The sequence below is a fragment of the Micromys minutus genome (assembly GCF_963924665.1).
Source record: "Micromys minutus genome assembly, chromosome: 1".
In the NCBI taxonomy this organism is placed as follows: domain Eukaryota; kingdom Metazoa; phylum Chordata; class Mammalia; order Rodentia; family Muridae; genus Micromys; species Micromys minutus.
The window spans coordinates 84,877,598-85,163,501 of record NC_137969.1 but is presented as its reverse complement, the minus strand read 5'-3'; the positions used below and the strand labels follow the sequence as shown (position 1 = coordinate 85,163,501).

Sequence of the window (285,904 nt, the reverse complement as noted above, 5' to 3'; positions counted from 1 at the left end):
GAAAGCCTCCCAGAATACTCACTTCTGTTTATACCTCAACAGTGGAGGGTGTCTAGCTCTTTTTGGCTTTGCTTACTAGTTAGAATTCATCTTCTTTCGGTCTTGCTTTCAGCCTGCTAATATTTCTATTGCATACGAGCATTTTTAATGTGGTTACTAGACCCAGGCAAAAGGAATGGTAAGGTGGCCATGACTAGGCACACCTGCTACACCCTCATCTCAGGTTCTAGACTGCACACACTGCCTTCCTATTCTGACTGCATCCTCAAGTCTTTATTTCTTTTGTTGTTGGCCTGATTGCCACCTTCATAAATGTGTACGTATGCATGAGCACACTCAGCCTTATTTCCTGAGTTGCTGTGTGTGTGTGAGTGTGTGTGCGCGCGCACACGTGTGTGCTTTACTGAAGATGCTGTGATCAGAGCCGCACTGTGACTTTCTGTATTTAGTATTCATTCACAGTTGTCATTCACCCTGTCCTCTGCTCGCTGAGCTCAGAAGCCCTCATTGCCTCATTAGTCTTGATGCAGTCACAATAGTTTCCGTGCACACTGATGCAAAATGAGGAATAAAAAGAAAATGTATGAACACATATCACAGAGAAGGCATAGTGTCTGGCTCACTCTAGCTTCAGAACCCAGGCTGAGGTTGTGTGTTTGTAAATAACACTAGAGACCAAACGCAGAGCCTTGTATGAGCTAGGCAATACAGCTAACCTACACCCAAAGTTCTGCCCGAGCCTGACTTCTGGTTTGTAGCTCCTAAGTGTGGGGGAATTTCAAGTCACTTTAAAAAGCAACCTCGAGGTGTGCTATAGTTGAATGGGATCTGAGGGATTTATGCTCTCCTAAAGCCCTCCCACTGACACCATTAGTTTCTGATTCCTATCACGGGAGGAACCCCTTGGTCAGCTGCCCAGTTTTCAGAGTTTTAAGTGCCTCCACCAGATGCTATGCATGATGTGACTGTGTGTCCTTAAAAGGACTGGTAGGAGGTGAGTTGGTGGTAATGGTGGTGGTGTGGGTGGTAGGGCCCAAAAGCCAGGACCTTGCATTTGCTAATGCTTGTTACCAGGCTAAATGTCCAATCCCAAGTCAATGGTGATTTTGTTTTATTTTGTTTTTAAATCATTGGCCAAGAGTCCAGCCATAATACATACTAATATCCATGCTCACTGCCATACTCAGAGTTTTGAAGATACACTGGTAAGAAGCTGGTCTCTGAAGTATTTGGACTCATATCTGTTACAGTACATGGATGGAACTGTGTGTCTACTGGGATTTTAGCATGTGTGCTTAACTTGCTGACTTTCCAGGATGATTTCATAGGCATTCTCTGTCACTGTAGACACTGCACAGTAGTCTTGTATAGTAGAGTTAGTGTTCTTATGGCAATGCCAGGATGAGGAACAAACCCAGGCAGGCTAATTCACCCAGGATCCCAGAGTTGGTGACAGAGCCACAGTTAAGAACGAGTTCACTGAATCCTAGTTGCTCTTGCTCCACCCCAACCCACAGATACTTCTCAAACCTCCTGACAGTCGATCTAACCCGGTTCACTCACGCTTTTCATGAGCAGGGATTCTAAGAGTTAATGTTCTGCCTGTCTAGCAAGTCTAACATGAATTACCATCAGAAACTAAGTTGTTGATAATCTCTCTAATATTGAAGAGCAAGGAGTCAGTCAGCTGGTCACATGCTACTGTCCCCTCTGTCCCCTCTGCTTTAGACAGAAGAAGGACAGCCGAAGCATCATCTTCGGAATTCTGTCCTGTCTGGTTTTAATGTTTCAGCAGTTTCCAGTTAAAAGGTTCCTATAATTCAGTGACCCCTTCTATTAAATAAGTATTTCATAGCTTCCTGCCAGGTTTAACTACTTGGCTATAGGTTATTATTCTGTGTACAGTACATCATCTCCAAGATTAATGAACAATGCATGTGACTGTGGCAAAGCTAGGTGCTGGAGAAGGTTTCATGTCTAAGAAAATATATAGTCATCAGTTTTGAGAGAAGACTTTTAACTGTTTATTTTTTAAAGTTGAAATGCAAAGGGTATTATCAAACTTTGAGCCCCTAAAAAAAATCATGTTATAAATGCTTTTAACACTAAATAAATGTGAACCTACCAGATTCTATTTCATAATGAAAAAAATACTAAGTTTAAATATTTATCAATAAATCTCAAGTCCTGGTTTCTAAGGTGACTTTGGCCAAATGTTTTCAATTAATTAAAATACTAGACCTCGTCTAAGAGGCGGATTTTTCACGTTAACATTTGCAGAGTTGGCTACCTTACAGGCAGTGGGGGTTTGGCTCTTGCTGTAGTCTAACTGGAAATGCCCTGTAGACTCATGTTTAACGCCTGATCCGGCTGGCAGTGCTACAACTTTGGAAGTCTGTGGAGCATTTGGAACTTGGGGCTTTCCTGGCAGACATAGGACAGGAAGAACAGCCTGGAGGGACAGCCTACCCAAGGTCTGTGCTTCCTCCACCTCTGAGGTACAGGATTCCAGCCATACTCCTGCTTCCCGCCATGACAGACCCCCCCACACTGTCAGCACTGTCCACAGCAATGATCTAAAATGTCTGCCGCAGTGTGCTAGCCACTGCTGCCTTTTTATTCTCGGGAACTTAATTTAACCTGAGAATAATTGTAAAGATAAAAATCATTGCCATTTTCTCTAGTCTACAAAAAGAAGAAAAAAGAACGAAATTGAAACTCAGAACTGAGAAATTGTCTAACTTGGAACTGTGAAAAAGACCCATTTTAACATGAGCTTCGTGATATATAATTTATACACTGTACATGGAATCTCATTTCTCCAAGATCTAAGGGATTTCCTAAGCCCTTTGATATTAGATCCAAAAATTTTCCCTGAGTCATATTTTCAGGATAAGCGAAACAGCCACCTTCAAAAGTTGCATCATCAGCATCTTAGTGGATTCTGTGGCCATTCATCCAACTCTCTCTTGAGAAAACAGGAATTGCTCAATGTGACTTTAAGAGCACAGTGGCACGATTGAGCTTTGCCTTGACCAAGCATCTGCCCTGTAGCCATTCAGTCTTCAGGGTCCGTGGTGCAAAGCTTGGAGAGTATCAGACTCGTGGGAGGGAGTCCTCACTGTTCTCAGCATGTGTTATACCCCAAGTATGATCAGTTCTTCAGACAAGCATTGATTGGTATCCCACTGAAGGGTAGAACAGGAGAAGCTGTGGTGCCCACTCTAATCTGAGCCCTGAGGTACCCGTGGTACGCACCTCCTCCCATGCAAAGTGCAGATCAGCAGGTGTGAGTCCGAAAGCTTTTCTTTTCTGCGAAGTCATTCTCACGCAGTCAGAGTCAGGTCATTGAAGTTTCAGGGTGCATTGTAGAGTCATTTGAGGGCTGTATCCCTTCCTCTACCAATGCCTAGCTTCCTGGCCCTGAAAACCAGAGCAGGATGTTCACAGACTGTCTACTGCTTTGTATGCAGGACTGAATCATCCTGGCTGATTTTCTTGGCTTGACTTTTCAAGGAGTGGCTGAGTTAACAGTCAAAGGTACGAAGCAGCTAGCAGCTGCACGGTGGTGTGCACCTGTGGTTTCTGCGCCTGGATACAGATGCAGGATGTTCAAGGCCAGCCTGGGCAGTGTAGCCAGATCCTGTCTCAATCAAACCAACCAACTGAGCAACAAAAACATGAAACCAGAAGGTGCCCTACAGTGGGACCATAAAGACAGTCACTTTCAGTGGACTGCCCCACACTCACACCCAACAGTAACAACAGTAGTCTTTCTGCAACCAGGTTTCTCTCTCTCTCTCTCTCTCACTTGTGTGGCATTCCTGATTTCTATTTTAATATTTAGAAGGTAAGTTCAGTTGATGGACACTTTGTGTAATAAAAAGCTCTTTCAGAGTACACTCACACAGACGTACACAGGGTAAAAAGCGGCACTCTGGGGCTGTGGCTTTCACGGCGTACATTTGCAGAACCCAAAGCTTAGTCCTGGATATGTTTATAGCACTTTAGCCCTGTTTGTGAGTTTGGAGCCGTTCCAGAAAAAGAAGAGAAAGACATATATTATTGTTTATAATCTGCTTTATTCCGCCAAACCTTGACTGAACAGACTTGTGGATTGCTGTTTAAATCCCTGGTGCCTTTAACTACCGAGGCAGAAAGTGGTTAATGCGCATTCTGAACTCAGCTTGGCCTCCACCCCAGGAAATCACTTTAATTGAGGAGCATTAAATGTTAAAATGATTTTTTAAAATAGGAAAAAGCCAGCACACACATTGAGTATAAAAGTCCGAGCCTACCAGTAATAGTTTCTCAGTTACCATCTGCCTCCAGCCTGGGTGAGCGGTAAGCAGCTGACAGGTGTAACCTTAATTCCCGAGGTCTGCGGGCAGCCACCCCTCTGCTGGCCAGAGAGCAGCACTCCCAGGACTCCACTTGAAAGACGGAGCTGTCAAGTCTGTGGGTGTTTGTTTCTCTGCAGTAATAAACTAGGCCCAGGTGACTAGAACATGCGGTGTAACCCCAGAGTCCTTGCCTGTGTTCTCTGCTGCTGTGGAAGAGCCATCCGTTAAAAACCTGGTCACCATGATCATGGCTCCAAAAAGAAAAGACTGCTTATTTCCAAGTGGAAGGATATGCCAAAACCACGTTTCTCAGTTTTATCTTACCTTTTATAGAGCATCCCCCCCACTTCACAGATCCCCAAGTCCCACCCACCCACAAGAAATGCTGGCCCAGGCTTGACTAGCATGAAAATGATAAAGCTTTATAATAGAGGTGGTAGTGATAATAATAACAATAGTAATGGTGATGCTGATAATAATAATAACAATAGTGATGGTGATGCCGATGATAATAATAACAATAGTGGCGGTGATGCCGATGATAATAATAACAATAGTGGCGGTGATGCCGATGATAATAATAACAATAGTGGCGGTGATGCCAATAATAATAACAATAGTAATGGTGATGCCGATAATAATAATAACAATAGTGATGGTGATGCCAATGATAATAATAACAATAGTGATGGTGATGCCGATGATAATAATAACAATAGTAATGGTGATGCCAATAATAATAACAATAGTGATGGTGATGCCAATAATAATAATAATAGTAATGGTGATGGCAAGATCGCTCAGCCAGTTAGTTAATGTCTTTGACCAAGGCTGCCAACCTGAGTTTTAATCCTCGGGACCTATATCTGGAAGGAGAGAACCACTTGTGCAAGTTGCCCTCCCGCCTCTGGCCTCTGCATGAGCACTGCGGCAGGAGCACAAGCTCACGCACACAATGAGTATACTGCAAAACTAAAGACGCCTTTAATCCCTGAGTTCAAGACCAGCCTGATCTATGGAGCAAGTTCCAGGACAGCCAGAGCTACACAGAGAAACCCTGTCTTAAAGCCAGTAATAAGCTGAAGAGATGGCTCAGCAGTTAAGAGCAATGGCTGCTCTTCTAGATGACCTGAGTTCAATTCCCAGCAACCACACGGTGGCTCACAACCATCTGAAACAGGATCCGATGGCCTCTTTCTGGTGTATCTGAAGACAGCTACAGTGTACTCATATAAATAAAATAAATTTTAAATAAAATAAAAGCCAATGGTAATAATAAATACATAAAATCTGTGCTGGGCTTGTGAGCTCTGGCCACCCCATCTGTGGTAGTCAACACTTGGAAGCCATTTATGTCCTAGGAGTCCCACCCACAGGGCTGTTTTTGACCATACTGTTTTGAGAACGGGCCTCCTGTCTGTGAGGTACAGCCTATGACTTGTTAAATTTAATTACAAAATGATATGCCAGTGTGTGTTTATCTGAATTCAACCTTGTGTTTGAGATGAGCAAAGGGAAAATCATTCTCAGGTCAGGAAACCTCAAAGTCACATTGGCATTCAAAAACAATGATAAAGGAACGGAATGAGGAGGTGATGAAGAAGCGCTTCTTTGGAGGCCTAGCCCTGCTCTCTGAAAGGATGTCAGCCAGGGCAGATGCTGATGGCTTCAGAGACATTTAAGTTTGGACAGCTTGTTTCCATGACTCCTTTTAGAAAAACTTTGTTTCCTAATGATTGGCCCACTTTACAAGCTGTTTTCCCCTGCACTGACCGCATTGTTTCCACCCCACAACAGCCATGATCCAAATAATCCCAACGAAGCACTTACTGGGCAACAGCCAAGTGGCCGGCAGAGGCGCCCCGTGAAGACAGGAACTGAGAACTCTGAATGATGTATCCTAAGGAAGTATGGTACAGGTGATTGAGCAGTTTTCCCTTTGGTGTGGGAAGGACATTTTGTATATGTGTAGGATTTGGAGGGGTTGTCTCTCTTGTTTGTTTGTTTGAGACAGGATTTCATGTAGCCCAGGTTGGCCTTGAACTCACTAATTAGCTGAGAATGCCCTTGAACTCATCCCTACTTCCCAGGTACTAAGATCTCAGGCATGTGCCCACCACATATCAAGTATCAAAAGGCAATACACTCAGATACTGAGGATCATCTCCCTTTTTGTTTGTCATGTACATTAACAGTTGCTTAGAATTCACAGCATGGCCTAGGGTCTCTGTCCTATTGTAATTTTAGCTTAGTAGAATCACAGGCCCAAGAAGAAAGATGGCAAGCTAGGAAAGCTATAGGGACTGTGATGGTTATGTTTCTACTTGTTCTTGATCAGAGGTTGTGTGTGTGTGTGTGTGTGTGTGTGTGTGTGTGTGTGTGTGTGTGTTAATGTGTGAGTTTGTGTGTGTACTCGAGTGCATACCTGTATCCATGTATAGCGTAGGTGCATATACATGTTAGAGCATGTGCAAATGGGGGCCAGCAGTCAGCCTCCAGAGTTGTTCCTCAGGAGCCACCCACTTTGTTTCTATTTTTAAGATAAGCAGGATCTTTCAGTAGAGCCTGGGGTTTGCAAATGAGAGGCTAGGCTGGCTGAGCAGGGAGCCCTGAGAATCCGTCTGCCCGGGACTGGGATTGTCAGCATCCACCACCACACTCCATTTTGTATGCTCTCCACTTGAATTCTGGGATTGAAGCAAGGTTAGCTGGTGACATCCTTTCAGCCCAGTGGGTCTTATTTACTGCTTCTGGCCTGTGGTTTCTTGTCTGTATCCTTGTTTGTTTGTTTGTTCGTTTTATTTTTTAAATTAGTTTTCAGAGACAGGGTATTTTTGTAGTCCAGGCTGTCCTGGAGCTTTCTCTGCAGACCAGGCTAGTCTCAAACTGAGGATGCCCTTGAGATCAAGTCTCTACTTCCCAAGTACTAGGATCACAGACTCAGATATGGAGGATTGCTCAAACTCACAGAGATTTCCTTCCCTTTGCCTCTCAAGTGCTGAGATTAAAGGCAAGTGCCACCATGCCTCGCTCCTCTTTTTAAAAAGATATTGTTTTTAATTACATACATACGTGGTGACAGGATTATGCTCATATGTGATCACTGGCACCACAGGAAGCTGAAGGTGTTAGAACCCCTGGTGCTGGAGTTGTAAGCAGTTGGAAGCTATTTGATATGGGTGCTGGGAGCTAAATTCAGGTCCTCTGGAAGAGCAGTACATGTTCCTAACCACTAAGCCATCTCTCCAGCCCTACCCCATCCCTTCCCTTTGTTATTTAAGCAGCTGCCCTCTTGAAAATCCATGGGTGGGAGGCACAATGAAGTCCTCTTTCCTTCAGTAACCCCAAAAGTTTACCACTGTGGTGGGAGCTATGGACACCACAGCACAGGGTGGAAATGGCCCATTGGCCCCGTACTGGCTGCTGATGAGGGACTGAGAATGGAAGCCAAATGAGACTGTTCAAGGTGGGTTGGCTGCATGTCCCAGGGTTAGTGCTTCATCAATATATACGTAAGACACCAGCTAGGATGTCCCAGAACTTTTCATACAATACTGTGGTTTCCCCTAAAATATTCCCAGTTGATGCCTTCATCTTTTCTATCTTTCTTTGCTACATAAGCCAGCAAGACCTTTGGCTATCCTTGGCCTGATAAAATACCAACCAAAGGTAATGAGTTTGGCAAAGGACTTAAATCTCCTCAACAGCAGACACGGGGACACAAGGTGTGCCTAAGACTTTGATCCAGTGACAGCATCCCAGTGGCAGCAGTGGAGACCTCAGGCCCAGCGTCCAGCTTCCTAGTTTGGACCATTACAGTGCTTTGAACAAAATATGTGTATCTGTGGAGGAGGAGAGGAGCAGCAAACACAAAGCATGGCAGGTTTCATTTCAGAACGTGCAGCTCCAGGTAGTCCAGGTGGGCTAGCAGCTAACCGTGGGACAAGAGATCCCCAGCTATTCTTCCTAGCCAGACTTTATCAGCGCTGGCCCATGGACCACTTGTGCAGTGGGAGAAGTTCTATCGGCATCACCCTTGTCCAGTAGCCCCCAGCCACAGTAACTACTGGGCGACTGCAATGCAACAAGAGTGAGCACTTCACATTGATGGGTTTACATTTAAATAGCCGTGTGTGCCCTGTAGCTACTGTCTTGGATAGCACAGGTGTCGATCAACCAGCAACACTATACTAAGGAAAGGTGATGCTCTACGTATCGTTGACAAGACCCCAACTCAAGTACCACAACTTCAGTGGCTGGTGGGGGAGGGGGCTCTTTGGTATTGTGTGGTCATGTGTCTGTGTGTGGATATGTGCACATAAACACTGGTACCTACAGAGTTCAAAGAGGATCCCCAGGAGCTGGAGTTATAACTGGTTGCAAGCTACCCAACATGGTGCCAGGAACCAAATTCTGCAAGAATAGCAGGCACTTTAAATGCTGAGCCATCTTCCAGCCCCTGGTTTTGTTGTTGATGATGAGAAGTTCTATTAAACTCCTCATTGTGACTAAACTTCACACTAGAGGGGAAAAAAAACTATATGGAAATTTCCCTAGAAAACACATGTCTAAGAGCCTTGATCACTCTATAAGGGCTTCTGCCTTCCTGTCTTCTCTCACTCAAATATAGACATCTACAGATGCTTTATAAAGAAGAAATTATAAATGTGAAAGACTATAAAAAATATAGGATAGTCATTACTAATTATGTGGTCAATAGATGTTTTTGTTTGTTTCCTTCCTGTTCTTTCCAAAACTAGGGGCAGAAGATTGTCCCCAGGAAACTGATATTTGAAAACCCAAGGGGGGCTGTGGTTATGGCTCAGTGACTCTGAGCACCTGCTGTGTAAGCAACCTAGAGGGCCTGAGTTTGGATTCCCAGCAACCACTGTAAAGCCATCTGGCCACACTCGGGCAGGCATGGGGACAGCAGGATCCCTGGGCCCTGGTGGCCCGCCAGCCTGGCGTTTCATGATATTTCGAGGCTCTGTTTTTTTAATTCAGAACTGAGGTTAGGGTTTCCTTGTGGTGACACAGGCTGCGGTGTCCACTCACCTCTTACGCTGCCTACGTCAAGAGAGAAACGCTCCAGAGGGCCAAATAAAATGCAAGACATGTCAGCGTCTAAAGAATCTCCATCTTTATTTTACAGTTTACCATACACATCTCATGCCAGCACACAGGAGGCATATACAGACAAATGTACCAGTTTGGCTCTCCAGAGTCACATGGCAATAAATAAGGAGGGGTGGGTGCTTTTTCTTCTTCTTTTCTTCTCTTTTTCCCAGGAAACACAACTTCATTTAACTGTACAAAATTTACACCATGAAGGATGGGGCGACAATCCAATGCCTAGGAGATCTGGGACTTTGAGGTCTACGCGTGAGCTCAGAGCAGCATCCAGGGTCCTGCGGCCGAACGCACAGTCCTCACACAAGAAAGTCCCTCATGATCCCTGCCTGTAGGCGATGTCAGGTGGGACTGGAGGTGACCTGGCTCTGTCCAGCTGTGTTCTGCCTCGCTTAAGCGAAGGAACGCTTGGCACCCCTCCCAAACCTGCAGCTGTCTCCACCAGAGCTAGCAGCATGAATCTGTGCTTTTAGTGTGGTCCTAACAAGCAGAGTGGGGATGGGATGGCTTTGCTGGGCTCTCTCTTTTTGGCTCCAGTCACTGGTAGAGCAGTTGGAGCAACGACTGCAAAAAAAGGGGGGGGGGCACTTGACCAATCCAAGAAAGAGAGAGCCAGTGGTGTGCTTTTATTTAGCTTTCAGCATGCCCAGAGCCCTTCAGCAGCAGGCAATAAAACAAAACTCATTTCCGCTTAATTGAATTTTTCTTCATTTCATCTCACCGTTTCCAATTTTTAAAGTGCACCATTTAAAAATGAGCCTCCAGACCTTCCCTGCTGGCTGAGGAGGTATGGTCATCTTTGCCACGGTTGGAGCTAGGTGTTGGTACTAGGGTGTGGGAGGGGCTGTGTGGGGATGCGGGAAGATGGAGTATGGTACAACCCCAGGCTCAGAAGCCTTGAACCCTTCCTGCCAAGAGGCCCCTCAGTCTCAGCCTGGGAGCACCACATGTGGGCCTGGCTTCTTTTGTTCTACAGGTTTGTTTTGTTTTTACACGTGTTCTTGCAAATTGAGCTTAATAAGGATGAGCTAACAGCCTTCAATTATCTTACTAGACTTTATGTTTTATAAGGGCAGAAGATGCCTTTCAGGCCACTGCCTGGTGCTTTTCTTGGGTCTTAATTTTGTTCTGTCCCTGTGGCTTGACTGTATTAATTAGCAGGAGCAAATTTCTCAGTGTGGTCCCTGGTGTTCACCTCACATTGTAACTAGCAAAAGGGGCCTGAGAGAAATGGGCCTGCGTTCGCAGATTCCAAGACCGTCGGCCCAGCTGACATTTTCTTCAGTTTGATCACTTTCCCACAAATAAAGACTTTGACACACTCACTCCACGTCCATCATTGCCTTTGCCAGTTGCCTCTGGAAATGGGACTTTTTTCACTTAATGTTTAATTTTTGTTCCAAGATTCAGAAGTCTGATGGACATATCCTAACAGAGGTGTCAATTAAGTCTTAGAGCCAAAGCTGGGCCCAAATGCTGTAAATGACTCTACAAGGTCACACTTCATGTTTTGAAATCATCTTTGTTCCAAGATAGGAAGGAAAAGCTACTAGAGGGAGCTTGGTATCCTAGTGTAGACCCTCATAAGGACGCACTCCATTCTCCATCTTGACCTACAGGCAAGCCAAAGGTGTTAGCACTCAGTGCCCACTGGGACACCAGCCCAGCTGTAATTTGAACAGAACTTGCAGGGAGAGCACTTAAAATCTGAGCCCTGTGGAGGCTGTGCTTCTAAATGGGTACCAGACTGTGCTGCCCTCTGGAGAGCTGGCTCTAAACAGAACTTGAAGAAAACCCTCAGAGCCTCCTACCCTGTGCTGTCCTAAGTGTCCTTCCAGCTCAATGGCCCCAAAAGTAACTCAAGAAGCTTCTACATCACAGCAATGCCCACCGACTTCCTCAAGACACTCGTGTTAGTATGAGTGAGAACAGCCTCCCAGTCTCCCATTACTGAGTTGAGAGTGTGATTAGCTCATTGACAAAGACCAAAAAACCCAATCAACTGCAATCAGTCTCCAGCGGTGCTACATACAATGTTCAAAGACACAAACCTGTGAGACAGTAACCAACAGGCAAGCTGAGGCAGGGCCCACCTTGGACAGCCTTTCACTTAGATTGCCCAGCCTGGCAGTCTGCTGAGAATGGGTCATCTATGGCTGCCATTTTCTTCATGTGGCATGTTACCTTGCATCTGTCTCTCTCTTGCCCCTCTCCCCAGCATTCACATTTTTGGGGAATTCTAATGACACTGACTTGTGAATATCATCACTCACAGGCATGAGATCTCAAGAAAGAAGTCTGTGTTTGCACTCTCCAAAGAGCAAGGCCGGCTAGAGCCCACCAAAGCAGTAGAGAACTGAGCAGAAAACTCTTGTCCAAAGAATATGTTTAACTGAACTGAACTTTGAAAGAGGTTTGCAAAAAAGACAGCAGCCAAAGAAGAAATGGGTTTCTTCCTTTCATCCCCTGCCACATACCTGAATCCTCAAAATATGGCTGACTGGCTAACAGAACAGGGGTCCTTGGGCCTTTGGTCTCACACTTCATGTAAAAGAAAGGCAATGCCCTCTTGCCTTTTCCTTCCTCTCGAGTCTTCTTTAAAAGAAGGTGAGGCCAGAAGAAATCAACCAGTTTCCTGAGGGGGGTGGAAATGAATCCCAGCTAACTAAAACCCAATTTTGGAATCAGAGCACTTCCTGGTGGCCAGCAGTGAGCAATGCAGGTGGCATTTGTCACCACTCGCGGCTGTGTCTACCAGAGATGTAGCCTCGGTGACAGCTCCCTATTGCAGGTTTAGTAAAGTAGTAACTGCCAAAACTTGCAGGCAGAGGGTCCCTGCACTGGAGCTGGCCAGAGAGCCAGGGCTTTCTAGGTGCCATGGCACAAGTCCAACCAGAGAGCTTGGTTATTCTTCCAAACCGAACAAAAGTAAGCCAGGAAAAAAAAAGTGTGGCTGGTACATGGAAGCAACAGAGACCTGGCTGGTACCGCAGAGGAAGCTACTGTTTTAAGGGAGGGTAGCCTTGAAAACTCATCCAAACCAGCTCTCTCGGAGCATCATGGATGTTCCTGGCTTCATTCCTCCCTGTCCCGAAGCCAGGAGGTTGGGGAAAACTAACATCAGATAGTGTGGCTAAACAGACCTTGTATTGGAAATCCGAATGTGTCTATAATGTCTTCACTGATTGTCATTCTGGTCCCTGCATGGGTTAGCTTTGATCATTTCGTAGCTTGTAGCCTGTTGTGGGGAGCAAACAGTATAGCAAATTAAAAGGCACCAAGGAGACTTATCAGACCCTCTGGGAAGATCTGGTCATTCGCTAGGCTCCAGTCACTTGCAGTAGGGGCCATTTCTTGCCATCAGGGGTTCAACAATATAGACGGGATGTTTCTAAGCCCAGACTGACTCCGGGTTGCACTTGCAGGTAGAGAAAGAGTCATTATTTTCACAACAGCAAACAGAATGGGATGGGGTCATTTATTTTTTAATATCTAACTGTGGCCATCTGTGTTTTTAGTAGCCTTTGACTTCATTTTGAAAATTAGGGTGTAATCAAGGTGGCCCAGAAGCCATTTTATTATTCTTGGGGGGCCATGGTGCCTGTCCCACAGGAATCCTGGTTCTGGTGAGAGAGGTGATTTGGGAGGCAAAGTGTGAGATGCACCAGCTGGAGCAGAGTTCCCAAAGGCCAAGGTGGCCTGTCAAAGTCACCCAGTAGTGTTCAAGCACTGAGCAGCCAAAGCCTCTAAGCAGGGTGGGAGGGGAGGGAGCCAACAAGCCAGCATCCTTAGAGTTCTAGGCTGTCCACCCCTGTGCTGTGGTAGAGATGAGGCTGCTCTCCTGTCTCTTCCCAAGAAAGCAGTATCCTACTGTGGTCTCCGCCTCCTGGGAATCGGCAGAGGACTTCCATTGAAAATAATGGAAATTCACACTGGCATACTTTTGATCCTCGAAGACATTCTCTCACGCCAGGACAAATAAGGTGGCAAAGAAAGTCTAGAAAGGAGGATGGTCCATTTCATCGAGCCAAGAGGCTGGGCTAGTTGGAAAATCAGGGTAGCCTACACTGCTTCCTGTCGACAGGTCAGAGGTGGGCCCCCCAGCCAGGGCTCTCAGTGTCTGGCTTACTCCCTGCCCCGCATGCGCAATGAGGCCCAGATTACTGTCCACTGTGTAATCCAGCCCACTGAGCAAAGGAGCATGGGATGGCAAGGAAGATATGGAAGATGGAGACTGGGGGACTCCATAGGGGCTCCCATCCCTCAAGTCCTGATAGGATTGTCCTGTCCCATCCATGGAGAAGTTCCCATTCATTAACTGTCCGCCTGTAACGTCCCCCACGTTGCCATAAATCCTATTGGTGTGGCCAAGCTCTGAGAGTATTTGATCTTCTGTGGACAAAAGAATGGAGATTTATTGTCAGTGCCCAGAACTCTTGTGGTCCCTGCTCTTCACAACCACAACACAATGACCAGGAAGGATGCCCATGGGCAGCAGCTGCCTCCCTGCCAAGCACAGGTCAGACACCAACATGTCAGCCTGCCATCTAGAAAGCAACCAACCAACGGGAAAAGAAGGAATGCCTGTGCCTAAATCCACAGGCCCCACGGTCTGGAGAGTGTGTCGGCCTATTGAGCACTGAGATACCCTGGCTACCCTGAGGCGTGCGGATGCCTGCCAGAGTTCCGCGTCCTATCACAAAAGGAAACTATGCTGATCTGGTTTACTCTTGAAGTTTTCAAACCAAGAAAAGTACTTGCTTGGGCTGGTTGAAAACAGGCCTCTGTGATAAAGGTGGCTGGGGACCACTCTTAGACTTGTATGTAAAATCCTGATCCACCAGAAAATGGAGTTCAATATCAAAGAACTCAGTTCCTTTCTATATCCAACATACTTACTGAGGATAAAGAATGGGTTGAATAAGGTAAACAGACCTTCTGGTTTCTTGAAGAATTTCATTAAGAGGATCTAATAGAATTGGCTGAAAGAACTTCTCTCTCCAATAGAGGTGAGAAGGTTTAGTCTTAAGAATTACAAGATTGTGTTTTACCCAGAGAGAACATGTTACGTCAGAGGCCCGCCCACACCCAGTGCTCCAGGTATGGATTGGAGTATCTCGGATGGGGTTAACCTGTTTTCCCAATCTTGCCAAAAGGCCTGGGAATCACACAAACCTCCTTATCCCTCCTTGGGTCCTAAGCACTGTGTTCTAAGAATCTGGGCTGAGTGACCCCTGGGCTGTGGTAGAGATTTCACAGCTTTGTGCTTATGGTAAGCAATTTACTCCGGTCTCCTTTTCCATGTCTACCCGGCCTTACACACTGATTTCTACAAACAGCCACTGCGACTAGACTTCAACACCCTGTCTCTCTGATTCCTGAAGATTAAAAAAGAGGGAGCAGGAAGGTGGAGATTAGACTCCTACCCTGTAAAATGGCTAAGTTGGCCCTTCGCCTGGTACCTGCTGCCCCTATAATTGGTTACTATGGGAACAACCATGCTGTCCATCTATCTTCGTGTACAGAGGTGTGCTGATCGTTCCCCAAGCACATCCACAGCTGGTTGTGTCCACAGATGCCCATGACAACTCTGAGATGGGTAAGGATGACATTCCCAGGTAAAGATTGAGGCTCAGGAGAAACAGATGGGTCCTTGGTACAGGACTCTTCCCTCTCTACCCTAAATAAATAAATAAATAAATAAATAAATAAATAAATAAATAAATCTTCTGTATTTGAGGGCTCAGTGACCAAGAACAGTCGTGGTTATTTGTAAACAACCCGAGGATCCACTCATGCGGTAACTCGCAGTTTTGCTGATGCACAGATTTGAATGTAGCGCATGCTGCAAAGCTTGTGTGCAGAGGACAGATGGAGTGAGTGGTGGGGGGAGGGGTTTCAGACGCAGCCAGTTCCCCATCATGCACTCACATGATTGATTTCCCAGGAAAGGGCCTGTTGAGCATGTCCTGCAACCAGGATTGGAGGACCGGCTTACTCTAGGGGACCGTGGGAGGAGCTCAGTGTCCCTGCAAAGGGGAGAGGTGCAGGAGGGCTGGGGCAAAGACATGGCCATCTGCTCACAACTGTGTGGGCTGCTGAGGGCATCTCTGGCAGCAGGAAAGTGGGAGGGCCTCTGGACCAGGATAGGGCTAGGCTGGGTCCCCGGTACTCCAGCCACTGTATCTCAGCAACAGCAGTCTGTTCTCTTGTTCTCTACTCACCCCTTCTGGAAGGGCCACTTACACCCTTCCCGCCCTTTACTGAAAGTCTAGGGAAATTCTGTGCCCAAGAGGTTATCATCAGAAAGATCCCTCCTGCTGGCAAGGATTAGTGTCCCCCAGGGTCTCACCTAGGGCCTCGGCCTCACCCCTCCAGCCCTGCTCACCTCGGAAGCTCAGCTCACTGTCACTAACCCCACAGTCCTCTGCTGAGCTCTCCTTCTCATGCTTGCTGCCTCCCCGGCTCCTCTTGACACTCTTGTAGAACTGTCCCCAGCGATGGCGCCCAGCGTCCTTCTTCAGCCTTTTCTCCTTGGCCCTTCTGTTCTGAAACCAAACCTGACACAAAGCAAAGGGAAAACATCCAGGGGTTACCTAAAGACCCCAGACCCACAAGAATAGCACTCAGGAGGTACCCAAAGCCCCTTGACCCTCAAGGCAGGTGCTGGAAAACGGGCAAAAGCTTTGGTAGTGCGCCAGAACAAAGTGCAGGGTGCCGATGTCTCCTCACCTGAGCCTCACACCCCAGAGCTCAGCTCCCTGTACACTAGTTCCACTGCTCACCAGGTGTCACTCAATTCCCAAGTGTCCCTCAGGTGGGCGACACAGACCAGCCTCAGGCCTGGGTCACTGGGGCAAGGCAGTGCAGGAGTCTCACCTGTACCACTCTCATATCCAGGCCTGTCTCAGAGGAGAGCTGCTCCCTCACGTGCCGGGCAGGCTTTGGAGAGTTCTTGTACGCATTCTTCAGTGTCTCCAGCTGCTTTGCTGTGATGGTGGTCCGTGGCCGCTTAGCCCCAGCCTCCGAGTCATCTGTAGTGAAAACCACTTAATGGAATGGCTGAGCGGAAGTAGCTGGGCCTCCTCTGCCCAATTTCCTTCCTCCAGACAACCTCGGGGAAAGAATAGGCAGCGTCGAGGGGGAGTACACCCACGCAGGGACACTGACACCCGTGAGCTCACAATATAACACTGTTTGATGATGCAAATCCAAATTATATAAACAAAGTGATGTGCTTTCAAAATAAGCAGATGGCCTTCATGTAAAACCTTCCAAATCAGGAAACAGAAAAAAAAAAGTGTAAGCCTATATAGACCCAGCTACTTTAGAGGCTGAGGCAGGAGGATCACTTGAGCCCAAGAGTTTGAGGCTAGCCTGGCCTGGACAACACAGTGAGAATCTCTTCTTCAAAAGAAGCTCTGTGTGTGTGTGTGTGTGTGTGTGTGTGTGTGTGTGTGTGTGTGTGTGTGTGTACATGGCAGGGTGTGTGTGTGTGTGTGTGTGTGTGTGTGTGTACACAGCAGGGTGTGTGTGTGTGTGTGTGTATACATGGCAGGGTGTGTGTGTGTGTGTGTACATGGCAGGGTGTGTATGTGTGTGTGTGTGTGTGTACACAGCAGGGTGTGTGTGTGTGTGTGTGTGTGTACACAGCAGGGTGTGTGTGTGTGTGTGTGTATACATGGCAGGGTGTGTGTGTGTGTGTACATGGCAGGGTGTGTATGTGTGTGTGTGTGTGTGTACACAGCAGGGTGTGTGTGTGTGTGTGTGTGTGTGTATACTTGTGTGTATACCAGTTCCTGAGAGTCACTTAGTTTCCGGTTGACCGAGTGGATTAGCATCTCCTCACAGCCGTGCACCTGCCCTTCACCATGGTGGTGGCTGGTTGGAACAGAAGCACTGCCCACGTTCACGGGACTTTCTTCGTGTGATTATGGGAACTATTATGCTGTTATTTTAACATTCGCTGTTATTATAATTTAAAATCTTTTTTATATCCTATAACAATGTCATCCAAGTATTCATTAAGTGGTGGTGGCAGTGCTCGTGCTGAAAAATGTACCCAAAAATCAATAGCTTTGGTGCGGAAGTTAAATGTGATAAAAACACTATGGGGAAGGCCAGGCAGGACCGCGACACCTCGGGCTGTTAATTCAGGAGAGAGCATTCAGCAAGGTCCTGGAGATGATGCTGAGAAAATGAAAAGTAGCATTAAGGCGAAACAGTTTGGTTATGGATGGTATGACTACAGAATACACCCCACAACACACACTTACAGCGCTAATTCCCCCGGAAAATTAGCCTAAACATATGTTCCTTTTGAATTATGCAGTGTCTCCTAAAACTTGTCCCTGGCATAAAATGCAGTGTCTTTATATTGGAAATGTAAGTGTTGAGGGAGATGAGATGAATGAAAAAGCCATTCCCACTACGATGCAAACCGCTGATGTGAGACCGCAAGGGAGGGAATTATGAGTCCAGGAGAAGGTTCAGAGAAACGCCCCCCACCATGTCAAGGGACCCTGAACAGGAGGGGACCTTAGCCTGTCCTACAATAGAGACATGGCACACCTGAGAAACAAGAACAAAGACCTTCGGCTGCTTTTAATCCCTTTGCACACTTCACTTCCTGAACCCATTTCTCTCCGCTAGGCCTTGCTCTATTTTGTGTTCCCTTTTATAAGCAACTTCAGTTAGCCCCAGGTGACACTCCAATGTGGCAAGGCTGAGACTTAGCCAGTTACACTACGTGCCAGAGAAGCTCCAAATCTGTAGGCTGCCCACCCAGCCTTGGGTGCCAAGACCAGTGTCCTAGAGAAGGCTGCAGTGAGAGGAACTCTTTCCATAAGATGACAAGGTCTGTGACGTCATTCTTGCCTCCCCTGTGACACTACTGACAGCCACCCTCCTCTCTGGAGTCATCACAGCACCGAGGTTCTGGGCTGAGAACACACAAGGTCTTTGACAATTGGAGCCACAACAGGCCCAGGAGAGGCACAGTTTTCGTGAAGGTCTGATAGAGGTCGTCAGAGTTCTTAGTTGCCTTGCTGTCTCTGTGTTGACACCCTTCTGTGACATCCTGATGCCTTCCAAAGCAGCCCCATAGAGCTTTAAGGAGCTAGAGAAGTGTTTCTCAACCTGTGGGTTTTGACCCCTTTGTGAGGGGGGGTGGTCACCTAAAGACAACTGAAAAACACAGATATTTATAGTATAGATCATTGGAGTAAAATTACAGTTCCAAAGTAGCAGCAAAGATAATGTTATGAGGAACCGTATCAAGGGCAGTGAGAAGGTTCAGAGCACATCCAGGCAGGGGTTGGGTGGCCTCTATAGAGGGAAGAAGACCAATGTTCTTGGTCCACCAGGAGAGGCCAGAGCTAGGAGTCCCCAAGAGAAAGAAGCCACAGCCAAGGCCGGCCCCACTGACTCACCACAGGACCAGGAGGAATTGCCTCAGCCTGCTCCCCACCACAAAAATCTAATTTCTCCATGTATTACTCAGACCCACATAACTGGGCAACTGAGCCCAGGAAAGAGCTAGAAAGAAATACATGAAGTTAGTTGGGGCTTTGGGCGCTCAGGAGTCAATTCACCTGAGCCCACAGTCTAAGGAGAGGGAGATGACAACTGTAAACAAGCCAATGCTGCAAGTCCTGTAGCTCTGGCTGTGAGGAATGATGAACGAGGTGTGTGCCCCAAATGTACCCCCACACCCCCCATCAACCAAGCTCCCAGCCACCCCTCAGCTCACCAGCTGTGCTCCAGGCAAGGAGACCACTGAGTTCACGACTTCATAAGGACCTTAGCAGTTCTCAATAACTCTAGCTTTACTAATGCCTCAACAAAGCCAGCAAAGTCTGAGGGCTTGGGGGTTGCTCAGAACTGAATCTCACTGTGGAGCTCTGGTTACAACTTTTGGACTAGGCTGAGCATCCCCAGTGCCCAGAGGGCTGGACAGGGGGTACAGAAAGGCAGGCGCCTCAGTGCATAGCACACAGTCTGCAGAGCGCTGGGGGAGCGGGAGCAAGGCCACTCCGCTTACCGTTTTGCTTGGCTGTCTCGTAGTCTTCCTTGCACACCAGCCGGCCATCCTCCATAAGGTAGAACTCGTCCCCCGTGGCCAGCTGCCGGTTGCAGATGATACAGGCAAAGCAGTGCAGGTGGTAGACAAAGTCCTGAGCCTTTCGGACCACCTGGGTCGGGGGGATGCCCTGCTGGCAGGCTGTGCATTTTGTGCCAAAGCGCCTGTCAGGGCAGCAGTAAAAGAAGTAAAAACATGGGGGGTTGAGATTGGGGTCTCATCAACCCTCTCCTGCCCCACCACCATGGAACACCAAAGTTTACGGGGTACTCTGGGCCTCCTACTAGTCTCATTGCCTCTGTCCCAGGTACTGTTACAGCAAACAAAGGTCCACAGTGACACCCCTCACGGCAGAGAGGCAGTGGGAGGGGTTTCCAAGTGCCCCCCAGAGCAGGAAGTTGCCCTTCGACTCCTGCTTTCTGTGGTGCTTCTTTTCCTAAAGATCAGCCTGGCAGGGAGCCCTGTATGCTGTGGACACTCCATCTCTCAAACATAGCCTTCTGCAGGGTTCCCCACAGGAGGAGCCCTGTGTGGCTGAGGGACAGCACATGTGTCTCCACAGGCTCTCAGCAGGGTGAGGCTCTCCTGAAGTCTTTTCCCATTCCTTCTGAATACTTACCCCCCAAACACACACACACACACACACACACACACACACACACACACACACACTGAGCACATGGAAAAGCCCAACCCTCTCCACACAGCTCTGGGATGTCATGGTCCTAGGTTGGCCCAGGAAGACACACTGTCAAACCCTCACTATAATTTCCAATAAGGAATCTGCAGACCTCACTTAGGAAAAGCCTGCTTCCAGCAGCTCTCTGTTGTTTGTTGTTTGTTTTTTCCAGCTCTCAGTTCAAATGCTTTTCAAGCCAGCAGGAAGGCAAGAGGATGCTATCTACTACCGTCCTTTACCAGGACCAGCAAGGGGACAACAGGATGTACCGGAAGCCGTGTCCAGTGAGATCTAAAGTCCATCTCCGCAGCCCAGACGTGGACACACAGAGAGCCATTGCAACGGCTACAGACGCCAGTGAGGAACGCTAGAGTCAAGGCAGCAAAGGGGGCACTTGCCCACAGGTAATTCTTTCCCCCTCCCCCGTCTGGAAGGAAAGAGGGAGGGAGGCAGGAGGGACCAGGAATCTGGGGCAGAGTTTAAAACAGCAATCAACCTAATTATTCATGACACTTCACACAGCAGAACTTTATCTTCTTCAGGATGAGAGACTTTGCCTAATGGATCTGGGGAAGGTTTGATTTTAATGGTCCTTTTAACTAATGCTTATAGGCAGCCTGATTTCCCCTGAAAGGACAGTACATATTTCATCCACATTAATACCAAATAAATTAATTATGGTCATGGCTATCATGATGAATCCCAGATTAATGCAGAATGATGGGCCTCTTATGCTGCAGTGATACCTGCTGAGGGGCTGTTTGAGCCTGCAGCAGGGCCGGACAGCTGTGGTTTCCACGGCACCCCCAGACATGGTGTCCTGGAGAGAAGTGGGGGGGTTCCCTATCAGGAGTAATTCCCCACCAGCCAGTAGTGGGGTTGCTTTTCTGAAGCTTCAAGAAAAGAGTTGGGTACGAGGGGCTGAGATGTGTCTCTAGAGAGCACTAGCCTCACAGAACAGAAATTTAGGGCCTTATGAGCTCCCCAAATTAGTCAGAATCCTGCCTCAGAAGAGCCTGGGCTTTTGTCAGACTTTCACGGGAATGCAGAACCCAGAAGAGCAGTTTCTATTTGCTGGATTAAAAGGGGAAATGAGAGGGTGTTAACAGAGGGCTAACCTGATGGTGGAGAGCAGGAAGCCGGATCTGCACCAGCCTCAAGTGCTCAGGACGTGGATGACGTCCAGGCTTCCTCCACAGGCAGCGAAGCTGCGGCTGCTCCTGGTTTAAACTCGAAAGTCGGGACAGCTTTGTCCTACATGTGCAAGTTGCCATGTGTCCCTCTGTGTGGGGCAGTGGGATAGGTGGCAGACAGGACGGAAGCCTCGATCTGTGTCACTAGAAAATGTTCTCAACAGTTCAGTACTTTTGCCATCCACCCCTACCAATAAACAATGCCTCCAACATGCTGACCACAACCCAGCCAAGAAGCTCCAGAAGGAATGGGGTGCCCTCCACACCTGCTGCTGAAGATGCTGGAGTCCTACCCAGGAGGAGAGGGATGAGAGGGGACACCAGAGCAGAGCAGGACCCTGCAGCAGCCTCTCTCACAAGAAAGCCACTTCTGCTGGCCTCTAAGAAGCCGCTGGGCTTTCAGTAGCCAGAAGCCAGCTGACACCAGAGCAACAGAGATGTGAATGATAACCCGGGATAAATTTAATCTCCTCCCGACAGTGATTCATGCTCGAGGGTGCAAGTGCTCAAGGAAAATGAAAAACAAATGGACTTGCCCACAAGCGTTTCTCAGCCATTGAAGTGATTTTTCTGATTTCAGGATTTATACCAGTGAGGAATGGAAGCTGCCCCTCAATACCTGTTTCTCCTGAAGCATGGCCAACAGGACCCTTGCCAGGGGCACTTTGTGCACTGCCTTGGACCTGGAGCTCACCCGGCCTGTCCCAGGCCCAAGAAGCACCCCAGTCACTGCCAGCTGTCCCAGGATACGTGGGGTGGGGCAGGTTGCATGAATACAGTGGGCTCTAGTATCCAATATCAGACCAGGAATAATCACAGATGAAAAAGCTGTGGCAGGTGACACGTTTGTCATGTGAGCAGCAATAATGTAACACACTGCCATGTTAGAAAATCCTGGGTGTAGGCTGGAGAAATGTCTCAGTGGTTAAGAGCACATATTGTTCTTGCAGAGGACCCGAGTTCAATTCCCAGCACCCACCAGGCAGCTCACAACTGCCTAGAGCTCCAGCTTCAGGAAGCTAATAGCTCTCTTCCCCCTTGGACACATTCACAGATACACACACACACAAATAAAAATTACTGGGCCTAAAATAAACTAAAATTCTGAGTGTGGCTGCTATACAAAGAGCCAATAATCCCAAAAGTAGTCTGACTGGCTCTCTGCTCCTCCCTGTTTCAGAGACAGCCCCATCTTCTTGTGCAGTGCCAGCCTTGTCCCTTAGACAAGATGGTGAAGGTCACTGTGAACGGATTTGACCAGATTTGGCGCCTGGTTACCAGGGCTGCCTTCTGCTCTGGATCTGGCAAAGTGGAGATTGTCGCCATCAACAACTCCTTCATTGACCTCAACTACGTGGTCTACATGTTCCAGGATGACTCTACCCATGGCAAATTCAATGGCACAGTCAAGGCTGAGAATGGGAAGCTTATCATCAATGGGAAGCCCATCACCATCTTCCAGGAGCGAGATCCCGCTAACATCAAATGGGGTGATGCTGGTGAGTATGTCGTGGAGTCTACTGGCATCTTCACCACCATGGAGAAGGCCAGGGCCCACTTGAAGGGTGGGGTTAAAACCCTTTAGGCAGATGCCCCCATGTTTGTGATGCGTGTGAACCATGAAAAATATGACAACTCACTCAAGATTGTCAGCAATGCATCCTGCACCACAAACTGCTTATCCCCCTCGGCTAAGGTCATCCATGACAACTTTGGCATCATGGAAGGGCTCATGACCACGGTTCATGCCATCACTGCCACTCAGAAGACTGTGGATGGCCCCTCTGGAAAGCTGTGGTGTGATGGCGGTGGGGCAGCCCAGAACATCATCCCTGCTTCCACTGATTATCCCAGAGCTGAACGGGAAACTCACTGGCATGGCTTTCCCTGTTCCTACCCCCAATGTATCTGTTGTGGATCTGACATGCTGCCTAGAAAAACCTGCCAAGTATGATGACATCAAGAAGGTGGTGAAGCAGGCAGCTGAGGGCCCACTAAAGGGCATCCTGGGCTACACTGTGGACCAGGTTGTCTCCTGTGACTTCAACAGCAACTCTCACTCTTCCACTTTTGATGCTGGAGCTGGCATTGCTCTCAATGACAACTTTGTGAAGCTCATTTCCTGGTATGACAATGAATACGGCTACAGCAACAGGGTGGTGGACCTCATGGCCTACGTGGCCTCTAAGGAGTAAGAAACCCAGGACCACCCAACCCCAGCAAGAGAGAGGCCCTCAGTTGCTGAGGAGTCCCATCCCAACTCAACCCCCAACACTGAGCATCTCCCTCACAATTTCCATCCCAGACCCCCATGATAATAGGAGGGACCTAGGGAGCCCTTTCTACTCTCTTGAATATCATCAATAAAGTTCTGCTGCACTCACACACACACACGCACACACACACACACACACACACACACACACATACACACACACAACCAACAACAAAACAATCTGACTGGATTTGAAGGCTGCTGGGTGAGGAAGAGGTGGACAGTAGCTGTGGAACATGGGGGATTCCCCGGGCAGCACCCACCCTGGTGTTATCACCAAGTATTTACTTCATGCAGGTACTGCCTACTCCACAAATCCTGTACCCTGGACACACTCTCAGAAGGCCCTCGCTGCCAACTGGGCCTGGCTAAAGTTTACGGGACAGTGGCTACAGCTTATCCAAGCACAGAAATGCACAGAGTGGACTGGGGACTGTGGTCCGGTGAAGGGATGCCTAGCATTCGCAAGACACTGGGGTTAACAGTACCACAAAGGGAGAAATGGATGCTAGGAAGGACTTGCTGATGGGTCACCTCCTGTCAGCCTCTCTTCCTATTCTCACGTGGCATGCAGTAGGGAAGCAACCGGGTCCACTGAATGAATGAATGAATGAATGAATGAATGAATGAACGACCGAATAAACTCCCGAAAAGTGTACCTGAGTAGGCAGGGAAGAACGGTTCCCAAGAGCAAAACAACAGCTCCCATCAAAATGTTTTCTGGTGAGGACATGACATAGAGGCCCAAGGACAACTGCTGTCATTGTCACCAGTCATCTCACAGATGTCCCCAGAGTGTCCCAGCTGAACAGTGGGTACTGAACTGCCTTGTAACAACTGGGGCCGGGAGAGGGGCCATGCTGCACCAGGTCACCCGCAGCAAATGAGTGGACAAGGATTTGAACTCAATGCTTCCTAAGCAATACAGGTGACACACAGCCAGCACCGATGGCAGCAAACCCAGATTTGGTGCCTGGGATGGCTTAAGATGCTTGTCAACTGGTGTGCTGAGAGACACCTGGGAGGTTAGTACAGACCACTCTGCCCCCATTTGTGAGGGTGTTTCCAGAGAGAACTAACTCCGTGAGGGAAGACCTGCCTTAGTGTAGGTGGCATCCCATAGGCTGGGGTCCTGGGTACAATCAGAGAGAAAGGCTGGCATGCCAGTGACTGCTCCATCTCTCTCTGCTCGCTCATCACCACAGGGTTACTGTTCCCCATGCCTTCTCCACCATACGAGATGGGGAGGAACCAAAGCAAACCTTTCCTCTCTCGGGAATTCCTCTCAGCAACAGAAAGCTGCTACAGTACCCCTGACTAAAATCAAGCTTGAATACAGGACCCCAAATCTCTCACAGGTCCCCAGCAACACCTGAGCCATAGGGTCCCCAGTCCCATAAGGCAAGAGCGGTTGTAGTAACCCTCACCCCAAAGTATGTGCACCTACCATACAACTCAAAGGCTAAAGAAGTGCCAAAGACATCAATGCCATCCTTCAGCACTACCTCTGACCCCAGGAAGGGCCAATCCTTCTGTCCTTGTCCCCCCTGGTCTGAGGTCCTGACTCTAGCAACTCTTCTGATCTTGCTGGGCCTGGGCTGGGGTATGCGTCAGTGCAAGGACATCTTCACAGTGCCTGGATCCTATGGAAAGACAACAGTGGGAAGGCCCTGCAGACATCGAACTTCTAGAACACAAAAATCCTGCCCTACAGACATCTCACCCTTTGATGGTTTTAAGTGCTGTCATGTGACCAGATCCACACAATTGTTTTGTGGTCACTAAAACAGCAGAAAGTGTCCCCAAGCGCCTATGCACGGCAGAGCCTGTGAATGCACAGCCACCATTCCTCGTCTTGTCTTCCCCATGGCACTCACTGTCATCCCAGCACCAGTACTCAGTCCCTGGTGACTTCAGTCCATAGTTCAGCATTGTGCCTGCCAGCACCTCTAGTGGCTTCGTCACGCAGGCCTCCTGTGCTGCCCATTTTGCTTTCTCCCAGAAGGCCATAGCCTTCCCCCTTCCTCAGCTGCTCATTCAGAGAGTCTACCCAAGACCTTGACCCCAGGCATCCCACCGTGGGATGACATCCCCTGTCCACCCTTCTCCAAGTGTCCTCTAGCACTGACTCCAAGATACTTGTGCTGTCACTGTCCCTGCCTCTCACATTCCTCTCTGTTCAGCGAAGACTCCATATCCATCTGACTAATCCTCCCTCATAGCGCCTGGCTCTCCTGGCTTCTCTCTACCCTCGCCCTCCTCTCCCCAAAAGCCGAGGTGTGTTGAAGGAGAGCCGAGAGGAGGAAAAGCATACAACCTCACTGCTTAGGCTTCCTATAAATACCCAAGAGGACCCCTGAAATCAATGCAGGCCCAGCTCCTGATTTTCCAAAGAGCAGAGATCTGCCGTGTATTATGCCGCCCACTCTCCATCGACCATGGGAGCTGGAGACTCCCCTGGCTTCCTACAGCTGGCCTGAGCTACTTCTGCTCACAGCCAAAAACCCTTCCCTTAGATACAGGATGCCTGGTTACAGTCCCCAAGCATCTGTCCCCTTTGCTTTGCAAATCACTCTACCTGTTTCCTTGACCCTTCCCTTCAGCACACAGGACAAATGACACTATTTCTGATACTTGATCCTACAGTGGTCATCTACCACCCATTTCTCTCCGGCCCTTTAGAGCAAACTCCACACCCCACTCTACCTTCTACACAGCTCTCTACTTCCTTTAGCAAACTCCTCAGAGATCTATAATCGATGACTCTGGTGTCCCTGGGTCAGGTTTCTCTTACATCCAGATACTCGGTGTGCTGCCCAGACAACCAAGCCAGTGTTTGACAGGTCGTGTACAGCTTCACATTGCTAAGTCCTGTGGTTCCCTCTCATCTGCTCCCTGACCTCAACATCCTGTCCCTAGAAATGTGTCCCCTTCTTAGTGCAAAGCCTGGGTTCAAAGAACACATGAGAGCTCACTCCTAGAGCATCCACACAAGAGTCTCTTACAGAGTAGAGATGGGTAAGGTGCCACCACCTCAAAGCTGAGAGTCACACTGATGGGATTGGGTCCTAGAACCCTTCACTGGGGCTCCTCCCTTATGCTTGGCCACTGGGAGGCAGGTGGTGGGCACCAGGCCAGTTCAACCTCCTGTGTGCAGGAGCTGCCACCCCATGACGTACCTTCCACCATCCCACGGAAACGAAATACTGCCTAACTTGATTTTATGCTTTAATTGCGTGGCAGTGATTTACAGTTGGCTGTATATTTTTTTCTCGGCTGACACTTTCCTACATGTATTTCTTTTATCTATCACCACACTTGACAGGTGAGTTGCTGATATTTACTGTTACTGTATGTACCAATATTTCCAACATATATCACCATCCACTGGAAGGCCACAGCCATGTCATGGGCACATAAAGCTCTGCCCAGCGATAGCTAACCTGTTCCACACATAAAAAGGGATCACATCCAGAGTGCATGAGAGCCTTTGGGATGAGGACACAGCCCCTGCTAACAGCATGCAATTATCTGGCTTTGCACTGGTCCCCATACTTGCAAACCATCCTCTATCCACAGAGCCACTTAGCCCATGATCTGCTTTGTATTTGGGTTATTGTTATTGTTATTATTATTACTTAGTTTTTTTATGACAGGGTCTCGCTATATAGCCCTGGCTGACCTGAAGCTCAATCTGTAGACCAGGTTGGCCTGAAACTCACAGAGACCTACCTGCCTCTGCCTCCCAAATGCTGGAATTAAAGGCATGTGCTACCATGCCTGATAATTATTTGGACTATTAATGTAATATTATAAATTACTTTAGAGAGTATGAAATATTATTCTGAGATAAATGTTACTTGAGAAGAAGTAGTAAGGGCACAGAAGACCTACATCCCCAAAGCTTTCAGGAGGCCATTCCTTCCCCTTGCACCTCTTCCAGTCCTTCCTGCCAAGCCCTTCCCTGGCTACCTCACTCCCATCGTATCGTGAAACTTCCAAGCTCAGCGTTCCTGGTCCCATAGGCTGGCTCCCCTTCATCCACTGCTGAATCTCTGGCCAAAGTCACACCAGTGTTGCCAGAGCCAGCGTCTGGCCTGTGGGGTGCTGCCCAGGCCCCAGCAGTTTTGTGAGGCACCAAATATGTCATTTGGGTAACCTCATTAAAACATTCAACGGCCTCATAGGTAGTTGACATTGTTATTCCAATTTCATAGATGGCTATTTGGTCCATGGTGACCCTTTAGGCCTAAGAGACCGTCTTTACTCTGGGCTAGTCAGCTTCTGCCAAGGGGCTGGCTCAGCCTGGGAAGAAGATTTACCTTGGATATTTGATTCTGGGCCAGGGACCATGCTCTTACCCCATGCATCCGCACACAGGACGTCTTACATTTAGAGATTGCCCCGTGTACTTAGAGATTTCGTGATGAGCTTTGAGTCCTAAACTACCTTGGAAAGGGGACTTGGAGACAGAGTGCCACCCTTAGGGTTTTTTTGGTTTGGGTTGGGGTTTTGTTTGTTTGGTTTTGATTTTTGTTTTTGTAATATAACAGCCAGGTTTATAACAGTATAATCTCCAACCCCAGAATGCACAAAGCTCAATTAATATAAATTAATAAATAAATTAATAAAGTGGCACATACACCTAGATTGGGCAAATGTACCTACATTACTCTGTCTCCCTTCTATGGAACCCCAGCTTCTTCAGACCATGTGGGTCATCTCCATCTTCTTCCCCTTCTGGTTTCAGCTTGCCTCTCTCCTCCTCCATCCCATCTCTCTCCCCATCGCTCCCATTTTGCTCTGCTCATTGCTAACACTGACCACAGTATCCAAGACTTCTGTTTTCCCTCTCATAGTGGGTTCTAAGGACATAAGACGTTCTCCAGGAACAGAGTCACAAATCAGACACTGACTCCAAAAACCGAGGAGTGACCTTGGCTAGAGACTCAGCAGAGGATTGTGGGACCAGGAGGTGGTGGGAGTTAGTTGATCAGAGAAGGGCAAGGCAGAAAGGGATGAATGGTTGATGGAAGCCATCTGATAGCATTGGGAATGCAGCTGTGTCTGTCAGGACCCTATGGGACAGGGCAGCAGGATGACAAGAGGCTTTGGGGTGAACTGCTATGACTTGCCACCAAATGGACAGGGATGAGAGTGAAGAAGAGAATTAAAGGACTTGCCTGTACCGCAGCTGGTCTCAATACTGCCCACAGCTGCCACGCCTGTGTCACCCAGATCCACTGTGCTTGGGGACCTGGTTGCCGCAGCCCAGTGCCATCTGCCCCCCAAGCTGATTTGCAACTGTTTGGTTCCAAAGAGTCCCCCATGGCAGGAGATCCAGAGATGTGATTTCCACAGATGGCGGGAGACCGGGCTCCAGAGGATGGACATAGGACACAGCTGAACTCAAGGGCTCTGGGTGGTCAGATAATCCTGGGCTCATCACCACCTGATATATGGCTGCTGGTCCCCTGAGAGACCTTCTGGGCTAAGTAATTGCTTCTGTCTTGATTACTGGCTGTCACAAATGACTGTGGCTTGGTCCCTCCAGTGTGTTCAAGTCTTACAAATATCCAAGCACACAGGCACTATCGGGGCCATCCGATCGTTACCTTAAAAGGTGTAATTTGTTTAGCAAGAGAATTAGACTGTAAACTATTCAGAAATTATGGAAAGCCACATGTCAGAGACCTTCCTACCTGCAAGTTTCTCAGTGCTGTGTATGTTTATGTATGTATATGTTTGTCTCTCTGTGTGTCTTTATGTGACTGCATGTCTGTCTGTGTGTCTGCCTGTCTGCCTGTCTCCCAGTAGGTGTATGGTTATTAGAAATACCAAATGACTGAGCAAAAGTCTGACCCCAGACTGCATTCACAGCCATTGACCAGTCCCAGAACAGTATTGACCTAGAGAAACAGGCTCCCATCCCACTCCCAAATCAAAATCTGTTGTTCCAGTGACCTGACACTGCCACAGCCTCTGTCCAGAGCACTGTCTGGCGCCAGTCTTTTTGCAGCCTTATCATCTTGGCCTCTGACCCTAAGACAAGCCTTCTCTTGCTTTCTACCACTGCCTGGACACACTACCATCACTGCCCGGATGAGAATAGCAATGGTAACCAGGTAGCACTTGCTTCATCCTACTCAACAGGAACTTACTCAACAGAAACTCAAAGGGGTTGACATTCTGCCTTAGACGAAGCCAGGTTCATGGCTCAATGAAGTCTGAGGTTTCAAGTTCATGCTGATCGTATCTTAAAGCCCAGCCCCCCACCCCTCCTATGAAATTCACCCAAGGAGCGGCCAACCTTGTTTCTTAAAGATGAGGCCAAATTCTATGGGTTCCTCCCTTCAAATCGAGAACCTTCAATAAAGGTTCTGGTCACTGAGGGACTAGGTGGAGGACACCAGCAAAGACCTGTGCACAGCCAGGAAAACCACCCTGTGGCAGCCAAACAGCCAGCATGCTACAACACAGTGTTCAGGACTGCAGGGATAAATCACACAGCTCCAAGGACGCTGCCTACCTGCCTTTGGCTGACAGCCACCTGCAGATCGACTGGCTGGGGGAGGGGCTGGCAAGGCAAAGAGAATGCTCACCCACATAGCTCCCTGGAGCTGTGTTCTCCACCCCTCCAGAGACCCCGTGGCTACCTGTCAGGGTGGAAGCCTTGGGATCAGAGTGGGTACACCCCCAAAAAATACTACCTTTCAGATAGGAGCCTTCCAGGACCACAGCACCCTAGAAAGCCTAAGTGTGTCTCCCACAAGCCCTGACAGGCAGGTGTGAGTACAGATCCCTGGTTGTCTAGGTCAACTGGAACTCCCTACCTCCTGGAATGGTCTTGAAGTCTTCCCTTTACCCAAACCCTGTATGAACATCACCATCCTCCACCCCACAACCATGCTTGCTCTCACATCAGAAGCATTGTGGTTTCTCTCCCAAACCACATCAATCAACAGGACCCGATTCTCTGTGACTTAGCCGTGACGCACCACAAACACCTCTACGCTAGCCACACCGCCTTACCTGCATGTGAGCCAATCCAGATAGTTACAAGTCTGGAAGCTCTCAAAGTAGAAGAAGGACGAATAGGAGACGTGAGAACAGCCCCAGCCCTGAAAGAGGAGGTTCTAACAGTTATGTCCTCCACATCAGGACCAGGCAGCCAGAGTTAGTCATAAAACCCCTAATGCCATGTGGGCATATGGTTACCCACTCTAGAGGTCAGAGTACACTACTGAGAGGCATAGAAAGGCTGGGTACTTGCTTTATTTTTGCTGACAGGCAGCTAGTAAAAGATAGGACAGATGCTACTAAGCTCCATCTGGGTTCACCAAGCTGTTTCTATAACTCCATTTTACAGAATGGTCCTATGCACCATGTCTTACAGCAGGTGACATCAGAATTCTTACTTTTCCTAAAGAAAGCAGCTGAGCCCAGAGATACTAAGGAGTCATCTACCAGTGCAGCAATGCAGCTGCTAGAGCAGGGACCCACCCTGGGTGTACTGTGCTCCAGTTAGGAAACTCTCAGGGCTCCCAGTCACCTTAATGGTGATGAAGAGTGAGCTCAGAAGACCTGTTCCCAAGCCACTACTCCCCTCAGGCCCTGGCCCTATAATGAACACATAGACTGGAAAAGATGTGCTTAACAAACACAGTGCAACAGGCATTAAGAACACCTTCTGCACAGAGGGCGGCTCTCCTAGTACTGACGGGACTCAGTATAAATCACAACCCCATTTCTATGTACTAGTTGGGTGTCTCTTCCCTTGGGCATGAAGACTTTATCTCCTTTGAAGAAGAGAAGCTAAAGTGCCAGAAAGCAAAAGGAAAGAAGGAAAAAAGGAAGTAAGGAAAAGAAAAGAAAAGAAAAAGAAAAGAAAAGAAAAGAAAAGTCAGCAGGTCAGAAGGCTTGGTAAGAAAAGAGCACCAGAGAAAGAGATCTCCGATCTCCCTACAGTAATTCTTCCTCTGGGTATATACAACAATATCGCCCCCTGCTGCCTGTGGCCAGTATTACCATGGGTCCCTGGTGGAAGCACAGCCCTGCTGGGGGAGTGGGGGGCTCTCAGTTCCTGTTCTTTGCGGCTGAGATAGTACACACTCCGAGGGTATTCACTCTCCACATCCTATCCTTGCCTGGCATACTGTACATAGAACACGCGTGAAAAACAATAAAGTTATTGCCCTGCTCCGTGTTGCCAGCAAATCATTCCAGGACCTCAGAACTGCATGCCACTGCTAGTCAGCAGAGCAGCTGAGTCCTGTCCCTGTCTCAGGGCAGTACTATACAGCAGCTGCCAGAAAAACCACAGTTCTTCCTCCGGTTCTCCAAAGAGCAGAGAAAGGATTCTCCCTGGCTCTGACCAGTATCTTCCAGATCCCACATCAAAGAGCACACTGTAGTCTGAAGGGAAAGTTCGCGGTACCTGTCACTGTTTGGGGGAGGGGACACGGTTCCCGGGGGACAGCTGCTCCCTCCTCCTCCTATTCTTACCTAAGATGGGACCTGCAGCATCCGTTCATGCCCAAGAAGCCTCAGTCCCAGAGAGTTGGATGCGGTTCATAAATCAAACCTCCTCACTGGACACTTGGGAGGTGCCAATCTTCTTTCCTGGTTAATGGCCTTGGCTTTAAGTTCCCTCCTCGCCGCACCCCTCACAGAGCTAATGGCCTTCTTCAGCACTGAGCCTGTGGCCAGCTCCTTCCACACCAACCCTGAGGCAGCTCAGCAGAGCAGTCTTGCAGAACAAAGGAAATAATTCTAGCTGCGTTTCCCAAGACACCAAGCAAAACACAGAAGAAACTGTTCACTGAAGCCCCTGCAAACCCATTATGGCATTTACTGGGACAGGACTCAACTGCTCTGCTAACTGGAAGCCCAGGTCAGAAGACTCCAAGAAGGCTGCCAGGCAGTTCTGTGGGTGAGGGGTCCGGGGAAAGGGCGAGCTGGAATCCTGACCTGTGACCTGCAACCTGCACTGTAAGAAAAGGCAGCTGGTCTGGAGAGGCTTGTGAACTTCAACAAGCAAGTGAGGATGGGTCCTCACTATGCCAAGGGCCTCAGGAGGTGCTTCCGAGGGGAGAAGCCAGTTGCCTCTGCCTCTCCCACATCAGCTACCATGAGCTATCAGGTGAGATCAGCAGGGCTGTGGGCTCTGATGTCTGATCCAAGGGCATCTGGGTACCTGTTCTATATCTCTCTCAGGGTGTCCAAGAAGGTAAGTTAGACTTTGCCTTACCTCTGGAGCTCTGTGACGCTTTCTCAAAATGCAGGGACAAACTGAAGGGTGGTGTCCTCATCACAAAAGAAGCCACCCCTTCCCCAGCTTCCTGTGACTCCACACACACACACACACACACACACACGCAGTGAAACACACAATACCAATGAAATTCACTCCACAAGGGCTGCCACCCTGCCGGGCCAGGGCACCATTGAGGCAGCAAGACAGAGACAAACATTGTCACCCACCGGGGGATGGTGTGGTCAGAGGCACAGAGACAGGAAGAGCCAGAGGAGAAAACCAGAAGATGAGAAGAAAGAGAAGCAGTAACTACCACCCCATAAGAAAGAAGAAGCAGGGTCAATCTCTTCAGGCCCACAGAAGGGATTGAAAAGCCTTGGGATTTCCCACCATTCCTTCTTGCCTCCAGAACATGTGATCAGGAGGCTGTGACGGCCCCTCCCCAGCTGGCCACTGGTCATGAGTGCTTTGGGCCTGGGAGGGCCTCCCTGGCAGCCCTGCTGTCCTCTCGGGAAGCTCCCATAGCATAAGTGAGCACCAGGCTCAGTGGCACAAATGTGTCACCCCCACACCCTGGGCTTGTTTCTCCTTTGGCTGGGTGTTCCAGGTTGATTAAAGCATCAGCTTCAGGTAATGGGTCCTAGGAAGGAACTAAATGATGCAGAAAATCAATTCTGGGAGACTCTCATTTACCCAAAACCCCAGCAGGATTTTTCAGATGAACTCAATCCCATAATGGAAAGTTCAGGGCAGCCTTTAGAGCCAGTGTCAAGTGACATTTCCTCCCAAGAACTTTACATATGTTACCCTATTTAAAGCCAATGTGAAATGAGGGCTCTATCTGTAGCCCCATTGTACAGATAAGCAATCTGAGACACACCAAAGTTAAGTAACTGACTAAAGGAACACAGCCAATAAGTAGTTTCAAGCCCAGGCAGGGCTGGGCTTCTAACTATCAGACAATGGAGCCTGCAGACCCTGGCAACCTTCCCTCACCTCTGAGGCCTGAAAGCAGCCAAGGAGACATCCTTGAATGTTCCTTCAAGTGTAGGGCACAAGCTAAGAGCATATGTCTGAGTCTCCTGAATGATTGGGTAAACCCTGAGTCACAACTCACTGAGACAGAACACATTTCCTCACAGAGGTGAAGCCTAATCCATGCCCTTTGTCAGATCTCTACTCTGAAGAGCCCCAGTGAGGTCAGATGTTAGTTCCCAGGTTGCAATGGGGTTCAGAAGAACTGCAGTGAATGGGCCAAAGACCCAGAAACTTCCCTATCCTCCCTACTGCCCGAGAGAAGGCAGAGGCAGCTGTGAGGAGCAGGGGGTTGTGACTCACTTGAAGAAATCTTCTTTGCAGTAGACGTTTCCGGCCCTGGAGAAGCACCTGTCAGCCAGCTGCATCTGGCAGTCTGCACACTTGAGACAGGAGCTGTGCCAGTGTCTGTCCAGGACCTTCAGAATGAACTTGTCCAGGATGTGCTGGTTGCAACCGGCACACTGGGGAATCTCTATGGAGAGAAGAAAGAGGGAAAGAGTATGAGTCTTTCACAGCCAGACCATACCTGAAATGGGTTCCTCACAGAACCCTACCTTCAGGCTACCATATTTTCACTACTAGGTAGAAGTTGTATTAAAATATCATCCCAAAGTGAAGCATCTAGGCATGGACTGAGGCCGTCTGTCCTGAGAAGCAAATGCTATCAGGAGTGGGGTTAAGCGAAGGCCCAGGTCTGAGAATGCTCAAGGAAAACTTGGAATCTTCATGAGCTGAAAAAGATGTCATGACTCAAGCAGTGTGACCCTGGTGATGTTTTTCCTATGCTTCACACAGGAGAGTTATATGTTGGTTTTCCTGATTCCCTTCCAGCTTGGGTTCTGAAGTGGCAGGGAATCAGGGCTTCACATGTGCAACTCTCCAATTCTCAGCTTATGCTGTGATCAGAGTTCACCAGCCAGGGTACTGAAAGGAACTTTAATTCAGAACTGAGTTGAACGGGTGAGCTGAGGAACAGCCTTGCATCACACTGGTGTGGGTCTCAGTAGAGGCGCAGAGGAGCTGTGGTCAAAGCTCCCTGACCAATCATGGCCAAGGAAGGAAGTCTAAAGCGGAAGATTGTCTCTGGATGCTCAGCATTAAGGTGACTCCTCCAAGCTCAAAGTCCAGCAGCATCTGGCCATGGACCACTGCCTACTACAATAATGAACGTGAGGTCTGTCGCCTGCAACCGAATTCTAACCACTGCCCCGTCCTTTCCCTCTGTGACTTCCTCCTGCACTGTTTTTCTGACAATTCCATCAAAAGATTGCTTGAGGTTTGATAACATCTTGGACCACTATTTCAAAATCTGTACAAATGATCAGATTCCCACAGGTGGATGGACAAATTGTGCTAGTGTCTTTAGATATCTTCCCTACACTCCTACACACACACACACACACACACACACACACACGGGGGGTGTAACAGATAGTAAGACTAAACACGTTAGGGTCCAAGCATCCCCCCCCCCGCTTCTCCCCCCAGATACACACTCACAGGGACAAGTTCCTACATCTGTGACTTTCCCTTGTCTATTATAATTAATTTTTCCTCCGGCAGGAGAGCTCAGTTTCACAAGGTTATCTATTCCATAGCAACTGCTTCGACTCTCGCTCCCAACGTTCACTCGGAAGGGCTCTGTTCCCTCCGTGCTCCTTGGTGTTCACAAAAGGACCAAATACGAGCAGCTCGTCAATCTCACATGTTTGCTACGCATGTCACGCGCAAGAGTGAGATATTCGCTTTAAAATGTTATCATGGGAAAAACACCAAGGGAAGAAACCAACATATCAGAGCGTACATGGCCACTGAGATTTCATCTCCCCCTCAACAGAATGTCTACGGTGAAGAAACAAACAATAGAACAAAAAAGGCAGAGGATGTGGGTAGAAGAAGAACCTCATTTATTGTTGAAGGGAATATAAACTAATGCAGCCGCTATGGAAAATCCCATGGACCTGGCATATGCTGCCTGGTACCACTGCTGAATACATATCCTAAGGGATGGCAGACGGCACACCCATGGGGACACTCTTCACCACAGTGGCATTGTGGGATTGGCCTGGGTGTCCATCAGCAGGTGAATGGATAAAGAAAGTAGGGTGTGGTACTGGAGACTTGGCTGAGCACTTCCCAGTCCTCCAGAGGACCTAAGTTTGATTCCCAGTACCTACCCATCAGCAGGCTCTCAAACCACCATAACTACAGCTTTAGGAGATCTGATGCCCTCTTCTGGCCTCTGTGGGCACCTGCACACATGTAACATACACACAAAGACACATGCACATGTATAGAAAGTAAATCTAAAAGATAAAAGAAAATGGAACAGAACGTGGTGGTATGTACCTTTAATTCCACCACCCAAGAGGCAGCAGCAGTAGTCAGACTCTCTCTCAAGACAAGGAGGGGGTATATTTACACAAGAATTTTTATTCATTTATAAATATGGAAATTAGATCAGAGCAGATTCGAATTTTTTATTTTAAAGATGGGGCTGGATTAAGGCTCAGACATTAAAGGCTCACAGTAGGTGGAGTTATGTTTCCAGACTGTGGTGGCTCACAACCATCCTAACTCCAGTTTCAAAAGATCTAATAGCCTCTTCTGGCAACTGCAGGGAACAGCCAGGCGCATGGTGCACAGGCATGCATCCGACAAAACACTCATACACATAAAACCAATTAATTAGTAAGAATTCATCTCAAAGCAGAAGTGGGCTAGGTGTACCTTTAATTTCAGCTGTTGGCAGATGGAGGCAGAAGGGTCAGGAGTTCAAGGACAGCCTGGGTTGCATAGAAAATGTGATCCCAGCCCCCAGTCTGGATTCCACCCAATCCTGTCAGAAGGAAAGAAAGAAAAGAGGAAAAGAATGGGATGGGATGGAATGGGGTGGGATGGGATGGAAGGTTGTGTGTGAAAGGTTGGGAGATGTGGGGACAGGGAACTAGAGAGAGTATGGGGCAAACGAATGTGATCATAAACACGTACGAGAACCTCACAAGGGAACTCATTATTATGTACAATCAATGTGTGCTAACAAAAAAATGTCTTGAAAACATCCATGTTCGGCGAAAGCTTTCTTAACTCTCAAGACACTTGTTTGAACTTGGGATATTTGCTAAACATCATCAATAGCCCGGTAACACCCAACTGGCCACCTTGGAGCCAGTTAAGCCCCCCACCTCTCCTGTCCCTTCTAGAGCCTAAGAACCACCAGAATTCACTTGAAAAATCAGATCTGCTGGTCAGCACCTGACCCCCTGACTCCTACACTGAGGTAGAAGCGTGCAGGCTGGACACGTGCTAATTATCAGTGTGCACTCTAGGATTATTTTTTCTTCCTTTCTACGTCACAGATGTTTTCCCCAATCCAGGAATGTGGCACACACCTGTTATCCTAGCACTTGGGCAGCGTAAGAAGAAAGATTAAGAGGTTTTAAAGCAGGTTAGGCAAGACCTTGTCTCAAACTGGTAAGTAAAATACTTATGGAGGCGTTCTGATGGCTCATGACAGCAACTTAAGAGAGATGGTAAAGTGTACAGTCTAGTCCCAGACTGCGTTTGTCACCTTGGACAGATGACCACTCTGCCTCAGCTCCTCACTTGGAAAACTGGGGTGATATTGCCGAGCAGAAGGAATGGACAGGTGGGGAAAGTCGGGGCAGGGCAGGATGCTCAGCCTTCTTTCATCAGGGTTCTCTGTGGTTACAAGATGGGTGAGCAGATCTCAAGGTGGAAAGCATTGCCAGCCTGTTTATGGGCTTCACCTCTCTGGATCTTGATAGGCATTTCTCTCATACACCTCACTGCCCTTACGTGCAGATCCTGGGCCAAGTCAGAGAAAACTTGGGGCATACCAGCCATTCCTGTGGTCGCTATCTGGGGCCACCCGAGGCAGGGGTGCAGGGCAGCGGTGCTGTTGGGAAAGACCAGGAGAGACTGCATGTAAACACAGCCCGGCCATGGACAGCTAGGTCAAGCCCAGCCTCCAGCAAGGGACAGTGGCTCCTCCATTGCTCCTGAAGGGGCGGGTTAAGTTGGAGGTTAGCAGGGATGCCTACTCCCACATCAGTCAGGGAAAGACAGCTCAGAAGCCTTCCAGCTCAAAGAAGTGGATCAAAAACAAAAGATGCAGAGGGGAAGAAGCTGAACAAGGATCCTAAGGGGCGGGTCACGGTACAGCACCTTGGTCACTTGACTGCGGGGCATAAGCATGAACATCGCCTGCCTGCCCCAGCCACCTGCCACCGCTGGGCATCACCCTCCCCCAGCCCCACCCCCACAGGAGAACTGCCCCAGCCACCTGCCACCGCTGGGCATCACCCTCCCCCAGCCCCACCCCCACAGGAGAACTGCCCCAGCCACCTGCCACCGCTGGGCATCACCCTCCCCAAGCTCCACCCCCACAGGAGAACACAGTTGGTTACCGCCTCGGTTCTGGTCCCGAAGGCTCACAAAGGACTTCTTTGTGGGACCGAGCAAAGAAGTTCTGGATTCTGAGCAGAGGAATTGGACTATGCAACCGCGTCCCCCCCTTGACTCCCAGACCACAGCCTAAACCTACCCAATTGTTTAGTCTACTCGGTGCGACTGCTTTGATACGACTGTATTTCTCCTCCAAGCTACAAATGCATGTGATGAGGGAGAGGATGTATAGCCATAAAATTTATTTCGAGCAAGGTACCTAGCGAGAGACTTAATATGATGGGTATTCGAGAGAGAATACATTAGGGCTAATGTATGCAGGGAGCAGCGCCGGGGCGGGAGCGCAGAGCGCACCGTGAGCACTGAAGGCTAACTGGAGATCCAGTCTGCAGCTAGGAGACATCACAGCTGACCAGGCTGGGACATCCAACTACGGGTGTCCAGAGGATATCTGGGGACCAAACTAGACCCTTAGGTTTGACACAAATGTAAAGTATAAAGACACGTTTTATGTTAAAAAAACAAGCAAACAAAATCTTCCAAAGATATTCTACTATCCACTGAGAGAAAAGACAGAGACACAGAAAAGGGGAGATTTTAAAGTAAAAATAAGTTAGAAACAGTTGCAAAGCCCAGGGAGAATAATAAAGCCAGGTATAGAGGGCCTGCTGTGAGCTGTAGCCAGTGTATTAAGGTGTATTATAAGTTCGGTCAGCAGTGTCCCCAGAGCCTGCTGTGAAGGGGATAGCCCCTTTAAAACAGGTTAACCCAGGACAGTGCTGAAGGGGACTGACCACCGCCTTGCCTTTCCAGATAGGAAACAGGCCGACTCTTTCACTACCTAACATTTGAGCAAATGCAAATTTCTGAGATGAAAATTTAGGATTTGTGTCATGGATGGATGCCTAATGCTCAGGGAAGGGCCAGGAGCAGGAAGACCCTGTCCATGAGAGAACTTCAGCTGGAAGGTGCTGGCTTCTTGATGGCACCTATTAACTTCAGACCCATTTCTTCCCCTCAGAAGGTGCTGACCTATGAACTCAGACCCCACATTCTAAAATACACAACCTCCATTTCACTAGTAAAAAAAAGAAAATTATCTGGAAAGTTTTCAAACAGTTACCATACTTCTTTTAGTATAATGACTTGTTATTGCTATCTTTATTGTATGTTTATGGTTTGGAGAGCCTAACCAGGACAGAAGTCATAACTTTCCCACCAAGAATAAAGCTATAACCACACCTTTTTAGAGGCATGAGACTTTCCAGCTCACCAGGAAGCTCAACTTCTGGCAGTATTTAGTAACATCACCAAGTCCTCTTTGGAGACTGGAATTTAGAAAGATCTTTGGAGTCACTAAAAACAGACACTAATCTGTAAATTCAATTCCCATTAAGAGGAGCCATTTCATTTGAAGTGGAAGCTTTGATCCTAGCTGCACATTAAGTGTGGTGATCTTCTCTGTGAATGCTGTGCAGACAGGAAACCCAGGCTTGGAAAGACAGCTGAGACTCTGGGATAGCCAAGGAAGGAAACGGTGATTCTGAACACTACACACCAGAGCTTCCAATGTCCTGCAGAATGTTCAGGTATGAAGTTAGGCCCAGCTGCATGCTAATTATCCATGCAGACCTCCTCACATATAGCCACATACAGGGACTCAATAAACAGAGATGTGCACGTATACACTGAGAAACACAGTCACAGATAAACAAAGATACACCCTGAGACACACACACACACACACACACACACACGCTTCATTTAGCTCGATTCTGTCATTTTATAGAGGGTAAATGAAGGCAGAGAGAGATTCTTTTGAAACTGCTGTTTTGCAGTTACTAGAAGATTGATGAGCCACTAGCCAAAGAGTGCACACACTTAGTATGCACGCACACCCACAGACATACTCACAAATACTTAAAGAGCCACACATGTGCACACATGCATAGGTGCAAACAAGTCATTTGTTTTGCACACAGACTTGCACATATCCATAGGCCAAGGCCTATGTTTTTTGGCAAAGAGCCAAGTCTGCAGTCAAGCTTGGGGAGAGAAAGCCTGATATTGACTGAGGGAGCTGTCCAGCCTAGAACGGCCTGAGAGTGCCACAGAAACCCACCCGGAGGGGAATAGGAACATTTCTCCTTTCCTCTTCTTTGGGGGGGGGGAAGGGAGGAAGAGCAGGACACACACACACACACACACACACACACAGAAAGAGAGAGAGAGAGACAGAGACAGAGACAGAGACAGAGACAGAGAGAGGAGAAAGGAGGGAGGGAGGAAGAGAGGGAAGAAGGGAGGGAAGGAAAGATCAAAACTCCTGTGTGATTTGCAAGCATTCAGAGCTGTCTAAGTTTGGACCTGTAAACCCCCGAGGTCTGCCCTGTTGCTTAGAGACTAGAGACAGACCCATATGCAGATCCCAGGTAGGAGTAAATTACTAAACTTCTTCGAACCTCAGTTTTCTTATGTCTAAAATGGGAGTGCTAGCACCGTCTGCAACTGCCAGACTGAGATCACATGAGCTGAGTAAGGAGCTCTGCAATTTCATTACCAGTCATTAGTTCCCTTCTGCTTGGTTCACAGCTGGTCACCAACAAGGTGAGTTTATGTATTTGAGGTGCATGAAGATTGGGTCAGGACTGGAGCTGTAGCAGAGCACTTGTCTGGCTGGAGCAAGCCTCTAAGTTCAACCTCAGGCACTGTCAGGGAGAAGAGAAAACCAAACCAAACAAACCCTACTTCACATTTCACCATTTTCCCCAGGATACCTTGTTTCACTGATACACTCAAAACTCCTCCAGTCCCTGACAGTTGGAAGACAATGTAATCAAAGACTTTCATTTCTTTGGGAAAAAGAACTCTAGCAGATTCCTCCTTAGGACAAGGTCATTTGCATTTGCAGGTGAAAATGGAACAGGTTCTGATGAGCAGGAGGCTTCAAGCATTGTTCTTAGGGAATGTTGAAATGTCCAAAAGATTATAGAATTTCCCCTGGAACCATAATCTATTTCTTCACCAGGAGCCTGCAAGACCCACAAGGTTTCCCTCCCTCAAAGCTCCTGAACTATTTGCAGGAGAACCAGGAGAGGCTTAGTTTTCACAGGGACCCAACAGAAAGTGGGCTCGTCCATGGGCAGTTTTGGGGAGCTGGGAAACGAAGCCTGGGAAGATCCCTGGCACATCAAGTCAGCCATGCCCTTTGGAGACAGCTAAGGAGCAGGTCACTGTCACTCCTCACCTGTGTGGGGTTTCTTTTTGTTTTTCACTTTCAAGAAACTGCTTTTAAGGAACCAGAGGAACCAGCAAACATTTCAGAGGGTATGTGTTTACATGATCGATTTTAATTCTTTGAAAAATGGTGTTTTCTATCTCTTTGGTCACAGAAGGTCAACACGGTAGGAGGAAAAAATCACAAAGGAGAAACCAGACACCCAGCAGTGCCTTCTAAAATGTCCTTTTAAAAGTGCACCTTCCCGGGTAAATGAATCTTTCCAGTGAAATCACAGTGCTGATGCATGACTCTAATGTTTTTAAAGCACGTTAGTTTATACCAACAGGAGTAACATTCATTTGGCCATGCTCTGATGCCAGAGTAACCCTTTGCAAAATCTGAACTTGCAGCCTTTAAACTGCCTTTTGGATGGATATAGCTCAGTTTTCCACAATAGAGCTTCGAAGTCTGGTGCTCAGAATGAGATTTCTTCTAGCTGCTTTCAAGAAAGGGCTATGTGGAAGATGCCTGCATGGCCCCTTGCCTGTAGACCCCACAATACTCCTCCCATTCTGCTTGGCCATGTTCTTGCTTCCTTAAGGTGTGACCCCAGCCACCCCACCACTGTGACTCTGGTGACTGCTGAGCACTGTCAAATTCCTTCAGAGCCACATTTGAAGACACCACTTGAAGAAGACCACTATAAGGCTGTGAGCACAAGGCACAGACTTGGGGGCTGAAGGGGTGCAGGACCTTCTTTGTCTACAGGACAATTTCTGGGGCTGACTGAAGGTCATGGCTTCCACTGGATATCACCAAAACACCGCTCTCTGAGCCTTTCCCCCTCATTTCTCTTACAGGTGACTTAACTAAATAAGTCGTTGGTTAATGTAAGTTTCAAAAAAAAATCCGCAATTTTAAAAATTAAGTTTCTTTACCGACTTTTTAAATGGGCATGAGGGAATCTCATATACAACTAAAATATCACAGGCACACTTTCCTCAAACATTTCCATTTTTGCCTTCTATAGAAGAAGAAAACAATGTCAGAGATCTTCCCCAATAACAAAGCAGGGAGCCTTTTTAAAATTTTGGGCTTGGGAAGATAACACGTGGAAGCTCATTGGTTTGGCCTGGGGATGACCAGTTAGTTCTAAAGCGTTCCCACGAACTAAGATATGACTTACCAAAGGATAGCACCCTAACTCCCCTAACCCCCCCCCCATTCTGAAACAGAATCTTCTAAGTGGCAGGTCAGAGAGAAGGCTATATTGAAATTAAATTATAGTCTTGAGCCCAGGGAATTGTTTCAAAAATAAACTTTCCAATGCAAACCTCCACCATTACTGCTGGCAACAGAATCTTACTTTCTGATCACTTGCTCTTTCTTAAGCTGGCTGACCACTGAGCCCTATGGAATGGGAGAGCTGAGCCCTATGGAATGGGAGAGCTGAGCCCTATGGAATGGGAGAGCTGAGACCCATGGAATGGGAGAGCTGAGCCCTATGGAATGGGAGAGCTGAGCCCTATGGAATGGAAGAGCTGAGCCCTATGGAATGGGAGAGCTGGTTCATCCAGCAACTTCCAACTAGAAAGCCTAAGTCCTGGATTCAGTCATATGAGACAAATTATGTCTAGACGCCTGTGGCATTCCCCCAGAGTTCTCTGACTCTGTGTTACTGAAGAAATTTAGTTCATTTTTATTGGGCAATTTGTAGTTACTTCTTAACATCTGTATTTATTCTAGTGTGTTTTCAAGAGATACTAGTATAACTTTCCAAAATAGTCATAAAATCATAAGTGACTTTCATAACCTAGTAGAAATCATCTAAAAAACCAGCATGGCTAAGAGCACAGAGTTATATTAATCATTTAAAAACAAGGAGAAAAGATGCACTGAACATCGTGATATTTTGAGGTGGTTTACACAGAGACAGAAGCCAAGCCACAAAAGATGTTAGGATAAAAATCCCAATTTCAAAATTTGCATCACATTTAAACTAATCATATTCTCTACATGCTTAAAACATGTTCATCTGCAAGTGTCTAATTATCTAATGTCTTAATTTCCCCTAGTTTGTTTCAAGGGAGGTCTTACTGACTCCTAGCCAGGTAATGCTGGTGTGAGCTGTGACAGTGTCCTTCCCTTCAGTTCCCTACATTTCTTTCTCATTCTCCTTCCCAACAGAACTCATTTGTTCACTTGACAGTCTGGGGTCTGTCCGAAAACCTCCTTTGTTCTGTCTCCACCTAGACAATTCCGGGAAAAAAAACCAAAAAACAAAACAAAACAAACAAACAAACAAAAAAACAAGCAACATAGCTCTTTAATAAAAGAGTGGAGTAAAATAGCTCTAGAGATCAGTTCAATGTCACCATTTCAAAGCTGTAATTTTGATACTATTTTAATATGAGTCCAGCAGCAAAATAGCACACAAATGTCATATGTATCTGCAAAGAAAAGATAATCTTCCAGAAGAGAGACTGTCATGGAATTAGTAGTCTTCACTGGTATATAAAATATTCTGGTGACTGTAAATAAAACAGGAAAATGTACTAAACTAATCCAAGGCTGTCTGGGAGACGCTGTAGACACGTCCCTATCTGTATGCTCTTTCCATCTAATCGTTCCTAAATCTCCACGCAGTATTTTTCCAATGTCACATTCTGTAGCAATATCCCATATGTCTGGCAACCTCTCTCTCATAAGAAGGAACTTCCAATTAATTTGGCTGCGAAGTTTTGTTCCATTTGTCTATCCTCCAGAACCCCCCAACATTATAATTAAAGCAAATTATAATTTTAGGACATCTGGGGGTGAGGTACTGCAGTAAAACATCCGTGGCTAGACCCAGCTTGACAGAGAGAAGATAATGGGGATCTGGTTTTGTTTGTTTGTTTGTTTGTTTTGTTTTAACAAAAAGCATAAGAAAATAGTAGCAGAAGGAAGACTTCCCCTCGCAGGATTGCCATCCAGGCTGTCCCTAACACAGCTAACCAAGTACAATTTGCAAGGGAGACACAATTTCAGTTTTGCCAGTTAAGGCCAACCTACCAACAACTGCCTCAGAGTGGTTGACAGATGCTCCATTTTGATGAGGGACCCCTATAAAACCCAAGGTTAAAAAAAAAAAAAACAGTGAAGCTCACCAACCATACCTGTTTTCGGCTGATTTTTCTCCCTGCCACAGACAGCAGTAGGAGCCAGCGTCTGGGCAGCATCTTACCTACACCTGGTACCTTGTGCTGTCAATCCCCAACAGGAGACGCGTCCTGCCACCCTAAAAGGTTGCTGCCACCCTAAAAGGTTGCTGGTACACCACCTCTAAGAAGCTCCCTGTGCCCTGAATTTCAGCTCAACCCCACATTCCTGCAACAATTTGGCTGAGAATAGAAGGGGTGGAAGAAGAGATCTGGGGAGGAGAGTAACTAAAAGAAAGAACTTTCAAGCCACCAAGCCAGGGTGGACCCTGTCTGCACATATCTGTATTATGGGTGTTGCTAATACTAATTCCAGGACGGAAGGAAAGGCAGAAAATCACTGCCAAGATAAATTGGTCCCCCATCAAGCCATCCCCAAAATGAATGCAGATGCACCACGCGCCGCCAGAACTAACCGAAGCTTCAGTCTCTCTAACCTTGGGTTTCCCAACATCTCACACTCCTTCCTCACCAATCAGCTTCTCAGCTCTATTCTTGATAAATTGTAAGAAACACACAAGGTCCCTTCATCCAATCCTTCCACCCTCCCCCACCTCTTCAATTAGAAGGGCAGTCGCATTTCCCAGCTAGAGAAACCCACAAACAGTCACCATGTCGGCCCCCCGAAACCGGTCTCAAAGGACATTTTTCAAAAAACAACAGAAAGTACCCTTAATCCCAGTTAATTAATTGTCCACTCCTGCAGGACTGCAAGCGGCTGCCCTTGCTCCTGGCCTCCTCCGCAGTACTGGGCGCTGCTCTCCCGCTGTCCAGCTCGCCTGCTAATGCGGGTGGTAAGTAGTCGCTAATTGACTGTAGTGTGGAGCGAAAGCACACTAAAATCCGAAGCAAATGGGACATTGGGACAATGCAAATATTTAGGACTTGAGGCTGTCTACACCTGGTCAGAAGGGTCATCGGGTCACTGTTCAAACACTGTGGTCGCCCATGTTTTTGTCTACGCAACGAAGAGACTGCTTTGTGAGGGTCCCACCTCTCCTGGTTCCCGCTTCACCTGCAGAAAAGACTCAGGCTTAAGGTCATTCTGGAATTTGCAGTCAGATTGTGGGGCTCTACGACATCTGGAGGGCTCCCGGCTCCCTAATCCCCACCGTATTCAGCCCACATTCTTCCCTTAACCTCCTTTGTCAGAGTGGAGGTTGTCCAGGCGCTCGGTCGCCAGCCCTCCCCTAACTTCCTGCAGTTTTATCCTACGACTTCTTTCCTAATAATTCGTTGTCATTAGCTGCACCTTCGGATCTCTTTAAAAGCTCGTTGCCTTTGTTGTATAAATGTAACCTTAATTTTTGTTGTTATTGGTTGTTGTTAAAGTTCGGTCCTTAGGAAAACGGATCCTGAAGTGACGCGGGATGTGCCTGGTCCTAAGTCAGGTGTCGCCTTCTGAAAACGTGCGTGTCAAGGGGTTACCAGCCGGTCGGCCACCCGGGCGGAATATCACCTTCTGTCCACCGAGAGACTTTGAATTCTTTTCCATCAAGACTGCGGGGTTCCTGCCCTCTCCAAGTCCTCAGCGAGGCAGCCAAGACTCGAACCCCGCGAAAAGAGCAAAGAGCGGGCAGTGCGACCCTACTACTGGCCGCCCCCTTGCTGGGGGGAGGAAGCAGAGGCTTGCAGAAGAACTGCGACGTTTCCCGAGGACCGCGGTGTCCTGCCGGAGCTCCGGGCTGGCGCCACACTTCACTTCGGTCTTTTCCAGAGTTGGGCACGGGCCGCCCAGGAGGTCGCAGCGGGGCTTCTTTGGCACCCTGCGCTCTGACTCACGGGCACCTGCCGCTCCTCCCCTCACGGAGACAGTCCTGGCCGACGCTCAAAAACAAGAAACGCGTCCTAGGCTCGGCCACCGCAGTTAGATCAGACCTCGGGGGTCCGAGAAGGAACCCAGAAGAGGAAGCGCGAGCGGAGCGTTGGGTACAGAAAAGGGGCCAAGTGCCAACTAGGAGCAGTGGCCGCAAGCACTCTGGCCCTTGTCCCACAAGCCAGCAATCAACTGTCCCGGACGCAGTGCGCGCAAAGTCCGGAAGGACAATCGCGGTGGCATCTGCCTACATCGGCGACTGTCCCCCCAAACCCAGGGCACAAGTGGAGCACACGCTTGCAGGAGCACACGCCGCCTGCAAGAGCCCCGGAAAGGGAATCCTGTACTGTCGCCAAGGCCACCCAGGCCTACGGTGCCCGCGGGGCAGAGAGAGGTCACACGGGTCACGCTCCCAGACGCAAACAAGCCACTCCCGTCTAACCGCGCTGCAGCCAAGAGTACCCGGCACCAAATTAGAGCCGGATTCCCCGCCTCACTCCCGACTCCACAGCTTCCCCGGACGTTGAGGAACTGCTGCGCGCAGACCTTTGCCCTTCGCCCACTCCACCCTCTCTACACCGCTGCGTCCGTGATGAGGATTAATCGTTAAATCTACAGCCGGGGCAGAAGGGGCCCGCACGGCTTCCCAAATTTCCCTCCGCCCTCAATGCCATCCAAAAAGGGGCTGCCAGAGCCAGCTCGCCCCTTCACGCTCTAGACCACCCATTGTCCTAAGAATTGCTGTCAGTGGGGCCTCTTCACCTTGTCTTCTATTTAAAAGTCTGGCAGAGGGTTGGTCAGCGTCCAGTAGTTAGAGAAAGCAAAACTCAACTCCCCAGGCTTGAAGCGCTAGCGGGGAGAATCGTACTGAACAGGGAAATAAAATAGGCTCATTTTGAGAGAGAGACAGAGACAGAGACAGAGAGAGAGAGAGAGAGAGAGAGAGAGAGAGAGAGAGAGAGAGAGAGAGAGAGAGAGAGAGAGAGAGAGAACCTGCAGCACTCTGTACTGAAATTCCGCATCGGAATCTGTTGACTTTCTCCCACGTCTACATTCTGTTTTTGTGGGATCTTCCTCCACCGCCGCCGGGAGACAAGACGTAAACGGAGGGAAGAGCGCTCAAGGCTTCTGAGAGAAGTTCTGATCTGGAAAAGAAGTTCCCCACCCCAGGGTACCGGTCAGGTGGGGAACCCTGCTTGGAGGACTCGCAGAACCGCCGCTCCAGATTTTACCACTCCGGCCCGGCTGGCCCTTCCCTTCCCGCGCAGCCGGTTTCCCCCACTTGCCCGCCAGCATCCCCGGATCGCCAATTTTCGGCCACCCCTTCCCCTTGATGCCAAGGAAGACATGTGAAGATGATTCAAACCTAGGGCAAAGAGCAGACGATTCTCTGCACCTTCCTATGCATCTGAACTTTCCTAAATGCCTTTTACGGGAGAGGGGCCAGGCCGGCGGTATCCAGTGTCTGGTGATGGGGACTAAGGAGCAGGTGCTGTGAGGACTCATTCACCTGCAGCCCCTAACCCATCCATACCTCCCCCAGAAAGACACCTACATCGAGCTCTCTCAAAAGGAACCTAGAAGTAACCACGCGGGTGTCATCAAAGGAACACCCTCGAGGGCTATCCACCTTAAGGAGCCGGTGGTTTGGAGTTCCTTAGAAAACACTGGCCACAAGGGGAAAAAAATAGGATCAAAGGGAGACCTAAGCAAGGGGGACCCTACATCTCTACACCGGGTTGCTTTGGGCACCACTGCCAGCCTTCTCTCTCCGTCTGCATCCTGCTCCAGGCCATTTGAGCTGTGAGGCCAGGCAGGGACCTCTGAGGGGTGAAGCCCAAAGGTTGCCACTGTGCAGAGAAGCCTACCTCAGACCGACCTGAGGCAGAGCACTTGAGAGCTATAGTGTGTGGGCAGATACTGGAGGGAGCAAACATCAGTGGAGACATCTTCCTGAGGACTGGTGTTTTTGCCAGTCCTCAAACAGACAGAGTAATATTTCCAGTTCTCCCCTTCTTCCCTTACCGTCCTGGATTTAAAACCCTAAAATGTCCCTAGAGTCTAGGGCATCAGGGGCACCTAGATTAGGGATTCATACACTATTGTCAAGTGTTCTTCATGGTGGTTCTGAGATTGGAAATATAGACAGTATCTGTGAGGAAGGGTCAACCCAAACTTGCTTGGTCCGCTGGAGGGTCCATCTCTCTTGGAAGAGTCTCTCTTTGCCAAATCTTTTCTAGGGGTTGAGAAAGTCCATAGCCCTGGGGGTTACTCCCTTTTTTCTCCATGCCCAGGGATGTACCCATACTCTTCCAGCTTGGTTCTTAGACCATCAGGAAAGAGGAGAAGGTTTAGGTAAGTTGGGAGGAGGAACCATTCCAACTGGTCACAGTGTAAAGCTAGCTGGTGGAGATTTGCTTGTGAGGGAAGGAGAAAGAACCCTAAACTCTGGACCCTTCAGTCTTGACTGGTGCCTCCTTCCACCTACCTTCTCTTTCTTCCACAGAACCCAAGAAAGACAAAAGGAAGGGCTGACGCCACTTCTTGGTTGGCTTTGCCCTTTGGGGACCACTCGGGTGAGAAAGTGCGCTCTCTCTTTCCCTCCCACCCTCCCTCACTCCTTTTCTCCCGGTCTACCCAGAGTTATTTTCTTTGCTTCTTTATGTTTTTTATAGTATGGGCCCAGACTCAGCCTTTAGAGAAGTGTATGAAGCTAGAAGGATTTCCATGTCTTTTTAGCAAAGCATGCTCCTGACATTCAACATCTCTGAACAAAAGACACAAAAATCAAGACAATCTGAATTTTGTACATGCCAAAAAAAAAAAAAAAAAAAAAAAAAAGTGCCATCAGAGGAGAGTCCAGAATCCGGACAGGACATCTGTGGAGGACGTCATTAGAAAACAGGTGCATTAAGTACGGAGTCACACCCCCACATCCTTTCTCCATCCACAGACCGCCCTCATGCGTGCGGGCATAGCTACAAGTAATGCGTACCACATAGCTACAAGTAGTTTAAGAACTTGAGTTCCTTAGAAAGGGTTCACTTTTCTGTTTGTGCGGAGATGAGAACCTGCAGGCTCTCCCCCTTGGTGGGTTGATGGAAGTAATCACTAACACTGCCTACAGAATACGTTAGCAGTCAATTTTCCAAGGTGCAGTGAACTTTGGACAACAGGTCACACACACACACACACACACACACATACAAAACTGTATGCTACAGTCGAAGAACAATCAAAACAGGCTCGAAAGAAACTATCTCTTCCATTTTCTTCTCAAAAACTTTACAATAAAGCTTAAGACACAGGCTGGACAGCCTGCTGTGCGATTTGCGGATAGAACCCCTGCGATGGAGAGCCAGGGCGCAGGAGGGCGCGCTGCTGCGTCCTGGATCGTAGGTAGTGTCCATCCCTGGGTGAGCCAGCTCTCACAATAAACTCCTACCGCACCACTAAAGCAGTCGCAGGCGGACGTACAGTCTCTTGGCAAGCCCGCTGAGGGAATCCTTTATCTCTCTAGGGTGCCCAGGGCACCTACCCCAATGAAGCTGTTTGTGGACCCAGACTTAAACCTGGAGCTCGCAAGCGCGCGCTAAGCTTGAAGACCTGTTCAGGTCTCTGCACAAGTTCCTTCTCTCTGTCTCTCTGTTTCTCTGTTCAGGAGTCAGAAACAGACAGGTTCTCTCCCAAAAAATATCTGCGTCGTGTGCACGCCCGTACACACCAGAAACCTGGGGTGAAAGATCTGCCTTAACTAATTTCAGGCTCTGGAAGAAATTGAGAAAGCTAGCAAAGTGCCCACACGTCTGAGTCTCTCTCCCTCTTCCAACCCTAAGCAAAGGCTGCACTCCGAGTCCACAACTTCGTTACAGAGCTTCTCGCCGCTGCATTCCTCCGCTAGCTGGAATGTAGCGAGTGCATTTGCTCACCCGGAGCAGTCAGTCGGCGGCGACTCCGGCGGCGGGTGCCCCGGGCAGCAGCGACTGGGGACTCAACCAAGTGCTCGACTGTCGAAACCAAGAGTGTGGCAGGGGGCTTCTGCACAGCCCTGGGACCCGGGACGCGCACTTCAACTTCCCGCCAGCTGGGGTAAAGTTGCACTAGCGGTTCTGCGAGCTTTGGCCATTGCCGCGAAAGGTAATCATTTGGGGGACCACTTTTGCCCTCGGGCCTGGCCTGTAGCCTGAAACCTCTGTTCTCCCCAAACAGCATCCTCCCCAGGGTTCCCATAAAAGCCGCGGCCCAAAGATGCTACTTTCTTTATCCTTGGGCTCGCCAAGATCAGGATCCCGGAAGCTTTCGTATTCGATCCCAAACAGCCAAGAGCCAAGCCCTTCAAACACTGACTGGTAGTACCCCAGCTCTGTGATCGCCTCTGCACCCCGACCCCTCCCGGCCACTGCCACGAGCGGCGTCCGGCCTCCCCACACCCGCGGAGGCTGTTAGCTGCCTTGCTATCAAATTAAATCAGCGAGAAAGGAGGGTGTCTTACGTTGCATCGGCACACCGAGCATCTCCGGGAGCCCCTTGACAGCCCCCTCCGCGGGGACAGCCGCGCTCTGCATCATCTTGGAGCCAGAGGCAGCAAGTCGCAGTCTACCGAGATCTCTCGCTCTCTCCCTCTGGCTGGATTCGGAAATTTGAAAATAATAATAATAAAACCAACCAGGCCGCTGAAGTCACAGAGGAAGCCGAGCCCTCCGCCTCCCCGGGAGGACTCCACAAGCTGGCCGGCCCCCTCCCCCCGCCAGTCCTCAGGCTGTTTCAAATCCCTTTGATCTCGCTCTCCGGGGCTGGTGCACATCCCGGGTTGAGGAGACGCTGTTGCTGCAGCTCTGGCTCCCCCCCCTCCCTTCCCCGCCCTCTCCTCTCTCCCTCCCCCTCCACCCTTCGCGTGCCGGCTGCCTGGGAGGCCGCGGTCACCCAGGCATTTTGATTCATTCACTCTGCAGGAGTGGCCGTGACGTCGCTTTCCGCAGGGAAGCCCGCCCTCCAGCCGCTGCTGCCAACCGGGCAGCCCGCTGCAGACCCTCGGCTGGCCAGAGTTGGGGGCGGAAGGGGGGTAGTTCGCTAGCCCCGAGTCTGGTCGGAGGTGCGGAGGGCGGGGCCCCCTGACGGGGGGGGCGGGTCCTGCAGCCCCTCCCCCACCCCGCCGTGCAGGCTCGCGCCCCGCTATAAATACTGCGGCGGGCTGGGCCGCGGCAGCAGGTGGTCCCAGGGCGCGGGGACCCGGCCAGGCAGGTTTCTGCGGGCTTTGGGGATTCCTGGCTAGTCCCCAGCATCAGTCCTCTAGGATCAAGGAGGGGGCGGGGTGAGTCAGGACCCCGCGGACCCTCGGTGGGCGCTCCAAGTTCAGAGCCTCTCCAACCCGCCGAGCGTGTTCTGTAACTGGATGATCCCATCCGTCCTCCACTTTTTTTCCCTGGCCAATTCGTTTCCGGCCGGTACTAACCAGACCCTACTCTCTCTCCCCCGCGTCTGGCTGAGGCTGGGCCAGGGACAGCTCGTACTCGGCCGGGAACGCGCGAGTCACGCAGCGGGCCGCCGCGGGGCCGGGTGCAGGAGGCCGCCTGGGCCGCGCAGAGGTGGCGGGGCGCGGGTCTCCGTGCGCGCCCACACTCGCCTCGGCCTTCCGCCACAGTCGGAACTCTCACAACCCGGGTCCGCTCCTCCTCCCACGTCACCCCCGCCGCCGGGCCTCCCAGGTGGGTCTCCAGACGGCATGCCCCCCAGATCTGCCCTCTCTGGCTCCCGGAGACCGCTCGGAGGAACCCGCTGCCACCGCGGGCACTTCGAACATCCCCGGCCCGGTGTGCGCTGGGCGGAGGCGTGCACCCGGCCCCCGGGGCTGGCCAGCGAAGGACGTGCGCTGCTGTCGTGTTTACTAGACACACACACTTACACACACATACACACACACACTCACACATACAATCACACACACACACACAAACGCGCCCGTTGAAAACTCATCCTCCCATGTTTATTCCTGGAGGCAACAAAGCCAAGATCAACGTTGGGACGAAGTCTCTAGCACTTTTCAAACACTCAACGCCTCCTGACTACAGGCGCGAGAAACCCACCAAGTCAGCCCTGGGCCCAGCCTCCTCCACACTACTATTCCTAATTTAATTGCCAACTTCAAGTCAGATGGGTCTTTCCAACCCGATGGGTTCCTGCGTCTCGGCGGCAGCGGGGGTGGGCTCTGAGCGGAGAAGATTGTTGCTTTTTGTTTTTGTTTTGTTTTTTAACTGCTGGTGTTTTAGGGTTGGTGATGGAGGAGAATGGGCAGTAAGAGGAGGGCGTGGCTGTGTGTGCTACTTAGGATCTGTGTCCAATGAGGTCACAGCGACTTCTATAGGTACTGGCACTAACAAGGTCCTGCCTTGCTATTTACCGTGAGCTATCTACACAAATTGAAAGTGCTAACTTCATTAGCAATCAAACACACAGAAAACAAAACAGTGTAGCCCCTTTGTTTTGTTTATCCGTTTGTTTGTTAATTGACCACCTGGGAGGAAATAGGGTATCAGCAGGTAAAGGTTTTTACAAATGATTCTCTAACAGGCAGACTTTGCAGGTGTCTTTAAAAACTCTTAATACCCATTTGGAAAAAATTTGAGGATATTTATCCAAACCATAATTTCCCCCTATCTTTTAGTTCATGTAATTCCATTTCGAGTGTTTAATACACAAAGGGAACCTAGAATATTTTTTAAAGATTCATGCATGAAGATGTTTATTACAGCATTATAATCTGTAGGGAGAAATTTACCTAAATACCCAACAAAAGAAAATGGTTTGGAGAAGTATATTAGATTTGCTAGGTATTTTCTTAATCATTGAAACTGATTATAAGGTCTAGCAACATAGTAAGGCTGTGGCAACCAGCAATAAATAAATAAATAAATAAATAAATAAAAGTTAGTTAATTAGAAAAGCAATGATAATACCCATTGTTTGTTTAGGTGTGAAGAAAACAAGAAAAATCAGTGAGAATGTATATGTCTTCTAAGGGCATTTTGACAATGGTTTGTCTGTTTTGCACTTCTGGGGATATAGGATTTGAAGCCTTGCATCTGCTAGGCAAGTAGGCATGGGTTCTGCCATGAGGTTATATCCTTAGCCTAGGGTAAGATATTTTATAGCTTAATGTCATTTATACAGAAATGTATTCAAAGACCATGATTAAGAGTGTTGTGTTATGAACATGAAGTTAGAGGATATTTGTAGTTTTAAAAAGAAAATAACATAGAGGTCGAGAGTATGCTCAACTGTAGAAAGCAGGAGACACAGGAGTTGACTTCCAGGGGAAGAAAAAACAACAAAAAAAGAAAGGAAGGAGAAAGTAAGATGAAGAGAGAGACAGACTCAGGGAGAAAGCTGTTCAACAGAAGAGAGCAAATTGAATGCTATGAAGTCACTAGAAATAATAGAAGAGTATCTGATAATATAGAAAGTGTTAGGTATATAGTAGAAAGTTGGGAAAGAAATTATAAAACAGTATGAATTTGAGAATTAAAAAACATAACTAGAAAAATATAATAAAATGTAAAAGTGATTATTCATATAGCAGATAGTTTATTTTATTCTTTTTGCCTTCTTAAAGGCAAATTATTTTGCTTTTATTATATTCTCACATTATTTTACAAAGCAGAAAAAACTGATAAAATTGCTTTTAAAAACAGAGGGGGAAAACAGAAGGAAATAGATCAAAATACGATTCAAAACCTATTTTCAAAGCATATTAGAGAAATGTATTATGAAGCAATTTTTACATTCAAGACTTTCTGTTATATAGTCATATCTTTCAATGATTTTAGTGAACAATTCCCAATGCAATGAAATGTTCAGTAAATATAGCAATTACTCACACACTGAGGATGTCATGTGGCCTGAGTACTTTGGTCTTGCTATGTAGCCAAAATTGGCCTTGAATTCCTGTTCCTCTGCCTCTTCCCCTTCCACATGCTGAGATTACTGGTATGTAACAGCATTCTCCAATCCACCCTCACCTGACCCCACCCTGACCTGTGACTGTCTCACTTTGCAGGCTAGACTGGCCTAGTCCACACTATGTAGCCCAGGCTAGCCTCAAGCCTATGAGTAATTACTTTATAATCTAAAATTATACTTTAAGCTGGGCAGTGGTGACACTTGTCTTTAATCCAAGCCTCTGGGTTCAAGGCCAGTCTGGTCTAGAGTGAGTCCTAGGATAGCCAAGGCTACATAGAGGAGCTCTGTCATGAAAAAAAAAAACAAATAAATAATATTTTTGGATCATCCTCTGCAGCTCTTGTGCCCTCTGGTATAAACTGGCTGGTACCTGCTTCTCCTTTGCAGGGTACTGGCCAGTCACCACGAAGGAGATAATATGACTAGGAGAGGGTGAAGTTGTCTTGGTGCTGATGTCAGGAATGCCAGTGTCACATCTGTCCCTTGACCCCATGAGCCGCAGCCTCTCAATGCCATCACCCACCCAAACCGACCCATAGTGTACTCCAACCAATAAATATTCTTTCCCTGGGCATTTGTCCCTGGGTGAGCTGCATCTGATTCTCAGGGTTATTACCTTCCACTTCCCTTTGGAGGCCTCCACTTTTGTATTTGCCAGTAGGGAAACATTAGTTAAAAGCGTTCCTTAAACCGACGTTTAGTGTCTGTCAGATGGCAGCCCATGTTTATTGACAGTTTATAACTGTACCGAGCCCCGTGGTAAGTACTTCCACCTTCACACTCACCAAGAGCAAGAAGCGGTACTTGGAGGATGGACAGACAGGCTAAGTGGGGCTGAGCAGCCTCTGCAGTGTCCTGCCCAGGGAGAGAGAATGACCAACTCCTCCAGAGACCCAGGATGAAGAATGGCCCAGAAAACTCTGGGTAGGACTCAGAATTTAGGCCTCTATTTGATTCAGCTGCCTTTCCTCAGCAAGTGGAAGGTGATGTCTTAGGAATAACACTCCTTAGGCCCGTTACCCTCAGAGTCTATCTTTGGGCAAGAACCTTCCAGAAGGTAGGCACCAGGCAGGGGTGGTGTGGCTTTCCTTGGGTCTGTCAGAGAAGTTGGTCAATAGCCAACCCAAAGAATCTAGTACTTTCTAGACAGTTCTGGGAACCGAATCTGACATTTCAGTGGATCCAATTCCAAGGGGGCGGGGGAGTGGGAGGTGAAATCCAATTTAGGAGAAGGATGATAGCTTGCGATTTGTCTACCAGTTGCAGTTTACAAAGGTCCTCCATGTGGTTTATCTCATTTGATCTTCAACATTACGCGTGGACTTGGGTATGATTATCAGGAATCAGAGAGGTTAAGTGGTTTGCCTGAGGTCACACAGCTAATAAGCTGTAGAGCCAACTGGAAATTAAATCCAGCCTTTTGACTCCCAGTGCGGTGCTCTTTCAGCTCTGGAAGTCTTGTGTCTTCTAACCCTTACATTTTCGGAGTTTTGAGGAGTGGGCAAGCACACCCTCCAAAGCTAGGAATCGTAGCCCCCCTTTTCCAGTGAGAGAAAAAAATCTCGGGCTCTTGCTCCCTGTCACCCCATCTCTAATCATCCCCATTCCTCCCCAGCACTTCCATCATTTGCATTTTGAAACTGTTTCCTTAATTATTCTGCCACTGTTGCAAACCTGCTCTCCTGGCTTTGTGGCATCCTCTGATTTATCTCTGTCTGGATAACAGCTCCCCGATTCTCCTTGGGGAATTCAATTTTCATTCATTTTTCTGTAGGACTAGATTGATATAGACCCTCTGCCCCGGTCCATATTACTCATCCGGGCAGAGAGGACCAGGGAGACCAACCCTCCACCCAGCCCCTGGGGAGCGTCTGTCTTGTTCAGGGAGCTGTGAGGAGCTCTCCAATAAAAGGACAGGGGCCTTTGCTCTTCTGCATCTGTCCACCAGTCCTTCCAGTCATTTGTCACTGGCCTCTTTTGTGGACCCAACACTTTGTCATTTGTCTCCTTCTCTTCCCAGAACCTCAGGCAGGATGCTGAGCAGAAGGCCATCCCTGATCCATAAACCTGCCCCACGTCCTTGACAAAACAACTTCAGTCCTGTGCTTGAGCGTTCTCCTCAGTACGTGACAGAGAAACAGGATAAGGACGCTAAGATTCTTAGAGGAGTCAGGGAAGTGGCACTTACTGGTGATGTTATTCAGCCCCCCTCTGTGTTGTTTACTTAATTCCCCCAGATCTTCCCAGATCTGTCATCATCCTTGACCTACAGACAAGTGAAGTGGAGCACAGAGAAATCCTTCAGGTTGCACAGGTTGGCCAGCAGTATGTATGTCCAGGTAGGCAGGCTCTGTCCTAGCCAGCATTTCCAAATAAGTCTCGCTCGAGGCTCACTGGGCATAGATTCATGCAGTGTACACGACTCAGCAGGACCAAGGCCTCTAAGAAGGAGCTGTGCTGCCATCTTACCCCGCGAACCAAGTACAGAGAGGAGCTGGGAGGTGACTCTGGGGACTGGCCATGTTCTGCTGTCAGAACTAATGATCTTCCTATCACTCGGAAATCTAGAGTGCCTAGATCATTCACCACGCATTCACTGGTACCTGCCAGTCCAGCGGTTGGCCTTGGAAAGCAATGACTTGGAGCGCTCAGACCACAGGGTACTTTCACAGTATACCTGTGAGATGAAGTCAGCAGAGCTCTCCAGAGGCATCTGCCCTCTGCCTCAGACGAAATCAGTAGATCGGGTAGCAGTGATTATCAACATTTAATTCTCAGTTTGAGTATTATCCTCCTTGGGGCAGCTTCTGGAAAATTCCTGGCTTTTTTTGATTTTTCATTGGCTAATTGGGAGTAACAGAACTCTCTTGGCATGGTTACCCAGAGCTCTGAGGGGGCGCCTTTAGAAATGTCAGTACTGCTATTGGTTACTAGAAATTCTCCTGGATTTAACATTTTTGAACAGGTTCTCATATACATTGGGCTGTCTTGGAACTTGCTACGTAGCTGAGGGTGACCTTGAATTTTGATGAGGGTGAACTTGGACTTCTGATCCCGCTGCCTCCACCTCCCAAGTGGATTAAGATGTGTATCACCACACAAAGTTTATCCAGTGTTGGGGATTTGTGCGTGCTAGGCAAGCACTGCCAACTGAGCTATATCCCTAGCCCTGACCTGTATGTTCTTGACTGAAAATTTGAATTTTGGAGATCTTAGAGCTGAGCCCATGCTCATGGACTTTTTTTTGGTCTTGCCCCCCTTGGAGGTAGAGACTTGTTCTTTCCATTCATCTGTGGCCAGCCCACATTTCTCCATCAGTGACATCATGTCTAGGGGAAGCTCTCTCCCCATCATGGGAAAGGCCGCCTTGCCTTCACTCTGTACAGAGGACATACGACAATACAGCAGGTCTTGATCTACCCAGATCACTGCAACTCTGCCTTCTCTGCTGCGTGTTTCTGCATTCCCCTGCCCCCGTGTTTATTTAAAGAACAATTTGGGGACCCAGAAACCTCTGCTGAGCCTTTTACCCCTCCCTATCTCCCTCTTCAACCTCCTGAAACTCCTGAACTCAAAAGATCAAGTCAAGGAACCAATTTGCTAAAAGCCCTCACAACTTTTTTCCTCCTTTTCCTCATGGAGAAGGGGCAGTAGTGGGTTCTTTCTAAAGGAGACTGGAGCTCAAGAGAGTCAAACTGTCTCTTCTGAGATCCTAGGCTCAGTCCCAGAGCTTCTAAGGGTCTGATTCATTTCCTCAGCTCACTTCGAGGATACTGCCCAATGGGGAGTCAGGAAGGGAGAAGGCCCAGCCTAGCTGCATTTGAAATAGCTGCAGGTGTCAAAGCTAATCTATAAAACAACCCCTTCAGCATCTTGGAGAAAGACTTTTTACAGGAGGAGCTTAACTCAGCAGTTTCCTTTCAGGAACTGACTTACAACCAAAACGTGTAGATTCGTTTGATGTATGCAAAGGTAACAGGAAAAAGCCCAGGAGGCCTATGGGAGGAGAAGCAGATTCACTTCAGGGTCAGTGTCACCTTAGCTCATTTCTGGAGGGTCAACCACTGTGAGCCTTTACTTACCTGTTTGTGCAATGGGATTGCCATAATTATAAACTCATAGTATCAGCAAAGAAAGGCAGACCAGTTAGCGCCAAGCACCCCATGGACAAATACAAATTGTCTCTGGTGTCTGAGGACAGGAAACACAGCAGGTGTCATGGCTTGGCCATTCCTTTTCATGACTCTGGCCCCCTATGATGAGCTTGCTCTTGCTCACTAACCTGTTGGCTTGAAAAATCAGCACAGAAGAAAACAGAAAATGGGACTAATTGTAACCTTGGGGTAATCAAGCAGGAAAGGCTAAGAGTTTGAGGGTAGGGGTGAGGAGAGAGCATTAATCCCAGTTCATTCATATCTGTGTTTTACGGCTATAGGGAGTTAAATTCTCTAAGCCCGTTTTCCTATGCTTAAACAGGAATGCTGGTACTCAGATAAGTTTCCTAATCGTTGGAGGAGAAATCATATGTGATCCGGTATGAGAACATTCTAGAGTCTCTTACCCTGGCTCTTTAGACAATTCTATACTTGGAATCACACGGGGGATTGGTTTAAATACTATAGATTCTGGTTTGGTATTTGTTGTCTGTAATTCTGTCTTTTTAATGGCTTCCTGGGTGCTGCCGGTGCTGCTGGCCCCTGAGTCTCACTGAATGCATCCCACCTGAGGATTCTGCTGCACCGTACAGTGGCCACTGACCACAAGTGGCCACGGAGCACATGGTCAGAACTGAGATGTGCTATAAACGTAAGTTATGCATCAGCCTCCGAGGGCTTAATACTTAGAAACAAAGAACAGTTCGTTACGATTTTCTAAATTCACATATCTCTTAGTAGCATTGATTTCTTTTGTTTCTTCTTTTAGCATGGGATGATAGGGAATATAAAATGCTCTGGCTCTCCTAGTGCTTTCTGACTTGCGCGGAACACTACACACTCATGTACACACAACACATAGAAAGGCACAAAGCTGCCCCTCTTCTCTCAGCGTTTAGCGGAGCTTCTGGCAATCAGTAAGGAACTAATTAAGCATTCACTGGGACAGATGAAGGGGAAGATGTTCACAAATGTAACCCGAGGAGCAGCGGGCCCCACACAGAGAAGAGACCTCAGCTGCACACACTGCTGATTGCTGAGCACTGAGCAGGTGGCCGGCCTGAGGAATGACTGTCTCCCCTTTGCTGTTGACCCTGACCCACTGCCCATCCATTCTGTCATCTCCGGTTCCACCCCCTGCTCTTTTCAAGGCTTAGAAAGCAGCAGAGAAGTCGGGATTCCAGTGCTCTCCCGTCAGAGCCACCAGATAAAGAGAACCTCTGGGCATTGCCTGAGAGGAGGGCATATAGCACCCCTGCTTCCTTGAACCCTCTCTACAAGCTAACCCCAGGACTCCACCATCTCTCATCAACCTCTGGGTTTCTCTTGTGGTCCTGGGCCCCATCCCTGTCTCCACTAGGGTGTTCAGGTCAGTAGGAACCTGCCCAGACCTCCTTATACTCTTGACACTCAGGAGGTAGGGTTTCAAAGGGGGTCTCAAGAGAAGGAAGAGACTTCTGAAGATGACCTCCATGCATCCCTAAGCTGGGGTTCCCACAGCTTCCAAGATTCCTAGGGTTAGGCTTCAAGGTACTGCAGTGGGGTCAGGGGTTGGGGGTTTTGCCTTAGGGTCAGCCGGTCCCAAGAACAGCACTGGTGAGCAGATTCCCAGGGCTCTGGGCATCTTGGTGATATCCCAAACCCCAGATCTCTGAAGTGATCTGTCTCCTCCACTGAGGATAAGTGAGCCACACCCTCCCATCTCCATCTTCCACACCCTTTCCTGCCCATTGTGGTCCCAAGCCTTTCTCTCTATGCAGGACAAAGGGAATTCTGGACCCATGTAAACTTACCAGAGATCAGGGGAAGGATCTGTCTTCATGGTATGGCCTGGGGGCCCCTGATGAGTGCAGCTGTTCTTCCTGCTGTGGAGGGAAGCCAGAATCAGGAGAGGGGAGTGGGGTCCCCATCCAGGGAAGGACGGTGGGGGTGCTCCAAGTATCAGGACAGAGCACAGAGGAGGCCTTCTCTTTCTCTGGTAGAAGGCTCTCTGCTCCCCCTCATAAGCTGGGAAAGCCTGGTCTGCTTAGGGGGAGGGTAGCAGAGGGGTTGGAGACTGCCTCAGAGAAAATTAAATTGCACTTGAGGGCAAATTCTATTAGGGAATAGAGCCTGTCTCTCAACAGCCTGTGTCCATTTAGGTGATTAGCTAGCCCCAGCACCTCCACCCAGAGCTGGGCCAGCTCTGTCCCTCTGCCAGGGAGGCCAGGTGGGAGGCCTCTGGGGGCTAGCCATTCTTCTCTCGGGGCCCCAACCTACTCTGACTCTCGGTGCCATGGGATCTTTTAGGTAGTGCAATGTGAGTGAGCACTGTTCTAGAACACTCCCTGGTGGGTGTCATTGAGCACTCTCAATGACAGGCACATCAGAGGGGTGTGGGGATCCATGTTGGGTTTCCTACAGGGACCAGGGAGGTCAAAGGTTGCTGGAGAGACTCTAGAGATGGGGGAAAGATGGGGAGAACTACTGGTGGTGGGCAGAGATAAAAATGAGGAGGTGGGTAAGAGGCAGGGTCTGAGTCAGGAGGGATGAGGACCAAGGAGCCAGTGAGGAGGAACCACAGAGCTAGTGAATGGAGAATATCAAAAACAATGGTAAATTAATTAGTGGACTATAACAGTGGAGGGTAAAATGAATGCATGTCTAAAATAAGCTTTACAATATCACCGTACACCTTGCAGTCTGCTGTAAAATTTCTTTCACACACAAGGGTTCCACAAACTCTGGGCTGGCAATTATTGAGTGTTGGCTGTGTGCTCATGCCCTTCTCTGTCTGCAATTTGGTAGAGTTCAGAGCTGAAGTCACTTCTGCCCCTCTGGCCCCTCAGGCTCCTGAGGTTGGACTCCGTCTCATGAAGAGCTCCTCCTCGCTATACTGACCAGTGAGAGAATCTTGCTTGGTGTTCCTGAGTTTCTAGCTATAAAATAGTTTCCTCTGCTTTAGCAAAATTTCACACGGCATCTACGGTGTGTTTGGAGACCAGCTCACAGCTCTAGAACATGAAGAAACAAGCACACACAACATACAATGAGCTCTAAGAAACATAAGAATGTACAAAGCATTGCCCCAGGCTGGAGAAATGGCTTGGGTTTTAAGAGTACTTCTTGTTTTAGAGGACCTGAGTTCAAGTTCCAGTTCACACAGCAGGCAGCAAACAAGCTCCGGTCACTCCAGACCTTTGAGAGTAGCAGTACTCACATGCTCATGTTATACATAATTAAAAAGAATAACAACAAAATCTTTTAAAAATTAAAAGGTTGTTTTTGACTACTACTGGCTGAAGGTGGGGTTCCCCCAAGGCCACCTATGTATTCTAAAGGCACAAACTTTTAGCTCCAAGTGAGCTTAGCCTTAGAGCCAAAGATTAAAATAAGTATTTATTTGCCAAGATAGTTTTATGTAACCAGAACACCAGAGGGTAATGTTCTGGGTAGGGATGGGTTGTCAGAAAGGGAAGGGTGTTTCCAGTCTGCAGGTTATTGATTTCCAAGTTTTAGTCCAAAGAAAGAAATTCCCAGGTCTGTCCTGATCTTGTCCCCTAGCTCATGGAGTGGAGGTGACTCTGTCCCCTTCCTGTCACAGACCTCCGCTCAGCTATTAGGATATAGGTTTTCCATCTGGAGGTCCTGGGAGTCCTGGGAGCTGGGTAATGGGGCGGAAAACCTGGTGGTCAATCAGTGGATGCTGCTCCACTCATCCAGGATCTGGACTCTAGTCCCAGACACACCATGGAGCAGAAGAGTCGCTACTCCCCAGGAACCCTTCTCCCCATCATCCCTTCCCCAGTAGAAAGAAGTTAACTCTTTTCCTGGGATCCATTCAGCAGACAGGACTTTTTCTTGATAGGCCTCGGGTAGTTATATCTTATTCTAATCATCTACCCATGGGGGACACTCTGAGGGACTTTGGTAAGGTCTTGAGGACTGTGGAGTCCTCTTAGCTTCACTTTCCAAAGAGTTCAGTCCTGCAGCACTGGGCAGCTGCCACCTTAGACTCTGCCCTCGGGAGTCAGCATGGAATGCCCGTCCTTGGATACTCTACAGACAGCCACTATACTGTCCAGCTCTGGGGCTCTGTCTTTACAGTTGTCCAATGCAAAGAAATCGTCTTGTTCACTGTTCTCTTCCCAGATCCCAGCATGCAGCCCAGCATATTGTGGCTTCTTTGTTAATATCTGTTATGTGAACAGAGGAGGTAAATAAATAGATAAATACTGCAGCTCAAGAATAAGAAGCCATCCCAGCATACCCTCCTGGGTCAGTAAGGCTGAGGAAGTGGCATTTGCTCCGGGGAGTAGCTGAGTAGTCTGTCAGTCCTGGTTAGGTTATGGGATTAGTTATTGGGGCAGGCAAGTGACTAGAGTCACAGTTGTGCCGCTCTCAGGATCTCTCTTAACCTCTCACCTGGAATGCTCTCTGGCTTTCTATATACTTCCTGCTCTCCATGCAACACTCTATGGACTTTATTGCATTTGCCACATAGTCTCCTGTGACAAGAGCTACAAAGGCAAGAAAGCTCAGAAAATAATGCAGAAAAACTGAGGCGCAGGCTTTCTGATTTAGGTCTTGACGGAGGTAAGCTGGAGCGCTCCGGCCTAAAAGCTCTAAGTGAGCTCCCCAAGTCAAGATGTACGTCTGCCAGCTTCCTGCCTGCTTACCTTCCTTCCTTCCTTCCTTTCTTCCTTCTTTCCTTACTTCTTGCTTTCCTGCCTTCGAACTCCTGGCTATTTCCTGAAGCCAGACTCAGGAATAATGCCTCATAAATCTGTTCTTCCGGGATTCTATCTACTGGAAACTTAGTGTCTCCAGGTCCCTCACATCCAGCTCTTGCAGACTTCTCTCCGCAGCATGGCCTAGGGATGGGTGCTGGTCCTTTGGCCTAAGTGCAGACACGTAGGGTGTCAAGAAGTTCTCTGTCTTCAGATGCCACCAGGGACATTGGAAGGCTCTTCTGACCCAGAACACTGCTCTCCACAAAGGTTTTCTCTGAAACAATTCACTGGGCAGTTTGATTTTCCTCTGGTTATGTGCTATGCATGCTTTGTAATAAGCACTTTGCCTACTGAAAATGCTTTCAAAATGACATTAGTATCTGAGATTACTTGCTCTTTAACTCTAAGTTGTTTTTTTTAAAGATTCATTTATTTATTTCATTATGTATGAGCACTCAATCTTTATGTACATCTGCAAGCCAGAGGAGGGCACCGGATTCCATTATAGATGGTTGTGAGCCACCATGAGGTTGCTGAGAATTGAATTCAGGACCTCTGGAAAAGAAGACAATGCTCTACCACTGAGCTGTCTTTAAAAAGTCACTATTAACTCTTCCCCTTTCACAAGCAGATAACTGGTTTTTAATGGAATTTATATTTAACTATTTTCTTAAGGGACAAATATGACATTTAGTTGCCATGTGAAGGATATTTTCCTTCACATGGAGGAGCCCTTGGAAGTTTATCCTGCTTAGAAGAGGCCACCTGGCACTGTTACACAGGCAGCGCCTGTGTCTCCATTATCTTTACCCTTACACAGACCCTCCTTCTCAATTTGGACTTCCCTCCTGCCTTTCTATCTTCATGCCCTTCCCTTTCCTTCTCATCCCCTCCTTTCTTTCTTTCTTTCTTTCTTTCCTTCCTTCATTCTTTCCTTTCTTTCTTCAGCTTGTCTTAATTCACAAGGACACATATGGACCAGTGAGATGGCTCACTAGGTAAAGGTGCCTTTCCCCAAAGTTGATGACCCATGTTGGATTCCTGGAATCTACATGGTGGAAGGAAAGAGTTGACTCCTCCAAGTTATATGCATGCAATAAGTAAATATCAAAGTGCTTTTAAAAACAGACAACATATACATACATACATACATACATACATACATGGAGAGAGACAGAGACAGAACAGAGACAGAGAGAGAACACACAAGAACACACTATGTCAACTAAGGCCAGTCTTTGGCCTGCCCACGAGCTGAACACAGCCACATTAATAATCCTGGCAAGAGTGCAGAATTGCTGTCTGATGGGAGTCAGCCTGGGCTGCAGAATCACATGCAAAGAGAATAAACAGAGTCTGAAGCCATTGCAGGGCAGTGGCTGGTGGCAGCAGTTGGTAGCTGAGATAGGCCACAACAGCACTGGGCTAGAAGGAACCCTGGTGGCAGAATGTCTTCTAGAACACATGGCTTCCTTGATCACATTGGTCCTTGGGCCAGAGGAAGAGAACACCCCTCCACAGAGCTGGGCTCTTTATTGCAGAGGGGACTGCTGTCCTTTTCCCCTCATGTCTCATTGGCTGGAACTAGACACATGGCTGCATCTCCCTGCAAGGGGCTGGGATGGGGGGGGGTTGGGGGAAGCAGCAAATGGACTCACTGCTTCTGGGAGTGTTACTGGAATTCTCAATACCAGTGAGTGCCTTCCAGTTCTTTAGGAAGTAGTAATTAGTCATTTGATGGAAATATAAACTGTCTCCATTTTATTGTGTGATGGAAGTTGCTTTGCAAATAATTCAATCAGAAGGATATTATGACAACAAGCGATGACACTTGATCCCAGGGGGAGGGGTGAGGGAGCTATGGAGTCTGAGATGACAACTCATGTTCTACCATTCCACCTGAGGCCTGGTTGGCTTGAGAAGATGGCCAAGGGGGCAAATAAAGAAACAGGCAAGCATCAGAGCCAACATGGACAGCCACACCAAGGTCGATTGGTAGGTACAATCTAAGGAGAACTTGGACCTCAGGCACATTCCTGAGGATGCAGGATGTCTTCCTCGGGGATTCAGATACTGTGCTGGAATTCTCCAGCAGCCATATTTTTCAGGGTCCAGCACACACTTGCTCTGTCTTTATCGCCTCACCTTAATTAACCAATCACATTAATTTGTTGGTAAACTCTCTGATTTTCCTATAAGGTCACACCCCATGCCACACCCCACCCACCCTCACCCATCATGGGGAGGAAGTGACTGCCCACTTCTGAAGCACCTGACATTCTGTTGACATTCACGTTCCCGGGTGAGTTTTGTGGGACCTACAAGATGGCATCCTTTAGGACAGAGCACCGTAAATATTAGCTATGGGTGTTACTGCTCCACCTTCCTCTTCCTCAGGAGTGGCATACCGTAATTCTCCTCTGGAAGGTCAGAGTTTCAGGAGAGGTTATTTGTAGGTAACTTTTCATTATTTGAATGAAGCTCCTCTGACTGTTGCCTCTTGTAATAACTTTCAAAATGGATCCACAAATTCTTTGAAATTATGGTCCTTCCAAACCCCAACACACCCAGAACAGTGATATAGATTTCACCCTCACCCCCAGGGACTGTGGTGACAGGAAATGTTGCTTGGGTAACAAGCTGGACAAGAAAAGGAATTCTTCCAGAGAGAAACAGAATTAGTCACACTGTGTCCCCCTCCCACTTGGATGCTGACAGCTTCCTTCAGGCCAGTAATCCACCATGAAGGCTGGTTTCACACTTCAGCTCTGGAACAGGCCCTTGGGGAATTACTCCCAGGGTTGAGAATGAGAATTTGCCTGGGCAATTTGTCCATCTCACCACATGCCTTCCTGGGCTGCTCCTGGCCAGGACTGGAACTGGTGTCAGAGTTTCTGCACGTGCCGGTTCCCATCACCCCTGGCTGGGGTCTGGGCTTGGCTGACTAGCAGACCTGGCTGCTGACCCCAGTGTGTCATTTCTCTGTGGTGTCTTTCCAGCTCTTGTCCCTTCCAGATGGAAGCAGGGAGAGCCTCCAGCCAGGCCTGCCAGGAGTTTGTCTGGGGGGACAGCAGTACAGGGTTAAACATTGCAGGTATTTTCTCTCAGATTATGTTTCCCCGCATTATCCTATAGACACAAATTCTTCATTAAGAGCCAAGAAGCAGGGGCTGGAGAGATGGCTCAGTGGTTCAGAGCACTGGCTGCTCTTCCAGAGGTCCTGAGTTCAATTCCCAGCAAGCACGTGGTGGCTCACAACCATCTGTAACAGGACTGGATGCCCTCTTCTAGTGTGTGTGAAGACAGCTATAGTGTACTCATATAAAATAAATAATTCTTTAAAGAAAAAAGAAAGGAAAAAAAGAACTAAGAAGCTATGACCCACAGCCTTATGACCTGTGCATCCTGTTAGTTTAAAAGAGTATTTTTATCAATTTTGAGAATTTCATATGATGAATTTTGATCATGTTCATTTTCTACCCCACCCATCATCTTTTTTTTTTTTAAATAAAGCACCCTTAGAGAATATTGACTCTCTCTCCTCCAGAAGCCATTGGCTGACTACCTGTATTCCTCAGTTGGGGTGGGAAGCTCATGAGCCTCTTCCCACTCCATGCTGGAAGGACTCCCTTGATCTTGTGTGGCCATGAGCAGACAGCCCCAGCTGCTGGGAGCTCATGTCCTGTCATGTCCAGAGGACCACTGCTTTAGTTCTCCATCTTTGGCCTTGTGGGGAGGGTTGTGGTCCAGGTGTCTCCTTTAGGTCTGAGGGCTTTCCAGATCCTTATTCTCTGCAACTTGACCAGTTGTGAGATTCACCATCTGCTGCTCAAAGAAACCTCCCTGGTGAGGTGTAAGAACTGCAGGAATCTGTGTAGAGAGACGATGTACAGGGCACCTTGATATCCTGTCCTTTTAGCAAAAACTAGTCCACAGGTTCCCTCCCAGGGCCTTTGACTCCCCACTGTGGGTTCTTGGATCAAAGGTTACATGTATTTAAAATGTTTACCATCTCTGTTACACTATGAATTACTGTGTGTTTCCCAAAGGTTCAGTTCATCCCCTGCAGTGACTGAGATGACCCAGGGATGGACTTTAAATTTTGAGGATGGCCAGACAGTACCTCCATATTGTATAGTTTTCCAGAACTTTGACATAGCCTTCAAGTGGTGGCGATCTTCAGACTTGAACCTGTGCAGGCTGATGTTTTGTCTGAATCAGTCACGGCTACAGCCTCAACCAACAGAACAGCAATAGTAGTGCTGTGTTCACCCCTCCTGGCCTAGCCCTTCTTTAAGTCCGCTCACATCTGGCTTCATCTAGAACCACAGTTCATAGTTCAGTATGTGTGTGTTCCTTCAGACTCCTTCTAGACCAGTATTAACAGACATATAAACAACAGCTTGTTTGCTTATCAAAACCATGAATACATGTTGACCTAGCTCACTTCTTGGGCTGCATATTTTAGGAGGGTATAGTCTTCTGTTGGCTTTAGAGCACATATTTTCCCATTATTAAATATTAAGTTTGATTTTGATGTATTTTTTTAAGTATCATTATCCTTGTACAGACATCAAACCTGTAATATCAGAATTTGGAAGGCTGAGTCAGAGGAAGCCTGGGTACACAGTGAATTTCAGGATAGCCTGGACTACATAGTAAGACCTTGTCTCAATTAAACAAGGACTGGGAAGAAGGCTCAGTTGGTGAGGTATCTGTCTGGCAAGCACAAAGATGAGTTTGGAGCTCTGGAACCATGTAAAAATCTGGCAACTTACCTGGAGAAATCTACATCCTCACCTCACACTGCAGAGGGTTGGGGAGAAGATGGGGCATTCCAGAAACTCACTGGACAGCTAGCCTGACTGAATACATGAGCTTTAATTCTTCTGAGAGACTCTGTCTCAAATAGAGGTGGAGAGTGTCAGAGGTAGACTGCGGCCTCCACATGCATATGAACTCACCATACAAATGCACTGTGTAGTTTGGATAAAAATGGCCTCCATAAGGAGCTAGGTAGTGTCACTACTAGGGGTGTGGTCTTGTTGGGATAGGTTTGGCTTTGTTAGAGGAAGTTCATCACTAGGTGACATTGAGGCTTTGAGGTCTCAGAGGTCTAGCTTTTTTTTCTTCCTGATGCTTGCTGATCCAGATGCAGAACTCTCAGTCCTTCTCCAGCACCAGTCCACCTGCATGCCACCATGATGCTTCTCACCCTGACAATAATGGACTAAGCCTCTGAACTAGAAGACTGCTTCAATTACATACTGTTTGTTTTTTTTTTTTTTTTTTTTTCTTTAGTAAGAGTTGCTGTGGTCATGGTGTCTTTTCACAGCAATGAAAACACTAAGAAATTAACAAATATAAATATCAAACACACAAAAGACAGGCATACTATACCAGACCATGTTATACGCTACCCTACATACAGGGATATCAACTACAGAGAACTCTTTAAGTTTTCATTGTTTTTATGCTTTTGCAAACAGTAGCCATTATGGTTAACAATATATGATACATTACAAAAAAAAAAAAAGCTAGTAGGGATCTCTAAACACGTCTCAGAGTGGAGGAGAGGGGGAAAAGCAATGTCACTAACATAGTCTTAAGTGCAGTGGCTAGGCATATGAGCAAGGCAGCAACTGTGGCTTCAGCAATCTTGTCACCTGTCTTAGTTAGGGTTTTATTGCTGTGAAGAGACACCATGCCAAGGTAACTTACAAAGGCAAATGTTTAATTGGGGCTGGCTTACAGTTTCAAAGGTTCAGTCATTATCATCATGGTGGGAAGCATGGCAGCATCCAGGCAGATGTCCTGTAAAAGCTGAGAGTTCTACATCTTGATCTGAAGGTAGCCAGGACACTTTCTTCCACACTGAGTGGAGCTTGAGCATAGGACATCAAAGCCTTCCCCTAACAAGGCCACACCTACTTCCACAAGGCCACACCTCCTAATAGTGTCACTTCCCACGGGTCAAGCATAGTCAAACTACCACATTGCCCTACACAAAAAGAAGTTGGAGCATATCATATAGAACTCTTGATAGAGATTGCTGTTGGCCAGCAACATGTCCAGCAATTGCTGGTAGCTGCAGTAGGTACTGAGTTTAGGCAAGAGGGAAGACATCAGAGATTCCCTGAATTGTATTTGATGATATACTTAGGTCAGGTACAGCTCCTATTTCTCCAGATTAGCCTCTGGTTTTACCAAATCAGTGTAAACACTGAATTTATCAGAAGGAATAAGATGAGAGCTGTAACCAAGTTTTACAAATACATGACTTGGGCTGAATCCATAGAATTTCTAACTATCCCTAGGTCTAGACCGGAAGCATCTAGCCTCCATACAGTCTAATCTTCTGCAGGTCCAGACCTTGAAGGCTTCAGCTTCCAACCTCCATCTGCTAACCTAGGCCTAGAATGTTTTAGTTTCCTAGACTTACTGCTGTATAAACTCACTCTTTCTAGCCTTTCTTAACTGTCTGCTGTGTGGTTCAACTCAGTTGTTCTGGCTCAAACTCTTCTCCAAGATGACTGATTCAAACTGATTTCTCTTGACTTCTGACTGAATTGCTCTGTTGGAAAAACTACCAGTGAACTCCACAAAGTAAACTGCACTGAACTCAACTGAATTCACTCTCTCTGTGCTGCTCTTATGTTGCCTCTCCTTTCAGTTCTCATGAGAGTTGGGTGTCCTATTAATAAGTCTCTGACTTATTCTGTCAAACCTTTCTCTGGTTTGTCATTTTGTCTCCCCCTCAATTAGACATCATTGTTTGGGATTAAAAATGTGCACTAAAGGTGTGTCTGTACTCAAGACAGAGGGATTAAAGGTATGTACTAAGGGTGTGTTTGTATTCTAGTGTGATTACACAGACCTAGATGTGTAATCTGTTGCCAGAGTGGCCATGTTGCTGGATTAAAATTCTTCTACAGACCAGAGAAAGTGATTCATATTTTCCCACATGTCCATATACCCTACCACTACCCAGTGCAGCTTACACTTGAGCCCCCTGGTGCACAAAGGAAGAAGACAAATGACATGGAGGATAACTTCACTCCAGGGAAAGCACAAGTTCATCTGCTCTTCCACTGGGCTCCTGAAGCATAGGGTGTATGGCTATGGCTGTGTGCTGGGACGCTAGTGGATATGAAATGTGCATAATGCACAGCCTGCCTCTTGGCCACTACCAGCTCTTCTACAACATGCTGGTGAAGGGATGCTCTTGTAGATACACAGCCCAGGAAAACTTAGGATACAACAGAGCTTCCAGGAATCTCATACTTAGATGTACAATGTTATTTCTGAGAGTTCATAGGTGCACACTACATCCTAGGTCATAGTTGGAAAATTGATATTCAAGGACCTGGAATTTATATACAAAATGGTATAAGATCTTTACAGAGCAAAGAACATAGTAGCCAAGTAGAGTCATCTAGGGGACATTTGTACCTTTGCTTCTGCTGCTTCTGCTGCTGCTGCTGCCTTCCAATAGAAAGAGAAGCTACTTAAGAGTAGTGCAGAAGAAAGAGTGGAGTTCAGAGGCAATTTTTTCCCCCAAGCAGAGCAATTCAATCAGAAGCCAAGAGAATCCAATTCGAATTAGTCAGCTGGAGAGGAGTTTGAGCTAGAATAGCTGAATTGAATCAGCCAGCCAGAGTTCAGAAGGAATCTAGAAGGATGCATTCTTCTCTGTTGTAGACAGTCTACTCTCTGCTACTTTAGTGAATTCACTTGTAACGCACAGTGTCTGCTAGAGTTCTTGTCTTCTTGGCCTGTGGTGCCAGTTGGTGACATTGTCTTCATGAAGTTTCATGGTTGGCATCTGCCATCCCTACCATGGTCTGCATTTGCCTCAGAGGATTTCACTTTGGAGATACATGGAGTTCCACTTCTGCGGTAGTTTCTTCATAGTTTCTTTCTGGAATGTGGATACTTCTGAGTGAGGATTGTCTGACTCTGAGTTTGTTTGCCTTCAAAGTGGAAGGGTGTGCCATCCTGGCAGTATGGAGAGATGAACAGGCTAATGGAAGTTAAAAATCATTAGTATTTATTTGCTCACACATGAAAAACATAAATTTGGGAAAGTAGTATAATATTACTTCTGATATTCATCTTGAATTTGTGCACATTTCTATCAGTCATAAAATTTAAGTTAATTTCTGTACACACACACACACACACACACACACACACACACACACCTACCACAGCATGCATATGGAGGCTAGGGGACATCTTTTGTGAATTGGTTTGTACCTTCAATCTTGTTGTTGTTCGATCTAGCCAGCCACTCTTGTTCTTCCTGACTATACGCTGACTATACGGGAGACTCCTGGCTAGCTGCCCACAAGCTTCTGGCATATTCCCTAGTATCCATTTGCCATCTTATTGTAGGAATGTTACTGGGACAACAGGCCCATATCACTGCATTTAAAACCAAACCAATGCCGTCAGGCTTGCCTGGAAAGCACTTGTACCTGCTGAGTCACCGCTTAGTCCCAGCTCTGTTTTGTCACATAGGATTTTCTGAGTAAATGCCTAATAAATGTTTTTTTAAAAAATTTTAAGAATTTATTTATTTTATATATGTAAGTACAATATCACTCTTTTCAGACACACCAGAAAAAGGCATCTGATCCCATTACGGGTGGTCGTGAGCTACCTGGTTGCTGGGAACTGAACTCAGGACCTCTAGAAGAGCAGTCAGTGCTTTTAACCACCGAACCATCTCTCCAGCCACCTAACAAATGCTTTTATGAGTTTATTTTCTCATATGCATCAATTGCTCCTTTCTTTAAAAGTGATTTTTTTTGAAAAAAGAACTCTGTTCAAGTGTTATGAATAGCTCTTAGGTCAGGCAATGGTCCTTTTTGGTAAAGATCTACAGATCTGAGGTTGAAATATTTGTTCTTAAAAATAATATTATACCTTCTGGTCCCCAAAGACAGAAGAGAAGGAGGAGGAACTTGGGAAACAGAGGCAAGTGGATCTCTGAGTTCAAAGCCAGCCTGGTCTACAGAGTGAATACTAGGACAGCCAGAGCTACACAGAGAAACCCTGTCTCAAAAAACCAAACCAACCAACCAAACAAACAAAAATTTTAAAGATCAAAAGGACAGGGAGAATCCCATGCCCTGGAGTAATTTCTAGACCTTAGACTTTAGGTGAAAGAGGTACATGATTTGGGCTTCAGGGCATCAGTCCAAGGAGGGCTCCAGGATGAATTCTGATCTCAGCTGTCCTTGGTCCTCACAACCCCTGCTCCTCTTGATACTGTGGGTACCGGGGTGTGCAGAACAGATCCTGTAGAAGCTGATACTCCCAGTCCCCTCTGGTTCTCAGGTGAACTATCCTGTACTTACCTTGGAAGCTGCCTTCTGAATCCCAGGGCTACAGACCTGTCACTTACAATAGTCGCTCTAGTAAAGGAAGACTTACGAAACCTGCTATTTACATACAGTAAGTAGTGTCACGCTACCTTAAATAACTGCTCCTTCATTTCCCTTGCCAGCCCCACAATGACCAAGGAGGCCACTTAGTGGCAAAGCAATGCAGTAAGAGATGCAGTTTCTAGAAAGAGATGGGAGAGGTGGCCGGCTGGCTCTTTCAGGTGAACTAGCTATGTTCCCCATCTTTTTCTCAGAATTCAGTTCATTCCTCAAGTTGAGTGGAAATCCTCCCTGTTGCTTCTGCCCCAGCCTTCCATCAGAGGCATTTGGCTGTGTGATGTGAGGTATGAACCAGGGTCAGAATGCCACGAAAGCCACACCTGAGGAGGTTCAGGCAAGTCGCTTGAGGACTGTTGTGGCAGAGCTGTGGAGATCCTGCCTAGTGTTGCTATGAGAGTTCCCCTTTCCCAACCATCCCAAGAGGGTCCATCAAGTTACAACTGGACTGTGGCTTCCTTCAGCCAAGACACCCTTCAGGAGGGAGCTGTGGCCAGATTGTGAAGGGGTGCAAGAGCACTAGAAAAGAGCTCTCCCCCGGAGGGTGTCCTTATACTCTGACTTTATTATGACACAAACCTCAGATTATATATGGTCTTCTAGCAGGGCATAGAAGAGCCCAGATGTGTCCCTGCTGGTGTTTCTCCTTCAGGGCATGCAGATCACTAGATCCCACATCCACCTCAGTCAGGAACATCAGATGTTATGAAATACAATGGTACAAGGGGGTACCTGGCAGGCCTATGTCAATGTGTGCCACCAAGTAATTACATCATGCAACCAATCTGGTATAAACGAGGCTTTTTGCGGGAAGGGAGGGGAGCAAGAGTTGAGGCAGTTGAGTGGACATGTAGACAGGCAGACAGAAGCCGAGCCATGAGGACAGGGAAGGGCAGAAAGAGGGGGGGAAGCACATCAGCAGCTGGAGCAGCAGGGGCAGGGACAGGTGATGATGTAAGCTATTGCTAGGTCCCTGGGAGAAGCCTAGTAGGGTCCCCTGTCAGCTAACATCAAGGACGGAATCTGTCCCATCTTGTACCTGATTCTAGTCTAACCCAGCATAGGAAATCCTGACATAATCATGATAAGGTTTTTGCTTTGTAGTAACATTTTTTTATTGGAATGTCACTTTAAGGAGACCCTTAACCCCAAGAACATGACTCACCAGACATGTTGGTTTCTGTCTAACCCAGCAAAAGGACTCTTTGCTTTGCAGCTTTCCCCTTAGAGACCTCTTTTACCAAAGAGTTTCCCAGAGAAACAGCTAGAGAGTCCCTAAGACAGAATGCCCTAGTCCCACGATGGCCCATGAGCAGGACAGGGAGCCAGTTGTTTTATTCAACCATAGGCATGAGCCTTGGAAAGTCAAGGCAAAAGGCAGTGGGGGCAGGAGCACACCCTGCCTGCTTATCAATCAGAAGGTCTGGGCCAAGGGGCTCACTGTGCAGAAGGAAACTCACATCACAGGTCTCAAATACGGCCTGCCTCTATGCTCAGTCTGTGGCTGAGCATCCTGGAGCAAGCCACCCCAATCTTAGATACCCAGGTTTGATTTGGGGAAGTATGGTTACTGGCATTATAGGACTGGCTGACAGGAATCTTGACATTTTATGAGCAGTAAGGCTATGGCTCATGTAATAAGGAACCTCTGAGATCTTGGACTGGTGGCCACTTCCTTGAACAAAGACCCTTGGAACCTCTTTCAGAAACCCGATCCTGTGCTGGCCTTTCAGTCTCTTGGACTCTCAAGCAGAGGCCAGCAGGGAAGGTCTCGGAGGGTGGGGCTCAGACACCCCAGAGCTGGGCTGCTAAAGAGGTCAAATGCCCTGCCAGCCGCACCCTCCCCCACCCCAGCTGCCCCAGCACAGGGGGTGTCCTTGGAGTTCCACCTGCTGCACCCAGTGCCCAGGCCATCTGAGCTGAGTGAAGATGTCAGAGAAAAGCCCAAATCGGATCGGGGCTTCTGCTCCCCCGTAATGAGGTTCATTATCAGCTGCTCTGATCCCTGTAAAACCCAGCAGGCTGGATTAGGGGCAAGCTCTAATCCAGGCTGACTCCTCCTGGCTGAGCAACCAACCCAGGCTGGCTGGACAAACAAGCCTGTCAGTCCTGGAGGAAGGTGGCAGCTGCACACAGGTCTCAGAAAGGGTGAAGAGCAAGAGGTGGCAGGGCCATCCCCAAGGCCTGTCCCCAGTGTGTGGACTCATGGGCTGGGGCTGAGTGCTCTGTGGGGAGTGGGGTGGGTGACTGCTCCTGTACCCAGAGTGCTCTGGCTGCTAGATTTCAGGTGAGGCTGGATGCTGTGCATCTGGTGTAGACAATAATTCTCCAAAGATCAAGTCAAACACACTGCGTGACTTAACAAAAATAATTTTATTCCACATCCCTCCCAAGCAGTGGGAGCAGGAGGGAATGGAGTACATGAGCCAGTCTCTCCACCCCTTCCTGCCCACAGTGGACCAACCAGGAGAGAGGACCAATCTCTCAGCTCTCAACCTCGCCCCTCCCATACCCCAAAGCTAGCATTGATTTTAGAGACCAAAGTAAGAGATAAGCACCCAGCTCACAGAGGAGTCTGCCCAGGACTAAGGCACTACGACCCCAGCATCACCCCCTTTCCCCTACCACCAAGCAAGCACTGCACCCCACAGTCCAGCAACTGTCACCCTCCCAGCCTGCCAAACTACACCAACCTCAAACTACACTCTTGCAGCAGAAACCCCAGTTTGAGTCTGGGTGACCAGAATCATTTCCTGAGGCTCCCAGACCCATTCCTGTGGCTAAACCCCACCCACACCTGAGCTGCTGAAGCTGGGTAGGCCAGAAGGGGTGCTTTTTCTTCGAGTTGAGAGGGAGGGAAGCAGACAGCCTCAGAATGCAGTGAGGAGGTCCACTCCTGCCCACCCGGCCCCGATACTCTTCTCTGGATGAGAAACCTTGGAAACTCTGGACTTGTTTGCCTCAATTTAAGGCCCAAACCAAGCAGGAAACATTGAGACTTCAGCAGGAATGGGGCAGGACTTCACAAAAGCTGAAAAACAGAATGTGGTGCTGAAGCCAGGGCCCGAGCCTCCCAGAAGCCCCCTGAACCCTTGTGTCAGGCTGCTCCTACCCCAGGCTGGTCGGGCGAGACTGGCACCCTTTCTGCTTTGTCTATGGAATCCTCTGAGAGTAGACTCCAGGGCTCACTGCAACCACTCATTTTCTTGGACTTGCCACTCTCCTAAGCTAGACAACGGAAAAGGGTAGAAAGGAAGCAAGGGGGCCAGTGGACTAAAAAATAAGAAATAAAAAAATAAAAAGCCTATAGACAGCACACTTCTCTGTGCTTTGCAGGGGCAGTTCAGGCTGTGGGATAACTAGCATGACCCTTTGGGGTTCTCATCCTGGCCCGGAAGTAGGTATACATGGCCAATAAGCCCATGAAGGACACGGAGTAGAGTCCCACACAGAGGCTAATGTCCAGGTAGGAAACTCCCCCTCCCAGAACCTGTAGCCACTGGCGTTGGCCCTGTATAGCTAGGGCCTCTGGCTCCCCTTCAAGTATGCTGGCTAGCTGCTTGGGGCTGCGCCCCCCTCGCCTGAGCTCTAAGGAGCCTTGGAGGTGGTGCACGTCAGGCAGCAATAAGGCTTCAGTGTCTCTCTTGCTCAAGTGTTGCTGCCCCTGGGCATTCTCCTGCACATCCCTCTGAAGCTCTTCCGTGTGCTCAGGATGGCCCTGCCCTGGTGAAGCTCCACCCATTCTGAGGCCTGTGTATAGTTCCTGGGGACCACTTGCTTCAAGCTTCTCAGCTGGTACATCTAGGGCAGTGGCTCCAGGGGACTCTGTAGAAGCAGCCTGCTCATGGCCCAGCACTGAATTTCTGGTCTCCAGTTTTAATGTATCCATTACCAGCTTGGGGAAAGCTTCTGGGTTCTGGTTGCCCCTCCGGGCTGCTGGTCCAGATGCAGGAGAGTCTATGATGATGTTTGCTGGGGAGAAGTGAGCCTTGAGAAAGTTGAGGGTGGCACCGAGGTCCCACAAAGGCACCTGTCCATTGAGTTCATTATGGCAGGCAGAACACAGCTCACGGGGTGGCCACTGCACCTTGGGGAAGTGGGGGTCCTCACTCAGAGCACCTGGGAAGGGAAGTACACACAGTTGGCTGTAACACTCAGTCTGCCTGGAGCTCAGGTTTCTTTTGCTCAAAACACCAGCTTTTTCATCTGCAAAAAGACTCACCAAGGATGGGAGACAAGAGATATAGATAAAGAAAACAGAAGCAAAACAAAACCAGAAAACAAAACAAAAGTAGCACGTAGCCAGGCTCAGTGCTACAGGTCTGTGATCCCTGCTACCCAAGAGGATGCAGTAGAAGGATTCCATGTTCAAGGCCAGTCTCAAAACAAGAAGGCAGAGGAGAATTTGGGAAGATAGTCCAGTAGTGGAGAGCTTGTCTACCTTGAGCTAGGCCCAAGGTTCAATTCTAAGCACCACCACAAATCCAAACAACCCCTGGACAAATTGGCACAGTTCTGGCCTACAGTGTGACCCAGCCATGGCAGCATTTGGTGGTCAAGGTGAGGTAAGGGTAGGAAGAGGCTGGCAGGGAAGGTAGGCATATGTCTTCTTTTTAAAAGCCACTAGGAGGCTCCAGGACAGGGAACCAAGTGCTGGCTTGCAGTACCACCTGCTCCATCCAGCTCCTACCCTAGAAGGGCTCTCTGGGAGGTACAGCCCTACTCCCCAGATATAGTGTCCAGTCTAGAGAAGGCTCTCCTCCCAGGCTCTGTGTGTAGGACCCACCATGCTCCCATTTGCAAGGAAAGGCAAGCAATGTAAATAAGGGTAACCATTTACAGTGGGGAAGCTCCCCATTCCTCAGCCCACTCTCTGAAAAGAACTTTCTCTGGGTATGGAAAACCCATGCTCTTTTTCCCTGTTAGTCCAATGAGAGACTTAGAGAGGGACTGCAGAGCAGAGGAGCAGGAGAGAGGGGTCCTGGGACCATCAGGGGAAGGAACACTGATACTGCGTGTTAACAGGGCTGGCAGATATGTATAAGAAGCACCGAGTGGCACTGAAAATGACAGTCTGTCCCCCAAACGCCACCTCCAGCCTTGTGAGTGACTCCTCCTTACCTGAGAGGCGAGCGTTGACCCTGTTGTGGCTAGTCCAGAGCCAGAGAACCGCATTACTGGGACTCCTCACTTGGTGCATGGATGCAGCAGCCATCTGCTCAAAATGGTTAGCACAGTCACGGCAGCCAAAGAAGAACTGAACATAGTTCCGCATGGCTTGGAGGACCTCCTGGCCGTCAGCTGCAGGGAAAAGGAGACACCACAGAAAGGCTCTTCACACCAGCCTCTGCTGTCTCCATCATGGCTCCCTACAGGCTGCCCCACCATCTCCACTCTGCTGTGCTCACCCTGCAAAGTGCCCCACACTCCAGCCTATGACACAGTCCTAATGCTCCCTTGTCTACTTCTCCCCTTGCAGGGGTCACCACAGAGGTGGTCCCACTTCCCCCAAAACTCCTAAACTCCAGTTCCCCTCTCCTCTTCAGTGGGACATCTGGGCTCTGTGTGGCATGACTAGACAGCTGACGGGGTCTAGTCATGTTAGAATGACAGAACGCTCATTCTAACCCCACGCTCCTCCTCCACCTGCCTGCTAGGGCTTCCTAGTCAGCTTGCTCTGGTGGACCTTGCCTCTCTGGGACACTCTTAGAAATCCATCCTCCTCTGGTCTGAGTATCTTCTGGTTTGTTTGTATGTCCCCGCTTACTCTCACGGACTCCCCCATATAGGCTGCTGCCAGCAAAGGTCTCTGTTGACTCCCACACTTTTTCTTGAACTGAAACCACTCTCTTGAAGGTCACCTGCTCATACTTTGTCTTTTTTCTCTTCCGGGGGCTTCTAGACGGTCTATCCTCTGCACACCTCTAACCGTTTAGAAAGTAACCTCCCTCCATCCCCCAGGACCTCACAGAGAGCTCTTTCCCACGTGTGTCTCTCTGTCTCTCTCTGCTTTGCAGCATCAGTGTCTGTCCACTGTGCCCCTCACCTCCCAAGCTCCATCTTCTCTGCACCCACTCCAGGTATAATTGCCCCCATTACGGCTTTGCCAGCTCTGCCTCCCTCTTATCAACAGCTCTCAAACTGTATTCCTGCAAACATTTCCTTTTCCTTCTGCCTTATTAGTTTCCCACTAATCTAGGATCACTCCTGCTGGCTCCCATGGAGGACAGACAGAGGTGGCAGACTGAGGCAGAGTGTGGTGAGCAGGCCCTTGACTCACCTGGTTCGTGTGGGTGGGTCTCACTGTATCGGTTTGCCTGCACAGTCAGGAAGTGGAAGAGGACCCACAGAGAGCAGGGAAATCCCCGGAAATGTGGCTCACTGCCCTGGCAGCCAACCCAGTTTACCTTCTCGGCAAGGACAGACTCCTAAAAGGGATACACATGAGCATGAGTGCACAGCGGAGGGAGAACAGGTGAAAAGGAGGACGACAAGACAAGCTTCCAGGAGCACGTGGCACCACAGCAAAGGTCCTCTTGTTGGCCCATCACCTCAGACAGATACCTCTGTCATACCCACCCACCAGATTAGCAGATCTGAGAACCATGGCATAGACCAAGTTCTATCTGAGGTCCCTGGAGGCTTTGATACCTTATAAACCACGTGGATCTGTATGTCTACTGGGTGTGGCTTGCTTTTACAGACAACAGAAAGAATAGATACCTGCTTTGGGCCATGCTGAGGAAGCCATTTGGAAGCAGGCAAGAGCTTGCTGGTGTCTTAGATAAATGTGGTGGTCATGCCTATAATCTTCACATTTGGGGAGTTGATGCAGAAGGATTGCTGAGTTTCAAGGTCAGTAGCCTTACATACAGAGTAAGGCCCTATCTCAAGAGGTTTTAGTTCCAATCACTTACAGGTACTTACAGGGTCTTACTAGAACAGTTATTTAATCTCCTAAACTTGGTTTCTTCATCTGCTAAGTAAAATTTCTGATGTATGAAGATTCAATGAGATTGGACCCAATGAAGAGCAGCTTATTAGTGATAGACGGAATCACTTAATGCAAATCTCTCAATAATGTCATCGGCGATTGTGGTGTTAAGTCCTTCCAGCCCCAGAAATGTCATGGACATCGATAAGGTCTTCCCTTGCCGGCTAGACTCACCTCCCTCCTGCTGTCCAGAGCGGCTTTGAACAAACTATAGGGAATCTTCTTTTTCTGCTGCTTCTGAAGCCAGTCGTTTATGGAATGCAGGAAGTTCTGTACCAGAGGCTGGCCAGGGAAGTACTGTAGGTAGGAGCAAGTGGCAATTGGAGAGTCAGAAACTATTCTACAGAGTCTTACAATGTAACAAAACCCAACAGGCACAAATGTGAATTCATGTACTCTACTCTGGACAGAGAAGAAACTCTGTAGCCTAGGCCCTGTGGGTCTCTCCTACCAAGGCTCAGCCATAAGAACTGACCTAAGCACCTGCAGCCACTAGAGAAGGTCCAGGCACCACCCACTCCCCGCATGGCTGTGAACACTGGGCACACGTCTTCACAGGTAGTCTCTGATGCAGTAACAGATTGCCAACTGGGTTTACATGGAACAGGCAAGAGTTAAGCACTGGGTGCCTGAAGAAAACTGACTGTATCTTGGCAGCTGTTTTCTGATGCCCAGAATCCCCTTTATCACCCAACCTCCTTGGAGCAGCAGTTGGGTTCCTCAGAAACTGAGATACCAGGGCCCCTCACCATGACAAACATCCTGATAAACAAGGAAGGAAAAAATGCAGGGACATCTCGAGCCATTCTCAGTGAAGGAAGGTTGGTTGTGCTCTAGGGAAGGAGCCATACAGTGGCATCACCAAAGGGAGGGACCATAAAAGGTCTTTTAATCCCTATGAAGGGCCCAGTGGGCCTCTACCCGCCTCCCTTTGGAACACCCACTCCAGCTTGGAGTGTACTTTTTTTTTGTTTTTGCTAAGTAAACAGTTTTTAGATGTCTGTGTTTCTTGGCTCCGCTCTTTCTTTTGAAAAGACAAGAACCAAACTGAGGAGAAACCTTCACTGGTAATAGACGAGGCTGGCAAAAGACCTTTTATTTTTTTTAGCTTATGGGCTGCCAGTATGGACAGGCTAGCTTAGGGCTAAGATCCAAATCTTGATGGTAACTCCCAAGAGCCTCAGAGAAACATGAAAAGCTACTTTGACAATAAGTCAACTCAAATCTGATTAGTATCAGCACTTTAAAACCACAAGGACTCAAGGGAGAAGGGGATGTGTCCGTGTGTGCATATGTGTGCATGTACAAATGCTTGTGGGGGTGGGGTAGGGTGAAGGGAACATAGCAGTGAAACTGAGCAGATAAAACCACAGGAGGAAAGACAGGTGAATAAGACACTGATCCTAGAAATGTGCTGAGAGAAGGGAAAAGAAAACCACTGGGAGAAGAATATGAGAGTGGTACCAGCCAAACCTGTTACCAGAGCCAGCCCTCCAAGAAGGCATTAACTGCCCTTATCAAACGGCAGGGGCTAACTATCCCCCAGAGTGAAAAATGGCCGGAAAGACTTATGCTTCAGATTGCTTCCTCCTGGTCAGCTCCTGGGAGCTCTGGGCTCACACATGGATTTACAGCCGAAAGTCAGCGTTTCTCAGTGACCTCTGCTGCCACCCTGACTTGGCACCTTCTTTCTGCCTGCTAAGGCCATGTATCAGAAAGGGGGATGAATTAAAGGGCTCTGGACAGCAAAGAGCAGGGAAACCTTGGTGACCAAACGCCACCCAGTGGCCAGCCCTGATAGCGGCTCGCATGTGACAAGGCAGGCGGAGAGAAGGGCCTCCTCACTCCAGGCTTTCATGTCACAGGAGCCGGAGAAGGTAAAATGAGATGTAGCCGGAAATTCACCTTCAACAAGGTGATTCACCCCTCTGGGCTGTCATTTCCTCTGCTGTAAGAGGATGGGCACCACTCACGGAGTTTAAGAATGGAAAATAAGCAAATACATGGTGTTCTGTACAGCCTGACAGAGACCCAGGAAAGAAAACAGCTCTGATTAGTACTCTCCAGGAAACAAAGAGGTTCCCCAGCAAAGGAGATAGAACATGTCAGTCATGCAGACAAAGGCCAGACAGAGCCTCTGCATCTGTCCCAGGTCACTGTGCCCCACTGTGGGGCCTCCTCTCTCGCTCCCTCAGTCTCTGCTTCAGTCCCACCATCTTCTCAGAGAGAAGACTTCTGGCTCCTGGTAAAGAGTCCTTGGTACCACACATCTCCTGCTCTCGCTGAGGATCTAGCTGAGTGTATCACTCAGAGGATGCTGTCTAGGCCTCCATCTAACCTGGATACTTTCCGTCTCCTTTCATATCAGCTTTACACAGGCCCACTGGGGAGCAAACAAAATACGAGCTTGCTCATAGCTGAACACACATGCGAGCAGAACGGAGAAACTGTTGCTTCTCAGGACTCCTCTGAAATAGACTGACTGGGCCTGGGGTATCCTTACTGAGGTCTGTGGGGTTGGGGAGCACATGGGAACTTTCCTTCACTGAGGTGGTAGAAAAACAGTACAAAGGACTGCTCTGGATTTGTTCCTTCTGAATGTTCTAGGCTTCCTCAGTATTGTGGAGTGCAGACTGCAGGCCTTTGAAGCAAGGAAATAGCTCTGTCTTGCCTGCAACATTCCTTACAGGGGCTTCATTGTATATAGGCACAGGGCCACCAAGCCAAGAGGGTCAGAATGGTGGCAACACGGGCAAGACAGGGAGAGATCTGGAGGTTTCCCCAGACCCACTAGGAAGGGTGAGCTTGGGTCAGCTGGGACAGAGGGAGGCTGAGCCAGCAGGCAGGCCCAGGGGACAGGAGGCCTGACTCAGCAACAAAGCCGGGCAGGGCTGCCCATGGATGGAAAGCCAGAGTGGGGAGGCCAGAGAAAGGCAGCTCAATGTGACAGTGCCTCAAGTCTGGTCCTGCTGGCTACCTTAAGGCAAACTACTTGAGCCCCTGGACCTTAAAAGGTAGCGATACAACTCTGCAAAGCAGGCAAAAAGACTAAATGCTTGTCAGACATCAGGTCTTTAACAACCCAAAGCTTTCTGAGACATTACCAGGGAGCACAGTGCAGGGCGAATGCTAGGGATCTGGGTTAGACTGAGAAGGAAGAGAGCAGAGCAGAAAGCAGCTCTCTTCACTCTGATGGCCCTCAGTCCTATTTCCCAGTCACCATGGCAGGGAGTAAGAAGCCATAGTCTGGGGCTTAAGTGAGGTGGAGAACTCAGGTAAGCAGGCAGAGTAAGTCACCAAAAGACTGAGCAGTCCCAGGTATTGGGATACCTGGCCCAGTGTCTCTACAGGACAGGCGGTCTCTGGCCATACAGGGCTGGTAAAAATATGGCTGCAAGGGGAGAGTAAACCTATGGGGGCCAGTGACCAGTCAGACTGCAATTCCTCAAGGAAGGGACTAATGTGTCCATTCTCCAGATATGCTCAGTAATTACATTTGGAAGTACAGAGACAAAGGAGGCTGGGGCCCTGCTCACCTTGGCCAATACTGCCACAAACTTTTTCAGGGCCACCAGGCGCTGTCCCTCCAGAACTGAGAACTTTCCCACTTCTACACGCAAGATGTAGTGTAGTGCAGACTCCAGGTCGGCCATGTAGATCTTGGAGCTGAGGTTCAAGAGGAAGTGGAAAGAAAAGAAACATTAACCTTAGACAGGTGGTAAAGGAACGGAGTCAGGGAGCATTGCTGATGACATAGTAATATGCAGCATGTGGCTCTGGCAGTGATTCGCTAAGTGCCTTGGCTAAGTAATTTCTCTAGGCCTCAACCCTTCATCTGTATAACAGGCAGAACACACTGCTTTCAGGTAGGTTGCTAAGATGACTGACTGAAAACAAACCAGCTTGGTGCAGGTGGGTGTGGCCTTGTCTCCAGGTCCAGAGTCAGCTCCTTCTGTAACTCACTAATCAGGCTGACAAAGACCCGTGGGCAGACACACAGAGCATCTGTACACACACAAGGCTCTGGAAAGGCTAGGCTCTCTGGGAAAGTGAAAGGCCAAGAGGTTACCCACTGAGGCTAGGCTGGGATGTGGAGAGACGGGCTAGGAAACAAGTTTCCTGTTTCTTTCAGGGCTCATATGCATACTGCTCCTACACCCTGTCAGGTCTTCTACCTTTCCAGCCAGCTGTGCCCACCATGCTTCCATGGGGGCAGCTCAGGTACTGCTCAGAAGAGCACTGAATATCAGCTACTTACTAACATCTGTCTTCTGAGACCAGGCTCCTGACCTCAGCGGAATAGCGAGCTAGTTTTATAAGCTTAGGCTCTTCCTATTCCCTGGGCTGCCTCACCTGTGAAAACAACCAATCACTCTGCCTCTTGAATGTACAGAGCCAACAGGGCCAACTGACAAGATGACCAGTGAGTACTCACACTTCTTCATTTTCAAGACAAGTCTCCACTGTGGTATCCCTAAGCCTCAGTTTACCTCACTGTCCCGATGTTCTGCCTCAAGAAGTGGTCTCCTTGGGGTACAGAGACAGCTGAGAAATTAAGAGTACTTGCTGTTCTCTCCAAGGACCTGGGTTCAGTTCCGAGCACCCACACCAACCAGGCGGTTCACAACCTGTAACTTCAGCTCCAAGGGATCTGATGACCTCTCGTGACCACAACACATATATGTGTAAGTAATAAAAATATGCATTTTTAAAGAAGTGGCTTTGTGGCTGAATGAGATGAGGCAAGAAGGTGGCAGCACACTGTCACAGTGATCTGCATCATCAGAATGGTAAAAATGACCAATGACACCTTTGTGTACACGCTTGTTCGTGTGGTGTGTGCATGTGTGTGTAGGTGTGCTCACCTGTGTGGCTGCATGTGGAGACAAGAGGCTGGCACTAGCATGTCTTCCTCAGCTGTTTCTCCTCTTTAGTTTTTGAAACTGGGTCTTTCCACTCAACTTGCAGCTCACCATTGCAGCTACCCGGCTGGCTATGGAGCCCCAGAGATCTGCCTGTCTGCGGCTACACCGGAGCTGCAGCCGCACTCTGTTCCAGCTTTTTTACGGTGCTAGTGACCCCACTCAAGGCTCGGAGGCTCGTCCTTGCACAGGTGTTCTGCCCACTGAGCTGCCTCCCTGGCAGTCAGTGTCACACAGTCAGTTTCTTCCCTTTCGCTTGACTAAAACTCTTTCACTGTGCTTCCTATATAAGTCCCTGTGAGCATACAAGATCCTTCCTGGACCTTCCTCCTAGCTGTCTAGTCATCCGCTGCTCAGAGCCAGAACTGAGCTGCCTAGTCAGACAGCTTTGCTCAGCGTGTAGTGGGTACTAGAGCTCTACAGCTCCACTCCCATGGATGACATTGCGGTGTTTACTGTGAAAGCAAAGCCCAGGAGCCTCATAACAAGCAGTTCTCTCACACCTGTAACTGTGCACAGTGACAAGGATCACCCACAAACATGGTGAGCTCCCTGACCGTGGCACTCAGATGAAACTGTGTGACTTCCAAGAGGGATCAGAAAGTCTATAAGCAGAAACCACATCAGTCCTGTAGGGTCAGCTAAGGCAACATCAAGGCTAGCTCAGCAAGTGCCTGCACTGCCCTTATGCAAAGGTGTTCAGCTTCTTTTTTGTTCAAAGCAAAAATCCCTAGGGGCAGAAAAACAGAGAGCTCTAGAGAAACTGGCCCTCTGTGAGAGTGAAAGACTAAGGTGCCACTACTCACTACCACTGGGAACTAGGATAGCAGAGGACATGGGGGGATGGGTGGATGGGGGCATGGGTGGCATGGGGGGAAGGGAGGCATGGGGGGATGGGTGGCAGTCTGACTTCCTCTTTGAGCTGATATGCAGTTGTCAGACCTCAGTTCTCATACCCCACTTGACAGATATAAACCCTCGAGTCTAACTTATATCTGCTACTGAAGAAACTCCCCAGTGATCCTCCATGCACACTCCTCCCCTTGTCATTTTCCCTCCCCCTCTCCCTTTCTCTCATCCTCTCTTGCTCTCTCACTATGAAGCTGAGACTGGCCTGGAATTCACAGTCTTGCTGCTGTGGCCTCCCAAGTACTGGTACGCAAGTGTGCAGTACCACGCCGAGCTTCTACTTGCTTTTTAGCTTATGTAACATGGACTCCAGCTAGCACTCCTTCTATTATAAAGGATAATCTGGAATGCTGTTTGGTAAGCACACATTGGGCACTGGGGTCCTGGCACAGACAGGAGAGCCCACATCAAGGCTTTTGAGCATGGTCAGCAGTTAGGGAATCCCAAAGGCCTAGTATGTACCAGTGTATCTAGTGTGCACTCACCCGGATACAGTAGGTAGAGCTTCTGCCTAGTGTTTTCAAGTCTTGGGTTGGGTTCCCAGCAGCACAAAGACAACAAAACAAAACAAAGAAACCCCAAGGCCAGGCCTGAAGGGACAGAGGTAGGCGATCCCATAACAGAAATAAGGATGAGTAAGGCAGTGTTCATGAAGGGGATGTATGAGGGGAACCGGGCGGCCTTACCGGTCTGCAAACTTCCACACTGTGGGTGCTATTGTATCAGCAGTGACTGGGGCAGCTGTGGTGGGGGGAGCCTCCCTGGTCACTCCAGGCAGCCCCCGCAGGTAGGATGTATAGAAAGACCTGGACTCCACCAGCCTGGAAAGACAGCAAATGGAAGCACCAAGGACAAAGGAAGAAGTCACACAGCTGACCAATGTCAGCAGAGGAAATAGGTGGCCCCTCCCATAGAAAGGCTTAATAAGATACATCTAAACTGGGTCCCATCTTGTCTTTGACTAGCTGAGCCTCACTTTGACTTGTCCAAATACAGTTCATGCTGCAGAAACCCTCTTTTCCACCAGGCAGATGCAGAACCCCTATCTGGAAAAACAATTGGGCCTGAGACTTATTCTGTGTACCTTCTGACTCCAGGCAAGGCATTGTCTACAGAGGCTGAGGCAGGCAGGTCCACTGGGAATACCATCCATTTTGCTACAGAGAACTGGGAATGCAGTTCAGCAGGAGGGCTCCTACCTAGCTGTGCAAGTCCTGGGTTTGTTCCCCAGCACCACAAAGAAAAACAAAACAAAAACCCATGACAGGAATAGTTGGGTGTGACTGGTCCCAAGGCAGCCACCCTCCCACAATCTTGCTTCAAGACATCACAAGGTAACATCAGCAGGTGACATCAGAAGTTGACATTACTCCTCATGGAAGTCAAAGAGCTGATGTGTGTGTGATTTTAGACATAACAACAACAGAGAACCAGGTTTGTCCAAACACTCCTGATACCTCTTTCCTAACACAGGAGTCTTAAAGACAGGAAATATCTCTTCCAAAAGGCCTGGCCACGATAAGCATCAGTGACAGGATGTCCCGTGGGAGTGAGCATCAGGAAGCATGGCTTTCCTCCTCTGCCACCCGGGCTCAGTATCTAGCAATGAGCAGATGGCTCAGGAGCAACATCGTCACAAATAATTTTCTCCTCCACCAACTCCAAGTGAGGAAACAATACCTCTTCTTGCCTCTAGGACTGGTACTTTCTGGGCTTGCCTGGGATCTAGCTTCCCAGCCCCTTGTGAATGAACATCATGCTTTGTGACTCTGGCAGGCTTGCCTCAGCGACACCTGGTCATCTAGGACAGGGAAAAGGTAAGGTGCTGCCTACCCCTGCCTCAGTGTAGGGTGGTACTAAGAACCCCAAGAAGCAATTTCTGGGTACCCAGGGTAGCCTTGGTTTCATTGGGCCCCCAAATTTCTGCCTGCAGGGCCAGGCTGACATCAATCATCTGCCTGAGGAGGGCACAGAGGCACCATCTGGTGCCATTTAACAGGCCATTCAGCAGCAGGAGGCTGACAGCAGCTGAGGCTGTGTGATTGTTTTCTCCTGACATTTTGGAGCAGACTATTGTCTGGATCCTAATGAACTTTTCTGCAATTAGAAAAGCAAAGGGAGGGAAGGTCCACCACATCTGAGTCCTTGCCAGGCAGGCACCCGTCAACACACGCCTCTGTGCAGAGAGGTGTGGAATAACATGGCCAGGGCATGGTATGGATAGGCTAGGAGCTTAGGGCCGAGGCGGGAATCCTGAGCTGCAAGGTTGAGGTCTTGTCTCACACAGAGAATCAGACACCAGATTCTCCTACTTGGCTGCTCTTTCTGGTGACCTCTCTGGCAGGGAAGAGAAGATGGAGACATCACACTCACACAGGAACTCGGGAGACAGAGCCATTCCGAAGCAGCAGGTAGCAAGATGGAAAGTCAGTGACACCAAACTTGCTCACCACGTCGCTCTCTGTATTCAAAACCCTGCGCACTGCCACAGCATGGTACTGGGACAGGTCCAGAGTTACCTGTAGAGACAGGGTGTGGAGGGGCTTACCCAGTGGGCAGAGACAGCTGTGTTCTATCTGGATTTGACACCCTGCAGAGCAGACCTCTGTGATAAAGTTCACACAACCTTCAGTACCAAATGCCACACAAGACAAGGGGCCTTGGAACTGTTCAGATCACACACTTTGTGTATCATATAGGAGCACCAACTGAATATGGTAAAACATGGTACAATGTGGGTTTATTTTTATTCTTTTTGTTTTGTAGATATTTATGTGTATTTTTATGTATGAGTGCTTGTTCTGCATGTGTGCCTGCACGCCACAAGAAGGCATCAGACCCCATTACAGTATTTATGTGTATTTTTATGTATGAGTGCTTGTTCTGCATGTGTGCCTGCACGCCACAAGAAGGCATCAGATCCCATTACAGATGTGAATGAGCCACCATGTGGTTGCTGGGATTGAACTCAGGACCTCTGGTAGTACAGATAGTGTTTTTAACTTTTGATCCACCTCTCCAGTCCCTTTATTCTTATATGTACACACACACACACACACACACACACACACACACACACACACACACACAATATCTCCTAGGTCAGAAAAAAATATTGATCAGACACAATCATTTTTTTGTGTTCTAGTGTATACTAGAATGCCACATTTAATCTCCAGAACAACACTGAGACAGCAACCCTTGTTAGGACCTTTATACCATGGCTGCAGCAGGTGAATCCTGACTCCACAGCCCAGTCTTTCCTCAACTCATGCCTTACCTGCAGGATGATAATGGTGATGGCAGTAACAAACACAAGCTTTCGAGGTTGTTATGAGAACTCACTGATAACATTTACTAAAAATGCTTGTAATAGTTGCCAGCACATGGTAGACATCTTTGTTATTCATTAACAATATATAACTTGGGCTGAGGAGATGGAGCCATAGATAAAGTGTTTTCCCACAGATGTGAGGACTGGCTTCAGATCCCTGTACTCATGCAAAATCTGAATAGCATACATTTGTAATCCCAGCAATGTTGGAAGCTGAAGACAGGAGACTCTCTAGAAGCACACATGCCAGCTAGCCTGGCATACACAGTAGTGAGCAAGAGATACTGTCTCAGATGAAACAAAGGTAAGAACTGACATCTGAGGCTGTCTTCTGGCTTACACATGTGCACTGTGGCATGCAGATGCCTGACTGAAAACACACACATGTACACACACACATTTGTATGTACATACATGTACACATGCACACATACACTACACATTTACATGGAAAAAATTACTTGGGTATGGTGCTGGATATCACAGCATTTAGGCAAGAGAGTCATGAGTCCAGGGCATGTGGTGGTCATTGGTTAGTACCAAGGAGCAGGGGTTACTGTGGCAGACCCAACCATGTAGCTTGTTGGATGGATGTGGACTTTTATACTTTCAATTAGAAAAGAAGTTGAATTGGACATCAATAGCTTAGTGGGCCATCCTAGGAGCACACAAAGCAGTGGTGCTGAGACTAATGTAGACAATGCTGGCCTAGCTCAAGAGGTTTCAGAGAAGAAGTCGGTGTCCTAGAGACTATTCTTGTGATATTTTGGTGAAGGGTGTGGTTGTGTTCTGCCCTTGTCCAATCTGCCTAGAATATTTGATCCTAGTTTTGGATTAATGACGTTGGCAGAGGAGATTTCAAGACAGCCTCATATTGATTATGTCATGTGGTTATTAGCAGTCACTCTTATACAGATCTATAATGAAAAAGGAGCAATCTGAGCAAAAAAAAAACTTACAAAATACAAAATGTACACTTTAAGGAGAAAAGAAGCACCAGGGAGTAGAATAGAGCTAAGTCCTGTGCTCAAAGAGATGAAAGTCTAAAGAAACACTAAGTGGGTCACTGATAATTGGATACAAGCCCCAGAAAGCTCTTAACACCCAAGAAACTCACAGACCATATGAAGCTCAAAAAGAAGGAAAGCCAAAATATGAAAGCCTTAGTCTTTCTTAGAAAAAAAAAGTGTATAGCACCCTCTCAGAGTGTGGTACACCTAGGCCTTAAATCATTAATATTTCAAGACCAAGAATGCAACCTCGTGGGAATCCTTGGTATTTAAAAATCATTATGTTTAATCTTTACACACCAAGAAAATTTTGACTATTTCCATGTTACATTTTGTTTTATATATACTTTATACTCATTGTAACTAGTAAGATTTCAATGCATACTATCAAACCTTAAAAAAAAACAAGTACTAAAAATATATATTCATATAGTTTTATGCAAAAAAATCTAATAGAATTTAAAAAATAAAAGTAAACACTAAATTAAAAAAAAAAAGAAACGCTAAATGGAATAAAGGGAGTGGGTACTTCAGAGTAAGACCCACCCAGCTGAGCTTCCAACTTGTGAAAGGCAAGCCGTGCAGGGAACACCTAACAACCGAAAGTGATGCAGAGGTCATTAGACAAGGGGTCAGGTTCCAGCCCCAGCAGCAGGACTGCAGCTCTGGTTCTGACTTTGGAGTCAAGGCTGTAAGAAGTGCTGTGGGATCTCCCTGTACAGCTGAGGAAGGCTGCTGAGGCCAGGTGTGTGTCAGAGTGTTTGGAAAAGCCTAGAAATGCCACCATGTAAATCTGTGAGAGAAGTCTGGATCCCACTGGAGACCCCAAGATACTGAAGATGCCAGAGTGGTGAGATATCTAACAAAGAGCACTCTGACACATGGAGATGCAGAGTTTGGAGTTTGCCCAGCTGGCTTGTGTCCTGCTTTGGTCCAGTATATCTTCACAATGCTTCTTCTCCTCTCTTTTGGACTCATAATGTATACCCTGTGCCATTGTATGTTAGTAGTACATGATCTGCTTTTTTATTTTGGTTTTACAGGGGGTAACAGTTAAGGGACTGCAGGAGTCTCAGAAAAGACTTTGAACTTTGGACTTTAAGCAGTGTTGAGACTGTGACAGACTATGGAGTCTTTTGAAGTCAGACTAAATGCATTTTGCCTTATGACATGGCTACAAGCCTATGGGGACTGGGGAGTGGAGTGCAATGTGATGGTTTGAATGAGAAGGACCCCAATGGGTTCATATATTTAAATACTTACAGAGTGGCACTATTTGAAAGGACTAGGAGATGTGCCTCATTGGAGGACATGTCAATGAGCGTGGGATTTGAGGTTTCAAAAGTCTAAGCCAGGCTCAATGGTTCTCTCTTCCTGCTGCCGGTAGATTTCAATATAGAATTCTCAGCTATTTCTCCAGTACCTGACTGCACATAGCCATGCTCTCTACCACGATGACAATGCACCTCTGATACTGTAAGCCAGACCTAATGGAATGCTTTTCTTTTCTTTTTTCTTTTTTTTTAAATATAAGAGTTGCCTTGGTCATGGTGTCTCTTCACAGCAATAGAACAGTGACTAAGACAGCCAGTTTCACCTACTTGGTGAGTTAGAGGCCTACTTAAAACTCTATCTCAGCAAAACCAAATCAAACTAAATCTTATCTGTAAAGAGAATAGAGAGTGAAAGGAAACAGAATGCTGCTCTGCAGCTGAGGAAGTAAGGTATAGTGCTGAACCATGTTGTGTCAGGGGAGGGAAGAACTGTCATCATCTGTGTTTGACCTTGGAACATGGAACAAGCATGGGCACACCAAGTCACCTGCACCACGTCCGTGAGCCAGCAGCATAGTGGGTGCTCTCTACAGCAAAGAAGTTAATCTTTACAAAGCACCTACTGGATGCTGGCCACTAATCTAGCTTCTTATATAAATCGCCTTAGTGAGCATTCCAATATGAATAAGCATAACTACTTCTATTCAATAGCTGAAAATAAGGCTCAGAAGGTTGGGCAACTTAACCAAAGACATTCTTCAACTGATGGAGAAGTGCAGCCTGCACTGCTGGTCAGGGATCCAGCTTCCTCACAAAGGACCAGGCTAATTCTCACGGGACGGCTTCCCTTGTTTTTGCATAACCTCAATTCTGTGCCGTTAGTGTAGTGAAGAAACAACACAGGTCCTACACCAACAGCTATGTGATCCTAGACATTTTACACCACTCTCAGCAAGGAATTGGTGTCTAGTCCTAGACTCAGTAAATAGCAACTGTTACTTTTTACTCTTCAGAGAGAGATAAGAACAGATACCAATGTTTAAAGTGGAAAGGAACCCCTACACTTCCCATACGTCCCACCAGGAGTCAGGCAGTGCCTGGCTAATAAATGTACAGGGACCAGTTGCCTGCATTGGTCTCTTCTGAGAGTCAGGGAAGCTGGGGCAGCTCACCTCTCTACCCAGGTAGGAGTCTTCCCTTTCAAAGATCAGAGCCAGATACTCTGCTTTAGTTCTTGTAAAGAATTCGTTGATATCCTTCAGCCTGCAAGAGATAAAAAGAGTCACTTTTTCTCCATAGCCTGTAGAAACAAAGCAAGACTCCCAGTGATGCTTCACTCCCAGTGCAGCGTCCCATAGCCCTGTGGCCTCCCTCTGCCAGCCACCAACGGAGGGAAGCAAACCCTGAAGTCTCTCAGAGGAGGCCACTCATGCTACCCCACTCTGCTTTATTTGACCCACGTTGGGTTTTATTGTTTTATATGTTTTTTTCTGGCCCTTTTAGGAGTCAGGAGGAAGCAGGAGGCAGGCTGGGGAAGAGAAGTAGTGGGTGCTTTCAGCCCAGCTGTCTCCATGTTCTGGGTAAGGCCCAGGCTTACTGAGGAGGGTTCTACTGTTTCCCTAAGAGACTGGTAATTAGAACCCATCAAGTGCAAGCCCTGATCCACGGCAAGCTATGACCAGTGTGGAGAACTGCATGCTCCTCTCAGAACAGGAACAAAAGGGGAAGAAGAGAACTAGAGTCCTGAGTGCAGGAGAATCCAACCCTTTAGCTCAAGGTGAGGAGAGTGAGGCCCAGTTTTCTTGGGTAGAAATGATTAAGAGGTCACATTCTATGAACTCACCTACAGACTGTTTTAAATACCCAGTGAAAACTGTGTCTCTCCCAGCATGTTTAAGAGGACAACTGATAAGGCACACTGGTCAGTGGAGATTGCATCTTCCTCTTATCCTCAACCTGGTGTCTCACTTCCCTGCATTTAACTCAAAGATATGTAGCAAATGCCTCCAAACAGAAAGGGTGACATTAGGTCAATGCCAGAACCCAGCCTGGTGGCAGCACAGAGAGATATGAATATGACAGACAAGTGGGATTTAGGATGAACCTTTGATGGATAAAAGAGGTTCTGTAGCTACCTAACATCAGCCTCTGGATGGCATTAGGTGGCTAGTCCTTCTGGCCACATCCTCATACCTACCCCAGGCTGGCAGAGGAGCAAGTCCTCAGCCTTCTGGAAGAGGCAGCTCAAGTTTCAGGACGTGTGTCTGCCTATATTCTTCCTAAGGGGCATCAAAAGGATCACTTAGAGACAGGTCGACAGATTTGGCCAGTTTGTTGCTTTTAAGGTTCCCAGGGCTGAAAACACACTATAAAGGAAGTGTGTGTGTGTGTGTGAGAGAGAGAGAGAGAGAGAAGCGCCATGAGGAACTGGAAGGAGAAAAGCTCCAGGGTACAGGCTAACAAGCTCATTTCCTAGGTCTGACTTAATCAGTAGATTAACTAGTTTATGGATTCCTAGTCAATGGCCAAATCAGGTGGGCCCTAGTTGGAATAGTATACAACTGGGTACATGTCCCTGGAGGCTGTATTGTCCTGAACTCTCTCATTTTTTTGGCTGCCATGAAGTGAGCGGCCTCTGTCATATGCTCTGGCTGCCATGATATTATATATAATCTCAGATCCCAACTGATTGGTTCCACCAAATTTGGGTTGAAACCCAAAATAATGGGACAAAACAAACCTTTCTTTCTTTAAATTGTTTCTCAGGTATTTGTCACAGTAGGGAAAAAAGAAGCCAACAACCACCAGAGATAGTCGGTTGTAGAACCCTGACCTACATTAGGAATGTATGCTTGGCCCATGGTCTCTGTGAGGCCCTCTAGGAAGATGAGGAATTGGGAAAGATGATAAAGGAAGGAGTCATAGTGAGTCGGATCCAACACAAGTTGACCAGTTGACCACAATCATTTTACATATACGGCTTTACTCTTCTAAACATCCTAGCCTTGTCTTCCTGGTTGTATCTGATTGCTTCTGCCCTCTTATTTGACAGTGGCCTTCCCCAGACTAGGCCAGAGAAAACCTCCTACCCCACAAACACTCCTGAGGGCCAGTCAAGAGAAGCAGCAGCAAGTATGATCTGGGGAACTTCCCTCACACACTTTCCCTTCCCTCCAGGAGCTCGGACCCTTCGACCCTCAGCCGGTCCCTGAGGAACATGGCTCCTGAACACCTGAAGCAGAAAAAAAGTGACTTGCAGCTACTCTAAGGTATGTCTGGCACACTGGAGTGTCTACCCCACAGAAAGAATCAATGTGGGTCATCTGCTCCATGGTTCCTGACACATTTGCCATGCTTGAACCCCATGCCACAAAAGCCTGCCCCAACCCCAAATACTTGGCAGGCTCCAGAGGTGGACAGGCCAGGGGCCATGTGTCACGGTGGGACTCCAGAGCATCAATGAGCCTCATACGCAGTGTCTGCACATTAGCGCCAGCAGCTATAAACGAAAACAGGAAGAAGACATCAGGACAGAACAGACCTCAGCACCCTTGCCAGTTTCAGTCACAAACAAGGGTTCCCAAACAAATCTCAAAAAATTGCCAGCCCTTTTCCTGAGAAGTGGGTGAGGTGAGGGCTCCTTGGCTTAAAGACTAGCGGGAGACTCATCCCTGCACATAGCTATTGAGAGCTGTTTAGTGAACATTAGTGAAGTCACTCGTGGTTTCCATTCTCTGAAGAAGAAAGTGACTCCTTGGCCAATGTTAGCTTCCTGGGTGCTGATCTTCCCTTCTTCCTCTTCCTAGAAAAGGGGCTCCAAGGCTGGTGTCCTCGAGGAGAACTCCCAGCCTATCTCGGCACTCAGCCATGAGCCAAGGACTCTGAGGGCAGAGAAGTACACCTCGAAACTGGCGGCAGGTTTGTTCTTTGAAATCACCATTATTGTGACATAACAGCTATTCTGGGAACGTGGTGTTCCACCCTCAAACCGAGGACTTTGGCTAGCACACATTTGAAGGGCTGCTCAAATGGGCTTTCCTGAGATATCTGCCAGGCTCTCTGAGAAGACACATGGGAAAACCCAAACAGCTTTCACTTGGAGCCCCCCTCTTTGCCCGTAGGAACCCATGCAAAGCCAGAAGAGCTTGAGAAGATGCTGGCAGTGCCAACACAACAGCCGGAGTCAGAGCACCCACCTGGAAATGCTGTTCCAGAACCGTTCTTGGAAAAGGCCTTAAAAAACTGGAAACAGACAAGAGAGAGCGGTCAGTGGCAGCATTTACGCTGCTTAGCGACTTCTCTTTTCTGAGCTTCACTTTCTTCCCCTGTGACTGACATCAGGAGGCTTTGTTCCGCAATGATTCTCTAGTGTCTTTACATTCAGTTCCTCCCCAACGCTTAAAGCACCCTTAGAACCTGGGTGCAGCAGCTCAGAAACTTAGCTAGAGACCAACTCCACAAGGCCTGGCATCTGCACATAGTTCCTGGAAGTTGTTTAGCAAACAGGGAAGTCACTAGTGGTCTTCATGCAGACCATCTGAAGAAGAAAGTGACTCCCTGGCCAATGTTAGCTTCCTGTGAGCTGATCTGCTTTTGTTCTGTTTCCTGGAAAGGGGGCTCTGCGGCTGTTATCTTCTCAGGAAGAACTCCCAGCCCATGATGGCACTTGGCCAAGGGTCAAGGATCTGGGACAGGTCCTATGAGCGGTAAACCTGAGCCTACAAAAACAGGACTAGCACACAGGCCCTTTTGGAAATCATGTTGTACTCTTTCCTCAAGTGTGTGACAACCCAGCTTAGTCTGTCATTGGGGTGAGAGGACAGAAAGAACACTGGGTAATAACTTACAACCTGGGCATCTGCCAAGGGGCAAGATAGCTGCAGGGCTCTTGCCTATGTCCTCCTGTCCTGAGAGAGATGTTTGCTGGTTGTCCTGGGAGACAAGCTGTCTGCAGAAGAGCCTAAAGGCTTCTCCATGACAGGTCTCAAACCTCAGGAACACTTTTTGCTTTGTCTCCAACAGCATGGCCTCAGCCTTATCCCAAGCAGCTGATTAGGTGAGGGCCATAGGTTCTTGCAGAACTGGGTTCAAGATCTGGCTCTGATATATTTTTGTTGTGACCTTGGAAAACCTTTCTGCTTCTCTAAACTTTACTACTCTGATCTTTTAAATGAGACAAAAAATTATATAATATATAATGATATCATATATAAAATGATACCACCAGCCTAGACTTGTTATATCCAATAACCAAAAATCGAGAGTAATTAAGGCACAGGAGCCAACACAAAATTGTCTCATTAAATGTCAATCCCATCATCCTTACTCCTCCTATACACACACCCTTCAGCATCAGGAAATACGGACCAGCTAGAATTTGTCTATTCTATTCATGTGTAGGCAGTAAGGGAAAACTCACCTGAGAAACAGACCGGCCATCCCCTACCTCTGATTGGCTGCTTCCTATGACCTCACTGCCTGTCCCCTGCTCTCTACTCCATTCTTTTATCAAAATATATGAATGCAATACTTTATTCAGGAATAAAAGCAGCTCATTTATATATGTCATCATGTACCTACACTCTTGACAGTTACTGAACAAACCTTTGTCTAGTAAATTATTATTCTAATACTTGTAAAATGATGACGGATTTCCTAAATTGTGACATGTTTGGTAAGAAGCTATGGATAGACACTGCTTCTCAGAAACTAAATGTGACTGCAGTGTGGTTTGCTCGGTGTGGTACTGCTGCTGTGCTACTCTGTATAGGGAAGGCAGACTTCAGCTTACTGTCTTACCGCTCACACTGCAGCAGCTTTCAGTAGTGCGCCTTTCTCCTAGTTATGGAGTTACACTCAGATCTAGACAACAACATGGTGCCGCTCCTTCAGCAGTGTCGGGCTGGTCAAGTCTGAGCAAGTACTTGTCTTAAAAGATGCTGGCATTCCCTCCCCCCCAACAAAACGACCCTAAGTTTCAAGGCTCTAATCTACCACAGAACCTCAAGAGTCACTCAAGAGACCTGTTCACAAACTGCATGGCTAAAGGAATTCTGGGCCATTATCAGCCTTCTCAGCATTCAGAAGCATCCCAGCTACCTTCCGGAATGATATCACCCTCGGAGAATGTGGCCCCATACCTCAGGAACTCTGGAGTTTTTCTCCTACCAACTAGCATCTTTCTCATTAAGTGCCTTTTCTACCACCCCGTTTCCTAGGCTATGAAGAGATCCTAAGCCTCCTCATGTAAACTGTAGAAGGCAGAAGAGAGGAAGGGCAGGACTAGAGAGACACCTTTCTTTCTTCAGTCTCTGTATTTCCTGTTTCCCTGCACTGCCAAACATCTCTTCTCCTCCCTAGAAATTTCTACCCTGCCTCTAAACCCAGGGCTCAGCTAAAATCATTCAGAACTGAGTGGTCACTGTCTCTCTAGCCAGGCTCGAGCTGTCCCTCAGCTGCTTCCTGGCTTCCTGTACTCTCGGCAGTAGCTGCTTCCCACCTCCTGACTAGCTTTTGTTTTCGTACACATGTTCGTGAAACTATCTCTCTTTTTCTTTTCCATGTGGCCACCCTCCCTACTTTGCTGGACAGACCAGCCTTCTTGGCTACTGTTAGCCCTTATCCAGACTTCATCCTTGGCTGCTGTCCTGTGCCACTGTCATTAATTCCCATCTGCTGCTCTTGTCTCTCCTGCTGCTCCACATGAGATCAGATCATTCTCTGCTTAAAGAGCTCTCACAGGCACCGTCAGGAGGAAAGGGCCCAGTTTATACTTTCCAATGAATGAAAGAATGAATGAACCTCTGCTTCTGTTACCAAGTCATTCACTTTGTTCAACAAACGTACTATCTGAGCTTGTGTCTCAGTTTACTCACCTGTCCTAGTCCTGCAATTTTACCTACTGAACTCCACAGAGGTGTGAAGGCACTGTGCCCACACACCAATGCTGAGTGAGCCCTCCTTCTACCTCCATCTGCACCTGTGTCTTATCTCCCCCAGCCATCATTCCTCCTCCCTGCTGCCCACACTGGCATTTCTCTCTGCTACAAACCCCATCCAGTTATCTGGGCGAGTTCTGTAACTCTGCCTTGGGGATAATTCAGCAGCCCTTTTGCCTTGTCTAAACCAGGGCCCATAGGTGAAAACTTAAGTCCTGGCCTATTACACTAGTTCCTATTTGCTTTCTCTTCATGAGTCAGAAATGTTAGCCCTCAGCCAGTAAGGTGTCTCAACAGACAAAGGGGTTTGCTGCCAACTTTGAAAATCTGAATTCAACCCCAAGGACCTAGATGTTAGAATATTAGAAGGAGAGAAATGACTCCTGTAAGTTCCTCTAACCTCACACACACACACACACATACACACACACATACACACACACACCTCAATTTGTTCTTCAACTTCTTGCCACTCTGTTTCCTTCTTTAAGGCATAATTATGGGATTCCTCTTCAGATTTCCAGAACTCTGCATGGTCTATGAATAAGATCCAAACTATATACATTCAAGGCCTTCCTTTCAAGATCTGGACCCAAGCTGATCTTCCACCATTCTATACAGTCCCACTACAATGAACTTCAACCTGAAATTTCCATCTAGTAACCTACTGGAGTAGTATGAATAACAAGGCTCTCTCTCATAAGCATTCATATGTTTGAATGCTTAGTCACTAGAGAGTGGCACTATTTGAGAAGGATTAGGAGGAGTGGCTTTGTAGGAGTTGGTGCGGCCTTTTTGGAGAAAGTATTGAGGGTAGACTTTGAATTTCAGAAGCCCAAAATCAGGCCCAGTATCTGTTTGTCTGCCTGCCTGCCCCCGTTCTCTGCCTGTAGATCAGGATGCACCTCCCAACTACTTTTCCAGCATCATGCCTACCTACATGCCATCATGTTCCACACCATAATGATAATAAACTAATCCTTTGAAACTGTAAACATGCCCCCAGCTAAATGGTTTCTCTTGTAAGAGTTGCCTTGGTCATAGTGTCTCTTAACCACAATAGAACTAAGAACTAATAGACTAAGACAACCACCCACCTGCCTGAGTCGGGTAGTACTAACAGCTTACACATTGATGAAAGTCTCATGTGTCTGGTATGGATGGTGTCTAGCACACTTAGCTGCTTAGCAGACCTTGGTCCAATCCAGCAGCAATAGCCCTTTCATCATATCAAAGGCTAAAGGCTTAAGTGGAAATCTAGTCAGGGTGCATTTTTGTCCTCGGGAAAAATATCCTTGTTAAGTCAGCCATGGAGTTGTATACCTGTCTGAGGTCAATTACCCTTGAGAAAAACCAACAGAGCATACAGGACTGAGTCTCTTCTCTGAGAGCAGGCAGCAGTTTGTTTATTCATTCCCCCCTGCCTCTCTCTCATGTGTTTTACCCACATGCATGTATATATATTCCATGTATGTGTCTTGTGCTTGCAGAGGTCAAAGAGGGCACTGAATCCTCTGTATCCTCTGGAGTTCAGGATGTTTTTCGGCCACCATGAAGGTACTGAGAACAGAACCTGGATCCTCTGTAAGAGCTAAGAAGGCTCTTAATCATTGAGGCATCTCTCTAGCCCAGTTCTTTCTTTTTATCCATCAACATAAAACAAGACACAGGAAGGAGATTCTACCTCCCCTGACTTGCTGCTTCTGTGAGGTTCTGATCTTTTCATAATAACAGGACAATAGTAAGCACAAGACAAGAGATCAGGAACCAAAACAGCTGAACAGAAAGCACAAGTTCCAAGAGTAACTAGTGGTGGCACTGGAATCAAGTGTATAGGACCATAGTGTTTTGGAAACATCATCAGGTCTTCAGGCACTTTACCATGAGCTCAGAAAGAGCAACAGCCTTGGTTACTTAATTTCCATGCTAGGAAAGATCGGTATATAAGATGTCTGGAAGATAATGGTGTCTGGAAAACAGTGGGTAACAATAAAGAGGGGAGCCAATGTCCATTTCTCAAACAGCAGGAGACACCTGAATTCTCTCTGCATTCCTGAGAACTCACCGTTGATCTACATGGTTCCAGTAGGAGCTTACAGAGGACCAGCCTGGGCTCTGGTCTCCACAAGCGCTCCTTCTACTACCTGGCTTCCAAGGAGCTACCATTCTTGGGCTCCTACTCCCTTGCCCCACTTTGCCCTCAACATGAGCCTATACACCACACCATACGCCACACAGTTGTACTCACAAGAGGTCCTAGCTCTTACCTTCCCTGCCCACGCTTCTCTGTCCTAGTCAGACTCCACCCATCCTTACATACAGGAAGTCCTCTTTGATGAGTAGGTGAAGACCTCAGGAAGAAAGGCCAACTCCAGCATTTACCACACAGACTGCTTCTTGCCTCCCAAGTTGTGCATCTGCGTCCTGTGCCAGTTGTTCCCAGCCTTTCCCCCAGTTGGGAACACAGCCTTGTGCACCCAGCTGACAATCCCATCAATAGCTGCTATGTCAGAGGATTCCTAGGATGTATCTTCCATACAGAAACTACCATTAGATCAGGGAACAAGGGGAAAATTAACATCTACCAACCCCATTCCCCAATGTCAGTGCCCAGCACATCCACAGGTAAGGCCTTTCTTCGTACATGGCAATCTTATCAATAGAGAGTGTCAGCTCAAAAGTACTTTTCCATGTTATTCTCACTAAATAGGCCTTTACCACATAACGAGGGGCACTGCTTTGGCCTAGGGTTTGTTAATCCAAACGTACTGCCAGCTCAGCTCCCTCTTCTCTGCATCTCTGTTTCTCCCAAAGGCATTCTACTCCAGTCTAATGGGGACCTGATGGAGCAGGGTCTTAACCTTTAGGGCTAGATATTTCCTAAACTGGCTGGGCTAGTGGAAGTTTAACACATGCTCATAGTGGCAAGGTGTAAGAGACAGAGAAGAAGGACGGTGACATACAGCACTCACTGTGGTGGCCAGACTTGAGTGGGTATGCCCCTATCAAGCCAGCAAAACTCTCTACCTGAGAGGATCCCTACCCAGCATGGGTCCTCATCACCTAGGGCTCTCACAGCCTCTATGGGCAGTGAGCAAAGACAGATTCTGGTTCCTACAGGGCAACAGTCAGGCAGCAAGGCTATCTGGCTGGCTGGTTGACTTTTTAAATCTGCTCTGCTTTTTAGGGTGCCTGGCCAAGGTGTCTACAGGCACTTTAGACTTTCATAAGCAAGACTTTGGAGATGTGAAATATGTGAGAGTACTGTTTTAAAACATGCTAGAAGCAACCTAGTAGTCATTTTAGTAAGTGACAACCAGTATTTTTTTACACTAACAGAAAATATCTTTTGCTTTAGCAATAGTTAACACCAACCAAATTTGAGATCACAATGTAAAATACATATTTCTTATTGCAAGCCACAGAAAGAAATCATTTCAAAGGCACTGTCTAGAGTCTTTTAGATTCTAAGTGCAGAGGCCTACCAAGGGCTTGAACCACTTGGCCACAGATCAAACTAAGCAGTAGGCTCCTTGGGGGAAGTCATGGAAAGCCTTGCCAAGGGAGGCCAGACAGAGCTTAGGAAATGGACAGCTGTCTACTCAACTGGCCCAGCCAGGTGCTACCTGTCTGGAAATAGGGGAAAGCCAGAGCAACCAGGTGAGGTCCCACAGCCAGCTGGGCAGGTAAGGTGATTAGTCACTTGAGGCATCCAGGCTTCGTGCACTTCGTGACTCGTGACTTGGTAGGTGCTGAGAAGCCTCCTGACCTGAAGCTGCCTGGACTTCCTACTCACACCCAGGTGCCTGGCTCCTCCTTGGCTGAACAGAAAGCTGCATGTGTCAGCCCTAAAGAACCCCAACTGGGTGTCTTGAATGGTCTCCCTGGGGGGTTAGCCAGTGTTTAGGACTCAGAGAGAGAACACTATGAGCCAAGGGAGGATGGCTCTTGCTGCCACACTGGTGTTCCCACAGCATTCCCACTTAGCACTGACCACTCTGGCTTTGCACAAAGACCGAGCATTCTCACAGAAGTACTGTCACATATCTTGGGGCTGAGGACAAGCAGTGTCCTTACCAGGGAGATTTTCTATTTAAAGAGGTAACTGATCAGAGTCACCCTGGATGTTTTTGACACTGTTTTGTGACACTGTTCCCCAAACCAACCTGGTCTTAGAGCATGGGCCTGGGAAAGCAATGCCTCTGGGATGGGGAGCCTCTGAGCCCAGTAGGGGTCAGAGGTCAGCACTCCTGGGGATGAAACCACTGAGTGGTCAGGCTGAGTTCCAGCTTGTGGATCTGACTAAAACTTGAGGTCCCGGAGCTCAGAGATATCTTGTTCCAGGGACAATACTTGGCATTTCAGCCTTCAAAAGCATCTCCTGATAGTTGTAATGGTTGTAGACTAACTGCTTATCTAGATACCATTCTGGTAGGCAGGGCTGAACCCTGGGAGGGCCCTCACCCTACCCTGGCTGCTACAATTATGTTATTCTGGGCTGGGTAAGGGCTCTAGAGAGCCATGGCAATTGTTTGTCATTAAAATGGGGGGCTAGAGAGACAGTTCATTGGTTAAAGCTGCTCTTCCAGAGGACTGAGGATCAATTCCCAGCACCCACATGGAAGCTCATAACTGTCTGTAACTCCAGTTCTAGGGGAACTGACTCCCTCACATAGACCTAAATGCAGACAAAAAACACCAATGCACATACATACATATAAATAAATAAATAAATAAATAAATAAATAAATAAATAAATAAATAAAATTTGTTGGTGTCCTGTGATCCCTGACAGGGGACTCAGAGAGCTCATGTCATTTCTGCCAGAGCTGGTGTAGAAGAATCCTCATACCTTGGCTGTTGGTAACTTCTGTCCCTGAATGCCCTGCCACCTGACACATTGCACATTTTGACTATGGGGGTGAGCACTTCACTTTGAAGCTCCAGTGAGTCAAGGGTCAAGGCTATTGCCTGATGAGAATGAAGCATTCCAGCGTCTCTGAAGAACCAGCAGGTCCCCGAGGATGACCCTTTCCACACATGGTTTAGAGCTTGTATCCTGGTTTTAGACTACAATCAGACCTCTAAGAGTTGGGAGTCAAAAGTGAGAAAACTGAGAAGACCCTTGGGAGTAGCAGCCCTCACTAGTCTATGTTACAACTACTTCACTCTATCCTAGGATCCACCCTTGCCAACATGGGCACATACCCTCTCCTCCAGAAAGACAGACTTCCTCAGAACAACGACACCCTTCTCTTTTCTGCCTCTGTCTCTAAGACAGATGCCTCATCAGATGGAGTGACAGTGCTCCAGGACTTTAGAGGTTCCTAAGAGCTCACAGCCAGGGAAACGCAGAACAGAAGATTAAGTACTTAGCCAGACCCATCCCAACTCTAGCTCCCCTTTTCACATACCCTCACGGTTGGAAAGCCAGCGATGTCGAACTCTCTGCAGATGGCACTATTGGTCTCATCAGCACAGTCTAGGACAGCAAGATTTAGTGCTGGCCTCCAGTCTGAAAAGACAAAGAGCAAGAGAAGCTGACACCTTCTGCTGTTCTTCCATCCAAAACCCCACAACCATTAACCCTTCTCAAGGTCATACTTTCTTCAGAAAATGAGCTCTGAGACCCTTCCCTCAGTCTTCACTTGGGGATGCAGTTAAATAGCAAGGTTTGCGGTCTTGCAACAGCATTTGATTTCCCTAGTGCCTTAGTGGAATGCTGCTTGGGGTTGGAGGAGCTAAAGAAAGATCAATGAGGAAAACAGCCCCTAGAGCCCTTTGTCTCTGAAGAGCTGCCTAAGAAGTTGATCAGCTCCCAGAGAATCAACATGCCTTGGGAGCTTGTATTCCCCAGTGAACCTTCCACAAGCCTTTAGGGACCTAGCCCAGAGACCAAATCCTAGGGATGAAAGAAAGCAGGAGAGCCAGGACCCTTCCAGAAGGAAGGCCTGGGGAAGCCAGGAAGAACGGCCATGTTTTCTCTTCAGGCCCCAGGCCTAGAGGCTGCTTTTTGAGAAAGTGATTGGCAGAGCAAATAATGGCACAGACCAGTAACCAACAGAAAATCAGTTCATATTAAACAACTATCCTGAGCTCTAACTCGGGTCAAGCCACCATGAGCCACAAAATGACATACGCCTCACGAAAGCATGACCAGCATCAAATTATAAAGCACAGACTTGCAGGATTTGAGGCATTAAAGAAATCAGTGCTATGAGTTGGGCATGGATTTTTCTAGTCTCATGTTGACTCCTCTTGTAGGAACAGTCAGTATCCTGTCTGCAGAAATCCTGTCTACTCTTTGCTCCTGAGTGTCTTCCCCTACTGAAGACATCACCTTCTTGTCCCATCCCAAGTGGCCTGGACACCTGCTCTGGTTTCCTTACTTCCCTTCCAACTGTCTCCCACAGAAGGTCTCTTGGGATAACCTCATACATCCTACCTCTAATGTAGGTTCGAATGTGCTGCTTTGCTAGTCTCTCCACCTACCAACGAGTCCTTTCTGCCTGTGCTTCTACAGGTGCTGCCCTCAACTCTATACACCTTGGTGGCCTTGGTGGTTCGGAGTGTCTTTTAGATTTGTCTTCTCTCCACATATCTAGTTCCCTCTTAGCGTTTCTCCAAAGCAAAGCCCAAGGTTCCTTTGTTCTCTGACAACATGGTTCTTACACATCTCCAGGGCCTCTCTGAAGCCACCCTGTTTACCTTCCCTGAAAACTCTGTCAGCTCCAACTCAGCTGGAACACTTTCTCCCAGGAAGAGCTGCCTTATGTGCCCAAAGTTCCAGGACCCACATAATGACTAGAGTCTAAATCTCTTACTGTCTTTTGGCATTTTGGAACCCCTGCTGCCCAACAACCCTTACTCAGCACACAGTAGGCTCTCAGTTCTTGATAGCTCTAGTGCTAGAGCTTTCTGTAGTCTATTCTCTTTGGTTCCAGCCTTAGTTTTTCCTCAGTCTAGGTAGTAGGTAGAGATAAAGCAGTCTCCTGTGATAATGCCTGGGTTCATTCATGATTGCTTCATCCCTTAGAGCAGTGTTCCTCATGCTAGGACCCTTTAATACAGTTCCTCATGTTGTGATAATCCCCAAACATAAAATTATTTTCGTTGCTATTTCATAACTATAATTGTGCTACTGTTTTGAATTATAATGTAAATATTTATGTTTTCAGACGGTCTTAGGTGACCCCTGTAAAAGGATTATTTGATTTCCAAAGGGGTCACAACCCACAGGATGAGAACCGCTGCTTTAAAGACAGAGCAAGGTCACAGATGAGCTCGTCAGTGGTCACCCTTGCCCAAGTACAGAGTTTTACAGTGAATCACAGGTGCCCCTGCCAAAGGAAGACCTGGGGCTAGTGAGAGACTCAGGTCACCTCCTAGAGCCATGGCATACCCTGCATTCTGTCTCTAGGGTGGATCTTTGTTCTGGGGAGGCTTACAGGAAAGGCTCCGATATCTTCAGGAAATATTGTACACAGAATAAAGGAAGTAGAGAGAACAGGGCCTTCTGCATCATTACGATTCACTGCCACCATCCCCCATGTCTGTCACACCTTTATTTGCCAATGATAACATAGACTTGGGAGCCTCACAGCTTGAGAGGCCTATGAGGCAAGCTTGACCAACTACCTCACTTGTTCCTCTCCCCGCTGTATGAGGGTCAGGGCATTCCCTTTAACTTATGCTCTTGCTCCAATTACAGCCTTCTCTTAGAGAAAATGGCAGAAATAATTATACTTTACACCTGACAGTGACCTGGACTTCAGGCTTACTTAAAGGATTATGCTACCGGCACATGGAGTGAGTTTATTGTGTGCTCAATTTATCTAGTTCAGTGCTTCAACAACCCAATGAGGAAGTACTAAAGCATTTATCTCCAAATCTGTTTTCCTTAACTATAAAACAGATCAGATAACCAAGCCCAAGGCATGGTAAGCTAGTTGATGGTAAATCTAAGATCTGAACCTAGGATTCAGAGAAGACCAACAGACTCTCTTTCTTTTAAGATTTATTTATTTTATGTATGTGAGTACATTGTTGCTCTCTTCAGCCATATCAGAAGAGGGCATAAGCTCCCATTACAGATGGTTGTGAGCTACCATGTGGCTGCTGGGAACTGAACTCAGGACCTCTGGAAAAGCAGTCAAGTGCTCTTAACTGCTAAGCCATCTCTCCAGCCCCAGAACAAGTTTCAATATTGGATTTTCAATAGGGATGCAGGTAGGACAAGAATAAAATCAGAGGTGAAGGACAAGAGGAAAGATAATGGTTAGACTTGCTTTTGATGTCTGACACCCCTCTACACACACACACACACACACACACACACACACACACACACAGTCATCACGTATCTTTGATTAGCCTGGAACTCAGTATGTGGACCAGGCTTACCTCTAATTCATAGAGATCAATGTTCCTCTGCTCCCAAGTACTGGGGTTAAAGGCATGTGCCATCGACCTGGCTTGCCTTGCTTTCTTTACACCTTGATTACCTGTGCTCTATGAAATGGAACCAGCACCTCTTCTGACCTGCTTCAATCTCAAAGGATGGTGGAGGTGAAAGTTGGGGCCAGTAAGGCACTGGATAAGTTCTGACCAAGGGTCTCAATGTCAGTATCCTAAGATCCATCGTGACACATACACCTATAGTATTCACTGTATACTAAACACTGTAGACCTGGCATTCAAGATTCTAGTACATTAATCATAATTGCCAAGAGGCCACTGGTTTGGACTGAGCAAATACACCATGGGCAACAGATGACCGAAACAGAAACAACTCCTGAGGTTTTATGCTACTGAGATGAAACTTAGTTATCTGACCTCCAAGCGCTCAGGAGAGACAACAGTCAAACTCACAAAAGGCCAGTTTTAGCCAACATTGTAACAAAGTCTCAAGCTCTAAGTAGTGGTTCTCAACCTGTGGGGTCACGACCCTTTGGGAGGTCAAATAATATAATTTATAACAATAGCAAGATTAGTTGTGAAGTAGGGCTGAAATAATGTTATGTTTTGGGGTCACCACCACATGAGGATCTGCACTAAAGGGCAGCAGCTTTAGGAAGGTTGCGAACATGCTCTAAATATTACCAAGAAAGTAACTATGAAATGACTAAGACATTTTGTTTGTTTTCTGGGTCCTCTTGTTTTCAGCCTTTCTGTCTGTAAAGCTACACCCCACTTCAGCTCATCAGAACACTCTTTCTATGTTATAGATGAAGACATCACAGGATTCCAGAATCACAAAGAAAAGCCAGTTCAGATACTTATAAACTAGCTGGGCAGAGGTGGAGCACATCTCTAAGCCCAACAGAGGCAGGCGGATCTCTGAGGTCAAAGCCAGTCAGGTAAGTGAGTTCTAGGCAGTCAGGGTTATACAGAGAAAGCCCATCTCGAAAAGCAAAACAAAGCAAAACCAAATAAGATCCTTAAAGTAAATGTTCCTTATCTGAGTGACCAGCTGCGTGGACAGTGTGAGAGCTTTGTGGGTGAGAAGGGCTTGCTGGTGTTTGGCTTCTTGCCCTCCCGACTCACACAAGTGGAGAAATTAGCCTTGGGCAGAACACAGTAACTGGGAAACGGATGGTGGGAAGGGAGAGAGAGACCAGGAGAGGTCTAAATTTTGAAATGGTGGGTGAGGAGAAGAGCTCATGGGATTTCTCTATGCACTTGCACAGGTGTGTTCTGGAATGCAGGTAGGGTCACCTCCCGACACCTTAGTTCAAGAAGAACCCTGAGCCTAGAGGCAGAAGAATGACTCATAGTAACACCTGACTAACACATATATGGTCCACACGCCTCCTCTCTGGGACTCAGCTCCTCGTGGGCTGGAAGGTCAGCCAGACCAATGGTCTAGACCTACTGCCCACTACAGCTCCAAAACCTGTTCAGGTTCTGGATGGCAAACAACTGTTGGCAAGAAAAATGACCATGTTACTTCTGAATGTTAAACAAGCCTGGTCCTTTAATTAGGACAGAAATACAAACTTACCCAAACCACCAGAAGCCAGGAAGACCTGGTAACTAGGTGCTGACCTGTTCTTAGCTCCTGATTACCCCATCTAAGCATACATAACTTACATAAGGGCTGCTACTCAGTGCTACACCACCACTGCCACATCTCTTCCTTGCTCCCTGTTGAAGGCAGTGAGGTCATGAGATGGACAAAATGCCTCCTCTACTCCTAACACGAGACAGACAGTCCTGGCCTGAGTCAAGAGGAGCCACAGCACTGGCAGCAAGTTTTCATGTTCATACCATCACTTGGAATCCTGTGAGGCTTTGGCCATTGGCTGTCATGAGGGTGTTCCCACCTAGACTATATTCTGTGGTAAACATCACAGGCACACAAGTACAAGACATCATCCGTTCTCCCAGAAGTAAAGAAAAAAAGCCTACAATGCTCACTGAAGCTCAGATACATGTGCCTTACAAACCTCAGCTCCTCAGCCCTACGTAAGCTGCTTTTCTACTTGGATAACCCTACTTCATTCAGCCACCACTTGCCTAGGCTGGGAAGTCAGAAATTACTAAGTTAAGAACCTCCACCAGGTGCTAGAGAGATGGCTCCGGGGTTAAGAGCCCTTGCTGTTCTTGCAGAGGACATGGGTTTGGTTCCCAGCACTGATAGCGTAGCTCACAGCCATCGGAAACTATGTACCAGAGGACCTCATGTCCCCTCTGGTCTCCAGACACCGGCTAGTTATACTGCACACATGGTGCAGAGACACACATGTAGGCAAAACATTCACTCACATAAAATAAAAACAGACAACTCTTTAAGGAAAAACAAAGAACTTCCACCAGCATTTTAGGACATGTTTTTTTCTGTTTTCTGGCTCAAACTGTGAGCACTTGCTGACATGCACTCATACTGTGATGTATTTAATCTTGCCAAAGACCCAAGACAATAAGCTACCCTATCTTGAACTTGAACCTTCATTATCAAGAGCCAAAATAGATGGAGGGTGTGGCAAAGAGAAGTTTCATCATCCACTTCTCAAATAGTAATGAAAAGTCCTTAGCAAAGAGCAGGCAAAGACAAGTGAGTACCAGCTGCCCGAGCAAAGCCTTCACCCCTTATCCCTCCTGTCCTTTTATTTGAATTCCTACCATAAGAAATAGGTGAACCACTCCTGTCTTCCCAAACCCAGCTTCAGATGCTGCCCATTTTCCTGCTATGTATAGTTCACTGCCCCAGCTGCTATGCAATCAATGCTTTGTGACTCAACAAATATTTGCTGAATGATTAGCCAGTGAATAATAATGAAGTTCCCAAGTGGACCCGACCATTTTCACAAACAGGAGCTGCTCTGGAATAGAAAGGGGCAAACAGACTCTCAGAAACAAGGGCTCTGCCTCAGGGCAGCAACTTCCTGGAGAAACTACCATCCAACTCACTAAGAAATGAGCCCTATCCAGTCAGCTTATTAAATGCCTGAAGCCAACTGGCCAGGATTACCAAACATCTTCCCAGCCCCCAAGATAATCCATATACTCTTTCTGCTCCTGTTCAAGACACCTGTAGCAGCTGGTAAGGGCAGTTCACTACTATGACACGACTCAGGGTGGTTTGAGAGCAGCCATCTGCTAGCCTGTGACCACACTTCCTTGAAGAACCTCAGAACACAGTGAGACAAGTCCAGCCTCTCCAAAGGGAACTGTGGAAGACACTGCTTACTGCTTTCGGCCAACTCCAGAACCTGTCCTCCACCCAAACAATCTTGCTAAGAAAATGACTCATCCCTATGGTCAGAGAGACCCCCAGTGGGTTTCCACTGAAACCCACCACCTCCCATTTCCTCTTGGTTTATCTCCACAGACTTTGATGTCTCCATTTCCCCTTCCATAAGATTTGCTTTTGTTTTTCTTTTCAGAGAAGGACCACCACTCCATGTGAGACTCTTTTTGGAAATGGTAACCTTCACATACAAAAAGGGGTGTGTCAGTGCCTGGATATACCTCTCACAGGAAAACTCTGGGTTGCAAGAGGCCAAGCATGTGAGTCAGCTGGAAGCTAATCTTCCCCTTTAGCACTCTTAAAATGCAAGAATCTTCTAGAGCGAGTCCATATGCTGCCATCAGAGACCTCTTAAAGACTCAATTTAGAAACTAATGGGGACTTTTATGACGTTTGGTCCCACACTGTTCTGGTATAACTTCCCCTCACTGTTTCAGTTTCCGGAGTCATTCTCTGTCCCTCTTCCCCTGACCAAGTGCGCTGACATCATTAAAACAGTGTTGGACTGGTCCATATGGATGATGACGACAAAGAGGCATGTGGGCAAGTATAAACTGGAGGCAGGAAAAAAGCGTCTAAGTGCTGCTAAAACTTATTTTGGGGTATAGGCAGTGGTGGCACCAAGAAGCAGAGGCAGGTGGATCTCTGTGAGTTTAAGGTCAACCGGGTCTACAGAGTGAGTTCCCAGACAGCCAGGGCTACACAGAGAAACCCTGTCTTGAAAATTATTTTTGAAAACCACACAGCATTCCAGGAGAACACTTCAGTAAGCACTCTGCCAGTTGCTCACGGAATAGGGATGAGGTCTGAGAATGAACATGGGCAAAAGCACTCTTCATACCCATCAACTGCACAGAACGGGGACTGAGGTTCTAGTTTCCCCATCTCTAGAAATGCCTGGCCCTAACTAAGATGCTTACAGTTCTCATCCAACAATTACTTCAGGTTAAGAGCTCTACTAGTGCCCTGTCTGGTACCACAGACTAGGGAACACATTTGACAGAAGTGACAAGATCAGGAACCAGACCCCATAACCATGTCACCCCCATCCCCAGCCCCCTTGAGTTAGGAAGACGTGTGCTATGACAGGGCTCTTTAAACTGCAGAAAGGAAATTCTTGAGTCCACAGTTCAGTGTCTACTATTCAAGCACTCGGTATATAATAATTACCACTATTACCATGTCCCCTCATCTGTAATTCTCAAGTTTTTAAAGATTTTAACATTCCTATAATACAGCACACCGCCTAAAAAAAATCTCTATACGTCTTGTGATTTCCCTATCCTGCTACCCCCTTAGGCTGTAATCAAATGAATAGTGGGTCTCATAATTGGCATTTTAGAATCAAGGATTATCCAGACCAGTGACTGGAGCATGGAGCAAGGGCCAATCACACACCACAGGCCTACATATGGTTTGGTCTCATGGGGTTAAGGTCTAAGCAAGCCCAGACCCAAAGAGAAGAGAAATAAGGATGGCCTGGAAGCAAAGATGCTAGAGGCAGCAAGTCAAGAGAGGCCTGGATTGGAAATAGGCAAACAGATCCACCTGAAAAATAAGGACGAGAAAGGAAATGTGTATACCAACTATGTAAATTGTCATGGGGGTGGAGAAAGGTGGTGGGGGCGGTAGAATGAATGTCAACTCTCTTCCCAGCACTGATCCACCTCGACAGCTAGGGAAGCTGGCAAAAAGGGATCCCTGGACGAGGTGCTACAACGCCGGACTGGAGAAAGGCCCAGGGAACAAGAAAACCCTCTCGAAGGATAAAGACAAAGACTTGTCAGAGGTAGACGCAGGAGCAGAGGACTGAGGGGACTCGGCCCGGGAGAACTTAAAGGCTATGGATTGGGGGAGGGGAGGGGAAGGGTTGCGATGGGCCGAGGAAGCAGCGAGGGGAGGGGACGAGCTAGCGGGACCGCTGGCGGGACCTGCCCGGGAAGGCCTCCACTTCTCACCTTTCACGTCGTTAGCAAGCTCCTTCCACGTCGGAGCGAAGGCGATGCAGTGACCACACCAGGAGGCGAAGAACTCCACCGCCCAGGCGCTACTGGAGCCGAGCACCGCCGGACGCACGGTGTCCGCATCCAGCAGCGTCAGCGGGTCGGAGGACGAGTAGAGCACCGAGAGCCGGGCCGCGTAAGCGCCCGGCATCGAGAGCAGCAGCAGCGGAAGCAGCAGGAGCAGCAGCAGCGACGGCGGCTCCGAGTGGCTGCCGCACCTCCTCATCCTCGGCGGCTTGAATGTCCACCTCGCTCAAGTTTGTGACCAGTCGGTACCCGAAGGCTGCCCCGCACCTCCGACCTCCGGCCTCCGCCCGCTACGAGGCTCCGCCCCGGGGCGGGGCCGACTCCCGGGACCGCCCCTGCGAGCGCGTGAACTGCCAGAGCGTGTTGGGGGTGGGTGTGAGTGTGTCCCGGTGCAGGTTGGCGCTCCCTGGTTCCCGCCCCGGGTGAGCCGGACCTCCGAACTGGCTCTGGAAACTGCCGCCGCGGACCTCAGGCAGCACTCGAGGTCGTTGCGGGGGCCGGGGTAGCGTTTGGTCGCTCTCGGCCCCCGTATCCCACGGAAGTGGAGTCCGTTGGGATGGTCGTTACAGATTTATCTTGTTCCTGGAAAGTTTCAGGATGCTCCTTTTCGCAGTTTTCACAGTGGGAATTCGAAGTAGGTGGGAGAAAAGAGCCACGAGGTAGGACATTGTGATTGTCAAGGCCCACAGGAGCCAGCAGCACGCATGCCTCGGGAGGCCCCACAGTCTAGGGAGCTGTTGCTTGAGGACTTAGTACACATCGACCCGACGTTCCCCTCCCACAGGAGTCAAAAGGTTTTTTTTGGCACTTACATCCCTTGTTGGGTTGATTTCTTGAGGTGGGACTCCCCCCACAGCCCAGAAGCTATTTTGCCCTAAGCCTACTCTGTCCCATACTCCCATGTTCTCTCAAGTATCCTGATCAACTAATCTTGTGTTCACAAGTATGAAAATGATAGTGGATTTCCTATGATCACCTTTTGTACCTCGGGTGTCTTGTGAGATATCTTGACGTGAATAGGTTATCCTCAGAATTGTCACACTACAGTCTTTTTCTTTTGTATCTCTGGGTTAGTTAGCCCTCCCTGTGACCCTTTGGCGAGCCCTTGAGATGTATTACTTCATCCGTAATGTCTCAGTGCCAGCCAGTCATGCAGCAGCTATTAAGAAAGAGGCGATAAAAGACTGAGGGGTGTGGAACTTACAATGGGGATAGATGACAAGCAAGTAAATGTAGACTGACTGATGACAAATATCAAAGGGAAATTCGGTTATAATAGAGTGACAAGGGAGGTGGTCAAAGACAGGGACATTTTAATATTTGCAGGGACTGAGTCAGTAATACTGCTGAAAACTACATATAGGTTTATATACTTAAAAAATGACAAACCACTGGGCGTGGTGGGGCATGTCTATAATCCTAGCTACTCTGTAGTCTGGGGTGAAACAAATAGGAATGCCAGGCCAACTTGGGCTACGTAGTGTCTTTAAAAAAAAACGAATTATCATATAAAATTCTTATCCTTTTATCCAGATCTTCCTGATAATCTGGAAGCCAGTTTCTTTTTTTTCTGGAGTTCTTGAACTCCCCCAAGATGTCCAGGGAAATGTGTCCACTTTTTGAGTAACTTTTTTTTCCTCTTTCCCCTCTGGTTTCTACTCTTTTGTGTTCCAGTGCTTTACAATTGTAACAGCTTTCTTTGCATATCTGAGCCTTGCTTACCCTTCCTGGAAAGAGAGACCTTGGGGAAAGGTCAGTCAGTGCAGGCTCTATGCCTAGTGCTGCCTATTGCTAGAAAGGCAGCATTTTAGGTCTTGGGTATTGGAAGCATAATTTTAAGTCTCTAAGAGGCAGGAGCCTTGGGTTCATGCCATTGGCATATGGGCTGAGTTTGTTTTTGTTTTTGTTTTTTTAAAACAGGGTCTATTATGTAGCTCTGGCTATCCTGGAAACTCACTATGTAGACTAGGTTGGCCCTGAACTCTGCCTCTTAGATGCTGAAATTTAAGCTATGTGTTGCCATCACTACCCCTGGAACATGTGGGCTTCTAACTCTGTGGAAACTGAACTCTGTGGTAGCTGAAAGATGAAAGCCCCAAGATTGGGCATCAGGTGTTCCAATGTTCTTATGAGGAAACCCTTGAATGACATTTAGGAGGGAACTTTATGGCAGTCTAAAGTAAGAACATTCCAGGAAGAGGTCCAACACCTGGGCTTTTGGGTCCTTCAACTATTTATATTTTCTGTGCCTCACATCACATTTAAAATTCATAAGGAAATTACATCACCAACTGGAAGGTTTCTTTCTCTCTGACCCTAAGCCATTTCATGTGCTAGGCATTCCTCCCTGGGATTCAATCCCTGACCGCTTTTGTGGCCCCATGTCCATCCATCCTAGAGGCCACTAGGACCTGGGCCTCACCCTAATCTTAAGATGTCTCCTAGGAATTTTGGATTCTAGAGATTGAAAATACTACAGTCAGGTGCCTTGTGTGTCTCTACTGTTAAAAGTTAGTTAGCTTCTCCAGAGGTCTGAGAATTAAAGAGACCTTGTGTGGAGACCATTGGGCCCAGTGCCTGGGAAAGACAGGGAAGAAAAATACACAAAGATTGGCTTGTTTCCATATCTTAGAGAATTCAGAAATGGAAAAGAATACAAAGGATTTGAATAAAGCATAGAAAGTTCCTTGGCATAGAAGCCAAAAAGATTAGGACTGGAGTTTATAATGTCTGAGGTTTCAATTTTTAGTCTTGGAAGCTTTTGTTCAGTTTCAAGAGGGCACATAACACAGATAACAGCAAGCCAAGAGGAACCTAAAGTGGTTCCTGCTCTGGGGCTTTTTGGGAACTGTTGGTCCAGAGTTAGCCGAACGTAAGAACCACAGCTCAGTGACTCAGCCGGTAAAGAGGTTTGCTGCCAAGTGTGCCTGCCTTGTACAAGTTGTCCTCTGGTCCCCAGTCCTTCACTGCGCACCCTCCCCCACCAAATAAGTCCAGACACCACAGTTTGACTTCATTGTGCTTATTAGGATTTAAAAAAAGTGACAGAAGGGGAAAGCTGTCTGAAATGAGATCTGAGAGTGAAGAGGGTACTGAGGGGCCTTAGAAGTTCCCGGCAGGACCCTTTCTCCGTCCTTACTCACTACTGAGACAATGACAACACTGGGCATACATCCTGCCGGTCATCCAAACACTACCTCTATTACTCATTTGGTTCTCTTTGTAACTGTGAGGTTGATATGGTCCCATTTTACAGTTGAGACTAACAAGGGAGTCTGTTGACTTTCCCATCTATGAATCATTCCTGTATTATGCATGAATTAAGGAGAGGGAATTTGGGGATCTAATGAGATAGATGGTCAGAGGAATGTGACTTATCCACAAATACAGATAATTATGGTGAGCAACAAAGGAGGAGTGTTTGGTAAAACATGTCACCAGGTAACACAGCACTAGGTGACTTTCTACTTACTCATCTGCACCGACAATCAGAGGGGTGTGTGCCCTCGGAGAAATGCCAGCAACAGAAAAGGCACACGTGTTTTGTCCCTTTAAACTTGCCCCTGAGTCCTCCTGATAGGTTTCTGGTCTTAGTGAGTTCCCTTTCTTGTGCTAATAACACATGCTGGCTAGATTATACATTAAAAGAGAACTGTTTTATTTGGAGGGCTCTGAAGGTTACACCTGGTTTTGGCCTTCCTACTAGCAGAATACCATAAGAGACCGGCCACACTGGTGTGTTTCTTGTCTTATGTCCCTCAGGTTTTGCGGTATTGGGGATTTCAGGGCCTTGTGTTTGTGTGCTTTCCTGAAGAGCTGCATATCTGGTCCTTGGTCTTTCTAGATGGTATCTCAGTAAGCTGAGGCTGTCTAGAGACCCTCCTGCTTCCACTTCTACTCTCCCTGGGTGCTAGGGTTATAGTCATTCATCAGCACACACACCTCTTCTCCCTTCACACTCAGGATTCAGTTTTGGTTCTACTGAGATGACCTTATCCAATCCCAACTGCTCCCAAAGGCTTCCTGTTTAATCCCACAGTCAGATTGTTGCCACTCGCTCTGCAGTCCCGCTGGGCCTTGGGGTCTTATTCTTCCGCTGCAGCCTTCTGAGAAGTTCAAGATGGGCGTGTGCCACCCACCATACCAGGCTAAGTTTCTACCCTTTCACTATTTCACAATGGGTATTAGGTCCCAATACATGAAACACTGGAGTATGTGTATATACTCAAACTAAATCTAAACTACTGTACTTTCCACAGCTGAGGGAAATTAAAATTCTCATTCTGAAAGCCTCAAAGGAAGTAAAGGGTCTACTGGCTGTGGCAGAAAAGAGAAGGCACAGTCAAAAGGCAGACTGTATTAGTTTCTCTACTCATTACTATGACAAAACAAGTGACAACATTATAGAAGGAAGGCGTTATTTTAGCTCACAGTTTTAGAGCAGACAGTCATGGTAGGAAGATGTAACAGCAGAAGGATTAAACAGAGGTCAAAGTTCATCTTCAGTCAGGAAGGAAAGAGAAATGAATGTTGACAGTCTCCTCATCTCCCCCCCTTTCCATTCATTCATTCAATCATTCATTCATTCAAAAACCCCATGCTGTGGGATGGTGTTCCCCACATTCAGGATAGGTCTTCTATCCTCAGCTAAACATCTGTGTAAATGCCCCTACATATACTCTGGGGTTTACCTCCTAGATAACAGTAAGGCCTGTTGACTTGACAATGTTAGACATCACACTTCCTGTACAGACTTAATAGAGGGACTTTTTACGGGGGCATGTGCAGAAGAGGACTTAGAGACTAACAGCAGCTGAGTCCTTTAGCTAAACCAGTGGGGAGATGGGGGAGAGATATTTACTGAAGAAACATACTGAGGACAGGAGTTCAGCCAGAGAGGCCACCTGACTGGAACTGTCGCCACAGTTTCAGTGGCAACAGTTCTCTACCCTCTGTGGCTAGAATTATGAGGAAGCTGGAGAGAGCGGGGAAGTTCCAGGAAAGTATAATTTCCAATCCTTCTCTAGTCCTGAGGTCTCTTGCCAGTATCTCCTATTGGCCAAAAGCAGTAGGAAGAAGAAAGGCGCTCTGATTATATAGTCTGCAGGAGCCAGCTCTCAAGGCAAGAGGCAGGTTAGAGGAGGGCCAGGGAGAAAGAAAACAGTGCCTGGTTTAGGATCCCTAGACAGGACCAGGAAACAAATGCTGGAACCCTATGAGAGCCAATCATACCATTATCTTTCCAGCCAGCCTTTTTCATGATGCGTCTTCATTCTTTTCCCCTTGTGAGGTATCCATTGAACTTTTTTTTCTTGCTCCTATAACAAAGGAGGCTGTCTTATTAGTAGCACAGAGAAGTTCTGTGTTTTTTTTTTTTAATGTGAGTCATCAATTTATTTAAATCAAAATAAATGTTCAAAAAGTTCTGTTTCTAAATTACTGGATTATAAGTCTTTGGCAGATTTAGAACATCTCTTGGCCAAACAGCCCATGGATTTTTTAAGACATGTCTACAGTGAAAAATTTTAGAAATTCATATGAAATCTAATCTGTTGGGGTTGTTTTATAGTTTGTGGTTTCAGAGTTCATTTGTTCCCCATTAAAAAATGCCAGTTGTGTTAGCAGTGTTTGTTGAAAAGACTATCTTTTCATATCTGAATTAACAGGTTGGTTAAGAAAAACCCAATTTGTCATGTATAGATCTATTTCTAGACTGTTAATAAGTATTTGTGTGTATCTGTGTAAGTGTGTGTGTGTGTGCATGTGTTTAAGATGTGTGTGCAAGTGGTTTTCATGCCATGGCTTGTGTAGAGGTCAGAGGACATCTTTGTGGAGTTGGTTCCCTCCCTCCACCTTTACATAGGTTCTTAGGATCAAACTCAGGTCACCAGGCTTTCTCAGCAAGAGCCTTTACCTGCTAAGCCATCTGGATGGGCCCTAGAACACTGTGCTGTCTATCTGATGACAGTGACACAACATACGGTCTTCTGAAATTGAGATGAAACCCATAATTTCATCCTTCTAAGTATACAGTTTATTTTTTAGTATACTCACAATTGTGCAACCACCATAATTCCAGAGCATTGTAATGATCCCAGAAAAACCTCATACCTGCTGTTCTAAACCTGATAAGATTTGGTTTGAGATGGTATTATATGCATTAGTTTGATTTTCTGAATTTTAATGTTTAAAGTGAGTATTTAATCAGTTCTATGAGTTTTTTTAAAGATTTATTTATTATATATAAATGCACTGTCACTATCTTCAGACACACCAGAAGAGGGCATCAGATCCCATTACAGATGGTTGTGAGCCACCATGTGGTTGCTGGGATTTGAACTCAGGACCTCTAGAAGAGTAGTCAGTGCTTTAATCACTGAGCCATCTCTCTAGCCCCTCGATGAGAGCTTTTAAAAGTACATTTTGACCATATTTAACCACACACAGCTAAAATCAGTTCATTTTTTAAAGAATGCTGTTCAGGTAGTCTCAGACTCATGGGTAGGAAGTAAGGAATTTACAATAGATGCTAAAAGCTATTGTCTGAAATTCAGGATTAGAATAAAGCAATTTCAAGATTATGCAGCAGTAGAACAGGTCAGCAGGCTGAGGAACAGACGAGGTGAAGGATTCTAGCATGTCTGATTTCTAGACTAACTACCTTATGGTATGTATATCCTGACTGTTGCTTTTAGAGTTTTAGCCAAGCCCTTGATGTTGGTCGTAATTTTAGCCTGCTTTTTAAGTAATGCTTTGATACATATTTGGTCCAGAGCTAACAGCTGAAGCCAGTGTTGTGGTAACTCTAGAAGAAAGAGAATTTTGAGACTGATGTCAAAACATAGGGGAGTCAGATCTGAGCTGCTTTGTAAGTCTGGCTGCTTCCAAAAGCTAGAAATGGGATTTCAATGCTTCCAGTTAGCATCAGGGAGAAAAGACAATTTCTTTCCTAATCCTAGTTAGAAATACACTATGGAAAACCTCTGGCCAGGCCTGGGCTGTGTCTAGATCAGTCACTCTTAGTCAGGGACACCAGGAATATGGTTGGCTCACTCCATACATTTGTTTCTGCTTCACTAGCAGAACCCCCAAACCACATGGCTACTTAAAAGAAGGACAGTTTCCTAAAGAAAAGTCAAAATTGTTACCAAGACAAAAGATCAGGTACTATGCAGACCAAAGGTGATGACAGCCACCATTAGAAGTCTGCAGGGTCAGTGAAAGGACAGTGCCCAGGGCAGAAGAGCCAGCAGTCAGAGAGGGTGACCTGTGTGTCCATCATGAGGTAGATATGGGGACTTGCTTTTTCACAATTTTCAATTTCTGCTGAGTTTGTAGGTGCTCACGCATGCGTGCTGGGGAAGGAACCTAGAGTACCCTCCCTGCCTGTTGTGCCTCCAAACCCATTCTCTGTCTTTAAATATGAGTGTTTAGCCCTTTAAAACACATTGGATGGTGGTATGGTTGGGTTTGTATTTATAATTTTATTACACTGTTTTCTTCTCTGCTCTTTGCTCATTTTTCTGTTTTCTTTTTTTGTATCATGTAAAATTTAATTTAAGTTATACCTTTTTTTTTTTTTTTTTAATTTGAGACAGGATTCCACTGTGTAACCCTGACTGGCCTGAGCCCACCATGAAGGCCAGTCTGGCCTTGAACTCACTTTGCCTCTGCCTCCTGAGTGCTGAGATGAAGGCATGAGGCACATGCCAGACTTACCTCTGCAGGTTTTAATGGCGGCTCACAGCACTGGGTTCTAATGTAGTGGCAGTTAGTGATGTTTGGAAATACTCAAGGCTAACACTCGGGAAATATGGTTCTAGCAGCATTTAATGAGTAGATGTAGGGATGCTTCCCCTCCCCCAACAGGAATTATCTGTCAGAATGACTGTAATGCTGTTCTGGAGAGGAACTAACATTTCAGTTTACTTGTACTTTGGCCTGTGCTTCCCATAAAGCCCAGGAACGTGTTGACAGTATGACTATCTGCTATCCCTCTGTCTCTGTCCTACACCAGGGGTTGGTAGCATGCTACGTTCACCGGATCCTGCTCACTGCCTGGTTTTGAACAGAGAGTTTCACTGGAGCATAGCTGTGCTAACTCACAAATGTGTTGTCCATGGTTGCTCTTGCCCAGTCAGTGGCAGAGTAGCACTTGTGATGTCAACCCTGTGGCCTTGGATTCAAACCATTGACTGCTTTGCCCTTTAAGGAACAAGTATGCCTCGTCTTCTGTATAGGCCTGTTATATCTGTTATACTTGTTTATATTGTAAAACCCACAAGTGGTAAGGTTTTTTTCCAAGTACTCATGTATGCTTTTACAAAATTAAGAACAAAAATAAATGTTTTCTTTTTGTTTGGGTAATAACTATTTTTATTGCCTTCAATCCTCCCTGAAGATCTTAAGAGTCGGTCTTCCCAGTGTGAACAAAATGTTAACCATTTAAAAAATTCACACTAACAATAAAGTATTCTTGTAGAGGAATTTTAATTCAACAACATGGCTGCTTCAGCAAAGGATCACATCCCAAAGTCCTTCTAGGTTTTATGATCTGGATGTAATGCAGACATGGCCTGGATTACAGTCTGGCTTGAATATAGACACACTCTTAGTTCACATTTTTAATCCCAAATAATGAAGTTACATAAAGTTACTTTATAGAAGAAAGCAGCCATGTTTGAAAGCAATGTCTAATTGAGGGACAGACAAAGTGACAAATCAGAGAAAGGATATGCCCAACTCTAAGGAGAAGGGACAGGAAAGAGAGGTGGGGTGTGGGAGGGCAGTTTATCAGCTCAGTTTTATAGAGAGAGGTTGCAGGTGAAGACAGAATGAGCCAGAGAATGAGAAGGAGCCAGAAGATGAAAACAGATTGCCAGAGTTGGATTGAGGCCAAGCAGAACAATTCACTCAGAAGCTGAGAGACACCAGTTTGAATCAATCATCTTTGGGAAGAGTTTGGGCCAGAACAGCTTAGTTGAACCAGCCAACCAGAGTTCAGAAAGAGTAGAAAGAGTTTATTTATCAGTAAGCCTCAGAGATGACAATTAACATCTGGCAAATAAAAGCTACTTTTACATTTTCCTAAAATTACCTTTACTTGTGCTTATTTATATTACATTTATTTACTTATTTTGTGTGTGGGACATGTGCAGAGGTCAAAGAATAACTTTTGGGAGTGAGTTCTCTCCTTTCATTTGTATCTGGCCTGGGGCTCAGACTCAGGTCTTCAGCCTTGGTGGCAAGCACTTGCTGAGCCATCTTACCAACACTATTTGCTTTTAATTTTGAAGCATATTTTCATGGGCTACAAAATTGACAGTTTTTTTTTCAGTACTTTAAAGACATTTTTGTGCCTATGGATGAGAAGTTAGCAATTATACTGACATTCGTTGTGTATAATTGGCTGTTTTACATTGTGGCCTTTTCTTTATTTTTACCTTAAAAGGTGATGTACCCAGAAGTAGTTTCTTCAGATTCTACCTCAGATATCTTACAGGTTAGAACTTTTGCCTAGGATGTGAGACACCCTGGATCCAATTCCAAATACCAAAAAAGTGTTTCTTTTGGAATATTTAGGAAGCCATTATTGTTCAATTTTTATCTTTCACTTCTGTGTTATTCCAGTCACAAGTGTGTTTATTTGTAGCCAAACTATCACCTTCAGTTCAGCTGGGCCTGATCGTAAATTGTCAGATGGGATTGTTGGTGTCCCTCTTAGAAAAGGTGGGCAAGGGTCATGGGATCTTTACCTGAGTATCTAGCCAACCAGTAATGAGCAATTCTTCCCTAATTGGATGTAGCCTCTGGGAGGAGCTAGAATATATGCAAGGAAGGGATGGGGAGGAGTCTCTGTCTAGTCACAGCTGGCAGCCCTTGGGAAGGAAACCATCCTCCCTGCTAGGAGCAGATTTTCTAGGGTGGCTGCTTTAAGGTCACCTACATGCCCATGAGTCCTCACTCTCCCTCTGTAAGTAACCGTATTAGCTCTCTGGTTCAGAGAGGAACACTGGTGGAACTGAACTCTAGTTTGTCATTGGGAACTCGTGTTTGGGAGAATTGTTGACCAGTCTCTCTCTCATCCTTCATGTCCCCCTTCCATGTCTGTCCTTCCTTCATCGAGTCCCCTTCCAGATTCAGCACTTCCCCCTACCCCAGATCTTTGAAACTCATTTTTGTTTTTCTTAAATTTTGTTTTCATGTTTGGTCTACCCTCAAGTTCATGAGACTTTCCTGCGTTGTCTCCATTCTGCTAAGCTCACTTCATAGCATGTTTTAGATGTAGTTTTAGCTTTATTACAGATTATATAATTTTTACTTCTAGAATTGCCATGTACTTTAAAAGTGATTTCAATTTTTCCTTTGTGTTTCCCTGCTTTTTCATCATGAAAGCTGCTGGTGGTGGTTCTTTGAGACAAGTGTAGCCCAGGCTAGATGCAAATTAGAATCCTCATTTCAACCTCCCAAGTACTTGGGGGTTGCTACTGTGCCTGGTATTCTAGTTTTCCTTCTTGGTGTTGTGATAAAACACCATGCAAAAACAACTTAAGGGAAGAAAGCTTTCATTTCAGTTTATAGATTATACTCCATTACCAAGGGAGGCCAATGCGGGCGTTGAATACTGTTTACTGACTCCTTAGTTCTTGGTCAGCTACAATCCCATCTGGTACCTTCCACAGAAGGCTGGGCTGCCCTACATTAATTAGTCATCAAGAACATGCCCTGCAGATGTGCCTACAGGCTAATCTGATGGAGACAATTCTTCAACTGAAAGTCACCCTTCTCCGGGTGTGTTGAATTTGACAAGATTACTATCACTCCTGCACACTGTCTTTTCATTCACTGCAAGCATCTTGTGAGTTCAGGGATATATCTTGGTTCAGTTAGCAGAGGCCAGGTCCCTGGAAAGTGGTCATTTATCCCCATCCCAGGTTTTGGCACAAGGTGTGTAAACTGCTGACATGGTATGGATAAGTGGAAGGTTTTAGTGTGGATTGAGAGAAAGACCATCCAGAAGCAGCTGGAAGAACTCAGAGCAGAAAGAGAAAGTGGTAGACTGAACATAGCCAGCCAATTGGACCTTGCCATAAAAGAAACAGGGATATATGAAAGAAGAACGTAGGAGACGGGGAGAAGAGGGACAAAGAGGAAGGTGGTGTGGGCACAAGACAGCTGGAGGGCCGACCAACTCAGCCACCACCCAGGCCCGGATCCAGGGCTCCAGGTTGGCCCACCCCAACATCTATCCCATCTATGAACCGCTGGAGCATGTGAAGGGGCAGGTTCTGCAGATCCAAAGCTGCAGAATCTCCATGACACAGGGCAACAACAGGATGTCTGAGGAGTCCGGTGAGCATTCAGTATTGAAGGCAGAGGCCTCAAACAGACCAATGATTCATTGTAATAAACATTTGCAAGTGGAGATATGTGGACAGATATACTTGTGTGACAGACACACTGTAGCTTCCATGACAAGATTTTTTTGATTTTTTTTTGTTCACTTTTTTTTAAATTCTATCTTATTTTCTTTTCTTTTTGTGGGGAGGTTGCAAATGTGGAAGAAAGATACACAGGTTTGGGGAGATGAGTAGGGTTGGGGTGCATGATGTGAATTTCACAAAGAATCAATAAAAAAATAGAGTTTTAAGGGGAAGGAGTAGCTGGTGGGAGGGAAGCAGTGTGATGGAGAACTTTAGGGCAGGGGAAGAGGCAAGAAGAATGTGTAAGAGCAGGCGCTGTGATGGCAGTACTGAGGGAGCTGGAAGCCAGCAGGCGCTTTGATCTGCTTAGTATACTCATAGGCACCACAGGTAGCCACTTGTCTCTTGTGCATTTTGGAATTTGAGGGAAGGGAGTTTCCTTTAGACTTGACTGGGTGGAGCTGTTTTAAAACGCTACTACTAGATTCCAGCACCTGGGTTTGTGTGATTGCCTCCCACTGAGAACAGGTGGTTTCCTGGGTCTTCAGGAATGTCAGGTGATTCCCCAGCCCCATCCTCTGCCTTCCACCTGCTCTAGGTCTGGGTATTTCTACCCAGGTAATTTTGGATTCTCTGTAGCCATAGAGACTCTACGAAATCCTTTTCAAATAGGATTGGGTTTTTTTTTGTTTGTTTGTTTTGTTTTTGTTTTTTTGTTTTGTTTTGTTTTTTTGTTTCTTTGTTTTTTTTCCTCATTTGGCTTGGTTTTTAGCAACCAACCAAGTTAACTTGGCTAGATATAAGCTACAAACACCTCTATCTAGGTGGCAGCCCCAGATTCATGTTGCTACTCAAATTAGGGTGATTTTGACCAGTTAGCCCTTATGCACAGAACGTGGGAATGCCCCTGACTGATCATTCTTTTCTGGGATTTTCTCCTCATTTTCCAACAGCACTGGGTACCTTAAAATCTACCCTGTGGTTCAGGCTAGAAAACATGGCTGATTTTCTGACAAAAAACTAAAAGTAAAGTCTGATAGAGCTTTAGCTGCTCAGCACACAGTACTGACTGCAGCCTGCCATTGAACTGTCATAGAAACTGGCCATCCTGTTGCATACTGTTTTCCTCTGCCCGCTCTTGGCTCCCCTCCAGACCCCTCCACTCTGCAGCCATCCGTTTTATGCAGCTCTCCAATGTGACCCCTAGACTGCAGCTCTTTTAAGTAGTAAGATGAATCCCTAGGAGCTTATCTGGTCATAGCGGGATGGGTGTCTAGCTTTAAACATTTAAAATTTTGTTTTTATATACTTGAGACTCTAGCAATAGTTTTCAATGAAATAATCTATCCACAATGATTTTCTTTTTCAATTTGTCTGCACTCTCTCCTGTATTTCACTGTTATTCATACAGTCTTAATGTTATGACAGATATTCTGCTCACAAAAGACTATAAACAGTTGTGTGGGTTTTTTTTATTCTTTTTATTATTTATTTAGTTTTTTAAAAGATTTATATATTTGCTTTATGTATGTGAATATTTTGATTGTATGCATGTATATGTGTCCTGTTTATGCCTGTTGGATTCCCTGGAACTTGGCTTATGGATGGTTATGAGCGACTATGTAGTTGCTGTGACTTATACCCAGGTCCTCAACAAAAGCAACAAGTGCTCTTAACCACTGAGCAACCTTTCCACCTCCTATTTAGTTTTTTTGAGACAAAATATTACTATGTGGTATGGTCTGGGATTACAGAGGAGTGCCACCATGCCTATCTTAGGAAATGTTTAATAGCATGCTCTTTAGCAATAGGAGTGATCTCTATATCCAAAATACTCCTAATATTTGCCAGTGTTCCCAGTGTAAACACCCCAACCGTGTCTGATTTCCCAATTCTGGCACAACATCATTGACTGCAGGTTTGGAAGAACACACACAGCCATGTCTAGGAAGCCAGTGTGAATCGACTCTGGCTGTATGATAGTCTGTCATACGGTTGGCTAAGTCTGCTCAGTTACTGACAGGCATTGAATAGTATGCTTATTTTTAGCGTTTTACAGTCACAAACACTTATACATGTCTTTAGTGTTTATATCTCATTCCCTTAAAAGAAGTTCATTGGTTTAAACTGCTAAAGATAATCATACTCTCCAAAATACTGCACTAATGCATATTCTCACGGTTATTTATAAATGTACAAACTTTTCTCTTTTCCTGGGGCTTGTGTAAGGGAGATTAAAGCCTGATGTGTGCTAGGTAAGTTTCTATCATGAGCTACACCCCAGGCCACAACTGATATTTTAAAAGGATGCTAACACTTACTCCCAGGGATCACTGATTATAAAGAACTATTAGCATCTCCTCTCTCTTCCCATTTCTTTGTGAAAATTCTCACATAAACACTTTACACTAGAGGAAAAGCCACCACTGAATAATGTGACAAGCTCATCCGTCGCCTCATCCCCAGCTTACCTGTGTGAAACAAAGCAGGTGGACATGAACAGGAATGTCTGGGGAGGGCAATCTCCGAACACCTACCTTCCTAACTCTCTAGCCTTCATCGGCGTTTTCTCTCTGGTTTTCTTCATCATTTGGATGCTTCTCTGACTTATGTGAGTTCTGTCTGTCCCACTTTCATTCCTCTTTTGTCTCTTGTATCCAATTTTGGGGGAGAAAATGTGGTACCCCTGATTTCCTTCTGTCCTGAGTGACCAGAACCAGATGCTAAACTCAACCAGGCTTCACGCAGAACTGCTGTACTTTCTGTTGACTTCTGATTGTCAGGCTTCAAGCAGAACTGCTGTACTTCCTGTTGACTTCTGATTGTCAGGGCTTAATCCCCAAACGGCCCCTGATACCAGTAAACCTGAAAACTTAGGAGTCCTGGCAAGCCAGCACTCAGTAAATGCTTTCCCTGCCCTCTTCCTAGAAGTAGGCAGGTTGATGGGAGCCTTAGATGTAGAGTATGGAAAACAAGAACTTGTTGACACCCCAGTGGTCAGTGACCTGTGTCTCACCTTGGACAAAGTCCTGGAGGTCTTTGATTCCTGTTTTCCAGAGGGAAATGCCTACCTCTGTTTGATCACAATGAAGCTTATTTATCTAAGTGTTGTAAAGTTGTTCTTTCCCAACCACCCACACGATAAAGTCCAACCTACCAGAAAGCCTTTGTAGGAACCTTACTGCCTCTAGCAAGTTTGCAAGGTGACCTGAAGGCAGACATTGAGCAGGGGAAAAGCAGAGGCAGGCAGGCCCTGTATTTCCCCTTCCCATACAAGGTCACAAGACAGCTGCACCTGGCACACTTAGAGACCCCACCCACAGAGATCAGGCCTAATGCAGGAGTTTGTTGCCATTGCTCTGGGAGTTGGGAGGAGAAACTCCAGTTGTATTTCCTAAGCTCTGTGAAGATTGGGTGGAGGTGGATGGTACAACCCATGACCTGGAAGGGCACGATCTTCCAGAGCAGAGGCTGCTGCTGGCTGGCCACAGGGGCCCTGTCCCTACAATCATCCTAGCTTCTGAGGGAGCTCCACCTTGCTTGATCAGGTGTTAGAGGATAGAAAACACCATGACTTCCATGGGGGCAATGCTTGGCTATTGAAGAGGCAGCTTGGCTCCCACAATCTCCTTCAATGGACTCAGGAGAAGTAATCATGATTGAAATGATAATTTTGAAGAAACTGAGGTTCCAGGAGACTGACAACTTTGTACTGGGTAATGTCTAGAACCAGAACCAGATCCAGTCCCAGCCATGAGGAGTAGAGAGAGATGGCAAAAGCTACTTTCTGGAGCACTACAGTTCCTTGCTGTCACTGGGCTGTATCTCCTGCTCTAGAATAAACCATTTCATACGTTTTTTTTTTTTTTTTCTTATGTGTGCCTTTACACAATGCAACAGAACAGAACACCAGCCTGGAGCCCTTCCCCCTCACACTGTGCCTGCATCATTCACCTGTTTTTGGTTTTGTTTTTGTTTGTTTGTTTTGTTTTTTGTTTTTAATCTAGCTCCTCCATCTCAATGCAAACCTCTCTGAGCTGTATTGGCTGATTCCCAGGCCCCTGTCACTCAAGGGCTCCCTGCTCCACCAGAGCAACCCTTTCAGTCTCCTGCTAGAAAAGCAAAAATCCTGGCTGAACTTCTGACTTCTTCCAGGGACTGTCTCATTGTCTTCCTTTCCTTCCTGCAGTGTCTAACTGTGTCTGTGTCTCTTTCCTTGCTCTCGCCTCTGTTCCTCACCCCACTCCAGTCTGCTTTTTGACCTCGCTGAACCACTGAAACCGCTTGTCAGGGTATTGCAGTCTGTGTTGCCCCACACCTTACACAACCTCTCAGCAGCCTACAGTGCAGATGCCAGCTGCTCCTTGAAGCATTTTCTTTGGGTTTTTAGGAATCCATGTATTTGAATTGTTTCTGTAACAAATAACCACAAATAGTGGCTTAACGCATTGCACATATGTTAGCTTACTCTTCTGTAGGTTAGAAATACACTATAGGATTTAGTCTCTGGGCTAAAATCAAGTAACTAGCAGGGATGGTATCCCTTCCAGAGGTCTTGGGAAAACACATTTCTTTGGGTATTTAGGTTGCTGGAAGAACTTAGTCTTTGTGGATGTCCTTAGGTTTAAAACTGTCAGCTGAGGATCCTTGCCAGCATCTAGAGAAAGCCCCCATTTCTGTCCTTGTCTGTCTTGCTCTTACTACCAGGGGCTAGTAAAGCACCTGCCCAGTGAATATTTACCCATAGACTGACAACAAAGGTCATACCCCAGCCTCTACCCTACCCCCCTGTGTCCCTCACCTATCATTACTGCCTGCTCAAGGACAGAATTCTCCAGGTCTCTATCTTCAAGCCAGAGACTGTGGACCAGTTCCTTGTGACTCACACTTACCTCTCCTCTTCCACCATCATTTCTCTCACTCCTTTTGCTCCCCTTAAAAATATTTATAGACTAGACTGTATAGATTGGACTGAGATAGTCTAGCATAAACTCTCATTCCAAGACTCTTAACCTTACCTGCCTCTTAAAAGTTCCCTTTGTCTCTAAAGTAGCGTACAGATGGGTTCTTCAGAATGTTACCTAGGCCCTCTGCTTGGCCGAAGCACTGTCTCCTCTAGTGGGTCCTCCACAACCTCCTTTCCTGATGTAATAGCATCTCTAGGGTAGGTCCGCAGCCTCAGCCTCCAGAGCATTTTCAAATTCTTCAAGTTTCGCCCACCCAATTCTGTACTTTGAAATTATCACCCGCAGGGGCTGGGGAGATGGCTCAGCAGGTAAGAGCACTGACTGATCTTCCAGAGGTCCTGAGTTCAATGTCCAGTAACCACATGTTGGCTCATAATCATCTGTAATAGTATTGGATGCTCTCTCCTGGTATGTCTGGAGACAGTGAAGCAAATAAAGAATATGCACAAATAAAGAATATACGTAAATACATTTTTTAATTATGGAAAATACCACCCACAAGCCAGGTCTCAGAGTAATCTCTCAGCCACTTGGAAGGCTACGGAAAAAGAATGACAAGTTCAAGGGCAGCCTAGGAAGCCTGGTGAGCTCCATGTCACAGTAAAAAGGCACTAGCATAGTGGTAAAGTGTTTGCTTAGCACCACAAGGTCTTAAGTTCAAACCCCAATATTGAGAGAAAAACGTTTCAGATCTTTGTTCCTAAATTTATACTTTCAGCTCTAACTGCACTGAGGTCACGTATCGAGCTTTGTGTTTCTGCCGGAATAAATGATTGCCACTCTGGTCTTAACATGTCCAAACCAGTAGTATTGGCCTTACTTGGAAATGTGTTAAGAATTCAGAACTCCATGTTGAATCAAACCTTGAACAAGATCCCCAAATGGTAGACAATACTAGATTTTGATAGGTGCTTTATTTGGTCCCTGTCTTCCTTGTGGCTTCTGTCCCTTTCCTCTTGTTAACCACTTTCATACCACACTGATCTGTTCCTTATGCCAAGCATATGCCAACTTAGGAACCTTGCAAGAGCTTATTTCTTTTCCTAAAACATTTTTTCCATTATGCCACCTCTGTAGAGACCATCCTACAGAAAGTCATTCTCCACCTGTCCCCAGTCCCCAACATCTCCTCACTTGTCATTCTTGCAGTTTATTATCTTCCCCAATCCCCTTGCCTCTGTTGCCATATTTATTCCTCCATTTATTAAACACCTTCCTCCCCTGCTTGGACAGGGAGAGATGGAAGATGACAGGCCTAGTCTCTCTTGCCCACTCTCATTATCAAAGGGTTAGAAATGTCTACCCGGCTAAATGTAGTGCCCCATGCCTAAAATTCCAGCCCTTGGAAGGCTTGAGGCAGAAGAATCATGAGTTCAAGGCCACACTGACCCTACGTAAAAAATGATGTAAATGATAGAGATAAGAGAATGCCTGTCCAGTGAACTTTATAAACCAACAGCAGCAAATGCCCCACTTTCTTTCTCCCCTTCTCTTCTCCCCCATCTCTCCTAACTTCCTCACCATTTCTGTTGTTGTTATGCCCCGTGGCCTAAGGACAGAGTTCTCCAGGCTTGTAGGAATAGCTCTTGCCCACCACCAGTCAGGAAGTGAGTGTTTTTCAGCACTCAGCCTGCTAACAACTTGAGGATGCTTGACTAATCCCAGGTAATAGTCACACTTAATTGCTGGTATTTATATAACGCTTACTGTTTGCCTGGTACTGCATTTCCCCATGGTGAATAAGCTCACTTATTCCTCTGTCCTCCTGACAGTAATTATTTCAATTTTACACATGAAGAAAGGAAGACACACAGATTAATTAACAGGCTCAAAGTTTCATAATAAGGAACTGATGACATCAACATCCTTAAACCTACACTGAAGGGCCTCTACAGGCTCTGAGCATCAAAAGCTCTTCGATGATGGGGCCTCCCCTCAGGATTAAGAGAGAGCCTGTACTGTTCATTCTCTAGAACAGCCTGGACTGTGGCTGTGGACTCCCTAGCACAAGGACATGAATCTGCCAGCAGAACCTTTTCTTTTCTCTCAGTCAGTTTTCCTTTTGGCTGGATGGTGTCACTTGCATGGGTTCTGATGGTGGCTTCAAGGTAGCTTTGTGTGAAAGGTGTGGACAGAACTTGAATATGAAAGCTAAGTGTTCATACTATGGGAGTTCCTAGGAGGAGGTAACAAGAGGATTAGTCACCAGCTGGAGTCCACTTTTCACACCCTTCTTGGAGATTCAAATTTCAAACCCAAATGTCCTTGTCATTGTGAGATTTCTGTGTCAAGATAGAAGTAATATATATATATATATTACTGAATAGTTTGCTGACATTACAAACTGTATTTAGACAGAGGGTGTGTGACCTCTGTTTATCTTCCTGCCCAGGGTCCCACAGGTGTTGGGATAGGCTGGGAAGCAGAGCTAGGGCATGGGCCTAAGTGACCTGTTTGAGGCTTGCTTTGTGTTCTGGGTGCCATACTATTCCAGCAGGGGCAGGTTCTGCATGGTGGTGATGCCTTCCTACCCTCTAGGGTAGCTCCAATATTGATCATTTCTCTGGAATCCAATCAATCCAGGTTTACTTGCACTGGAGGCCTTTGGCTGGTGTCAATCAACCGACTTCCACTGACTCCACAGAGCAAGTCCAAGCATGTGCCTTGGGCTCTCATTCCAGAACCCCCTCTCAGTAGCTGTGTGACTTGGGTAAATTAACCTGTTTTGTATTCTACCTTCAGGTACTAAAGGGAAAATCTGCATACCCAATAAATGGATAAGTGGTTCTTGAGTCACCTCTAGTGTTTGCTTGGGGACAATCTCTTCGAAACAGCTGTCTCAGGGAAGTACAGGGCAGGAAGATTAGGTACCAAATAAAGAGCAAAAGACATTTTTGATGGTCAGTGCTGGTTTGTAGGCAGAGGTTAGCTAGGAGGGATGAAGTAGCAGTTTTTATTGTCAGTGCTCAAAGCCAGATTGTTGTAAACTTGCTGGGTCAAACCACTGCCTTACTTCCCTCTAAAATTTTTCTATGATCTGTGTCAGTCTGCTTCCTCCCCTTTGCTAATAATAATTACATCACACGTAAGACAGAGACACAGACATGCAAATTGTCTAGGTTAGGTTCTTTGTAATAGCTAAATATAGAGCATCCATTGACAAGAGTTTGATTTCTCACATTGGGAAACAGAGGCTGCCTTTCAACCCATTGTGACAGTCATCTTAAGCAAGATGTCACTGTAGGTGGATCTGAAGAAAGAACCAGGGATTTCTAAAGAACTGGTTGTCATACTGGGTGGTGGTGGCACACACACCTTAAATGCCAACACTGGATCAGCAGAGGTAGGTGAATATCTTGAGTTCGAGGCCAGCCTGGTCTACAAAGCAAGCTCCAGGACAGCCAGGGCTACACAGAGAAACTCTGTCTCAAAAAAGAAAAGAAAAGCAAGCAAGCAAACAAACAAACAAAAACTGGTGTCAAGATTGACATTGTTTTCTGTGCTCTGGTTGTGCGCTCAGTGTTAGTGAGAACTGAACTCATGAGGTTCAGCCTGGGCCTAGTGACTCTCTCAGGTATAACTGTTGTCTGTTGACTTTGCTTTCTCTTCCCTCCTCAGATATCTAAAAGTCAGGCTTTAATTGCCAATTTCTCATAGGAATAACCCAAATTTAGGATCTGAGCCCCTATGTGGATGCAGGGAGAAATTTAGAATTTGGGACTTAAAGGTGGTATGCTTTGTGTATATGGATAGACACAATAGTTATTGATCTGGTTATGTGGATTCAAATCCTCTGTTATCTACTAGCTAATAATCTGGGCAAGTTAATTATCCTTCTATGCCTCAATCATCTCATCTAGTAATGAGGCAACTGAGAGTATCTGTTTCATGGGTAATTGTGGGATAAGTGAATGAATACATAAAGCACTTAGGGCTGTGACTAGCAAGGTAAATATTCATGTCACTTATCATTTTACTAGTCATCTCAAAGGAACAGGCCAGAGGCTGGGGAAAATGGTGCTACCACATAGTCATGTTTACTAGCCTCCAAGTGATCCCGATGCTGGCTGGGCAGAGAGATGTGATGAGGGCACAGGTCTGTGCTTTTCCATTTCCTTCTGAGGAAATGGAGTCTAAGGATTGACTTCTGCTGTGGAGGGTTCCTGGGGTCTTGGCTAGAATTTTGTGGTTCGGGAACTGAAGTTACCCTCAGAGTGACATTAGAAAAGATGAAATATGTTCTCTAGGAGAAATGGCCCTGGCCACAGTACAGAGGTTTCCGAGGAAGACCTTAGCTTAGTGACTCAGAATGAGTGGTGACTCAGATGAGTCCAGGCTTTGTTGCTTAGGAGCTTCTGAAATTTCAACCAAGCTCTGTAACACTCTAAACTTCAGCTTTCCCCTCCCATAAAGTGGGGGTGTACTCTATAAGCATTTGCAGTAACAATTAAGTATATGGTGAATACTAAATAATCATCTGTCACAGGCTAGGGGTCAGCATGGAGCCCTACCTCTTGATAAACTTTTTTGTTGGAGAGTCTGAGAAGCAGACTCTGATATAGCGCTGAATGGAGACAGGAACAATCCAAGCAGAAGAGGAAACCTACACATCTCTAGGAGAACCAATGCTTTACAGCTTCTAAACTTGGTTATGATTAATTACCTCAAGTAGCCAGTGCCTCTCAATGAGGCCTCATGACAGGATCCAGTAGACCTGTCTTATGCCATTCAGACATTCATACCTGTCATCACAGTGTCTAGTATCTAGTTGGCAAAGGAATAATTTATTTAGTGAGGTTTAAAACTATCCAGTGTGATCTTACTCTTTCCCGCATCTCTATCTCCCAGATTTACCCCACAAGCCTTTCAGATTCACTCAACATTCTCTTCACACAGGACAACCTCCTGCCCCTCCTCCTGAAGCTTTCCTGAGTAGCACAGGACTCTCTAATCTCTCAGTAACCTAGATCTTTAAACACACGAGCAGTCCACCTCCAGCTTTCCTTGTCTCTGTCCTTGGTGTGCCAGCCACGTGGACACTTTCACATTCCTTTCAGCGGCAGGCCTTCAGGCTCCCTCTAAAGATACCCCATCTCTGGCTCTACTGCTCACAGCCTGTGTCATCGTAACTTCGTAACATCGTAATTCACACTTAATTCTTGCAGTGTGTGATGTACCTAACTTCATCATGCCTACAGCTCTCCTGTCCACAGCTCTCTCCAAGGTGACATATGGATCTCAAGTACCAAATGTTCCCTTGACCTTCGAGGCTTGTCTCTGCTCTCCTGTACTGCATGGTAACTGACTATACCAGTCTCTTCTTTCTTGTGTTCATGCCCTGCGCTCCCATCTTTCCATTACTGTGAAGAGATTTCACAGTATTACTCATAGTTCAAGAGTCACCACCTCTGAAAGCCCTTCACTTACTCTGTCTATAGTGCTTTGCTTGGGTATCAGAATGCAGAATGCAAGCTCCTGCTGAGTCCCATAGTACATAGAAGAGGGCTGGGAGATGGTGGCTACTTGCAAAATGAAAGAAGTAGTCTGCTCCTGCAGGCCATTATTTATTGACACATATGCTGGTTCCCCTCTCTCCACTGTGTGTCATGCAAGGGTAACAACTATCCTCCAGGGAAGTGTGAACACCTTCTGGCTAATGAGTGCATTTAAAAGGAATGGCTCCTTCTCTGGTGCTCACAGGTCACAGGTCAGAGGGAAGGAAGAGAGGATACTCATAGCCTTCTGGTCATAAGAGCATGTGGAAGGGTGTGGGCATAATGGTCCAGCAAGTCAAATAATTACAACTCAGCTACACCTTTATGGATTCACAAACTAATCATTTTGGCCAGAAAGTCAGCAGCATAGGACATATTTACACACTTGCAAGCCTCACTGCTGTGGTCTTGTTTTGCCCTGAAGGACCTTCATCCTAGGCCTTACCTTCTGTCTACAGTTTTCTGCAGTTACCAGCCACATCTGAATCAAGGTTTGTGCCAGAGAAGGGAACCACAAACCATCTGGAACCCAACACTTCTTAGTTTAACTCTGGTGCTTTGAATGAATCTAGAAATTTACCCGCTCTTCTCAGATTTTCCAGTTTAACGGAGCACATACTTTTAAAGTATTCCCTCCAATATTCTGAACTTCTCTTGTGTCTGTTGCAATGATTTCCTGTATATTCTCTTTCTCTTCACTTGCGTTCTCTCTGTCTTTTGATTAGTTGGTAAAGAGTCTGCATTTCTTGTTTATCTTCTCAAAGAGCCAGCTTTTAGAGTCATTGGTTCTTTATATTATTTTCTTTGTTTCTATTTCATTAATCTCTGCTCTGATTTTTTATCATTTCTTGCTGTCAGTTGGATTTGAATTTGTTTTATTTTTATTCCAAATTCTTAAGTTGCATTATTAAGTCATTTATTTGTGCTCTTTCTGATTTTTTAAAAGATTTATTTATTTTATATATGTGAGTACACTGTCACTGTCTTCAGACACGCCAGAAGAGGGCATCAGATCCCATTATAGAGCCACCATGTGGTTGCTGGGATTTGAACTCAGGACCTCTGGAAGAAACAGTCAGTGCTCTTAACTACTGAGCCATCTCTCCAGACCCCCCCTTTTTTTTAACATAGGCTCTTAGGAATATAAATTTCCCACATTGGACTGCTTTTGATGTATCCCAGAAGTTTTATTGTATGTTCATTTTTATTTAGTTCCAGGATCTTTTTAAACTTCTTGTTTCATCTTAATCCCACTCATTGTTTAGTAATGAGCTGTTTAATCTCCATGAATTTGTATATTTACTAGAGTTTTTGTTTGCTTGTTTGTTTCTTTGTTTGTTGCTGTCAATTTTAAGTTAGGATATTTATGGTCCATTTTCCCTGAAACTTAAGATTTGTTCTGTGTCCCATGATGTGATCTGTTTTAGAGAAATTTTTATAAGTTGTTGAGTAAAATGTATTCTTTGGTATTTGGATGGATATTCTGTGGATATCTGTTAAGTACATTTGATGTATGATGTCATTTAATTCTAATATTTTTGTTTATTTTTTAGATGTCCTGTTTAGTGAAGAAAGCAGGGTATTGAAATTACCTATGATTAATGGGTTGATGTTAACTTGTATCTTTAATTTCAGTAGTATTCTTTTTATGAAACTAGGTGCACCAGTGTTTGGTGAATATATTAAGCATTGTAATGTCTTTTTTTTTTTTTACTTTATTTTAAAAAACAAAGATAAATGTACAAAATTTCACCATTTTTGCATAAAATATACAAATACATTTTTTAAGGTTGTAATTAAGTATTTGTGGGTATATATACATACACATATGTATATATGTAACAACAATATAGGAAAAGAGGCTATTAATTTGAGGGGATAGGAGAGAGACTACGAGGGGCTGTAAGGAGGAAAGGGGAATGTGATACAGTTTTATTTTAATTAAAATATATTCTTTTTTGTTGTTGTTGAACTTCACAGTCTGTGAGTTGTTTCTAGGGTGTTCAGAGCTTTCTGGGGTTAGTATCCCATTATCAGTGACTGCATATTATGTCTGTTCTTTTGTGACTGGGTTATCTCACTCAGGATGATATTCTCTAGATGCATCCATTTTCTTAAGAATTTTGTTAAGTCATTGTTTCTGATAGCTGAGTAGTACTCCATTGTGTAAATGTACCACAATTTTTGTATCCATTCATCTACTGAAGGACATCTGGGTTCTTTCCAGCTTCTGGCTATTATAAATAGAGCTGCAATGAACATTGTGGTGCATGTATCTTTGTTGTATGTTGGAGCGTCTCTGGGGTAAATGCCCAGAAGTGGAATAACTGGGTCTTCAGGTAGTACTATGTCCATTTTTCTGAGAAACCACCAGACTGATTTCCAGAGTGGTTGTATCAGTTTACAACCCCACCAGCAGTGGAGAAGTGTTCCTCTTTCTCCACATCCTCCCCAGCATCTATTGTCATCTGAATTTTGGATCTTGGCCAATCTGACTGGTGTGAGGTGGAATCTCAGGGTTGTTTTGATTTGCATTTCTCTGATGGCTAAGGATGTTGAGCACTTCCTTAGATGTTTCTCAGACATTCGATATTCCTCGATTGAGAAATTTTTGTTTAAGCCTGTACCCCATTTTTTAATAGGGTTGTTTGATTCTCTGGTATCTTGCTTTTTGAGTTCTTTGTATACCTTGGATATTAGGCTTCTATCTGATGTGGGGTTGATAAATATCTTTTCCCACTCTGCTGGCTGCCGTTTTGTTTTCATGATAGTGTCTTTAGCCTTACAGAAACTTTGCAATCTCATTAAGTCCCATTTGCAATCTTTGACCTTAGAGCTCGAGCCATTGGTGTTCTGTTCAGGAAATTTTCTACTGTGCCTATGAGTTCTAAGGTTTTCCCTACTTTCTCATCTAATAGTTTCGGTGTACCTGGTTTAATGTGGAGATCTTTGATTCACTTACACTTGAGCTTTGTACAGGAGATAAGAAAGGGTCTATTTTCATTCTTCTGCATGCTGAGTGCCAGTTGGACCAACACCATTTGTTGAATAGGCTGTCCTTTTTCCATTGAATGTTTACAGCTCCTTTGTCAAAAATCAGGTGACCATACACGTGAGGGCTCATTTCTGGATCTTCTATTCCATTGATCCACATGCCTATTTCTGTACCAGTACCATGCAGTTTTCAGCACAATTGGCTTGTAATATAGCTTGAGGTCAGGGATAGTGATTCCCGCAGATGTTTTCTTGTTGTTGAGGATGGATTTCGCTAATCTAGGTATTTTGTTATTCCAGATGAAATTGCACATTGCTCTTTCCAACTCAATGAAGAACTGGGTTGGAATTTTGATGGGGATTGCATTGAATCTGTGGATTGCTTTTAGTAAGATGGCCATTTTTAAAATGTTGATCCTTCCGATCCATGAGCATGGGAGATCTTTCCATTTTCTGAGATCTTCCTCGATTTCCTTCTTTAGAGGTTTGAAGTTCTTGTCATACAGGTCCTTCACTTGCTTAGTTAGAGTCACACCAAGGTATTTCATAGTTTTTGTGACTATTGTGAAGAGCATCTTTTCCCTAATTTTTTTCTCCACATCTTTGTCCTTTGAATATAGGAAGGCTACTGGTTTGTTTGAGTTAATTTTATATCTAGCCGCTTTGCTGAACTTGTTTATCAGCTGTAGGAGTTCTCCGGTGGAATTTTTGGGGTCACTTAAGTACACTATCATGTCATCTGCAAATAGTGATGTTTTTACTTCTTCCTTTCCAATTTGTATCCCTTTGATTTCCTTTTGCTGTCTAATTGCTCCGGCCAGGACTTCCAGTACTATGTTGAATAGGTAGGGGGAGAGTGGGCAGCCTTGTCGAGTCCCTGATTTTAGTGGGATTGCTTCAAGTTTCCCACCGTTAAGTTTGATGTTGGCTGTTGGTTTGCTGTGTATTGCTTTTATTATGTTTAGGTATGGGCCTTGGAATCCTGTTATTTCCAAGACTTTTAACATGAAGGGGTGTTGAATTTTTTCAAATGCTTCTCAGCATCTAGTGAGATAACCATGTGGTTTTTTTCTTTGAGTTTGTTTATATGGTGGATTACGTTGATGGACTTCCTTATATTAAACCATCCCTCCATCCCAGGGATGAAGCCTACTTGATCATGGTGAATGATTGTTTTGATGTGTTGTTGGATTTGGTTTGCAAGGATTTTGTTGAGTATTTTTGCATCAATGTTCATAAGTGAGATTGATCTGAAGTTCTCTATCCTTGTAGGGTCTTTGTGTGGTTTAGGAATGAGGGTTATTGTAGCCTCAAAAAAAATGAGTTAGGTAGTGTTCCATCGGATTCTATTTTGTGGAATAGTTTGGAGAGTATTGGTATTATGTCGTCAATAAATGTCTGATAAAACTCTGCACTGAACCCATTTCGACCTGGGCTTTTTGTGGTTGGGAGGCTTTTGATGACTGCTTCTATTTCTTTAGGTGTTATGGGATTATTTACATGGTTTACCTGGTCCTGGTTTAACTTTGGTGTCTTGGATCTGTCTAGGAATTCATCCATTTCTTCCAGATTTTCCAGCTTTGTTGAGTATAGGCTTTTGTAGTAGGATCTGATGATTTCTTGAATTTGCTCAGTTTCAGTCGTTATTTCTCCACTTTCCTTTTTGATTTTGTTAATTTGGATACTCTCTCTTTGCCCTCTAGTTAGTCTGGCTAAGGGTTTATCAATCTTGTTAATTTTTTCAAGAACCAGATCTTGGTTTTGTTGATTCTTTGAATGGTTCTTTTGGTTTCTATTTGGTCTATTTCTGCCCTAAGTTTGATTATTTCTTGCTGTCTACTCCTCTTGGGTGTATCTGCTTCCTTTTATTCTAGAGCTTTCAACTGTGCTGTCAGGTTGCTAATGTATGCTCTCTCCAGTTTCTTTTTGGAAGCACTCAGAGCTATGAGTTTTCCTCTCAGTACTGCTTTCATTGCATCCTATAGGTTTGGGTATGTCGTATTTTCATTGAATTCTAGAAATTCCTTAATTTCTTTCTTTATTTCTTCCTTGACCCTGCTATCATTTAATAGAACATTGTTTAGTTTCCATGTGTATATGGGCTTTTTGTTGTCTTTGTTGTTATTAAAGACCAGCCTTAGACCATAGTGATCTGAAAGGATGCATGGGAGTATTTCGATCTTCTTGTATCGATTGAGGCTTGTTCTGTGTCCAATTATATGGTAAATTTTCGAGAAGGTGCTGTGAGGTGCTGAGAATAAGGTATATTCTTTTGTTTTAGGATGATATGTTCTATAGATATCTATTAATTCCAGTTGGTTCATAGTCTCTGCTAGTTTTACAGTGTCCTTGTTCAGTTTCTGTTTCCATGATCTGTCCATTGGTGAGAGTGGGGTATTAAAGTCTCCCACTATTATTGTGTGAGGTGAAATGTATTTTTTGAGCTTTAGTAGGGTTTCTTTTATGAATATGGGTGCTTTTTTATTTGGAGCATATATGTTAAGGATTGAGAGTTCCTCCTGACAGATTTCCCCTGTAATGAGTAAGAAGTGTCCTTCCTTATCTTTTTTGATAACTTTTGGTTGAAAATCTACTTTATTTGATATTAGAATGGTGACTCCAGCTTGCTTCTTGGGGCCATTTGCTTGGAAGGTTTTTTCCCACCCTTTTACTCTGAGATAGTGTCTGTCTTTGTCTCTGAGATGAGTTTCCTGTATGCAGCAAAATGCCTGGTTTTGTTTATGTATCCAGTCTGATAGCCTATATCTTTTTATTGGGGAATTGAGTCCATTTATGTTAATAGATATCAAGGAATAATGCTTGCTGTTTCCTGCTATTGTTGCTTTGGTAGGTTGAATTATGCCTGTGTATCTTTCTTCTTTTGGTTTTCTTGCTTAGAAGTTTTCTTGTTTTTACTATGAGGTGGTTCCCCTCATTGTATTGGGTTTTCCACCTATAATTGGTTGTAGTGCTGGGTTTGTGGTCAGATATTGTGTAAATTTAGATTTGTCTTGAAATATCTTCATCTCTCTATCTATGGTGATTGATAGTTTTGCTGGGTATAGCAGCTTGGGCTGTCACTTGTGCTCTCTTAGGTTGTGCATGATGTCTGTCCAGGCTCTTCTAGCTTTCATAGTCTCTGTTGAGAAATCAGGTGTGATTCTGATTGGCCTGCCTTTATATGTTACATGACCTTTTTCCCTTACTGCTTTTAGTATTCTTTCTTTGCTTTGGGCACTTGGTGTTTTGACTATTATGTGTCAGGAGGAATTTCTTTTCTGGTCCAACCTATTTGGAGTTCTGTAGGCTTCTTTTATGCTCGTGGTCATCTCATTTTTAAGGGTAGGAAAGTTTTCTTCCAGGATTTTGTTGAAGACATTTACTGTACCTCTTAGTTGATATTCTTCACCCTTTTCTATTCCTATTATCCTTAGGTTTGGTCTTCTCATTGTGTCCTGGATCTCCTGGACATTTTGGGTTAGGAGCTTTTTGGTTTTTACATCTTCTCTGACTGTTTTGTCTATGTTTTCAATGTTGTCTTCGGCCCCCGAGATTCTCTCTTCCATCTTTTGTAGTCTGTTGGAAATGCTTGCATCTGTAACTCCTGATTTCTTTTTTAGGATTTCTACCTCTAGGGTTGTCTCTTTTAGTGTTTTCTTTATTGTGTCCATTTCCATTTTAAATTCCTTCTTCCATTTCTTCATCTCTTTGGTTCTGTTTTCTTCTAGTTCTTTGAGTGTTTTTCTTGTTTCTTCTTTAAAAGCTTCTAATTCTTTATGCTTTTCTTCCCGTTCTTGTTTAAGGATCTCTATTATCATCTTGAGGTAGGATTTCGTGTCTGAGTCTTCTTTTTCTGGAGTGTTTGCTATTCCGCTGTTTGTTGTGATGGGAGAGCTGGGTTCTAGTGTTGCCAGGTTGTCTTGGTTTTCCTGGGGTATGCTCTTTCCCTTTCCTCTTGCCATCTTGTCAGTGATTGGTTCTTGCCTTTCCCTTATACCTGGCCTGTGTCCCTGGATCTCCACTCTTCCTTGTGGCAGATGTTCCCAAGTGGCTGTTGTGCACCCCGGAAGCCACCGACTGGGAACAGAGGGCCCGATGCCTCCACCGGGTTCCTGGATCCCTGGATCAAGTCGGGTGGGTGCTCTGCTGAGATCTCTCTGCCCCCTGGCTAGTTAGCATCCATTCTCACCCGGTTCTCACCAGTCCTGTCTGTCTTGGTGTTCTGTAATGCCTTCTTGGTTCATTGTTCCCTTGACTAGAATGAAGCATCCTTCTTTATCTTTTCTTATTACCTTTGCTTGAAGTCTGTTTTGTCAGATATTAGGCTAGCAGTGCCTGCTTGCTTCTTGGTACCATTTGATTGGGACCTTAGATTCCAACCTTTTTCTTTAAGGTGATACTTTAAAGGTTAGGCAAATTTCATTTATCTTTTTCAACAATCTCTTGACTATACTTATTCATCTGTTTAGCCTGAAGTATTGCTTTCAGTATTTTAAATGTTGAGCCTGCTGGCAATGGGTCCTTTGAACGGGTTGGTATTATAAAATGTTTTTCTTTCTACTTCAACCACAGTTGACAATTTTGTTTGATATAGTTGTCTAGGTTGACATTTGTGGTCTTTTAGAACTTGGGGGACATTGCTTCAGGCTCTTTGGCTTTCTGAGTTGCCACTGAGAAATTCATCTGTCATTCCAATAGGTTTTCTTTATATATGGCATTTTTTTCTTTTTAAACTTTGAATACTGTTTCTTTGTTCTATATGTTTAGCATTTTAATTATGGTAGTTTGTGAAGAGTTCCTTTTTGGTCTTGTCTACTTTGTATTCTGTATATTTTTTGTATCTCTCTTTTTTTAGTTTGGGGAAGTTTTCTCCTATGATCTTGTTGAAGATCTGGACTGTATGATTGACCTGAAATCTCTCTCATTTGTTTATAATCTGAAGACCGTCTTTTTACAGTGTTACACAACCGCCTAGTTATTCTATCTTTGAGTCCTGATACTGTGTCTTCTACTTGGTCCATTCAATGTGTGATGCTCTCTTTGGGTTTTCTAGTTGGGTTATTGGATTTTTCAGTTCACATTCACTACAGTGTGAGTTCTCACCAGTGTTTCTCTTTCTTTGTGGAATTTGGTTTTCAAATCCTGGATTGTCTTTGCCTTTTCTTCAGCCTTGTGTTTATGTCTTTGTGGAGACTACTCAGGTGTTTATTTTCTTTAAATGAATTCTCTTTAGAGAATCCATTGAGCTGTTTTTCTTTGTGTCTTCTTTGAGCTCCTCAAATTCTTTGATGACGTTTATAATTGATCTTTTAAATTCTATGTCTTGAATTCTGTATTTGTCTGTCTCATTGAGAAACATTTCTGTAGGACTGGTGGATTGGTGTGTAGGGTGGGATACCGTCTTGAATTTTCCCAGTGGTTGTATTTTTACTATGAGATCTGGGCATAAGGACTTTTTTCATTAGTTCTGAGCCTGACATGGATGGATGTAGTAACCTTCAACACAGAATATGTGATCTGGGCTGGACTTAAAGTTAAACATAGCCTGGGTGAGATGAAGTCTGGCAAAGAGTTGGGTTAGCCCACAGGATGGATGTCTAGGTCAAAACCTGGGGGGTTGTGGTGGCACGGGCAGAGCCAGCCAGATTAAGCTGGAATACTGGATGTAGGACCAGGGCTAGATCTAGCAGTAGAGGAGGGTCTGTGGAGAAGAGGGGCAGGTAGATTCACCAGGTTGAGCTCTACTACAAGATGTGTAGGACTGTACTGTATAGAGATTGGATGTGGTACCCATGAGGGACGAAGTCAGGTAGCCTCCATCTTAGTTTTTGAGAGAAGGTTTCTTGCTGGACTAGACTGGCCACTGAGTCACTGAGATCTGCCTGTCTTGTTGACTGCCATCCCTAATGCTGAGGTTATAAGGGATATCTGGCTTTTACAATGGATACTGAGGATCTCAATTCAGAATTCAGGTCCTCAAGCAAGCACTTTACCCACCTCTTTTATAGACTACATATGAGGGCTTTTTGTTTGTTTATTGTTTTTTCCTAGATAGGATTTCTCTCTGTAGACCAAGCTGTCCTGGAACTCTCTCTGTAGACCAGGCTGTCCTGGAACTTATTTGATGCTTTTTAAGTGATTCTTTTTTACTGAAAGATAATCTGTTAGCAGCTATGTTTCCTTTGTAGACTTTCTTGTGTCATGTCTTTCTTCTGAGGACATTTTGTTTTACTATAATGTAGTTCTTCATCCTCTTCCTGGCACAGGGTTGTGATAAACGTGACTGGGGTGTCGGTTCAGTACTCAGACCTTAGCTCAGTACTTGTGAGTTGGTTTACTCACTTGCATGCTTTTTTGGTGCTTAAGAATCCAAGTGCTCTGACTCTCTCTGGTTCAATTTCTTGAAAGAATCAGCTGTCCCCTCATAATGGTCAGTGACCTGGATCTAGATCCTGTGTTTCTAAATTGTGTGTCATGTAACTGAACATAGGAGTTGCAAAAATTTTGACAACAGTAAAAGGTTTATGAATGTACAATTGCCAAGATATTATTAGTTGATAAGTAAAGGCAGATTGAGTCTGTGTTGCTGTGCTGTGCCACTTGTACTGTGGCTCCGAACAGTGAAAGGCCCACTCGGCTTTGCACATGCTGTTACACCACATGACGTCAATGAACTGAGACACGCTCACTCAGATGTGAGACCACTGCTTGTTACAGATTGAAGCACTGCAAATTTATAGAAGCCATTTTCCTAATTTTTTGGGGGGCCCAATCCCTCAATCCACCCTTAGACATCTAGTCACTTTTCCAGATTTACAGGAAGATTCCCAGTGTCCCATTTTCCTATCTTTCAGATAGGAAGGTTATAGAAGAAAAGACTTCTAATTATCACCCCTCCGTGTATAAGTATTGTTTTAGTCAGGGTTTTAGTGCTGTAAACAAACATGACCAAGGCAGCTCTTATAAAGGACAACATTTAATTGGGGCTGGCCTACAGGTTCAGAAGTTCAGTCCATTATCACGAAGGCCAGAACATGTCAGCATCCAGGCAGGCATGGTGCAGGAGGAGCTGAGAGTTCTACATCTTCATCTGAAGGCTGGTAGCAGAAGACTCACTTCCAGGCAGTTAGGTCAAGGTTATTAAAGCCCACACCCACAGTGACACACCTACTCCAGCAAGACCACACCTCCTAATAGTGCAGCTTCCTGGGCCAAGCATAAACAAACCATACCAGTATCAAGTTAATATTTCTCTGGATTGTTTTAGGATGCTTGACTTAAAGAAATTGCTGGAGAGGTAGTTCAGTGGTTGCTCTTCCAGAGGACCTATGTTCTTTTCCCAGCCTCCACATGAAAGCTTATAACTCTTTGTTAATTCTAGTTCCTGGGGATCTGATGCCTCATGCACCAGGCATACATGTGGCACACAGAAATATGTATAGGAAAATATCCATACACATAAAATAATAAAAAAATTTATAAGTTGTTATTTGAATTGCTGACTTGAGTTTCATTAAAAAAAAAAAAAAAAGCAAAAATGTGTTGCAAGTAGCAAAAAGTTTAAGAAGCCCTGAACTTCTTCCAAACTTCCCTCAGCTTCTCTACTTTCATCCTGTGGGAAGACCATCATGTTCAGCTTCCTGCCCATGCATGGGAATATGAGAATGGGCCTTGGACCAATAAAATTCCTTTTAACAGACAACAGCAGGTTCAGGCTCAGGCCAATCCCATGAGCATATATCTCTTTCTTTTTAGGGTTGGTGGAACTCCGTGTTCTGCTTAGATGTGTGTCAGTGATTTCAAGCAGGCCTCCAGGGTCAAGGAGAAACTCTTCCACTGCAACCTGAGTGGGGCACTGCAGCCATATTGCCCACACTAGCTGCAGAATGGATCCACTGGCCACAGAGGACCAAGCATTGCAAAGAGTTCTATCTAGTGCATGGTTGCTTCTCTGCTTAAGTAAATGCTGTGCTACATTAAGCATCCCATCATCCTCCCTCCCCGCTCTTCTCGCCCCATGTGTTGTCTGTCTTGGATGACTTTGAATAATGTATTGGTCTTTTCCTTGGCAGGTACCATTAATCACTCTTATTAATGTCCATAACAAAGAGCCATTAGAGAGGAGGCTGGGCCATGAGATGGCTTAGAGGATAAAGGTGTTTGCTGCGTAAGTCTGGAGGACCGAGTTCCACTCCTGGAGCTTGTGTAAAGCTGTCCTCTGACTACCACATGCACACTGTGGCATGTGTTCCTCTCCCTACAGCACACACTCATGCAATAAAAAAAACACATTTAGAAAAAATGGAATGAAGGGGCGAGAGAGATGACCCCACAGTTAAGAGTGCTTGCTGCTGCTCTTGCAGAGGACTGGAGTTGGTTCCCAACATCCAGGTGTGTATAGGTGGTGGTGCTGGTGGTGCTGGTGGCATAGAACTACCAGTAACTCCAGCCTCTGGACTTTCTGGCCTCCACTCCTACCTCTCCACACAAATAAACTTAAAATCAGTAGAGTGTGTTTTAAAAATGTAATAAAATATTGCAATCAAAAAGCTAATCTAACTTGTACTTGGCAAATTGCTGTGATTACCTGTCTAGCCTACTATAAAACAAAAGCTTACCTTTGATATAAAATGGACCAAGTCATGAAAACTAATTCCCCTTTCAAACACACACACACACACACACACACACACACACACACACCCCAAAAATAAAAAACAAACCAGGAAGTCCTAGATGCAGCACAACTGTGTGACATTGCCAGTGTGCCCTGGACATACATGACAAAGCAGGCTATATCAAGCGGGTCATGGCCATTTGTTCATGAAAAACTTAAAGTGGCAATCACGTGGGACTGCTGGTCACAGATTACAAGATGCCTTACCACAGTAGATGTACTATGCAAATGTAAGCATGCCATTTTATGTCATACAGACCCAGAGATGCCATCATGGCTTCAAAAACTGCTTTAGTTATACATTCAGATACAAAAGCCACTCCAGTCTGAGTGAGACACCATGGTCATGGTCCAGCAATAGTAGTCAACAGGGTCTTGTCACATAAAGTAGACCTTCTACACTTTGTCCCAGAGAAGCAGGGTGGTGAGATGAAAAGATTGGAGAATCAAATAACTATACAAACACATTGAAAACCCTACCAGCAAAAGCCACCTTTTTAAACAATTAAACACTGCTACACTTGGGATAAAAATTACTAGGTTAAAGATGTTAGACAAACCTGAACTTGCAGGGAAATGGCAAACAGGCAAATGCATTATGCTGCCTGTGGAATCCTGTTGCACGATATTTGGTCTCGCCATGAACCCTGAGATTGAGTTATTTACTGAAAAAAAGTTTCTAGTTGTGGTGTGGTTCAACCCTTATCATACACCTTTAATCCCTCTTGTGGGAATACAAACACACCTTTAGTATATACCTTTAGTTCCAAACAATAAAGGTAAGTTAGTTTGTAGAAGGAAGCACCCATGTTTTAAAGTGATGTCTAATTGAATGGCGAAGTGATGAATCAGAAAGATTTGGCAGAGTAGGATGCGCCCCTCTCAGAACAGAGGAAAGAGGCAACACAAGAGGGAGATGGGACAGCGGCAGCTTTACAGACACAGGTTGAAGAGAAAACTGATTAGAGACAGATAAAAAGACACTGAGCCAGAGAATGAGAAGGAGCCAGAGGATTAGAACAGATTCTCAGTTTGAGGCCAAGCAGTCAGCATGTAGAAGAATGCAAATCGATCCACTTTTATCTCCTTGTACAAAGCTCAAGTCCAAGTGAATCAAAGACCTCCACATAAAACTGAAACAAACAGAAGAGAAAGTGGGGAAGAGCTTAGAACACATAGGCACAGGGGAAATTTTCCTGAACAGAACACCAATGGCTTGTGCTCTAAGAGCAAGAATCCACAAATGGCACCTCATGTAATTGCAATGCTTCTGTAAGGCAAAGGACACCGTCAATAGGACAAAATGGCAAGCAACAGATTGGGAAAGGATCTTTACCAATCCTACATCTGATAGAGGGCTAATATTAAATATATAAAAGAACTCAAGAAGTTAGACTCCAGAGATCTAATAATCCTATTAAAAATGGGGTACAGAACTAAACAAAGAATTCTTAACTGAGGAATACCAAAATGGCTGAGAAATACCTAAAGAAATGTTCAACATCCCTAGTTCAACATCAGGGAAATGCAAATCAAAACAACCCTGAGATTCTACCTCACACCAATCAGAATGGCTAAGATCAAAACTTAGGTGACAGCAAATGCTGGTGAGGATGTGGAGAAAGAGGAAGACTCCTCCATTGTTGGTGGGATTGCAAGCTGGTACACTCTAGAAATCCAGCTGGCAGTTCCTCAAAAGATTGGACATAGTACTACCTGAGGACCCAGCTATCCCACTCCTCAGAATATACCCAAAAGACACTCCAACATATAACAAGGACACATGCTCCAATATGTTCATAGCATCCTTATTTATAATAGCCAGAAGCTGGAAAGAACCCAGATGTCCTTCAATAGAGGAATGGATACAAAAAATGTGGTACATTTATTTATACATTGGAGTACTACTCAGCTATTAAAAAACAATGACTTCATGAAATTCTTAGGCAAATGGAAGGAACTAGAGACTATCATCCTGAGTGAGGTAACCCAGTCACAAAAGAACACATGTGGTATGTACTTACTGATAATCAGATTCTAGCCCAAAAAGCTCGGAATATCCAAGAAACAATCCACAGACCTTATGAAGCTCAAAAAGATGGAAAGCCAGAAGGTGGATGCCTCAGTTGTTTTTAGAAGGGAGAACAAAACAGTCATGGGAGGAAATACAGGTACAAATAGAGGAGCAGGGATTGGAGAAAAGATCTTCCAGAGACAGCCTCACCTGGGATTCATCTCATATTCAGCCACTAAACCCAGTCACTATTGCTGATGCCAAGAAGTGCTTCCTGGCAGGAACTTGACATGGATGCCTCCTTAGAGGCTCTGCCTGAGCCATACTGATATAGATGAGGATGCTTGCAGCTAATCATCGAATTGAACATGGGGTCCCCAATGAAGGAGCTAGAGAAAGGACTGAAGGAGCTGAAAGGGTTTACAACTCCATGGGAAGAACAACATTATCAACCAACCAAACCCTCCAGACCTTCCAGGGACTAAAACACCAACCAATGAGTGCACATGGAGAGACCCGTGGCTCCAGTTGCATATATAGCAGAGGATAGCATTGTCTGGCATCAGTGGGAGGAGAGGTCATTGGTCCAGTGAAGACTTGTTTTCCCAGTGCAGGGGAATGCCAAGGTGCTGAGGTGGAGTGGGTGGTTGGGAGAGGGAGCACCTTCATGGAATCAAGTTGAGGGAGAGGAGGAAGGGGAGTGTGTGTGTGGGGGGGGGGGGAGGGTATAACATTTGAAATGTAAATATAGAGAATATCCAATAAAGTTGAAAAAAAAAGTATGAGGCCAAGCACAGCAATTCAGAGGTGATAAATTATTCTCTGCTGGTGAGATGAGCCAATTCAAGCCAGATTAAAATATATAAAGGCATGTTTACTGGGAAGCAGCTCTTGGGCACGTTCAGTGGTCCCAAGGACTCGGGCCAGGAAAGTCACTGTGAGGAGGGAAATAGAGGGGAGAAGGAAGAGACAGTGTGATGTCATGCACACAGGGAGAGAGAAAATGCAGAGAGGGGGAGAGAGAAAGGGGGGACCAAAATGTCTGGATTACGGATTATGTAGGGGCTTCTTGGAGAGGGGAGGCCTTGCTCCTGTGCTTGAAAGTTCAGGGTAGAGGGTGGGATGTGCTAGCCATAACCTTGTAACAGGTAGGAACTGAGGAATACTGGGAGAACCTGGAGGCCAGGTCCACTTTGGTACGTTAAATATGCACCTCAGCCCCTTGTCCTGGGTCTGAAACCCAGTAAGAAGCTGAGAGAAGTCAAATTAAGTCAGTTTGGAGAATTTTGAGACAGAACTGCTGAGTTGACCAGCCAACCAGATTCCAAAAAGAGCTAGAAAGGGTGAGCTTATTTAGCACTGGATAAGTTTGTACAGAGGCTAGAAGCACAGAGAGGCAGTAAGCACAGAGGTAAAAATTCCATCAGGTGAATTATAGACTCCCAATCACTGACCACCCTGCTACTCCTTTCAACATATTTCCTTCATAGTTGGGATCAGGTCTTCTCACCCAATACTTATGGCAATTCTGTTTTCAGGACCTTCCTGTCATGGGACCTCATGGGATGGCAGAAAGTTGGAATAGAGCAATGGGACATTGAGACTTCTCTGTCACACTGAGGAGTCTTAATATCTTGGTGTGATAGACACTCTGAGTGACATTCTAGGATATGCCAAGTTCAGTCAAGATATGAATTGCTCTTCCATTTGTTTGGAATTAAAAGGTTTAGATCAAACTCCAGAGGCAGTGGTCCCCAAGGAAGTTATAGAAAAGAGTGGGAAGCTCATGGTGGGCTGTGGGAACATCTCACCTGCTGTGGCAACACTCTGATAGAAACTAGCACAGCTGAAGGAAGGATTTGTCATCCCACACTCCCATTGTAAGGCTCTGTCTACACAATGATTTGGAATTCCCCTGAACTAACTAGTCAAGGTGGCGAGGAACAGCAGAGTCATCCTGTTGTCTGCTGGCAGAACATTTGTGTTTTGCCGACACCAGTGCACATAATTGGAGGAGGGAAGAATTAGAGCTGGAAAAGATGTCTGCTTAGGTGAGATGATCAGCTGTGCTCCTGACAGTCCCTCAAAAACTAAAATAAAATTCTTAAATTTGGCTTATTCTTTTAATCCCAGCAATTGGGAAGCAGAGAGGAAGATGGATCTCTGTGTACGGTCCAGCACAGCCAGGGCTCCACAGAGAAACCCTGCCTCGAAAATAAAACCAACCAACCACCACCAAAAACCCCCTGGCTTTTTCCAGACACATGCCTTAGTTAAGTGAAGGGCACCCTCCAGGGAGGGTCTCATCTTCTTGATCTGGTCCTCCTGATAGATTGTCTAAGACTGAGAGGGAGGTCCTGGCCCCAAGCTGCATCACCCACAGAGGCTATGCAGGCACTATCAAATGAAGCTGTCCTCCTCATCTGAGCTTATTGTTTTGTGCTGTGCTGTGCTGGCTTTCAGTGAGGGCTAGAGTTTAATCACATGCAGTCCCCCTACCTGTGGGAATTACACTAAGAACAGGCCTTGGACCCGAATGCCTCCTTCTACAGCCAATGCAAGGGGATTAGCTCCCTGCTTTAGACTCACTTCTGCTTAGGCTCTGGTGTCTGGCTCCCAGCATGCCCCAGATCTTCATCCTCCACAGTAATGGAGAGAGATGAAGAGAAAGTCTTCCTAGGGCAGCCAGAGTAGGGTGCTAGCAGTTGGGCTCATTGGAGCTAGCTGCATTGTAGATCTGCTGGTCATGGAGTTGGGGTAGCTGAGAAATTGCAGAGGCTGGATCTAAAGCTCAACTTCTCTGGTTTTAAGAGTACAGTGTCACTTAAGCCTGCCATGCCCTGTTTATTTTGGCTGATCTTGAATCATTACTGGCAGGCACTTACCTGCCTACTGATCTTAGTCACAGAGCCCAGTCACCTGTGAAAAGAAACACAATCTCTCCTTGCCCACTTTTCTGAGCAACTAGCATGTGATTTCTGAACTCTTCTGGAGTTCCTATCTGTGGACGCTTCACCATTCTTGGCTGTTAATTGTCATGCCCTCAAGTTCTGATTCATAGTTAGAGCAGCTCAGCCTCCCAGCCCCCTTCCCTTCCTTCCCCCAACCAGCATGTCCTTAGCACCAGCCACATTATCTGTCACACAGTAGTTATGTGGACTTTGCTATTTTTAGTGAGTTGAGTAGTATCTGTTACCATGTAGGGTCTATTGTTTTCTGAGGATTCTTTAATGAGGCAAGGGGCTGAAGACACAGCAGACTTTGCTGTCAGGAAGGCTGAATGTCAGCGAGAGGCTGGTGGGTACTTCTGCCTGAGTGCCACATAATTCCATTCTTTGATTTTATTTTGAATTCTTTGATTTTTCTCTGTATCTGTCTCCATTCCCCACCAAGCTCTTATTCCAGAAGTAAATTACAGCCTCTGCACCCAGTCATCTTTGTGGCACACTTTATTATGTGTGACTTTATGTGCTATTTTGCAGGGTTGAGTAAGACAAGTCATATAGGAGAAATGGCATTTACCATGAATTGGAGGAAGCCCATCAATGTTCAAGGCAAACATAAAAACCAGATATGCTGGCATGTGTGAATCCTATCTAAAGAGGAAGCTGAAATAAGAGGGTTGTATGTGTGTAAGGCCAGCTTAACTACATAGTGAAATCCTGTGTCAAAAACAAACTCAAGATTTATCAGGGAGTTCTCTCTTGACTCAATCCCACCATTTTAACGTATCTCCTCCCCGAGCATGCTTCTTTTACAGCCTGTGACAGCTTGACATGCACTCATTTTCAAAAAAGTGTTCTTTGATGATGCTCTTTCATTAGACTTTGAGCTCCACAAGACCAGGAACCAACCATGTTTGCCTCCTTTGCCGTCTCCCCACAATGCTAACACAGGTGATGCTTACTGATTATCTGAGGAATTAATGGGCTTGTCAAGAGACTAGGGTGCTGTCTGTGCTGGGGACCTGTGTGCAGCATCCACAGCTCTTCCAGCAGCTCCCTTTACTCTAAGAACAAGTGCCTGAACCAAAACAAGAATCACTTTCAGGAGAACTCGTTTCTAAACCTGGCTCATGAGTAGACAAATTAACACCAGACATGGAATTAATTTATAAATCAATTTATTTACAGATTTCATCTTAAAGTACATTTTAGTTAACAAATCTATTTACAGGTGTACATGGGACTTCCTCCCAGGTATTTACAGAGCGCACTTACAAACCACACCCTCAGCCTTCTGTGCAGACGCCTAAGAGCTGCACGGGTGACTATTGGCTGAAAATGCTATTTACACGAACACAGTAAACGGGTTTATCTTTCATGTCTGCACAGTACAGTACACACAAGGAGACTGAGCCCCCTAGAGAATGCTTTGCAATGTGTAACCAAGAAGGCTTTGCAAAGTCCAGAAGGAAAAGCTTTTAAACATAGGTTAATTAAAATGACAGTACCTCCTTTACACCAGTTTACATTTTCTTCACATTTTTATAATACAAAGATTTTATTGAATTGCTGCACAACCAGTTCAAGATGATTTGTAAACATGTAAATTCCTACAATTTGCATTAAACGTCATTGTAGTTTCTATCACTTGCTCTTTGAATTAATGTTTTATTCACTAGTATTCTTAAGGTAGTAAAAGGAAGATGTAGGTTTGAACTTCTTGCAGAAAAGTTATGAGTCTCTAATGCTGTGCTACAGAACTTCTTTTGCAAGTGCACACTTTATTCAAGTATTGCAAAAAGCTAAGGCCACTTTTTTTTTTCAAGACAAGAAAGTGAACAAAATTGTTTTTATCAATAGGCCACAACATTCTTATGAACAAAGCAATCTCTTTAGAAAGATAATTTCTCAGAGACCTGTAGTCACAGAAGGAAGTCACCTTCCTTATTTAACTACTTTTGAGCTCTTCCCACTTTTCCCTAGAGTAAAAATTCCTGTTTAGACCTGAAGAGGGAATCGATACCCTGTACTAGTTGAACCCAGAGTTAACTGCCCTGGATAGCACAAATTGTTTGGACTCAGAAGTAAATCTGAAGCCTACATGGTGGTTTACTACTAAATTCTGACAGTGCTGTTAAAAGGTATTACTGCGGATGCAAAGATCGTTTAGAGGAATTAATGCAGAACGACAGGAGATGGGGTGTGGGAGAGGGAGCGAAGATTAGAAAGAGGGCATATTTAGGTTCTTAGTCATGAGGCAGAGCTTCATTAAAAAGACCCCAGTATGGAGCAAGTGAGTGGGTGGCTGAGCATCCACACATCACGCCTAGAACCCTAACAATAAACCCATCTCAGTTAAAGCCAATAGTTAGAATAGGAAGAAACCCACTACCTCTAGATTCCTTTGTTTTTGCTACCACACTGTAGATATATGATTGCTAGCAAAGGATGAGACTGGTCTATTCCTGCCTCACATCTGGAGTGCAGGATCCTGGATAGTGAAGACAGCTGGAGGAGGTCAGGATGGCCACTGCCACAGTCCTGGCACTGTCCGGATTGCTGAGTCCATGGACTTCTATCAGTATGTTTTTCCTCTTCTGGCATGATAATGTAAAGAGCAAAAGATATACTTTCTTATTAAAAATTAACCTTGGGCCCAAACAATGGAGACATGGAAAACAAGCTATATTCCTATTATAATTTGATTTTTGTTTATAAAAAATTTATAGCAGCTGTAAAGTTCAGTTTCATAAAGACAATATGATCCTACAAACAGTCAAGGGATGGACACAGATGTTTCCTGTCTTCTAAAGAACACAAACTGAAGAGAACTCTCTTTGCTTTCATTGACCACATGAAAACCATTTCCACACCACTGGTTAATAACCTCAAGAAACCTTGCTTCTCTTAGTCAACTTGCTCATTATGGCTAAGGACGACAGCTCAGCAGCAGCAGCACAGAAGATGCTGATGAGACACCCACCTGAGCATTCAGAGACCCAATCAGAACACTGCAGTGCTTTCTTACTGTCAAGAGCTGGCACACCAGTCACTGTGCAAAATGCAAACATCCAATGATGGTTTCAGCAAATGCTGTGTGATGACAGGGTGAAACAAACCAAGAGTGACGTGTGCAGAGACATCAGAGGCAAAGGCAAAAGAACAAATGTGCATACTTAAGGGTTACGCCATCTTTGGGTTTGCTAATGTGTTCTGAAGCCATAATGTCCTTGGGTATCTGTGTGTGAACCCAGCGGATGTCTTACCATGCTGCTCTAGTCGGGACTTTTAAGGTTAAGGCTTTACACTCGTGCCTCAGATCATCCACATTCTCTGGGATCATGAAGGGCAGGACTGATGAAGAGAAATCAGTCAGAAGGCAGGTGCTAAGGGCCCAGGAGAGCACCATGTGCTCGAGAGTAGCAGCTGGAGATGTTCCTCAGATACAGGTAATAGTTGTAAGATGCGATGCTGCAAGAAAGGCAGGATTCAATTTCAGTCTTTCAAGTCATCTCCCGCTTTTGCTGTTGCGGGTGATGTAAATGCTTGTTGTCTTTTTGATGAATTGAACTTTCTTCAGTGTGTGTACAGATTTGTTAAAACTGCAGCTTTCCTGTGCAAAGACTAAACTGTAGAGGCTTCGAGACGGAGTCTTACAATTATGAGAATCTTTCACTTCTCAACAGGGACACACATTTTCAACTTAATAATTTATCTTAAAATAAATTAAAAATATTCCACAGAGCAAAACAAGCACACAGACTATAGACAGTATCTTCTTGTCTTTGGTGCACACACACATTTCCTAAATCATTCAAGTAACAGCATCTGACTTCTTCGGGAGAGATGGGAATTCAAAGTTTGAAGGCCAAAATGAGTTATTTCTACTTTTGCCATGCCTGGATGCCTGAGATGGTCCTGAGTATCTACGATTCTGAGAGCAGCTGGCAGAGGTCAGGGGCAGAGGAGGAAAGAACAGGGGCGGGACAAGGGCCGAGGAGCATCCCGAAGCAGTGCTGGAGCCTCATCTTCACTGGGGCATTTGTTTTCTGCCCAGACAGGAAAATTAGACACAGTGCAATGGGTTACAGTTTTTAGGTGGTGCCCAAAGCAAAGCTCCTACTTATTTCTGATCCACTTGGTGCTGCTCAACTTCAAGAATGGAAGAAATAAACTCCAGAATGTGAAACAGGCAGACAATCTTGAGTTTGCCTATTTTAGAAGTGGTTATGGGTTTAATACTGTTCAGAGACTAGAATGTCCATTTATGAGTTTCATTGTATAGACCAGGATTATGTTTTGAAAGTTAAAAGATGAATTTATGTACCTCTTTTTCCTGATGAGGCTCAAGTCCCATGGGACTCAAGCTTTGTCTAAGTTCAGAAATCAGTCTGGTGTTCTCAGCCCTCATCTGAGACCTAGTAGGTATGGATGCTAATGAGGTGATACCAAGTCTCAACATCAGAGTATAACCCTGCCCACAGGAAAGAACCACATAATCCAGTGGACAGTCTGTAAAGGCAAAGGCTGTAATACCAGATATACCACATTGTCCCATGAACTCCAAACCAGCAGTCCATAAGAACAGGTTCAAGGTCCAGGAGCATTCTTGTTATGGTGGGTTTGGGTGTGTCAGAAGGCAGAAAGGCCCAGGACTCATGTTAGCACTCAGTGTTCGATTTATTTGCAAGATGTCACACAAGTAGCATTCTCCCCTGCTTTTCACTGATCTGATTGAGAACATCAATAGTATCTTTGATCAAGGTCTCAAAGATCCCATCAGCCAGCTGCATCTTCACACACAACTCATCTTCATCATAGTTAACCCACTGTGCCTCCTCCTCGTGGAGCTCCTGGACCTGGACATTAGAAGACAATAGTTAGCAAATCTGTCACACAAGAGCCAGGAACTTCTATCTCCATGTTATATACAGTCCCATCCACAATATGTCCTAAAGAAATAGTGTCGATACACTTTTAAATTTTGCATCTAAACTAAAAATAGCTCCATTTCAACATGATGGTACTCCAGCATTTTGTAGATACAAAAGTTAGACTGATTACAAGTCCATTGTGTTAACATGAGTGAATTCATACAGGAGCTTACGGGAAAGAGAAACAGCAAGTTTAGATGGTGCATTGCAAAGGAAAACTCTACTCATCCAACAAATGTAGCATATAATTCTAGAGTATTCAAAATAAGTGACAGCCAGCCATCGTGGTGCATACTACCTATGACTCTCTAGCACTTGGGAGGCTGAGACAGGAGAATTGCAAGTTCAAGGTCAGCAAGGACTACACAGGTTGCTTCTCAAAACAAAGTATTTTTACAAATGCAACACTGCTCAAGTTTATTTTTAAGTTATTGTTACAATTACTTGCCTTTTTGCATTTTTGAATTTTTGGGATCCCTAGGTAAATGAAAACTAATCAAGTTAGAAACAACACCTCCAGGCTTATTGCTTGCTTATTGTTTTAACTTTCTTTGCTTATGATTTTAAATAACTGTACTCTAAGAACACAAATATTGGCCTCCTTAAAATTGCAGTGTTACTGGGATGGAGATCAGGTGGAGGAGCCCTGAGTTCCAAACTCATCAAAACTAGCTGCAGTTACAGGATTGCTAAATCTAATGACAGAAAAACCAAGGGTTTCTGTCCTGACTTTGGTATCTTATTGGGAGAGGCAGGTGAAGGGGATCTAGTTAGTCCTCCACCTCCCTTAGGAAGCAGTGACGTGACTGGCAGGGGCCATAGCACCTGGAGGTGGAGAGAAGGGAGAGCAACAAACACGTGTGCCATGTGCACACATCTATCTGTGTTGGACCTGACACATCAAAAGGTGATGACATTACTCTTTTCTCTTTGGAGGAAGGCTCACAGGTCTCACAAGTATCTGTTTCCCAATCTGTAGCTATGGAATGGCTCTACTGAAGAGGGTTCTTAACCAACTAAACTTAAGGGAACTCCTTCTCAGGGAGTACAGTGAACAGCATGCTAAAGAGAGCCCATCCTCAAACTAGTTTAACCCATGTTCCTCTGTTTGCTAGGCCACAGAATCACATTTAATATACAAGAAATGGATCTAACCTACTAAGGAACTGGTATGAAGGCCCACCTAATGCTGTGTGTACTGGGGAACAACCTTGCTTAGAGAAATCTAACAGTAGGTCTGCGTAAGAGACTTCACATTCTCAGTTTAAGTTACACACTTTACCTTTTTGTAAAGAAGGTCTCAGTCTTTAATGTGAAAGCTCTTAAATATTTCTTTGTCAAAAACAAAATTTTAGAGCATTCCGTCCTATGAAGTACTTTTATGCTTGCAGTAGACATAGCTCATGACAGTGTCTGTCATCTCTCCAGTGTAATGTGGGTTCTCCCTCAAATAAAACACAAGGCTTTAAGGACTGCAGAAGCACTAGTCCTTAAGCCCAGGTACAAACAGTAACAACTGCTTTTTTTCCCAGAGGGCAGCAGACTGTGTGGGGCTGAGTGGAGCCTCTTAGTATCGCACATGCACATGAAGCCCCAGGTTCAATCCCCATCACCACAGGTCAGGAATATTTTCTGTTTTAGAACCAACACTCCTCCTTTTTGTCTGACTCTCAGATCAAAGCTGACCATGGTGACAACTATGGATCTGCCTGTTATTTTCTTCTAGTCTTGCAGAGTCGACTACACAATTACCCTCCAGATATGTGTGTCTTTGTGTAAACAAATCCACTAATTTAGAAATAAAAGCCAGTCTAACAGTAACCCCTCACATACACAAACTGGGTAATCACAGACTAGGCATGCATGTATGTGAGCATACACAAGACTTCTGAATGTACAATGATCAAAAATCAAACATAATGGCTCAGAGGTGTTTCTGGTATTACACATGTTACATCATTACGGTCTTAGTTCAGAACATACACCCTGCACTTTGCATTGTGTGACATTATGCCTACTATACTATCAAAAGGTGACCCAAACACCTCAATTAGATTGAGACTATTGTATGTTATGAATTAGTGTTTTCTGATCTTATATTAAACAGGATGATGGGAAACAGAACTTCTCAGCATTTAAGTATCAAACTAGTTAGTAACTCTTTGGACTACATTATGTTCGATTTTAAAGGATACTGTTTGAGCTGTTGACTTGAGTTTCATATAAAAAATTATTAAATAAATTTTGGCTTGAAATCAGAACAGAATTTCCAACAATTTCTGAGATGGTTCAAAATATACTTTTGCCATTTTGCACTATGGGTTTATGCAAAGTGGTGCTTAGTATTGAGAGCTATGAAATCAAAGTGTCAATCAGCTCTGAAAAATGTTGAGGATGCTCTATATCCCGCAGTATAAAATATCAGCCAAGATTTGATTCTTTATGTGAAATAAGCAAGCACATCTACTTCACTGGCGTGCAAATGTGTTCTAATCAATGTTAAATTTATAGCTATACACTACAGAAATGCTTTAAAACCTTTGATTTATTATCGGTAAGTGCTTGGTTCCTATACCTGAGACTGCATGAAGAGTTCTCAGACAAAGTAGGGTGGGCACGAAAGAGAAAAGGCTTAAGACTGTGGCAGGGAACTGTGAAGAGAATGTGGCCCCGGGCTTCAGGGCATCCTTGTGAACAAGGTGAGAAGCAGGTCATGTGCTGTCTGAGTAGAGCACAGCTCTCCTGGAGGGACTGTTTACCTCTGACCTGTGCAAGCCTTCTGTGCTTTTCATTTTTTCATTCTGCCCCCCCCTCCACCATAAACTATACTCTGTCCATCTGTTTGTCTGCTAGGCTGTGAGCTCCAAAAACCTTTTTTTTTTTGTTTGTAATTTTTCAGTGCTTAACACGGTGTGAAGAGAAGGTGCTTGATCAATGATGTCTGGAATGCAGGTCTTTATAGTGACTGCAGAACGTTGGTTTTACAAATTTATGGTTTTGGGTTTTTTGAGATGGGTCTCACTTTGTAGTCCTGGTAGAATTCAAACTCATGGAAATCCTCCTGTACATCAGGAACATTTAAAATAAAATCCCTATCTTGGCCTCTCCTGGTTTCCTGCTTAGGGCTTTGTATTTCTGATAACTTGTCTTTACTTCTTCACATTTCTATCTACGCCTAGCTAGAATACTAATAGAACTATTGATAGACTTTTGGGTTCCCCTAGATAGGCCTTCTGGATGCTACCATATTTGATGACTCTGACCCAGCAGAAGTCAGATTTGTTTATCACTCCAACTTCTGAAATGGCAGATATGATTACTTTGGAACAAAAAACCCATGCAAAAAGCTGTAAGCATGGGAAAGTATGACTAAGGAAAAGGACATTCATATAATAATTTTTTCTTATTTTATTTCTTATTTGTATCTTAAATTCTTTTTTTTTTTCTGACAGATGTGCAGTACACATCTTTAATCCCAGTATGCAGGAAGCAGAGGCAGAGGCAGGTGGATCTCTGTGAGTTTAAGGCCAGCCTGTTCTATACAGTTTTAGGTTAGCCAGAGCTACATAATATCCTGTCTCTAAAATAAATGTAAACAGTTAAATAGGCAATTCTGTTTTCTAGCCTCTGGAGTGCTGGGATTATAGGCATGTACCACTATGTCTAAAAATCTTCAATTAATATAACATAGACATAATCTTAAATTTCAAATGAAGCATCTTATTTGTTCAATATTTGAAGATTTTCTGGTGCCATATTGAGAAATGCTTCTGTTTAAATGGCCCTGTGTGGCACTGGGTATAAGCCTCTGATGTCACAATATAGTACCTTCATTTTAGAATGTTTCATAAATATCTGCAGATCAGTCTGTTTATTATTCACATCTTACATAATTTACTTACTACTTCTGATTATTGGTTTGGGCCTGAAAATAGCTCCAAATCACTGCCCTCCCCTTCCAATATTAAGATGATGTCTTTCATAACCTTTGATACCAAAGCCTTACTAGCAAAAAGTCTTGCACAGTAAATGTTTATGCACTGGTGACATCTTGCTCAGCATTCTCAAGTAGCTGTCTTCTACTATTGCATCGTTAGCTGTCTCTTCCCCCACTTTCATTTCAAGCATTCATCCATCATTTCTTAAAGTTATAGATTTAAATGTAACCTTGCAGTTTCCCCCCTTAAACTCCTTGCTTCAAAAATAAAGTCATTCAGGATAGACAGCACATGGGGATGGGGAGGGGCCATGCCTGTGATTCTAGCTACTAGAAGGCTGAGGCAGGAGGACTGAGTTAAGAGGCCACTGTGGGCTACATAGTGAGACCCTGTCTCAAAACAAAACAAAACAAAACAAAAAAAAAAAAAAAAAAAGCATAGCACCTACAATCATGCACTGCATTTAATATTGATAATAAGTATTACTGGTTTATGTATATCTTAGCCTATACTTTTTATTATTAAGGTGTACTCCTACTTATAAGTAAAAGTTTACTGGAAAACATATGCCATACTAGTCCACCAGCAGCTCCATCCATCCGGTATTTACCTCGTCTCCTAAAAGCATTAAGTAGCAATGTCAAATGGCTGCCCTATACCATCTGGTTTGTGTGAATACTGCCTCCTAAGCATACATTTTGAGAGTGTATCCCCGCTAAGCAACACACATGCCTGAAAATAAAGAAATATTTAATTCTCTTAATAATTCGATCAGGTAGGTAGTTATCACCTTCATTTTGCAGACAGAGAAAAGAGACCTAATAGGTTCAACACTTGGCAGGTTAAGTGCAGACAGCCGGGCTCCAAGACCCACACTGCTCCCCTTTAATTTTACTACCTGCATCTCAAGTTCACTTAAGGTTTGGCTTGTCAATGTTCCCACAAATTTCTGTTGGTTAAGTTAAAATATTTGTTTAACAGAACAAAAGAAAGCCATTCCTCAAACTGAGGAGAGGAAAAGTAGCAGATGAAAGTGTGGAGTTCCCCTCATGCATTCAGGGTTAACTACATGCACTCTTGCTGCTGGAATCTCTACACTATGAGTTAGGGTAATGGGAGCACTGACCAGGATGTGATCTACTCGGTCTCTCTTCTTCCGTCCAAACTTCATCATTTTCTGCCAATCTGTTTTGTGGTTTGGCTCCTTCTTAAGACTGAACAGTTTGAGTACCTCAGTTGTTAGGAAGTGCTGTGGAAATGAGAGGGGTGAGTAAACACAAGCCGACACACCCTTACAGTCCATGTTCACAGTTCCAGAGAAGATCTGTGCTCAGAGTATTTTTGGTAGAAGAACATAGTTTTCTTCTACTTAATTCCTTTTACAATATGGAGGGAAAGCATCTCAAACACTCATATTTTATTCACTTAACAATTTTATTTTTATAGAACATATAAAAGTAAAACTAACGGTATATCTTTAAAGAAAAATCACTTCAGAGCTGAGTTTTTAAAAGAACCACTGTTCTTGTAATAATAAACACTTTACTTATATGTTTATGTGTGCTTGTGTTTTCTCATAGGAGGCCAGGAGGGTGCTGGATTCCTTGGGGTGGGAGTTACATTCTGTTGTGAGCCACCAACATGGGTGGGTCCTTTGTAAGAATAGGACATATGCTTATCTGCTCAGCTGTGTCTCAGGCACGTCACTGCTAACTTTAAAGCAGGAAAACGGAATGTGTATCTCCCACCTGGGAAATGCCACAAGAGCAGTTATGAGCAGTACTGCATTGGAGGGGCACATGACTCCATACGCCTCAAACATACAGAAAATACTGAAACCACTTCAAAAGGACAGGCCTAGCAAATTTCTGCTGCTTTGTTTTGATTTTTGAGGCATAGTGTTATTACTTTGTGGCCCAGGCTGGCTTCAAACTCATATTGTAATCCTCCTGCCTCAGCATGGATATACTGAGATTATAGGCATGTGCCACTATGTGCATCTATAGCATAGGAATTTAACTATTAATGATATCTAATCAATCATTCTTAAAAGCCCATTTAAAGCTAACAATTTTCAAAACTTAATATTAAAGTGAGTGTGTAGTATGTATTCTATGCTTCATGTATGCACATGATATGCAGTTTGATGTCCCCCTTTATATGATGTGTCTTGTCTTATTTTAGCTTATTATGTTATTAACAAATTGTTTTTATTACTTTTGAAGGTATTTCAATAAACAATGATCTCAATGGAGGAGCAAGACACCTTTATAAATAAGAATCAGTGGACAAGACTCTCACTGCTGTTGTGAGCCCCAAATTCCACTACTCTGTAGACAGATGCACTCAGGAGATGAGTAGAAGGTATAAAATGTGCGGCATATTTTGAAAACGTCTCTGTAAAGGATTAGATGTAAGTAGTTCAGGTTCTGTGGCTGCATGGACTTGGTCACTCACCTGTCTCCTACAACTGTACTGAAGCAGGAAAGCTGCAACTACGTCTGGGCTATGGCTAGATAAGGTCCATGTCTCACAGTTTGCCAACCTCTGACCACACATAACATAGTTTACAGATAAATTGATGTCTGCAAGCATAAAATCTTTTCAGAAGACTTTTTATGATTAAGTAAGTTTGAAAAACTCAACTCCTAAACTTCATTGCTCAAGAATAACTAGAATCAGCAGTATTAACAACTGCGCTCTTGAGAGCAGAATTTTTTCAGGCTCCTTCCTCGGAAGCTCCATTTTAAGCACGCCAGATGTTTTTTATGTACATTAACACTGAGAAGCACCACTCTGAAAACGAAACTTCTGTAGCTAGGCCGGTGGCTCCAGGCTGTTATCCCAGCACTTGGGAGTTTCAAGGCCAGAGGACTGTGAGATCAAGGTCCGCATAGGCCCTACCTCAAACAACACACAACAAAACCAAAGCCTGCTGACATAAGAAAATACATGAATAAACAAGACAGACAATGCCAGTGAGCATGTATGACCTGACTGTCCAGTGCCTAAAGGCCAGGGGCCGCTGCTCCCATTCAGTGTAACTTACCCTCTATTACCGCTGACTCCATGAACAACTACTCATGGTGTATAGATAAGTGCCCACTTTTATGGCATTTATAGATCTGTATAAATAAATAGGAAACCAAAGGAGATAACAGAGTTTGCAGCTTACCTTGATCTCATCGAGGTTATTTGGATTTTTCACACGTCGGAAATAACTAGAATTGATTCTATATGGCTTCATCCAGACAGGCTGATTCAAGTTGGGATCCTCAGCAAATATTTCCTCAAAAATCTCTTTTGTTAAATCAAAAACCGCCTTAACAGGGAGAAAAGAAAAGAAACGGGGGTGGGGGGTTAACAAAACAACAGTAAGAAAGTGGCCGGGCATCCACAGTTTAGGACACGGTAAGGAACGCAAAACAATGGCGTCTCTGTTACCTGTTTGTAGACCCTTCTACTTGTGTTCCCCATGTCTAGACCTTTGCTGGCACAGCCAAGGAACGTGGTCGGAATACTGAGGCCATGAAGGTCCTGACCTAACTCTTTCCATTTCCAAAGCTCCTCTGCTGCGTTATGCACAAGGCTTTCTACTTCCTCTGCCGTATGGGGAACTGCCAATAATGTCTCGCACGGCTTCTGGGGTGCTCGCTTAGGTTCTGCCATTAGAGGTACAATGGTTTCTTCTGCCTTATTCTTTTGGATCTTGTGAGAAGAGCTCAAACCAAAATCTTCATCAAACCAGTCTTGATCATCAAATGCGCTCAGGAACTCTCGGCTGATCTCAAGTTCAGCAAGTCTCTTAGCTAGCTCTTCCTGCCCACTGGCACCAAACACTGGGCTCTCCTACAGAAATAAACACACACATAAAGGAACATTTAGCGACTTCATCTTACTTAACAGCTTTTAAAAGATAAAGCACACCTATCACTCCTATCACTTAAGTGTTTTAATATCTCTATAAAAATGTAAAATTACAATATAATGGTCACTGATGAATAAGAAAAACTTATCCTCTTTCTTCTTCTCATATCTACCTAATTATTAAATTTCATAATAAAATCATTTATTCATTCATTTGTTTTTTTCCTTTTACATATCATTAATCATTCTATTTCTGAAGGACTATCACTAGGATTCTGAAATGGGAAATGAAAATCCTTACCTTTGCTGATTATCTGGCTCAAGTTAATCAAAATCATTACTTCCCATAGTTATCCATGGGCAACCTAAACAAGCTGACTGCCTGAGTCTATGTCATAGAGGGTGTGTTTCAGTTTTATCAGTCATCACCACAACTGCTCATCTCTGTAGGGTACCATAATTGAATAGATGGGGGAAAGAGACCTGAGTTGAGAGCCACTGCAAAGTTCCAAAGAATGTGGAAGGAGTGTGGACTGCACATAGGGGCCATCAATATAGCAGCTTAAAAGAAGTCTCAGTTCCCACAACCTGACAGTGCTCCTGACAACCCTACTACTGGTGACTACTCATGACATAACAGAGGGCAATTATACTTCAGACAGAAAAATAGCTACAACTACTTTAAAAACAGAATCTATTAAGCAGTAGGCTGGGGAATGTCCACCCCAACAGGACTAGTGTACACTACAAAGGAAGGTGAGCAGAGGTTTCTCTAGATGTGTACTCACAGGTCTGGGACACATATCTGGAGAAGAAATCTCTTCTTTTTCATCTTCCAATTCAGATCTTAAAAAGCAACTTGGAGCACTGGGTGACTGTTCCTCAGTGTTTTGGGGTGGGTCTTGGGGTGGTACTTTCTCTTGGTGAAGAAACTCCTGATTACTAAGCTGGATTTTCTCATTTCTAGCCTTTTTGACTTGTTGTAGTTGACTAACTGTGTCTTTCACAAAGACTTGTAGTAAACTGTCTGTTAGTAGGCTGACTGTCTCTAGTTGCTGCTTTGACTTTTTTTCTTCACTTATTGATGACTTCAGCTGAGCTTCTAATTGGTTTTTTTCTCTTGTTAAAAGATCCAGAAGAGGGGTAGAAGGCTTTTCTGAAACTTGAGAATAAAAGTTCTCTTCCTTCTCTGCAAGCTGCTGTTGCTTTGATTCTTCAGAAAACGTGTTGTCTGAAGTAGCAGCACCTGCAGCAGCAGGAACACTTTCTGTGGCACCAGAAACAAGGTCTTTGTTCTCCTTACAAGAAATCAGAGGTTCTACTGAAGACTGTTGGTGAACATGGACTTCTAGGACCTCAGAAGTGTCTGTCTCTGTGGTGAGGCTTCTATCTTTATCCACTGAGGCTTCTGTATTATGTATACTAGGTAGTGATTTCTCACAAAAATATTCAGCTATATTGTTTTCTCTGTCTTTTAGACATGTTATATCTTTCTGCTCTTGATTACAGGGTTGGTACTGTTCATCTGAGTAACATTCTTCATCTTCATTTATGTCTATATAGTCATCAAAGTTTTCTAGAATGTGAGATATTTTTTGAGGAGGAGCAAAAATACCATGCTTGTCTTTGCACACAAAATACACAACACCATCATATGTTCCATTGTTATTTCCTTCAGGCTTATCCAGTTCTACTCCAGCCCAAAACCCTTTCGCAAAATGAGTCTCACCTTTGAACCGAAGAGTGCCTGGCTGAACACTGCCAATCAACACTCTATCCCCAATGTGGAAATCTAGTAGCTCCTCCTTGGCAGAGATTGCAGTGAGGGGAAGGGGCTCAGTACCCCCCTGCTCATGCCCCACGTCACTGCGCTCCTTACTTTTCATTAGCTCAGTCGGGGACCTGAGCTCCAGCAGCCTTTCAGAGTGGACCCCACTGTGAACAGAGAGGCTTTTCTCACCCAGACACTCACTGATCTCTTCATCGCTCCCAGACCCAGTGCTTCTACTTCTAGAGCTCTTCGTGAGCGGTGACTTATCTTGGTGAGATGGAGAGTCTTTCCTGAGTGACAGCGATGACACCTCAGAGTCATCTTTACTCATCTCGTCAGCAGAAACCCCTTTCTTGAAAGAAGACACTTCAAAATCTTCTGAGTAAGATGATTCTTTAGGAACAGAAAGGTGTCCTGACAATGTGGTGTCCCCATTCTCTCTGCAGTCTTGCTCAGGAATGCCTCCTGCTGACTGGATGTCTTGACTGTTGTCATCTGTACTTTGATTGGACTGAGTCTCTTTCAGTGCTTCCTCTTTTTCATGGAACGTTCCCGTGGCTGGTCTGACTAAGTCTTGCTGCACATTAGCAGAGTCTGAGAGAAGCTCTTTGTTTGACAGGGTTTCAGAGGTCAGGTCTAGTTTCAGCAGGACTTCAGATCCCTCTGACTGCTTAGAGCAGGCGTCTTCAACCTCACTCCTCTCTAGTTTCATAGATTCTATTTCTTCTATTTCCGATTTCTGACTAGAATCTTCAGCCCTAGCCTCTGACACATCATAAATCCGATCAGGTGCATTGAATTCCTTCACAGGAGATAACGAGGGAGTGCTTTCGAGAGACGCTCTAGACTCGGTCCGTGTTTTTCTAGATGACAGAACTGGGGCTGAGGCTTGCAAATGTTCTATCTGGCTGTTCAACTCAACCCCCCTCTTCGAATATGCAGACAGTGACCTTTCTGATATGGCTCTCTCAGAACATGATAATGAAGAATCTTAAAGAAAAAAAAACATAAGATTATTTAATCACAATCTTTCAGTTCTGAGACCTAAAATTTAAATAAAAGCCAATTCTCAAGAAAAACTCTGGTCAATATATGTGACTTGCTCTGTTTATCATATAAGGTTGTTTTTTAATTTTTTAAAAAAATACTGTATTAAAGAATAAGTAGAACGTTAAAAAAATTTAAGTTCAGAATAATTTATAAAGAAACAGGGACTAAGTTTATGTCACCATTCTTTAACATGTTCTTTGGGAATATGACCATGAAAAAGCAGACTATATGAAGAACATTATATCTTTAAGCAGAAGAATATGGCGGGAATATACTTCTATTATTCTTCTTAAAAATTAACTTTCGGTGGCTAGAGAGATGGCTTAATGGTTAGGAGAATTTGCTATTCTTGTAGAGGACCCAGGTTCATTTTCCAGTACCTACATGGCAACTTACAACTAAGTTACAGGGACCTGATGCCCACTCCACTCCTCAGGAAAGAGACACACATGTGCTGCACAGGCATACATGTAGGTAAAACACCAGACATATATAATAATGTTTTATTTAATAAATTTTTCTGCAGATTCTAAGTTCTAGTGTGTGTGTGTGTGTGTGTGTGTGTAAGAAAGAAAAAAGAGAAAGAGAATGAAAATATGAGCTTATTTCTGCAGTTTTATGACTGTAAGGACTACAGAGGCAAACTAAGGAGAGAGTAGGATGTAACGAGCTAACAGCTCGGGAGCTAGGTTTGTATTCAAATCTCCACGTTACAATTAATAGCAGGAAGGTAGCTTTTATTTGCCTCAGTTTAGTTTCTTCATATAATTACATTTTGTTTTCAGTAATCATTTTCTGATAATTGTTATCTTTGAGTTAAATTTTAAAAAGCTACATACAATTATTTATCACATTATATAACAGATAATAATCGATCATGAAGGAACTTAAAGATGTTAAAAGTATGCAGCTACTTGATTTTCATTCCTCCCTTTTTATCAGAAATGTGGGACAATAAAAACTGGTTGAAAAGAACTGATGCTGGAACAAAAGTTCCCAAGAGATGCTGCACTTGGGGTTCCAGGGAAAGGGTCCCGAGCCCAAGAGTCTCTTTTCAGAGTGAGCAGCAATCCAGACCCTCAGAGAACAGAGCAGAGCAAAGGGGAGTGTGAGTAACTTAACATGCTATACAACTGAGGAAACAGACTTTTCTAAATTAAAAAGCTGTCTGTGCCTGCCTGCCACATGGGTCTTCTGGAGCTGGAGTTAACAGGCAGTTAGTTGTGACTAGTCTAAGATAAGTGCTAGGAACCTAACTTGGAAAGACATGACGTGCTCTTAGTGCTCAGCCATCTCTGCAGCCCTAGACATTCACCTTTGTAGAGGGAGAATTCTGTAGGCCTTACACTATGTCTACACAACTTTTTCCTTTTAGGAACATACCAACGTGTTCAGCAATGGATGCCAAGGACCCTCTGGAACGCTCTGACTCTGTTACAGATTTCCAAGTTTTTGCTGTTTCAGATCTGAAGTGGAAAAAGTAGTAAGTGAGATGGACTGTAATACAGACACTGCATGACTGACAACAGCGAGCAGACATCCTGAGACAAGTCTCCCTTCCACCCCTCAGGAGGCACTTCATTCAGTGGCCTGTTTCTGACCCTGTCACTCTCTGTGGATGAACTCAATGAGACATGTAGAGACCATAAGGCATCAGATACCTTACCTTGTCTTTTAGCTACAAATTCATCTACATTTATAACCATTCAATTTCTTTTCCTGCTGCTATCTGAAGACAAAAAGCATGTCTTTTACTTTCCTTTTCTTGTTTTATATGTATGCCTCAACCATTAAAGTTAAAACCACACACACACTCTCCCTCTCCTCTACAACTTGTTCATATCAGGCCCGTGCTCACGGCTGAGCCACACCCCCAGCCCTTCTTTCTCAGCACTTCCTTACTGCTGCTGGCCATGCTGCTTGGCTTCTGCTTTTTGCTTATAATAACATAAATGTTGTTCTTTAGTTTTATTTACTACTGGCTTCCCTTTCCTTCTAAATGCATGCTTTTCTAGCTTTATCTACCCGCTATAACTATGCATATCTAACATTTTCAGAATCTCTCTCCTTGACACTCACACAACCCTATTTGTATGAATCACAACATTTCAAAATTAACATTTAAAACCAAAATCCTAAGCTTCCCACGAAAAACCTCTTTGCTTTTAGGGTAATGAAAGCCTGGCTCAATTGACTAAGAAATACAGGAGCCCTCAATTTTCTGTTTCCCATCCAGCACTTTAATTAGACAATACTACTTCTTAAAAATTTCTAAAATATATTTTCTATCTTTATTACTGCTGTTTATTTGAGGCTTGGCTTAGACTGCTTTTCTTTTGGCATCTAAGCCTATTTCTTCTAATCTTTCCTCAATATAAGAGTCAGAAAGATCTCTGTGAATACAAATATCTTCTGATGTTGGAGACTGAACATAGAGCTGCACATAAGCTAAACGTGCTGTTATTTAACTGGTGAGCAACAGCCCTACCTAACTCCTGGCTAAAAAATTATCCAATACCATGACTAAGAAAGTCGTTCAATAATTTACTTATGTGTATCCCAGGCTGACCCTGAAGTTGCTATGTAGAGGGGTAACCTTGAACTTCCGATCTTCCTGCCTTCACTTCCTTGGTGCTGAGATTACAGGAGCTGGAGTTACAGATAGATGGTTGTGAGCCACCCAATGTGGATGCTGGGAATTGATCCTGAGTTCTCTACAGGAGCAGTATGTGTTCTGAATTACTGAAAAATCTCCCTAGCCCTTGTCTGGCTCTTTGCTTGCTTGCTTCCTTCAGTAAATGCATGTGGGTGTTTTGCCTGCAATATGTGACTGCTGCAGTGGCTACTGATGCCAGAAGAGGCCATCAGATTCCCTGACCTTAGGTTTACAGACTGTGGTGAGCTGCCATGTAGGTGCTGAGATTTGAACAGGGTCCTCTAGAAGAGCAGCCACTGCTCTTAAATGCTGAGCCATCTCTTCAGCCCCTAGGTGCGGGGGCTAGGTAATACATAGACTTGCACTATGTATATCAGGCTAACCTGGAGCTCATCATGTAGCTTAGGTTGGTTTAGAACTCAAGATCCTTAACCTCCTGAATGCTGGCATTTCAGGCAGGAAACACCACACTTAGCAAAGCATTTTAGTTTGCTTCTGTTTTCTTATACCAAATGGGGTTAAACATCCAGAATCCTGTGCACGGTATGCAAGTGCTCCACCACGGAGCTGTCTCAGCCCTCAAAATACTTTAAAACAATTTTAATGGCACACATCTTCTCTCAGTAAAATGTGAGTGAACACAGAGCCTTCCCAATATAGCTTTTACTTATTTCCCAGTATATTTTTCACTGGATGTATAATATTCTATTACCTGAACAGAACCATAATTTTCTGAGATATTTCACTCATTTTTGGAATTAAAGATCATTTCCAGTGTTTTATGAATATAAATGAACGTTATGATAAGCACAATGTTTGCTATAATAAATATGCACAAATAGAGATTTTTGGCATATTTTATCAAGCTAATGTTTTAGACACAGGGTTGTGGAGTTAAAGATTGCAGATATTTTTGCTTTCTAAAATGCTGCCTTGTTTTCCGAGGATCTACACTTAAGTCTGCTCTTGCCCAGTGCCGAGGGCTACTCTCACTGCAGCTGCTGAGTGCAGGTTAACGAATGCACTTCCACCTGTACTTCATCATTTACTGTGCTCTTGCCCCGTGTACCACTTTCATGTTCGTAAAACAAACAAACAGTATTTTCATTTGTATCACTCACTGTTACTTCAAAGATACTTCTACTAAAACTTTTTCCTTCTCTGCTATCAAATAAAGCAGAATAAATGTGTTATGAAAGTTCTTACCTATGTAGTGGATGTGGCTTGATTTTGGGTTTTTCAGATATGGAGGAGAGAGTTTTAATTTGAAGTTTGGATGTTGGAGATGTGTCCAAATCTTGGCTGAGCTCACCTTCAGTTTTCTTAATGAATTCATCATAAGTCTAAGTTTGGAAGAGTTAGAGAAGTTATTATGCAGAATGTTCTAAAAGGTTTTTTAAATCGTAGGAATATTTAAAAGTTTTAAAATAGCATAATTTAAATATTCAACTAGTAAACAGACAGTACATAAAGACTCCTCCTCCTTGTTCTTCACCACATTTTCACTACTGTAGAAAATGAAGCAAGAAATTATAATTTCAATTAAAAAAAAATCATGAATGGCAATCACCCAGGCACACTGATACCTTTAACTTGTTATATGCTATTTTCTACAGTATACACTATTATTTTGTGGCTTTGGGGGGCGGGGCATTGGGGATTGAGGTTGATAGCTTTAGCTGATCTGGAATTCACTATGTAGAGCAAGATGTTCTTGAACTCAGAGACCCATCTGCCTCTGCCTCCTCCTAGTTTTGGGGCTAAAGACTTAAGTTACAACACTCAGCTTTGTATGTTGTTTTGTTTCTGAGTTTCACTGGCTGTAAACTTTTTAAGAAATAGTACTTGGGGGAGAATGAGTGTCATCAGTCAGAAGGTCAGAATCACTGACACTGTTGGCTGGTTATTAAAATACCCAGAACTTCAATACTTCATATCTATCATTAGTATGGCATTTAAGATGGATCCTCTATTACATGCCTATTCCATATGGAGGGCTAAACTCACTTCTATAAGTCATTGGATATAGTAGCTGAAAATAAAAGCTCAGCACTTTTACTCAGGCTGTATCTACGTCTGGCTAGATGGTCAATAAATCTTTATAGAATGAAAGAATGATCGATGGATCCTTGCTAATTGTTACAAATTCTTAATGTCTGGACTAAAATCCCTATTAGATCGGTAGATAACTCTTGTCTTCCATATTATCTTCACCAGAATTACCAATGTGAAAATTCTAGTATTAATCATTAATTAACTATATATAGCATGCTGGCCCATCTAGCTAGGTCTATATAGAAGGTATAGCTACTCAGATCTGAAAGCAATAACGATCTAATTTTAGTTTATTTATTAAATCTGTGACCAATAAAGTCCAATAGATCTTTTTTCATATAAATTACCATGTATATTTATTTCTCTATGATACGATGTAATTTCAAAACTTAAAACATGTAACTCTCATTTTTATTTCACCACTCAGCCAAATGTTGAATGAGATGGGTCATATGGCACTTTTTCTAGAGATTTTCTATCAACAAAACATTTTTTTTAACTTTGTAACTTTTTTTGAGACAGGATTTGGTATGTAGCACAGGCTAGGTTCAAACTTGAGATCCTCGTCCCTCAAATTCCCGGTTACTAGCATTATAACAGTGAACATTTTCCAGCAACACTGTTTATCTTTAATTTATTCCCAGTATTACTTTAATGGCTCAGAGTTGCATGACTAATCAGATAAAGCCCAAATGTCTTATCTAGCCATTAAGTTCCTGAATGTCACCTCCACTTTTGAACTTTTTTCCAGTGCTTTCCCACATGAGCTCCCAGCATAACCTACTCTGTCTCCGCTGCTGCTGCTTCTCAATCCCCCAGAGCTAGGGTGTCAATGTATAGCTCAGAATGATCTGGAACTCACTATTGTGGGTCAGGCTGGATTTGAACCCCATTTCTATTTCAGACTCCTAAGCTGATTATAGGAATGTGTGGCTATCTGGGGCTGTTTATTTATTATAATCACTCTTCTGACTTCCAAACACTAGTTACCATGCCTGCGTTGTCACCAAGTGATGTACTCATGCAAATGTTTAGGTTCATTTTCATGGGAAAGCAAAGAATTTGGAATTAGAAATAAATACAAACCCTGACTTTATCATTTATAGGCTTTGTGTCCCTGACTGAGTCCTTAATCTTATTGAAACTCAGTTTCTTTATCTGTGAAACAATGGTAATAACCTATACTTTATTGCTATGAGGATTAATTAAAAATACATTCAATTATCTGAGTTTCTGTCATATAAAAATAGCCATTTTATTTTGTAAGAAAATTAGTCAATGTGTAAAAATTAAAAGGACAGATAATTTGGTTCAACATAGCAATGTACTTTCTCATACTTGGTAAACTTAAAGGCCTAACAGTTTCAAATGTTTTGAAACTTTGAAAGTGTTCAGGCAGAAGCTGGATAGCTTTTTCTATTGGCAACATGAGAACAAACTGTTGTAATATCAGGCAGTTCAGATGGATTTTATGAAGACCGTGATTTTGGACAAGTAGCTAGGGGAGTAGGGAGGGGGTAGGGAGGCTGCAGGGGAGGTTAGGGGAAAAAAAGGATGAAAAAGAAGAAAGGTGAAAGAGGTACAGAGAGAAAGAGAGACAGAGAAAGATGAGTTATGTAGAAAAATCAGGCAGAGGCAGTAGTAACTAGAAGACTATGCAGATAATACAGATAAAGGGCCACAGAACCCTAGCCAGGACCCTAGACTAGTGGCAACAGGGACAGATAGAACAAAGGTGGCCTGGAGAAGTGCAATCAGAGAACTGGGACTGTAGGAGGAGACAGAAGGAGGATGTCAGCAAAATCAGACTTTTAGTGTCAGGCAGAGAATGGAGGGCTGCTAGAGCTTAGGAGGGAGGCAACCTACAGCTGCCAATTAATTGGGAGCTGTCCTAAATTAGCCGAAGGGCTGTGGGGCCTACTTGTTAGAACAGAAGGCAGTCCGTCTACCTCCATCCATCTTAGTGTTGTTTAGATTATGGATAATCTTTTTCATCACCATAATCTTTTTGAGACACAATTGCTCTGTGTGGCTGTGGCTGTCCTGGGACTCACTCTGTGGACCAGGCTGGCCTGAACTCACAGAGATCTACCTGCCTCTGCCTCCAGAGTGCTGGGATTAAAGATGTGCACCACCACTGCCTGGCCAGTAGCACTGTCAGAGAATTTTTATTTTAATATTTAATATTTATGTAATATTTAAGATATCTTCAGATTTGTTTTTACAGATGACAATATGTGACACTACATGACTACTTTATCAGCAATAAACAACTGAGTTTCTCTTACAAACTAACCTTGGCTGCTGACCCATCTCCCCTGTCTCACCTCCAGCTGTCTGAGCAGACTGGCTTCTTGGGCTTTCAGTCTCTCCTTTTGTCTTTTTCTCTGCTCCTTCCTCAGCTGCTCCACAACTGACTTCCTCTTCCGCAGCTCCTCCTTCAGAGCTTTGATCCTCCCCTCAATGTCGCTCTGGTCAGATGTAGTTTCTGAAAGAAACAAAACTTGTAATTCATGTTAACAAAGAATAAAATTAGCTCGGTAACTAATGAGGAAAAGCTATAATGCTGAAAGTTAATATGTAAAATTTTAAAAATTGAGCTTCTGAAAAATGTTATTAATAAAATGCATGCTTGCTTTCCCAAGGATCTTCCTAACTATCTTTCTAATGGTACTAATTTTTATTTATAATTATTGTGAAAAATGTGCATGTGGGTGTATAATGTGTGTGCATAAGTGTGGATATATGTGTGGAGGCCAGGGGACAACTTTTGGGAGTTGATTCTCACCTACTGTGAATTCTTGGGATTGAACTAAGGTTGTCAGGCTTGTGAAGCAAGGATTCTTAACTACTGAGCAATCCTGTCAGCTCACTAGTTGAAACTGTACATAGATTTTGAAAAACCCCTATCTTATCAAGATACACAGTTAAAGTTTAAAGTTTTATGTTAGTGAAATATGTTCGTTCTGTAAAAATTAACTTCTGGTAGCAAGATGCTCATATAACTTACATATTAATATATAATGTTATATTTTAAAAGTCAAATTAGGATAAAATAAAATTTTACATTTCTGAATTGTGACTCATTAACTCAAGTCTTATTATCATATAAAATGAAGAAAAAATATGCCCTACTGTTTATGTGAAAGCTTTAAAAAGTACTAAAGTAAACTGATTAAAACCTGTTTCTCCCCAGTACTTGATTTCTGCACATGAGAGGCCTAGTCACTGCAGCATCCCAGGACTGCACGGCACCACAGCCTGCCGTACAGAGGCCATGGAAACAAACAGGCAGCACTCAAGCCTCTGCGGATCTCACTGCACATGGAAATGACACAGAACATGAGTGAGCATTCCCCAGACCTCTTAGAATCTCCCTGATGGCATTCCCATACACTTGAGTACTCTCATATTGGAAACCTCAGACTCAGATGTGTATCATTTCACCTTGAGACTAGGTTATCTCAGATTGAGTTACCTAAGACTATCAAAATGCAGAAAGAGTACTGCTCTCTTTAAAGTGGTGTGATCCTAATATCTGGGCTACAAAGACAAGCCGAGTTCCCATGATCTCTCAGCACTGACCTAACATCCACTAAAACAAGCAGAGACAGGAGGAGGGGATAACTGAGATCTTCTTCACATGCTTCCACTTCACTTTTGAAGAAGACAACTGGTTTTAGGTTGAAACCTCTAAGTACTTGGGGCTTTCTATTCATTTCTATACCCTGGGTTACAGTAATCATTTTTTCTAATACCTACTTCTTTGGCATGATGAGTTATATGCTTCTCAGCCAAGAGTGGCACCACAGGAATGTAATTCCATCCCTGGGGAGGTTTAAGGAGGCCAGGCTGACCTACATGAAATCTGTCCCAAAAAACTAAGAGTTAAGCCATGTGTGGTGATACACAACTTTAATCCCAGCACTTGGGAGGCAGGCTGATCTCTACGAGTTTGAATCCAACCTGATCTATAGAGTGAGTGGTGGGACAACCAGAGCTACATAGTGAGGCCCCGACTTAAAAACAAAACAACAGAAACAAACAAAAGCCCCAAGAATTATTTATGTGCCTTTGAAACTTGAGATGTTACCTTATTAAGTGTAGGAGACCACATGTAAACATTGCTCTCCACATGACTCTGAATCAATGTATTTTTAAAACATTGTCAGCTATGATCCTATAATGAAATGGTTTTTACAATCTATGGTTATAAAGAATTAATGGCAGTTGATGGAAAAAAAAACCTGGAGTTTTTAGATGAAAGAACTTGAAAAACAGTTTCCATTTTCAACTACTGAAGAAACTAAAGGCAAACAAGTGAAAAGCAGTCCGGGCGATGGGCAGTGAGGACGAGTGGGTCCTCCTACTGTCATCTCATGTAACCTTATAGACACGGCTGTGAAGCCCCGCGACTCTCTAGGTGAGTATTATCTTTATGAACTGCTCTGCTATGGGCAGATGAGCAGAGTTTGGGCAGACTGGTCACTTAGGTTTCACTTATCCCTCATCTCAGACTGTACTAACTTGGCCGGTAACCCAGCTTCTCCCCTCATCCACAAGCATTATTTCAACCTACATTAAGACTTACTGCTTCTTCAAATACTGTTTATAACAATATCCTCATGAAGAGCTACATCTTATGTCTAATTCACAAGTCTTACTATTTTTCTAAAATTGCCTTTTCTTACTTAAGTTCTAGCAATAAACTCTCATAAATACTATCATTATCTAAAACATATAGCTCATGCAAAGACAGCAAAGACTTAATCTTGCTTCCATTGGAAAAAATAATACAGGATGAAAAACAAACTTGAAGATAGTTGTAAGTAGAAATGCATGTTTCCAAGTACATATACCAAGCTTATATCTACATTCTACCAAAGCAAGTCTGCACTAAAACATGCAAAACAAACTTATACAACTATTAATAGCTATATAAAAACATAAAAGATAATTCTATTTCTTTCAATCTATCAGACTTTTTAAATGTTGTACATATTTCTTTTTTTAAAAAGATTTATTATTTTATGTATGTGAGTACACTGTTACTGTCTTCAGACACACCAGAAGAGGGCACTGAATTCTAATACAGATGGTTGTGAGCCACCATGTGGTTGCTGGGATTTGAACTCAGGACCTCTGGAAGAGCAGTCAGTGCTCTTAACCACTGAGCTATCTCTCCAGCCCTTGTACATATTTCTTAAAGCATTATTTACAACTGTGAACATATAAGAATATCTAGATAACAATTACCAGGAAAACAGGTGAATTATAGTACATTATCTACCTTTAAAAATATCTGTGTGTGGGGTTCATATGTATGTGTGTGTGTGTGTGTGGGTTCATAGGTATGTGGGTGTACATGGATGTGTTTGGTGGAGGCCAGGGATCAACCGTGGGTGTTTTTCTTCAGGCATATCCAACTTGTTTTCTGAGACATGGTTCCTCCCCAGACAGGCTAGAATGGCTGGCTAACAAGCCCCAAGCATCTGCCTATCTCCACTTCCCCTGGACTAACGTTATGAGCTCATATCACTGTGCCCAGCTTCCCTTATATATGGGTTCTAGGAACTAAACTGAGGTCTTCACAACTGCAACAAGTACTTCCCTGATTAAACTTCCCTCATTCACCTTCTCTCACAGAAACAACTAAACCATTTTTATTTAAACGACAGCCCCCCCCAAACAAAACAACAAAACAAAAAACTAACATCTTTTAATTAAGAATGTGTTCAAATGGCAATATATGCTTATCAATATAATTAATATGGCATTATTCAACATTACATTCACTTTCCTCATAATTCTAATAAATAGAGCACTTTCCCTTTAGAAATGCTTCCTAAGACCAACAAACCCGTGCAAGGTAGAAGCTATTCAGTCTTTCAAAGTCAACATCCAACAGAGACATGAACAGGAGAGGTCTATCAGAAAAAGGAGACTGTGTTCCTATTGCCACCCACAGGCATGTTTCTCTACATGGCTCCTTTGACACTTGTGCTGTCCTGTTCCACAACCTTCTAAGCTCATGGTTCCTCATAACTCACTGAAAAAGTTAATAAACACCCACCACATGCAATCAACAGGAGCTATGGGGCACTGGCATTACAAATGCTGAGAAAACAGAACCCACTGCCAGGAATTCAATGCAGACCTGGCAGGCCAGGCTGATCTACCTGCTTGCTGTGCAGCTATGGCACACTCAAGTACAGACAGAGTGCTGCAGAAACACAAGCACTGTCTGACGTGGACAGACAAAAAGGCAGTTTTGGAGAAATAAATGTCTACTAACACAAGAGAGTAAAGTTAGTTACAATTTGTGGAATCAAGGATGTACTTATCAATGCTAATCTCTGATCTATATTAGCTAATCTTAACCATACACAGCAACAAAGCATAACAGAGTGCCAGCATGTGGTAAGACAAAGCTTAGTAAAGGAGAGTTCAAAAACAAAACAAGAAACTCACTGCACCTTACCTGACTGTGTCATAGATGGTGATTCATCAGACCAACTGTAAGATGGTTGGTGACACTTGACAGGCAGATGACAGTGTCCTTCAGTCCTATGATTTACTTTGTTAGACTCTTGCTTTGACACAGATAAGCAACTTTTAGGAGGTGACTGTTCAAACAGAAAGGCAAACAGGAATTATTTTGTTATACACCTGAACTTATATTTTAAGTGAGATACAACCAGGTAAAGATAACAATTACAACCTTTAAAAATGTATTTATTTATTACCTATATGGTGGTGCACTCTCTGCATGGCTTGTGCCTATGGAGGCCAGCAAAGGGTGTAGAATCCCCTACAACTACAGTTATGCTATGTGGGTATGGGAACTGAACCTGGTTCTCTGCAAGAGCAGCAAGTGCTCTTAACCACTGGGTCATCTGTCCCAACTCCCAATTACAATGTTTTAAGTAATTATTTTTAAAGTATATTCTGTAGCATTTTTTATATCAAATAAACATCAAATTTAATAGTTTATATAATAATTGAATATTAAATTTTAGCATAACTTTATAATCTCACAAAAGGTAAAAAAAAAGGTTATTTAAAACATTATTGGAAACAATCTAGATGTCCCTCAACTGAAGAATGGCTAAAGAAAATGTGGTACCATCTATGTAATAAAATATTATTCAGCTACTAAAAAACAAGGACATCATGAATTTTGCAGACAAATGGGTGGACCTTGAGGATACCATCCTGAGTGAGGTGACCCTGAACCAAAAGGACATGCATGGTATGTACTCATTTATAAATAGATAACAGCTACAGAATAAAGGACACCCACACTACACTACACAGACTCGAAGAAGCTAAGCAAGAAGGAAGGTCCAAGTGAGGATGCTTGAATCTAACTTAGAAGAAGTATTATAATAGTTGTAGGAAGCAGGTTGGGGGAGGGAACTGGATGAGAGAGGGGATGGGATGTCAGGTGTGGGGAGGAACAGAAGAGATGGCCAGAAGGCCATGAGACTGAATGAAAATCTGTAACTGGCAGGGGTGGGAGGCATCTCAAGGATGAGACAGAGACCTGAGATAGGAGAGGCGCCCAAGAATCAATGGGGGTGACCTTAGCTGAGACTCATAACAGTGGGGATATGGAACCTGAAGAGGCCACTTCCTGTAGTTAGGGCAGGGAACCCAGTGGAGTGATAGGGACAGTAACCGACCCACAAAACTTTCAACCTGAAATCTATCCTGTCTACAAGAAATGGAGCAGAGACTGACAGAATAACCAACCAATAACCAGCCCAACTAGAGATCCTTCCCATGAGCAATCACCAATCCCTGACACTACTAATGATACAGGAGTCTAGCACAACTGTCCTCTGAGAGGCTCACCCAGCAGCTGACTCAGACAGATGCAGAGACTCACAGCCAAATAGTGGATGGAGCTTGGGGGCTCTATGGAAGAGCTGAGGGAAGGATTGAGGGCCCCGAAGGGGAGAGGAGCTCCACAGGAAGACCAACAGAGTCAACTAACCTGGACCCCTTGGGCTCTCAAGGTCTAAACAAACAACCAAAGAACATACACAGGCTGAACCTAGGCCTCCCCACACATATGTAGCAGATGTGCAGCTTGGTCTTCATGTGGGTCCCCAACAGCTGGTGCAGGGGCCTATCCCAAAAGCTGTTGCCTGGCTATGGCATATGTTCTTCTAGCTTGGCTGCCTTGTCTAGCCTCAGTAGAAGAGGATGTGCCTAGCTTCACAGAGACTTAATGTTCCAGAGTTGGGAGTAGGGAATACCCAGGGGAGAACCCTAACCTCTCAGAGGAGAAGGGGAATGGGGACGGGACTGTAGGAGGGTGTAACTGGCAGGGGAGCAGCAACCAGGATATTAAGTGAATAAAAAAACAAAACCTTTTATTTTCTTTAATGAAATTTCTTGATTAATAAAAGAATACTGGGTTTCATTATATTTTTATAATTATAACTCATTATAATTATATTAAGCTTATATATAACCTATATATTCTATATAATTTTGCAGAGGACCTAGATCCAAATCCTAGCACCCATATGGTGGCTCATCACCATTTAAGTTTCAGAATCCAATGTCCTCTTATGGCTTTCTTGGGTACAAGCATACAAATGGTGTACAAATACACATGTTGGCCAGACACACACACACATATATATATATAATAACAATTTGAAAACAAAATTCTAAGGATAGATGCTTCTATCCATATTTTTAACATTAAGTAGGTTTTAACATGGGCCAGTACAATGACTCAGCAGATGAAAGCACTCGCTGCCAGTCCTACAACTCTGCTCAACTGCCAGACCATGTGGTTCAGGAGCAGAGGAACAGACTCCTACAGGTTCTTCTGACTTTTACAAGCAGAAACATACACACTAGCACACATGTAACTTTTTTTCAATAAAGAAACTTTACATTTGTCAGTGTTTCATATTGCCATGCTGATTTCATATTCTTGTAGAAATCTATCTTGAGTTCTTATCTTTCTATGAAATACAGAATGAAAGAATATTATTCTAATAATGTCCAGCATAATAACTGAAAACCATTTATTTCAGATATTTTAAAGCAAAAGATCATCACTCTTGTTCTGATTGTGAACTAATAATTACTAACTAAATTATAGCAAAGGCATTTGGGATGTTTTAAAGATCTTATGCTTTTGAAGACAAAAAAGATTTGCAAAAGAACTTGTCATGTTTGCACAAATAATCTTCATTACTGTGTGTGTGTTCCCGCAGGAGCGTGCACCTGTGCAGCATGTGCCACATGCTAGTCAGAAGAAAAGTTGTGGGAGTGCGGGAGTTAGTTGTCTCTATTCACCTTGAAGATTCTGAGAATCAAAGTCAGACCATCAAACTTGGCAGTTAACACCCTTATTACCCACACAGAGCTGTCTCACTGGTCCTGTTATAGACTTTAAAAATCCCTGCCTGTGTTGACTGGTTTTTATGTCAACTAGACACAACTTAGACACAACTAGACACAATCTGAGAGGAGGCAACCTCAACTGAGAAAATGCCTCCATAAGATAGGGCTGTATGAAAGCTTGTATGGCATTTTCTTAGTTAGTGATCGACGTGGAAGGGCCCAGTTCAGTGCTTGGTGCTACCCTGGCCTGGTGGTCCTGGATTTAGAAAGAAAGCAGGTGGAGCAAACCAGTGAGCAGCACTTTTCCACAGCCTCTGCATCAGCTCCTGCCTGCAGGTTCCTACCCTGTTTGAGTTCCTGTTCTGACTTCCTTAGATAATGAATAGCAACTTGGAAGTATAAGCCAAATAACACCTTTCCTCTCCAACTTTCTTTTGGTCATGGTGTTTTATTACAGCAATAGAAACTCTAATTAAGGCACTATCTCTTTAATATTATTAGACTTGACAGAGTATAATTTTAACTGCTACTAAAGCTAAATTCATATATTTATAAACAAAAGTTTATTAAAAGTTTAATTTCTCTCCAAATGTTAAATCCTGTATGCTACAAGCGTGGATGATAGTGTTGCCATTAACAGGAAGAATATATAACTATTAACAATACCGTTTCAACACATTGTTTTTTCTAAAGAAATTTTAAGATATAAATAGGCATTAACTTACATGTTTACTAGGAGAGGTAGATTCCAGTTCCTGTGAAAATACCATTTCCTCAGTAAGTATACTCTGATCTGGACTCCCAGGCTGTGCCTGTATCCTAGACTCAGAAGGTATACATAAATCAGAAGGGCTGCCTAGTACTTCTGGAATACAACTTTCACTGTTCCGGGGAGAGTAGGAAGGCATCGAAGATCCCTCTTCACTTGCTATTCCTAGAAGCACGGTGAAAACGAAAAAATGTCCAATCTTTGTCAATGAAGAAGTAAACTTGTTACATTTTAGACTTGTTTTCAGCATAAAACCACAGCATTTAACATTTACTAATAAAGTTTGCTCATTAGCAAATCTGGCTGACAGCATCTGAGAGCAGACACAGGGATGACGGCTGACTAAATAGGAGGGCACATAGCGATTATAACCCACAAACTGGAAACTGCTTCTGATTCACTTTAGAAAATATTTTAGTGCTTTTTGAAAGCAAATGTCTTATGACTTAACTTTTATTCCTGGGTTATATTCCTGAGAAGTCTTGTTACACACAGCTGACTTTTCCCATTCTGAGAGGAGAAGCCCAAATCTGCCACATTCATACAATGAAGTGCTACAGAATGCCTGAACAAGACCTGAGGCCTTCCACATGTATGTGCATGGGCACACACTTTCCTGTACACACACGCACACACTCATTGCATGCACACAGGCACATAGGGAGGCACACACATATATGCATATACATTCAGTTCCTCAACAGTACTAGTTAAAATTCAAGTGGTTACCCAGCTAGATAACACACATGGATATAAAGCACTGTGTCATGTCATAACGCCCTCTTGGGCAATTAAGAAATTCATGGAAAATTAAACATAACAAAATGCAAATAAACTTGCCACTATTGGAACCTGAGCTTTCACAGTTACACAGTGAGCTCCTGTAAGAGATTTCATGGCATTGTACACCTACTGCAGTACATCAGCACACAGTGACAAGAGCACAGTAAATAGTGGACTGCTTCTTTAAGCTATACTACAACAATGTCCACCTTTAGAGAACTTTAGAGTCAGTATCACTGTAGCCAGAGAGATGGCTCAGAGGGCAAAAGTGTCACTCCAGTCTATTGACCTGAGTTTGGTCCTCAGACTCCACAGTAGAAAGAGAAACAACTCCCAAAAGTTGTCCTCTGACCTTCACACCTGCATTACGGTACAGCAGAGCTGCATTCACATGTAGTAAAAGACCACACACATGCACAATGGTAACAACAGGTAAGAAAAGGTCTTGAGGCCCAAACTGTTTGAGAACTGCTTCAGCAGGACATTCCCCAAGCTGTGAGTGCTAACTCATTATAGGTATAAGCAATGGGCTGCAGCCAGCAGCATTCAGAACAGAACAGACAACAAAGATAACATTTTGGTTAAGTAAAGAGTCTGAAACCTTCTGTTGTACTATAAGTAGACACATGATGTATACATCTATACACACACTCTACCCAACTCTGCTAAAAATATGACACTTTATAATATAAATACTAAGTAAAATAAAATAGCCATATTTCTGTTAAGTTAAAAAGACTTGAACTAACTCCCTCTGTCTCTGTCTCTCTGTCTCTCTGTCTGTCTCTCTCTCTCTCTCTCTCTCTCTCTCTCTCTCTCTCTCTCTCTCTCTCTCTCTCTCTCTCTCTCTTCTCTCTCTCTCTCCCAGCACTGCCTCTGCCCTGCCCTGCCCCTGTTAAAGTGATTGGATTAATACGACAAGGGCTGTTTGCATGAATAAGTGGATTTTTGTTGATTTATTTGGTTGGTTTTGAGTCAAAGTTTCAGACAGCCCATGTTGGCTTCAAATTTACTGTGAATCTGAGGCTGACCTTAACTTCTAATCCTCCTGCCTCTGCTTTGGAGGCAGTCTTGTGCCCTCACATGCAGGTGCTGGGGGAGGAATGTAGGGCTTCATGCACTCTAGACAAACATTCCAGCTCAGAACAGGGTTTCTTTGTTTGGAATTTCTAACTGGTAATCTCTCTAAACTCACTCATTCTTCTAACAAAGTACAAATCCTGGGTTTTCCTGTGTGTGACAGAAGGGGTATATGTGGACATATGTGCAATTATATGTGCCTGTACATGTGTGGAAGTCAGGAAGGGTCAGGTATGCTGCTCTACCATTCTCTACCTTAATCCTCTGAGACAGTCTCTCCCTGACTGTGATGGTTTGCATATGCTTGGCCCACGGAGTGGTACTAGTAGAAAGTGTGGCCTTGTTGGAGGAAGTGTGTCACTCTGGGGGTGGGCTTAGAGACACTCCTGCTAGCTGCCTGAGGATGCTCAGTCTGTTCCTGGCTTCCTGTGGATGAAGATGTAGAGCTCTCAGCTCTTCCTGCACCATGCCTGCCTGGATGCTGCCATGCTTCTGCCCTGATACTGGACTGAACCTCTGAACCTGTAAGCCAGACTCAATTAAATGTTTTTATTTATAAATTTATAATACTTGCCTTGGTCATGGTGTCTGTTCACAGCAATAAAACCCTAAGACACTGACCCTAGAGCTAGGAGTTTCTGCCCTACAGTTCTGAGGTTACAAGCAGACATGGATGCTTGCCCAGCTTTTTACAAAGGTACTTAAAGGTTCTTATGCTTGTGAAACAGACCCTCTTACCTAACACACCATCTCTCCAGCACCTCTATGTGTAAGTAATAGGAATTTTGTGTTTTCCACTCCCTACTTTTAATTGTTTTTCAAACCTTATTGAACTGCCTAGAACCTTCATATAATGCTTAATAAACATTTTCAAGGGAAAGTGTTCTGTTTTATCTCTAAGTATTATATCTGCTTTAAGTCTGGGTTTTCTTGTTCTATTTTGCTGGGTAAAGACAGTTCCTTTCCATGTGTACTTTGATCTGAGGTTTACGTATGTGGTCTTAAGTCTGTAAGTTTTCCTCTTTAGATTTGTATGTCTAGTATTTAGGATAAAAAAAAAAACCCAGCCTTTTCTTTTCCTTTTTCATGTTATTCTTTTATGGATTTAGCACTGAAGTTATATACTAATGTCATAAAGTGAGATGAAAAATGTATCTCTTTCTTGCATTCTGTGGAAAATAAAAAATCAAACACCTGAGTTTTTCTTGTTTGGGTATCTATTAAACTTTGAAAAGTTGAATTAAAAAAAAACTTCACATTTGCATTGGCAAGAAGTTACTTAGTTTCTTAAAAGTTGTGCATCATGTGTAGCTACACCATATCTTCACTTTTAACCATTCCTATCCAAAAATAAATAAACAAATTGTTAGGCTTTAGTTTGATTCATTACCTTTCTGCTCTGTTCTCTGGCTCTCCAGTTCTTTCTTAGGAGTTTTGGTTTTTACTAGTTCTTTGTCCCAGGCAGCCAAAGCTTGTTTTTCCATTTGTTGGATTTCTGCTTCTTCTGCGTCTAGACGCCGCTTCCACTCCAGGAGCTCCTCTGCGTGCTGTCTGCGCTGCATTAGCTTTTGTTCTCGCTTCGTCAGGAACCTACAGTCACACCGGGAAGACTAGTTAGAAAACACATCCCCAGGCAGAGGTAACTTTGAAAGCTGTCATTCACGCCTTACCAACAAGCTGTGCAAAAGCAGGCACCCAGATCACTCTCTCTAAGCTTGAAATGACAGAAGCAAAATGAGCCAACTTGTGGGTTTTTTTTTTTTTTTAATATGAGCGAATTTGTGTTTTCTTATAACAGGTTGTCAGGGTGGTAAAGGAAAGCTAGTGGTAAATTCAGAAAGAAAAATCTAATGCATACTTGAGCAAACTTGACTGGTGCTGTTACTCAGTAACTTACATACTCCTTTTTTTATAAGGGACTGTTTTTATAAGAGAGAGTATGTAAGAAATTCATTCTAAAAGTTCAGACCAGAAAACACAAAACTTAAAACAATAAAATCTAAAAGCAACTATAAAAACAAACCCCAAGGTGCCCAAATACACAAGCAAACAAAGAAAGAAAAATGATTATACATCCCCTTTTCATTTTTATTTTCAAACTCAGGCTTTGCTTTTACCTAAGCAATGCAATGTCAAGTGGTAGATCTTTTTGTGTGTGAACACTGGGCACCATTTGGTGCCACATGCCTTGATTCTCTAAATCTGACCTGATTTCTAAAGTTAAATCTTATTTGGGGCCTAAAGAGTTGGGGAAAATTATTGATTTAGTGAAAAAAAAATAGTTAGTTGAGAGACACTAATTGTCTACAAATAGAGATGCTGTTACTAATACAAGATGGGCTGCTTCTATTACTGCTGCTGTTAGATCTGTAGTGATAGCTAACCAAGGGAAAAAAAGCTTGCACATCCAACAAGCAATAAAAGGCCAAGAGAAACTGATGCTTCTTTCTTAAACAATCATGTCATTTAGCATGGAAACACTAGGGTAAAGTCTATATGACATGTGACAAGAGGCCTCTGGGCTGCTGCAAACAAACAAACAAGCAAAAAACAAAAACAAAAAAAAAAAAAAAAAAAGAAAGAAAGAAAAAAAGAAAAAAGAAAGAAAGAAAGAAAAAGAAAAAAAGCAAACACAACAAAAAGAACAGAGCATGCTCTATCGAAGAGTGCACTGAAAAAGGTGCAGTTACCTGACCAACTGGTTGTAGATATACAGCTGGAATTTGGGATGAAGGTTGGGGAAACAGACACTGAGAGAGGCCCAGTGGTGAGACGTAAAGACAGAGAAGAAGTAGTGAACAGGAGAGCAGTGTCTACAAAATAAGGAGGAAGATTTTAAAACCAAGAGATCGAGAGGCAAGGAAGAAGGAAAGGGGGAAAGCAAAGGAGGTGAATGAAGACGTAATATGCATCCTGGATATCACACTGCTCAGTAAGGGAACCAGTGTGTGGCACACACACCCGTGAACTGCTATGGAGCTTATTGATGGATTCTGAATAACATGCCTTCTCAGACACTGCATGGCCAACATCTACATTTTCAGGTAAAGTTACTTGTTTATGAGAACAGTGTGAGGCTAAATCACTTTTATGAAGCTTTAACACTGGAGAAACAATATGGCCATGACCTAGTGTGTCAGTAACTCTACACACACAGATAACGTTGAGCAACTGATTCTTATTATGCATTTTAAGCTAAATTACTGCATTTGTCTTACTTAACCTTACCATCATGATCTAGCTTGAAAATAAACATGTAATTCAGTAAACCAATTTACAGAATAATATTTTAACTTTTACAACATAACTTTTAACAGAAAGTACTGGAGATATCTTACTTTGAAGTCTAACGTAGGGGCTATTTAAATAATAATTCCAAAAAACCAATACCCATTTTTTGAAATATGAGGGTGTACAATTAGGAATAGTGAGTTGATCTTAATAAATACTGTCAGCAAAGAATGATCTGAACAGTTCAATTATAAGACTTAAGAAAGTTCTGTATGTTAAAGTTTTAAAGGCACAGAAAATTTACGCCTCTTCTGCAGTAAACAGATTTCCTACATAGGTAAAAAGATAAGTAGCCCCACTGATGGTTGGAAAGGCTAACCCTCTTTGACAGAGCATGCTCCTGTTCACATGCACACAACAGTAACTTGCAGCTAAGGCGACATTTCTTTATTGCCTTGGAAGGGCAAGGGTCCATATCAGTTCATCCCAGAAAGGAGAAAATCTAGGTGTGAATCCAGCCATGGATTTTTGAAGGCAGATAGGTACATCTTGTTTACACACAGTCTTAGACAGTATGTCCGCCCATCACTCTGTTGATTTTTTCACATACATAGTTATTTATATCTGGATTGCCTTGATTTTCTGCACTGAACTTTAGGAAATGTATACCTGCACACTTCAGAAAGACACTGCAATGTTCCTTGACATTCTTTATTGAATGCACAATAAACTTATTTTGATACTAGTTATAAAAAATTACATAAAATAAAATGCACTTGGTGCAGGTTTAAAAATTTATAGCATTCAAACATCACCCCACCCTTTTAAGTGTAAAACTGCTAAATGCATGCATGACCTAACACAGAAAGTAAAACAGTATTTGGAACATATAAAACAACCTTTAAAAAATGTATAGGTAACATGTTTAGTCTAGCCTTTTACAGAAAACAATTTTCCTCTATCAGAACAAGAGCTGACATTGGTTTGTCATTTGTTAAAGATCAAACATATTCAAAATCTCTGCTAAAAAATGAAAAGGAGAAATGGCTATTATAAAATGAATAGTTTTAAAAGAGTGTAAGAAATTAAACATTTGAAACATCTTCCCAGAAACACATTTCCTTATTTAATATGCATGTATTATACAACTAAAAGTGCCCCTTAAAGCCTGAAAAAAACCCATTCAGATCAAAGGGCCCAATACCCCCCTCTCCCCAGCGAGGAAGCCCTCAGGATGCTACTAAGCAGGAAGCCTTCTTGGAACAACAGCGGCACAAGTGCTCAGGTTTAAGGCTAGCATGGGTTATATAATGTATTTTTCTAAAGGTCAAGAAAAGTCATCTATTAGAAATACAAATTTTACCAAGGGCATTATTATCAGTGAAACATTAAAGGCCCAAAGTAGTATCATAGTATCACCACTTTAGAAAATATCATAAAAATCAATTCAGAAAGTTGACAGTAAACACTAATATATAATTGATAAGTTTTCCCCCAAGAAACTGCAGAGATGCCTCAGTAGTTAAGAGCACTCGCTGCTCTTACAGAAGACCACAGTTGGTTCTCTAAACCCACACAGCACCTTGGAACTACCTGTAATTCCAATTTCAGGCTATCTGATGCTCTCTTCTGGCCTCAAAGGACACCAGTCTAGTACATGATTTACATATATATTTTCATACATACATACATACATACATACATACATACATACATACACGTAAAACATTCACACACAAAATAAAAATATGTCATCTTCTGGTGTGTCTGAAGATAGCAACAGTGTAGTTATATATAAGAAATAAATCTTTAAAAAAGATCTTTAAAATATTTTATGGTGAGCTGGGTTGCTCAATGGATAACATGCTTGTAATACGAGCCTGAGGGCCCGAGTTTAAATGTCCAGAATCCATGTAAAAGCTGGATTTGGTACTGGATACATTGGTAATCCTAGCATGACCACAATAACATATGAGGTGGGGCAGGAGAAACCAAGGAATCTTCTGGGTGACCTACTCTTGCATATGTGGTGGTCATCAAGAGACTCATCTCACGTAAGCTGAGAGGTGATCGTCCTTTGAGTCCTATGCATGCCTATACTCACATAAGCACACGCAGATTTTAAAGCTATATTTTAGGGGGCCAACTGTGGTGGTGTGCACCTTTAATCCTAGCACATGGGAGGCAGAGGCAGATGAATTTCTTGTGAGTTTAAGGCCAGCCTGGTCTATATAGCAGGTTCCACCCCAGCTAGAGGAACACAGGCTTTAAAAATCTTTTAGGCACGTGGGGGGACAGCACAGTAAAGTGTCTTGCATGAGCATGAGGGCCTGGGTTTGTATTCTCAGCACTGACATAAAAGTCAGGAAAGGTGGTGTGTACCTGCAGCCCAGTGTTGGGGGTACAGACAGGTGAGTTCTGGGAACTTGCTCACCATCCCATCTAGTTGAAGCAGGTTGCTCACAGATCAGTGAGAGACCCTATTTCAAAAAATTAATATGGCCTGCAAGCATGCGTCCCCTTCACATACAAACATGTGCATGCACACCCATTTTAGAAGAATATAAAAATAACAAAACACTAGCATAGTGGCTCACAACTGTAACCTTAGCACTCTGTAGACTGAGATAGGAGAATTCCCAGAAGTTTCAGGCCAACCAGGGCTATAAGTAAGCTCTAGGTTAGCCTGGGCTATAGAGTGAGACCCTACCTCAAAACAAACAAGCAAACAAACAAAGACAAGTCAGTCCATACCCAAGAGCATCTCAGCCTCTCTGGTTTCAGCTGAAGAACTCATAGCCACTCATGAAGCAAAAACTGTACTTATTTGACCTTGTCTGATATGTCACTGAGCCAACGATGAGACATCAGGATATATTTCTTTTATTATTATCGAGAAGATACATGTGACTACTACTTTGTTTTTGTGGGTTTTTTTTAATGAAAATTGTATTAAAATGGAAATAAGATGCATAGTTAATGGCTGTTAATTTAGTAATTCTGCCAAAATACTTTTCTCTCAGTCTCATCTGATAAAGTATATCAATGTGATTAAGTAGGAAACACAAAAAATAATTACTTTTCATCCATGCGGCTTCTCATGTTCTTTAGTTTCTGCATGATGCTGCTAGTTTCACTGCTGGAAATAGATATTGGGGAAGGACTGCGGGTCTCCAAGCCAGGTGGACCAGGACTAGTTGCCTTGTTATCCTCTGCGTTTTCATCACCATGAGAGCCCTGCAAACAACACAGAGTAGATGCCACTGGCTTAAAGATTTCAAGGAGATCTTAAACAGAATCAACTTAAGTTTAAACTTAAAACATTTGTAATAATAACTGAAGTCAGGAGAGTAATTACTTACAAAACAGAAATGTAGGTTACTGGCTATATGCAGATGAGGGCTGGCACCAGTTAGGTCAAGGGGATACATGATTGGACACATGATTGGATGGTAGAGAGTGGGGCAGGGACAAAGTTTTGGTGAAGCAGGAGAGAAGGAGAAAGAGAGAATCAAGATGGAGACAGTAGAGGAGGATGGTGAATTAGATCAATTTTATCTTTTCCAGATGGGCGGTTTATATCTTTATTAATTGGCAGTGAATTTATTGTTTGGATGTATTGTGGATTGAGAATTTAACATATAAATCTCACTGCTAAATCACAAGTCTCTGGAACCTTGATTTTACCGGGCCGTGGAGAACGGTGTGTGAAAGCAGTGACTGGGAGACAGCTGGAGCGTGCAGATCTGGCTCTGTTGCCTGCAAAGGAGTGAGAACATACTGGGCCCACAGAAAGAGATGCGTGTGTGTGCCAGGCATGTTAACTATCCACTTAGGGGGACCATGTGGAGAGGGCAGCTAAAAAGAGACAGCCGGGACAGGGTGGTTTGTGGACTGCATGGGTCTGAGAGAACTTGGGGGGAGGGTGGAGCCACTGAGATAAAGATACCCCACAGTGCCATGTGGCCCCAATGGTACCAGCACTAACACAGATAAAAGGTTACCTTTTTAAAATAATTACCGCTATACAGAAATCCATCACATAATTAAAAGTACTTAGGATAGTAAAATTGCCAGATGTGGTGGTACATGCCTATAGCCCAGAACTTAGGAAGCAGGTTCAGAAGGATCAGGAATTTGACACCAGCTTGAGCTACCAATAGTGAATTCAAGGCTATTCTGATATATACAGTGAGATTCTGCCTCAAAAAATGACCAAAATTTTATGTCATGCATGTTTTTACTACAGAAAGGAAGAGAGAGAGAAAGAGAAAAAAAAGTTATATTATATATAATAAGTTCTTTTCTGAAATAAGAAAATCCAAAGAACCTGGAAAATTTCTGCCAGTATAAGCAAGCACCCAAATGTCCTCGTTGTTTCTAAGTTGAAACACTTAAAAGGAATACAAGGGGCTGGGGCATAGCATAGTGGGTAGGTGCTTCCTGACCAAGTGTGAGGCTTGAGGTTTAATCCCAAGCACTGCTTTAAAAAAGAAAAAAACAAAAAACATAACAGGCACTACAGGTATATAAAATGTATATACACCAGAAAATGATCTAAAGATATAAACTTTAAACATACCAGGAAAAACATTTTTAATTTTTTTTTTTTTATGAAGAACAGTATGTTCACAGATTTTACAAAATGTATTGGGAAAACATGAAGGAATTACTGGCTTAACCAGCATTTTACTTCTGGGAGGTAAGAAGCAAAACTTGAAGCCAGGTATGATGGTGCCTACAGTCTCAACACTGAGGAGGCTGAGGCAGAGCTGCTAGCCTTTCATGGCTAACCTGAACTATAGAGCAAATTGCAGGCCAACCAGGGCTATACAAGATCTTACCTTAAAAAAAAAAAAAAAAAAAAAAAAACTAAAACCAAACAGCAAAACAAAATTCCACAGACAATACCATGAAATTAATAGCTTAATACACCTTCCCCAAAAATAGTAAGTTATACTCATTACTGTACAAGAAGATAGGTACAGATCATGTTGTCTGTTTAAATTTTATGAAGTTACAAACAAAGCAGATCCCTTTCTCTTTTCCTTCCTGCTCCTGAACAAATGAGTCATTAGAAAGAGAACCATGTTTCCACCTATGTCTTGCAGTAAGAGTTGGGGACTAGAAGCTGAGTAGGGTGAAAAGCACATCTAATTCTGAAGCAAGGCTTGTGTGGAGGATCTGAGTAAATGGGGCAACATGTTAGTTTATTGGAAGTAAATGATCAGCAACTAGACATGAACACAGACATGATGAGCAGTAAGGCTCGCCTTTCCACAGAGAATTTCCTAGCAAATGTGCCACAGTCCAACGGTGAAGGAAAATACAGGGAAAGAGAAAATAAACAGGTGTAGTGGCCTGAATGAGAATGGTCATCATAGGCTCATGTTTGCATACTTGGTTTCCAGGTGGTGGAACTATCTGGGAAGGATTAGGAGGTGTGGCCTTGCTGGAGGAGGTGTGTTATAGGGTGCAGGCTTTTGAGTTTTCAAGAGTTGTGCCATTCCCAGTGTGTTCTTTGCCGCCTGCTTGTGGATCAAAATGTGAACACTCAGCTGCTCCAGCCAACATGCCTGCTACTTGCTGCCATGATGGACTCCTAACTGGAACTGACAACCCAATTAAATGCTTTTTTTTTTGTTTCTTTGGTGGTGGTGTTTTGTCACAGCAATAGAAAAGTAATTCACCAACACAGTAAAGTCTAGTATGTACTAATCAAGTGACTGAGGCACAAGGATCAATAAAGGGATCAATCAAAATCAAGGTCTACCTGTTGATGTCAATAAATATAGTATCCCTGTCTAATGTGGAGGGAACACCAGACAAAGCCTGTAAGAAAATGTTCTACAAAATGACTGGCATGTATTCTCATATATCAAGGTTAAGAACCTATTCTAGAGTGAAGGAGGAAAAACAAAACAATGCAAAAAAATCTGCCACTAGCAATTCTGAGTTGATATGCTGTAAAGAACACCATTTTGACAAGTGGAGAAACTGAAAAGACTTGAAGTTAAGTAGTAATACTGTATCAGTGTTAATTTGTTGGCCACTTATTATCAACTAACTCAGAAAAATTAATTTATCATGGGCATAATTTTTTCTGTTAATTTGAAAATTTTCAAAAATCAAAATAGAGAAAATTAGGGATTTAAAATTTTACTGACACAGTACTGACACTTCTCAGTACCTTAGAACAGATGCAAATTGTGTTCTTGCCTAAATATTGCCTTTGACTTTTGTGTCATTATAAAATTAAATCTGAATAGCTGAGAAGAATATCATATATTAAGAACAGAGTTTCTCCTTTCAGTTTTGAGGAGTAATAACAGATCAGCAAATCCAAAAATTCTGCCCCACTCTAGTTCCTAAGAGGAAAGAATTTAAAGCTAAAGAAAGAATCATATATTCTTTCCAAAAAAACCACATTCCACAAGAAGGTGTTTTCCCACTACACATAAAAGCAGGCACACAGGACTTTACCCTAGTCATTACTACCTCACACTGAACAAACACAGCTACCATTTCAGTATACAGTGAGCCAAGATTAGCAAGTGACACAAGCAGAAAACAAATTAATAAAAATTTCATTGACATTACCAATTTATTCTCCCCTGCAGACTTCAACTTCTCCTGCAGTTTTATGGTGGTCTGACGGATCCTTTCTATCTCTTCCTGCTGCTTAAGAATCAGTTGTCTTTCCTTCCGGGCTGCCTTATTGGCTTCTTGAAGACGTTTTATTTCTGCCTAACATTTAAAGAGTTAGGAAAAAGAATTGAGATTTGAAGGAAACAAGTTCAAAATAGCACACAGAAAAGAATGAAGTCATCAACATCACATATACAACGTACTTCAAGGTAACAATACCAAAACACTTCAAATTAGTGAAGAAGGGAAATGTTATAAGTAACCCAATCATTCTAGAATCATTTAGGATGATCTCTTAGCTTTAATAACTGTAGTCAAACATGCTAGCAAATTCATAGTCCTCTTTAAACTTTCATACCTTTCACATTTTCTCATAATGTTACTGTATCTTTGTTTTTACCTGCTTAATAGCTACACATCAGCAAGCCAACTAGTGTGACCACTATTGTACTGTTAAATTCTTAAATCCTAACATTCCTCACTATCCAAAGAATGCTTTATCTCTATAACTGCTTTAAATTAGGAACTATTAGGAAGTTCCTAACAGTTGAAAAAGCAAGTCAATGATAGCAGTCTATGGTCCATAATGCAGATTTTGTTTTTTGGTTTAAGATTTATTTATTATGTATACAGTTCTGCCTGCATATAAGCCTGTACACCAGAAGAGGGCACTAAATCTCATTACAGATGGTTCTGAACTACCCTGACGTTCCTGGGAACTGAACTCAGGCCCTCTGGAAGAGTAGACAGCGCTCTTAACCTCTAAGCCATCTCTCTGCCCACTCAATTTACTAATGAGATAAGCATAATACAGACACTAAAAACTAGTTATTTTCATTATTCATGTCTGAGAGTTGTCTGGGTTTTTTTGGTTAGCTCTCTGGATTCATTCTAATGTGGCATAAAATACATTTTCACTATTCAAATAATCCAAGTCTTCTGCAAGAGTAGCAGATGCTCTTAACTACTGAAGAGATGAATAAGCAGAGTTTGCTTGTCAATAATTCTTTTAAGTAAAAGTGGTATTCCAGAGCGGGGCTGTGTAAGGGAATTCGATCTGAAAGAACAATTAGATTCCATCCTCAATCTGGTTGACTATCATCAAGAAAACAGGAGGAGAAACACTGAGGAGGACACAGAAGGAAAGCCACTACATACTACTGTGGGAAGGAGAGTTGGGGTCACCACTATGGAAAGGAGTATGGTGTCTCTTTTAAAACCTAAAAACAGAAATAGTTGATGATCCAGTTATGCCACTCTGGCCATATTCAGACAAAAATATAATTCAGCATCTACATAGGATTGATTATAGGTCATCATAATGCAGCTGTGTTTACTGTTGCACTACTCATAAGAGCCACAGTATGGAACCAGCCCAGAAGTCTACCTACATATGAATGAATAAAAAACACGGCACATTTACACCATGTACACTTATCAACTGTTAAGAATAATGAAATTAAGATATTTGAAGGAAAAATGGGTGGAACTGAAATTATTATGTTAAATAAGAGAGACTATTAAATTATAAACAATTATTAAATTCTGACTCTGTAATGGTTTGAATAGGTTTGACCCCCACAGACTCTTGTGTCTGGATGGCTGGTCCACGGTGAGTGACACTACTAGGTGTGTCCTTGTTAGAATGGGTGTGACGGTATTGTTGGAGGAAATGTGTCACTGTAGGAGTGGACTTTAAGTGCTTCTAGTGCTTAAGCTCCAATCACTGAAGGGAAAGGCCCCTTCCTGGCTGCCTTCAGATCTGGATGTAGAGCGCTGAGCTCCCTCCAGCACCATGCTTCCTGCCATGATGATATGGACTGAACCTCAGAAACTGTAAGCCAGCCCCAATTAAGTGTTTGCCTTTATAAGAATTGCTGTGTTCATGGTGTCTCTTCACAGCAATAAAACCCTAAGACACTTGGTATTTTAATTTTAAAAATTTAATGAAACACACAAATTTAAAAAGACAAAATACTTGGCTAGTTCAATTTCCAATTAAAAAAAAAAAAAGCCACACAAATATTTGTCTATGCATTAATCACTGTAGTCTGCTAGCCAAAGCAGGACCCTAAGTGTGAGCTTTACATTTCTGTTAAACACAGTATGAAACACACAAACGCAAGGGTCACGATTATAAGGTATCATTTTTACCACTTAATTAGGGCTTTGTTAATTAAAGTTTGCTTTTTTAACTGTACGTGCATGAAAATAAAGAATATGACTTATCATTTCAATCTGACATCCCCAATTTGTGCTAGGGCAATGGTTTGTGCTTGAATTTCTGAAGCAAATAACACATAACAAATAACTCGATGACTTTTCCAGGGAATCCAAAGGGGGAAAGGGATGTAAATCTTCTGCTATCATTGGGCAAATGTTTCCTCAAGATCCATGCATCAGGAGAGCCTCTAGCTTGTGGAGCGGAGGCAGTGGTAGACACTTGAGAGGAACTTAGATTTAAGTCATGACTAGTCTGTTCTTTTCTCTCTCTTTACTTCCCAGCTACCAACAGCTTCCTATCCTCAAGATTTTGTGATCCTGACATGATACATTACTTAACTTAGAGATCCAAAAGCAACTGGACCAACCAACCATGTACTGAAACCTCTCAAATATACCCAAAAGAGACCCCTTTCTTCACCTCAGGTGTTCATTATGGCGATAGAGAGATAGCACATTTCCTATAATAAGTAATACATTAAATCAGTGATGACATTCTTGGGTAAATTGATTTCTTGACACCATTTAAGTAATAACCCATTACATAACTCATATCACCTTAGTCCAGGCAATCACACCCCAGAGCCTGAGTTCCTAATCATCATGTACTATGCTGCCTCTCCAGAACCCAAAGCTAAGGTCCTTCTAAGTCCACTAAGCCATAAAACTAGTCATTACATAACTAAGTCATAAAATACTACTCAAGGAAACAATGCTAAGTATTAACCCACATCCCCTTTTATACACATAGCTTAATTTTTTTAATTTGTATTTTGTAGGACTTTTATTCTCTGTAGTAAATGAAGGTACATATGACTGTCTAGTAAGCAATATAACGTTTTTTTTTTTTAAAGATTTATTTATTTTATTTATATGCATATACTGTAACTGTCTTCAGACACACCAGAAGAGGGCATCGGATCCCAGTACAGATGGTTGTGAACCACCATGTGGTTGCTGAGAATTGAACTCAGGACCTCTGGAAGAGCAGTAAGTGCTCTTAACTGCTGAGCCATCTCTCCAGCCCCGCAATATAACGTTTTAAAATAAAAAATAAGAGAGACTAAGCAAGAAGTGCCTATAATTATTATACTACAGAAATAAACAGTAGCATCAGCTAAATCTTATAAACAGTGATAATAGCAAACTGTGATTAGATAAAATACCACATTCACAAGCTTTCCTTGTGACAAACTGTCACATAGATGCTGTTTCCAACACACCTTTTCTTGCTGAAGTCTTAAAAGCAAACCACGCTGTTTCTTCCGGAGTGGGGGCATCTTATCATCCTCTCCTTTGTCTCGTAGATGCCTGAAAAGCATATTCTTTTACTAATACAAATGTTAAATTTATAATCTCAAAAATGTTTCACTATTCTAAAGCCTATAAACTAATTTAATGTCTTTGTATGTGAAAGCAATTGCTACAGTACCAATTCAAATTTCAGCAAGTGTTTTACTGCATATATATTGTATTTGTTGGGTGGCCCTGAACCCCATCCTCTAAGGACAACAATGCTTTGAGCAACATACAGCACTCGAGAGGCATCAAGTATAAAATGCCAAACTATAAAAAAAAATTGAGCTAGATAAAGAGATCTAAGGAATGATAACATTTACCAGTAGGAAAGCACAAACCAAAGATTACAGCTACCATTTTTGGCTTGAGAAGTGAGTTAATGAGATCATTTCAGATGAGGCAGGCTGGGAACATGGCTCACACATGGCAGTGTTTAGCACTCACCAAACCCAGGTTTGATTCTCTAACATCAAAAAATAAAAACATCTTACGACATAAAGCATTTTTTATTTAAAAAAAAAAAACCTAAATACTGAAAATGATACTTATTGAAAAAAACTTGCTTTTTCTGATGCTCTAGCCAGGCTAACTCAGCCTTTGTCTTCTCCTTTAAGGCCTTTTCTCGAAGACGCAGAAGTGAGGACTGGTGGGCTGCACGCATTTCCTCTTCCTTCATATACTGCCGCACCATCTCCATAGTGAACTTAGAAAAGCTATCCTGTCCTCCTGAGAACGGCATGCTCAGATCCTAAAGGGCACAATTTATTTCAAAATTTTTAGTATTTAACTTCATTTAAAAAGTTACATATTTGTAATAAGTAAATTATAAAAGATTGGGTGGTGCCACATGCCTATAGTTCCAGAGACTTAAGATATGAGGACTGCATAAACACACGTTTGAGACCAGCCTGAGGAACATAGTGAGATTTCACCTCAGAAAGGAAGGAATAAAAAAGAAATACAGCAAATAAGCATTTTATAAACTATCTACCATATATGAAAATATTGCTCAAAAAAAGAGAGGAGGAAGTAAAATTCATCTAAAAAAATTGAACATTTCTTAATGAACAATTATTGCAAGGCATGCACTGCACCAGGGAACGCAGCAGGGTAAACTGCTCCTATTTTCCATTAAAAATACAATTTGGAAAGAAGAACGTATATTTTAAGTAGGTGACATAAAAAAGCTATAAGTAATACTGGCCGAGATCTTTAAAAGTCTTATTATAACTAATAAGTTTATATTCTATTTTGTTTGAACAACAAGCCAGATTTTACATATATAATACAAATCTGATTTGGAACATTTTTCTGATAGTAGCCAACTATATAACTAGTGTTTATATAAATGTATTCTCATACCTTTGGAAAACTATGACTGCGACAATTTACCTCCTTAGGAAAAACAAACCTTGGTAGAAGACAGCGCAGTCTTGTCTGGGGAAGCGTCTTCATCAGAGTCGTCATGATGGCCTCTTTTCTTTTCCATGTTAAATCTGCGATGACTCTCAGATGGTAGCAAAGATCGAAATGACTTTTCTTCTATTTCATCTTCTGTCATAGATTCATCAAATTTCAGGGAGTATTCTGTTGCAATAGAAGTTGAGTCTAATAGAATGGAAAGAATGATCATAATTTTTTCAGGGGAAGGAAGAGTATGACACAGGGTCCCATATAGCCCAGGCTAGCCCTTAACTCCTGATCCTCCTGCCTCCACCTCCCAAGTGCTGGGCTCACAGGTGTGCCACTCTGTAGGCCATCACATCTAGTTTATGCTATATGGTGCTGTGCATCAAACCCAGGTATTAAGTGTACGTTAGGCAAGCATGATTCCAACTGAGCTACATCCCCAGCCCCATACCTAATCAGTAGAATTCTCAGTAGGCCTTAAATAGAACTAACCCCCTTTGCCTCTTACTGAGGCAATTCTATATAAATTCTCAGAACTGTACCTAGCAATTAAGAGGAACAATTCATTATCTTACAAAGAAAGAAAAAGAAAAAACTCTCTAAAAATACCTAGAAATGCTAGAATAAGAAATATGCTAATCCTGCCTCTAACTGGCTACAGAGCTTAGGAGAGCAGTCCCTGCCCCTCTCCTGCTGCAGCACTCAAAATGCCCTGCATTTCACCTGGGCAGCACAGCAGAGCTGACCCTGAGGATGGGAGTGCAGGTGAGCAGTCTGTCTTATGGTGGCATGGGAAAGAGGGAGATGTCCTCTTCCCTTCCCTTGCCCTTCACCACCTATATCATACAGGAGAGTTGGCCCAAAGGTCATGAGAGTGAGAAAGCTAGCCTTGTCCCTCACCAGCTGCAGACACTGCACCTCACCTGGGCATTATAGTCAAGCTGGCTTCAGTTGCAGGGGTTCAGGGAAAGAACAGGAGAACCAGCCCAGCCCCTTGCCTGCTGCAGCACTCAGAAGAGCAGGCCCTGCACCTTGCCTGGGCAACACAATAGAGCTGGCCCTGTGGGTGTGGGTAAGCTGGCCTGAGGGTGTGAGAGTAGGAAAAATGGCTCTGCCCCTTGCCAGCTGCAGAAGGGCTGGGGAGCCTACCCTGGTGGTATGGGAGGAGAGCTGGCAGGCTGACCAGCTCAGTGACCACCCAGGCCCAGACCCAGGGTTTTGAGCTAGCCCACCCCAACATCTACTCTATCTGTGAACTTCATGGAGCACATGAAGGGGCCAGTCCTGCAAATCCAAAGCATGGATCCCCATCACACAGGACAGCAACAGGATGTCTGGGAGGAGTCCCAGTTAGCATCAAGCATTGATAATGTAGCCAAAGCCAGAGGCCTTGAAGCAGACCAGTGACTCATCGCAATGAACATTTGTAAGCAAAGAAGTGTGAAAAAAGGATATACTGTGGGACACACTGACACACTACAGCTTCCACAACAAGATCTTTTTGTCTTTTGGGGGGAGGTAACAAGGGTGGAGGGCGGGTACAAAGAGACAGGAATGAGTGGGATTGGGTGTCTGATGTGAAAGTCACAAAGGATCAATAAAAAGTTAAATAATAAAAAAGAAATGTTAAAGTGTAATATATTTCATACTTAAGGACAAATTAAAGATCAATTGAGAAAGCCCTATTATACAAAGTATATGATCAGATGATTCACAAAGAAAATGACAAAAGGAAAAAAAAGTTTATAAACATTAATGTTTTAGCCAAGAAATAGAAGTTACATTATCCTACTGAATACATTTAGGTTACATAACTTCAGTGACTCAAACTGGATCTAACCTGAAAACCTCTTTCCTCTGGTCTAGGTTTCATAGCCAGAAACATACTGCCAATGGAAGAAAGCATTACACCGTCCTGCCCAGGTCCAACATCTGTGACGATGACAGTGACCAGTGTGGTGAGATATGCATAGAGATGCAGCAATGAGTGGCCCTCGAGTGTGGGTGGGAACGCACAGCTGTCTAGTTTGGCTTACGTCTACTCGGCAGGACTGAATTCATGCCTGCTACTGGGAACCTGGCAAACTTCTTGGGATTAGTGAGGTTATGAACCTTAGAAAAGTAATTTTCTAACCTCTCTTTTCTGGATCAGCATTTGTTAGGCCCTGGGTTCAAATTCCAGCAGCACAACAAAAGCAAATGAGTCAACGAGTGAGTTTAATGGACTTGTTTGCCACTGTGTTCCAAGGATCGCTAGTCCTCAGGTTTTGCATATGTACACAAGGAAAGTTACCTTTCTCATCAGGAAGAGATGGAATACTGTCACTTCGTAAAGAATCATCTGCAGCCGTCTGAAGCTGTTCATCAATTGAACTCTCCATCTTTTCACCATGAAATTTCTTCTCATTTTCCTTACTAGGTGGAACTGAAGGGCTTTCTTGTCGGCTGCTACCACTACTACTTCTGTGTATACATACATTTCGGGAACAAACATACAGAAAAGAAATTAAATCATAACCTCAAAGTAAACTAATTCGGCAAAGACTGTGCTTCATACTCAAGTCCTAACTGAAGGCAGACAGATATGAAACATGCAGAGAGGCCAGGAGAGGCCTTGTCTTGGAGACACAACAGCTACCCCTCCCTATTTTATTCCACAGCCACAGGTTTTGGATTAAAGGGAGGCCTCTGATCACTAATTCCACTTTCTTTCACTAATGTTGTGATTTATCACTAATTGCACTACTGGAACTATTCTTGATAAGCTATCTAAACTTCTCATTTTAAATTCATAAATTGCTTTTTTCCTCTAAAATTACCAGGTAGTGCTGATCTTTTCTTTTCTTTTAGATAAGGTCTCATGCAGGCCATGCTGGCCTTAAACTTGATATACAGGCCAAAGGTGAGTTTACTCCTTGTCCTCCTGACTGATCCGATGCACCAGGCTCCACAGCTGATTTTATGTGGTGCTAGGGGTTGAGCTCAGAGTCTTGTACATGCTAAGGCAAACCCTACCAGGTCATCTATAGACCCTTCTTTAAAAACCTTTATTTGCTTTAAATTAAACACACAAACAAGGTATAAAAAGTCAACATTTTGGGTACTCTGTATAAAAGATATTTTAGGACTTTGTATTATTCTTGCTGGTATTTTAAAAGCCTGAAATTATGTCAAAATTCGATAGCAAATAAAAGCTGTCTTTTCTCATATCCATGATTCTATTCTTAATTATCTTCCTTTTTTACCTTCAGAGCTAAGTTTTCCTGTATTTACTTCACTTGCTCTTAATTTTTATCTTTCCTTAAGATCCTGCCTTTATGGTGAATGTGAGACATGTAACTGCACATGGCCCCACCTGGATGATTACAAAGGACAGAGGCTAGAGTTCACAGGGATGGGAGAGGACATTACACTTCTGGTGGGAAAGTACTGAGACTTCTTGACAAAGCTTCAGTTTTTCCAAAACAAAACATTTATCAGAGGGTTCAGTAGTTCTTAAATATATACTCGTAAAATATGAAAACATATATCTACACAAAAGCTTGAATATTAATATTCACAGCAGAATTAGTCATTAAACCCCAGAAGCAGAAACAAGCAGCAATGGCTATTTGCTGACAGATAAAACGTAACAGATGTGTGCACTAGAATATGATTTGACAGTATTGATACAGTAGTGATATACATTATACACGAGCCCTAGAAACATGTGAAGTTAAAATAGTCACAAGAAACCTAAATGGCCTGGTAAAACTTTCAAACATGTGAATGGTTGTATTGGGTACAAACTTAAAAAACAAAAAACAAAAACAAAAAAAAAAACAAAACCCACCCTGGTTATCACACAGCTGAATAAGAAACCTATTAACAGTCCACTGTAGTAACCCACTGGCCTATATGAGGTATCCGTGGTGGCAGCATTCAGCTAAGATTAAAAAGGAAACACGTAGTGTCAGACATCATGAACAGTCAAGACCTGTTGTGCTTATCACATATTACTTTCCAAGTCCTTAACTCTTTAATTAAGGCTTTATTATACCCAAAGATGTGGTTATTCTACCACTAGAAATGCTGGGAGGGAGCCTAATAAAACCTACTCAGAAGATTGAACATAACTGAGAAATGCAGACATCAGTACTGTTCCAGTACGCTTGTAATCCCAACTACAGCCACTCAGGAACGAATAGTGAGACTACAAATCTAAGGAGAAGAAAAAAGAAGAAAAGTGTAGGGAAAGAGAGACAAAGATGAGGAAGAGAAATGGAAACAGTGGGGGAGGGGGAGAGAAGATGAAAAAGAAAAAAGAATGTCAGTGTGGAAATGTGAAATAAACCCAGGCTTTAGAATCAGATAAATCAAGGCTCAAGTCCTTAATGTGTCACTACCTGTGTGTGTGTGTGTGTGTGTGTGTGTGTGTGTGTGTGTGTGTTCGCGCGTGCGTGTGTACAAGTGTTTTGTGAGTGCACAGACATGCAGGCAAGAAGAGAACAGAGTACAGTTCAGCGCTGGGGTCTAAGTCCGGTCTCAGCACTGCAGCAAGCACTCTGAACCACTGAGCCATCTCTCTAGCCCCTTAGTTGAAGTCTTAACATCTCTAAGAGTCTTAGTTCCCTTCTCTAACCACATCATTATCTCACTTGAAAGGTTGCTCTAAAAATTACATGTAAAAGGAACAACCTATACAATGTTCAGGTCACTATACTCTCTAGGAATAGCAGCTATATTATTACATGGACAAATGCTTTGTATATTAGCTAATTAAAAAGGAAGACTGGCACTTTGAAGGCCAGACATTATTCAGTTTATAGAAACAAAATTTAAAAGAAAAAGCAATGTTTAGAGCACTTATCAGAGTTGACCCCACTGCAGTGCTGAAAGCCTTCCTCACCTCCGATAATCATGACTCCTGTATCTTGAAGACTCAGAATAATTATCACGGGGAGGGGAATACTTCTGACGCTTTGAGTCCAGAGTTCCTTCTTTACTCTGGGAGAGTGAAGCAGACTGACTTATCCTAAAAACAGACAAAACCAAACCTGATTAAACATTGGGTCTCCGGTAGGATAAGGAGTTTTAAATGCTGTTTAACAGTAAAAGAACAAAAAATCTTGAATGCATAAAATTTACAAAATAAGTATTAGAACGTATTTTCAAAGTCAAACATAGAAAAGAACATATAATATGAAGAATATCCTCACTAGCCACTCCTAGTCTCAATAAAAATATCTATGAATTAGAGACAGTTAACACATTACTTAAGGACCCTCTCCACACACACACAAAGTAAGCAGAGGGTGTGGTGGCACATGACTGTAAGCCCACAGCTATGGAGGCAGAGGCAGATGGACCTCTGAGTTTGGGGCTTGATCTACAGAGTAAGTCCCTGTCTCAAAAAACAAAACAAAACAAACACTCCAAATAACAGAAACAAACAAAACTAAAACAACCCACAAATCTTGGAGTAATGGCTCCTGCTTGTAAACTCTGCACTTGGGAGGAGAAAAACCAGAGAACTGCCTCAAGGTCTAGATAGCACAGGCTGCACTGCACAGTGAGTTCCAGGTCACTGACTTTACTGTGAAACACTGAAAAAAGTCTCCCCAAAAGAACACACACACACACATACACACACACTGACTGGGCACAGTGACTTACACTTTTATTTAATGCTGCACTTGGGAGACAGGGTTTGAGCCCAGTCTACATTATAAGCTCTAGGCTAGCTAGGGCTACAAAGTAAGACTGTCTGAAAAATGTTTGTTTAGATGATGTACTGGCTGTTTTTGTGTCAATTTGACACAAGCTGGAGTTATCACAGCGAAAGGAGCCTCAGTTGAGGAATTGCCTCCATTCGATCCAGCTGTAAGGCATTTTCTCAACTAGTGATCAAGGGGGGAGGGCACAGCCCATTGTGGGTGGTGCCATCCCTGGGCTGGTAGACCTGGGTTCTATAAGAAAGCAGGCTGAGCAAGCCAAGGGAAGCAAGTCAGTAAGTAACATCCCTCCTTGGCCTCTGCATCAGCTCCTGCTTCCTGACCTGCTTGAGTTCCAGTCCTAACTTCATTGATGATGAACAGAGATATGGAAGTATAAACTTGCTTCTTGGGCATGATGTTTTGTGCAGGAATGGACACCCTGACTAAGATAAATGACTTCACTGTTTCTAAAGTAAAGTCCAAACTTCTAATATCTGCAAGGTCTCACCCTGGTTGTCCTAAATCACCTTCCTCTTTGCTGTCTTCTTCTAGTCACACTGGCCTTTTCTGTTTTGAATGCCTCTTAAATATGTTGTGTTCCTTTTTCCTTCAAGGTTTTAAATCTGACTATTTATCTCCTTTATATCACCTATTTCTTATCTACTATATCCCATAACAAGTCTTTAATACCTTCTTGATCTCCTGACTTTCTGCTATTTAAATTCCAGTATTACATACCTCTGAATCACATGTTTCTTTTATAACGTTTACCTAAGTTTACAAAGTTTTCATCCACTTAACTGAGTATTTAACAAATTGTATTCTCTATACCCTAAATGGTGCATAGGACAGAAAGGTACCTCATTTACATATTTTTGAATGGCTGCATACTCACCTATCTGTTTCAGCTTTGGTCCTCAGCTGTTTCATGAAGTCTGGAAAATGTTGCCGCTGGTGGTCATACAGTGTTGCAAGGGGAACTCCAGAAGTCGTGATGGCATCTGCGAGGTGTGTTCGAGTTAGTTCTGCCATCTAAATGAGAACACAGCAAACAGCAGAAGTAGACTTTAAAAGGTATTCACTGGAGAGCTGAAAAGGAGCACAGTGCCCTGGAAAGATCACTGAACAGGGCTGGCCAGGTGACTCCTCAGACAAAAGCTGCCATGCTCGAGGACCTGAGTTTGATCTCTGAGACCCACATGGTAACAGGAGAGAAGCATCCCCTTCAAGTTGTCCCCTGACTTTAATACTCAAACTCACCTGCCCTTCCCCTCAAAACAAGTCAGTAAATAATGTGATCTTAGTGAGGCTTTACTCAGAGTCAATAAGTCAAAGTATGCATCCTGTAGGTGTTAGATCTTAGTTACTAAAGATGACTCAGAAGAAGAGAAAGGGAAAGGCTCCAGTGGCTCTCACCTCACAGATCTGCCGAGCTGCATCTGTGGTGAGGCGCGCAGTCTCTGATTGCTGAGCTGCTATTTTACAAGTTGCTTCCTGGAGGACTTCAGTCACTTCTCTTTGTGATTTAACCACCTGCTGTAATGATTCTGCATGGACCTGTAAGTAAATGTCTAGGATTCAGTCTTCCTTCCATGGAACAATGTTAACTTATAAATTTGGTTCATGGCCCATATACTTGATTAAAAAATACACCTGACTATAACCTGGATTTCATAGTTGATGGGTCTGTGGGTGATTAACTACCATGCACCTTGGTTGCTGCTTCTCTAAACTAGGACTGAGTCTTGACTACTTATTTCAAAGGGTTGCTATATAACTCAAATGTCATGAAATTACCACATACAAGTACCAAACATTATTTACTACCTTTCTATTTTACCTTTATATGCTTAATGAGTTCTACAGTGTACTTTTTGAATATAAAATTGTAGGTTTAAAAAACCAACATCTGCCACAAAGCAAATTACCTGAGCTGTTTTGTTCCGGGTTTCTTCTAACTGTCTCTGACACTCCAGAGCCTCTTGTTCAGCTTTCAGCTTCAATAAGGCCATATCTCTTTCATGACGTTGCTGCTGTGCCTTTCAATTAAAGTGATCAAATATTAATTCTTCAGCATTAAAATGTCTTGACACAGTTGCTGCAGTAAACACATTCCTTTGCTCCCCATCTTCCCTCCCTTTTTCTTCAAATAGATCCTTTATGGATCAAGCTGGCCTTGAACTAACAGGCAACCTGCCTGAGTCTCCTGAGGGCTAGGATTGCAAACATGAACAGCATACTAGACTGGCAATGCTGTTTGTAATTAAACAATGACAGCAAACAGTGAGTGCCTACAGGAAAGGTCTACACTCTACAGCCATCAGACATCTTACCACGTACCAGCAGGACTTAGCGGCCATCTACCATGCATCAAATCTCTATACAGAAATTTTATGAGAATTCCAAAAGCTGGTTAGAAAGCAAAAACTATATAATCTAACTCTGATTTTACTAAAGTTATATGTGTAAATCTAAAAATAATGCCTCATTTCTCATCATTTTTACTTTGCCTCTGAAGGAGCAATTTCATTTAAAATGCTGCCCCCCTAAAGGCCTCCTTTTGATTAAAAAAAATCCTTTCTCACATTATCATTCCATACAACGTTAACTCCAAGTATATAATGTTCCATCTCTTCTGGAATGGTACTATACATGAAGTTATATAATGTAATGAAAGGATTTTGGATTTCCAAAATTGTAATGCAGCCTGGAAATAGCACAGAAGACATGTGTGTACATGTGGGCATGCATGTGAACGTATGTAACTGTTTCATACTGTAAAGGGGGTCAAGACTCGTGCCACCTTGACTAAGTAGCAATAGTGTTATCCAGTTACTGTGACAGTACCAAGTCTCTAGCTGTTTTCAAATATGGCCTGTGAAGCAGAAAAAGAGACTCATGTCTACTTTGTTAAGAACTGCCAGACTCAATGTTTGCTCCAAGCCCATGGTCAGCATGGTCTTTCCACTGCAATGAGGCCAATTATTCAATGTCAAACCATTCTAGAAAGCAACATAAGATTTCCAGTACGTTTTTAGATGCTTATATAGATGCTTATATATGACCCAGGCCATAATCCTGGGTATTTCTGCAAGAAAAAATGAAAATATGTTGTACATCAAACACCAGGAAAATACATGGACAATTAGGACCTACTTACTAATCATTGGTTTATTACTAGGCAAAAATACAATGTGATAGATAAATTTTACCTTTATGTTGAATAAAATAAACTAAATACAACAGGGTTAGAAATAAACATGAATTTATATGAAATTCTGGAAGAAACAAAAATAAACCATGGTATAAGAAAACAGACCAAAGCTGGAGAAATGGCTTAGTGGTAAGAGCACTGACTGTTCTTCCAGAGGTCCTGAGTTCAAATCCCAGCAACCACATGGTGGCTTACAACTATCTGTAATGAGATCTGATGCCCTCTTCTGGTATTTCTGAAAACAGCTACAGTGTACTTATATATAATAAATAAAGTAAAAAAGAAAAGAAAAGGAAACAGACTTAATACCCTTTAGCAGAAAGTAGGAATGGGTCAAGTGTCTTGGATGAGAGAAGTTTTCTATTGATTAGATGGCTGTTGTGGAGGAATATACATTAATCAAAACTGCACACCTAAAATCTGCATTTTTAATTGAATGTAATACCTCAGTAAAATAAAATAAAGATGGTGCCTAGAGAGGCTGGAGAGATGGCTCAGTTAGTGGTTATGAGCTCTGACTGCTCTTCCAGAGGTCCTGATTTCAATTCCCAGCAACCACATGGTGGCTCACAACCATCTGTAATGGGATTTGGTGCCCTCTTCTGGTGCGTCTGAAGACAGCTATAGTGTACTCATAAACATAAAATAAATCTTTAAAAAAAAAATGGTGCCTAGATCTCCTACAAAAGAGAACCCTGGTCACTTCTGGACGGGCTGAGTCACAGTGTACACTATCCTTGTTTTACAAAACATGTGCATCTCAGAAATGGTTAGTTGGTTTGCTTGTTTAGTTCAAATAAAGCATCAAAAATCAGATAATGTGGAGACAGCAAGGTCACAGGAGTAACGGAGCTTGCTGCCAGGACCTACAACCTGACCAACATAATGGAAAAGTGATTTCCAAAAGTTGTCCTCTGATCTCCTGAGACCATACACATACAATAAACAAGTGCATTTTAAATAAATAACAAAACAAATAATAAAAAAAATTAAGAAAACAACAACCCAGACAAACCTAGTCATTTCCATCAGGAAAGGAAAACAGATGATTGTTATCACTAATCTTCACTGATTCAATCTTCAATTTTCAGTCATTACGACAGAAAATAAAACATGAAAAACCAAGAACGTGAAACAGAGTAATTGTGCTAGCATTCTCCTGCCATACACCCTATTTTTCAATTCTCTTGGTGGTGCCAATTTTTCTGATTTGTTTGGTTTGGTCTTTGAGGAAGGGTTTGGTTACAGAGCCCCAGTTGATCATAAATTCCTGATCATCCTGAATCAGCTTCCCAAATGATAAGATTGCAAGCATGCATTACCAGATCAGGCTTCAGGTTTCTTTGTAGTAATCCACAAGATAATTTTTCTTCTGTTGTTTATAGGTACTATACAGACTACTTTTAATTCTCCTCGGAAGTTCGAATTTGTTTTTTTATTTGTTTGTTTGTTTGATTGTTTTTTGAGACAGGGTTTCTCTGTATGTAGTCTTAGCTGTTCTGGAACTTGCTTCATAGACCATGCCAGCCTTGAACTCACAGAGATACTCTTACCTCTGCCTCCTGAATGCTGATATTAAAAATATGAACCACAATGACTGGCTTAAAAGTTTTGTTTTTTAAACAAACAAAACTCATTAAGGGTGATTCTAAACACAAAGAAAAGAAGAAAACCACAGGGGAAAAAAATTAAGAAAATTCAACTACCTTTATGATCTGGGCCAGAGATACACTCTCCTGCTGAGCAAGTGAGATGCCTCTGACTCTTTCCACATCGGACAGCTGACGCACCGACTCCTCAATGGCGCTCAGGTAACTGAGTTCTGCAGCCATACGATGCTGAAGGCCAGCAGGAGAGAAACGCTTAGAACCTGGGGGATAGAAGCATCGTTAAATTAAAAGGTTCCCACGAAATGACACCAGCTCTCATTTTATGAGCACATGACAAATCTACCTTTTTTTTGTACTAAAGACTTATTAATACATTGTATTTTAATAGCTACTTCTTCTCTTATGGGCATGTATATATACATATTACATGCCTACAGATAGAATATAATATTTGGGAGATGAATTTTGACTAATGCTGGCAACATGGAAAAAACAAAGACTATTGGACTTTTTTTTTAAGATTTATTTATTTATTATACATAAGTACACTGTAGCTGTTGTAAGACACACCAGAAGAGGGCATCAGATCCCATTACAGATGGTTGTGAGCCACCATGTGGTTGCTGGGATTTGAACTCACTCAGGACCTCAGGAAAAATAGTCAGTGTTCTTAACCGCTGAGCCATCTCCCCAGCCCTGGACTTATGCTTTTAAATATTTAATTTCTACAGTTTTTGTTTAAAACTTCAAAGAGTAATCAAACTTGAAGTAACATTTTCCTATCACTTAGTTTGCTGTTTTTCTTGTTAGTGTCTATCTCTCTTTTGACGTATGGTTTCATGTACCCCAGACTGACCCCTCTATCTCACTCGGTGGCCTAGGATGAGGTGTGTGCATCCTGCATGTGATCGATGTGGTATCCGGTAAACCTAGGTTAGGCCAGCACTCCATTAGCTGAGCTATACCTGATCCTTTACTTTCAAACTTTCACATGCATGAATCTACTGACCTGGCGTTGAAGTCATCTCTGTTTTATTCACATCAGTAATAGCTGCAGTGTGCTTAAATCCAGTTGTAGTCGGAGGTACTATGACTGAGGACTTAGACCTTTCTAAAGAAGTCCCAGGCAAGTCAAACTGTAACAATTTCTGTGAACTTGGAGATAGTGGAGAAGTTGGAGTCTTCTGAGATCTTCCCTTGTCTGATGAGCCACTACAAGTTTTTTGCATAAAATCATTAGAGAAATCACTCCAAGAAGCAGCTAAGCAGTAAGAATAACAAACATTTTTCTTTACCAACATAAAAATAGTCATGTCCAAATACTTAGTATGTTTACCTATTACATACTGAATTTTTTAATACTATTAACACTGTCTGAGCTTTTCTTAAGTGACTTCACATAACCAATTGTAACTACTCTTAAGGCATTTAACACAACACAAATACAACTCATTCATGTTTACTTGTGTTAAATATCTGCTGGATGAATAAAATAAACAGATTCTCTACAAAGTATTTAGCACAATTAACACTTTTTGGTTTTTTCTTTGTTTGTTTGTTTGTTTGTTTTGAGTGTAGCCTTGGCCGTCCAGTAACTCAATTTGTAGACCAGGGTGGCCTGGAACTCAGAGGGATCCACCTGCCTCTGTCTCCCAAGGACTGGGATCAAAGGCATGCACCACTACACCTAGTACAATTCAGACATTTTTAACATACTAAAATAAGTTTGCTTTTAGCTTCTGAAAAACAAATGTGATAGATTTCAAAGGCAAAAATTATGCCTACCTTGAATATCTGAATAAAAGTAGTTTTGAGGAAGCATTTACTGGCTTACCAAGATCTCTAACAAAGAAGAGAGTGTAACAGTAGTGCCCCTCCACACACAGAGGGGATATATTAGTACCTCTAACAGACACTTGAAACCTTAGTCAGTACCAAAACCTGATATATACTATTTACACACATACATATTTAATGCTTTTCTTATGCATTAAAAAAAAAAAGATGTGTATGCATGTGTACCTGAGTGTATGTTTCTGTAGGACCTGGTGCAGGAGTCTAAGGTGACCAAAAGGGGGCCCTGGATTCCCTAGAACTGGAGTTACAGGTGGTTAAGAGAAACAATATGGGTGCTAAGAACCCTGGAGCTCTGGAAGAGGACGGAGTGCTCTTATCCACTGAGCCATCTCTCCAACCCAACATTTTCATCCTAACTTATTACTTGCCACTCAGTGTGGCTGAGAGAGTTACAGTCTGAGGTGTTGCAGTAAATTTTACTACATAAGTTTAGCATACAATCTTTTCCATGTTTTTAACCTTCCACTGTTACTACCCATTGATTAGAATTCATTTTTTAAAAAAATGATTTAATTAAACTCAAACACAGAAACACTGCTCAAAGAGATGAGTCGCACAGAAGACGGGCCTAAATCCTATGCAATTACTCAGAAAATTATTACTTTAAAGAAAGAAGTCATTTATTTCTGCAATATCCCACATAATAGTTTACAATGACAGTTGACCATAAGTGAGCCATGGAAAGCAAAACAATGCACAGGAGACTACAGTCAATTTGATTTGCAAAACCTAAAATGAATTCTTCTATTGAATTCTACCACTTCAAACAAAGGACTCTATAACTCACTGTGTGCTTTTACAAGTGAATTTTTATTTGCTTTGCAGAGAAGATTCACTTAGATTACAATTTCAAAATGACAAATTCTCAGTGTTCTCAAACACATTCAAAAGGCTTTTTTTGAAAAACATTTTTTGAAAAAATTTGAACCTCCTTAACAAGGTTCAAATTATTTTATCCATTGTGAATCTACACAGACGAAGAGCTAGATAGACCAATATGGAGTATTTATTAAGCTTACTTAAATTTCCTATTCTAAAAATGCAGATTTTGTCAAATTAAATCAGAGTATCTTTTGCAGAAAGTTAAACTTTTATGAATCCTGAATTCAGTAGCAAAGCAATAAAATTTAAGTTCAAATGTAGCCAATGGGCAGAACTCAGGGCCTGGGGCTTGACAGCAGCATCTTTTACCTCCTGACACAACTCACAGCAATTGATTAAAGCTTATTGTAAGCAACAGGCTGAGTGTGTGACAAGACAGCAAAATAGGTAAAAATTACATAATACAAGCCTGATATTCTAAATTCAATCTCACAGTCCACATCTCTCAAAAAAGAAAAATGCACATGCCCCTATGGTATGGTGGGGTGTCTTTTGGGTATATGCCCAAGAGTGTATATAGCTGGGTCTTCGGGCACAATTATTTCCAATTTTCTGAGGAACCTCCAGATTGATTTCCAGGGTGGTTGTACCAGCTTGCAATCCCACCAACAATGGAGGAGTGTTCCTCTTTCTCCACATCCTCGCCAGCATCTGCTGTCACTTAAGTTTTTGATCATAAGCCATTCTGATTGGTACAAGATGAAATCTCGGGGTTGTTTTGATTTACATTTCCTTCATGACTAAGGACTTTGAACACTTCTTTAAGTGCTTCTTGGCTATTCAAGATTCTTCTGCAGTGAATTCTCTATCTCTATACTCCATTTTTAAATTCAGTTATTTCGAGTTTTTGGAAGTTAACTTCTTAAGTTCTTTATATATTTTGGATATTAGCCCTCTGTTGGATGTAGGGTTAGTAAAGAGCTTTTCCCAATCTGTAGGTTGCCGATTTTTCCTATTGACTGTGTCCTTTGCCTTTCAGAAGCTTTACGGTTTCATGAAGTCCCATGTATCAATTGTTGATCTTAGAGCCTGAGACACTGCTGTTCTGTTCAGGAAATTCCCCTCTCCCTCCTCCCTGTGCCAATGAGTGTGGGTCTGTGTTCTGCCAGGCTGCTGGGCACAGCCATTGGAGGAGGCGAAACGATGGGTGCTGGGCTTCAAGAAGCACTGAGACGCCACTCTGGGGGGTTGGGTGTTCAGTCTGAGATGTGTGAAAGCCAAAGGTGGTATTCCCTGACTTCCAGACATTTAGTCATTGCTAGAGTGCAGGCTGAAGATGGCGTCTAGCTTGGAGCTGGAGCTGAGAGCTGCAGCTTAGCTCATTGATGTTCGTCTTTAACTTGGCAAGCATCTGTCTGGAAGCTTATAGAGGCCTTCTGCAGGAGATTCAGACTGTGGCTCTGTAGGCAAAGGCCTGCTCCATGCTCCTCCCTATGGCGGTGGTAGATGAAAGACAGTCCTTGATTCCCAACTGTTTATGGGTTGTTCATAGTGAAAAATGGATGCCTACCAACTTTTCAGGGTGGGACAGACATTAAATACCTTTTTCAGGGGGAATGTCTGGGAGCTGGAGCTTATTGGCTAAACCCTCATGGCCTCTAGGTACCTCATTAGCATGGAGAACTCATGCTTCCTATGTGGGAAGTGTGGCACATGCTCCAGGCCATAGGCGTGATGGGGGTTTATTTCTAGGCCTTCTATTCTTTTTCACTGACAAACCTGCCTATCTCGGTATCAATACCATGCAGTCTTTATCATTATTACTTTGTAGTATAGACTGAAGTCAGGAATGGTGATTTCCCCCAGATCTTTTACTGTTGAAAACTGTTTTTTGGCTATCCTGGATTTTTTGTTTTTCCATATGAAGGTGAGACTTGTTCATTCCATGTCTGTGAAGAATTATGTTAGAATGTTGATGGGGATTTCATTGAATCTGTAGATTGCCCTTGGTAAGATGGCCATGTTCACACCAGCCTTATTTGTAAGCTGGTAGCTGCAAACAACCCATGTCCCTCAACTGAAGAGTGGATACAGAGAACATGATTCATTTACACAATGGAATACTATTCAGCTATTAAAACAAGGATATTATCAGGTTTGCAGGCAAATAGAGAGAACTAGAAAATTTCATCCTGAGTGAGTTAACCCAGACCAAAAAGGACATGCATGGTATGCACTTACTGGTAAGAAAATAATCATTGAAGAAAGAGGGAGGAAGGGACATGATTGGGACAGGGAAGGGGAAAGAGGATAGGGGAACAGTTTCAGTTATGGGGTGGGGGACAGGAGAGAAGCCCAAAGAGCCAGGAGTAAGAATGAAAATATTCAGTCTCTGAGGATGGGAGATGGAGGGACCCTCTATGGAGGTAACCTTAGCCAAATGCTCAACAATGGGAAGAGTCTACCTCCAGTGGATAGACAGAGCCTCAAGTGGAGAGACAGGACTATCAACCCATAGTTAAAATTTTTGACCCAGAATTGTTCTAGACTAAAAAAACCTACAGGGACAAAAATGAAGAAGAGACTGAAGGAAGGGTGGTCCAATAACTGGCCCAATTTGGGATCCATCTCATGGGGGGTTGACACTATTACTGATGCTATGCTGTGCTTAAACAGGAGCCTAGCATGGCTGCCCTACGAGAGCCCTACCAGCAGCTAAGACAGATGCAGATACTTCAGTCCAAGGGACAACCATTGGACTGATGTCAGGCACCACTATGGTTTGAATTAGAGGAAGGATTGAAGAAGCTAAAGGGAAGGGGGAACACATAGGAAGATCAACATTTTCAACTAACCTGGACCCCAGGGAGCTCCCAGAGACTGAGCCACCAATCAGGCAGCATACACAGGCTGGTCCAAGGCACCTGGCACATATACAGCAGAGGACTGCCTAGTCTGCCCTCCGTAGGAGAAAATGTGCTTAACCCTCAAGAGACTTGAGGCCCCAAGGAGGGGGAGGCTTGATGGGGGAGGAGCATCTTCTTGGAGGCAAGGGGGAAAAGAAATGGTATAAGGAACTGTGTGGGAGGAGGACCAAAAGAAGAGCAATGATGGCTGGAATGTAAAAAAAAAAAAAAAAAAAAAAAAAAAGCTGGCCACAATGGCACAGCACTCCTATCATGAGATAAAATGCAGAGACAGGAGAACCACTGATGCTCAAGGGACAACAGTTTGAAGTTCAATGTTAGAACAGAACCAGCATGATGCAGACAAGCAAAGAGACAGCCTCAACAGAGAAGGAAAAACTGACTCCTCCTGAAACTGTCCTTTCACCTCCACAGATGGACAGTAAACCACAGATGTGTACACACACACACAAAGACACACACAGACACACACATACACACACAACTTTAAAGCATTTTTAAAAGAATGAAAAATGCAGGTATATAAATTCCATGAACAATGTAAAGGTGATACTTCAGAGTATGTGTGGTGAGTGGTCTTCACTAAACAGGAGAAAACCACTCAAAGGAAAAAATGATTTCAACAATGAGATGAAACACTCCAATAGGACTAGGTTATTAAGCATTTGTCTGTGGGGTAGTTTACCTCACGAACACCAAGAAAGGCAAACGTTTAGGTAAAAGATTGAGCCAAGAACAATATGACAATGAGGTCAGAAGAGAAAGGGGGCTTGTGCTTGAGAGAAATAATTACTAGAGATGTTTAACCGGTGCAATGAGGAATGTCTACATGCTAAAACAAAGTACACGGCTGTGAACTAAGTCAGAGTGTCCTTCAGAAAGTAAACAACCTATACCAGCTCAACCATGCACAGTAAACTGCCAAGCTGCAATTTACCAAATGCACTGGACAACAATATACCTAACTTCAATTACATACAAAGACGGCATAAAGAATACACTGCTTTACCTCACAGAATGCCCAGAGAGTTCTTCCAATGTGCTCTCAGCATCCAGAGTCTGTTCATAGTCTCTAACAGCAAGTTTGCTGGTAGTCCCAAGCTTCCTTCCTTGATGGGAACCACGTTCTGAGTCTGACTGTACTTTTTCCTCATCAATAAGTGTGTTCTGAACATTTCCAGTGAATGAATCCAACCCTGAAAAGAAAATTTTTGTAAGCGAATTTCCAACATTAGACTTATTGAGGTAGCTGATAAATTTTTTTCAGTAAAGTAAATTACAGATCAGAGTATTTAAAATCAATTTACACTTAAAACTTATTTTTTTATATCTAAAATAAAGCAGTTCATTTTTCTGCCTCCACTGAAGAAAACAGGCATGTGGCACATGTCTAACTCTGGAGTCCAGTATTCTACTGAGGGACGAAGAGACTAGTCAACCCTATAGAGCAGTGACTGTCAGTAGCTCTGGAGGGAAGAGTGGAGACAGTAGTGGTATCTCAATAACACACACGTGGACTTAATGTCACTGAACTTGAAAATTATTTAAATGACTTGTTTTGTTTTCAAGATAGTATCTCATGTAGCCCATACTGGTCTCACCTCACTATGCAGCTGAGGAAGACGATGAACTTGTGATCCTCCTGTTTCTCCCTCCAGAGTACTGGCATTACAGGGATGCACCATCATACCACATGTTTTGTAATGTGGGGATCAAACACAGGCCTTTGTATATTTTTGGCAGGAACGCAGATCCTACCAACTGAGCTACTTCCCTAGCCTGATAAAACCTGGGGCTTTTGAAAAGGGCTTATGGAATAATTATTCTTATTACTTTGGTTCTTCTGAGACAAGGCCTCACTATATAGACGTGGCTGCCCTGGAACTCAAAATATAGACCAATCTGGTCTTGAACTCACAGAGATCAGACTGCCTCTACTTCCCCAATGTTAAGATTAAAGGGGCACCTCACCACATCCAGCTATATTTGTATTATTTTACCAAGGTAAAATTGTAAAATGTTAGCACCATCATCTTTACACTAGAAATCACAGGCAACTTTTTAAAATATAATTTCCTACATTGATCAGTTAGTTTCTTCCTATTTTCCTATCCCAGCTCGTATTTTTCAATTAAGTAAGCACAATTTATCTTCTCAATTAGGAAATATATATATGTAAAAGAAAAATCATTCCCAAGGCTGAAATCATTATGTGAGCATAAGAAGTGTTTGCATGATCTCTGAATCTTCCTACCTATAGGTCTATAGAGTAATATGGGACTGCAGAGGTTGCTTGGTGGGTAAAATGTTTGCTGCCCAACCAAGGAAGATGGGATCCCCTAAACCCACATAAGACCAAGCATGGTAGACATATCTGCAACCCCAGCACTTAAACAGTGAGAAGGAAGACGACAATCTCAGAAGCTCATGGCCAGCTAGCTTCTTGTACTCACAGTCTGTCTCGAGGTGGGGGAAGAATTCACCCCACAGACATACATACTACTCACACAGTGATTTGTTTGTAACAGAGAAGAACTATAGGCATCTGCAGGTAGATCAATCACTGAAAAAGACTTACTGAGTACCAAAAGGTGCAACTACTACGCTAAGTACTATGGTGCACACATCACTTACAGTAATGTCTCATTTTCTTCAGATACCCATGTGAACTCCAGTGTGCTTTGCAGATAAGAAAATCTGAGGACTATGTTTGATGATGCTTAGAAATGTACATGGTGTACTACCAAGTTGGTTATTTTTTTAAGCAGTAGCAAAGCAGTATCATTTGTATTTCTTTTTAAAATAAAAGTATAGCTTCATGTATATATTTGAAAAAGTCATCAGAACAATAATAGTAGTTGCTCGGAACAAATGAATTATGGATGACTTATCCTTCTTTCTAAATTATTTATTTTTTGTGTATGGGAGAACAAACTGCAGACTTAGAAGAGTGCCACAGCTCATACACAGAGGTCAAAGGAGATGTCTGTGTCCTCTCTATTCACGTTTATATGGCTTCTAGGGATCAAACCCATGCTGTCAGGACTGGGCAGCCATTGCTTTACCCACTAAGCCATCTCCACAGTTTACTGGCCCTGATTTATATTTCTTGAATGAGTATCCATGATTCTCAAATTTTAAATTATATACTGTCTGTACTGAAAGATTTATACTAAAAAGTTTGATTTCATATAGCAAAAAATATTAAAGATATTTCACAAATGTGAAAGCTAATTACATTATCATAAATAAGTTTATCTCCTAAATAAAGAACCAAACTATAACTTTAGGTCACTATCACAAAACCATCAAGAAGAGAGAAAGTCATCAGGTGGGATTCTACTCACAGTCCATCTTTTCCTTTTTCCCTTTCTTTCCTTTAGAAGCCGATGACCGGGTGGATATGGCTGAGTGAGCTCCTGAGGAATGCTGTGAGGGAGCGTCCACAGAAGAAAGGTCATAGGCAAACTTTCTGCTAGAATGATCCTCCTGGATGCTTAAGTTGCTGCCATCAATTCTGTCAAGGAGAAAGTAATACTAATTAACAAGGGGAAAAAAAAAACCCACAAATTCGGTTTCAGAGGAGCTCTGAATGTCTAAATCAGATGCCAAAGCAAAGCTTACTCCAGTTAAAAACAAAAAACAAACTTAAAACAAAGAGTATTAAAACTAAATAGTGGCAGAGAGTTGTCCAAAAACTTTATTTTATCAATTTTAAAAGGTTTAATTTATCAATTAAAAAAAAAAAGACAAAGACAGACACAAGCTCAGAGTAAAAGGTTGGGAAAAAGCCTTCCAAGCAAATGGCCCAAGAAGCAAGCTGAAGTAGCCATTCTAATATCTAATAAAGTAGATTTTTCAATCAAATGTTATCAAAAAAAGATGAGGAAGAACACTTTTTACTCATTAAAGGGAAAATTTGTCAAAAGGAACTCTCAATCCTTAATATTTATGCTCCAAACACAAGAGCACCCATATTCATAAAAGAAACCCTACTAAAGCTGAAAAAATACATTGCACCCGACACAATAATAGTGGAAGACCTCAATACCCCACTCTTATCAGATCATGGAAACAGAAACTGAACAAGGACACAGAGAAACAAGCAGAGGTTATGAACCAATTGGAATTAATATACATCTAAAGAACACTTCATCCTTAAACAAAAGAATACAGCTTCTTCTCCAAAATTGACCATATAATCGGTCACAGAACAAGCCTCAATAGATATAAGAAGATTGAAATACTCCCATGCATCCTATCAGATCACCATGGTCTAAGGCTGGTCTTTAAAAACAACAAAGACAACAAAAACCCATATACACATGGAAACTAAACAATGTTCTATTAAACAATACCATGGTCAAAGAAGAAATAAAGAAAGAAATAAAGAATTTCCTAGAATTTAATGAAAATGAAAAGACAACATACCTAAGCCTATGGAATGCAATGAAAGCAGCACTGAGAGGAAAATGCATAGCTCTGAGTGCTTCCAAAAAGAAACTGGAGAGAGCATACACTAGCAACTTGACAGCACAGTTGAAAGCTCTAGCACAAAAGGAAGCAGATACACCCAAGAGGAGTAAGAAGTAATCAAACTCAGAGCAGAAATTGATTAAATAGAAACAAAAAGAACCATTCAAAGAATCAACAAAACCAAGAGCTGGTTCTTTGAGAAAATTAAAAAGATTGATAAACCCTTAGCCAGACTAACTAGAGGGCAAAGAGAGAGTATCCAAATTAACAAAATCAGGAAGGACAGTGGAGACATAACTGAAACTGAGGAAATTCAAGAAATCATCAGATCCTACTACAAAAGCTGGAAAATCTGGAGGAAATGGATGAATTCCTAGACAGATACCAGATACTAAAGTTAAACCACGATCAGATAAACCATCTAAATAATCCCATAACGCCCAAAGAAATAGAAGCAGTCATCAAAAGCCTCCCAACCAAAAAAAGCACAGGTCCAGATAGGTTCAGTGCAGAATTCTATCAGACATTTATTGACGACCTAATACCAACACTCTCCAAACTATTCCACAAAACAGAGTCAAATGAAACACTACCTAACTCATATTTCAAGGCCACAATAACCCTCGTTCCTAAACCACACAAAGACCCTACAAGGAAAGAGAACTTCAGACCAATCTCACTTATGAACATTGATGCAAAAATACTCAACAAAATCCTTGCAAACCAAATCCAACAACACATCAAAATAATCATTCACCATGATCAACTAGGCTTCATCCCTGGGATGGAGGGATGGTTTAATATACGGAAATCCATCAACGTAATCCACCATATAAACAAACTCAAAGATAAAAACCACATGGTCATCTCACTAGATGCTGAGAAAGCATTTGACCAAATTCAACACCCCTTCACGTTAAAAGTCTTGGAAAGAACAGGAATCCAAGGCCCATACCTAAACATAATAAAAGCGATATACAGCAAACCAATAGCCAACATCAAACTTAACGGTGAGAAATTTTAAGCAATCCCACTAAAATCAGGGACTAGACAATGCTGCCCACTCTCCCCCTACCTATTCAACATAGTACTGGAAGTCCTGGCTGGAGCAATTAAACAGCAAAAGGAAATCAAAGGGATACAAATTGGAAAGAAAGAAGTAAAAACATCACTATTTGCAGATGTCATGATAGTGTACATAAGCAACCCCACAACTTCCACCAGAGAACTCCTACAGCTGATAAACAACTTCAGCAAAGTGGCTAGATATAAAATTAACTCAAACAAATCAGTAGCCTTCCTCTACTCAAAGGACAAAAATGCGGAGCAAGAAATTGGGGAAAAAATACCCTTCACAATAGTCAAAACAATATGAAATACCTTGGTGTGACTCTAACTAAGCAAGTGAAGAACCTGTATAACAAGAACTTCAAATCTCTAAAGAAGGAAATCGAGGAAGATCTCAGAAAATGGAAAGATCTCCCATGCTCATGGATCGGAAAGATCAACATTGTAAAAATGGCCATCTTACCAAAAGAAATCTACAGATTCAATGCAATCCCCATCAAAATACCAACCCAATTCTTCATAGAGTTGGAAAGAGCAATTTGCAAATTCATCTGGAATAACAAAAAACCTAGAATATAAAAATCTATTTTGAACAACAAAAAAACTTCTTGAGATAACCATCCGTTATCTCAAGCTATATTACAAAGCAATTAATTGTGTTAAAAACTGCATGGTATTGGTACAGAAATAGCCAGGTAGATCAATGGAACAGAATAGAAGATCCAGAAATGAACTCTTACACATATAGTCACTTGATCTTTGACAAAGAGTTGAAAACATTCAATGGAAAAAGGACAGCCTCTTCAACAAATGGTGTTGGTTCAACTGGCAGTCAGCATGCAGAAGAATGAAAATAGACCCTTTCTTATCTCCTTGTACAAAGCTCAAGTCCAAGTGGATCAAAGATTAAACCAGGTACACTGAAAACTATTAGAAGAGAAAGTGGGGAAAACCTTAGAACACATAGGCATAGGGAAAAATTTCCTGAACAAAACACCAATGGCTTGTGCTCTAAGATCAAGGATCGATTTACCAGGACTTAATGAGATTACAAAGTTTCAGTAAGGCTAAGGACACTCTCAAAAAAAAAAAAAAAAAACAAAACAAAACAAAACGGCAGCCAACAGATTGGGAAAAGATCTTTACCAACTCCACATCTGATAGAGGCCTAATATCCAAGGTATACAAAGAACTCAAGAAGTTAGACACCAGAGAATCTAACAATCCTATTAAAAAATGGGGTACAGAGCTAAACAAAAAGTTCTCAATTGAGGAATATCGATTGGCGGAGAAGTATCTAAGGAAGTGTTCGACATCCTAAGCCATCAGGGAAATGCAAATCAAAACAATCCTGAGATTCCACCAGTCAGAATGGCTAAGAACAAAAATTCAGATGACAGCAGATACTGGCAAGGATGCAGAGAAAGAGGAACACTTCTCCACTGTTGGTGGGGTTGTAAGCTGGTACAATCACTCTGGAAATCAGTCTGGTGGTTCCTCAGAAAATTGAACATAGTACTACCTGAAGACCCAGTTATTCCACTTCTGGGCATATACCCCAGAGACACTCCTACATACAACAAAGACACATGCACCACAATGTTCATAGCAGCCCTATTTATAATAGCCAGAAGCTGGAAAGAACCCAGATGTCCTTCAGTAGATGAATGGATACAAAAATCGTGATATAGTTACACAATTGAGTACTACTCAGCTATCAGAAACAATGACCTTATGAAATTCTTAAGAAAATAGATGCATCTAGAGAATATCATCCTGAGTGAGGTAACCCAGTCACAAAAGAACAGACATAACATGTAGTCACTGATAATTGGATTCTAACCTCAGAAAGCTCTGAACACCCCAGAAACAACTTACAGACTATAAGAAGTTTAAGAAAAACAAAGGCCAAAAAAAAAAAAATGAAAAATCATTATGCTTAATCTTTACACACCAAGAAAACTTTGACTATTTCCAGGCTACATCTTATTTTACATATACTATATGTTCTTTTAACTAGTAAGATTTTAAGGTATACTATTGAACCTTTTAAAAAAATCAAGTACTGACAAAAATGTATTCATATATTATTATGCAAAAATGCTTTTTAAATCTGTACATTTATCTTTGTTTTTTAAAATAAAGTTGTTCAATCAAAACAAAAGAAAGAAAGAAAAAAATACAGTGTTTGACAATGGGAAATGATGGCCTCAATTTCTACTAACAATTAAACATACTTTTATACAGCATAATTACTTTTCCTCTGATAATTGTATACAGAACAATAATTTTAATATACTCTACTTTCACCTAATAGTAAAATGCATTAAATCATATTGGTTGATGATATTAATTAAATCCTTAAAAACCGTAATTTAAAAATATAAACTTTTCATTAGGTTCAAAATTTAAACTACAATTCTCCTACCATACTTTTATGAATATTCATACTATTCCAGCTAATAGAAAATTAGCAGTACTAATTTCCATAAGATTATCTAACAATTTCATAGGGGTATAAAAAAGACACCAAATACAGAGAATGATACATTTGTATAGTAATAAAATTTAGGAACGAAACTCAAGAAAAGCCAAGTTTGTTTTGTGATTTTTGTATAATTAACTTCTGTTCCTCAATTTCCTGTCTAAAACTGGTATTCTAAGAGCAGCCCTTCCCAGATCAGGCTGCTGAGGACAAAAGTGAGGCACACAGGCAAAGTCTGTCCTTTCAGCCTCCTGCACATGAAAGCCCAATAATCATCAGTTGGTATAATCAATTTCTTCAAAGCTTAGATGTTTAGTGTATACTAAACCTCCAGGTGTTTTCTTGATTTAAAAAAAAAAAGCATTATTAGGATCATAAAGTTAAATGTCTACCTGATTTTCCTCAATCTATCACAGAAAACAATTTTGTATATTTATTATATTAATTGGTGGAAGACCATTTCCCAATGCAATCCTCTGTTGGGGGCTCACACACTGACTTATAACCTGCATTCTCTTTCTCATGTGCCAGGTCCTGTGTTAAGTATAAGTACTCTGTGTTCCACTCACTAGATGTGGCAGCACAGGCAGGTCATCCACAATACTTGAGTATTGGAAGCAGGATGGTCAAGAGTTTAAGGTTATCCTTGGCTATATGAGACTGTGTCTCAGAGAGAGGAAGGGATGGAGGGAGGAAGGGAGGGAGGGAGGGAGGGAGGAATGTATATTTCACCAAGCATTTGTAACAACTCTTGTGAGGTATGACTATGTTCACCAAACAAGCATTCAACTGAACTATCAAGTCGTCTCAGACAGTCTGGATCCAGAGACCATGACTGGCCCATTATACAGCCTTTATATGTATCAATAATTAAGATGTGACTTAGATTCTGACCAGAGCTCTCATTTGTATATATATTTGCTTACTGAGATTCAAGAGTTGATTTCTTTTCTGTCAGTGTCCCACTTCCTGGAGAGGAGACAAAATCATCTTCATATGAAACGTTGCTGAGTGGGGTTGTGGTGGCATTCAAAGGCCGAGATGCCGAATTCCCCCTGTCTTCAAATCCTATAAAAATAATAATTGAGGTATGGTTAAAAGCAAAATAAAATTTAAACTATAAGGAAAACATTCTGCAACTTCATGTTATTAACATAAACAAGGGATACTTTCATTTGCTTTTTTTTCAAGACAGGGTTTCTCTATGTAGCTCTGGCTGTCCTGGACCTTGCTTTGTAGACCAGGCTGGCCTGGAACTCTGAGATCTACCTGCTTCTGCCTCCCAGGTGCTGAGATCAAAGGCATGCACCACTATGTCTGGCTATCTTCACCTCTTTTTAGGAAAGTTTTGAAAATAAATAATTAATGTATCCATTACTAGCTTCAATAATAACCAGTTCAAAAACAAGCTAGTTCCGATTAAACACCTATTCCTCTCTTCTACTGTGATCCTACAAATCATTTTGAAGCAAATCCCAAATGCCTATTTCATCTCCAAATATTTCAATATAGGTATAAAATTCTAATGAAGATCTAATACAAGAATTTAAGAATGAAACCAATTTTCTTATTAAAAAAAATAAGAATGTCAAGATGGGAATGATGGCTCAACAGTTAAGAACAGTGGCACTCTTCCAGAGGAAATGCCCTCACAGGGAACCTCACAATCATCTGTAACTCCAGTCCAAGAGGATCCAACGCCCTCTTCTGGCCTCTACTAGCACCAGGCACCAGGCACACACAAATGTGCAGACAAGCCACCCATACACATAAGATAATAAAAATATTGATTTAAGCACTTTGCTTTCAACAAAGGAAACTGAAAGAGCATTAAAATCAGAGAAACCTAAAATGACAACTGCCCTTGTTTGCTTTCTGTTGCTGTGATAAACAGGATAGCCAAGACCAGCTTGTAAAGAAACCATTTCCTTCACCTTGTATGTCCAGTCCCGACACATGAGAAAGGGGAGGGAAGAGCTCAAGCAGAAGCAGAGATGAGAACCACAGAGGACAGCCTCTACTGCTGGCTCTATTGCTCACATGCTTGAGTTCAGCTAGTTTTAATTTGTTTTTAATACAGCCTAGGCCTACCCACCTACAGCAGGCTGGGCCTTCCATTTCAACCAGTAAAACAAGACAATGCCCCACAGACCAGTATGGTCTAGGTGAAACCTCAAGAGAAGTTCCCTCTTCCCAAGGGACTCTAGTTTATGACAACAAAGACTAAGGGAACCACTGACATAAATAAAGTAACTAAACAAAAGAGAGCAAATATATATATATATATATATATATATATATATATATATATGTATATGTATATATATATAAAATTTATATATATATATAAAATTTATATATATATATATAATTATCACAAGATCTGTAAGTGTCTAAATGTGAATTTTAAGAAAATGCAATGTAATATCCAGTTGCACATAAAAACACATGAAACCAACCCATTTGTCAACTAATCTGCTCCATTTATAGAATGGAAATCTACAACCTAGGAATTTGAAAGTTATGATGCATTGGATAGAATTTACCTATAATAAAAAGAAAACAGAAAGGGATATACCTGAAGCAATTAACTTCATCCTAGAAAAGGAAAGCTGGGTTACAAGACTGTAGTATTATGAGACACTCTGGATTTAAAAAAAGAAAGACCAACAAAGAAAATTATGAGATAATTGTCTTAATATAGTATAAATTTTTATCTTTCTCACCTTTTCCATATAACTGATATGACTTGGTAAAAATATTAATGACACTGTGTGGACTTCCCTTTGCCAGTTCTTCCCATGGTCCTTTGCTTTGTATACCACCTATATGCCCAAAAAGTGGCAAGAATTTCTCAGCTTCTTTCTGAAACTCTTTGATGGGTTCATAAGAAGTTCTCTCTCCAGCACAGAATTCTTTTTCTTTTAAGATTTCTGCTACCTTCAAAAGGGGTTGTGTATCCCGGTGTCCCTCTTCCTCAGAGAGACTCCCTTCACTAAGAAGAGGCCCTTCACTGACTGAGTCTATGCTAGAACAAAGAGACCTTTTGGCTCTTTCTTGAGAACAGGCTTGTATGTCAGAGCTAGAAGAATCAGTCTGCTTCTTGCACAGCTGGGCCAACAGCCCTCCTGGCTTAGGACTGGAAGATTTCATTCTCAAGTTTGATATGGCACTCTGGGGTCTGATCATCTCAGGAAGTTTTTTATATTCACTAAGGCTGCCTACACCAGGAAGATCGTCGTCAAAAGTTGCATGAGATACACAGGTTCCCAGCATCTTCTGAATCCGGGCAGAGAAAGCATCTTCAATGTCCTCTTTCGCAGGTGAACTGATAGCTTTAGTCCAAGGTCCATTCTCTTGAGGTGCTAGCTTCACATCACACTCAGTGTTCCACGCTGACCCATAGTTAATGCTGGCCCCAGCTAGTTTCTTAGCCTCACTTTCGATCCTGCTAGACAGAGAAGCAGCTGTAGCTTTCAGAGCTTCAATACGATCCAACTTACTCTTATATTGGCTGGTACTAGGTTTTAACAAGGCATCTGGATGAGGAGTTTGTGAGGTCAGATATGGTTGAGGTGTGAAAGTTAATGGTCCTGAAGCCTTATTATGACTCTTCTTGGCTGGTAAAACAGATTCATAGTCCTTGTGCAAAATTCCTACATGCTCAAGATGCAAGAGATGGGACAGTAAGTTTTCAGCTGTTCCAACAAAGGGCTGTGCTGGAGAGCTATGGACTCGAGGGCTCAACCTGTCAGGCTGCATCCAAGGTTCCATCAAGTCTCTTCTGATAACAGAAAGCACAATGTTAGTTAATATAGTCATCGATTCCCGAGCTTTGTCCATGCCAGACAAGTATCCTATCATGAACCTATATCCCTAGTTCAAATCATCACTTAAAAGGGGGCAAAGAAAGGTTCTCAGGTTATAAGAATAATATACACACATTTCCAGAAAAGGGGCAAAAGGGCTAAGAGTGGGAGATTACTCAGAGAAAACTAATAAAAGGACCCCTGTTAACTTTGTTAGTCTGTTTACAATTATATACTTGCTAACATTTATCTATGTGTAGTTGTGGTTTTGTGCTGGTATTTGCACAAAAATGGTATTTCACCCTTTGTACTGTCTTGCAAACTTTCTTCAAATAAGAGGCCTTATTTTTTCAAATGGCCATTTAAAACTCTACAGATAAGCTTCCTTAGAATTATACCTCTACTCAACCCTTAAAAAAAAAGACATTACTTAAAAGAGAAACACTTATGATTGTACCTGTTTAAATGAAATTGGCCCCCATAGACTCCTAGGGAGTAGCACCATTAGGAGGTGTGGCCTTCTCAGAGGAAGTCTGTCACTAGGGGTGAGCTTTGAGATTTCAGATGCTAAAGCTAGGCCCAGTGTCATTCTCTCTCCCTGCGGCCTGCCAATCTAGATGTAGATCTCAGCTACCTCTCCAGTACCATGTCTGCCTGTGTGCCACATGCTTCCCACCATGACGACAAAGGATTAAATGTCTGAAACTGTAAGCCAGCTCCAATTAAATGTTTTCCTTTATAAGGGGTGCCTGAGTCTCTTCACAGCAATAGGAACCATAAGATAGATTGCTAAATATGGGAGCCCACAAATGGCTCAGCAGGTAAAGGCATCTGTACTGGTTGGTTTTGTGTCAACTTGACACAAGCTGGAGTTCTCACAAGCTGGAGCCTCAGCTGAGGAAATGCCTCCATGAGGTCCAGCTGTAAGGCATTTTCTCAACTAGTGATCAAGGGGGGAGGGCACAGCCCATTGTGGGTGGTGCCATCCCTGGGCTGGTAGACCTGGGTTCTATAAGAAAGCAGGCTGAACAAGCCAGGGGAAGCAAGCCAGTAAGTGACATCTCTCCATGGCCTCTGCATCAGCTCCTGTTTCCTGACCTGCCTGAGTTCCAGTCCTGACTTCTTCTGGTGATGAACAGTGATATGGAAGTGTAAGCTGAATAAACCCTTTCCTCCCCAACTTGCTTCTTGGTCATGATGTTTGTGCAGTAATAGAAACCCTGACTAAGACAGCACCTGATATTCAAGCCTGGAGAATTCAAATCAAGGAGGAAGGAACTGAATAAATACAAAATAATCTTCTGATCACAACATGTGTGCCCTATTATATGTGCTATATATACACAATACATAGTACTTTATTTTCTTCTTGTTGTTTGTTTTTTGGTTTCTTTGGGGCTTTTGTTGTTGTTTCAGCTGGTTAGTTTTTGAACTTGCTATATAGACCAGGCTGGTCTTGAACTCTGAGATCCACCTGCTTCTATCTCCTAAGTGCTGGAATTAAAGGAGTATGCAACCACCTCCTGGCTAAAATGTAGAGTTTTGAACTAAAAAGTGGGAAGACGAAAGGGGAGAAAAGAAAAAAAGTGGAGAAACAGATGCAAAGTAATAACAAACTTGTGCTTGGTTTGTTTCATAACATTATTTAAAGTAAAAAAAACTCAATGAAAGGCAAAATGACATGACATCAGCACAGTAGGTCTGACAATGATTACATTGACAGTATTATCTAAACAAAAGTATTCATAATAAAAATGAGCATAATAAAAATTTTTAATTATATATAAAAATTATTTATATCTAAAATATATTTAGAATGCTAAACAAATCATACATTTCTCTTATTAGCAGTGAGTACATCCACTGGTGAAAAGTACTAGCTCTTAAAGTCACTCGCCTATGTTCAAACTCACTTCCACAGTAATGTTTTGACTTTGAGAAACTTGAATTAAAGTCTAGAATTCAATTATTTCCTCTGTAGAACCACAATAACACGAGTGCTTAGGTCTGCTGATGTGCCTCTCTGGCAAATCACTTGACTGGGTTTAATGCAGGTACAACAAAGCAAATAAAATCAAACACCCAAACAATGTTTTTTACTAAAAGGATTCAATCAGTTCCAGGGCTAGAAACTAAGAAACAATAAATGTCGTCAGTACCACTGGGGGTTAGAGAGAAGGCTCTGAGGTTAAAAGGACTTGCTGCTTTTCCAGAGGAACCAAGTTCAATTCTCAGCATCTATATCAGGTAGCTTACAAGAGACTGGCATCTCTGCAGACACCTGCACAGGCAGGCACATATCCACACAAATACATGTATAATTGAAATTAAAAATCTTTAAAAAGGAAAAAAAAAAAAGCACTTCCTGTTCTTGCAGAGGACCCAGGTTTGATTCTAATGACCACACAGTGACAACCATTAGTAACTCCAGTTCCAAGGATCTTTTACTTTCTTCTGACCTTCATGGGCACAAGGCACATACATGGTGCATACATGCAGGCAAAACACTCACAAACATAAAATAAATAAATGTATAAAAGAGCTTAAATGTTATCAATGTTATTGTCCTTTGGGGTGAAAAAGGACCATGTGTGTTAATTCTTCAGATTGGAAAGAGATTTGACTTGTATCTTCTGTACATTCTTAGAGTTTCAAATGTTTTTTCTTCTCCTAATGGTTATTATTACAAAGCATAGAACCATCTATATCTTTCACTGTGACTTACCCACGTAAAACTCTGTTAGGCTTACAGGGAGCAAGAATGCTACCACCTGCATAAGGAAGTGACGTTGGCCCTGGATTAAAGGACAAGAGAAACCAGCATGGAGCACACGGAACACAGTGAATATATCTGACACCATGTTCTGGTATTAGCTGAAGGTATTCACCAAATGTGAAATGTCTTCTCATTAAAAGAGAGAACCTTGGACATCTTCCTTCTCTTTTTTTATTTTTTACCTTGCAAGAGGTTGTGGAGGTTCTGACAGGGACAGGTCACTACTGGAAGACGCACTTGGGGGACGTTCCTGCACTTTGTTTTCTTTATCAGATTCTCCAGATGGTTGGTACCCAGGTCTGGCCTAAGAGAAAAGAGCATCAAATTTATCTGATTCTGATCACAAAGATGTCTTCAGTAGCATATAAAAAAACTTATCAAGTCACTTTATCTTTAAAAGGTCATAAAAGAGAGGCTTTTTCTCCCTCAAATAAAATCACATTATATTTAAAACAAACTTTTAACAACCATTACATGAATGTTTACTTATATCATATCAGAAAAGCAGAAACGTTCTGCTGAACCTGGATGGGTCTAGAAAAAAGTTATTGTAGTTATGGGTTTGATCTTGGCACGACAGAAATCCACTACAATTAACAGCAAACCTCATCTAAAATCTAACATGGGCATTGCAATGGTTGGTAATAGCTGTTAATTTAAAAGAATTTAGAACCATCTGGGACAAGGTCCTCTAGACATCTTGACTGTGTTAAATGAGATGGGAAGACCTGTCCACTGTGGGTGACACCATTCCCTGGGTAGAATCCCGGACTACTTAAATGAAGAATGAACCCTGAACTACTTAAATGAAGAATGCCAGCTTAGCTGCAGCCTGGGTCCATTACTGTTTGCTTTCTGATTACAAATGTGATGTGACCAGCTGCTTCAAGCATTTGCTACCCTGATTTCCCTCCATTGATAAATTATTCCCTTAAAGTAAGAGCCAGAAAAAAAAAACTTTCTCCTTTATATTGCTTTGTCAGTGTCTTTTATCACAGCAACAAACAGAAAAATAAATAGACATTAATATTAGCAACATGATTAAGATAAAAAAATATCCTTTATAAACTCAGGTTTTTTTTCATCTCATAAGTGAAAAGAATATAAATAACCTTTTTTGAAGCTATATTTACTGATGCTCAAACCTGTAGGTAAAGCTTTTAAAACAATATGTAATACCTGAGACATACTCAATTATCAGTCTTAACAACATTAGCAGAAGAATATGTCCTCACCTCAATACTAAACCCAAAACGAACTACTTCATTAACAAAACTTGGTGCTACAATGAAAACAAAGCAGAAATATAGCAGGACAGAAGAGATCAGTGGTGATCAATACTGGAAGCTCTTCAGCTTTAACTTTCTGCATTTTCTCATTCCTCTCTGCATGCAATAAATGAAAGGTCTTGATTGTTGTTTGTAAGTATCTGAGTATGTCTAAGTCCTATGTAGGATAATTTCTCAACAGTTCTGTAGAGGAAGCAAGCTTTTTCTCACTATGAATTACCCCAGTTTGTACTCCCAAACTACTAGTACCTGTGTTTCCTGTGTAACATGCTGACGGGCTGGCTCTTCAAGCAAGGTCTTTTCTAGTAGCAATTTGGAGTAAGTTTCCTGTAGCCGTCTAGAGGCGGACGGGTCAGGAGGAGGCACGGCTTTTGCTTTAGTGAAGGCTTCTCTCTGTCTCCGGTAGAGCTCCTGCAATCGTTTGTTCTTCTGCTCCGTAGCCTCCTTCTGAGCCTTCTTCTCTTCGTGTTGCCTCCTCCTCCTCTCCTCCTGCTGTCTAACAATGTACTGTCGTACCTCGTCTGTGTCATAGTGGCGCTTCTTGGAAATCACAGGTGGATCCTCACTTGCCATTATTTTGTCAGGCTTTCTTTTTACAGGGCTGTGACTCCTCGGTGCTTGTACAGAGGCTGAGGACTTCTGATTCTGTGCCTCTCCAGCCTCTTGCCTCACAGTTGGAGCTGAAGAATCTAGCTGTAAGTCATCAAGAATCCCACGAATTTCAACTGGCAAAAAGTCCTTGTTTAAGGCAGCATTTTCCTCCTGCTTATTGTCTGGAAGGGATAGACCTGATTTCACTACATTATTTTCAGACCAAGCTCTACTTCTTGAACGTTCTGAGTTTCGTGGAAGCTGTTTATGTGAAACATCCAACTTGGGGTCCGATTCTGCCCTTCCAATATGGCCCCCTGCAACGCACAGATTATTGGTATTATAACTCCGGATTCATTCCTAAGATTTACTACATGAATAAGAAAATTAAGGAATTTTTCTTTATTTTAAACACAGATTCAAATATCCTGTAAGTATAACGAATTTTGTAAGGGTAAGCTCCCTTTTATATCAAGAAGCACTTCATACAAATATAACTGATAGGAATATATAACATTACCATTTATCTTATACATGCATATTTATATTTTCCCTCTTCAAAAATTGTTTTTTAAAAAAAATCAACATTTTAGAAACCATCTGAACTGAAGATGAGGGGGAGGAGGAGGAAGATGAGAAGGAAGAAGAGGAGGAGAGATCCAAGTATGGTGCCAGGCACATGTAATCACAACACTTGGGAGGCAGAGGCAGGAGGATCAAAAGTTCATAAATGTCCTGTCTACCCAGTAAGTTTGATGCCAGCTGGGCTCTGTAAGACTCTATCAAGCTACACCAAAATCTAACCAGGAAATCTCCTTAGAAATCTTTAAGAAGAGCATAATTTTAAATGCTTTGATAAAGATCAAACTTGGTTCTAGAGAGAAGGCTCAGTGGCTAAGAGAAATGTCTGCCCTTCCAAAGGACTGGGGTTGAATTCTCAGCACACACGGGTAGCTCCCAACTGTCTGTAACTACAGTTTCAGGTGATCTGACATTCACTTCTGAGATAAGGTGCCCATATGGTGTACAGACACATATGCAGGCCAAACACTGATACAAGTAAAATAATGAAGTTTTAAAAAGAAAAATCAAGCTGTACCAAACACAACAATAAAGGCACTAAAAATACTGGACTTTTTTCTCTAAAATTTTCATACAATACTAACTCATTTTGCAATTAAATGACACCATATTTAGATGAGTTCACCAGAGAATTTCTAGAAGTTTAGATTCCTAATGATATAAAAAGATTAAAATTGACCTCCTACATATCCCATCTCAGTAATATAATATCTGCAAAACAAATCTCAAAAATATTTTAAAAGACTATTTAGCATTTTTACCCATTTGTAAAAGAAAAAGAAAAAAACCTCAGAGAGAAGCATAAGAAATATATAATGTTCCCTTCTATCAGAATAAATATATTCTTTCAAGTAGCTAGAGATTGTGGTGTATGGTGTCAAGTCCTAGATATTACAGAGCTTCCTACTTCCTAGAAAACACTGTCTGCTAGCTAACAGCTGAGCCTCTATGACTCTCTAATGAATGTCAGAACACAATAAACACATATACGCAAACAACCATTTTATCATCTACTATTTGCTGACAAGGCTTAATTTTAGACTGAGAATGTACATGAGTTCATTTGCAAGATGAAAGAAAAAAAGAAATACAATGTTCATACTGATTGCAATATATTAAATCAGAGTTGATTACATTTCTTACTTAATGGACTCCAGGAACTAAATTAACTGGGGAAAAATCTTACTGCTGAAAAAGAAAACTAGCTGTGGCTGTGAAGATTTTATATTTCATTTCTCAAAGTTAGTGTTTATAAAAAAACATAACTAGTTATTTTGTCCTTCTCCGTGTGTGTGTGTGTGTGTGTGTGTGTGTGTGTGTGTGTGTGTGTGTTGTGTATCTTGTATGTGTGAGCATATATGTATGTGGAGATGCCTGCATTGGGAGGGAGATGTGTGCATGTGAAAGCCAGGGGTTGATGTCAGAAATCATCACTCTTTTGCCTCCTTCCCTGAGGCCGGGGCTCTCAGTCACAGACCCATACTGAGAGCTTACTACGCAGCTAGTCCTGCCTCCTCTAGGAAGCCGTTTCTGAAGCAGGAAGTGCAGAAGGCACTGGGGTCTGGCTGGTCCTCATGCCAGCACAGTAAGCACTCACCACTCAGAGTCCTGAAATACCCATGTCCATTTTAAACATCAGTCAATGTACTTAAATAAGAAAGAAAGAATCTGAAGGTCAAATATAAGAGAGGTGTAGATCATAAGACAAATTTAGCTATGACCGACTACACCTCTGAGAAAAATAACTTTTCTGCTTTTCTGAGCTACAGTAAGAATTTTAAAGCAAAATATTAAGTATTCTCCAGCACATTTGCACCGTCTGCATATGTGAGCGGGCAGCTCTGGGGTCTGAGACGGTTTTAACCATCTCCTCTCACCACGCTTAGCCACTCGTTCTCTTCCACTTCTATCACTCGAGGTGGGTCTTCCATCTTTTTGCTCCATCTTGGGTGCAGGTCCCAGAATCTTCTTCACTAATTTCTGTCCATCTCGCCAAGAAGATGTACTTATCAAACGACTATTTCCTAAAATACATATTGCACTGAATTTAAAACTTTAATTTATCTCTAAGAAGTATATTTACTCAGTAATATGGGTTCTATAATTAATTTTACATTTATCTTCTGCTAAGCTCAAAAGGTCTATCATTAAAAGTATATTTTTAGGGGCCAGAGAGATGGTTCAGCAGTCAAGAGCACTGGCTGCTCTTCCAGAGGACCTGAGTTTGATTTCCAGCACCCTCATGGAGGCTCAGGACCATCTACAACTGTAGTCCCAAGAAGTTCAATACTTTCTTTGTCCTCTGTGAGCACTAACATGCATATATAGTACACAGGCATATATGGAGACATAACATCCATACACATAAATAAAATTAAATAAAAATTTTAGTATTTTATTTTTAGCTCTATGCCATCAAAATTGGTTAACAGTTTGTTCAAATCTTTTTAAAATTTTCCATTCATTTTTTGGGGAGTAAGGAAAGTGTGCTCCAGTGTGTGTGTGTGTGTACATACACGTGTGTATGTGCAGGCATGTTTGCTGTGCTTTTCAGGTTTTCTTGGCATATGCCAGGCCAGTTGGTTCAGGAGCTTCCATGTGCTGTGTCCCTCTTGTCTCCCACAGGAGCACTGGGTCACAGAAACTGATGCTGGATATCTGGCTTCTATCCAGGTTCTACGAATTCAAACTCAGGTCCCTGCCCTTGCACAGTCCTTTTACCCATGAGTCAGTCCCTATCTACTTTAGAAATGCCTTTGTACTCTGTTATCAGCCATAAACAATGGGTTGAAAGTATGAAAGGGTTCTAAGCTTATTGCTCAATATATAAGAAACTTTGTTTTCATAAATAACAGAACAGGGTTCCTTATACTTTACATTAATTTTCTAACTAAAAACTAAACAAACATGAATTTATGGGTAGTCATTTATAAATTTTTTTTAAGTGCTATGAGGGAGGGGCTGAAGAGATGGCTCAGCAGTTAGAGAGCACTGGCTGCTCTTCCAGAGGACCCAGGCTTGATCCCCTGCACCCAGAGGTGCAGCTCCAACTGTATCTCCAATTTCAAGGGGTCTGATACCCTCTTCTGAACTCTGAGGGCACCAGGCATTGTGTGTGGCACACAGACATACACACATAGGCAAATATCCACATACATAAAATAAAAAACTCAATTGTGGCCTTCTGAAATAGTCTTACAAGTAATTCTAAGAAGATGGCTCTGACTAGAAAATTATTAGTATAGTTTCAGCACCTTTAAAGCTATTTAGTCTAGGTTTAATGGCAAAGCACACATAGATGAAGCAGACTATCAATCTGGGTAAACACAACCTTTGTACTCTATTCTAAATGAGGCCTCTGATAGGGTTATATAACATCATTCTTTCTTTTTATTTACTCTTCTCTAAATGTAATAGAATGAATTGTATTTTTGGTTTTGGGGGAGAGTAATAGGAGGTGGCTTTGAGGCAATGTTTTACTAACTTGGAACTTTTTCTGTAGACCAGGCTGGCCTTAAACTCAGAGAGATCCACTTGCCTCTGTCACCACTGACTATATAAAATGTTTTTATACTTAATTTAATTACCATTGAGATAACTGTATTCTTGTAAAAACAAGTTTCATTTATATAGAACTAGTATCACTCTATTACTGCATCTGAAGTTAATCAGAAAATGTGCTGTCATTCTAATGACAAGCATAACGAGAAGGACAAGGGCGTGGTCAGAACATGCCCCTCATCGTTCCTGCTGTTTCCCAGAGACCCTCTGGTTTCTTACCAGACTGTCACACTGCTTCTAACTGTCCCTCTCAGGAACTTTGTGTCTTGCCAACCACTGTTATTTCCTTACCTTAGGACATCACACTGCTGTACACATAACCATCTGGATAATGAACAAATGTATTGTTTCAGAGTCTCCTGAAACTCAAGGTGACAAGTTCTCAAACTGTCTCTAGTCTTTCATGGCCAAACGTTACTTGCTGAATATGAATAGGAATTGGAACTCATATCATGTATGAAGTGCTATCCTGAAGTTATCTTCTAGTATTCATGCTTTTAGCTCTCACAACAATCCTGAGAGGCAAATACTACTGATTTGTCTTTTTACATATGAGGGAACTGAATCACACTAAAACTGACTCATGTGCCAAAAAAATAATGTTAGCTACAATATAAAGCCAAGCTATATGGATCAAGGTTGACATGTTAGCATTTCTATGGAAGTAGAAATCTCCGAGTTTAATCTATTCTTTGTTTAGCTTAACCACTACTGACAAGAAGACTGGCATTCTGATGTATCTTAAAAGCAATCATGATTTTATAGAAAACAATTACTCACAGGGGAAAAAAAAAAAACACTATTTTAATTTGGTGTGTTTCTGTTAAAAAATACTATAAAAAACTTTCTGAGGTAATGAATTTACTATCTTGAACATACAATGAATCTGATATTAATCTTTATTATAAACTAGATATGATTTATAATCACCATGGAAACACACCTCTGCTATTATGCTATGAGGGTGTTTGCAGAATGGTTTAGCAGAGAAAGATAAACTTATCCTAAATGTGGATGTCACTCTTCTATGAGGGGAGGGTCCCGGGTTGAATGAAGAGGAGAAAGTCAGTGTTGCAGCTTTCTCCTCTCTCTGCTTCCTGACTGAAGATAACATGTGGCCATCCACCCCTGCTCCTCCCACTGACTTTCCAATCATCGTTAACTGCACTCCAAAACTGTCAACTATACCTCAACAAAATACGTGCATATAATAATAATAGCACATATAATAGACTGAATTTTCATACATTCCTAACAATGAGAACATCTGGTAACATATATATATATATCCCTATAAATCTATAATATCCAACTTTAAATGAACAAAATACTGAAATCCAACCTGTTTTGCATTCAGGATTTGACAACTGTGTCACTTTTTGGATTTTTCGTACTGGTTTAACCACTTTCTTCTCTTTACTTTTTTCAACAGGCTTCTCTTTTACAGAGGTATCATCTGAAACGAAAATATAAACAGCCACCATTATGACTCCTATTCAGCACCTACATTCCTCAACAAAGAAACAGGGGTACAACAGCACCCCATTTCTGCAGTTTCAGTTGCCCAAGGTCAACTACAATATGAAAACATTAAGTGAGCAGGAACCAGATAGAGATGCCTCCTCAGGGACTATGTCAGAGTCATATAGATTCAGCTGAGCATGCCTGCAGCTAACCATCGGACTAAACACGGGGACCTCAATGAAGGAGCTAAAGAAAGGACTGAAGGAGCTGAAAGGGGTTGCAACTTCATGGGAAGAACAACATTATCAACCACCCAAATCCTCCAAAACTCCCATGGACTAAAACACCAACTTTTGCGCACACATTGAGAGACCTACTGATCCAGTTGCATATGTAGCTGAAGACAGTGTCTGGCATCAATGTGAGAAGAGGCTTTTGGTTCAGGGAGGGCATGTTTTACCAATGTAGGAAAATGCCAAGGCAATGGGGTGAAGAGAGTGATTAGGAGGGAGTGCACCTTTGAGAAGGCAAATGAAGGTGGAGGGGGGATGGGAGCAGGTAAAGGGATAACATCTCAAATGTAAATACAGAGTACCAAAGGGGAAAAAAAGAAAGAAACCATTAAGTAAAATTTCCAGACATAAACAGTTTATGTTATCAATTGTGCATCATTCTGAATAGCATGATGGTTATGTCTCACTACAGACAGCCAGATGGGTCATACCTGTCTACAGTGTCCATACCTATAGGCTTCCCACCTATTAAATACAAATAGCCATCTCTGCTACTAGACTATCTTTTTGATGATATCATGGGAGTAAACTCTTCTAAAAGCTCAAGAACAGTGATGCCAGCAGTGAGGTCATACCGGAAAGCAGCTGTCCAATACATCTCTAAAATCAATCAAAATCACACTGGCCAACTTAATGGGAAAAATGTATGCTGGGTTTGATAAGATGTACAGCAAGCTCATCTTTTGCACCTAGTTTATAAATTAAGAACTGTCACAAGTATGTATAAGAAGCACAAAATATAAGCAGGGCTTCACACACTTCAGTTTCAAGCATCCTTTGGTGGTCTTACAGGTATGACAGAAAAGCTTTACTGATGCTATTTCTATGACTCACAAACTATCAATGCCAAGTCCTCCTGCAGAAACCACTCCCCTGTTAGGTACCAATTCTTTTTTGTTGTTGATGTTGTTGTTGTCTCAGGAAAACTTGTGAGAAATCCACCTCATTTCTAGAAACAGGAAGAAGATTTAGCAACCATGCTTTCAAATCACGGCATGTTTATAATTTCAGAGAGCATTTCCTTAGACCACCACCTTTACTTTTTTTTAAGGTTTCTTAGGTACTACCTTTATCAACAGCAAAAAGAAATTGGTACTAAACTGATATAACTTAGACAGCAGAACAGAAAATATGAAAGAAAAACCCCCTATTTTAGCTGTTTAAACTAAGATGACTTAGGTTGTGGGTCTTCCAGACTAACAACTGGAATAAAAGGTTTAAGGGATGTGTCACAACCACATTGAGTAATCTCCATTTTAGACAGTGAGTCTGAGATATCTATAACACATTCACAGGAGGTGTATAGTTAGCAGGTTCATAAGAGTTTGAATTCAGGAAGGAGGTCTCAACTAGATACATAGATATAGGAATATTTGCACAAGAACTATTCAGGTGTTAGAAGTACATAAGTTTTCCTAGTGGGTCTTCCTAGGAGGAAGATGACAGGGTAGGGGAAAAGTATAAAAGAATAAGGAGAAGGTAGATTAAGAGAAAAACCAATGCTTCTAGAATGCCAAGTGAAGACTTTCAAGGAAGGGGTGGTAAATAGCGTTCACTGCTGCTGAGCAATCAGCGTGATGAACGGAGATTAGATGCTGCGAATGCAAACTGAAGGCCGTTAATGATCGTGATACCAGAAAAACCCCCAAACAAACAAGCATAAGGGAGAATACAAATCAGAGACTGTTAGCATAAGGAAACATGTTGCTGTTTTGCTCTGAACAGAAGGGGAACACTGGAGAGGGCCTGAAGAGGTATTCTATCATGATGACTACTACGATAAAAGTGTTCAGCAGTGAGTTAGAAGGTATTAGAGGGAAAGTTTGATACAGAAGTGTGAAAGACAGATGGAGAGTAACATACTTACACAAGGGTGAAGATAACCAAAACACAGGTAGAGGTTAAGAATACAGAGTTTACCCACCATAGAAAGAAACAGTCCCTGACATAATATTCCCTACCACCTATGACATGGTCCTGTGATGAGTAGTTGCTGTCACTTCTTTTTAAGATGAGGAAACCAAGAATAAAAGGTTATGTAACAGCCACATCATTTATACACACAGATGTGTGCAAACACACAATGAAGCACCAGCATCGACCTCGCTTAGTGCCTTACTAGATAGTACTACTTACTAGAACGTTGCTGTTCTCATTGTCTCCTGGTTACAATTCTCTAACATGTACCCCTCCTGGGACACCGATTCCTGCAAATGCTCACTGAAATCACTGACCACTCTAAAGACTTTGAAGCCTAAGAGATGCAAACCACAACTAACTCGATGCTTCCATAAAACCAGTCTGTCCTGAGGAACAGGGTAAAAGAATAACATCTCAAATGTAAATACATTTTTTCCTAATTAGAAAAAAAAAGTCCTCAAGCTTTAAAAATAGCCTAGTTTCTATATCATGAGCCACAGAGGCTAATTTTAACCCTGAGGAGAACTACAAGGCTAAGAGGGTCTCATCATGTAAGCCATACTGCTTCAATATACAACATACTTAGACGGGGACAGCATCTCGAGTGTGGAGAGTCTCATGTGCAATACTACACGTTATGGCATGCATGACAAAATAAGACAGAAAACTGCTCTCACCTGCGAGCTGAAGTGCTAGGTCTCGGTACAGCTCTCTGCTCATGCTCTGAAACTCCGCCTCCTGCCACACTTTCCCGTCAGGAGTGCGAATCTTGATCTCTGAAGGGTTGAAACCTGATATACACAACACAAGATCTTTCAAGATTTGTTCCATTTTAAGTCAGTTATAATTATTAGAAATAACATAAAATTTGCTATAAAAATATTATTTTAATTATTTATTTGGGGGTGGGAGCAGGCATGCTACAGCGTGAATGTAGAGAACAAAGGGTAACTTGCAGGAGTTGGTTCTCTCCTGAGGGTCACACTCAGGTCATTAGGTCAGTGCACCATCTCACCAGTCCCGAAATTCATTCATAAGTATACCATTAAGTGTTTTAAAATATGCTCTGTTTCATAGCTATCACAGTTATCCAATCCAGAGTACTTCATCATGAGAGAGGGACTCGGTCCCTGTTACGAGTTGATGCCCCTTAGACCTGCCCACCACTGAGACTGCCGTCTACTCTCTATCTGCGTGCATCTGCCTCGTCTAGATACTCCATATAAGTGGAATCTTTCAACATGATGTCATTTATGTTTAGTCTTTGTAAAGTTTCTATTTTGTAATTTTTCAAGACTCTAACCTCATATATCATGGTCAACTGATAGTTCTTTGAATAGACACGGCATTTTATTTATCCATTCACATAGTCACATGGGCTGTTTCTACTTTTTTATTATTAATAATGCTGCTATAAATATTCTTATACAACTTGTATGGAAATGTTCTCAATGGGTATTACATATAAGAATCAATTGCTGGGTCCTGGTAACTAGCTATGTGTGTAACTGTTAAGAACTACAAATTATTTTCTAAAGTAGTAGCACCATTTGTATTGTCATCAGTACACATAGGTTTTAATTTCTTGCTGATACTATTTGTCTGCCTTTTTTCACTAAAGCCACTCTGATGGATCTACAAAGTAGCATCTTATTGTGGTTTGATTTCTGTTTCTGTGATACTAATGTCAAAATTTCTATATTTAGTTAATTTAATATTTTTTAAAAGATAAATGCATAATTAGCTACTACATAATATACCAACGAATAACAGTTGGAAAAAAAACAGGCTTCAATGAGATAAAGCAACATATATTCAAATACACTAGAAATGGGAGACTCAAAAATTAAATAATACAAGAATGTCAGCCCTTTTCCCCAAGTCTCATCCCCTGTTCTTGCAGGAAATCTGTGGCCTCCCTTTCCTTTCTGACCTCATCATAGAGATCTTCTCCCACAACTGTCCCTCCCCACAACTCATTCCAGTATCCCAGCCTCCAATACCAGTAGGCATTCCCTGTGCATACAGAGGCTAGACAGGCTAGGTACACAGGTAAGCTAACTGAAGAACTTCACTACTCCTTCTTCAATCTCTAGACCCAAACTCTGCAATGAAACACCTGCTGTAGCCTCCCTTCCCCTCTGCCCACATCTCTGTGGATCCCACACACCTTCCCCTACTAACCCCCATCTCCTAATTTGTTGCTTTATCCCAGCCCCCAACTCCTGCAGGCATTCCCTGCTAACCCAGACCACTCCTGCCAGGAAAGTAGGCTATCTATACACTTTCCCCTCCTTCTGTTCTAGACCCAACATCCTAGTCTCATGCCCAGTGCTTTAGCTGATCATCTGGGGTGACCTATCTTCACTTCTCCCGATTCCAAGAAGAAAAAAGCAGATCCTGGTTGAACACTCCTGTGAACCCCTTCAGAATTCTACTCTATCCCTGTCCCTAAGTGTCACCTCCCTGTAAAATATCTTACTAAGCAACCCACAGGCATCATACTCTCCAAAAATCCAGAGAGGAAACAGAAACCAAGAAGCAAACCCAACAAAGGCAAATCCAGAAATCAGCACCTAGACCTAGAGTCACCCCAATCCCAGACACCTAGAACCTAATATATAAGAACACAGTAACAGCCAGGCCATCATATCTCCTCTAGAGCCCAGCTATCTTACCACAGTGGGCCCTGAACAGTCAATATAGCTGAAACACAACAAAAAGATACCAGAACCACCTGTATGAAGATGACAGAGGTCCTCAGAGAGGACACTAACACATCCCAGAAAGAAATCCAGAAAAACACAAACAAGGGATGGAAATGAATAAAGTGATCAAAATAGAGGGAATTTTAGGTGTTACAGACACAATAGAATGTGATAAAAGAAATGGATACATCTATCAAAGAAAAAGTTAAATCTAAAAACTCCTGACACAAAATATTCAGGAAATCTGGGATACTATGAAAAGACCAAACCTAAGAATAATAGGAATAGGAGAAGAAAAAGAAACCAGCTCAAAGGGCCAGAAAATACTTTCAACATAGTCATAGAAGAGTCTTTTCCTTACCTAAAGAAGGAGATGCCTATAAAGGTATAAGAAGCATAGAACACCAAACAGATTGGACCAGGAAAGTCCCTTTAGCACATAATAATCAAAACATTAAATGACCACCACCACAACAAAAACACTATAAAAATCTGCAAGGAAAAAAAAAGACCAAGTAACATATAAAAGCAGACCTATTAGAATTATGCCTGACTTCTCACTAGAGACTAAAAGCTAGAAGGGCCTGGGCAGACGTGCTACAAACTCTAAGGGACCATAGTGCCAGCCAAGACTACTATATATACCCAGCAAAATTTTCAATTACCATAGATTAAAAAAATAAGATATTCCATAATAAAGCCAAATTTAAACAATATTTATCTAAAAATTGAGCTAGAAGGAAAACTCCAATCTACACAGGTTAACTATACCCATAAAAACACAAGAAATAAATAATCTCAGACACATATACACACAAAATAACAGGAATCAACAAACACTGCTCACTGATATCTCCCAATATCAATGGTCTCAATTCCCCCAGTAAAAAGACTAACAGAATAACAAAAATAGGATCAATTCTTCTGCTACATTCAAAAAACGTATCTCAACATCAAGGATAGCCATTACCTCAGGGTAAATAATTAGAAAAAATATTCCAAGCAAATGGTCCTAAGAAGTGAGCTGGTGTAGCCACTTTAATATCTAACAAAATAGACTTCAAACGAAAAGTAATCAAAAGAGACAGGGCAGGATACTACACAGTTATTAAAGGAAAACCTCACCAAAATGACATTTCAATTATTAACTTCTATACCCCAAATACAAGGGTGCTCAAGTTCATTTAAAAAAAAAAAAAAAAAAAAAAAAAAACCCACTACAGCTTAAATGGCACACTGACCCACACACACTCATTGGGGTACTTTAGTACTCCATTCTCACCAATGGGCAAGTCACCCAAACAAAAAGCAAACAGAGAAATCCTGGAGTGAACAGACATTACAAACCAAATGGACCTAATAAATATTTATGAATGTATCACCCAAACACAAAAGAATATGTCTTCTCTGCACCTCATAGAACTTTTTCCAAAACTGACCACATACTTGGACACAAAGTAAGTCTCAACAGATACGAGAAAATTTAACTCACTGCATCCTGTTTGACAACCATAGACTAAAGTCAGGTATCAATAACAGAAAAACTAAAAACTTACAAAGATATTGAAAACTGAATAGTTCTCTACTGAATGAAAGATGGGCCAAGAGAGAAATAAATTAAAGATTTTCTAAAATTCAATGAAAATGAATACACAGCATTCTCAAACTTATGAGTCATAATAAAGGCAGTTTTAAGAAGCAACTTTATAGCTCTAAGTTCCTAAATTAAAACAAAACAAAAAACCTAAAGAGATTTCATGCTAGCAACTTATCAACCCACCTGAGAGCTCTAGAACAACAACAAAAAGTAATCACACCCAAAAGAATTTGACAGCAAGAAATAACCAGACTCTGCTGAAATCAATAAAAGAGAACAATACAGAGAATCAATGAAACAAAGAGTTTGGTTCTTTGAGGAAAAATAAACTGGACAAACCTTTATCCAAACCAGAAGACAGAGAAAGAATATCCAAATTAACAAAATCAGAAATGGAAAAGGGGACATAATGACAAAATATAGAGAAGCATAAATCTAAAAGAAATGGATAATTTTTGATAGGTACTACTTACCTAAATAGATCAAAATTAGATAATGTAAACAGACCTATAACTACTAGTGAAAAAGGGGGCCACATGGGGTTAACATAGAATTCTACCAAACTCTCAAAGAAAAATTTAACAGCAACATTCCTGACCAAGCCAGTTCAGTCAGTCAATTGAGTCTCAAGAAGGGTAGTGAGGACTGAAAAACAAATTAGACAAAATTATAACATGACTCCAGCCAGTATTGAGGCTGAAGCAGCCTGCTTTTGTATCATTCTAGGTACATCCAAAAAAAACACTGTCAGTTCTTAGATCAAAGTAAAGCAGTAAGCAAAGAGATCACATAAGGTAGTAATTCTGAAAAGCAGTAAACAAAGGCCCCACGGTTAATGTTTCTGATATTCTTATCTGACCTTACTTCCTTGTCTGAGCCCAGTGACAAATGCCAAATTTATAGGAAGCAGCACAAAAAGCTCTCCACATATTCCTCAAATTATTCCACCAAAGAAAAACAGATAAAACATTGCCAGATTCATTTTTGGAAGTCACAATTATCCTGATACCCAAATCACATATAAACTTAACAAAGAAAGAAAATTTCAGACCAGTTTTCCTTATGAGCACAAATGCAAAAATGCTCAATAAAACACTTGCAACCAAATCCTAAAACACATCACAAAGATCATCCACCACAATCAAGTAGGCTTCATCCCAGAGATCCAGGGATGGGTCAACATATGTACAGAGATAAATGTAAGCTAACAGTTAAACAAACTGAAATACATAAAGAAATAAAAACACATGATCATTTCATTCGATGCAGAAAAGGCCTTTGACAAAACCCAGTATGCTCTTAAGATAAAAGTTCTAGAGAGATTAGGAATACAAGGGGCATACCTAAACATTAAAAAGGCAATTTAGAGCAATATGACAACTAAAGGAGATTGAGGGGTTTCAAAGGAAAGGAAGAAGTCAAAGTATCTTTATTTGCAGATGACATGACTGTATACATAAGTAACTCTAAATGTGTCATTGAGAAGTTCCTACAGCTGATAAATACTGTCAGCAAAGTAGCTGGATGGACACAAAATTAACTCACAATAATAAGTAGTTCTCCTATATACAAATGACAAAAGGACTGAGGGAAAAAAAATCACAGAAAACATCTTTCACAATGGCCTCAGATAATGTAAAATATCTTCAGGCAACTCTAATCAAGGACGTGAAAGACTTGAATGATAATAATTTTCTTCAAGTCTTTGAAGAAATTGAAGAAGATATCAGATGATGGAAAGATCTCCCATGCTCATGATTCAGTAGGGTTAACATAGTGAAAGGAGCCAACCTACCAAAAGCAATCTACAGAGTCAATCCTCCAACACAATTCTTCAAAGTCCTTGAAAGGCCAATTCTCAACTTCATATGGAAACGGGTGTGGGGGGGTGAGGGGGGGAACGAGATAGCAAAACAAAACAATCTTGAACGATAAAAGAACTGCTAGATATTCTGCCATACCTAATCTCAAATTATACTACAGATCTATAGTAATAAAATCTCATGGTATTAACACAAAAACAGACACAGTGATCAAAATAATTGAAGACACAGACATAAATCCACATACCTAGGGACACTCATTTTTTATAACGAAGCCAGAAATACACATTGGCAAAAAAAGACAGCATCTTCAAAAGAATGGTGCTGGTCAAACTGGGTGTAAGCATGTAGAAGAACGCAAATAGATCCATACTTATCACCCTGCACAAAACACAACTCCAAATGGATCAAAGATCTCAACATAAAGCCAGATACACTGAACCAGATAGAAGAGAAAGCGGGAAATAGCCTTGAATTCATTGGCACAGAAGACTTCTGAACAGAACACTGAACAATAATTAATGCAAATCGATCCATTGTTATCTCCTTGTACAAAGCTCAAGTCCAAGTGGATCAAAGATCTCTACTTAAAACTAGGTACACTAAAATAATAATAGAAGAGAAAGTGGAGAAGAGCTTAGAATACAGGCACAGGGAAAAAATTCCAGAATAGAACACCAATGGCTTATACTCTAAGATTAAGAATAGACAAATGACACCTCATGAAACTGCAAAGTTTCTGTAAGGTTAAGGACACTGTCAAGAGGACAAAACAGCAGTCAACAGATTGGGAAAAGATCTTTACCAATCCTACATCTGATAGAGGGCTAGTATCCAATATTTATAAAACTCAAGAAGTTAGACTCCAGATAATCAAATAATCCTATTAAAAAATGGGGTACTGAGCTAAACAGAGAATTCTCAACTGAGGAATACCAAATGGCTGAGAAGCACCTAAAGAAATGCTTAACATCCCCAGTCATCAGGGAAATGCAAATCAAAACAACCGAGATTCTACCTCACATCAGTCAGAATGGCTAAGATCAAAAATTCAGGTGACAGCAGATGCTGACAGGGATGTAGAGAAAGAAAAACATTCCTTCATTGTTGATGGGAATGCAAGCTGGTACAACCATTCTGGAAATCAGTCTGGCAGTTCCTCAGAAAGCTGGACATAGTACTACCTGAAGATCCAGCTATTCCATTCCTGGGCATATACCCAAAAGACATTCCAACATCTAACAAAGACACATGCTCCACTATGTTCGTAGCAGCTTTATTTATAATAGCTAGACACTGGAAATAACCCAGATGTCCTTCAACAGAAGAATGGATACAGAAAGTGTGGTACATTTACACAATGGAGTACTACTCAGCTATTAGAAACAATAACTTTATGAAATTTCTAGGCAAATGGATGGAACTAGAAGCAATCATCCTGAGTGAGGTAGCCCAGTCACAAAAGAATATATATGGTATGTACTCACTGATAAACAGACATTAGCCCCAAAAAGCTCAGAATACCCAAGAAACAATTCACAGATCGTAGGAAGCTCAAAAAGAAGAAAGGCCAGAATGTGGATGCCTCAGTCCTTCTTAGAAGGAAGAACAAAACATGCATGGGAGGAAATACAGGTACAAATAGAGGAGCAGGAATTGAAAAAAAGATCATCCAGAGACTGCCTCACCTGGGGATCCACCCCATATGCAGCCACCAAACCCAAGCACTATTGCTGATGTCAAGAAGTACATACTGGCAGGAGCCAGATATGGATGCCTCCTCAGAGGTTCTGCCAGAGTCATACAGATACAGTTGAGGATGCTTGTAGCTAACCATCTGACTGAACACGGGAACCCCAGTGAAGGAACTAGAGAAAGGACTGAAAAAGCTGAAAGGGTTTGCAACCCAATGGGAAGAACAACATCATTAACCAACCAAACCCTCCACAACTACCAGGGACTAAAACACCAACCAATGAGTATACATGGAGAGACCCATGGTTCTAGTTGCATATATAGTAGAGGATAGCATTGTCTAGCATCAATGGGAGAAGAGGCCTTTGGTCCACTGAGAGGGCATTTTCCCAGAGTAGAGGAAAACCAAGGCACTGAGATGGAGAAGGTGTTTGGGACAGGAAGCACCTTCATGGAAGCAAGGAGAGGGAGAGGGGGAATGGGAGTGGGGGGAGAGGGGGATAACATTTTAAACAGAGAAAAAAAAAGAAAAAAAATTTAAAAGAACAATAATTAATACATAGGACCTCATAGCTGAAAAGCTTCTGTAAGGCAAAAGACAATGTCATTCAGACAAAGCAGCAGCCTATAGATGATATATTATATATATGATAATATATAACTATAAATTATATATACATATTATATATAATATATATACATACACACATTTATATATATATATATATATATATATATATATATATATATATATATATATATATAAAAAATTGAAGAAACCAAGCAATCAAAAACACCAAATAGTCAAATAAAAAATGGGGTACAGATCTAAGCAGAGAATTCTCAAAAGAGGATCTCAAATGGCCAAGAAGCACTTACAAAAATGTTCAACATCTTTAGCCATCAAGGAAATGCAAATCAAAACTACTCTGAGATTCAGTCTTACAGCTGTCAGAATGCTTGAGATCAATAGCACGGGTGACAGCTCAGGCTGGGAGGATATGAAACAAAGGGAACCATTCATCCATCACTGGGAGGAGTGCAAACTTGTACAGCCACTATGGAAATCTGCGTAGCAGTTTTTCAGGAAGTTCAAACTAGAGCTGCCTCAAGATCCAGCTATGCCACTTGGGCATATTCTTAAAGGACACTTTATCCTAAGGATACTTGCTCAACCATGTTCATTGCTGCTCTATTCCTAATAGTCAAAAACTAGTAACAGCCTAGATGTTCTTCAATAGTAGAATGGATAAAGAAAATGTGGTGCATTTACACAATGGAATATTATTATTCAGGTGTTTAAAAATGACATTATCAAACTTGCAGAGAAATGAACGGAACTAGAAAAACAATCATCCTGTGTGTGATAACCCAGATCCAGAAAGATAAATGTTATGTACTGTCTTATATGTGAATAATAGCCATTAAATAAATAGTAACCAACCTACAATCTCTACACTCAGAGAGGTTAGGGACCACAGGGAACAAACACATGCATCTCCCTGTGATGGGGGAACAGAATAGATTTTATAGGTGGACTTGGGACAAGTGGGGATGGAAACTGGGGAATCAGGTTGGGAAGGGGAGGGGGAAAAACGTTAAGGGGAGGAATGCAAGGAGAGACAGCTGGAATTAAGGAGAATTTGGAGGATGGTATGAAGACCTAGAGCAATGGAAACTTCCTAAAATATGAAGGCAATCCTAATAAGGTCTCCTAATAATAGGGCAGAGAGTCCCAACTCGGCACCTCTTGTCACCAAACAAGTATTCTAGTACTGGGACTGCATTGAATGAGCTGTTGTCCAAGGGGGGAGGGGCATCCCATAGAAACTCCCAAACAACCCAAGCCATTGCTAAGACAAAGGGGTGTTCTCCACAACCTGACAGAGAGGGCCCCACTGCCAAGAACAGCACCCACACAACTCATTGAACATAGAGAAATCAAACTGGTGCCTGCAGGATGCCTTCAGTCCTACATTCTAACATCTTTGGTGCAGGAAAGTACTCTGTAAGCTACCAAAAGAGAAACATAAACATCAACCCAGCCACAAAACCTATGACCTATAATCAACCTGCCTGCGAGAAATGCTAGGGCAATGGTAGCAAAGAACTTGTGAGAGTAGCCAAACAATGTCTAATTGACTTAAAATCCACTCCACAAGACAGAACCCATACCCAACACTGCTTGGGTGGCAGAGAACCAGTAACTAGATAGCCCAGAGTCCTAGGGTAAAACCAAATACTAGTAGTCTTAAAAAGAAGTATCAAGAAAATGGCTTCTAAGATATTCTTCTATACTTATAGATCAAGGCTTTATTCAAAAGAAGCTGTGGAGCTCCTCTCCCCTTCAGGGCCCTCAATCCTTCCCCCAGCTCTTCCATAGAGCCCCCAAGCTCCATCCACTATTTGGCTGTGAGTCTCTGCATCTGTCTGAGTCAGCTGCTGGGTGAGCCTCTCAGAGGACAGTTATGCTAGACTCCTGTATCATTAGTAGTGTCAGGGATTGGTGCTTGCCATGGGTCTTGTTTAGCCATTCCTTTAATATCTGTTCCTTTCCCCCATCCCTAAATTTCTTGTAGGCGGAATGAATTTTTGGTGGAAAGTTCTGTAGGTGGGTTGGTATCACTATCACTCCGCTGGAGTTCCTTCCTAGTACAGGAGGTGGACTCTTCAGGTTCCATATCCCCACTGTTATGAGAACTCCACAGGAAGATCAATAGAGTCAACAAACCTGGACCCCTTGGGGGTCTCTCAGAGACTGAACCACCAACCAAAGATTATACACAGGCTGTTCCTTCCCCCACCCCAACCCACCCCTGTAAATATGTAGCAGATGTGCAACTTGGTCTTCATGTGGGTCTCAAACAACTGGAGCAAGAGCTATCTCTAAAGTTGTTGCCTGTCTTCGGAGTCCATTCCCCTAACTCAGCTGTCTTGTCTGGCCTCATAGGAGAAGCACCTAACCCTGCAGAGACTTGATGTGCCAAGGTTGGGGGGAATCCACAAGGGCCTCCATTCTCTCAAAATAGAAGGGGAGGAGGGGAAAGACTGGGGGGGGGCCAGGAGAGGTCAGCAATCAGACTATAAAGTGAATTTTTAAAAAAGGAAAAGAGAAAAGCTTCCTCCTGCAGCAGATGGGAATAAATAAGAGACCTACAGCCACACATTATGTGGAGAGAGTCCTTGAAACACATAGCTCTACATGGATGTTGCCATCAAATTCTTTCACTTGTAGTGCAGGGAACCCGCCAAAGAGGAGGCGGAAAGAGTGCGGATAGAGAGCACCCAGAGAACAAGTCCTTCATAATTCACTCAGCAGGCTCAGAGACTGAAGAGCAAGCACATGGCCTATAGTAGTCTGCACTAAGTGCTTTATGTGCACATTACAGATTTCATCTTAGTACTTTTATAGTGTCTCTGATCCTTGTGCCTGACTTTAGGGCTCCTTTTCTTCTGTTGGGTTGTCTTGTCCAGCATCAATGTGATGGGTTTTGTTTTATCTTATTATACAGTTTATTTTGTCATGTTTTGTTGTTTTCTCTTAGAAGCATGTTCTCTTCTAATGAGAGACAGAAAGGAAATAGATTCCAAGGGGAGGGAAGCAGAGGAGGGGAGGAACTGGAAGGAGTAAAGGGGAGGAAAACCGTGATCAGGATATATTATTGTATGAGGAAAGAATCTACTTTTTAATAAAAGGGAAAAAGTAGAATAAAGAGGAGAAAAGAAATTCTAGAGGCAATGGAGGAAAGCAGACCAGCTAGAGACTTTACATCTCCTCAAGTGTTACCAACCTCATTTGCAAGCTTTTATCTTACAAGTTGCTCTGATTTTATAAATCGAAACGATTCTTGCTCTTTTGTGAATGGGCAATGTTTTAAGTCCTTCAACTAATCATCATGTTCCCTAAGTGACCTACAGACATAACATCTACAGTGTTAACATCATCACTACCACCATTACCACCTTGGTTCAAAACCACTTCAGCTTTTTTACCACTGGAACTGCAACAAATTGCAGCCTCAATATCAATACAGTAATTTCTCTAAACCCACTTCTAAAGGCATATATACATATATATATACATATATACACACACATAAATATATACATATATATATGGTCAGAAATCTTGTTTTCACCTGACAGAAATTGACCACCCTATTATCATAACTGAACACAGAATTGCAGGTCAGAAGTTTGCGCTCAAATGCTCATTTGTGACCTTGGTCAGTCACGTGTTCCAGACACTGGAAAAGTACATGGAGTATCTTCAGAACATTGACTCATTTTATTAAATTCATGGAGAAAAGCTTTCACAACTGCACCTCTATTCCACACTGTTAGCACGCTTTCAATAAAGTGCTTTTAATCCTACGAGATGGTTCCATAGGTAAAAGGTATTTGCTTCCCATACCTGAAAACCTGAATTTTGAGCCCCAGGGCCAGCATGGTAATAGCAGAAAACCAATTCCAACAAGCTGTCCTCTGACATAGAGACACATGTTTTGATGTGTGTATGTGTATGCTGCACATATACACACAATTAAGCCGATGTTTAAAATATAATTTTAAGTTGGGTCATTGTGACCCACTCCTTTAACCTCAGCCCTCGAGGTAGAGGCAGACAGATCTCTCTCTCTGAGATCGAGGCCAATCTGGTCTACACAGTGAGTTCTAGGACAGCAAGGACTACACAGAAAAACCTGTCTTGAAAAAACAAACAAAAATTAACAAAGAAATAAATTATTTTTTAAAAAAGGAAGTGTTTGTATATTAACTCTTCATCAATTCTGAGGGCTTAATTAATAAAGGCACAGTTTAGGAATACCTTGCATAATTATTTTATTATTTTTTCATTTGGGCGACTGTTTTGGTTTTTATGCAGCTAAGGATGGGTAGAGGTTCTATCACTTAACTACATGTTCTGCATAATCAAGATTTCAGCCAGAAGAGGAACAGAACAGTTGTTTAGAGATGACAAAATTCTACCATTATTACTCAGGGAGCTTCCCAGCAGCGAATGTGAGCAGCCAGTAAAACCAATTTAAAATGCTGTGTGTGGTCTAACATTTTATTAGCACAACAGACTCGTAAGATTTAAGCCTTTAAAACAGAAGGTGCGCTTTCAGTTATCTCGCAGGTTTAAGGTTTCTGTGTGCCTGCTGCACTAACACACCTCAGCAGCCCTTCTGTCCTTGGCAGCCTGAATGCTCTGCTGACTGTCTTCTCAACAATTGTTAGCACCTTCCTGGGGCAATATCAGCAAAACAGTAACGTGTCGTGAGCATTTTTGATTTTCATCAGCAACAACTTTGACACAAGAGTCGCTGAATCTTTCTCTGGCCTTGTAATAAGCACATGCTTTTCTGCCATCCTAAAATAATAAATTCTAAAATAATAGCAATGGTAACCCTGTGCAATTTCTTAAACTTTCCCATGGTCACAGTCCCTTCCACTTCCATTCACGGAGGAAGGTAGGTGTGCACAGGTTCATAACAGCATCCCACTTACTGGCATATGCTACTGCAACGCAGATACAACTACTTGCTCCCTTTGGTTTCTCAAGACAGGGTTTCTCTATGTGGCTCTGGCTGTCCTGGAACTTACTCTGTAGACCAGGTTAGCCTCAAAGACACAGAGATCCACCTCCCCTGCCTCCTGAGTGCTGGGATTAAGGGCATATGCCACCACTGCCTGATATCAGACCTGCTTTGGAAACACAGAATACTCATTTCTAGCTCACAGTCTGCATTTTCTTTTCATTAACTTCTACTCATCACTTTCATGACAGACATTCCCCAGTTTATCTTGTTTCTCAGGTTACATCTGCTGACCAATTACTCCAGTTTGACCCTTCTGTAGAATGTTTCACACTTTGAAAGCTTGATTTTGGTACTACTAATAAATCTAAGTACTTTCTCTTTACCTACAAATTGTTACAATATTCACCAGACTTTTTACACCACAGAGCAGAAAATGAGCAAAAGCTAAGAAACCCTCAAACCCTTTGTGGGACATGACGGGAAATTCCACTGCTATGTGATCTACAAATAGATTGTTTACTACCCCTGTGAGCAGAATGGAGCTGGGGAATCTGGACATGGATTGCAAAGATACATCCAAGATGATAGTATGGCCATGGCTGGGCCTGTCAGTCCTCTGGGAGTCTGATTAAATAACGGACTGTGGCTGCCACACGGGATCAGAGGACCTTCGCACTTAGAATATTTCAGATTTTGGAGTACTTTAGGGTTTGGATTTCTCTCTCTCTCTCTCCCTCTCTCTCTCTCTCTCTCTCTCTCTCTCTCTCTCTCTCCCCTTCTCTCTCTCTCTCTAGAAACCCTTCTTTGTATATGCATCTTCATATATGTTAAGGTTTCAATAGCAATATGTTTCTTAATCCCCACATTAACTCTTAACTCTTTTTTAATAATTCCTGAGGCTAGAGAGGTGGCTCCGTGATTAAGAGTACATACTGCTCTTGAAAAGAGACCCAGTTCAGATTCCAGCACCAGTATCAGACAGCTCCCAACTGCCTGTAACTCTATCTACAGGAGATTCAACACCCCTGGCCTCCATGGACATGTGTGTGAGCACACACACAATTTAAAAAGTAAAAAATTTTTAAATATTGTATTCTTATTTATATTCATTACCAAGTTAATCTCTTTACTGTCATTGATCTTTATACCAGAAAGAAAAAGATAGGCAAGCATTGATCTAATTATGATTAACTAATAAAAGTGCAATATGAACAAGAATCATCACAGCACAAGTGTCATTTGTGTTTCATAAAACAATATCCACGCCTTTGGGGTCTTGCTCCTTTTTGGGTTTTTTTTTCACTATCCAAAGCTGACTCAAACTTACAATTCTGCCTCAGCTCTTTCTTAAAGCAAAGAAACAAACAAAAACACAAAAACAAAAAACAGCAGCAAAAAAGCACTAGCAAATACAAGACAAGGATAGGAGAGAAAGCTGAAGGGAGAGTGTGTAACAAAAAGAAAATGAGGGACCCATCAAGGTGCAGAATTAGTTCAATATGAGAAAAACTGTATAAAAGGAGAAAATAAACACAACCGTAAATTGCTTACAGGGCACAACTGTCTCTAGAACAACATATACAACTTGTTAACACAACCTCCAGAAGTGCATCCAGAGATAGGAACACAAGAGTAGTAATGCTTTTCAAAGTATATACTTTAAATCTTTAGAACAGTCAACCAAGTGAATTTATTATTTACACAAGTAAATAAAATATCACTTTAAAATACAATGTAATGAAGTGCATTTAAATTACACTGCACAAAACTACTTTGCTACTATGAAAAAATAAGTCCTTTAATCAGAATATTAGAAACTATGTTCTATAATAAATTTTTTAATGTTCAGTATACGTTATCAGAATAACCCCTCTAAAAGTTAGTTGCAAAATCTTTTACTACAAAAACAAACATGTTTTAAAAAGCTATCATAAAAATATAGTAAACCCAATGACCAACTTAAAAAAGTTATATTTAAGATTTTATTTACTTTTAGAATTTATAACACCTAAGTAAAGTATTAAGTAAAATATTAATCCAAGAAGACACCTTAAGTTTGTTTCAGTGAGATAACCTTTGAAATCTTAGAACTTTAATTTTTAAAGAATTAAAAAACATGAAAATATAGACTGTTTAGTGGGTCTGATACTCTATAACAAGGATTTGTTATATTCTAAAACTATTTCAAAGCCAAAAAGAATATTTTGTTTCCACTGTTTGCTATCTGCTCTGCCAACAGTGTGGATCTGAGACACATATAACTAGAATAAATAAAAAGGTTGTATTAATAATGTCTTACATACACACAAGTAACTGTAAAACAATTCTTCAGTCTTAAAAAGAAAATTAAAGTAGCAGAGTCAGTGACAAACTAATGTAAGCTAAACCAACCAATAAATCAACCTTTTGTAACATGCATAGCCCTGTGAAAAACAATTTAAGAAACGTATACATAAAAATAGAAACCCCAAGACTAGAGAGATGATCAATAATTAAGAGCACTGTCTTTCCTCCCAGAGGACCCATGTAGTACACAGACACACATACAGGCAATAGACTCAAAACACAGAAATTAAAGATAAATTTAAGAAACACATCAGAAATCCCTTAAACCCACTACTTATGAAAACTTAAAACTAGCTATAAAAAGAAAGTAGATCTGAAGAGCATTTCTCAGTAAAAATTTGTCAATGCTAGCATAAATCTGTTTTAAATATGAGAAAATAAACTGTCAAAAATTAAAACAAGATCCATGTTAATGCCAAAATATTATGCAATCCTATGTTAAATGGAAAATCAACTTGTCCTATAAATGGAGTAACTGTGTTTTAGTACTGACAACTAAGCCAGGGGCTTGAGTGTGTGAGACAAGCGAGCACTGTGGTGCTGCTGCATCCCTGTTCCTTTTTAAAACTTTCCATCTTGAGACAGGTCTCTCTGTGCAGTCAGGCTAGCTGGAACGCAGTTTGGGCTGGCCTTAACCTGGACATTCTCTCTCCCTCATTCTCCAGAGCAGATGGGATTACAAGCATGCACCACTATAGGCATTACTGTTAAGCAATTCTTATGAATTCCAAACAATATTCTTTTGGTTGTCAGAAAACTAATCCTATTTCCTATGTTGTAGTCTCAACCTCTAAGAATCCCTAAGGAGCTGAGTACAATGGCTCATGAGGCCAGTCTGAGATACAAACTCTCTTGCAAAAAGAAGAGGAGGGTGACAGGAGAGAAAGAAGGAAGATCCTCTAAAGGGACTTGTCAAAGATTCTTATTCTAGTCCAATTCCAGCCCTTGAGAGGCAGAGGCACACAGACCTCTGAGAGTTCCAGGCCAGTCTGTTCACATAGTGAACATCCAAGGCTACCAATAAGAGCCTGTCTCACAAACAAACAAACGACCAGATAAATAAATCTCACTCTGGAACTATCCCCAGAAATCCTGACTTAGGTCTAAAATTGTCATTTTTAACATGTACATTTTTTTCATATGCAGCTAATTTAGTACTCAGAAGTTTTGTACATCCTAGGGGAACCAGGAGACATGAAGACAGAGAAAAGCATACAGAACAGTACCAACCTTTATATGCCGGAGCGGGTGGTGCTGTTGCCACTTTCCTGACTTTTGTTGTCACCGAGTTGTCAACATTAACAACCATTACGGGATGGTCAATATGACCTAGAGTCTGGGAATGGCCATTTATTTCTTCTGAGTGTTCCCACTGTTTCCTAATCCGCTCTTTAAGTTTTTCCAGTTTTACATCATGTTGTTGCCGCTTTGAAATATCTAATCTTTGGGAATTACAGGCACTAGTAGAGGATGGAGAAGAGTCAGACAGCAGCAACACTTTTGGATCAACATCATGTTCCATGTTGTTAAGAAAAGGCTTTGAATTGTTCTCACTTCCTTTTGTTCTGTTAGGCATTTCTTCCTCAGTTCTTACATGTCCTACCATTTTCATTAAACATTCAGAACTGTGCAATGCATCAATTGCTGGTCCATCATTTAAAAATCTAACAACTGTATCACTGATGACAGAAGATGGAGCACTCTCAAAATCACAGCAATGGATATTCTGGTCTTCCTGACTGACCACCATTTGCTTCATGCTCTCGGGCTTTTCCTCGTGAATACAATAGACATGCTTTGACTCCAGATGACTGGGACTTAAGCTGAAAGGTGTACCATGGGTTTCCCTGTGACAGAAATGAAACAACTCTATGATTAGAGCTATGAACAAAAAATTCTGTAGACTTAAAAACTGCAGGAATTAGATATTGGGTATTTTTACCACATACAGTGTGTGAGGTGACTCATACATTAAAGAGCTTGATTATGCAATTCTAAAATGAATACATGTCTTAGTCAGAGTTTCTGTTCCTACACAAAACATCATGACCAAGAAGCAAGTTGAGGAGGAAAGGGTTTATTCAGCTTACACTTCCACATTGCTGTTCATCATCAATGAAGTCAGGACTGGAACTCAAGCAGGTCAGGAAGCAGGAGCTGATGCAGAGGCCATGGAGGGATGATACTTACTGGCTTGCTTCCCTTGGCTTGCTCAGCCTGCTTTCATATAGAACCAGGTCTACCAGCTGAGAGAGCGACGGCCTAGTATGCATGGTATCCCAGCATTGTATAAATCAAGAGGTGCACACTTAAGACCTCAGTAATAGACAGGAGGAGGTGGAAGCAAGGGGATCCGAAATTTGATCATTCTGGATGAAACTCTGTGTGTGTGTGACTGAAAGAGCTGAAAGGTTTGTACCCTCATGGGAAATACAACACCATCAACAGCCAAGGCACTGAGGTGGAGAGGGCAATTGGGAGAGGGAGCACCTTCATGGAAGCAAGTTGAAGGGGAGAACGAAGGGGTAGGGGTGGGAGCAAAAGGTATAACTTTGAAATGTAAATACAGAGAATATCCAATAAAATTGAATGAATGAATGAATGAATAAATAAATAAATAAATAAATAAATTCAATACATATAAGGCCCAGGGTCTTACTTCCTACTATTTGCCATAGTAAGACTAAGATACATTCAAATCATTAGTAAGGTATCCTTCAAACATACAAAATTCTCTAATTTTAGTACTTAAATATCCTAGGCATTGTTAACAGAAACGTGTAACATTTTCTATCATCTATCCTACACTATTAAAATAATATATTAATCCAGAACATCTAACTTGTTACAAAGTAAGAAAATAAAGTCATACAATTAGTAAAAGTAAAAAATTAATTTCAGGGCCTAAAAAGATGGTTCATAATACTTGCTGCTTGGTTATGAGCAGCTTCTTCTCTTCCAGAGGACCAGGGTTCAGTTCCCAGAACTCACACAGGAACCCACAAAGGACAGCTCACAACCAACTGTAACTCCAGTTCCAGAGCATTCTTAGGCACCAACAACTCATGTGGCACATATGCATACAGACAGACAGGCATGCACGCACGCACACACAGACAAAATTATAACTATTCTTCCTATCAAATACTTATAGAGAGAATACAGACTAGGAATGCAGCCCAGTGACTACTACAGGAGAGATCTTTGATTTGAAATCTAGTACCACAAAAAAGACAATCCAGTAGTCAGTACTTCATAAGAAGGTTGAATTCGGAGGAGCTTATGGGTTTTTATTTATGTTTTGGTGAATGTTTATTATTTGAATTACCTGTTGTGGCTTGAGTGTGAGACAGACACATATGTTTGAACAACAGAGGGCACAGTCTGACACTATTTTTAGAGGTCTGTAGAACTTTACAGTTGGACAGTTAGTTGGAGGAAGTGAGGTACTGGGTAGGCCTGGAGATGTCATTCCCAGAGCCTCCTTCTCTCTGCTTTTTAACTGCAGTCACAGTGTGACCCACAGCCTTCTCTGCCATAAAAGACCATGTTCCTTTTAAACTGTAACCACAAGAAAGCTTTCACTCCTCAGGCTGCTTCTCAGACATGGTCACAGCAATGAGAAAAGTAACCAAGAGAATTTCAGAATTGTGTATTGAAAACGAGAAGAATCATAACCCTATTGTAGTTATTACAGACTATAGTGTTTTCCTATACCAACCTGTAAGAAACCAAAGGTTCACGGAACTCCACACGGTTGTTTTTCTTGACATTACTTTCCAGGGTGGTAGCCCTGAGAGGACTACGAGATTTCTCTTTTCGTGGTTTAGAAAATTTGGAAGTTGGAGCACTGACCCAAGAATCATCTAGACATCTACCATCTGAAAGAGAAAAAGAAAATCTATGAGACATATGATATAAATCATGACTGTTTAAGAGAATAATTTATCTATGTGCTATTTCTACCATCTTTAGTTAGATATTAGGTAAACAGAGAAAATGCCCACAGTCAACTAAATTTATAGAAAAAAAATTGTACTCTAAGAAGGTAATACCAAATTAAAATCTCTACACTGAAAGGTAGGAGGATTGTCAGTCAAGGCCTGCCTGTACTACAAAATGAGTTCAAGACCAGTGTAGACAACTGATCTCAAAACACAAAATAAATAAAAATAAGCCTGAAGATACAGGTCAGCAGTAGGAACTGTCCTTGCATGTGGGACCCTAGGTTACCCTCCCTTCAAAACAATAAGACGAAAACTGTCAAAATCCATCAATGCTTAGTCTTATGTAGACAGCATTTACTTGCACCTTGTAGCCCACCAAGGAAACCAAAAAAATCAAATATCTGCATAATATCAATTTATTATATAGTTTCTATATGAAAGATATTCAGTGCATGAATTTAGCCCCCTACAAAAGAGACACATATGAGTTAAGTCAACTAAATTTTACTTTCAAAGACTGTATATGTGAATTAAAATAATAAGTATATATAACCTCAAACACCCAAACAAAATTCTCATTACCACAAACAATGAAAACTCAACTGTCAGACTGGTGAAAATATCATCAGCATTACTAAACATGAGGCTGCATCAGAAGTACTCAGCATAAGTACTCACTCTAAGGACATGCATTGCAGACTACTTCAGAAGTACTCAACATAACTACTCAGTCTAAGGATATGCCCTGCAAACTACCAAGAAACACCAAAATAAAACAACAAAGCTCTGTATTAATGGGGCTGAGTCCGAGCCCACACAAAAGGCGGAAGGAGAGAACCACTTTTACAGGCAGCCTCCAGCCCCCACAGTGTAGGCCATGGCATATGTGCATCCTCACAAGCAGTAATAATAATTTATGACTCTGTATTTAATATAATTAAATTCTTAAAAGGAACTCCACACGTACCTTTCCTACTTATTTTTCGGGTAGCACTTGCAGACTTCTTAGCATCCATCACAGAATCGATTACAGCTGTACTTGTAGGGGTTACTTCTAATTTGTTCTCAATGTGTCTCAGCTAAAGTTCAAATAACATGAAAACACATAAATTAATCCTGAAATAATCCAATTACAATTCATTCCTACATTACATACATGTAAAGCTGATGTAGAGAGATTGCACACCACTTTGTTATAAAGCCAAATCTTTATTATACTGAATCACAATACAATTTTTCTCCCTACTATTATGTAAGGCTGTTTCTCAAGATGTAGAGAATAGACATTTTCAAGAGAATACCAAAAAAAAAGTAAATAAATAAATAAAGTTAGCTGATTTACTTTCAAAAGAGTTCCAAAGATTACAAAATATAAATTTCCACAAAATAATCAAATATCTGGAGAGATGGCTCAGCAATTCAGAAAACTTGCTACTCTTGCAGGATCAAGGTTCAGCTCCCAGCACCCACGCACTAGCTTACAGCTGCCTGTGGGCTCCAGTCACACACACAATGGACATATACTCTCAGACAAAACACTCATAATATGAAAATATAAAAATAATTAAATGCTTTTTAGAATAGATAATAAAGAAACAAAGCTGAACTCAGGAGGTATATAAAAATGAAAGAGAAAAAAAAAACCCAGGTATTAAAATAATTAACTGAGAAGAGGAATATCTACTTAAAGGGACCAAACATTACTTTACCAGTTTAGATTTCTAAAATCCAGACAAGACTAAACACAAAGACACAGTCATGCTTTTTTATCAAGGAAAAGAACATATGTCTACGACAAAACAGAAAAGGTAACTAACTCATAGTCCATTCACAAAGCCAATTCCTTCCCCTTCTTCCCTGATAGTCTCATAGTGAGCCTTCCACACAGGTCCAGTCCCACTGCCCCATAGCCATCCTTCATATCACCACACAGGTCACATGAATACTCACATGTCATGATAGTAGCAGGCCCAAAGCAGGATCTAGCTTACTTCTTCACTACTCAAGTTTGTTCATAGTGTAATATATGCCTTTGTTTTCAAATATTCTAATTAATCACATTATAACCAAGGTATCAATTTTAAAACAAGTAAGTGTTTAAAACAGAAACCGAAACTACTTACAGCAGCCTTGGTCTGAGAAAGTGCATCCCATGATGTGGTTACATCTACTGAGAAAAAGTGATATGAAATAGAGTCAGAGTTCTGAAATTAACTTAAACTATAGTTTCATATGCTCCCAAATGTGATCAAAGACTTGAGAACTACTTCCTTAAAGCTATTCATTATCAAATGCATTTGTGAGGCTAGATCAGGCTACAAGAAATTTATAAAAATAAGATGTATACTCCATTATCTGCAATGGCCTGAACACCCCCAAAAAGAGAGAGGGACAGACAGACAGACAGACACACACACACACAGAGGGGGGGGAGGAAGGGAAGGAGGGAGGATATGAATATGGTAAGGTAAAATAAGTTAGAGACTTGCTATCTAGCCTAAGCTGACCAGCTTAGAATCTCCTGCCTGAGCCTCCAGGGTGCTGGGATTTTAGGTATCCACCAATATACCCAACCAAATAGAAAACTTTGTGTTATCTATTTGGTATCTGAATTAACAGTCTTTCAACTAGTTTGAGGCCGGATCGTTTCCAAGGAGTTATCTGTCCTCTTCCAGGATAAGAATTTTCATTTCTTCCAAACACTCCCCATATGGCTTAATTTCTAGTTTCGTCACAAACAGGACTCTTCCTCTGGATCTACTTGTTTGTCAGTTTTCCTTTAAAAACATCAGACCTTAAAGTACCTCTAACAAATAACTTTAATTTATTATGTATGTACTATAGATGCTGATGTAAGATCAGGATTTCTAAAAAAGTAAAACTAATTTTGCATATATAATTTTTAAGGAGAGGTGAGTTCTTACTATGTAACAGAAGCTGGCCTTAATCTCATGAAGTTATGAGCACTCGCAAGCTATACAATTCAGGAGGTGCTGGGAACTGAGCACAGTTCTCTGCAAGATCAGTAAGCACTGTCTTAACTACTGAGCCACCTCTCCAACATAATCCATTTTTTGTTTTATAAATTAAAAAATAATGCACAAATTTCATCTATTTATTAGCCCAAAATTTAACATATTATAGGGCCTTAGAAAGAGACTAAGTTTAGTCTTTAAAAAAAAAAAAAAAAGAATCATACCTTGAACTGTCTCCTTGCTTTGAGAGTTCCTTGGGTTGGGTAAAGGCACCTCTTTTGACTTGCTGCTCCTCATCTTGCCAATTTACCTGCAATTATGTCATCAATAATCACTGACCATCACTATTATAAAACACAGTAGTAAAGAAATAGCCTGACTTATTCATGAAGGTCTGAAAAACACTGTCATCTCTAATAAAATGTAGCTTCATAGTCTCATAAGTGACACATAATAATCCAATAAATAATACTTTAGAGGGACTATTACATTATCAAAATCTTCATTATTTACAGAGCACCAATTATGTCATGAGTCATGAGGTCGGAGCTGTGCCAGTGGTAGAACACGTGCTGCCCTTACATAAGGCCCCAGTTCGCTCCCTAGCATGATGCATGACAGTAAGGGGAAGGCTGCTGAGATGGTTTCCATCCTAGGGCCTGTAAGCTGGGAGCTAACGTCTGACCTCCACATGTTGCCATGGCAATGCTCATATCCCCACAGTTTCTCACACACAGTAAATAAACAAAAACACAAAATCTTATTGTAAAATATAAACAACCAACACCTTATCATGTTTCATTTTCTCTACTGCAAATAACACCTTAGCCAGACATGGTGACAAACACCGTTAATCTCTTAAGAGGCAGAGGCAGGTGGATCTCTGTGAGTTTAGGAATAGCCTGGTCTGCTCAGCAAGTTCCAGTCAGTTGTTCATAAGGAGGCATTTGTCTTAAAAACAACACTGTGTATATCAATTTTGGCCTATTTGGACTATTTGTCTAGAGTAATATCTGCAAAATGTATCAGAACTGAACTAAAGAATGTGAAGGACATGCTGCTGAGATCCAACCAACGTCAACTGCTTTCTAGCTTCCAGTAATGTAAGACCCTAGAAGCTTCATTACAGCCATTTAATACTGTTTGTATTGCTTTTGTTTTTGCTGATTCCATATGGAAAGAATAATTGCTTGAATCTGAAAATGGTAGAACTGAGGCAGATCAAATATTCTGCCATAGATCTTTCCCCGTTTTTAATTTTTTTCATATATTACATCCCAACTGTAGCTTCCTTCCCTTCCCTTCCCTTCCCCAGCCCCCAGTCTCTCTTCTGGAACCATGCCCCCTTTTACTTCCCTCAGAAAAGAGCAGGCCTTCCAGGGACATCAAGCAAGTATATGGCATAACAAGCTACAATAAGACCAGGCACATATTCTCACATCAAGGCTGGACAAGGCAACCCAATAGGAAGAAAGGGTCCCAAGGGCAGGCAAAAAAGAGTCAGCGACAGCCCCAACACCCATGGCCACAGTTAGGAGTTCCACAAGAACATCAAGATACATAATTGTAACATGTACTTAGAGGGCCTAGGTCAGACCAGTAATGGCTTTCTGATCTCTCTGGGCCAACTTGAGTATCAGTCAGTTGATTCTGTGGGCCATGTTCCTGTCATGTCCTTGATCCTTCTGGCTCCTCCAATCCTCCCTCCCCTTCATCTTCTGCCACATATCTTAATCTTAGTTTTCTTTATTTATGAATTATCCTTTGTTCATTCATGTAGTAGGATCTGAATTTTTAAATTAATTTTCTTAGTTCTTTAGAGCATATTAAATTTTATCATATTTATTAAATATTTAATCCACAAAATAAGTTTAAAATTTGGAACTTAAAGGGAGGGAGGCTCAGCAAGTAAAAATGCTTGCTGCCAAGCCTGACAACCTGAGCTCTATTCCCAGGGCCACATTATGGAAGAACTGACTCCCTAAGTTGTCCTCTGACCTCCACATGTGTACCATGGCAAATGCAACCATGCACATACACATGCACGCAAAATAGAGAAGATACAATAAATTGTTTTATTCAATTAGTTATTTATAAGGAAAGTACAATCTGTTATTTGGAATCCTGGGAATGCTAGACTCCAGCAAGTTCAATATTTTAAAATACTAAATTAGATTTAAGAAAAAAAATTTACCTAGTTAAAATTTTAAAGTATATTAATTTCATGGAAATTAATTTCTCTAAGGAGTAGATAATCCTGACATTAGGCTTCCTAGAAACAAACTTCAAACTGTTGAAAAACAATTCTTTTAAGGGTCAGAGATTGGTTCGGTGGCAGAATGCTTGCCTATTACATGCCCTCTACTCAGTCCTTAGTGTTGTACATATAAACTTCTTCAAAAAACACATTTTCTTCTGAAAACAAGGGTAGGGGGAACAAAAATCAGTAAATTTGCCAATAATTTAAATTTTTTCAGTCATAAAAACTTTAATCACAGTTACCAACACTGATTGGAAATAGAGCTCAGGGGCTGAAAAGCTGACGAGGTTGATAAGAGCCCTCAGTATACAAACGTAAGAACTTGGTCTAGATCCCAGCCTCCATGCAGAAAGCTGGACAAGGGTGCACATGCTGTAAGCTAGCACTGCAAAGGGCAGAGTCAAGTGTGTCAGTGAAAGGCCTGTTCAAAAGGGAATGAGCGGAGAATGAAGCAGCAGGGCATCTGACATCCTCTCAAGGACAATACGCACATGTGCATGTGCACACACACATGTTCTTCCTTATTCTTTATCACTAATCTGTCAGTGATCAGACAAAATTATCTTTAGAAACATTTCTTTGCCTTAAAATAAGTATAAAAATATAGTGATTATTTTCTCAATGGAAATGATAAATAGGTCAAATAAGTTTTAAAACTGCACTTCAGTCCACAATTTCTATATCTAAGAGTTAATGTTAATAAAGGTAAAGTAGTAAACATACAAATGTTTCAAAACAAATGCCTAATCTATAGTCACTCTTTAATTACAAATATCTAGTAAAACATTTATATAAGAAGGCATGTAACAATATATCACACATCTAGTTAATGTCATATTTGCTCATAAAATGATGTAGTTCAGGATCACAACTCTATTACATAAGGAACACCACAAGCAACAGCTCATGTGTCATACAACCCTATCACTTGAAGGACAACACAAGCAACAGCTTCCATGATGCTACAAGTGGGGCTGATCAGCGGCCTTGGAGTGACTGAAATGGGGTCACCTCCACCAAACAGGTTTAGGGGCCAATCAATTAATTGTTTACAATCATTCGTTGATTTCATAAATATGTTCAGCTCATAAAACTTAACTAGGTTATATATTTGTATGTTGTTTTCATGCATATCATAATTCATTTACACCACTGTTTTATAAGACTTGTTTTCCAAACCTAAAACCAAAGCAACAATCTTTAAAAATTACTTTTTTCTGACTTACAAGTTTATTTTTTGACAATCTTAATACTATTTGAGTGGGCTGAAGAGGTGGCTCAGCAATTAAGAGAACTTGCAGAGGACCTGGGTTTGATTCCTAGCATTGCTACTATAGCTTACAACCATCTACACCTATTCCAGGGGTCAGATACCATCTTCTGACTCTTGGCAGCATTAGGGACACATGCAGTGCTCTGACATAAATGAAAGCAAACACCCATAAACATAAAATAAATAAAATGTAAAGACTTATTTAAACATTGTTTAAAATTATCTGACTGAAGAAAAAAATCTTTTAAAAAATACTTCCAATGTAATTTTCCATTTGTTGGTATTATAGCAATATTTTATTAACATACACAATTTCAATTTTTGATATTGAAACTCCTACTACTCCTAGATTAATGTAAGCACAGCTCTCCTGTTTCCTTGACAGCACATACACTGAATGATGAAGGGCCCTCTCCCTCAGCCCAGTACTTCAGTGGTTACATTTCCAAAGTACCTAGCACTAGACCTCTTCTTTTCTAGCTCCTTCTTACCAAGAACATTCAACACATTTTAAGGTATGCGTGTACTTGTCCGAGTATACACTTGTGTGGGTGGGCATGCATATGTATGTGCATGTCATGTGTGTGTGGGTGTGTGTGTGTGAGTGTATGCACATGCCCATGGAGGGTAAAAGTCAAAGGTGGTGCCTATCTTACTTTTTGACACAAAGTCTCTCACTGAACCTAGAACTCACCTATTCAGCTATAGCACTTGTCCAGCAAGCCCCAAGAATCCTGCTTCCACCTCACTAGAGCCAGGATTACAGGCACACACCATAATGCCTAGCTCTGAATCTGGGTTCTAGAAATCTGAACTCAGATCTTCATGCTTGCAGAGCAAACAGTTTAATAACGGAACCAGCTCCCTAATTCCTCAACATACTTTCCATAATCTCAGCTATTTTCCAAAAGCTACTGTAACCTACCTAAATCCTCTGGGGCTCTGGAGAGATAGTTAGAATGTGGTTGGATACTGTACAGGTTTAGGAAACGTGGCAGTGTTGGTTATCCTCTGGAGTTCATGACCTCACCACCCACAGGCAGGACTATATTTACTGGAACAGTGATGAATTCCTACCTACTGAACATGCCTTAAAGCCAATTTAGTTAGCCTCAAGATATACCTTCGAGCATATCTTAGCCATAGTTGTTGTAATTTACAGGCTTTAATGAGGATAAGACATTGGCTTTATTCACATTCCTCTAGATGAAGAGCTACAGGCAATTAATGGTTGTTAAAGAAGGTAGAACTAGCCTTCTTCTAGGACAAGTGCCCTAATAGGTTATCAAATTCCACGTGATCCGTCCTAAATATACCACATATAAGCACCACTAAATGAGCATGTTGCATTTATTTATACATGCACACACACGCGAGAACACACACAGAGCAACAGTTAAAGAAGTTACATATTGAGAGTGGAAGGACACTGGAGGAGTTGGAAAACAGAGGGCGTAAGGTGGGAAGGGGAAAGGATGGGTAGAATTATGTAAACACGGTACTCAGGTATGAAATTCTAAGATGAGAGGGGAGAGTAGGAGAGTAGGTCACCCTAAGTGAGAGACATGAGCACATATCCGTAAGTGAGAAGCTGAGAAAGGACAAACACAATGTGTACTATTTGCCTACTAAACCTGGGAACATGGTGGGAGAAAACTAGGAAGAATTCACATACTATTATATAAATAAGTCCACAAGACTATCTGGTAAAACAAACTATAAAGCAGAACAGAAAAACATAATTGACCATGCTGTTGATAACAGGAAAAAAAGATAAAGGTAGCCACCCATATGATAAACTAAACATAATGGTATCACAAAGGCAAGGGAGTCATATGATAAAAATAATCAATCACTAATGTACAGTAAGTTTAAGGACTGGTAGGGAAAAGTTATGCCATTGCTCTGGCTATCACCAAAGTAAAGCCTGGTTATGGATTAAGCCAAAACAGCAGAAGAAATATATGTAAACTCAATGTATTCACGCCCATAGTTGTGCCCATACACATGCAAACATGTATACCACATACACAGAACATGAAAGCATAAAAATGAAAAACATATAAATAAAAATAAAAAATTATATCAAAGACTCGTTTATTCACCCTATACATAAAAGCAATTGTTCAAGGAGAGACATTCTCCCTAGTTATCAAATCAGCCAAGACTAGCCTCTAGGCTAGGCTAGGATAGGAAAGCTCACTGCTCTTAAAGGACACAAATCTGGCTCTCAGCCCCAACCTCAGGAGGCTCATAACCACCTGTAACTCCAGTTCCAAAAAGTCTGTCACCTTCTTCTGACCGCTGGAGAATCCTACACATGTATGGTGCACATACATGCATCAAAGAGTGCACATGCACACAAGGATCTCTGAGTTCAACACCAGCCTGGTCTATAGAACGAGTTTCAGGACAGTCAGGACTATACAGAGAAACCCTGTCTTAAAACCAAAGAATTAATGCCCTTTGGATAAATACTTTAAAATCATTATGTTGTCCTACTCTACCTCTGTAGCTAGTTTTGGTTTTTGGTGGTATTAGTTGGTTACCCAGGTTGGTTAGTTGGTTATGTTTGAAACAGGGTTTCACTGTGTGGCTCTAGGTGTTCTAGAACTCAATATGTAGATCAGGTGGTCCTCTGATTCACAAAGATCCACCTGCCTCTGTCTCTTAAGTACTGGCATTAAGTAAAAGTGGAGGCATCACCGTGGCTGACTTTTAAGCTCAGGTCCTTAGACATGCTATACACAACCCTATTACTGAGCTATGCCCCCAAGCCCTTTAACTATTTTCTTAACTCAATAACCCTCTACACATACACCCTACCATTCTCACTGCAGGTAAGTTTCAGAGGAGCCATATAATGTCTTCTTCCAGGCAGTCAGCAGACTCTAGGTCTGTGGTTCTCAACCTGTGGGTCACAAATGACCCTTTCATAGGGATCATATATCAGATAATTACGTTACAATTCATAACGGCAGCAAAATTACAGTTATAAAATAGCAACAAAAATACTTTTATGGGTAGGGGTCACACATGAGGAACTGAATTAGAGGGCCACAGTGTTAGGAAGATTGAGAATCACTGATCTAGAAGACCAAACACCTGAGTATCAAGGTTAAAAACAAAAGAACTCAGATTCTATTCACCTCTCAGAGATTACAAATTAGCAAGTCAGGGACCAAGGAACCTCTGGTTTACAAAGATCCTGATACATAGCCAATTTTGAGTAGTATAACTAGAGACTTTTAGAAAACACAGCTTTCTTATTGCATTAAGAAAGCTCATTTGCAGGAGGTAATCCTGAGAACATGTGGCTTCCAAACAAAACCACAGCAGCATCCCTTGAATTAAAGACTATGGGATAGAATATGTGAACAGTTAACAGCCATAGGCACTATGGCTGTGTTCTTCCTATAAGGGCAAGGGCGGGTCTTAATCTCCATCAACTATCAGGCAAGTATCCACATACCTGTTTCACCTATTAAGATGAAACTGGGCAGACTACAGAACTACTCCAAGGTCATTCAGCTAATAAATGCCAGAACTGTAAATTGAATCCAGATCTCTCCCAATGTTTTGAAAGACTCTACTGATCTTTTCTATAATGCCTCTTATAACACTGAAAATGTCAACATCTAGAACATATATAACATAATCCCTCTGTCTGAATAATCTCATCATAAATAGCTGTTCTTTTACCTAAATCAAATCCTCCACTGAATCTGTGATCTATTAACTTGACTGCACTTTAACGTCTTTGAAAACTGTTCCATGTGCCTCACCTGTTACTACAGTTACTCCAAAGGACTAGACTTCCTCACGGATATCTACAGATAAAGCCCTTCATTCTCTCCTCCTAACCAGGGCATGTAAAGTGTTTTTTTTAACAAACTCCTTTGGTCCCCATTGCTACTTCAAACAGTTCTCTTCTTCCAGTCATGAGAATGTTTTCCCTCGGGGTAAACCCAGGCCATCCATTCAGCAGTATCTGGTGAGTGTCTTGAGCAGCTAAGCCATAGAAGTATAGCAGTAAAAAGAACAAATGGATTTCCTGTCTGTAAGGGATTTAAAAGGTTATTCCAAACATAAATTGTAAATGGAGTGATGATAAGGGAAAACATAGGTGCATATAACAGAAAGAACTCATCTTATCTGAGAAATATAAAAGTGTCATTTAAGCAACACTTAAAGGATGGATAAGAGTTACTAAGATCAAAAAGCGCTTTCTTGGAAAAGGAAAACTATGTAGACAGATCAAACTCTAAAGAACCAAAAAGTATCCACCCATAATCTCAGCATTCTTAAAGCTGAAGCAGGAGAATTATGAGTTGGTGATTAGTCTATAATATATAGCAAGACCCTATCTCAACCACTCCTCTAAAATCCCATGCTGTTGAAGAAAACAAGATCCTTCAGGGGCTATGACATAACCGTTAGCTGTGGCTCACTTGGTAGAGAGAAGTGCTAGGGATTGAACTGAGGGATTCCAACATGCTAAGCACATGCTCTACCACAAGTAATACTCTGAGGCTCCATATTGGTGCTTTTAAAGAATTAAGTGTTAGTCACTCCTTTATTATATCTTTGCCATTGCTTTAAGAAACAAGTATGACATCATTCTTATGACTTTCTGGCACTCTGTCTCCTTGACATAGGATAAGCTTCTTTAACTTCCTCAAACTTAAGAATATCTTTGGAGCTGGAGAGATGGCTCAGTGGTCGAGAGTACTCACAACCCTTTCAGAGGACCCAAGTTCAATTCCCAGCACCCACATGGCAGCTTGCAACTGACTATAATTCCAAGAGATCCAACACCCTCTTCTACCTTCTATGGGTACCAGGTACACATGTTGCACATACATATATACATACACAAATACATACAGGCAAATGCTCATATGCATGAAAAGAACAAAAATTTTTAAAAAGAGTGCCACTGTGTGTGTGTGTGTGTTGCTTTGAACTGTGTAGTCCAGGCTGGCCTTGAACTCAAAGAAATCCTCCTACTTCAGCCTCCAAATGGCTGGGTTTACAGGCATGTACCACTGTGCATAACACACACACACACACACACACACATACACACACACACACTCTATCTCTCTCTCTCTCTCTCTCTCTCTCTCTCTCTCTCTCTTTCTCTCTCTCTCTCTCTCTCTCTCTCTCTCTCACTCCATTCTCAAATTAGTCAAAAGTGTTATTTCAATATCCATTTTACAAAGAGGCTAACTAACATCTTATAGAAAAACACGTTGTTTTATATAGAAGTCAAAGTGTATGTGACTAAATGCTTTGTTCAGCTAAAGTTTAAAAAAAAAATCAAAAGATTAAAAAACTATTTAATATGGTTTTACTTTGCATAAATAAGAGCTCAAAATGATAATACACTTCCAAAAATTAACTTAGAATGGCTACCTTGCCAACTGAAAATAAAAATATAATTTATTTAAAGCTACTACTAAATTTTTTTAAAGTCTAGTTAAGCTGGGGACAGTGGTACATGCCTCTAAACTTAACTACTGGGAAACTGAAGTAGGAAGATTGTTTTGGGTTTGAGGCCATCTTGGGCTACATAGTAACTTCAAAGCAAGCCTGAGCAAGTTAGCAAGACCCTATCTTAAATCACACAGGACTGTGCACCCCAATCTGGTTAAAATCATGTATATTAATAAGAATATTTTTTAAAGGTTGACTTGTTGATAGTAAACAAGATCTTAAGCTAATAAAGAATCTGTGTATTCAAACATTACCAAATGTAACGATTTAAATGAGATGTCAATTCTTAAGTTTTGGGTAATTGAATACTTGATCCCTGATGCTGTTTGAGAATCAGGTGTGGCTTTGCTGAAGAAAAAAATATCACTAGGGGCTTTGAGGTCTTCAAAGACTCACACCTCTTCACCATCTCAAGTTTGCTCTCTGTTTCTGTGAGGTGCACTCTCAGCTGCTGCTCTAATAGCCTGCTGTCACCTACCTTTGCTCTGCCATTGTGGATTTCTGCCCCTCTGGGACTGTAAGTAAAATAAGCCTTCTTTCTATAAGTTGTTTTACTCGTATTATCTTATCACAACAATTGAAAAGTAGCTAACTCCCCAAAATATTTGCCTTATAAGGAAAGTACAAAGACCATACTTAGGAATGCAGTGTAATCTGAGCACTCTGCTAAGGCAGGGGTATAGGGTCTAGCTGCAAGTTCAATCCCAGCCTGATCTATACAGTAGCTCCAGGACGGCCAGAGCTACTTAATGGTCTCTATCTCAAAAAAAAAAAAAAAAAAAAAAAAAAAAAAAAAAAAAAATTATAAGGCAGTCAGGTATGATAGTGCAGGCCTATAATCTCAGCACTCAGAAGGCTCAGGAAGGAGGATTGCAGGTCAGAACTACATAGGGAGTTCCAAGAAAGCTTAAGTACAATGTGAGCCCTTATCCAAAATAATAATATAAAGGTCAAAGGCTCCCCCAAAACCTAAGCTAAAATAAATTGACCTTACTATTAACTTATTTTGTTAGGGAGTATGGAAAAATAAGTGTGGTGGGTGAGAGGACTCCTGAAAGAGGGTCTCTGGCCTCCTTGTGCTGTGTGTGTCTGTGTGCGTGTGTGTGCATGTGGACAGGTAAATAGATAAGATAGACATGTGTGTATGTATGTGTATATATATATATATATATACATATATATACATATATATGTGTGTGTGTATATATATATATATAGTGTGTGTGTGTAGATAATCTATAGATATTGTGTGTGTTGCACAAGTAAAATGTCATTTTAATTTGTCCTTTTCTTACTGTACAGCCCTAGCTGGCCTGGAGCTGTCTACGTGGACTAGGCTGGCCCGGAACTGCCTTCCTCTGCCTGCCTGTGTGCTAGGAAGGTGTGTACCATCACACATGGCAGAAGAAGAAAGAAAAAGAGGGAAGAGGAGGAGGAAGAACGGTTAGAGAAAAGATAGCACAGGAACAGTGCACCTACTTTTAGAGCTCATTACCCAGGTTCTCTGGAAGCCTCATCACTGGCCATATTCCCCACTTTGTCCCAGTCTCCCTGTCCAATGTTTTCCTAATGCAGTTATGCTTAAGGACACCCTAACACCCGGAACCCCTTTCACTGCTGTGTCTTCCTCTACAGACCTCTCAGAAATGCTAACTCCACTGCACGCCTCCACCTCCAGATCCTTTCGGTCCCTTTTGAGCAGCTGCAGGGCAGCCACCATCCCCATTCTCGCTCACTATAGTCACCAAAGACCTTTTCTCCAAATCTCAAGGACTACTTGACCTCTTGACAGCGTTCACGACAGGTGATTACTCTCTCAAAATGAATCAACAATTTTTCTCAGATATAATCAACTAAAGAACTTATTCCTGATATGTGCAATAAAATGGAACATCGTAATAATCAAACCATCAAATTAGTGAGCAGAAAGCTGTACTGATAGATGCAGTGAAAGGGAACTGAGGCCATTATCTCCAAATGGAAGAGGACACACAAATGAGGCTAACTCAAGTCAACATGTTCTGATGAAACCTTGCACGTGCTTTACAGTTGTTTGTGATACACGTGCTCGTAGGTAAAACAAAACAAGCACCTTTACCCACTGAGCCATCTTACTGGCCCCTATCTATTTTTATAAGTCAAACCATATTGCACAGTATTTCGTGTACACACTATTATATCATGAGCACTGTTCCACATAAGTACACACTAGTGGTAGGAAGCAGTTTCATAATGCACTATGTGCTTCTTAGAATTGGGACATTCATTTAGTTCTCACACTAGCCCTGAGAGGCAAGGACTGTCAGTATAACCACCGTACAGACAGACTGAAGTCACTAGCAGTCACAGCTGGTGTGAAGTGGTCAGGATGTGAACCTGTAAGAACTGCTGCCTGCTCCATGTGCTGAAGGACACGCTCAGCTGCTTCTCACCAAGTAAATATAGAACCCTAAAGCCTGCTAACAACTGCCACGTATCTCACAGCAGAAATATACAATGATTTTAACTATTCCCTTTCCAATAGACATTTTAAATGTTTTTAATACTTATGCTTCTTTTTATTTGTAATCATGATAAATGAATATGCTTTTTTTATAGTTGGATTCTTGTGTTAAAATTTATCTAACACAAAGCTCACAAACATTAAATGATTTTATCAAATAATACATGTACTTGATTTAAATTTTGATAGGTAATGTCAGATTTCATCTCAGAAAGTTGTTCTACTTAAACTAATTTATAGTCTAATGTTTTTAAGTTAACATGAAAACTGAGACCACTTTGAATTTTTAATAGTGACAAAAAAAAAACACTGCCTAGTTAATCATAATTACCTTCTGACTTGACAATTATCTGATAAATAAAACAAATGTAAGCCCAGAGCTGCTGAGTGGCCTCTTCTCAAGCTATGATCTGGTTTTCTAACATCTACAACATGGGCACTGGACTAACTGGACTCCATCTTCTAAACACAGTGCTGTGATTAAGAAGGACCTACATATATTACATGCCTATAATTATAGTACAACAGGTTAGGGTCTTAAATCATCTATTTTCTTTAATTACAACTACCACCTGGGCAAATCATTAAAACCGTCAAAGCTTTAGGCCCCACCTGTGACTTATTCCCAGTGGTTTTTAAATCCTAGGCTGTCATTCCCCTGGTACCCAGCAAATGTGACCAGACATCAGGAGCATATGTCTAAGAAAAGCTAAAATGTACCTATGAACTAAGAACCAGTTTTTTGTTTTGATTTTAAAGTATTATCCTATGACTGATATTAACTCAACTATTATTTCTTGACTGTTTGAGTATAAGCTAGGAACTCAGTGCACAGTAACAAACAGAAGACCTCTGCCAGAATAGAACCTGGAGGCCAGATGAGAAATAATAATAAGTACCCCAAGATACTCAAATGTAAATGTGAAATGCCTCTGAGGAATACCAATGACCAATGACAACAAAATCAATGCAGAGACACTGCAGTCCTTTCTTTTAACTATGTGCAACACTAAAAACTGTGACAAAGGGGCAAAATAGGAAGACTAATTTGCAATCTTACACAGCACAAATATCACAACTACATAGAGCAGTGATCCATTATAATATATGACTTATTAATAAATTAATAAAATTTTATGAAAATACTAATGCCTTTAAAAACCAGAAATCACCACAGGGAACAAGAGTCATGTGCAAAGAAAGAATAATTTTTTTAATATTTTGAAATAGTAACAAATAGCAAAAATATCTAAGGCTAACATTTAATTAAAAATATAGCTAACTCTAGAATATCTGCAGAATAAAAATAGCAGTCACATAAATTAATGGCTTTGTATGTCCATTTCCACAACTACAAAATAAAGATCTTTGTCCCCTTTGCTCACAGGAGTACATGAAGACTAATTCATGGATTTGGAAGTACACCCATCCCCCCACCCCCAAAAAGTCAGTTATTTCATACAACTTCTCTTTTGCCCTCACTATAAGTTATAGCAGTTTAACAAACTGAAGTTAATATAAAGACTTCACTTCCTTTCGTGTGGCTCCTGAGTGTGTTAAAAATGGATTTAAAAAAAATGACAATCAGAAGAAAAAAATTTTAAAACTTTAATTCATAAATGTATTAACACCATAAAAGGTTGATTCTATAGTATTGATGGTCTTAAATAATACTATATACACCAATACATGTCAGAAAAAGTCTTTCATATATATATATACAAAATTGTTTATAAACATTACTATCACTATAAGCACAAAATTCTCCTATAAAAAGACAAGATACCCATGTATTTATCCACACATACAATGTATTCTAGCGTAGCCTTTATATTCTGATTAAGGTGTACTAAGATGAATGCAATAACAATTCAGATTTGTTGCAATAGTTTGTCAATTTAGTATACAAAAACTCTTATATTTCATGGGCTTGAAGTAACTTCTAGTACAGGTCTAAGAGTCTTCCAAAGTCACAATCCCATGTTATTAGCAGCACACTGACTTTTTAAAAAGCAATATTTTAAATTAAGAAAGTTTTTAAATGGAGAGCAGTTTTGCAGTATTTTATAATTGCTTCTTCAAAAATTCCCAGGTACTAATAGTAGGTGGGTCTAGGATGGACTTTCTTTCTAGATCTTTAAAATACAAGCTAAGAGAGGTTAACATGGCAACACTAACGACTTCTCCAAATTCAAAACAAGAATCACCAGCAAAACAATTAAGTAGAGTAGTACATGGATACCGACCACTATTCCTAAGGATCTTATTTTTTCTCCAGATGAAACATTTGTTACAACATCAAAAACCCATTTTTTTTAAATCTATACCTATTTGCAACTTCCTAGCTTGGATATAAAATCCAGACAAATTTCTGCCTGTATCTGTGACATTAGCTAAAAATGATTTAGCATATTAGTCTGAATTTTAAAGAGGGGGAGGGGAGCGAGAGTGACAACTTCCAACGGGTAAGGCTAGTTAAATGCCACCCCCTCCCCGCCCAATCGTGTGAATAAGCTGGTGGACTCCATTCAACAACTGCTGGACTGGAGGTGATCAAAGTTTTCCCCATACTGCACTTTGAGAATATTACACCCAGGAAAAGGAACAGAAACTGTTCCTGACACTGGAGCTAGTGCCCCGGAATTTCCCAAAATATGCTCGATCTCCAAATGAAGAAGGGACACTTCAGAGACCAAAGGTGAGAGGTGGCTTAACTCTATGCAGACAAGAGGAGGGGCGAGGGTGCTGAGGGCGACACTGGCAGGTAAGCAAAGAAATCTGGTCTTCGGTGGACACCAGTAGGTCCGGGAGCCCAGGTCTCAGGTTGACCCTCCTGGAAAAGTCTCGGGACCCAAGCAGGGTCCCCAGGGGGACGTCAGGCAGTGCCCGGGGCCCCGCCCCGCCTCTCCGGCCACCTCAGGGACCTGGGACCGCGGACAGAGACATCCGAGGCAGAGCAGGCGTCCGCAGGCTCCGCCAGGTCTCCCCGCAGCTCACCTGAGAGTGTCGCCTCCGCCCTCGGCTCCCACGGTGCATCCCGCGGGGCCTGGCGGAGGGTGCAGTGACGCCGCCCCGACCGGCCCCAGGGCTGCCCGGCCTGGCCTCCCCGCTCCGGGGACACACCGGGTGCCCGCCTCGCCCCGGCTCCCGGGATCCGCCAGGCGGCAGGGAAGGAAGGAGAGGCGCAGAGGCGGCCTCCTCGGCCCCGCCGTGAGCCCCCTCCCGAGCTGCGGCTCTCCGCAGTCCTCTCAGGCGCAGGTCCGGCCCCGCTCCCCCGCCCGGGAGTCACTTCGGTAGCGGCGGCCCAGTCGCCATTACAGCTCAACAACTGACACGGAGGAGGAGCGGCGCCGACGGCAGTGGCGGTGGCGGCGGCGCGAGGCAGGGCGGGAGCAGTCGGGGAGGGAGAGGGCGGGGGAGACTCCCCAAACCTCGCGAGAACTGTCCGGAGACGGTTCCACAGGAATGCAGCCCTGGGTTAGGGCCATGTTGAGTGTGGCCGAAGGAAGAGCGCAAGCCGAGCTGAGGCCGGAGAACGCGAGGAAGCCATCTTTGGTGTGGCGCGAGGGGCGCTCGTTAGGACTCGGGAGGAGCCAAAGTCTATTCGCAGAGGAGACCACCCCCTTCCCTTTGACGCTAATTGGGCCTTCTGGCTGAGCGGTTCACCCCCGGGCCAAACACTCTGAGGACTTGACAAGGATGAACCGGGGATCCGAGAACCCGCAGCTTTCTGAGAGTTGATGATGCTTCAGCAATGTTCCGAATAAATCGTTTCTCTAGGCGGTTCAGAATAACCGCAGCTCTGCGGCTGCTGCAGCTCCTCGCTGCTGTCAGTTTGGCCGTCTCATTGGCTAGGGTTTACAGTTCTGTTCAGCACTCACGCAGATGGAATCAGCTTAAGCTGATTCCAAAGCAAGCAAAACTACATTTCCTTTCCATTCGGTGTTGTGGTTTGAAAAGCCCTCCGGGGTCAACATATTTTCTCTTAGCTTTGTCTTTTCCCAGCCTCCGCTTGATAAATTCTATCATCTGTCAAGACTTTAAAGGACAGCTTTTTCTGCAAATAATGCCAGCTTCCGCTAGGTGCTCACTGCAACTAAACTCTGCACCTTCTAGGCTCCAATAGTTACTTTGCCTAGAAATTATTTCTCATCAAAAGTACCATGCGTGTCTTAAAGTCTCCTTTTTCTATGTATATCCACTAGGGTCTAGCACAGTAACCAGAACATTGTAGATGTTCAATAAATGTTCGTTACCTTGACCATATCAATAAAAGCAGAGAATAACTGATCCTCTCCGTAGGGTAACCTTGCCTCAGCAGGAACTACGTGAATTTACAAGAAGAGGCATTTCAGCAAAGAATGAGAATCCCGAGTATGCAAACAGTAGCAAGAAAAAGATTTGAACAGTGGAACTGCGGCAGGGAAGCGGATTAGCAGGTAAAGGGACTTGCCAGCATGCCTGGCAGTCTGGGTTTGATCCCTGAACCCAGAATGGTGAACCACGACAGCAAATTCCAGCAAGTTGTCCTCTGACCTCCACAGGCGAGCCTTGGTGTGTGCAGGTGCAGGAGAAGACACGTATGATACCACACACACACACACACACACACACACACACACACACACACACGTAATGAAAAGTGAAATTTACCTTTTCCCCAGCCTAGTTATTTTAAAGAACGCATCCAATCACCTTATAAAGTAATTATACTCACTTTTTACAAGGAAGAAAGGGGTTCTGAAACACTATTTGCCCAATATTATAGCGTAAATCGATGGGAGATAAAGAATCTCCTTTACTCTAAAGCTAACTGATACTTTCCCATTTCCCATGGTACCTCCTGGGCAACAGAAAGGAAATGCGGGTTTTGTTAAGTGCTTCATCTCTCTTCCCTAAGTTTCATAGTGGAGAAAAGCAATCACAATTCTCCCCAGCTATAAAGCTCACAGGCTACACTACTGATCAGCTGGGCACAAAATGTCCACAGGTGACACAAATGTCACCGGAGTAATCAACAACTTTCAGGCTTTAAGGCTTGTGCCCTACAATGAAACCTATATGTGGCATTGTTATTGTGGTCAAGAACCTGTATCTAGACAGGTCATAGGATGTAAGGGAGAATCTACTGTTAAGTGAACATAGTGTTAAACTGATTCTTAATGGCACATTGCAATACCCATAGGTTAGTGTCCCTCTCAGCCCTCATTAGAGGAACTTCTTTTAGCCTTTGATGGTAATTATCGGGGATCCACAACTGGTCAAGGTACAGAGAATAAGAAACTGCAAAAGGTTCAGCCTTAAATGGGACATAACACACACACACACACACACACACACACACCTCCTAAGCCTGAGGGATCACCCATGGAAATAAAATGGGAAGCTTTTAGAGAGTGGTGGGTTACTGTAGTTACCATAGGTACTACAGTGAAACTGTTGCAGACAGAGGATGGTACATTAGGTTCACAGAGGCTGTGACAGAAGCACAGGGTCTGCACAAGCTCAAGTCCAACAAGATTCAAGCCTGGAGTTGGGGGGGGGACTGAGTCCCATCCCTAGCTGAGGCTCTTTTGGCAATAAATAGCTTCTGGAAGAACAGTCACTGTTCTCTCAGGGAATTCCCTCTAGGAAGTCAACCACATTTCGGTGCATGGCCCCACACACAGGAATATACGGGCAGCACAAGATGTGCACAGTAGGTTTTCAAAATAAGAAAGGATGGATGGATGGAAGAGAAAGGTGAGTAAGAAAGAGTGTATCTGGGAGGAGCTCGGGGAGGGGTGAATAAACACACTGAATGATACTCTCAAAGGCTTAATAAAAATACTAAAAATAAGCCAGGCTGGGTTGGTGCAGACCTTTAGACCTAACACTTGAGAGGCAGAGGCAGACTCATAGATCTCTGTGAGTTTGAGGCCAGCCTGGTCTATGTAGTAAGTCAGAACTATGTAGAGAAACCCTGTCTCAAAAATAATTAACGAGTAGCATAAGTTGGATGTGTTTTTGACAGTTTCATACATGCATATGGTCTATTTTGATGCTATTTACCCCACTATCATCACTCTTCTCTCTGATCCTCCTTACTCCCTCTGACCGTTTATCTTCTCAACAATTTAGACTAAACTTGGGTGGATGGTTTATTTGGTCTGTCACTAGTGCCCTATCTTGGATGAGAAGACATTTGTTTCATCTCCCCACTCCCCGGATGCAGACGGAGGGGGGTGTCACACACAGAGTTAGCAAAAGTTTTAAAAGTTGCCAATAAAAAACATTCTTTGCAATACAATAGATGTAGCCACCTATCTTCAAATATAATGTGTGTGTGTGTGTGTGTGTGTGTGTGTGTGTGTGTGTACACGTGAGTGTGGGGGTGGGAGGAGGGATAGATCTAGAAGGCGGGGGAGCCCAAAGCTGAATTCTGACCTGAAAAAGCAACAGGGAACTCCACAGCAGAACACAGGCTGATGGGGCCAGGGAAAGAGCCGAGTGTTTCTGTTCTGGGATAACTAACCTTGATTGAGGTCTTCTTGTTTCTTTTGCTGTGCGAAACACCATGACTAAAAGCAAATTGGAGATGAAAGGGTTTGTTAGGCTTATATTTCTACATTGTAACATTAAAGGATATCAGGACAGAAACTCAAACAAGGCAGGAACCTGGAGGCAGGAGCTGATGCAGAAACCAGGGAGCGTGCTGCTTACTGGATTTCTTAGCCTGCTTTCTTATAGAGCTCAGGACCACCAGCCCAAGGATGGCTCTACCCACAATGGGCTAGGCCCTCTCTCATCAGTCACTAATTTAAAAATGCCTTAGCTTATGAAGGCATTTTCTCAATTGATGTTCCCTCTTTTCCAAAAACTCTAGCTTATTAGTGTGGCACATGACTTTAATCTCAGTACTCTGGAGGCAGAGGCACCCAGATCCCTGAGAGTTCAAGGCCAGCCTGGTCTACAGGTCAGCCAGGGCTACGCACAGAAATCCTGTCTTGGAAAACAATAACAACTAACAAACACAATTGTCATCTTGACTAGATTAAGACAAAACCAGATAAGGAGAGTATACCTTTGAGTGTGTCTGTGAGAACAATTTCCAGAGATTAACTCCAAGGGCTCTGACTAATGACTGGAGAAATAGGCTCCTAATTTGGCAACATTATTGGGAGAAAAACAGGTAGGTGATCATGGATGTGGTGATCACGGACATGTCTGTGGGCACCATGGTTTCTTCCTGTGTGCCTTTTTGCTTCATATACTGAACACTGTGACACTTCCTTGTCATAGCCTCATTGCTGTGGTGGACTGACACTTCTGAAAGCTGATACCAAAGTCAATAATTCCTCCTGAAATTGTGTCCTGTGTTCTGCTGCAATATGAGAAAAGCGGGTAATACTCACTCTAAAAGGGGAATGGGAGGTTGAAGGTAATGAGGAGCAGGGTACAGGACTTAAGGTGGAAATCACCACATCATAGAGTGTCAACGGAAGAGCATAAAGTGTCCTGTGGGAGAAGCATAAAGGGTGGGAACGGGATTCCACCACTCAGGACCTCTGCAAGGGCAGTCAGTGCTCTCAACCACTGAGCCATCCCTCCAGCCCCTCTTGTTTGTTTTTCAAGACAGAGTTTCTCTGCGTAGCTCTGGCTGGCTTGGAATTCACTCTGTACACCACACTGGCCACTGTCAAGTGCTGAGATTGAGGACGTTCACCACCACTGCCTGGCTCTATTTTGCTTGTATATGTGTGTATACAACATCTCTAAAGGAGCACAGAAGACTGCTAACATTGGCTAGGTGGAAGGAAGCAAGCCAAGGCTACATGGGAGACATATTAGCCATTATCCTTTGGATTTTTTGTTTTATTGTTATTTTATTTTATGAGTGACTATTCTGTCTGCATGCATGTCTGTGTACTATGTGTATGTTTGTACCTGCGTCAGTGAAAGGGGGCATCAGATCCACTAAAGAGGAGTTATGGATGATCATGAATCACCATCTGGGTGCTGGAAACTGAACCCAAGCCCTCAGCAGGAAAACATGTTCTTAACCACTGAGCCATCTCTCTCCTTTGTGCTTTTGAATTTGAACTGTGGGAGAATATTGCATATTGAAAATGTCAAAAGAATGAGTATTTTTCTTTTTATAAAAAGCAAGTTAAAGAATAGAGAAATATTTCAGCCAGTAGAGTGTTTGTCTTTTATGCAATACTGGGAAAAAATGAAAGTGAAAAGGTCCTCCTTGGAAACTGGATAACCTTCTAGAGCGATCAGAGCCCCAAGTAAATGGAAATGCTAAGCCAGCAGAAAGTAAAAGGACAATGGGAATTCCAGTTTTAGGTTAGTCAATTTACACATAGTTATAGAGGTTTGGCAGGAAAGTGATCAAAGATTCCAGTCTAAAGAGGTGGCTCAGTGATTAAAACCACTTGCTGTTTTGGCAGAAGACATGGGTTGGGTTCCAAGCACCCATATGGTGGTTCACACTCACAACTCCAGTTCCAGGGGAATCCAATCCTTCTTCTGGATTCCATAGGTTCCTGCATGCATGCAGTGCAAACCTCAAGCACACATATGCATAAAATAATAAGCCAGGCAGTTCTGGGAGCACACCTTTAATGGGAGGCAGAGGCAAGCAGACCTCTCGGTGTGAGGCCAGCATGGTCTACAAAATAAGTTCTAGGACAGCCAGGTTTACACAGAAAAACCCTGTCTCAAAAAAAAAAAAAAAAAAAAAAAAAAAAAAAAAAAAAAAAAAAAACCAATGTGATGATTATAATTATTAAAAGTAAATCTATAGAAAAAAAAAAGAATTCAGGGAAGTGCCAGTGAGATGGTTCAGTGAGTAAAGACAAGCCTAAAATCAATCTCTAAATTCCACATGGTAGAAGGAAAAAACTAACTCCTTCTGTAGTCTTTTGACCTCCACGTGTGTGCCATGGCACATGCAATCACTTACATGTACACAGAACAAATCAATCAATCAATCAATCAATCAATAAACTAAAAAATAACCTAGGAGGCAGGCACAATGGCTCATGATTGTAAACACAGCACCTAGCACCCAGCATGCAACCCAGAACCCAGGACATAGAAGCAGAAGAATCATGACAAGTTCTAGGCCAGACTAGTGGGCCACCATAGCAAGTTCCAGGACAACCAGCACGACAGAACAAGATACTGTCTTTTTGAAAGTCCAGGGGGAAAAAATCTAAAGAAAAAAATTTGCTTTAAACATTTCCCCAGCCTGGGAAAAACAAAGTTACCTTACAGTGTACCAGGTAGTTACCAACATCCAGGGCCTGACAACTGATGCTTGTAATCCCAGCACTTGGTAATTGGAGGAGTGAGGATTGGGAGTTAAGGGTCAGTGTTTGTCACCTGAGACCCCTTCTTAAAAAAACAAATGTATTAGGAATGTAGCTTAGTGACAGTGTTTTCCTGGCACATACAGGTGCTGGGCAAATGCTCTGGTGTTCCTCCTAATGCTCCCCAGCCTTCTCCATCCTTGCTTCCTCCTAGCTACAACAGAAACTAAAATCAGAAACTGGTAGCTAGGAAAACAGTCCAGACAGGATAAGAAGAAAGGAAGAAAGGAAGGAAGGAAGGAAGGAAGGAAGGAAGGAAGGAAGGAAGGAAAGAAGGCAGGAAAGAAAGAAAGAAAGAAAGAAAGAAAGAAAGAAAGAAAGAAAGAAAGAAAGAAAGAAAGAAAAAGAAAAAGGAGGGACTGCTTCCTTCTTTAGAGAAAACATACATGACTTCAGGAAATGCCACTGGATAAAATAGGAGGATTTTCTGTAATGATGGAAAGGTTGGTTTGCTTTTTGAACCAAATGTACCCTTACTAAATTAACAGTTTGAAAACTAGTATAATAATATTTTTACTACAAACGGAAGATGTGGTTTAGCAACCAAGAGATCATAGTGGTTTTTAAGGGGACTTCAGTTTCCAGCACCTACATAAGGTGGGTGTACTGGTTGGTTTTGTGTCAACTTGACACAAGCTGGAGTTATTACAGAGAAAGGAGCCTCAGTTGAGGAAATGCCTCCATGAGATCCAGTTGTAAGGCATTTTCTCAACTAGTGATCAAGGGGGGAGGGCCCAGCCCATTGTGGGTGGTATCATCTCTGGGCTGGTAGACCTGTGTTCTATAAGAAAGCAGGCGGAGCAAGCCAGGGGAAGCAAGCCAGTAAGTAACATTCCTCCATGGCCTCTGCACCAGCTCCTGCCTCCTGACCTGCTTGAGTTCCAGTACTGACTTCCTTTGGTGATGAACAGCAGTGTGAAAGTGTAAGCTGAATAAACCCTTTCCTCCCCAACTTGCTTCTAGGTCATGATGTTTTGTGCAGGAATAGAAACCCTGACTAAGACAGGTGGCTTATATACCCATAGCTCCAGCTCCAGGAGAGCTGCAGCGCTCCTCCAGCCTCTGTGGGCACCAGCACATTCATAGCATACCCTTGCACAGATACATATGCACACAAAAAATTTTAAAAGATTTCTCTATCAACAGAAGTTGCTCAGAAAAGCCATAGAATTTGCCAGAGTCATACAGAAGAGACTGATTTCCCTCGGGAAAGACACCTAGAAGGATATACTGAGAAAATAAAATAGCTTTTACTATTATAATTGTGAGTCTGCTTACTCAGCATTCATAAATAAGAGCTTTATCAAAGATAGGAACTTTATTAATGCAGGTGATCCGGCTGAGTGATGTAAGAGACAGACATGCAGAAACACCTCACAGGACACGAGTGGAGCTATATGAGGCTGTGGTGGTTTGAATGAGAATGCTTCTAATAGACTCATGTTTAAATGCTTGGTACCCAGTTTGTGGAACTGCTTGGGAAGAATTAAGAGGTGCAGCTTTGTTGTAATACATGTAGACACTCTCTCTCTCTCTCTCTCTCTCTCTCTCTCTCTCTCTCTCTCTCTCTCTCTCTCTCTCTCTCTCTCTCTCTCCACATCAGGATGTAAGCTCTCAGCCCCACAACTACCTGACAAATAGCCAGCCTGTCACCATGCTTCCTGCCTTGGTGATAATGGACCAACACTCTAAAACTGCAAGCAAGAACACAAATAAATGACCTCTTTTCTAATACTCGCCTTGATCATGATGTCACTTCCAAGCAATTGAAAAGTAACCGATACATATGGAAAAGAGGAAAAAGGAATAGGCATATGTGGCCCAAATTAAGCACATCAAATGAACGGAAGTACCAAGTTTTAAAAAATGTTCAAGATTAACAACTAACCTCAAACCAATTATAATACCTAAAGCCAATTGTGAAAATAGGCAAGATACCTTACACGTTAGCACCTGGAGAAAGAAAATAAAACTATAGTTAAGTGGCTGGAAAAATGACACAGATCCTAACCTGAGTTCAGTCCCTGAGACCCACACAGTGGAAGGAGAGGACCCTCTCCCACTAGTTGTATTCTGGTCTAAACATGTATGAGTTTGTGCACAAAGACAAACACAATATTTTTAAAAAGTAAACCAGTTCTTGCCCACTAAATTGTCAAAAATGAAAAAAAAAAAAACCTCTGACAACAGCATACATTGGCAGAGATGCAAAAGATGAAGTTTTACTTACTTTGGATCAATGTACGACTCTAGTGTTCAATGCAGAATCATGAGGTAAAGCTGAAGTCCTAATTCTGGTTCAACAGAATGATCTACAATTTACAACTCCTTCTCAATTTTTTCTTTCTTTCTTTTTTTGTTAAGCTACTTAAAATATATACCTTCTGTTCTTTTTTTCTCTTACAACATTATTTTAAAAAAAGAGAGGCGTCCAGATTTTTAAAGGCATTTTGGCATAACGCTAAATGAATACATTTTTGTCAGTACTTAATTCTTTTAGAAGTTTGATAGTATGCATTGAAATATTACTAGTTACCAGAAGCATAAAGTACATGTAGAATAGAATGTAACATTGGAAATAGTCAGAGTTTTCTTGGTGTGTATAGATTAAACATAATGATTTTTTAATACCAAAATTTGCCACAAGGCTATAATCTTAGCTCTTGGATTATTAATGATTTAAGGTCCAGGTGTACCACACTCTGAGAGGGTGCTACACTTATTTTTTATTCCTAAGAAGGACTGAGGCTTTCACTTTTTGGCCTTTGTTTTTCTTGAGCTTCATATGGCCTGTGAGTTGTTTCTGGGGTATTCAGAGCTTTCTGGGGCTAGTGTCCAATTATCAGTGACTGCATATTATGTCTGTTCTTTTGTGACTGGGCTATCTCATTCAGGATGATATTCTCTAGATGCATCCATTTTCTTAAGAATTTTATGAAGTCATTGTTTCTGATAGCTGAATAGTACTCCATTGTGTAAATATACCACAATTTTTGTATCCATTCATCTACTGAAGGACATCTGGGTTCTTTCCAGCTTCTGGCTATTATAAATAGGGCTTCTATGAACACAGTGGAGCATGTGTCCTTATTGTATGTTGGAGCATCTCTGGGGTATATGCCCAGAAATGGAATAACTGGGTCTTCAAGTAGGACTATGTCCAATTTTCTGAGGAACCACCAGACTGATTTTCAGAGTGGTTGCACCAGCTTACAACCCCACCAACAGTGAAGGAGTGTTCCTTTTTCTCTGCATCCTTGCCAGCATCTGCTGTCATCTGAATTTTTGATCTTAGCCATCCTGACTGGTGTGAGGTGGAATCTCAGGGTTGTTTTGATTTGCATTTCCCTGATGCCTAGGGATGTCCAGCATTTCCTTAGGTGCTTCTCAGCCATTCTATATTTCTCAATTGAGAATTCTTTTTTTAGCTCTGTACCCCATTTTTAATAGGATTGTTTGATTCTCGAAAGTCTAACTTCTTGAGTTCTTTGTATATATTAGATATTAGCCCTCTATCAGATGTGGGATTGGTAAAGATCCTTTCCCAGTCTGTTGGCTGCCATTTTGTTTTCTTGACAGTGTCCTTAGCCTTACAGAAACTTTGCAGTCTCATTAAGTCCCATTGATCGATCTTTGATCTTAGAGCACAAGCCATTGGTGTTCTGTTCAGGAAATTTTCCCCTGTGCCTATGTGTTCTAAGGTTTTCCCCACTTTCTCTTCTATTAGTTTCAGTGTACCTGGTTTAATGTGGAGATCTTTGATCCACTTGGACTTGAGCTTTGTACAAGGAGATAAGAAAGGGTCTATTTTCATTATTCTGCATGCTGAGTGCCAGATGAACCAACACCATTTGTTGAAGAGGATGTCCTTTTTCCATTAAATGTTTTCAGCTCCTTTGTCAAAGATCAAGTGACTATATGTGTAAGAGTTCATTTCTGGATCTTCTATTCTGTTCCATTGATCTACCTGGCTATCTCTGTACCAATACCATGCAGTTTTTAACACAATTGCTTTGTAATATAGCTTGAGATAACAGATAGTAATTCCCACAGAAGTTTTTTTGTTGTTCAGAATAGATTTTTATATTCTAGGTTTTTTTGTTATTCCAGATGAATTTGCAAATTGCTCTTTCCAACTCTATGAAGAATTGAGTTGGAATTTTGATGGGGATTGCATTGAATTTGTAGATTGCTTTTGGTAAGATGACAATTTATACAATGTTGATCCTTCTAATCCTTGAG

At 43.0% G+C, this 285,904-nt stretch overlaps 3 protein-coding genes and 1 pseudogene across 7 annotated transcripts; 1 reads left to right on the top strand and 3 right to left on the bottom strand.

Moving 5' to 3' along the window:
- Window positions 1-13,470: 13,470 nt before the first annotated feature.
- Window positions 13,471-51,227, bottom strand: LHX4 (LIM homeobox 4; the record flags this gene model as incomplete). The annotated part of the gene is made up of 6 exons (XM_080908954.1): window positions 13,471-13,865; window positions 15,862-16,033; window positions 16,353-16,507; window positions 19,516-19,718; window positions 34,296-34,467; window positions 51,152-51,227. The coding sequence occupies 6 exons, from the start codon at window positions 51,225-51,227 to the stop codon at window positions 13,471-13,473; spliced, it is 1,173 nt and encodes a 390-aa protein (XP_080765080.1).
- On the top strand, window positions 22,655-23,621 carry LOC308435918 (glyceraldehyde-3-phosphate dehydrogenase-like; annotated as a pseudogene). The gene has a single exon. The product of its transcript is annotated as a glyceraldehyde-3-phosphate dehydrogenase-like (transcript).
- Window positions 51,228-75,311: 24,084 nt separating the features above from the next.
- Window positions 75,312-112,375, bottom strand: QSOX1 (quiescin sulfhydryl oxidase 1). Of its 3 annotated transcripts, none has more exons than XM_080914742.1 (13): window positions 112,022-112,375; window positions 103,726-103,826; window positions 95,570-95,615; window positions 94,770-94,872; window positions 92,546-92,636; window positions 88,129-88,274; window positions 86,442-86,576; window positions 83,461-83,590; window positions 80,099-80,221; window positions 79,211-79,358; window positions 78,052-78,231; window positions 76,823-77,049; window positions 75,312-76,158 (listed from the first exon to the last, which is right to left on the bottom strand). In XM_080914742.1, exons 1-13 carry the CDS (start codon window positions 112,290-112,292, stop codon window positions 76,129-76,131), a joined length of 1,731 nt encoding a protein of 576 aa, XP_080770868.1. In that variant the 5' UTR covers window positions 112,293-112,375; the 3' UTR covers window positions 75,312-76,128. The 3 variants fall into 3 exon arrangements, with proteins under 3 accessions (XP_080770868.1, XP_080770869.1, XP_080770867.1); XM_080914743.1 differs by having other exon boundaries at window positions 75,312-75,961; XM_080914741.1 differs by having other exon boundaries at window positions 75,312-77,049.
- A 39,455-nt stretch (window positions 112,376-151,830) lies between these two features.
- Window positions 151,831-275,398, bottom strand: CEP350 (centrosomal protein 350). 2 transcript variants are annotated; one of them, XM_080925470.1, is made up of 39 exons: window positions 275,301-275,398; window positions 260,993-261,078; window positions 259,917-259,963; window positions 258,761-258,872; window positions 257,568-257,727; window positions 255,077-255,693; window positions 238,812-238,925; window positions 235,800-235,913; window positions 232,774-232,920; window positions 229,973-230,631; window positions 228,617-228,738; window positions 224,576-225,633; window positions 222,776-222,917; window positions 217,168-217,337; window positions 214,830-215,016; window positions 209,224-209,426; window positions 208,311-208,474; window positions 205,319-205,429; window positions 204,807-204,947; window positions 204,286-204,422; window positions 202,583-202,708; window positions 199,988-200,157; window positions 197,696-197,892; window positions 196,848-197,032; window positions 196,209-196,296; window positions 192,715-192,861; window positions 189,194-189,351; window positions 185,574-185,696; window positions 184,274-184,473; window positions 180,977-181,185; window positions 177,361-177,505; window positions 173,207-173,367; window positions 170,031-170,167; window positions 167,552-167,634; window positions 164,136-166,108; window positions 162,925-163,329; window positions 162,656-162,802; window positions 160,607-160,729; window positions 151,831-155,467 (listed from the first exon to the last, which is right to left on the bottom strand). In XM_080925470.1, the coding sequence occupies exons 2-39, from the start codon at window positions 261,063-261,065 to the stop codon at window positions 155,303-155,305; spliced, it is 9,420 nt and encodes a 3,139-aa protein (XP_080781596.1). In that variant the 5' UTR covers window positions 261,066-261,078; window positions 275,301-275,398; the 3' UTR covers window positions 151,831-155,302. The 2 variants fall into 2 exon arrangements, with proteins under 2 accessions (XP_080781596.1, XP_080781597.1); XM_080925471.1 differs by lacking the exon at window positions 185,574-185,696.
- Between the last annotated feature and the right edge of the window lie 10,506 nt (window positions 275,399-285,904).

Bases quoted from the DNA above. Each gene is read 5' to 3' on its own strand.
- QSOX1 (XM_080914741.1), bottom strand. From the start codon at position 112,292: ATGAGGAGGTGCGGCAGCCACTCGGAGCCGCCGTCGCTGCTGCTGCTC. The intron at 103,827-112,021 runs GTGAGAAGTGGA...TTGTCTTTTCAG, and splicing joins GCTTGCTAACGACGTGAAAG to ACTGGAGGCCAGCACTAAAT. The intron at 88,275-92,545 runs GTGAGCTGCCCC...CTGTCTCTACAG, and splicing joins ACTCCTACCTGGGTAGAGAG to GTAACTCTGGACCTGTCCCA.
- CEP350 (XM_080925470.1), bottom strand. From the start codon at position 261,065: ATGAGGAGCAGCAAGTCAAAAGAGGTGCCTTTACCCAACCCAAGGAAC. The intron at 173,368-177,360 runs GTAAGGTGCAGT...TGTTTCTTTCAG, and splicing joins ACCATCTATGACACAGTCAG to AAACTACATCTGACCAGAGC. The intron at 167,635-170,030 runs GTAAGAACTTTC...TTTCCACTTCAG, and splicing joins AAGCCACATCCACTACATAG to ATCTGAAACAGCAAAAACTT.